A 288,358-nucleotide genomic window follows, 5' to 3' on the forward strand; every position below is an offset into this window, starting at 1 on the left:
GCTGTGGTAGGAGTGGAACTCATGTCTCTGGGTCTAAGCCTCAGGATTACTAGTACAGTAACCACTGTGCACCATGCACAAGGTGCTTTCTTTCAGATGAGGCCCTCGTCCACCCTTGCAAGTGGAAATAAAAGATCCCGCGACACGATTGGAAGAAGAGAAGGGGAGTTATCCTCGCTGTCCTGGCCCAGTAACCATCATCACTAAACAGAGGATCTGCTCATTCTCACATTGTTGTTTGTGGGAGCTTGCTGCGTTTCTGACATTGCAACATGACTACACTCCAAAAGTTGGAAGCTAAGTGTTTGAACATGTCCTGACATCTTGAAAGGCGCTATAGGAATTCAGGGGGAAAAAATGATGCTGACAGACCCTATAGTTCAGGCTGAATTTATTGCCAAAAGAAAATGATGCAGCCACAAGAATAGATTAGCAGATAAATTTAAACAACATGGTATTTAATTTTACACCGTCGGTTCCAAGGCACTAATAGCACAAAAATATTAACCGCTTTCACCAGTAACTTTCTGAACATGAGTTCACAATGTGTGAACCATCGCTTCCGGAGTCCTGATAGTCCTCTGCCTAGTATAGCAACAATAACTTGTGTTTATATAGCGCCTTTAACCTAGTAAAACGTCCCAAGATGCTTCACGGCTGTGTGATCAAACAACATTTGGCATCGAGCCACAGAAGGAGACATTGGGACAGCTGACATAAAGCTTGGTCAAAGAGGTCAGTTTGAAGAGAAAAAGAAAGACTTGCATTTATATCGCACCTTTCACGACCACCGGACATCGCAAAGCGTTTTATAGCCAATGAAGTACTTTTGGAGTGTAGTCACTGTTGTAATGTGGGAAACACGGCAGCCAATTTGTGCACAGCAAGATCCCACAAACAGCAGTGTGATAATGATCAGATAATCTGTTTTTCTTATGGTGATTGAGGGATAAATATTGGCCACAACGCTGGGGATAGCTCCCCTGCTCTTCTTCGAAATAGTGCCCTGGGATCTTTTACATCCACTCCTTTCCTTAAAGGAGAAAAGAGAGTTAGAGAGCCGGAGAGGTTTAGGGAGGGAGTTCCAGAGCCTGGGGTCCAGGCATCAGAAGGCACGGCCACCGATGGTGGAGCGATTATAATCAGGGAGGTGCAAGTTGCCAGAATTGGAGGAGTGCAGAGATCTCGGGGGGGTTGTAGGGCTGGAGGAGGTTACAGAGATAGGGAGGGGTGTAGGGCTGGAGGAGGTTACAGAGATAGGGAGGGGTGTAGTGACTGGAGGGGGTTACAGAGATAGGGGGGGTGTAGAGACTGGAGGGGGTTACAGAGATAGGGAGGGGTGTAGGGGCTGGAGGGGGTTACAGAGATAGGGGGGGTGTAGGGCTGGAGGGGGTTACAGAGATAGGGAGGGGTGTAGGGGTTGGAGGGGGTTACAGAGATAGGGAGGGGTATAGGGCTGGAGGAGGTTACAGAGATAGGGAGCGGTGTAGGGGCTGGAGGAGGTTACAGAGATAGGGAGAGGTGTAGGGGCTGGAGGAGGTTACAGAGATACGGAGGAGTGTAGGGCTGGAGGAGGTTACAGAGATAGGGAGGGGTGTAGGGCTGGAGGGGGTTACAGAGATAGGGAGGGGTATAGGAACTGGAGGAGATTACAGAGATAGGGAGTGGTGAAGGGCTGGAGGAGGTTACAGAGATAGGGAGGGGTGTAGGGGCTGGAGGAGGTTACAGAGATAGGGAGGGGTGTAGGGCTGGAGGAGGTTACAGAGATAGGGAGGGGTGTAGGGCTGGAGGAGGTTACAGGGATAGGGAGGGGTGTAGGGCTGGAGGAGGTTACAGGGATAGGGAGGGGTGCAGGGCTGGAGGAGGTTACAGGGATATGGAGGTGTGTAGGGCTGGAGGAGGTTACAGGGATAGGGAGGGGTGTAGGGCTGGAGGAGGTTACAGGGATAGGGAGGGGTGTAGGGCTGGAGGAGGTTACAGGGATAGGGAGGGGTATAGGAACTGGAGGAGATTACAGAGATAGGGAGTGGTGAAGGGCTGGTGGAGGTTACAGAGATAGGGAGGGGTGTAGGGCTGGAGGAGGTTACAGGGATAGGGAGGGGTGTAGGGCTGGAGGAGGTTACAGGGATAGGGAGGGGCGAGGGAATCTGCCAAAGTGAAGAATGCGGTGCCTTATATACAAGGCTGGCAGAATAGAAAATAAAAAGGTATCCTTCACAATGAATCAAAATTCTCCCCAGAATACCCAGCCTCTGACCTTCAGCAGCCTTTCAAGGACATCAGTGGCCTCATCTAATGTGTTTGCGGAATAACGAGAGTTAGAGTGATCATAGAACATACTTTGTGGGGAATTGGAGAGTACGTGTGTCGGTCATGAACTTCTTGCTCGTGAGACACAAAAACTTTCCTCATAGGTGGAATAAAGATTGCTTTACATTTCAGAACAATTGCATTTATATAGCGCCTTTAACATAGTAGAATGTCCCAAAGCCCTTTCCAGGTGTGTTATCAAACACCGAGCCCATTGGGAGATATTAGGGCAGGTGAGGTAGGTTTTAAGGAGTGTCTTAAAGGCGGAGAGAATGGGAGGAAGGTGCCGAGGTTTAGGGAGGGAATTCCAGAGCTTAGAGCTTACTGAGTTCTGCTTCCACAAAAACAAGTTGAATTTAACCTCGTGAACATCCCAAGATGCTTCACAGGAGTATTATGAGATAAAAATTTGACATCGAGCCACATAAAGATAAATTAGTGCCGGTGACCAAAGGCTGGGACAAAGAGGAAGGTTTTAAGGAGCGTCTAGAAGGAGGAGAGAGAGGTAGAGAGGTTTAGGGAGAGAGTTCCAGAGCTTGGGGCCCAGGCAACAGAAGGCATGACCACCGATGGTGGAGCGATTATAATCAGGGATGGTCAGGGGGGCAGAATTAGAGGAGCGCAGACATCTCGGGGGTTTATAGAATCACAACATCATAGAAATTTACAACACAGAAGGAGGACATTTCGGCCCATCGTATCTGTGCCGACCCAGCCTAATCCCACGTTCCCGCTCTCGGTCCGTAACCCTGTAGGTTACGGCACTTCAGGTGCACATCCAAGTACTGTTTAAATGTGGTGAGGGTTTCTGCCTCTACCACCCTTTCAGGCCGTGAGTTCCACACCCCCACCACCCTCTGTTTGAAGTAATTTCCCCTCAAATCCCCTCTAAACCTTCCCCCAATTACTTTAAATCTATGCCCTCTGGTTGTTGACCCATAAGGGAAACGAGTCCGTCCTATCTACTTAATCAAGGCCCCTCATAACTTTATACACCTCAATCAGCTCTCCCCTCGGTCTTCTCTGTTCCAAAGAAAACAGACCCAGCCTCTCCAAGGGGTATAACACAGTCAGAGGGGGAGTGATGGGGTATAACACAGTCAGAGGGGGAGTGATGGGGTATAACACGGTCAGAGACAGAGTGATGGGGTATAACACGGTCAGAGGGGGAGTGATGGGGTATAACACGGTCAGAGACGGAGTGATGGGATATAATACGGTCAGAGGGGGAGTGATGGGGTATAACACGGTCAGAGGGGGAGTGATGTGGTATAACACGGTCAGAGGCGGAGTGATGGGGTAGAACACGGTCAGAGACGGAGTGATGGGGTATAACACGGTCAGAGGGGCAGTGATGGGGTATAACACGGTCAGAGACGGAGTGATGGGGTATAACATGGTCAGAGGGGGAGTGATGGGGTATAACACGCTCAGAGGGGGAGTGATGGGGTATAACACGGTCAGAGATGGAGTGATGGGGTATAACACGGTCAGAGGGGGAGTGATGGGGTATAACACAGTCAGAGGGGGAGTGATGGGGTATAACACGGTCAGAGACAGAGTGATGGGGTATAACACGGTCAGAGGGGGAGTGATGGGCTATAACACGGTCAGAGGCGGAGTGATGGGGTATAACACGGTCAGAGATGGAGTGATGGGGTATAACACGGTCAGAGATGGAGTCATGGGGCATAACACGGTCAGAGACGGAGTGATGGGGTATAACACGGTCAGAGACGGAGTGATGGGGTATAACACGGTCAGAGATGGAGTCATGGGGCATAACACGGTCAGAGACGGAGTGATGGGGTATAACACGGTCAGAGACGGAGTGATGGGGTATAACACGGTCAGAGACGGAGTGATGGGGTATAACACGGTCAGAGATGGAGTGATGGGGTCTAACACGGTCAGAGGGGGAGTGATGGGGTCTAACACGGTCAGAGATGGAGTGATGGGCTATAACACGGTCAGAGGGGGAGTGATGGGGTCTAACACGGTCAGAGGCAGACTGAAGCTCCCCCGAATCTGCCCGAACAAAGGTATGGTTGGAGGGCGGTCGCTGGGGAGAGATTTTCTCTGATTGTTCTGTGTCACTGACATTCTGAACACCAAGGGAAGATTTCCTCTGAATGCAATTTTTAGTGAAATTGCCGAAGTGTTCGGGTTTTAGATTTTGAGAGATTTGTCTGCACGGCAAGCTTTGTTGGGGTCACCGGCCGGTCCTGATGGAACTTCGGGGCCGTGAAAGTCGGAAATCTACCGACAACTTCATGATGTCAGCAGCTCAGAGCAACCTGGAGTCGGCCATTCAGCCCCTTTGAGCCTGTTTTGATGTTCAATTAGATTATGGCTGGTCTATTTCTGAACTACATTCAGCTGCTCTCCTCCCTCCTTGTGCCTGAGTCTGAATTTTAGAATATTCCCAAAGAAAGAAAGACTTGCATTTGTCTAGAAGTTTTCATGACCTCGGGTCATCTTTACAGCCAATGAAGTACTTTTGGAGTGTAGTCACTGTTGTAATGCGGGAAACGCGGCAACCAATTTGCGCACAGCAAGCTCCCACATATCGCAATGTGATATCGACCAGATAGTCAGTTTCAGTGATATTGATTGAGGGATAAATATTGCTCAGGATAACGGGGAGAACTCCCCCGCTCTTCTTCAAAATAGTGCTGGCCACCTGCGAGAGAAGAGCGCTGTTAATAATTCACCTCAAAGACAGCACCAGCTTGGGAACACTGCCCGGGAGCTTAGTCTAGATTTGTAACCTTATGTCCTTGGAGTGGGATTTGAACCTATGACCTTCTGACTCAGAAGTGAGTGTGCTGCCCACTGAGCCACAATGCCTTTTTCTCTCCCTGGTTTTAATTGCAGCCTCTCTGAATGAGCCTTTCAGTCGCCCCAGTTGGGGGAAAATTCACGCTGCCCACCCGTGAAGAACTGGGTCAAGACAAAGGAGATGGTCAGACTGGGCTGGGGTTTGAATTTAGGCACAGATGTGAAAGGTCAGTAAGATAACCCAGTGTTCCATCTTAGCCCTCTCATTCAGGATTTTAAATTGATCATCCTTGTTTTCAAATCCCTCCATGGCCTCGCCCCTCCCTATCTCTGTAATCTCCTCCAGCCCCACAGCCCTGTGCTCCTCCAATTCTGGCCACTTGAGCATCCCTGATTATAATCGCTCCACCATCGGTGGCCGTGCCTTCTGTTGCCTGGGCCCCAAGCTCTGGAACTCCCTCCCTAAACCTTCCGCCTCTCTACCTCTCTTTCCTCCTTCAAGACGTTCCTTAAAGCCTTCCTCTTTGTCCCAGCTTTTGGTCATCTCGTTATGTGGCTCGGTGTCAAGTTCTGTTTGATCATGCTCCTGTGAAGCACCGTGGGATGGTTTACTAATTTAAAGGTGCTATATAAACACAAGTCGCTGTTGTTTGCACATTCCTGCTCAATTTCTTTCCGAGGATTGACGTTGGAACTGAGTCAGTTTTTGTACAAATGCATCATCACACCAGGGACTGCTTGTTACGCTCGAGTTACGTGAAGTACCCATGTGGCTATCGGAGGTGATTGAAATAATTGCAATACATTTAACACTGACTAAATGACCAATCAGGCTGGCTTTCATTTTTACGTTCCAAATTAATGTATTTAAATGTAAGCAATTTATTGTGTCGATGATTACTAATTTGTGTAATAAGTCAGAAATGCAGACAAAATATTTCTCTGAATAATTTAATCGAAGCTTTCATTAAATTAATTCAATGTTTTGTATGATCCACAGCAGAAATAATGATGATGATTTTTAAAAAAATGTGCTCATTTGATTTGAAACAAAAAAGCGTTGCCAATCCACATTGATAATTAAGTTTTTTTTTAAATTTCAATCTTAAAACTGCTTCAGAATCAAATCATAAGGTCACGGGTGCAAGACTTATTCCAGGACATGAGCTCATAGTCTCGACAGGCACTTCCATGTAGTACTGAGGGACTGGTGTATTTCAAATTATCCCAAGGCTTCGTCTGCTTATTGAGGAGAATGGTCCCAATCCTTGCCTTCCCTGTAGGCTGCGCTGTGTTCCGTGATGCCTTTAATGTGCAGTCCCTTTAAGTCTCGGTGTGGGAGCGGTGTTTACAGCGTAATAGACAGTGAGCGGCATGCGCAGGATCTTTCGTATTACTGCACGGCCATGCAGACGTGCAGCTCAGAGAGAACATCGGCAGATCCCATGGCACTAATTGAAGAATTATCACGATCCACGACAAGGCATTGCACAATGTGGACCATTTCCCATACCTCGTGAGCCCCCTGTCAGCGAGGATCTCAAACCCGGCACCAAGATCATGGTCGACAGGACAGTAGAGTGATAGCCGCCCTCCTGTAAAGCTCAGAGACGTGGACCATATACAGCAGACACGTCAAAATGCTGGAGAAATATCACCAACGCTGCCTCCGCAAGATGCTACAAATCCATTATCAGGATCAGGGCACCAAAGTCAGTGATCTTGCTCAGGCCAACATCCCCAGCATCGAAGCACTGACCACACTTGGCCAGCTCTGTTGGGCGGGCACATTGTCCACATGCCCGAGACAAGACTCCCGAAGCAAGCGCTCTACTCGGAACTCCGACAGGGAAAGCGAGACCCAGGTGGACAGAGAAAACGTTTCAAGGACACGCTCGAAGCCGCCTTGAAAGAATGTAACATCCCTGCCGGCTCTTGGGAATTCCTGGCCCAAGGTCGCTCAAAGATCCCACAAAGGACTCATTAGTCACTTTAGAAACATAGAAACATAGAAACATAGAAAATAGGTGCAGGAGTAGGCCATTCGGCCCTTCTAGCCTGCACCGCCATTCAATGAGTTCATGGCTGAACATGCAACTTCAGTACCCCATTCCTGCTTTCTCACCATACCCCTTGATTCCCCTAGTAGTAAGGACTTCATCTAACTCCTTTTTGAATATAGAAACTCCTTTTTGAATATAGAACTCACATTAGTGCAGAAGCAAGTCATCCTCAACTCCGGGGATTGCCTGAGAAGAAGAATTGAAGAAGTGCGCGGAGTTTAGGTGTCGGTCGTGGCTCAGTGGCAAGGCTCTCTCACCTTTTGAGTTAGGTCATGGGTTCAAGTCTAACTGCAGAGATTGGAGCAAAATATCTCTGCTGACACTCCCCTGAGGGAGTGCTGCACTGTCGGAGGGGCAGTACTGAGAGAGCGCTGCACTGTCGGAGGGGCAGTACTGAGGGAGTGCCGCACTGTCGGAGGGGCAGTGCTGAGGGAGTGCTGCACTGTCGGAGGGGCATTGCTGAGGGAGTGCCGCACTCTCGGAGTGGCAGTACTGAGGGAGTGCTGCACTGTCGGAAGGGCAGTACTGAGGGAGTGTTGTACTGTCGGAGGGGCAGTACTGAGGGAGTGTTGTACTGTCGGAGGGGCAGTACTGAGGGAGTGCAGTACTGTCGGAGGGGCAGTACTGAGGGAGTGTTGCACTGTCGGAGGGGCAGTACTAAGGGAGTGTTGTACTGTCGAAGGGGCAGTACTGAGGGAGTGCAGTACTGTCGGAGGGGCAGTACCGAGGGAGTGCAGTACTGTCGGAGGGGCAGTACTGAGGGAGTGCAGTACTGTCGGAGGGGCAGTACTGAGGGAGTGTTGCACTGTCAGAGGGGCAGTACTGAGGGAGTGCTGCACTTTCGGAGGGGCAGTACTGAGGGAGTGCAGCACTGTCGGAGGGGCAGTGCTGAGGGAGTGTTGCACTGTCAGAGGGGCAGTACTGAGGGAGTGCTGCACTGTCGGAGGGGCAGTGCTGAGGGAGTGCAGCACTGTCGGAGGGGCAGTATTGAGTGAGTACTGCACTATCGGAGGGGCAGTACTGAGGGAGTGCTGCACTGTCGGAGGGGCAGTGCTGAGGGAGTGCCGCACTGTCGCAGAGGCAGTACTGAGGGAGTGCCGCACTGTCGGGGGGCAGTACTGAAGGAGTGCCGCACTGTTGGAGGGGCAGTACTGAGGGAGTGCTGCACTGTCGGAGGGGCAGTACTGAGGGAGCACTGCACTGTTGGAGGGGCAGTGCTGAGGGAGTGCTGCACTGTTGGAGGGGCAGTGCTGAGGGAGTGCCGCACTGTCGGAGGGGCAGTACTGAGGGAGCACTGCACTGATGGAGGGACAGTGCTGAGGGAGTGCTGCACTGTCGGAGGGACAGTGCTGAGGGAGCGCCGTACTGTTGGAGGGGCAGTGATGAGGGAGTGCTGCACTGTCGGAAGGGCAGTACTGAGGGAGTGTTGTACTGTCGGAGGGGCAGTACTGAGGGAGTGTTGTACTGTCGGAGGGGCAGTACTGAGGGAGTGCAGTACTGTCGGAGGGGCAGTACTGAGGGAGTGTTGCACTGTCGGAGGGGCAGTACTAAGGGAGTGTTGTACTGTCGAAGGGGCAGTACTGAGGGAGTGCAGTACTGTCGGAGGGGCAGTACCGAGGGAGTGCAGTACTGTCGGAGGGGCAGTACTGAGGGAGTGCAGTACTGTCGGAGGGGCAGTACTGAGGGAGTGTTGCACTGTCAGAGGGGCAGTACTGAGGGAGTGCTGCACTTTCGGAGGGGCAGTACTGAGGGAGTGCAGCACTGTCGGAGGGGCAGTGCTGAGGGAGTGTTGCACTGTCAGAGGGGCAGTACTGAGGGAGTGCTGCACTGTCGGAGGGGCAGTGCTGAGGGAGTGCAGCACTGTCGGAGGGGCAGTACTGAGGGAGTGTTGCACTGTCAGAGGGGCAGTACTGAGGGAGTGCTGCACTGTCGGAGGGGCAGTACTGAGGGAGTGCTGCACTGTCGGAGGGGCAGTACTGAGGGAGTGCTGCACTGTCGGAGGGGCAGTACTGAGGGAGTGCAGCACTGTCGGAGGTGCAGTACTGAGGGAGTGCTGCACTGTTGGAGGGGCAGTACTGAGGGAGTGCTGCACTGTCGGAGGGGCAGTACTGAGGGAGTGCTGCACTGTCGGAGGGGCAGTACTGAGGGAGTGCAGCACTGTCGGAGGTGCGTCTTGCGGATGAGATTTTGAACCAAGGCCCCATCTGCTCTCTCAGGTGGACTTTTATGATCCCATGACACAATTAGGGGTTATCCCCGGTGCCCTTGAGTCAATAATTATTCCTCAACCAACATCACTAAAAAACAATCATCACATTGCTTTTTGTGGGAGCTTGCTGTGCGCAAATTAGCAGCTGTGTTTCGCACATTACAACAATGAGGACAATTCAAAAGTACTTCATTGGCTGTAAAGTACTTTGAGACGTCCTCAGGTCGTGAAAGGCGCTATATAAATGCAAGTTTCTTTCTGTTTCTTTGATGTGTTGAATTCCTCCTTCAACCAAGACCACCAAAAAAATGCAGGTTAAGCAGTCCTTCATCTCGTGGAACTTTTAGTGGGATCTTGCCATGTGCCAAATGGCTGTGGCTTTTGCCTGTGCACCTCACATGACCTCACTGTGCACGACATGAGCTGCTCCATTGGTTGAAGGCACTGCCCCTTTAAGCCGAGACGCTTGGTCTGCCCTCCAGGCCTCTATAACCAGTGCCTGTGAAGAGACACTCGGTCACTCAACCAGGAAACACCAGAACTGGTTTGATGAGAATGATCAGGAGATCCAAGAACTAATAGATTTCAAACACAGGGCATTTCTGAGCCTCAAGCAACAACCCAACTCGGGAGCAGCAAAGCAACATTACAGGCAGCTCAAGGCTGAGGTCCGACAAAAAACCCGGGACCTAAAGAACAGGTGGTGGTCGGAGAAAGCACAGGAGATACAGCAGCTGGTCAACAGCCATGATGTGCGAGGATTCTTCATCGCAGTCAAGGTCACCTACGGTCCACACTCCCAAGGCCCCACCGCACTGCTGGCCAAGAACGGGGAAACACTCATCAAGGACACCGAGGCAGTCAGGGCCCGCTGGAAGGAGCACTTCGAAGATCTCCTCAATCGAGACTCTGCCTTTGACTCGAGTGTCCTCCATCCCGCAGCATGCGACCCACCACCACCTCAGTAAAACCCCAACACTACACGAGGGAGGAAAGGCCATAAAACAGCTCAAGAATAACAAGGCTACGGGAGCGGATAGAATCCCCGCTGAGGCACGAAAGCATAGCGGAGAGGCGCTATTGGCGCGGATACATGACCTCATGTCTCTCATCTGGAGGGAGGAGAGCATGCCGGGAGATCTCAGAGATGTAGCGATCGTTACCATCTTTAAAAAATGCGCAAGTCCGACTGTGGCAATTACAGAGGAATCTCCCGGCTATCAGCCACTGGGAAAGTTGTCGCTAGAATTCACCTCAACCGTCTTCTCCCTGTGGCCGAGGAGCTCCTCCCGGAGTCACAGTGCGGAGTTCGTCCCCTACGGGGCACAATGGACAAGATCTTTGCAGCGCGACAGCTACAGGAAAAATACAGAGAACAGCGCCAGCCCTTATACATGGCCTTCTTCGATCTTACAAAGGCCTTTGACACTGTCAACCACAAGGGTCTATGGAGCGTCCTCCTCCGTTTCAGATGTCCCCAAAATTTTGTCGCCATCCTCCGCCTGCTCCACGACAACATGCAGGCCGTGATCCTGACCAACGGATCCATGACAGACCCAATCCATATCCGGTCGGGGGTCAAACAGGGCTGTATCATCGCTCCAACACTCTTCTCAATCTCCCTCACTGCCTTGCTCCACCTCACAGTCAACAAGCTCCCCGTTGGAGTGGAACTAAACTACAGAACCAGTGGGAAACTGTTCAACCTTCTCCGTCTCCAGGCCAGGTCCAAGACCACCCCAAGCTCTGTCGTCGAGCTACAGTACACGGACAATACCTGTGTCTGCGCACACTCAGAGGCTGAACTCCAGGACATTGTCAACTTATTTACTGAGGCGTACGAAAGCATGGGCCTTATTCTAAACATCTGTAAGACAAAGCTCCTCCACCAGCCTGTCCTCGCTGGTGGAGGAGCTTTGTCATCAAGTCATCAAGACCCAGTCATCAAGATCCACGGCGCGGCCCTGGACAACGTGGACCATTTCCCTTATCTCAGGAGCCTATTATCAACAAGAGCAGGCATTGACAACAAGATCCAACACTGCCTCCAGTGCGCCAGTGCAACCTTCAGCCACCTGAGGAAAAGAGTGTTTGAAGACCAGGCCCTCAAATCTGGCACCAAGCTCATGGTCTACAGGGCTGTAGTGATACCCGCCCTCCTGTATGGATCAGAGACATGGACCATGTACAGTAGACACCTCAAATCACTGGAGATATACCACCAACGATGTCTCTGCAAGATCCTGCAAATCCCCTGGGAGGACAGACGCACCAACATCAGTGGCCTCGACCAGGCCAACATCCCCATCATCGAAGCCCTGACCACACTCGATCAGCTTCACTGGGCAGGCCACATTGTTCGCATACCAGACACGAAACTTCCAAAGCAAGCGCTCTACTCGGAACACCTTCACGACAAGCGAGCCCCAGGTGAAACATAGAAACATAGAAAATAGGTGCAGGAGCAGGCCATTCGGCTCTTCGAGCCTGCACCGCCATTCAATGAGTTCATGCAACTTCAGTATTCCATTCCTGCTTTCTCGCCATACCCCTTGATCCTCCTAGTAGTAAGGACTACATCTAACTCCTTTTTGAATATATTTAATGAATTGGCCTCAATAACTTTCTGTGGTAGAGAATTCCACAGGTTCAGCACTCTCTGGGTGAAGAAGTTTCTCCTCATCTCGGTCTTAAATGGCTTACCCCTTATCCTTAGACTGTGTCCCCTGGTTCTGGACTTCCCCAACATTGGGAACATTCTTCCTGCATCTAACCTGTCTAAACCCGTCAGAATTTTAAACGTTTCTATGAGATCCCCTCTCATTCTTCTGAACTCCAGTGAATACAAGCCCTGTTGATCCAGTCTTTCTTGATATGTCAGTCCCGCCATCCCGGGAATCAGTCTGGTGAACCTTCGCTGCACTCCCTCAATAGCAAGAACGTCCTTCCTCAAGTTAGGAGACCAAAACTGAACACAATACTCCAGGTGTGGCCTCACCAAGGCCCTGTACAACTGTAGTAACACCTCCCTGCCCCTGTACTCAAATCCCCTCGCTATGAAGGCCAACATGCCATTTGCTTTCTTAACTGCCTGCTGTACCTGAAAGCCAACCTTCAATGACTGATGTACCATGACACCCAGGTCTCGTTGCACCTCCCCTTTTCCTAATCTGTCACCATTCAGATAATAGTCTGTCTCTCTGTTTTTACCACCAAAGTGGATAACCTCACATTTATCCACATTATACTTCATCTGCCATGCATTTGCCCACTCACCTAACCTATCCAAGTCACTCTGCAGCCTCATAGCATCCTCCTCACAGCTCACACTGCCACCCAACTTAGTGTCATCCGCAAATTTGGAGATACAACATTGAATCCCCTCGTCTAAATCATTAATGTACCATGTAAACAGCTGGGGCCCCAGCACAGAACCTTGCAGTACCCCAGTAGTCACTGCCTGCCACTCTGAAAAGTCCCCATTTACTCCTACTCTTTGCTTCCTGTCTGCCAACCAGTTCTCAATCCACGTCAGCACACTACCCCCAATCCCATGTGCTTTAACTTTGCACATTAATCTCTTGTGTGGGACCTTGTCGAAGGCCTTCTGAAAGGTGGACAGAGGAAACGTTACAAGGACACCCTCAAAGCCTCCCTGATAAAGTGCAACATCCCCACCGACACCTGGGAGTCCCTGGCCAAAGACCGCCCTAAGTGGAGGAAGTGCATCCAGGAGGGCGCTGAGCACCTCGAGTCTCGTCGCCGAGAGCATGCAGAAACCAAGCGCAGGCAGCGGAAGGAGCGTGCGGCAAACCAATCCCACCCTCCCTTTCCCTCAACCACTGTCTGTCCCACTTGTGACAGAGACTGTAATTCCCGTATTGGACTGTTCAGTCACCTGAGAACTCACTTTTCGAGTGGAAGCAAGTCTTCCTCGACTCCGAGGGACTGCCTATGATGATGATGATGATTTTAGCTGAGACGGGGCGGGACTGCGAATGTTGAAGTGGTTGAATTTTACAAAGGGAGCTGAATTGTCGGAGCGTCCCTGTTAGCCACGTGATTTATATTTAAAGAGCGTTCAGATGACTGAAGGCCTTCCACTTGCTGCACTGTAAATTGTTTTATGCATCTTGATTTTCAAAGTAAGTTTAAGGTTCAGAAATAATTAATAATTGATGAACATTTAGAATTACATTCATTAATATTGATGTGTGTGGTATTAAAATATTTAATGTCAAGCGGGATTGTCAAGTTCATGCTCAAGGTTTAGTTTAATGAGCCTCCTAGGTTTGAAATAGTGAACATTTAGCTCTTTATGGCTGGCTGCTTGGTAATAATTGATTTGTTGTAGCGTTATTTCCATACCATTAATCGTAAAGAGAAAAATTAAAATTCAGATTCCATTTTCCATTCATTGGCTGAGGTTAGGCTGAGTCTTGTTGTTCAAGCTTGTCCCTCTTCCCGGCAGCCACTGATTTATTGGGGCAATAGGTCATTGGGCAGTGTTCCCGCTAAAGTGCGTGCACACAAGGCCGCAGAGTAATCACGACATTCCTGCGCAGGCCGCTCACCGGCTCCTCCCGTGTACACGCCGCGCACGCGCAGACATTTAAAGGGACCGCGCATTAAAAGAAACGGGCCACACAGAACAATGCACAGCTCACGGGATCATTGCCCATGGGCCTCTGTCCTTTGTACCGGAGCCCAGACACACATTTCTGTCTAGGATACTGCCAGAATATAGATAAACACACTCGCGGGGACCACTATAAATACTGACACACTCCCGGGAACCCCCTGTAAATACCGACACACTCGCGGGGACCCCTGTAAATACTGACACACTCCCGGGGAACGCTTGTAAATAATGACACACTACCGGAGACACCCTGTAAATACTGACACACTCCCGGGAACCCCCTGTAAATACTGACACACTCGCGGGGACCCCTGTAAATACTGACACACTCCCGGGGACCCCCTGTAAATACTGACACACTCCCGGGGACCCCCTGTAAATACTGACACACTCCCAGGGACCCCTGTAAATACTGACACACTCCCGGGGACCCCCTGTAAATACTGACACACTCCCGGGAACCCCCTGTAAATACTGACACACTCCCGGGGCCCCCCTGTAAATACTGACACACTCCCGGGAACCCCCTGTAAATACTGACACATTCCCTGGGAACGCTTGTAAATACTGACACACTCCCGGGAACCCCCTGTAAATACTGACACACTCCCGGGAACCCCCTGTAAATACTGACACACTCGCGGGGACCCCTGTAAATACTGACACACTCCCGGGGACCCCCTGTAAATACTGACACACTCCCGGGAACCCCCTGTAAATACTGACACACTCCCGGGGCCCCCCTGTAAATACTGACACACTCCCGGGGACCCCCTTTAAATACTGGCACACTCCCAGGGACCCCTGTAAATACTGACACACTCCTGGGGACCCCCTTTAAATACTGGCACACTCCCAGGGACCCCTGTAAATACTGACACACTCCCGGGGATACTTGTAAATATAGGAACAGGGAGGTCTTAATGAAGTTGTACAGGGCCTTGGTGAGGCCTCACCTGGAATATTGTGTTCAGGTTTGGTCTCCTAACCTGAGGAAGGACATTCTTGCTATTGAGGGAGTGCAGCGAAGGTTCACCAGACTGATTCCAGGGATGGCGGGACTGACATATGAGGAGAGACTAGATCAACTGGGCCTTTATTCACTGGAGTTTAGAAGGATGAGAGGGGATCTCAGAGAAACATATAAAATTCTGACGGGACGGGACAGGTTAGATGCAGGAAGAATGTTCCCAATGTTGGGGAAGTCCAGAACCAGGGGACACAGTCTAAGGATAAGGGGTAGGCCATTTCAGACTGAGATGAGGAGAAACTTCTTGAACCCAGCAGGCACTGTCCACGGGATAGCGCCCACCACGGACAAAACTGCAGAACATGGCTCTGCCCGGGGCAGAGAGCATTGACCTCAGGGTCCTGGAACTCAGAGTCCGCTGAGGGGGGCCAATTGAGCAGCACCATGCTGGCGCTGTGGAGGAAGCCATGGGGCTCACCGGTTTGTGGAGTACACATGTAATACCTGCTACACGAAAGGCCACCTTCAGCGTATGTGTAAAAGAAATCGGACTCACCACGTGGCTGAGGAGATGGGGGATGATCCACTGTTCAGCGAGGAGCAGGCAGAAGAAGATGAAGTGTTGGGACTGTATACGTGTACCGACGGTTCGCCCCCAGTGACAATGGAAGTAAAAATTGACGGAGTCCCAGTGAGTATGGCACTGGATACGGGATCGGGTCCGTCGTTGATGAGTCAGAGAACTTTCGATAAACTGTGGGTCAACCCAGCTGCACGACCAAAGCTGGTCCCGGTCACGGTAAAGCTGCGTACCTACACCAAGGAACTGATACCTGTTCTTAGCAGAGCAGATGTGCAGGTATCTCACGGGGGCGAGACGCATGGTTCACCTTTGTGGGTCATTGCAGGTGATGGGCTGACACTCCTCAGCCGGAGGTGGATGGGGAAGGTCCGTGGGAGCTGGAAAGACTTCATTCCTCCACAGACCGCTGTCCCCCGGGTCCCCAAAGAGCAGCGCCGACTGAGCTGGATCTGCAGCCTAAATCCACACACAGGCGACAGCAGCCCAGAACTCCTGACCTCAAGCAATCCTGCAGCCCCAGCCTCCACAGACGAGCAGACCCTGGAAGAGCAAGTTTGCAGGCGCGGGCCGATTGCTGGGGTGCGGGCCGGCGGGGCGCTGCGGGCGATGAGCGGGAGGTCCATCGATGGCCGGCGGATCTGGGGGACTTCGCAAAGGAAAAGTCAGGCGGTGGTAGCGGCTGCGATGTTGGCGGCCACGGTGGCCGCAGGAGAGGCGGCAAATGCGGAGACAACGGTGGGAGCGGAGGCTGCGGCGGCGGCTGGCGTGACTCGGGAGAACGTGTATACGTGTTCCGACAGCAAGTACGGAGGGACTCACAGGGACTGTGACTGATCGAGTCCAGGGAGCCACTTCTGCCAAGATGGGTTGCCATGGGCCCTTTTTTTCCCTTCCTTTCTTCCCTTCTGTTCTTTCTTCGCCAGCGAGCTCAAGATGGTGGTGAGCCTCGGGGCAACGGAGCTCTGCAGACAAAGGCCAGCAGAGCACCTAAAATGGCGGCGCCCAAGGGAAGCCTCGTGGGAACAACAAGATGGCATCTTAAAAGGGAAATGAAACCCGGAGTCTTAAAAGGGCCTTACACCGTTGGCGGTCCCCACAAAAAGACTTTTGTAAGGCAAGAGCGAGTCTAAATGAGCTATGTGAATGTAGGATGACGGATTTATGGTAAGAATTAATATTTTAATGCTGAATGGTTGCTGTGTTTAAAATTATGGATATGAATTACGAATTATGATGAGTGAATATTTCAATGCTGAATGGTCACTGTGTTTAAAATTATGGATATGAATTACGGAAAGAGTTAATACCACGACGTTCAAGTAAAAGGGATATGGACCCGTGACTAACATGACCAATGGGCTAATGCAAATTTTGATTTAGGGGATTCATGCAATGGTTCAGCGGCTGCGAAGGCGACTACTTCATGAGAACAGAGGCAATGCACCAGTTGCGACCCTGTCTCAGTGCAGCCCAATACCTCGGGCAATAAGGGGCTGTGTATCACCACCGTACCTCACCCAGAGGAGCTGGGATTAAATAACTGTTCAGTGTACCTGCAACCTTTTGACATAACATCTGTACCACATAATATATGTACCATACAAATATACCGTCTATGTATACCTGCTTTCTGTTGGAGGTTATGCTCGTGTACCTTATCACCCATGTAAGGCCTGCAAATACCACATGTGTGCACCGGGTCCTCCACATGGGGGGGGGGGGGGGGAGGGAAGTGGATGGTCACGGACTCACACTCACAAACCAACCAGGGCGAACAAGGCCGAGGTCACCGGCAATGGCTTTTGGAACTGGGGGGGCAGTGAGATGTTATGTATTGTCCAGGTACATTAAATGTTTCAGTACAATGGTGCGCCACAGAGGGCGCTGTGGTGGGAGACCTGAAAGTACCTGTGAGACAGAGTATAAAAGGCTGCCCACCACACCTGAGAGACACTCTGGAGTTACACAATAAAGGACTAAGGTCACAGCAGTTACTACAACACCAGACCGTGTGGGGTCAGTGATTTGTGTGCTACATGAACCACACTTCTAATCTCTTTATAGAATCCTTTACCATGCACTCCCCTGCTATATATGTACTCATTGTATGCCTCGTTCCTGACCCTCAATTGTTCCCTTATGGCTTTATTCATCCCTGGAGTCTCATTAGTGTTGAGTTTGTTCTTTCCTTTTAGTGGAATATATTGTTCCTGCACTCTGTTGAACATCATTTTTTGCCAAAATTGTTCCCCATTTTATTTTCCCAAGTTCTATTCTCAGCCCTCAAAATCAGCTTTTCTCCCATTTATTATCCTGTTTTTTGTTATACTTATGTCCTTCTCAATTATCATCTTAAAGCGTATTATATTATGCTCACTATTGCCTAGATGTTCCCTGACTTTTACTTCTCTTATCTGCTCTGGTTCATTCCCCATTACCAGATCCAATAGCGAATCCTCCCTTGTTGGGTTTTTTATATATTGGGTTAGAAAGGAGTGTGTACACATTGTGGGAACTCAGTTCCCTTATCCCCTTTACCAACCGCTTCTGCCCAATTACTATCAGGATAGTTGAAATCTCCCGTGGTTATTATTCTGTTTTTTACTCATTTCCTGAATTTGTCTGCATAGTTCTTCCTCCACCTCCCTTCTTCTGTCTTTCTTTCTCATGCATGAACCATTTGCGCAACAAAAGAAAAGATTCTAAGGTGTACTTTTATGTGTAGTTATACCACATATTCCTTGCACTTTTCTTGTACAATGGTTGTGTATTTGCAACACCAATGTTTATTTGCATCTGTTTTAGAAGGGTGCCTTGAAGCAAGAAACATACTTGACCTACATTGCAATATGCCCCATTGATCGGGGCACCCGTCAGGGAACAGATGTCAGGGGCGATTGACAAGTGTTTCCGCAGGTGGCAGCCTCGACTACTGGGAGCAGCAATTGGGAATTCGAGTGGGCACAGCTGAGAGCTATTTAATCAAACCTAACATAAGGACATAAGAATTAGGAGCAGGAGTCGGCCATTCGGCCCCTCGAGCCTGCTCCGCCATTTTATAAGATCATGGCTGATCTTCGACCTCAACTCCACTTTCCCACCCAATCCCCATATCCCTCGATTCTCCATGGGTACAAAATTCTATTGCTCTCTGTCTTGAATATATTCAACGACCCAGCCTCCATAGCTCTCTGGGGCAGAGAATTCCAGAGATTCATCCCGCTCTGAGAGAAGAACATAAGAACATAAGAACATAAGAACATAAGAATTAGGAACAGGAGTAGGCCATCTAGCCCCTCGAGCCGGCTCCGCTATTCAAAAAGATCATGGCTGATCGGGCCGTGGACTCAGCTCGCTCCCCGTAACCCTTAATTCCCTTATTGGTTAAAAATCTATCTATCTGTGACTTGAATACATTCAATGAGCTAGCCTCAACTGCTTCCTTGGGCAGAGAATTCCACAGATTCACAACGTTCTGGGAGAAGAAATTCCTTCTCAACTCGGTTTTAAATTGGCTCCCCCATATTTTGAGGCTGTGCCCCTAGTTCTAGTCTCCCCGACTAGTGGAAACAACCTCTCCGCCTCTATCTTGTCTATCCCTTTCATTATTTTAAATGTTTCTATAAGATCACCCCTCATCCTTCTGAACTCCAACGAGTAAAGACCCAGTCTACTCAATCTATCATCATAAGGTAACCCCCTCATCTCCAGAATCAGCCTAGTGAATCGTCTCTGTAGCTCCTCCAAAGCTAGTATATCCTTCTTTAAGTAAGGTGACCAAAACTGCACGCAGTACTCCAGGTGCAGCCTCACCAATACCCTGTACAGTTGCAGCAGGACCTCCCTGCTTTTGTACTCCATCCCTCTCGCAATGAAGGCCAACATTCCATTCACCTTCCTGATTACCTGCTGCACCTGCAAACTAACTTTTTGGGATTCATGCACAAGGATCCCCAGGTCCCTCTGCACCGCAGCATGTTGTAATTTCTCCCCATTCAAATAATTTTCCCTTTTACTGGTTTTTATTTCCAAGGTGGATGACCTCACATTTTCCGACATTATATTCCAACTGCCAAACCTTAGCCCATTCGCTTAACCTATCTAAATCTCTTTGCAGCCTCTCTGTGTCCTCTACACAATCCGCTTCCCCACTAATCTTTGCGTCATCTGCAAATTTTGTTACACTACACTCCGTCCCCTCCTCCAGGTCATCTATGTATATTGTAAACAGTTGTGGTCCCAGCACCGATCCCTGTGGCACACCACTAACCACTGATTTCCAACTTGAAAAGGACCAATTTATCCCAACTCTCTGCTTTCTGTTAGCCAGCCAATTCTCTATCCATGCTAATACATTTCCGCTGACTCCGCGTACCTTTATCTTCTGCAGTAACCTTTTGTGTGGCACCTTATCGAATGCCTTTTGGAAATCTAAATACACCACATCCATTGGTACACCTCTATCCACCATGCCCGTTATATCCTCAAAGAATTCCAGTAAATTAGTTAAACATGATTTCCCCTTCATGAATCCATGTTGCGTCTGCTTGATTGCACTATTCCTATCTAGATGTCCCGCTATTTCTTCCTTAATGATAGCTTCAAGCATTTTCCCCACTACAGATGTTAAACTAACCGGCCTATAGTTACCTGCCTTTTGTCTGCCTCCTTTTTTAAACAGAGGTGTTACATTAGCTGCTTTCCAATCCACTGGTACCTCCCCAGAGTCCAGAGAATTTTGGTAGATTATAACGAATGCATCTGCTATAACTTCCGCCATTTCTTTTAATACCCTGGGATGCATTTCATCAGGACCAGGGGACTTGTCTACCTTGAGTCCCATTAACCTGTCCAGCACTACCCCCCTAGTGATTGTGATTGTCTCAAGGTCCTCCCTTCCCACATTCCCGTGACCAGCAATTTTTGGCATGGTTTCTGTGTCTTCCACTGTGAAGACCGAAGCAAAATAATTGTTTAAGGTCTCAGCCATTTCCACATTTCCCATTATTGAATCCCCCTTCTCATCTTCTAAAGAACCAACATTTACTTTAGTCACTCTTTTCCTTTTTATATATCGGTAAAAGCTTTTACTATCTGTTTTTATGTTTTGTGCAAGTTATTGTCCTCATCTCAGTCCTCAATGGCCGACCCCTTACCCTGAGACTATGCCCCCCAGTTCTCTCCTCTCCAGCCAGGTGGAAACATCCTATCAGCATCTACCCTGTCAATCCCCCTCACAATCCTGTCTGTTTCAATGAGATTGCCTCATTCTTTTGGCCGCCAGAGAGTATAGGCCGAATCTTGGGCTTCTGGAGGCCGAAGGCTCACCAGGACACATTGCGGACTCATAAAATAACCTGACCCCTGCCCTCCCCCACTCAACACGCCCCCTCCGTGCCCCCGTCACCATCGGTTGGGCATGGTGCACTGTGGGTGGAGAAAAAGTGCCAGCAGCTGGAATATCTGTGACCTGTTTCGAGCCAACAGCAATGGAAGTCAAAGTTCATGCATTGTTAATGATGTCTTGTTCCTGCGAGTGGGACATTTGCAGCGATACTCCCACTGTTTTTTTTCATGAAGGATGTTTGCTGTATCATGAAAGGTTATTGGCGCACAGCATTATTTATGCAAAGAATGTAAATAATTACTTAAAATAATGCGTTCAACGCAAGATGACAATTATCAGTGAGATCACCCACAGATCAGAGGACTTCCCACTGTTAGGTATCCAAACCAGAAGATCACTCAGCCAGGGGGCGATGCTAGTGGCTGCCTTAACCTTCATCTCAGTGAGGGGTCTTGGCTTTGGTGATTTCAGCGTTTTGCCCTATCAGCCACCCGCTGTCAGCATCAAACGCTTGCAGGTCGGGGATCGAACAGCGAGATGCCGAGTAAATCTTTCTTTATCCTGATGCTGTTTAGCAACGAACCCCAACCCTAACCTCAGAGGAGCCCCAGCACCCTCCACCCACCCATCCCATCTCCCCACACATTCCGTCCTCTGGCCTGTGCTGCATCAATGTGCCAAATTAATTAGTGCTGAATAAGGAGAGGTTTGGTGCTTTAAGCTCATGTTCACACAGAACTCCAACAACCTGTATTTATATAGCGCCTTTAACATAGCGAAACATCCTAGGGCGCTTCACAGGAGTATATGAGATAAAAAATTTGACACCGAGCTTCATAAGGAGAAATTAACACAGGTGACTAAAAGCTTGGTCAAAGAGGGAGGTTTTAAGGAGCGTCTTGAAGGAGGAAAGAGAGGTAGAGAGGCGGAGAGGTTTAGGGAGGGAGTTCCAGAGCTTGGGGCCTAGGCAACAGAAGGCACGGCCACCGATGGTGGAGCGATTATAATCAGGGATGCTCAGGAGGGCAGAATTAGAGGAGCGCAGACATCTCGGGGGTTGTGGGGCTGGAGGTGATTACAGAGATAGGGAGGGGCGAGGGCCATGGAGGGATTTTGAAATCAAACCAGGAGCCAATGTAGGTCAGCGAGCATAGGGGTGATGGGTGAGTGGGACTCGGTACGAGTTAGGACACGGGGCAGTGAGCACAGGGGGTGATGGGTGAGCGGGACTGGGTGCGAGTTAGGACACGGGGCAGTGAGCACAGGGGGTGATGGGTGAGCGGGACTGGGTGCGAGTTAGGACACGGGGCAGTGAGCACAGGGGGTGATGGGTGAGTGGGACTTGGTGCAAGTTAGGACACGGGCAGAGAGCACAGGGGTGATGGGTGAGTGGGACTCGGTGCGAGTTAGGACATGGGCAGAGAGCACAGGGGGTGATGGGTGAGTGGGACTGGGTGTGAGTTAGGACATGGGGCAGTGAGCACAGGGGGTGATGGGTGAGTGGGACTTGGTGCGAGTTAGGACACGGGCAGAGAGCACAGGGGGTGATGGGTGAGTGGGACTCGATGCGAGTTAGGACACGGGCAGTGAGCACAGGGGGTGATGGGTGAGTGGGACTGGGTGCGAGTTAGGACACGGGCAGTGAGCACAGGGGGTGATGGGTGAGTGGGACTCGGTGCGAGTTAGGACACAGTCAGCCGAGTTTTGGATCACCTCTAGTTTACGTAGGGTAGAATGTGGGAGGCCAGCCAGGAGTGCGTTGGAATAGTGAAGTATAAAGGCATGGATGAGCTGAGGCAAGCCCAGAGACGGGCGATGTTACCGAGATGGAATTCGGAGGTCTTAGTTATGCTGCGGACATGTGGTCGGAAGCTCATTACAGAACCCGACAGTCAGTCAACATGGGAATATTTCATTACATCGAATTACACAGAATGTACAGCACAGACACAGGCCATTCGGCCCATCTGCTCCGTGCTTGGGGTTTATGCTCCACACCAGCCTCCTCCCACCCTACTTCATATCACACCATCAGCACATCCTTCTATTCCTTACTCCCTCACGTGTTTATCCAGCTTCCCCTTAAACGTATCTACGCTATTCGCTTCAACCACACTTTGCAGTAGCGAGTTCCACATACTTACCATTCCTTCAGTTATGGGTTAGGCTTCAATGGACACTTTCTGTCATGCAATGGCTGCATACTGGTGAGCAAATCTCAATTTGATTGGAACTCCTGAGCCAAGTTGGAACTGAAATCCTGTTCCCAACAGAACACTGCCTTTAGTTGCCCGGGTTAAGATCAAGGCATGGCCTCGTTCTCCAAATGGTGCTCCACTCATGGGACATGGCCCACCTGTGTCCTCTGTCTGTGCAAGTCGATATGGGAAGCTGCTGGACATTAGGCTGAAGGGATTATCTGTTGAAATCTAAAATGCCTGTCGCTTGAAACCTCCTTCTTTTATGTCCACCTGAGAGGATAGTCGAGGGCTTCGGTTTAACGTTGCATTCAAAAGACAGCACCTCCGACAGTGCAGCACTCCCTCAGTACTGCAGTGGAGTGTCAGCCTAAATTTTTGTGCTCAATTTCCTGGAGTGCAACTTGAACCCACAATCTCCTGACTCAGAAGCAAGTGTTCTAACCACTGAGCCACAACTGACACCTAAGAATTCTCAATGAGGCAGTGTTTTGTTTGCAATAACTGTTGGACTGAGTCCTGTTTAACTCCAAGAGGTATGAGCTTGGCTCTGCTTTATTAAGGCCCAAAATGACTAATATACAAAATGGCTGGCCTTTTATACTTGGTCTACACACATGTGCGTGCAGCCCAATGGCCTCCAACAGTGACGTCATCTAGTGGCTAGTGATCCCCAAAGTTCAGACATGACAATATCCCCCTCTGAGATATTAACACAGTCTTTTACAAATTGAGACGGTCCGGTGTTTTAAACTTCCGGGTTGACCATCTCAGTTCAACTCCAGCCTCAGAGTCTGTTGTGACTGGTGGCTGGGTGGCTGACCTGGTGGGAGTGGCAATGGCCATGTCAGGGATTGAAAGTCCATTTTCATTGAACATGTCAGTGATTGAAAGTCCCGATTCACTGATGACCACTGAGTCCTCTGATGACTGGGGGTAGGTTGGTTGGTCGTCGATTGTCTCTTCCACCGACTGTTCTGGTTCGTCTCTGTGCCGTAGCTTTGTCTGATCCATATATTTCCTGCATGTTCGCCCATTCTTGAGCTTGACAATAAATACTCTGTTACCCTCCTTCGCCATGACAGTACCAGCGATCCACTTGGGACCCTGACCATAATTCAGAACATATACAGGATCATTTACAGAAATATCGCCTGACACAGCTGCGTGATCGTGATATCCTTGCTGACTTTGTCTTCTATATTCAACATGATTATTCAAGTCAGAGTGTACAAGAGATAACTTGGTCCTAAGAGCTCTCTTCATCATTAGTTCAGCAGGTGAGACCCCGGTAAACGTGTGTGGTCTTGTCCTGTAACTAAGCAGTATGTATGACAGGCGGGTCTGCAGTGACCCTTGGGTTACTCACTTCATACTCTGCTTTATGATTTGGACAGCATGTTCTACTTGCCCATTGGATGCAGGTTTGAACGGTGCTGACCTTACATGTTTGATACCATTGAGTTTCATCAACTCTTGAATCTCCTGACTATTGAAGCACGATCTGTTATCACTAACAACGATGTCAGGCAGACCATGTGTCGCGAACATGACACTGAGATTCTCAATGGTAGCTGTGGATGTGCTGGATGACATGATTATACTCTCTATCCACTTCAAATATGCATCCACCACAATTAAAAACATCTTCCCCAGGAAGGGACCTGCAAAGTCGATGTGGATCCTGGACCATGGTTTGGACGGCCACGACCACAGACTCAGCAGCGATTCTGCTGCTGCTTTGCTGAGCTGCATGCAAGTGTTGCACTGATGCACACATGATTCCTGCTCAGAGTCAATTCCCGGCCACCATACATGAGACTTGGCAATGGCTTTCATCAGTACAATGCCGGGATGTGTGCGATGTAGATCATGTACAAATTTCTCTCTCACTTTTTTGGGCACAACAACATGATTGCCCCACAGTACACAATCTGACAGAATAGATACTAATATGTCCTTACTATAGAGTACAAATGCACACAAGGCCTATACTAGAGAGAAGGTCACTCTGTGACCAGTAACCTTTATTCCTTAGCACTGAAGTGATGAAGGTGGGTGGAGCTTCCCCTTTTATACCTGAAAGTCCAGGTTAGGAGTGTCTCCCACAAGTTCACCTAGTGGCCAGTGTTCTCACGGTGTACAACTTACGTCAGCTTATACATGTGTTACAAAGACAGTTGAATACATGACATCACCTCCCCCCCAAAGTCTTATTGGGATCACAGGTTAAGTCTCTCTGGTGGTTTTCTCTCTGGTTAAAGAAGAGATTAATGCAATAGTTAGAATGGACATTAGCTTGGATGATGTGGATAGAACTGCAGAACACCAAAGGGAAAAAAACGTTAGTGGGAGTTGTGTACAGACCTCCAAACAGTAGTAATGTTGGGGAGGGCATCAAACAGGAAATTAGGGGTGCATGCAATAAGGGTGCAGCAGTTATAATGGGTGACTTTAATATGCACATAGATTGGGCTAACCAAACTGGAAACAATATGGTGGAGGAGGATTTCCTAGAGTGCATAAGGGATGGTTTTCGAGACCAATATGTCGAGGAACCAACTAGGGGGGAGGCCATCTTAGACTGGGTGTTGTCTAATGAGAGAGGATTAATTAGCAATACCGTTGTGCGAGGCCCCTTGGGGAAGAGTGACCATAATATGGAGGAATTCTGCATTAGGATGGAGAATGAAACAGTTAATTCAGACACCATGGTCCAGAACATAAAGAAGGGTAACTTTGAAGGTATGAGGCGTGAATTAGCTTGGATTGATTGGTGAATGATACTTAAGGGGTTGACTGTGCTTGGGCAATGGCAGACATTTAGAGACCACATGGATGAACTACAACAATTGTACATTCCTGTCTGTCGTAAAAATAAAAACGGGAAGGTGGCTCAACCGTTGCTATCAAGGGAAATCAGGGATAGTACTAAAGCCAAGGAAGTGGCTTACAAATTGGCCAGAAATAGCAGTGAACCCGGAGACTGGGAGAAATTTAGAACTCAGCAGAGGAGGACAAAGGGTTTGATTCGGGTAGGGAAAATGAAGTACGAGAAGAAGCTTGCAGGGAACATTAAGACAGATTGCAAAAGTTTCTATAGATATGTAAAGAGAAAAAGGTTAGTAAAGACAAACGTAGGTCCCCTGCAGTCATAATCAGGGGAAGTCATTACGGGGAACAAAGAAATGGCGGACCAATTGAACAAGTACTTTGGTTCGGTATTCACTAAGGAGGACACGAACAACCTTCCGGATATAAGAGGGGTCAGAGGGTCTAGTAAGGAGGAGGAACTAAGGGAAATCCTTATTAGTCGGGAAATTGTGTTGGGGAAATTAATGGGATTAAAGGCCGATAAATCCCCAGAGCCTGATGGACTGCATCCCAGAGTACTTAAGGAGGTAGCCTTGGAAATAGCGGATGCATTGACAGTCATTTTCCAACATTCCATTGACTCTGGATCAGTTCCTATCGAGTGGAGGGTAGCCAATGTAACCCCACTTTTTAAAAAAGGAGGGAGAGAGAAAACAGGGAATTATAGACCGGTAAGCATGACATCGGTAGTGTGTAAGATGATGGAATCAATTATTAAGGATGTCATAGCAGCGCATTTTGAAAGCGGTGACATGATTGGTCCAAGTCAACTTGGATTTGTGAAAGGAAAATCATGCTTGACAAATGTTCTCGAATTTTTTGAGGATGTTTCCAGTAGAGTGGGCAAGGGAGAATCAGTTGATGTGGTATATTTGGACTTTCAGAAGGCTTTCGACAAGGTCCCACACAAAAGATTAATGTGCAAAGTTAAAGCACATGGAATTGGGGGTAGTGTGCTGACATGGATTGAGAACTGGTTGTCAGACAGGAAGCAAAGAGTAGGAGTAAATGGGTACTTTTCAGACTGGCAGGCGGTGACTCGTATAATGTGGATAAATGTGAGGTTATCCACTTTGGTGGTAAAAACAGAGAGACAGACTATTATCTGAATGGTGACAGATTAGGAAATGGGGAGGTGCAGCGAGACCTGGGTGTCATGGTACATCAGTCACTGAAGGTTGGCATGCAGGTACAGCAGGCGGTTAAGAAAGCAAATGGCATGTTGGCCTTCATAGCGAGGGGATTTGAGTACAGGGGCAGGGAGGTGTTGCTACAGTTGTACAAGGCATTGGTGAGGCCACACCTGGAGTATTGTGTACAGTTTTGGTCTCCTCACCTGAGGAAGGACATTCTTGCTATTGAGGGAGTGCAGCGAAGGTTCACCAGACTGATTCCCGGGATGGCGGGACTGACCTATCAAGAAAGACTGGATCAACTGGGCTTGTATTCACTGGTGTTCAGAAGAATGAGAGGGGACCTCATAGAAACGCTTAAAATTCTGATGGGTTTAGACAGGTTAGATGCAGAAAGAATGTTCCCAATGTTGGGGAAGTCCAGAACCAGGGGTCACAGTCTAAGGATAAGGGGGAAGCCATTTAGGACCGAGATGAGGAGAAAATTCTTCACCCAGAGAGTGGTGAAGCTGTGGAATTCTCTACCACAGAAAGTTGTTGAGGCCAATTCACTAAATATATTCAAAAAAGAGTTAGATGTAGTGCTTACTACTAAGGGGATCAAGGGGTATGGCGAGAAAGCAGGAATGGGGTACTGAAGTTGCATGTTCAGCCATGAACTCCTTGAATGGCGGTGCAGGCTGGAGGGGCCGAATGGCCTAGTCCTGCACCTATTTTCTATGTTTCTATGTTTCTATGTTTCTAGTCACATTGTGACCGGCACCTGCTCTTAAAATTTCTTTCATGGTGAGGTGTAAAAGGGATAACCCCTGTGAGCGAGTGTGGTCGGGATCTATTGGCCAACAGGAGGCGTAATAAGCGGCTTTGTAGGGAACCCCCTTGGATTCTGAGCATCCTCTGTTTGATTATCTGCACTGCTCGTTCTGCCTGGCCGTTTGAGGCAGGCTTGAACGGTGCCGTTCTGACATGGTTGATACCATTTCCTGCCATGAAGTCCTGGAATTCAGTGCTTGTTAAACACGGGCCATTGTCGCTGACCAAGACGTCCGGTAGACCATGGGCGGCGAACATTGCCCGTAGACTTTCTACCGTGGCAGAGGATGTGCTTGAATTTAAAATGTCACAATCAATCCATTTGGAATAGGCGTCTACTACAACCAAAAACATTTTTTTCCTATGAAAGGACCTGCGTAGTCCACATGAATGCGTGACCATGGCTTGGCGGGCCATGGCCAGGGGCTAAGGGGGGCTTCCCTGGGCACATGGCCCAGCTGGGCACACGTGTTGCACCTGTGAACACAAAGTTCCAGATCTGCGTCTATCCCTGGCCACCAAACGTGTGACCTGGCAATTGCCTTCATCATGACAATGCCCGGGTGCCCATTGCGGAGTTCTCTGATGAACACCTCTCTGCACATCTGGGGCATGACTACTCGGTTTCCCCATAGTAGGCAATTGGCCTGAATCGAGAGTTCACCTTGCGCCTATGAAATAGTTTAAATTCCTTAGGGCATGCCCCGTACGTGGCTGCCCAGTCCCCATTCAGGACACATTTCTTGACTAAAGACAGTAGCGGGTCTCTATTAGTCCAGACTTTGATCTGACGGGTTGTCACGGGTGAGCCTTCGCTTTCGAAAGCTTCAACAGCCATGACCATCTCCGCAGCATGCTCGGTTGCTCCCTCGGTGGTGGCTAGTGGGAGCCTGCTGAGTGCATCGGCGCAGTTTTCAGTGCCCGGTCTGTGCCGAATTGTGTAGTCATAGGCGGCCGACATGAGTACCCACCTCTGTATGCGGGCCGACGCATTTGCATTTATGGCCTTGTTGTCGGCTAAAAGGGACGTTAGGGTTTTGTGATCTGTCTCCAGCTCAAATTTCCTGCGAAACAGGTACTGGTGCATTTTTTTTACTGCATATACACATGCAAGCGCTTCCTTTTCTACCATCCCAAAGCCCCTTTCTGTCTGGGACAGATTTCTGGAGGCATAAGCTACTGGCTGTTACTGACCCTTGGCATTAACATGCTGCAACACACACCCGACACCATAGGATTAAGCATCGCACGTTAAAACAAGTTTCTTACATGGGTCATGTAGCGTTAACAGATTGTTGGAGCATAACAAATTGCATGCTCTATCAAAAGCTCTTTCAAGGCTGTCCCCCCAGATCCATTCGCGACCTTTGTGTAGGAGCACGTGTCACGGCTCTAACAGCGTGCTCAATTTGGGGAGAAAGTTACCAAAATAGTTTAGGAGCCCCAGGAGCGAACGCATCTCCATCGTGTTATGGGGTCTGGGTGCTCTCTGGATTGCTTCCGTTTTGGACGCAGGAGGTCTGATCCCGTCTGCTGCTACCATCATCCCCAGGAATTCTACCTCTGGAGCTAGGAAGACGCACTTTGCCTTTTTCAGTCGCAGATCTAACCGGTCCAGTCTGCGTAGCACCTCCTCCAGGTTGTGGAGGTGTTCTTCAGTATCGCAACCCGTGATGAGGATGTCGTCTTGAAAAACCACCGTCCTTGGAATCGACTTGAGGAGACTTTCCGTGTTTTGTTGAAAGATCGCGGCAGCCGAGCGAATCCCAAATGGACATCTGTTGTACTCAAATGATCCTTTTTGTGTCGTGATGGTGGTCAGCTTCTTCGACTCACTCGCCAGCTCCTGGGTCATGTAAGCTGAGGTCAGGTCCAATTTTTTTTAAAGTTTGCCACCGGATAGCGTTGCAAAGAGGTCCTCTGCTCTCGGTAGCGGGTACTGATCTTGGAGTGATACCCGATTGATGGTGGCCTTGTAACCACCACATATCCTGACCGACCCATCCACCTTGAGCACCGGCACAATCGGGCTCGCCCAGTCACTGAATTCAACTGGCGAGATGATGCCTTCCCTCAGCAGGCGGTCCAATTCGCCTTCTATCTTTTCCCGCATCACGTACGGCACCGCTCTGGCCTTGTGATGTACTGGCCTGGCGACCGTGTTTATGTGAATCACTATCTTGATCCCCATGAAAGTACCAATGCCTGGTTGAAATAATGAGTCAAATTTGTCCAGGACCTGTGAGCATGATATTCGCTCCACAGAGGAAATTGCATTGACATCGCCCCATTTCCAGTTCATGACAGCAAGCCAACTCCTCCCCAGTGGTGTGGGACCGTCCCCCGGGACAATCCAGAGTGGCAACCTGTTCTCTGAATCTTTGTGGGTCACGACTACCGTGGCGCTGCCGAGTACCGGAATGATTTCCTTTGTATATGTCCATAGCTGTGCGTCAATCGGCAATAATTTTGGCCTCCTGGCCTTGGACGTCCATAACTTGTCGAACTGTTTGATACTCATCAGGGACTGGCTGGCCCCCGTGTCTAGCTCAATTGATACTGGGATGCCATTGAGGAGCACTTTCACCATTATCGGTAGCGCCCTAGTGTATGAACTGTATATGTGCTCCACATGAACTCGCTGAACTTCAGCTTCCAACGATTTCCCCCAGTGTCTATTTGGCCTCATAGGGCTGACATTGGGCCCATCCTCGTACATCAACCTGGCTGCAGGCTTCCTGCACATGCGCGCCAAGTGATCGCTGATGTTGCAATTTCTGCAGGTATATTGCTGATACCTGCAAGCTCTGGCTGTGTGTTTGCCTCCACACCTCCAACATGAGCCGTTGTTAGAAACAAAAGTTCCATTACCAGTCGATTGTCTCTGACTGTCTCTGTAACTGTCCTTAAGCGCACCATTGACAGGTGTTGATGGCCCCATTACTGGCCGCATTATCGCTTGCAATGTCGTGAATCGCTGTTCAGCTTGCCATTGTCTCTGATGTATTCCCCCTTTAGGTTCGACTACATGCTCGGGCATGTCTGATTGGCCCTGTCTGCCTGGAGAACTGTGTGCTGCGTTAACAATGTTGACTCCCTGTCCATTTGCTGCATTTAAACCAGTGATACGGGATGAAGCATTGGTATTGATACTTTTGTTTTCAGAGAACAGTGAAATGAGCGGCTTGTGATCTGTCTCCAGTTCAAACCGAAGACCAAACAGGTACTGATGCATCTTTTTAACCCCATACACATGGGCTAGCGCTTCTTTCTCTACCATGCTGTAGGCTCTTTCCGCCTTGGACAAACTTTTTGAAGCATCCGTGTCTGGTTGAAGTTTATTCGACTCATTAGCCTGTTGGAGTATGTTACCAACTCCATATGATGAAGCATCACAGGCCAATACTAAACGTTTACATGGGTCATAATGTACCAGCAGCTTGTTAAAGCAAAGCAGATTAGTGGCTTTCTCAAAAGCTCTGTCTTTAGACGCACCCCACACCCAGTTGTCGACTTTTCTTAGCAGCATGTGCAGTGGTTCTAATAAGGTACTCAATTTCGGTAGGAAGTTACCGAAGTAATTGAGTAGACCCAGGAATGAACGCAGCTCCGTCACATTCTGCGGCTTGGGTGCATTCTTGATGGCCTTGGTTTTCGCGTCCATGGGCCTGATGCCGTCAGCAGCAATTCTCCTCCCCAGGAATTCGACCTCTGGTGCCATGAAGACGCACTTCGAGCGTTTCAGTCTGAGTCCTCCTTTGTCCAGACGATGTAGAACCTCTTCAAGGTTGTTCAGATGTTCCTCGGAGTCACGATCTGTGATCAGGAAATCATCTTTGTACACGATGGTTCTGGGAACGGACTTCAGTAGACTCTCCATGTTCCTCTGAAATGTTGCTGCAGCCGAGCGAGTTCCAAAAGGGCACCTGTGATAAATAAACAGTCCTTTATGTCTGTTAATGCACTTAAGTCTCTTCAACGTCTTCTTTGTAAAATGGATTTCTTCATTATTTCTGCATTTAATCTCTCGCAGGGGGTAACAAATGTGAGCTAGTTTGTGATCCCCGTCCCTTTCACAGTTTAATAATCTGCAATCAATGCTGAGATGAGGAGGAATTTCTTCACTCGGAGGGTTGAGAGTCTTTGGAATTCTCTGGCCCAGAGGGCTGTGGAGGCTCAGTCTCTGAGTGTATTCAAGGCTGAGATCGGTAGATTTTTGGACTGTCGGGGAATCAAGGGATATGGGGATCGAGCGGGAAGTGGAGTTGAGGTCGAAGATCAGCTGTGATCTTATTGAATGGCGGAGCAGGCTCGAGGGGCCGAATGGCTGACTCCTGCTCCTGCTTCTAATTAAGAAAATAAAAATAAGGATAAGAATATGCTCATGTGAAGAAAGGTCTCCAGTTTGAGGTCGAGGCATTCACTCATTCTGCAGACCTGTACTCTCGCACACCTCAGCACCTTCAGGTGAGGAGACAAGAAAAGGGAGAACACTTTGTTTGGCAGAAGATGGATTGATAGTGTAATTGCTTCAAAAATTCCAATTTAACCACAACTGCCTGTCATGTATGTAGTTTTGGGATCGCCAGCTACTAGATGGCGTCACTGTTGGAGGCCATTGGGCTACACGCACGTGTGCGCAGCCCAAGTATAAAAGGCCAGCCATTTTTTATCTTAGTCACATTAGACCAGGCCCTCAAGCCTACCACCAAGCTCATGGTCTACAGGGCTGTAGTAATACCCGCCCTCCTGTATGGATCTGAGGCATGGACCATGTACAGAAGGCACCTCAAGTCGCTGGAGAAATATCACCAACGATGTCTCCGCAAGATCCTGTAAATCTCCTGGGAGGACAGACGCACAAACATCAGTGTCCTCGACCAGGCCAACATCCCCAGTATTGAAGCACTGACCACACTCGATCAGCTTCGCTGGGCAGGCCACATAGTTCGCATACCAGATACGAGACTCCCGAAGCAAATGCTTTGTGCGGAACTCCTTCGTGGCAAACGAGCCAAAGGTGGACAGAGGAAACGTTATAAGGACACCCTCAAAGCCTCCCTGGTAAAGTGCGACATCACCACTGACACCTGGGAGACCCTGGCCGCAGACCACCCGAGGTGGAGAAAGTCCATCCGGGAGGGCGCTGAGCTCTTTGAGTCTCGACGCAAGGAGCATGAAGAGGCCAAGTGCAGGCAGTGGAAGGAGCGCGCGGCAAACCAGCCCCACCCACCCCTTCCCTCGACAAATGTCTGTCCCACCTGTAACAGGGTCTGTGGCTCTTGAATCGGACTGTTCAGCCATCAAAGAACTCACTTAGGGAGTGGAAGCAAGTCCCCCTCGATTCCGAGGGACTGCCTATGATGATAATAAAGCAGAGCCAAGGTCATACCTCTTGGAGTTAAATAGTACTCAGTCTAACAGTTATTGCATACACAACATAAGCATAACCTCCCTGCTCTTGTATTCTATGCCTTGACCAATAAAGGCAAGCATTCCGTATGCCTTCTTAACCACCTTATCCACCTGGCCTGCTACTTTCATGGATCTGTGGACTCCAAGGTCTCTTTGTTCATCCACACATCTAAGTGGCCTACCGCTTAATGTGTAGACCCTTTCCTTATTAGCCCTCCCCAAGTGCATCACCTCACACTTTTGCAGAACACTCACAGCACAACTGTCAACATCACTGTGTTGGTGATGCATCACCAAATGGCATCATCAGACCTGCTTCCTTTTAATTGGCCGGGGAACATAGCTGGGTGGGCTTAACAAATCCAATCACGGTAAAATCACTTGCTGAGAGCAGGATGGAACCGGCAGTGAGCCGGGACCTCGCTACAGACCCCAGCCACCTCACTCCTGAGCTGGTAGGTGAGGTCATGGCCGTAGAGAGGCGGAGAGGTTTAGGGAGGGAATGCCAGAGCCTGGGGCCCAGGCGGCTGAAGGCACGGCGCCAATGGTGGAGCGATTGAAATCGGCGCTGCTCAAGAGAGCAGAATTAGAGGAGCGCAGGGATCTCAGAGGGTTGTAGGGCTGGTGGAAATTAGTGAGATAGGGAGGGGGCGAGATCCTGGAGGGATAGCAAAACAAGGATGAGAATTTTAAAATTGAGGCTTTGGTTAACCAAAAATAAGAAGCCTTCTGCGATTGTTTGGTGAGTCTGTGCACCATGCTGCCAGGTAACCGAACTTCAGTCCTTGCTCTGTGCTGATTGGTGGATAGATGATGCAGCACAGAAAGAGGCCATTCAGCCCATTGTGCCTGTGCCTGATCACTCACACTCTTTCCCCATATCCCTGCAGATTTTTCCAATTTAAGTATTTATTTAACTCCCTTTTGAAAGTTACTGTTGAATCTGCTCCCACCGCCCTTCCAGGCAGGGCGTTCCCGATCACAATAAGTCACTGCGTGAACATATTTCTCCTCAGAAACCCCTCTGTGTTTTTTGCCAATTATCTGAAATCTGAGTCGTCAGCTTCCCGACCCTCCTGTCACTGGAACCAGTTTCTTACAGTTCATCTTGGACAGAAAATAACTTGTCCAAGTTGATATCGAAGTCAATGACAATTCAATTACAAATGCAATCACTGATTGAAAGGCAAGTTCAAGCCGCACATTTAATGACAGAATTGTGGAGTTTAATTGACAGTTAAAATGGTGCCCTGCTCCTGGGCTAAGGAAGGGAAAATTCACCCAGGACATCTTCTCCTGATCGTTATTCACTGACCTCTTTGCATAAAGTTGAGGTATATAATTATGACGGGCTTTGATAGAGTGGACAGAAAGAGCTGTTTCCCTTCGTGTATGGCTCAGAGACGTGGACCATGTACAGTGGACACCTCAAATCGCTGGAGTTATATCACCAACGATGTCTCCGCAAGATCCTACAAATCCCCTGGGAAGTAGACGCACCAACGTTAGAGTCCTCGATCAGGCCAACATCTCCAGCATCGAAGCACTGACCACACTCAACCAGTTCCGTTGGGCAGGCCACATCGTCCACATGACCGACATGAGACTCCCAAAGCAAGTGCTCCACTCGGAACTCCTACACGGCAAGTGAGCCCCAGGAGGTCAGAGGACACCCTCAAAGCCTCCCTGATAAAATGCAACATCCCCACCGACACCTGGGAGTCCCTGGCCAAAGACCGCCCTAAGTGGAGGAAGTGCATCCGGGAGGGCGCTGAGCACCTCGAGTCTCATCACCGAGAGCATGCAGAAACCAAGCGCAGGGAGCGGAAGGAGCGTGTGGAAAACCAGTCCCACCCTCCCCTTCCTTCAACCACTGTCTGTCCCACCTGTGACAGGGACTGTAATTCGCATATTGGACTGTTCAGTCACCTGAGAGCTCACTTTGAGTGGAAGCAAGTCTTCCTCGATTCTGAGGGACTGCCCATGATGCTGATGATAATGTTGTTGCTTAGCACAGAGCTCAATAACCAGGGGATGTGGCTTTAAAGTAATTGGCAGAAGGATTAGAGGGGAGTTGAGGAGAAATGTTTTCACTCAGAGGGTGGGGGCGGGGTAGGGTCTGGAACTCACTACCTGAAAGGGTGGTAGACATTACAACAGCGACTACACTCCAAAAGTACTTCGCTCTCTCGGGTGAATGTAAAAGATCCCATGGCACTATTTAAAAGAAGAGCAGGGGAGTTATCCCCTGTGTCCTGGGGCCAATATTTATCCCTCAATCAACATCACTAAAACAGATTATCGGGTCATTATCACATTGCTGTGTGTGGGAGCTTGCTGTGCACTAATTGGCTGCTGCATTTCCCACATTACAACAGTGACTACACTCCAAAAGTACTTCATTGGCTATAAAGTGCTTTGAGACGTCCAGTGGTCATGAAAGGTGCTATATAAATGCAAATCTTTCTTTTTCTTTATTTTTAGAGGCAGAAACCCTCACCACATTTAAACAGTACCTGGATGTGCACCTGAAGTGCCGTAACCTACAGGGCTACGGACCGAGAGCTGGAAAGTGGGATTAGGCTGGGTAGCTCTTTGTCAGTCGGCGTGGACACGATGGGCCGAATGGCCTCCTTCCGTGCTGTAAATTTCTCTGATTCTATGCAAAGTTCACATGTGTGTCTTGTGATTAAAGGATTGAGCTTGGCTCTGTGTGGGAAAAGGCTCAGCTCGCAGTCTTTTTAGCAGTTCAGGCCTTTTAGATTGAAAGTTGTTCCTGCCAGCAGCTGGGGAAGATGTTCTTGTATAGCTACACCATGTACACCTGAACCTTGTACACCTGCACCGTTACATCTGCAACTTGTACACCTGCACCATGTACACCTGAACTGTGTACACCTGCAACGTGTACACCTGAACCGTGTACACCTGAACTGTGTACACTCGCACCATGTACACCTGCACCGTGTACACCTGCACCGTTACACCTGCAACTTGTACACCTGGACCGTGTACACCTGAACTGTGTACACCTGCAATGTGTATACCTGAACCATGTGTACCTGAACTGTGTACACTCGCACCGTGTACACCTGCACCGTGTACACCTGCACCTTGTACACCTGCACCATGTACACCTGCACCTTGTACACCTGCACCGTGTACACCTGCACCGTGTACACCTGCACCTTTTACACCTGCACCGTGTACACCTGCACCGTGTACACCTGCATCAGAAGACACTGCCCACTGTGGTTGTCTTATGTTTATGGGATCAAAGCGTGGGAACTGTGGATTTACAGTTCCTGCCGAGCGAGTATTGTGCAGGAATGGTTAGGAGGCTGCTTGGCTTGGGGAAACATTGAAATCTATTGACATACAGGAAAACCAGTAGGCTCAAGTCCCTATAATACGAGCGACTCAATGCATATAAGGCAGACGTGGTGCCTAGAATATCAGAATGTTGGCGGAGTGAGACTGGACTGCTCACTGGTTACCACAAGGCCATTCCAGATCAAGCACCTCAAAACCTTCCAGATGTTGGCAGGTTGCACCTCTCATATTTTACTGTAAGGATAATCTTTAACTCTTTGCGTCTTGTATTGTAATAAAACACTTTGGGCTGCATTGTCATTATGTTGCCACCTCTGTTTGTGCCCCGGAGGGGACAGGATGGTTTCCGGGGGCCCAAAGCCCCCAGCGCCCCGCCGGGAAATGAGTTTCCGGGTTTTTGTGGGGGCGTGGAGCAGCATTGCCCAGGAGCGGCGAGCCGGCGGGTAACGCTGCCGCTTTCGACTGTGCGGTGAAATGTGTTGCGCGCTGACCCTATAGCGACCCGTAGCTCGCCGTGGTGGGACTGTCTGAAAAACCAGGCCATCGTGGCTGTCCCGGCAGCGGTGAAGGAGCTAAGTTGAATTGTTGTTTGTTTGGTTTTATTTTTGCGCTGTCGCTTATTGTGGGGTGTTTAACATATTGGGAATCTTTCTTGTGTTTTTAATCAGAGGGAAGTTAATAGTCAACCACATTACTGTGGGTCTGGAGTCACATATCGGCCAGAACGGGTAAGGACGGCAGATTTCCTTCCCTGAAGGGCATCAGTGAATCCGATGGGTTTTTACGACAATCCGGTAGTTTCAGGGTCACCATTACTGATACTAGCTTTTTATTCCAGGTTTATTTAATTCACTGAATTTAAATCCCCAGCTGCCGTGGGGGGATTTGAACTCGTGTCTCTGGATCATTAGTCTCAGCCTCGGGATTACTGGTCCAGTAACATAACCAATAGCCAGTTGCTTAATCCTGGCTGAACTACACCTCGAACCAATTTATCCGTCTTTGCACCACACCCCTTGATACCCTCACCCAACAAACATCTGTTGAACAAAAGCAAAGCACTATAGATGTTGCAAATCTGAAATAAAAACAGAGAATCGGGCAGCGTCTGTGGAGAGAGAAACAGAGTTAGTGTTTGAGGTTAGAACTGGAAGGTCGAGCGATCCCAGTCTGGAAAGCTCCAATTGATCCCAGCATCCACAGCCATTTGGGGGAGAGAGTTCTGGGTTTCCAGCACCCTTTGTTTAAAAATGTGCTTCCTGAGTTCCCTCCTTAATTGTCTCGCTCTAACTTTCACATTCTGAAATGGGAGGGAGAACAGCCAGTTGTCATGGTGCACATTGGTACCAACGACATAGGTAAAAAAAGGGATGAGTCCGACGAAACGAATTTAAGGAGCTAGGAGCTAAATTAAAAAGTAGGACCTCAAAAGTAGTAATCTCGGGATTGCTACCAGTGCCACGTGCTAGTCAGAGTAGGAATTGCAGGATAGCGCAGATGAATACGTGGCTTGAGCAGTGGTGCAGCAGGGAGGGATTCAAATTCCTGGGGCATTGGAACCGGTTCTGGGGGAGGTGGGACCAGTACAAACCGGACGGTCTGCACCTGGGCAGGACCGGAACCAATGTCCTAGGGGGAGTGTTTGCTAGTGCTGTTGGGGAGGATTTAAACTAATATGGCAGGGGGATGGGAACCAATGCAAGGAGACAGAGAGAAACAAAAAGGAGGCAAAAGCAAAAGACAGAAAGGAGATGAGGAAAAGTGGAGGGCAGAGAAACCCAAGGCAAAGAACAAAAAGGGCCACTGTACAGCAAAATTCTAAAAGGAAAAAGGGTGTTAAAAAAACAAGCCTGAAGGCTTTGTGTCTTAATGCAAGGAGTATCCGCAATAAGGTGGATGAATTAATTGTGCAAATAGATGTTAACAAATATGATGTGATTGGGATTACGGAGACGTGGCTCCAGGATGATCAGGGCTGGGAACTCAACATTCAGGGGTATTCAACATTCAGGAAGGATAGAATAAAAGGAAAAGGAGGTGGGGTAGTATTGCTGGTTAAAGAGGAGATTAATGCAATAGTTAGGAAAGACATTAGCTTGGATGATGTGGAATCTATATGGGTAGAGCTGCAGAACACCAAAGGGCAAAAAACGTTAGTAGGAGTTGTGTACAGACCTCCAAACAGTAATAGGGATGTTGGGGAGGGCATCAAACAGGAAATTAGGGGTGCATGCAATAAAGGTGTAGCAGTTATAATGGGTGACTTTAATATGCACATAGATTGGGCTAGCCAAACTGGAAGCAATACGGTGGAGGAGGATTTCCTGGAGTGCATAAGGGATGGTTTTCTAGACCAATATGTTGAGGAACCAACTAGGGGGGAGGCCATCTTAGACTGGGTGTTGTGTAATGAGAGAGGATTAATTAGCAATCTCATTGTGCGAGGCCCCTTGGGGAAGAGTGACCACAATATGGTGGAATTCTGCATTAGGATGGAGAATGAAACAGTAAATTCAGAGACCATGGTCCAGAACTTAAAGAAGGGTAACTTTGAAGGTATGAGGCGTGAATTGGCTAGGATAGATTGGCGAATGATACTTAGGGGGTTGACTGTGGATGGGCAATGGCAGACCTTTAGAGACCGCATGGATGAATTACAACAATTGTACATTCCTGTCTGGCGTAAAAATAAAAAAGGGAAGATGGCTCAACCGTGGCTATCAAGGGAAATCAGGGATAGTATTAAAGCCAAGGAAGTGGCATACAAATTGGCCAGAAATAGCAGCGAACCTGGGGACTGGGAGAAATTTAGAACTCAGCAGTGGAGGACAAAGGGTTTGATTAGGGCAGGGAAAATGGAGTACGAGAAGAAGCTTGCAGGGAACATTAAGGCGGATTGCAAAAGTTTCTATAGGTATGTAAAGAGAAAAAGGTTAGTAAAGACAAACGTAGGTCTCCTGCAGTCAGAATCAGGGGAAGTCATAACGGGGAACAAAGAAATGGCAGACCAATTGAACAAGTACTTTGGTTCGGTATTCACTAAGGAGGATACAAACAACCTTCCGGATATAAAAGGGGTCAGAGGGTCAAGTAAGGAGGGGGAACTGAGGGAAATCTTTATTAGTCGGGAAATTGTGTTGGGGAAATTGATGGGATTGAAGGCCGATAAATCCCCAGGGCCTGATGGACTGCATCCCAGAGTACTTAAGGAGGTGGCCTTGGAAATAGCGGATGCATTGACAGTCATTTTCCAACATTCCATTGACTTTGGATCAGTTCCTATGGAGTGGAGGGTAGCCAATGTAACCCCACTTTTTAAAAAAGGAGGGAGAGAGAAAACAGGGAATTATAGACCGGTCAGCTTGACATCGGTAGTGGGTAAAATGATGGAATCAATTATTAAGGATGTCATAGCAGTGCATCTGTAAAATGGTGACATGATAGGTCCAAGTCAGCATGGATTTGTGAAAGGGAAATCATGCTTGACAAATCTTCTGGAATTTTTTGAGGATGTTTCCAGTAAAGTGGACAAAGGAGAACCAGTTGATGTGGTATATTTGGACTTTCAGAAGGCTTTCGACAAGGTCCCACACAAGAGATTAATGTGCAAAGTTAAAGCACATGGGATTGGGGGTAGTGTGCTGACGTGGATTGAGAACTGGTTGTCAGACAGGAAGCAAAGAGTAGGAGTAAACGGGTACTTTTCAGAATGGCAGGCAGTGACTAGTGGGGTGCCGCAAGGTTCTGTGCAGGGGCCCCAGCTGTTTACATTGTACATTAATGATTTAGACGAGGGGATTAAATGCAGTATCTCCAAATTTGCGGATGACACTAAGTTGGGTGGCAGTGTGAGCTGCGAGGAGGATGCTATTAGGCTGCAGAGTGACTTGGATAGGTTAGGTGAGTGGGCAAATGAACGGCAGATGAAGTATAATGTGGATAAATGTGAGGTTATCCACTTTGGTGGTAAAAACAGAGAGACAGACTATTATCTGAATGGTGACAGATTAGGAAAAGAGAAGGTGCAACGAGACCTGGGTGTCATGGTACATCAGTCATTGAAGGTTAGCATGCAGGTACAGCAGGCAGTTAAGAAAGCAAATGGCATATTGGCCTTCATAGCGAGGGGATTTGAGTACAGGGGCAGGGAGGTGTTGCTACAGTTGTACAGGGCCTTGGTGAGGCCACACCTGGAGTATTGTGTACAGTTTTGATCTCCTAACTTGAGGAAGGACATTCTTGCTATTGAGGGAGTGCAGCGAAGATTCACCAGACTGATTCCCGGGATGGCGGGACTGACCTATCAAGAAAGACTGGATCAACTGGGCTTTTATTCACTGGAGTTCAGAAGAATGAGAGGGGACCTCATGGAAACGTTTAAAATTCTGACGGGTTGAGACAGGTTAGATGCAGGAAGAATGTTCCCAATGTTGAGGAAGTCCAGAACCAGGGGTCACAGTCTGAGGATAAGGGGTAAGCCATTTAGGACCGAGATGAGGAAAAACCTCTTCACCTAGAGAGTGGTGAACCTGTAGAATTCTCTACCACAGAAAGTAGTTGAGGCCAATTCACGAAATATATTCAAAAGGGAGTTAGATGAAGTCCTTACTACTCGGGGGATCAAGGGTTATGGCGAGAAAGCAGGAATGGGGTACTGAAGTTTCATGTTCAGCCATGAACTCATTGAATGGCGGTGCAGGCTAGAAGGACTGAATGGCCTGCTCCTGCACCTATTTTCTATGTTTCTATGTTTCTATGTCCTCTTGATTCCCCCAGCAGAGGAAATACTTTCTCTCTACCTACTCTATGGATTTAATATTTTAATATTTTAACCATCTCGATCAGGTCACTCCTCAAATTCCCTTCCTGGCTCGCCTGGTAACTGATATTGGTAATTGGTCTCTCTCCTCACCATCACCACCTCTCTCGTCAAACAATCAACCCTTGAACCCTCCATCCCTGCAAATTACCACCCAGCTCCAACCTCCATTTCCACCCCAAAGTCCTTGAGTGTGCTGCCGCCTCCCAAAACCGTGCCCATCTTTCTCACAACACTGTGTTTGTTTCCCTCCAATCAGGTTTCATCCCCTGCCATAACCTGACACGGTTGACCACTCCATCCTCCTCCAACACCTCTCCACCATTGTCCAGCTGGGTGGGACTGCACTCGCCTGGTTCCATTCTTATCCATCTAATCGTAGTCAGAGAATCACCTGCAACGGCTTCTCTTCCCACCCCCCATCGTTACCTCTGGTGTCCCCCAGGATCTATCCTTGGCCCCTCCTATTCTTCATCTACATGTTGCCCCTTGGCGACATCATCCAAAAACTCAGCGTCAGTTTCCACGTGTACGCTGATGACACCCAGCTCTACCTCACCACCACTTCCCTCGACCCCTCAGGCTGCTTGTTCAACATCTGGATCAGCAGACATTTCCTGCATTTCCATGTTGGAAAAATCAAAGCCATTGTCTTCGGTCCCTGCCACAAACTCCGTTCCGTAACCGCTGACTCCATCCCTCTCCATGGCAATTGTCTGAGGCTGAACCACTGCTTACAACCTTGGTGTCATATTTGACCCCAAGATAATCTTCTGACCACATATCTGCACCACTTCCAGATATATTCACCTCCATAACATTGCCCTGCCCCTGCTGTTGTATCCATGGCTTAGTACCTCTGGTTTGACTATTCCAATGTCCTCTTGGCCGGCCTCCCACGTTTTACCCTCCGTAATTGGAGGTCATTAAAAACTCGGCGACCCGTGTCCGAACTCACACCGAGTCCCGTTCACCCATCACCCCCTGTGCTCACTGACCTACATTGGCTTACGGTTAAGCAACACTGCGATTTTAAAATTCTCATCCTTGTTTTCAAATCCCTCCATGGCCTCGCCCCTCCCTATCTCTGTAATCTCCTCCAGCCCCACAACCTCACAACCCCCCGAGATACCTGCACTCCTCTAATTCTGCCCTCCTGACCATCCCTGATTATAATCGTTCCAGCATCAGTGGCCGTACCTTCTGTTGCCTGGGCCCCAAGCTCTGGGACTCCCTCCCTAAACCTCTCCACCATGCTACCCCTCTATCCTCATTTAAGACCCTCCTTAAAACCTACAATCTACCCAATATCTCTTTATGTGACTCGGTGTTAAATTTATTTGATAAGGCTCCTGTGTTAAAGGTGCTATATAAATACAATTTATGTATTTGTTGCTCAATCTTCTATACTCAAGGGAACACAGTCTATGTAACCTGTCCTCATAATTTAAGTCTATTGCCCCGATATCATTCTGGAGAGCCCGCAATGTGCTCCCTCCAACGGTAATATATACTTCCAGAGATTCGGTGCCCAAAACTGAACGCAGTACTCCAGATGTGGTCTGACCAATGCTGTGTACAGCACTTCCTCCACTTTGTGTTTCATACCCGTTGAGACAAGATAGGCGGGGTCAGGACTAGCGGCAATACTCCCCCTCCGCCAAAGCTCAGCAGCGATTTTAATGGCCGGGCCTCATTGACGTGCCTCTGGTAAGCTGCCCGTCTGAAATTGGTGAAAAGCAGTCGCCGGGCAACGGGCAGGAACGGGATTTCAGGCGTCAAGATGGCCGCCGGCCAGCACTAAAGGGAGGATTCCCAACATTCGGGTCGGGAGTTTCGGGATGGTCTCGTGGGAGGCAAGCAGGTGGAGCGTCCGGATGAGCAGAAGCCCAAACTTGTGGGGCGCGGAGGAGAATTCCTGCTCTTCCAGTGTTAGAACTTGCTTTGTATAAGGTCAATCATCATTGGTTAGGTGAGTGGGCAAATGCATGGCAGATGCAGTATAATGTGGATAAATGTGAGGTTATCCACTTTGGTGGCAAAAACACGAAGGCAGAATATTTTCTGAATGGTGACAGATTAGTAAAAGGGGAGGTGCCACGAGACCTGGGTGTCATGGTTCATCAGTCATTAAAAGTTGGCATGCAGGTACAGCAGGCGGTGAAGAAGGCAAATGCCATGTTGGCCTTCATAGCTAGGGGATTTGAGTACAGGAACAAGGAAGTCTTACTGCAGTTGTACAGGGCCTTGGTGAGGCTTCACCTGGAATATTGTGTACAGTTTGGTCTCCTAATCTGAGGAAGGATGTTCTTGCTATTGAGGGAGTGCAGTGAAGATTCACCAGACTGATTCCCGGGATGGCAGGTCTGACATATGAAAAAAGACTAGATCGACTAGGCTTATATTCACTGGAATTTAGAAGAATGAGAAGGGATCTCATAGAAACATATAAAATTCTGACGGGATTGGACAGGTTAGATGCAGAAAGAATGTTCCAGATGTTGGGGAAGTCCAGAACCAGGGGTCACAGTCTAAGGATAAGGGGTAAGCCATTTAGGACTGAGATGAGGAGAAACTTCTTCACTCAGAGAGTGGTTAACCTGTGGAATTCTCTACCACAGAAAGTTGTTGAGGCCAGTTCGTTAGATATATTCAAGAGGGAGTTAGATGTGGCCCTTATGGCTAAAGAGATCAAGGGGTATGGAGAGAAAGCAGGAATGAGATACTGAAGTTGAATGATCAGCCATGGTCACATTGAATGGTGGTGCAGGCTCGAAGGGCCGAATGACCTACTCCTGTACCTAATTTCTATGTTTCTATGTCTATATCTCTAGGCTGTTAGGATGTGCTAGTATTGGAGATTAGTCGGGACAATAGGGAGTAGCAGAAAGCAGACAGATTGACTACGTCCCATGTGAGGTGCTGGTATCAGGAATTGCCAGAACAATGGAAGCCCCCAAGCAGTATCACATTAACTTCAGGCCTCCCACATTCTACTCGACGTAAACTAGAGGTGGTCCAAAACTCGGCTGCCCGTGTCCTAACTTGCACCAAGTCCCGCTCACCCATCACCCCCTGTGCTCACTGCCCGTGTCCTAACTTGCACCGAGTCCCGCTCACCCATCACCCCCTGTGCTCACTGACCTGTATCCTAACTTGCACCGAGTCCCACTCACCCATCACCCCTGTGCTCACTGCCCCGTGTCCGAACTCACACCGAGTCCCGCTCACCCATCACCCCCTGTGCTCGCTGACCTGTGTCCTAACTTGCACCGAGTCCCGTTCACCCATCACCCCTGTGCTCGCTGACCTACATTCGCTCCCGGTTAAGCAATATCTCAATTTCAAAATTCTCATCCTTGTTTTCAAATCCCTCCATGGCCTCGTCCCTCCCTATCTCTGTAATCTCCTCCAGCCCCACAACCACTCGAGATGTCTGCGCTCCTCTAATTCTGGCCTCTCGAGCGTCCCTGATTATATTCACTCCACCATCGGTGGCCGTGCCTTCTGTACCTGGGCCCCAAGCTCTGGAACTCCCTCCTTAAACCTCTCCGCCTCTCTACCTCACTTTCCTCCTTTAAGACGCTCCTTAAAACCTCCCTCTTTGACCAAGGTTTTGGTCACCTGCCCTAATTTCTACTTATGTAGCTCGGTGTCAAATGTCAAATTAATAACCCTCCTGTGAAGCACCTTGGGACGTTTTACTACGTTCAAGGCGCTCTATAAATACAAGTTTTGTTGTTGCTGTAACTGTCTGGGATTGTCTCGGTCATCCTGTTCCTTCTGTAATGTTAAGGCAGGATATCAGGTTAAACTGATTCACAGTTAAACTATCACGAGGGCCAGTATGTCAGGCCTGGAGGTTTGGTGAAAAGGAACCTCACTTCAATAAACATTCTGGGCATCATGTGATGTGACTCACATTAAAGGGGAGGGTGCTTTTAGGATGGCTGGAAGGTTGTTGATCATGTGACAAAGTACAGGTATTGGCCTTGTTGCAGCGAGAGCTCCCGGGAGGCTCGGAGGTCTAACACCTACAGAGACCGAGCTTGATCACCTTGGGTCTGCAGGGAACCAGGGTGTCCGAGTCTATTGTATAACTGCAATCGTTATTATACTATTGGTGTTTGAGTAATAAACTGGCATTGGGACACTGCGCTCGAGCCTGAATCAGGAGGGATCATTTAATTGAGTTTACGAGGTTTCCAGTCCTACAGAGAATGTAACAGGAACACACAGCTCCTTCTGGTCACTGATTGGCTGTGACCAGCTTTGGGACATCGCGAGGTAGCGCAGGAAGCCCATTCTCAGCCAACAGGTCAGGGATTGAGAGAGGCTTTGCATTTTTCTGCCCAATGCCCATCTAATCGTGTCCACAATCCTATATGGAAACGGCAGGCAGGCATCCAGATGTGGATTAAATATCAAATAGCCCAATTTTTAATTTAAAACCAAGCCCCCATGCAGTTACAGATGTTGGCAGCGCAGCAGTGTGTACAATTCATTGTCTGCGATGTTGCCCTGTGGGATTGGATTCATTATCCACAGTAACTCGCAGAAAAGGGATCGGGCATGTTAGTGAGAATTCATTAACGAGTTTGATGAACTGAAATGTTGTGGCATGTGGTTCAAACCCTCCCCCCGACGCCCACCTCAAAACACTTACCTTTCTTTAATGAGGAACGATAGTGCTAAAAAATGGAATGGGTTTCCATTTCAGCCTTGCTCTTCGTCAAAGAAAGGGAGCAAGGGTTGGATTTCCCGGTGCTGTCCGCTCCTGTTAGTCCCCCAGAGGGACAGCAATGGCGGTGGTGAACTGTTCTGGGTGACCAGCCAGCTCTCCGCACCCTGCTGGGACATTCGGTGCCGATATCGACGGGACACAGAGCAACACCGCCCGGGATAGGCGAGTGGGTGTGTAGCACCCCCTGGGGCAGTGAGCGCTGACTCTACCGTCGAGAGAGAGAGCGGGGCCGGTTCCTGACTGGGGCAGAGGTCACATCATATAGAGACTTCTTCCACGGCACCTCCCAAACCCACCACCTCTACCATCTAGAAGGACAAGGGCAGCAGGCGCATGGGAACACCACCACCTCTACGTTCCCCTCCCAGTCACACACCATCCTGACTTGGGAATATATCGGCCGTTCCTTCATCGTCGCTGGGTCACAATCCTGGAACTCCCTCCCTAACAGCACTGTGGGAGCCCTTCACCACACGGACTGCAGCGGTTCAAGAAGGCGGCTCACCACCACCTTCTCAAGGGGCAATTAGGGATGGGCAATAAATGCCGGCCTTAACCGGGAACCAATGTAGGTCAACGAGCACAGGGGCAATAGGGGACCGGGACTCGTTGCGAGTTAGGACACGGGGCAGTGAGCACAGGGGGTGATGGGTGAGTGGGACTCGGTGCGAGTTAGGACACGGGGCAGTGAGCACAGGGGGTGATGGGTGAGCGGGACTGGGTGCAAGTTAGGACACGGGGCAGCGAGCACAGGGGTGATGGGTGAGTGGGACTCGGTGCGAGTTAGGACACGGGACAGTAGGCACAGGGGGTGATGGATGAACGGGACTTGGTGCAAGTTAGGACACGGGTCAGTGAGCACAGGGGGTGATGGGTGAGCGGGACTGGGTGCGAGTTAGGACACTGGGCAGTGAGCACAGTGGGTGATGGGTGAGTGGGACTCGGTGCGAGTTAGGACACGGGGTAGCGAGCACAGGGGTGATGGGTGAGCGGTACTGGGTGCGAGTTAGGACATGGGCAGCAGAGTTTTGGATCACCTCAAGTTTACGTCGGGTAGAATGTGGGAGGCCAGCTCGGAGTGCATCAGAGTAGTCAAGTCTAGAGGCAACAAACGCAGGGATGAGGGCTTCAGCAGCACGAGCTGAGGTGGGAGCTGAGTCGGCCGATGTTACGGAGGTGGAATTAGACATTATTAGTGATGGTGTGGATGGCCGTTAAATACATCTCTGCGATTCGCCTCAACCACTTCCTGTGGTAGTGAGCTGACTATTCTCCGCTCACTGATTAAAGACCTTTCTTCTCAATTCCCTTGTGTCCAATAAGAGCCCCCACTATCATTTTGCACAAGTTTAGCATCGGTACAATGTTTTTTTCTCAAGCTGATATATTTATCTAAACTTCTTACTTCAGTGTTCCTTGTTGAAGACACGTAGGGTTTGATTAGGGCAGGGAAAATGGAGTACGAGAAGAAACTTGCAGGGAACATTAAGACGGATTGCAAAAGTTTCTATAGATATGTAAAGAGAAAAAGGTTAGTAAAGACAAACGTAGGTCCCCTGCAGTCAGAATCAGGGGAAGTCATAACGGGGAACAAAGAAATGGCGGACCAATTGAACAAGTACTTTGGTTCGGTATTCACTGAGGAGGACACAAACAACCTTCCGGATATAAAAGGGGTCGGAGGGTCTAGTAAGGAGGAGGAACTGAGGGAAATCCTTATTAGTCGGGAAATTGTGTTGGGGAAATTGATGGGATTGAAGGCCGATAAATCCCCAGGGCCTGATGGACTGCATCCCAGAGTACTTAAGGAGGTGGCCTTGGAAATAGTGGATGCATTGACAGTCATTTTCCAACATTCCATTGACTCTGGATCAGTTCCTATGGAGTGGAGGGTAGCCAATGTAACCCCACTTTTTAAAAAAGGAGGGAGAGAGAAAACAGGGAATTACAGACCGGTCAGCCTGACATCGGTAGTGGGTAAAATGATGGAATCAATTATTAAGGATGTCATAGCAGTGCATTTGGAAAGAGGTAATATGATAGGTCCAAGTCAGCATGGATTTATGAAAGGGAAATCATGCTTGACAAATCTTCTGGAATTTTTTGAGGATGTTTCCAGTAGAGTGGACAAGGGAGAACCAGTTGATGTGGTATATTTGGACTTTCAGAAGGCTTTCGACAAGGTCCCACACAAGAGATTAATGTGCAAAGTTAAAGCACATGGGATTGGGGGCAGTGTGCTGACATGGATTGAGAACTGATTGTCAGACAGGAAGCAAAGAGTAGGAGTAAATGGGTACTTTTCAGAATGGCAGGCAGTGACTTGTGGGGTACCGCAAGGTTCTGTGCTGGGGCCCCAGCTGTTTACACTGTACATTAATGATTTAGACGAGGGGATTAAATGTAGTATCTCCAAATTTGCGGATGACACTAAGTTGGGTGGCAGTGTGAGCTGCAAGGAGGATTCTATGAGGCTGCAGAGCGACTTGGATAGGTTAGGTGAGTGGGCAAATGCATGGCAGATGAAGTATAATGTGGATAAATGTGAGGTTATCCACTTTGGTGGTAAAAACAGAGAGACAGACTATTATCTGAATGGTGACAGATTAGGAAAAGGGGAGGTGCAAAGAGACCTGGGTGTCATGGTACATCAGTCATTGAAGGTTGGCGTGCAGGTACAGCAGGCGGTTAAGAAAGCAAATGGCATGTTGGCCTTCATAGCGAGGGGATTTGAGTACAAGGGCAGGGAGGTGTTGCTACAATTGTACAGGGCCTTGGTGAGGCCACACCTGGAGTATTGTGTACAGTTTTGGTCTCCTAACCTGAGGAAGGACATTCTTGCTATTGAGGGAGTGCAGCGAAGGTTCACCAGACTGATTCCCGGGATGGCGGGACTGACCTATCAAGAAAGACTGGATCAACTGGGCTTGTATTCACTGGAGTTCAGAAGAATGAGAGGGAACCTCATAGAAACGTTTAAAATTCTGACGGGGTTAGACAGGTTAGATGCAGGAAGAATGTTCCCAATGTTGGGGAAGTCCAGAACCAGGGGACACAGTCTAAGGATAAGGGAGAAGCCATTTAGGACCGAGATGAGGAGGAATTTCTTCACCCAGAGAGTGGTGAACCTGTGGAATTCTCTACCACAGAAAGTTGTTGAGGCCAATTCACTAAATATATTCAAAAAGGAGTTAGATGAAGTCCTTACTACTAGGGGAATCAAGGGGTATGGTGAGAAAGCAGGAATGGGGTACTGAAGTTGCATGTTCAGCCATGAACTCATTGAATGGCGGTGCAGGCTAGAAGGGCCGAATGGCCTACTCCTGCACCTATTTTCTATGTCTCTTCTATGTAGCATCTACTGGATCTCCAGGCAGGTCTTCAGTCCGACAGTGACATACTGCGATGGCCTTCCTGACATAATTAGGGGCCGTATCCTCCCACTAAATTGGTGATGAAAGTGTCCCTTACCGAGGTGACCCTTACTGACTGTGGTTACATTATTTATTTCAATTTTTCCATTCAACCGTTTTCATAAAAGCTGGGAATCGTTCTGGACACTTAGGTGTAAGTGGTTCACCCTCTCCTAGAGCAGCATTAAAGGATTATTATTGATAAGAAAAAAAGAAATAACTTGCATTTATATAGCACCTTTCAGGATGTCCCAAAGTGCTTTACAGCCAATGAAGTACTTTTTGAAGTGTGGACTCTGTTGTATTGTGGGAAAGGCGGCAGCCGATTTGCACCCAGCAAGCTCCCACAAACAGCAACGAGATAAATGACCAGATAATCTGTTTTGGTGATGTTGTTCTTGTATGATTGGTTGCTATTCTCAAGATTTTATTGAAGCACTGAGTTCTTGGAAGGAGTTGAAGGTGCGGAGAGATGTAGCAAGCAGATTAACGTCCACCATATTGGTGCTGCTTCTTTAAGTATATTCTGCGATCATTACATCTTAGCCTTTACATCCTGGCTGGTCTCTGACGCACCATAAACTTAAGCTCATCCAAAACTTCTCCACATATACCCTACATTTCATGCACCCAAGATCTCTGCGTCCGCTGACCAACATTGGTTCTCAGACCACCAACAGCTTGATTTTCACTTTCTCAGCCTTGTGTTCAAATCCCTCCATGGCCCTGCTCCTCCCTATCTGTGTAAACTCCTGCAGCCCAAAAACCCTCCAAGACCTCTGTATCCTCTGGATTGGGCCTCCTGTGCATCCCGCACTCCCTTTGTCCCACGATTGGTGGCTGTGCCTTCAGCAAAGTTCAAAACTCTGGAACTCCCTCCCTAAACTCTGCCTCTCGACATCTCGCTCCGTCTTCAACAATCTCCTTCAAATCGAGCTCCTTGGCCCAGCTTTTAGTCACCCATCCTAATATCTCCTCCTCTGGCTCGCTATCATTTCCGGTCTGATTATACTCCTGTGAAGTGTCTTGGGATGTTTTATGAAATTATAGCTGCCACGTAAATGCAAAGAAAGAAAAAGAAAGAACTTACATTTTATAGTGAAAGAGAGAAAGAAAGAAAGACTTGCATTCATACAGCACCTTTCCCATCCTCAGGACATCGCTGTAACGTATTTGCTTCACGTGTTCTTTGCTTAAGAATTCACAGCAACACATTGCTATTAAGAACTAGTGGGTTTATTAACAAAGGTTTAACAATCACACGACACATTACCAGTTCATCCACCAGGCTCACAACCACCTGCCCCATCGTGGATCCCCCGAACCCAACTGGCTGGGGTTTTATTGAGTCTTGTGAACATCACATGACTGGCTCAGCCACTCACAGAGCAACAGCTCTACAACTCTTTTAAATTATAACTTTAAGCCAAGTTCCCCCTTTAGTAAGGGCACTACCACCCGCAAATTGACAAATTAACTTTAAGGGAACCTTAACAAATCAAATTAAAATGTTGTTTCCTGCTGTAATGATGCACTCCAGTCTCTCCGGCGCCCACCTCTCACGGAAGGCCGCGAGCGTACCGATGGACACCGCGTGTTCCATCTCCAGGGACACCCTGGTGTGAATGTACCAACAACCTGTGAGCATACACACAGATGCATACATTACAACAATAATGTTTTGAAGTATCGTTGCTGTTGTAATGCTACAAAAGTGGCAGCGATCTCCCATAACACAATCAGATGATGACCAGATAATCTGTTTTTGATAAAGGCAAAATACTGCAGATGCTGGAAATCTGAAATAAAAACAGAGAATGCTGAAACACTCAGGGGCTCGGGCAGAGTCTGTGGAGAGAGGAACAGAGTTACAGGTCGATGTCCCTTCACCCAATCTGTTTTTGATGTTGGTTGAGGGATAAATATCGACTCCAGGACACACGGGATTAGTCCTCACCTTCGAATAGTGCCGTGGGATCTTTTATGTCCACCTGAGAGGACGGACAAGTTGCTCTCATTACATCCGAGATCTGCATTCTTTGTTTAAATACACAATCAAAAAAATCAGGTTGAAAACATTGTACAGCAGCAGAAACAAAGTCTTGTGTGAGTCATCACCTTTAGGAGGCGGGGAACAAGGAAAGACAAGTCGGAGTCATTATTGAATAGAAATAAGGAGCAAAACACTAAATGAAACAGTCGTGCAGAGAAAGGGACAATCACCATACCATTTTGAAATAATAAAGCTGAGAACAGGGCCAAAACAAAACTAAATGGCTTTTAAACTTCCATGGGGGAAATATTGCCTTGGTTTGAGATTGATTTAGCCTGCTCAAAGCAGCACTGGGAATCAGAGAAATCACAGGACAAAGATAGTACTGGACCCACCATGCCTGTGTTGACAATAACTTTTCACCAGAGGCAGCCTAATCTAATCCCATATCCCTACATTTCCCTCATCTCCTTTTATATTTGTTCTCTTCAAGTACTTACCCAAATCTCCTTTACATGATTTTACCGCACAGTAAATAGAGTAAATGGGAGCGAAAGTTGCAAAGGGACAGAGATAGATTCAGTGAGTGGGCAAAACTGTGGCAGATGCAGTTCAATGTGGGGAAATGTGTTGTCATTTGGATCCATGAGAGATCGATCAGAGTATTTTCTGAAGGGTGAAAAGCTTGGAACTGTGGAGGAGCCGAGAGATTTCTGGGTCCGAATACAGAAATCAGTGAAAACTAGTGGACAGGTACCAAAATAATGGGATGTTGGCCTTTAGCTACAAGAGGGCTGGAATGCAAAATGGGTGAAAGTTATGGTAGCTGTAAAGTCCTGTCCCCTCAGTACAGATTCACACGAGGCATGTAGTGAAGTCAAGGTCACTCTGGACCTGCACCTTTATTTCACAGCTCTGGAATGCTGCACTTGCCTGAGACCTGTCCTTATATATCTGTCTCTTGCAAGTGCACCCCTGGTGGTAAGGTATGCTGGTGGTTACAGGTCATATCTTATTACAGTCATGTATAGCATGTTAGGATACAGTTATATATAATAATGTAAGATACATGACAGCAGCATTATATAAAGCTCTGGATAGACCCCATTTAGAGCACGGTGTTCAGTCCTGGTCCCCGCCCTCAGGGAGGGTATGTCAGCCTTGGAGAGGGAGCAGCACAGACTCTCCACAATGGTACCGGGGCTGAAAGGGTTAAATTATGACGACAGGGTGCACAGACTGGGCTGGTATCCCTCGGGTAGTGAAGATTGAGGGTGATCTGATCGAGGTGCTGACGATGATGAAAGGAGTTGATGGGGTAGATCGAGAGAGACTATTCCCTCGGGTGGGAGGAGTCCAGAACAAGGGACAGGACCTTAAAATCAGAGCCCAGCCATTCAGGGTGATGTCAGGGAGCAGTTCCTCACACAAAGGGCAGTGGGAATCGAACTCTCTCACACAAAGGGCAGTGGGAATCGGGAACTCTCTCACACACAGGGCAGTGGGAATCGGGAACTCTCTCACACAAAGGGCAGTGGGAATCTAACTCTCTCACACAAAGGGCAGTGGGAATCTAACTCTCTCACACAAAGGGCAGTGGGAATTGGGAACTCTCTCACACAAAGGGCAGTGGGAATCTAACTCTCTCACACAAAGGGCAGTGGGAATCTAACTCTCTCACACAAAGGGCAGTGGGAATCTAACTCTCTCACACAAAGGGCAGTGGGAATCAGGAACTCTCTCACACACAGGGCAGTGGGAATCGGGAACTCTCTCACACAAAGGGCAGTGGGAATCTAACTCTCTCACACAAAGGGCAGTGGGAATCTAACTCTCTCACACACAGGGCAGTGGGAATCTAACTCTCTCACACAAAGGGCAGTGGGAATCTAACTCTCTCGCACACAGGGCAGTGGGAATCTAACTCTCTCACACAAAGGGCAGTGGGAATCTAACTCTCTCACACAAAGGGCAGTGGGAATCTAACTCTCTCGCACACAGGGCAGTGGGAATCTAACTCTCTCGCACACAGGGCAGTGGGAATCTAACTCTCTCACACAAAGGGCAGTGGGAATCTAACTCTCTCACACACAGGGCAGTGGGAATCAGGAACTCTCTCACACAAAGGGCAGTGGGAATCGGGAACTCTCTCACACAAAGGGCAGTGGGAATCGAACTCTCTCACACAAAGGGCAGTGGGAATCGGGAACTCTCTCACACAAAGGGCAGTGGGAATCGGGAACTCTCTCACACACAGGGCAGTGGGAATCGGGAACTCTCTCACACAAAGGGCAGTGGGAATCGGGAACTCTCTCCCCCAGAACGCTGTTGTGACTGTGGGCGGGAGACTCTATTGAACATATAAAATCAGAGATTGATAAATTTTTGTGAGGCACGGGTATATTAAAGATGTGGAACCAAGGCGGGTAAATTGATTTGAGGTGCAGGTTGGCTGTGATTTAATTGAATGACGGAACAGGCTCGAGGGGCTGAATGGCCTCCTCCTGTTCCTCTCCTCCTGAAGAAAGACACAGAAATAAGTTTGTGAGGAACAAAGATTAAGCCTGTGATCGAAAGTAGTTGGAATGGTCGGCATGTCACAAATCCCCGACATCCTTACAACGACCAATTCCACCGCTGACAGTCACAATGTAATCGCTCGAGGTTCCAGTCACCGTGACAAGCATCTGCTTACGGGAAAAGAACAGGTTATTTCGCAAATTCAGGTGCAGATTGGAACCTGGCCCATCACAAGATTAATTTATGCATCAGCCCAAGAATCAAGTGAAGGAGAAAAATACAAAAAGGATTCGCTACTTTTTTTTTGAAGAATTTTTCTATTTTCAGGCTGCTAAGTAATTTGTCCCGGAGTTTTCAGTAGTAGGTGTCAGTTTGCATTAAAGCTCGCCCCCGCCGTCAGAGGCCAAAGTTTTCTCCTGCCATTAGAAACGAGACGGGTTTGGTGAATTCCCACATCGCTGCCTCAATGCTGCGTCTGATTTCCCTGGGGCAGTCCCCGCTCCCCCTACACCCCCCCGCCCCTCCTCTCTCTCTGTCCATATCCTGCAGACGGTTTAGTTTTATATTCACAATGCAAAGCTGTCAGGTGACAGAAGAAGAATTAATCGGCGGGTTAGAGACAAAGAGTTGGCACTTTTTGCTGCTTATTGAAATAATGTTCACCATCAGCGTAGAGCCAAGTGTGAACTAACATTGATGAGGGGCTGATGGGGGAGGTGGGGAAAGGACTCTGGGGAGTTGTAAGATCAGCTGATTTATCTGAGAAACACTTTCAGTAGCGAGGTGATGGGGAACAGATGTAGTGGTGCACTGGCGAGCACTGAGCTGTGGGGGGGTCAGAGGGACCCGGTGTGACAACACACATTGACCCCCTGCAGACCCGAGTCAGTATAGTGGGGGGGGGGGGGGGGGTAATGTCGGTGGTCTCTCGGTGCTCACCGTCAATCTTTCCAATTCTTTGTCAAATCACAAACGCCAGAGGTCACCTTGCACACATCAAGGATCACTCTGCGCCAATGCTCTTAGCCAAAAGGCCGAGAGCCACTGCACCGTTCCTGGAAGTACTGCAATACCAGGTTCGTGCCATGGAGGTGGATGGGTCAGGCCCCCCACACACCTCCGTGGAGGTGGATGGGTCAATCCACCCCACCCACCTCCTATTCACCGTCATCCCTCACAACACGGACTGCAGCTGTGGGATGGAGCGCAGCGCAGCTATACGCGGAAATCCTGAAGTTACGGTCAGTCATTCGCTGCTGGTGGTGCTGTGGGCCCCCCCAGCCCTTCCCCCCACCCCCAACCCCCCCACGCCGCAATCTATGAAATCACTGACAGTGACGAACACTTGAGCTTTTACAGCTCTTGACCATCCCTGATTATAATCGCTCCACCATCGGTGGCCGTGCCTTCTGTTGCCTGGGCCCCAAGCTCTGGAACTCCCTCCCTAAACCTCTCCGCCTCTCTACCTCTCTCTCCTCCTTCAAAACTGACCTCTTTGGCCAAGCTTTTGGTCAGCTGCCCTAATATCCCTTTATGTGGCTCGGTGTCACATTCTATTTGATAATCACTCTGTGACTCACAGAGGGATGTTTTTGTGTCAATGCACGTTGCCACGGTTGTTGTATTTATCAACAATCGCACCTCCCCATTCGGAAACTCACTCCCGACTGTCCAGCAATCTATTGACAGAAGACTCAGGACCACCAGGTGACGACTCGCCACAGTTAGAAAGAAGAAAGAAAGACTTGCATTTATATAGCACCTTTCACGACCACCGGATGCATCAAAACACTTCACAGCCAATGAAGTACTTTTGGAGTGTAGTCACAGTTGTAATGTGGGAAACGCGGCAGCCAATTTGTGCACAGCAAGCTCCCACATATAGCAATATGATGATGACCAGATAATCTGTTTTAGTGATGTTGATTGAGGGATAAATATTGGCCCAGGACACCAGTGAGAACTCCCCTGCTCTTCTTCAAAATAGTGTCATGGGACCTTTTACATCAACCTGAGGGAGCAGACGGGGCCTCGGTTTAACGTCTCATCCGAAACACGGCACCTCTGACAGTGCAGCGCTCCCTCAGTACTGCCCCTCCGATAGTGCAGCACTCCCTCAGTACTGCCCCTCCGACAGTGCAGCGCTCCCTCAGTACTGCCCTTCCAACAGTGTGGCACTCCCTCAGTACTGACCCTCCGATAGTGCGGCATTCCCTCAATACTGCCCCTCCGACAGTGCAGCACTCCCTCAGTACTGCCCCTCCAACAGTGCAGCGCTCCCTCAGTACTGCCCCTCCAACAGTGCGGCACTCCCTCAGTATTGACCCTCCGATAGTGCGGCATTCCCTCAATACTGCCCCTCCGACAGTGCAGCACTCCCTCAGTACTGCCCCTCCAACAGTGCAGCGCTCCCTCAGTACTGCCCCTCCAACAGTGCGGCACTCCCTCAGTATTGACCCTCCGATAGTGCGGCATTCCCTCAATACTGGCCCTCCGACAGTGCAGCACTCCCTCAGCACTGCACTCGAGTGCCAGTCTAGATTTTTGTGCTGAAGTTTCTGGAGTGGGTCGTGAACCCACAACTTTCTGGCCCTGAGGCGAGAGAGCGACCCACTGAGCCACAGTTGGCAGCTTATGGGAAGTGGATGAATGATCACAGGCTGTGCCATGTGTGAGGATCCACCAATGGAATGGGAGCTCCAAACATCTTGCTCTGCAGATAAACTACTCAGATCCACTGACACAAAAGCCAAATACCGCAGATGCTGGAATCTGAAATACACAGAGAGAGAGAATGCTGCAAACACTCAGCAGGTTGGGCAGCCTCTGTGGAGAGAGAAACAGAGTTAGTCTTTCAGGTTGGTGATGTTTCATGAGAACTAGAAATCGTTCGAGATGTAGCAGGTTTTAAGCAAGTTCCGGGGCAGGAAAGGCGGGGAGGGATGGAGAGAACTACAGGGAAGGTTTGTGATAGGGTGGAAGGCAGGAGAGATTGGAGACAAAAGGGATGCTTCGAGTCAAAAGGAGACGGTAATGGTAAGTAAAGAAACAAAAGATGTGTCTGGAGGGGGTGTGACTGGCAGTGACAGAATTATAACCATAAAAGTAGCAGCAGAGGTTACACTCCGAAATTGTTGAACTAGATGTTGAGTCCAGAAGGCTGTAAAGGGCCTGATCGAAAGATGAGGTGCTGTTCCTCGAGCTTGCGTTGAGCTTCATTGGAACAGTGTAGGAGGCCGAGGATGGAGAGGTCAGAGTGGGAGTGGAGCGGGGAATTAAAGTGACAGGCGACCGGAAGCTCAGGGTCACACGTGGACTGAACGGAGGTGTTCCGTAAAACGGTCTCCTCTAATCCACTGATCGGTGTTCAGACTGGAGCTTACTCCCAAATGTGTCTTTACTCTTTTGTTCAATAATAAGTGTGCAGTATAACTCACAATGCCCTATGTCTGGTGGTGGGACCAGTGGGATATGCCCCGATACGAAAGCTTCGATCATTCCTTGTCCCCGAGCTTAGAACGGCATGTTCTAGAATGGCAATAACTTTCCAATATCGGTGATTCAAAAAGTATGAAGAAATATATTGATCCATACAATTAAAACGTAAAATAGGGGTCTCGCAGTATATCAGTCTGAAAATATTAGCATTTGCTATAATATCTCATTATGATCCACATTACAGGAAAGATGTGATTGCACTGGAGAGGGTACTGAGAAAATTTATGAGGATTTATGAGCTCCAGGAACATAGAAACATGGAAAATAGGTGCAGGAGTAGGCCATTCAGCCCTTCGAGCCTGCACCACCATTCAATAAGATCATGGCTGATCATTCACCTCAGTACCCCATTCCAGCTTTCTCTCCATACCCCCTGATTCCTTTAGGCGTAAGGGCCACATCTAATTCCCTTTTAAATATATCTAATGAACTGGCATCAAAAACTTTCTGTGATAGAGAATTCCACAGGTTCACAATTTTCTGAGTGAAGAAGTTTCTCCTCATCTCATTCCCAAATGGCCTGCCCTTTATCCTTCGACTGTGACCCCTGGTTCTGGACTTCCCCCAACATCGGGAACATTCTTCTTGCATCTAACCTGTCCAGTCCCGTCAGAATCTTATATGTTTCTATGAGATCCACTCTCATTTTTCTAAATTCCAGTGAATATAAGCCTAGTCGATCCAATCTCTCCTCATATGTCAGTCCTGCCATCCCGGGAATCAGTCTGGTGAACCTTCGCTGCACTCCCTCAATAGCAAGAATGCCCTTCCTCAGATTAGGAGACCAAACCCGAACACAATATTCCAGGTGAGGCCTCACCAAGGCCCTGTACAACTGCAGTAAGACCTCCCTGCTCCTATACTCAAATCCCCTAGCTATGAAGGCCATTTACCTTCTTCACTGCCTGCTGTACCTGCATGCCAACTTTCAATGACTGATGTACCATGACACCCAGGTCTCGTTGCACCTCCCCTTTTCCTAATCTGCCGCCACTTAGATAATATTCTGCCTTCTTGTTTTTGCCACCAAAGTAGATAACCTCACATTTAGCCACATTATACTGCATCTGCCATGCATTTTCCCACTCACCTAATCTGTCCAAGTCACCCAGCAGCCTCTTAGCATCCTCCTCACAGCTCACACTGCCACACAGCTTAGTATAATTTGCAAACTTGGAGATATTACATTCAATTCCTTTGTCTAAATAATTAATTTATATTGTAAGTAGCTGGGGTCCCAGCACTGAACCTTGTGGTACCCCACTAGTCACTGTCTGCCATTCTGAAAAGGACCCGTTTATCCCGACTCTCTGCTTCCTGTCTGCCAACCAGTTCTCTATCCATGACAGTACATTACCCCCATACCACGTGCTTTAATTTTGCACACTAATCTCTTAGGTGGGACTTTGTCAAAAGCCTTTTAAAAGTCCAAATACACCACATCCGCTAGTTCTCCCTTGTTCACTCTACTAGTTACATCCTCAAAAAATTCTAGAAGATTTGTCAAGCATGATTTCCCTTTCATAAATCCATGCTGACTTGGACCGATCCTGTCACTGCTTTCCAAATGCTCTGTTATTTCATCTTCAATAATTGATTCCACCATTTCCCCCACTACTGATGTCAGGCTAACTGTTCGATAATTCCCTGTTTTATCTCTCCCTCCTTTTTTAAAAAGTGGTGTTACATTCGCTACCCTTCAGTCCATAGGAACTGACCCAGAGTCGATAGATTGTTAGAAAATGACCATGGTAGCATAGTGGTTATGTTACTGGACCAGTAATCTGGAGAGATGAATTACCGCAGAGAGTTGTTGATGGCAGTTCATTGGATATATTCAAGAGGGAGTTAGATATGGCCCTTACGGCTAAAGGGATCAAGGGGTATGGAGAAAAGCAGGAAAAGGGTACTGAGGTGAATGTTCAGCCATGATCTTATTGAATGGTGGTGCAGGCTTGAAGGGCTGAATGGCCTACTCCTGCACCTATTTTCTATGTTTCTATGTTTTTATGAACCAGTGACGTGAGTTCAAATCCCTCCATGGCAGCTGGGGAAATTAAGTGAATTAAATAAATCTGGAATAAAAAGCTAGTAGCAGTGATGGAGACTACCGTGTAATGTATTAAACGGTCATTGTAACCCATGTATAAACTGAACTGAACAATGTAAGAACATTGACCACTCGGTGGTGAACTTGTGGGAGACACTCCTAACCTGGGCTTTCAGGTATAAAAGGGGAAGCTCCACCCACCTTCATCACTTCAGTGCTGGCAAATAAAGGTAACTGGTCACAGAGTGACCTTCTCTCTAGTATGGGCCTCGTGTGTATTTATACTGTATAGTAAGGACATATTATTGGCGACGAGAAACTGGGATTTAAACCACGCGAGCATGGCCACTAGCAGCACAGATGAGAGGTACTGTGTTGGTGATGATTGGGACGATTTTATTGAGAGACTACAGCAAAGTTTCGTCACTAAGGAATGGTTGGGACAGGATTCGGCCGACAAACGCAGGACTCATCTCCTGACGGTTTGTGGATCCAGGACGTATTCCCTGATGAAGGACCTTCTAGCGCCAGAGAAGCCGGTGGACAAGACTTTTGAAGAGCTCAGTAAGTTGATCGGGGAACACTTTAAACTGGCGAGCAGCATGCACATGGCGAGACACCGGTTTTACACACACCGGCAGCGAGAAGGGCAAAGTGTTCCAGACTTCGTGGCAGACCTCCAGCGACTGGCGAGCCTATGTAAGTTCCCAGATGCATGCAGAGCGGAGATGCTGCGAGACTTTTTTATTGAGGGCATCAGGCACGCTGGGGTTTTCAGGAAACTGATTGAGACCAAAGACTTGACCCTGGAAAGAGCAGCTTTGATGGCCCAGACATTTATCTCAGGGGAGGAAGAGACCAGAATGATGTTTGACAAAAATCTTGGTTCAACTGCAGCAAATGGAATGGGAGTCAACATTGTTAACGCGGCACACAGTTCTCCAGGCAGACAGGGGCAATCGGACATGCCCGAGCATGTAGTCGAACCCAAAGGGGGAATTCAACAGAGACAATGGCTAGCTGAACGGCGATTCATGCCATCGCAAGGGACAATGTGGCCAGTAATGGGGCCATCAACACCTGTCAATGGTGCGCTTAAGGACAGTTACAGAGACAGTCAGAGATGATCGACTGGTAATGGACCTTTTGTTTCCAACAATAGGCCTGCAGAAATTGCAACGTAAGCACTCACTTGGCGCGTATGTGCAGGAAGCCTGCAGCCAGGTTGATGTACGAGGAGGATGGGTCCGATGTAAACCAAATGGACACTGGGGGAAATCGCTGGAAGCTGAAGTTCAGCGAGTTCATGTGGAGCACATATACAGTTCATATAACAGGACGCCACCGATAATGATGAAAGTGCTCCTCAATGGCATCCCAGTATTAATGGAGCTAGACACGGGGGCCAGCCAATCCCTGATGAGTATCAAACAGTTCGACAATTTGTGGACGTCCAAGGCCAGGAGGCCAAAATTATTGCCGATTGACGCACAGCTACGGACATATCCAAAGGAGATCATTGCGGTGCTGGGCAGCGCCACGGTAGTCGTGACCCACAAAGATTCGGAGAACAGGTTGCCACTCTGGATTGTCCCAGGGGACGGTCCCGCACTGCTGGGGAGGAGTTAGCTGGCTGCCATGAACTGGAAATGGGGCGATGTCAATGCAATTTCCTCTGTGGAGCGAATATCATGCTCACAGGTGCTGGACAAATTTGACTCGTTATTTCAACCCGGCATTGGCACCCTCATGGAGACCAAGGTAGTGATTCACATAAACCCAGATGCCAGGCCAGTACACCACAAGGCCAGAGCGGTGACGTACGTGATTCGGGAAAAGATAGAAGGCGACTTGGACCGCCTGCTGAGGGAAGGCATCATCTCGCCAGTCGAATTCAGTGACCGAGTGAGCCTGATTGTGCCGGTGCTCAAGGCGGATGGGTCGGTCAGGATATGTGGCGATTACAAGGCCACCATCAATCGGATGTCACTCCAAGACCAGTACCCGCTACCGAGAGCAGAGGACCTCTTTGCTACGCTATCCGGTGGCAAACCTTTTTCAAAATTGGACCTGACCTCGGCTCACATGACCCAGGAGCTGGCGAGTGAGTCGAAGAAGCTGACCACCATCACGACACACAAGGGGTTGTTTGAGTACAACAGATGTCCGTTCGGGATTCGCTCGGCCGCCGCGATCTTCCAACGAAATATGGAAAGTCTCCTCAAGTCAATTCCAAGGACAGTGGTTTTTCAAGACGACATCCTCATCACGGGTTACGATACTGAAGAACACCTCCACAACCTGGAGGAGGTGCTACGCAGTCTGGACTGGGTAGGTCTGCGACTGAAAAAGGCGAAGTGCGTCTTCCTAGCTCCAGAGGTAGAATTCTTGCGGATGAGGGTAACAGCAGACGGGATCAGCCCTACTGCGTCCAAAACAGAAGCGATCCAGAGAGCACCCAGACCCCGCAACACGACGGAGCTGCGTTCGTTCCTGGGGCTCCTGAACTATTTTGCTAACTTTCTTCCCAAATTAAGCACGCTGTTACATGTTCTCCTACGCAAAGATCGCGAATGGGTCTGGGGGGACAGCCAGGAAAGGGCTTTTGATAGAGCACGAAATTTGTTATGCTCCAACAATCTGTTAACGTTATATGACACATGTAAGAAACTCGTTTTAACATGCAACGCGTCATCCTATGGTGTCGGGTGTGTGTTGCAGCATGTCAATGCCAAGGGTCAGTTACAGCCGATAGCTTATGCCTCCAGAAGTCTGTCCCAGGCAGAACGGGGCTACGGGATGGTAGAAAAGGAAGCACTTGCATGTGTTTATGCTGTAAACAAAATGCACCAGTACCTGTTGGCAGGAAATTTGAGCTGGAGACAGATCACAAACCCCTAACGTCCCTTTTGGCCGACAACAAGGCCATAAATGCAAATGCATCGGCCCGCATACAGAGGTGGGCACTCACGTTAGCCGCCTATGACTATACAATTCGGCACAGACCGGGCACCGAAAACTGCGCCGATGCACTCAGCAGGCTCCCACTAGCCACCACTGAGGGGGCTACCGAGCATGGTGCTGAGATGGTCATGGCTGTTGAAGCTTTCAAAAGCGAAGGCTCACCTATGGCAGCCCGTCAGATTAAAGTCTGGACAAATAGAGACCCGCTACTGTCTTTAGTCAAGAAATGTGTCCTGAATGGGGACTGGGCAGCCACGTACAGGGCATGCCTTGAGGAATTTAAACCCTTTCACAGGCGCAAGGATGAACTTTCGATTCAGGCTGATTGCATACTGTGGGGAAACCGAGTAGTCATGCCCCAGTAGGGCAGAGAGATGTTCATCAGAGAACTCCACAATGAGCACCCGGGCATTGTCATGATGAAGGCAATTGCCAGGTCAAACGTTTGGTGGCCAGGGATAGATGCAGACTTGGAACTTTGTGATCGCAGGTGCAACACGTGTGCCCAGCTGGGCAATGCGCCCAGGGAAGCCCCCCTTAGCCTCTGGTCCTGGCCTGCCAAGCCATGGTCACGCATCCATGTGGACTACGCAGGTCCTTTCATGGAAAAAATGTTTTTGGTTGTAGTGGACGCCTACTCCAAATGGATCGAGTGTGACATTCTCAATTTAAGCACATCCTCTGCCACGGTAGAAAGTCTACGGGCAATGTTCGCCGCCCATGGTCTACCGGACTTCTTGGTCAGTAACAATGGTCCGTGCTTTACAAGCATTGAATTCCAGATATTTCATGGCAGGAATTGGGATCAACCATGTCAGAACGGCACCGTTCAAGCCGGCTTCAAACGGCCAGGCAGAACGAGCAGTGCAGATAATCAAACAGGGGATGCTCAGAATCCAAGGGGGTTCCCTACAAAGCCGCTTATCACGCCTCCTGTTGGCCTATAGATCCCGACCACACTCGCTCACAGGGGTTCCACCAGCAGAGCTGCTGACAATGAAAAGGACGTTCAAAACCCGGTTATCCCTTATACACCCCACCATGAAAGACATTGTTGAGAGCAGGTGCCAGTCACAATGTGACTACCACGACGGGAATGCGAGGGCGTGATGTATTGATGTCAATGACCCAGTCTTTGTCCTCAACTACGCTGCAGGGCCCAAATGGCTCGCAGGCACTGTGATTGCCAAAGAGGGGAATAGGATTCTGGTAGTTAAACTCACCAATAGACAAATCTGACGCAAACACGTGGATTAAACAAAAAGGAGGTTCAGCAATGTACACGATGTAGAGTTTACTCCACCACAGGTGACCGAACACCGGAACCAAAGGGAGGAGAGCCCAGTCACTGTGGGCAGTCCGGACAGGCCTGAGGCACCGCAAACAGCAGACACTCAGGCCAGCGCCCAACAACCGGAGCCCCAACTCAGGCGCTCTATAAGGGAGCGTAAACCACCAGAGAGACTTAACCTGTGATCCCAATAAGACTTTGGGGGGGAGGTGATGTAATGTATTCAACTGTCATTGTAACCCATGTATAAACTGACGTAAGTTGTACACCGTGAGAACACTGACCACTAGGTGGGAGACACTCCTAACCTAACCTTTCAGGTGTAAAATGGGAAGCTCCACCCACCTTCATCACTTGAGTGCTGGAATAAAGGTTACTATTCATAGGGTGACCTTCTCTCAAGTATGGGCCTCGTGTGCATTTATACTGTGTCGTAAGGACATATTATACGGGAAAGTTCTAAAAACCCTTCTGTTTCACTGATGCCCTTTAAGGAGGGAAATCTGCTGCCCTTACCCGTTCTGGCCGATATGTGACTCCAGACCCACACATCCTCTGAAACAGCCCAGCGAGACACTCAGTTACGAAAGCGCTACAAAGTACAGCGGTTCAAGAAGGCGGCTCACCACCACCTTCTCAAGGGCAGTTAGGGAGGGCAATATATATATGAACACACCACCTTCTGACTCAAAGGTGAGGATGCTAGCAACTGAGGCACAGCTGATATCAAATATACATCATTAATTAAATACCTTATTTAACTTGGGGTTTTATGTAGTTTCAGGGATCTCAGACAATAAGTGTTCCATCTGAGCCCGAAGCCCTACGTACTGTACGTGTCACACACAACCCGGGGACATCCTTGACGGAGATGGGAAGCATTGGGTAGAAAGTAAGAAGGAAAGAAAAAAAATATATCGAAAGATATAGAATAAAGCATTCTGCCATCATATGTGTTGGGATTTGTAATCATATTGTTACAATAAGGATTTGGGAATAAAGCCATAGCGTCTGAATTAGGAACACAGGAGGAGGCCATTCAGTCCCTCGAGTCTGTTACACAGGAACAGGAGGAGGCCATTCAGCCACTCGAGCCTGTTACACAGGAACAGGAGGAGGCCATTCAGCCCCTCGAGCCTGTTACACAGGAACAGGAGGAGGCCCATTCAGCCCCTCGAGCCTGTTACACAGGAACAGGAGGAGGCCATTCAGTCCCTCGAGCCTGTTACACAGGAACAGGGGGAGGCCATTCAGTCCCTCGAGTCTGTTACACAGGAATAGGAGGAGGCCATTCGGTCCCTCGAGTCTGTTACACAGAAACAGGAGAAGGCCATTCAGCCCCTCGAGCCTGTTACACAGGAACAGGAGGCCATTCAGTCCCTCGAGCCTGTTACACAGGAACAGGAGGAGGCCATTCAGCCACTCGAGACTGTTACACAGGAACAGGAGGAGGCCATTCAGCCACTCAAGACTGTTACACAGGAACAGGAGGAGGCCATTCAGCCCCTCGAGCCTGTTACACAGGAACAGGAGGAGGCCATTCAGTCCCTCGAGCCTGTTACACAGGAACAGGAGGAGGCCATTCAGCCCCTCAAGCCTGTTACACAAGAACAGGAGGAGGCCCATTCAGTCCCTCGAGCCTGTTACACAGAAAAAGGAGGAGGCCATTCAGCCCCTCGAGCCTGTTACACAGGAACAGGAGGAGGCCCATTCAGTCTCTCAAGCCTGTTACACAGGATCAGGAGGAGGCCATTCAGCCCCTCGAGCCTGTTGCACAGGAACAGGAGGAGGCCCATTCAGTCCCTCGAGCCTGTTATACAGGAACAGGAGGAGGCCCATTCACCTCCTCGAGCCTGTTATACAGGAACAGGAGGAGTCCATTCAGCCCCTTGAGCCTTTTACACAGGAACAGGAGGAGGCCATTCAGCCCCTCGAGCCTGTTACACAGGAACAGGAGGAGGCCATTCAGCCCTCGAGCCTGTTACACAGGAACAGGAGGAGGCCATTCAGCCCCTCGAGCCTGCTCCACCATTCAATGAGACCATGGATGATCTGTACCTCAACTCCATTTACCTGCATTTGATCCATATCCCTTTATACCCTTTACTAACAAAAATCTGAGTTTTTAAATCATTTTGGAGGGAGAGAGTTCCAGATTCCCACTGTCCTTTGTATGGAGACATGTTTCCTGACATCACCCCTGAACAGCCAGGCTCTGATTTTAAGGTTATGCCCCTTGTTCTGGACTCCCCCATTAGAGGGAATCGTTTGTCTCTGTCTCCCCTCTCAGCTTCTTTAGCATCTTAAACACCTCAATTACGGATGGGCAACCAATGCTGGCCAGAATCACTCAAGTCCGCAGAACAATTAAATAAAACAATATCCTTTGAAGAGAACATTTTGAATTTGGTTAATTTTATTCTGCTCAGGGCTGCCTAAAGATAGCGTTGAACTGAGAGTCTGGTGTTTGAAACTGTTACCTTGCAGCACCATCTACTGACTGCCCAGTTGGAATGGAAAAGAAAAATATATCTGTGAGAGAACACAGACGGAATCTGATTGAGGTGTTTGAAATGTTTCATGGATTTGACACAGGGAAACTATTTCCGATGGTAGGGGGATCCAGAACGATGGGCCATGATCGAAAAAATGAGAGCTCGGCCATTTCGGGGTGAACCCAGAAAGCATGTTTTGCCACAGTGGGTAGTGAAATCTGGAACTCTCTTCCCCAAAATGGTTCTGGATGTTTGCAGGTGAATTGGAGCTTTCAAAAATGAGATCTGTAATATATATAGCTCCACTCAGTGGACTACTGTGGTAATGCAGCCATTGCTGTTGCAATAATAAAGAGGGAACTGGTCAGCTGACAGGTTCCTGAAGTTATCAGCCTTCTCAGAGCCTTTGTGTGTTTGTGAGGTCGTGTAGAAGATATCACATTGGCGATGAAGGATAGGATTTCTGGATAACCTAACTGAAATGTTTGTGGTGGGTGATTCAGCTAACCGACAGAGAGACTTTGCGAGCTTCTCTGTTTTGATAAACAGCTAAGAATCCGAGTTAAATTAAAAGAACACTTGGCTGAACTGAAGAGTCCAGATGGCCGCGCCTATGGGAATAATGTGGTGCTTGGGTGAGTTTCATCCCGACCGTGAGACTTTCGGAGTTTATGTGGAGCGGCTAGAAATGCTTTTACAGGGAATGGTATCATCAAACCCCGATGATGAAAACCGTAATCGGGTGGTGTTAGAATGACAACGAGCTATTTTCCTGCCTGAAACAGGGCCCGAGGTGTATGAAACCCTGAAAAATGTGCTTGTTCCCTCAAGCCAAAGGACACATTAATGACAGAGATTCTAAGCAAGTTAGAACAGCACTACAATCCTGAGCCCCTGGAAATTGTTGAAAGTTATTGTTTCAGAATACGAGATCAGTTAACTGATGTAGGTATCAGTGATTACATTGTAGCATTAAAAAAGCTATCCACTTTAATTTCAGAAACTTTCAGACCGAGCATTGCGTGACGCTTTGTTTGTGGGATGAAAAATGATGCGATCAGAAGAAAGTTATTGACAACTCCTAACTTGACTTTTGATTTAGCTTATCAGACAGCTAGGTCAATGGACATGGCCGATCAATATTCCCAAGAATTTCGGACCATTTCCAGTCATCAGTCAACCGAGGTGAATCGCCTGCAAGTTAAAAGTAAAAGGCAGTTGGGCCCAAGGTCTCAGTAACTGGCCACGGTAACAGAGCATTGAGGTCCTGCTATCGGTGCCTGGGACAACACACTGCTCAAAGTTGCCCATCTGTGAAGGCAGAGTGTTTCTTCTGCAGGAAAACTAGGCATCTTGTGAAGGCATGCCGACTAAAGGGTAAACCAACTTTCAAAGGCTATAAATACAAATCCCCAGAGACTACATAACATGGAAGAAAAACAACAGGACGAGGAGGTTTTAGAGTGACACATCATCAGGAGCATGAGGGTAACTAACAGCGATTCGAAAAGTATCACCATCCAAGTAGATGTTGCAGGAACCAAGATACCTAAGAAATCAATACTGGTGCATCGGTGAGTGCAGTACCGGAGTCGCTATACCTCGACAAATTGCGGGTTTTCCAATTGGAGAAATCCAAGAGAGAGTTGCGAGGCTACTCAGGAGAGAACATTCCTGTGGTTGGTCATATCACCATACCGGTGAAATACAATGATCAATTTCAGAGCTTGCCTCTAAGAGTAGTGGCAGGAGACAAGCCTGCCTTACTAGGAAGAAATTGGTGGGATCAGTGAAGCTGGATTGGAGTGAGATTTTTCATGTTGAACCGAGATTTGCATCGAAGGATGATGTCATCAAGAAGTATCCGAAGGTGTTCTGTGAAAAAGGCTTCAAGGCAAGTGTCAGGGTACAGAGGGACGCTAGATCGGTTTACTACAAGCCACGTTCCATACCATACACATCAAGGAGAAAGTTGAGCAAGAACTCAAAAGACTAGAAACTGAGAACATTATATGTAAGATAGATCGATGTAATTGGGCTACACCCATTGTTGTTGTACCTAAGTTTGATGGTAAAGTAAGGTTGTGTGTGATTATAAAGTGACCATAAAGCAGGTTCAAGAGGGTAATGTCCCCAATACATTGCCAAATATAGAAGATTTGTTCACAACACTGACAGGGGGTCAGATCTTCTCAAAACTGGATCTTACGAATGCCTACTTACAGCTTGAACAAGATGAGGAGTCCAAGTCATGTTTGACTATAAATTTTCATCGAGGCTTATATCAATTTAATAGTCTACCATTTGGAATGTCTTCCACCCCTGCCATATTGCAAGGGGTGATGAACCAGATTTTGCAAAGTATTGAAGGAGTATTATGTTATTTGGATGACATAATAATTTCAGCACCAAACAGGAAAATTCATGATAACATATTGAATTAAGTCTTTAAATGGCTAGAGAAGCACAGATTACGAGTGACTGCTCGTAAGTGTGAATTATTTCAAAACTTAGTGGAGTACTTAGGGTACAGAGTAGACAAAGATGGTTTACATCCAACCATGGAAAAATTGGATGCAATTAGAAATGCACCCACTCCCAAGAATGTCATTGAACTTCGTTCATTCTTGGATCTTTTGAACTATTATGGGAAGTTCCTACCAAATTTGGTTACAGTGTTACATCCACTGAATGAACTCTTGAAAAAACAGGTCCATTGGAAGTGGTTAGAAGAATGCGATACAGTATTCAAGGAGTGTAAAAGCAAATTGGTAGAGTGCACCATGTTAGTTCACTGTGACATATCTAAAGAGATTAAGCTAGCATGTGATGCCTCTCCGTATGGATTTGGGGCAGTGATCTCTCATGTATCACGTAGTGGGGAGGAGAGACTAATTGCTTTTGCTTCACGCACTCTCAGTGCCAGTGAGAGTAATTATGCACAAATCGAAAGGGAAGCTTTGGCATTAATTTTTGCGATCACGAAGTTCCACAAATACTTGTGTGGTCGTAAGTTTACCATCGTTACTGACCATAATCCCCTGACTGCAATCCTCCATCCAAAATCTCCAGTTCCAACATTAGCTGCAGTCCGAATGCAGAGATGGGCTTTGATTTTGTCAGCACATACATATGATATTGAATACAGATGATCAGCTGATCACTGTATGTCCAGGTTGCCATCCCCATCACAAGTTACACCCGATAGGGAAGAAGTGTTTTATTTTTCATACATTGATGAACTGCCAGTCACAGCTGAAGAGATTGAGAGATTGAAAAAGAAACCAAACGTGACCCAGTTATGTCAAAGTTGTATGATTACATCGCAAATGGATGGCCAAATCATGTATCAGAGAAAGATATTCATCCATTCTTCGTTCGTAGGAATGAATTATCAGTGGATAAAGATTGTATCATGTGGGGTGCAAGAGTGGTAATACCAAATAAATTCAGGTCCAAATTATTAGGAGATCATCATGACCAGCAACTGGGAATGTGCTTGACCAAGAGTTTTGCATGCAGTTATTTATGGTGGCCAGATTCAGATAAAGATATCGACCGAAACTTTCCACTCAGATTGCTAGCACCCAAAAAATGGGCGATGCTCCTAATAGATCATTACTACACAGTATAAATGCACACGAGGCCCATGCTTGAGAGAAGGTCAGTCTGTGACCTGTCCTTTATTTCCGAGCACTCAAGTGCAGAAAGTGGGTGGAGCTTCCCCTTTTATAGCTGAAGGCCTAGGTTAGGAGTGTCTCCCACAAGTTCACCACCTAGTGGTCAGTGTTCTCACAGTGTACAACTTAGGTCAGTTTATACATGGGTTACAATGCTGGTTGAATACATGACATCACCTCCCCCCCCCCAAAGTCTTATTGGGATCACAGGTTGAGTCTCTCTGGTGGTTTACGCTCCCTTGTAGAGCGCCTGAGTTGGGGCTCCGGTTGTTGGGCGCTGGCCTGAGTGTTTGCGGTGCCTCAGGCCTGTCCGGACTGCCCACAGTGACTGGGCTCTCCTCCCTTTGGTTCCGGTGTTCGGTCACCTGTGGTGGAGTGAACTCTATATTGTGTCCTTCCTCTGCTTCTTCTATGGGGTTGCTGAATCTCCTTTTTGTTTGATCCACATGTTTGCGGCAGATTTGTCCATTGGTAAGTTTAACTACCAGAATCCTATTTCCCTCTTTGGCAACCACAGTGCCTGCGAGCCATTTGGGCCTTGCAGCGTAGTTGAGGACAAAAACAGGGTAATTTACATCAATACATCGCGCCCTCGCATTCCTGTCATGGTAGTCACATTGTGACTGGCGCCTGCTCTCGACAATTTCTTTCATGGTGGGGTGCATAAGGGATAACCGGGTTTTGAGCGTCCTTTTCATTAGCAGCTCTGCAGGTGGAACCCCTGTGAGCGAGTGTGGTCAGGATCTGTAGGCCAACAGGAGGTGTGATAAGCGGCATTGTAGGGAACCCCCTTGGATTCTGAGCATCCCCTGTTTGATTATCTGCACTGCTCGTTCTGCCGAGCTGTTTGAGGCCAGCTTGAACGGTGCCGTTTTAATTCCATTGCCTGCCATGAAGTCCTGGAATTCAGTGCTAGTGAAGCACGGACCATTGTCGCTGACCAAGATGTCCGGTAGACCGTGGCTGGTGAACATTGCCCGTAGACTTTCTACCGTGGCAGAGGATGTGCTTGAATTTAAAATGTCACACTCGATCAATTTGGAGTAGGCGTCTACTACAACCAAAAACATTTTCCTCATGAAAGGACCTGCATAGTCCACATGGATGCGTGACCATGGCTTGGCGGGCCATGAGGGCTAAGGGGGGCTCCGTGGGTGCATTGCCCAGCTGGGCACACGTGTTGTACCTGCGAACACAAAGTTCCAGATCTGCGTATATCCCTGGCCACCAAACGTGTGACCTGGCAATTGCCTTCATCATGACAATGCCCGGGTGCTCATTGTGGAGGTCTCTGATGAACATAAGAACATAAGAACATAAGAATTAGGAACAGGAGTACCCAGTACAGTCTGCGTAGCACCTCCTCCAGGTTGTGGAGATGTTCTTCAGTATCATAACCCGTGATGAGGATGTCGTCCTGAAAAACCACCGTCCCTGGAATCGACTTGAGGAGGCTTTCCATATTTCGTTGGAAGATCGCGGCGGCCGAGCGAATTCCAAATGGACATCTGTTGTACTCAAACAACCCCTTGTGTGTCGTGATGGTGGTCAGCTTCTTCGACTCACTCACCAGCTCCTGGGTCATGTAAGCTGAGGTCAGGTCCAATTTTGAAAAAGGTTTGCCACCGGATAGCATCGCAAAGAGGTCCTCCGCTCTCGGTAGCGGGTACTGGTCTTGGAGTGACACCCGATTGATGGTGGCCTTGTAATCACCACATATCCTGACCAACCCATCCGCCTTGAGCACCGGCACAATCGGGCTCGCCCAGTCACTGAATTCGACTGGCGAGGTGATGCCTTCCCTCAGCAGGCGGTCCAATTCGCCTTCTATCTTTTCCTGCATCACGTACGGCACCGCTCTGGCCTTGTGGTGTACTGGTCTGGCGTCCGGGTTTATGTGAATCACTACCTTGGCCCCCATGAAAGTGCCAATGCCGGGTTGAAATAATGAGTCAAATTTGTCCAGGATCTGTGAGCATAATATTCGCTCCACAGAGGAAATTGCATTGACATCGCCCCATTTCCAGTTCATGACAGCAAGCCAACTCCTCCCCAGTAGTGCGGGACCGCCCCCTGGGACAATCCAGAGTGGCAATCTGTTCTCTGAATCTTTGTGGGTCACGACTACCGTGGCGTTGCCTAGCACTGGAATGATCTGCTTTGTGTAAGTCCGTAGCTATGCGTCAATCGGAGATAATTTTGGCCTCCTGGCCTTGGATGCCCAGAACTTTTCGAACTGTTTGATACCCATCAGGGACTGGCTGGCCCCCGTGTCTAGCTCCATTGATACTGGGATGCCATTGAGGAGCACTTTCATCATTATCGGTGGCGTCCTCGTGTATGAACTGTATATGTGCTCCACATGAACTCGCTGAACTTCAGCTTCCAGCGATTTCCCCCAGCGTTCATTTCTGCAATTTCTGCAGGTATTTTGCTCATCTCTGCAAACTCCGGCTGAGTGTGTGCCTCCACACCTCCAACATGAGCTGCTGTTTGAAACAAAAGGCCCCTTGCCAGTCGATCATCCCTGACTGCCCCTGTGACTGTCCTTGAATGCGTCATTAACAGGTGTTGATGGCACCATTACTGGCAGCATTGTCCCTTGCAATGGCGTGAATCGCTGTTCAGCTTGCCATTGTCTCTGTCGAACTCCCCCTCTGGGTTCGACTACATGTTGGGACATGCCTGACTGCCCTTGTCTGCCTGGAGAACTGTGTGCTGCTTTAACAATGTTGAATCTCTGTCCCAACCATTCCTTAACACAGTACCTCTCGTCTGTTCTGCTAGTGGCCATGCTCGCATGGTTTAAATCCCAGTTTCTTGTCGCTATTGATACGTCCTTACTACACAGTAAAAATGCACACGAGGCCCGTGCTTGAGAGAAGGTCAGTCTGTGACCTGTCCTTTATTTCCTAGCACTCAAGTGATGGAAGTAGGTGGAGCTTCCCCTTTTATATCTGAAGGTCCAGGTTAGGAGTGTCTCCCACAAGTTCACCACCTAGTGGTCAGTGTTCTCACAGTGTACAACTTAGGTCAGTTTATACATGGGTTACAATGCTGGTTGAATACATGACAGTTCCGGCCGAAGTGATTTTTTATTTTTCAGGATCGCTGGAAGATCGCCCATTTTTTTAATCGCTACCTTCAGGTTTTCATTTTGCGGTGATAGCCTTAGTGATGTGAAATGGGCCTTAGCGATGTGGAATGGGCCTTAGCGATGTGGAATGGGCCTTAGCGATGTGAAATGGGCCTTAGCGATGTGAAATGTGCCTTAGCGATGTGGAATGGGCCTTAGCGATGTGAAATGTGCCTTAGCGATGTGAAATATGCCTTAGCGACGTGGAATGGGCCTTAGCGGATGTGGAATGGGCCTTAGCGATGTGAAATGTGCCTTAGCGACGTGGAATGGGCCTTAGCGATGTGAAATGGGCCTTGGCGATGTGAAATGTGCCTTAGCGATGTGGAATGGGCCTTAGCGATGTGAAATGGGCCTTGGTGATGTGAAATGTGCCTTAGCGATGTGGAATGGGCATTAGCGATGTGAAATGGGCCTTAGTGATGTGAAATGTGCCTTAACGATGTGGAATAGGCCTTAGCGACGTGGACTGGGCCTTAGCGATGTGAAATGTGCCTTAGCGATGTGGAATGGGCATTAGCGATGTGAAATGGGCCTTAGTGATGTGGAATGGGCCTTAGTGATGTGAAATGAGCCTTAGCAATGCGAAATGTGCCTTAGCGATGTGGAATGGGCCTTAGTGATGTGAAATGTGCCTTAGCGATGTGGAATGGGCCTTAGCGACGTGGAATGGGCCTTAGCGATGTGGAATGGGCCTTAGCGATGTGGAATGGGCCTTAGCGACGTGGAATGGACCTTAGCGACGTGAAATGTGCCTTAGCGATGTGGAATGGGCCTTAGTGATGTGAAATGTGCCTTAGTGATGTGGAATGGGTCTTAGCGACGTGGAATGGGCCTTAGCGATGTGAAATGTGCCTTAGCGATGTGGAATGGGCATTAGCGATGTGAAATGGGCCTTAGAGATGTGAAATGTGCCTTAGCGATGTGGAATGGGCCTTAGCGATGTGGAATGGGCCTTAGTGATGTGCAATGGGCCTTAGCGATGTGCAATGGGCCTCAGTGATGTGGAATGGGCCTTAGCGATGTGGAATGGGCCTTAGCGATGTGGAATGGGCCTTAGCGATGTGGAATTTGCCTTAGCGATGTGAAATGGGCCTTAGCGATGTGGAATGTGCCTTAGCGATGCGAAATGTGCCTTAGCGATGCGAAATGTGCCTTAGCGATGTGGAATGGGCCTCAGCGATGTGAAATGGGCTTTAGTGATGCGGAATGGGCCTTAGCGATGTGAAATGGGCCTTAGAGATGTGGAATGGGCCTTCGCGATGTGGAATGGGCCTCAGCGATGTGGAATGGGCCTTAACGATGTGGAATTGGCCTTAGCGATGTGGAATGGGCTTTCATGATGTGGAATGGGCCTTAGCGATGTGGAATGGGCCTTAGCGATGTGGAATGGGCTTTCATGATGTGGAATGGGCCTTAGCGATGTGCAATGGGCCTTACTGATGTGGAATGGGCCTTAGTGATTTGGAATGGGCCTTAGCGATGTGGAATGGACCTTAGCGATGTGGAATGGGCCTTAGCGATGTGGAATGGGCCTTAGCGATGTGGAATGGGCATTAGCGACGTGAAATGGGCCTTCGCGATGTGGAATGTGCCTTAGCGATGTGAAACGGGCCTTAGCGATATGGCCTTAGTGATGTGAAATGGACCTTAGCGATGTGGCCTTATGATGTGAAATGGGCCTTAGCGATGTGGAATGGGCCTTAGCGATGTGGAATGGGCCTTAGCGATGTGGAATGGGCCTTAGCGATGTGGAATGTGCCTTAGCGATGTGGAATGTGCCTTAGCGATGTGGAATGTGTCTGAGCGATGTGGAATGGGCCTTAGCGTTGTGGAATGTGCCTTAGTGATGTGGAATGGGCCTTAGCGATGTGGAATGGGCCTTAGTGATGTGGAATGAACCTTAGCGATGTGGAATGGGCCTTAGCGATGTGAAATGGGCCTTAGAGATGTGGAATGGGCATTAGCGATGTGGAATGGGCCTCAGCGATGTGGAATGGGCCTTAGCGATGTGGAATGGGCCTTAGCGATGTGGAATGGGCTTTCATGATGTGGAATGGGCCTTAGCGATGTGGAATGGGCCTTACTGATGTGGAATGGGCCTTAGTGATTTGGAATGGGCCTTAGCGATGTGGAGTGGACCTTAGCGATGTGGAATGGGCCTTAGCGATGTGGAATGGGCCTTAGCGATGTGGTATTGTCATTAGCGACGTGAAATGGGCCTTCGCGATGTGGAATGTGCCTTAGCGATGTGAAATGGGCCTTAGCGATATGGCCTTAGTGGTATGAAATGGACCTTAGCGATGTGGCCTTATGATGTGAAATGGGCCTTAGCGATGTGAAATGGGCCTTAGCGATGTGGAATGGGCCTTAGCGATGTGAAATGGGCATTAGCGATGTGGAATGGGCCTTAGCGATGTGAAATGGGCGTTAGAAATGTGGAATCAGCCTTAGTGATGGGGAATGGGATTTAGCGATGTGGAATGGGCCTTCGTGATGAGGAAAAGGCCTTAGCGATGTGGAATGGGCCATAGTGATATGGCTTTAGTGATGTCAAATGGCCTTAGCGATGTGGAATGGGCCTTAGTGATGTGGAATGGGCCTTAGCGATGTGGCTTTACTGATGTCAAATGGTCTTAGCGATGTGGAATGGGCCTTAGTGATGTGGAATGGGCCTTAGTGATGTGGAATGGGCCTTAGCGCTGTGGAATGGGCCTTAGCAATGTGGAATCGGCCTTAACGATGTGAAACAGCCTTAGTGATGTGAAATGGGCCTTAGTGATGTGAAATGGGCCTTAGAGATGTGGAATGGGCCTTAGCGATGAGAAATAGGCCTTAGCGATGTGAAACGGCATTAGTGATGTGAAATGGGCCTTAGCGATGTGAAATGGGCCTTAGTGATGTGGAATGGGCCTTAGTGATGTGGAATAGCCTTAGCGATGTGACCTTAGCGATGTGAAATGGGCCTGAGCAATGTGGAATGGGCCTTAGCGATGTGGACTGTGCCATGACGATGTGGAATGGGCAAATGCATGGCAGATGAAGTATAATGTGGATAAATGTGAGGTTATCCACTTTGGTGGTAAAAACAGAGAGACAGACTATTATCTGAATGGTGACAGATTCGGAAAAGGGGAGGTGCAAAGAGACCTGGGTGTCATGGTACATCAGTCATTGAAGGTTGGCATGCAGGTGCAGCAGGCGGTTAAGAAAGCAAATGGCATGTTGGCCTTCATAGCAAGGGGATTTGAGTACAGGGGCAGGGAGGTGTTGCTACAGTTGTACAGGGCATTGGTGAGGCCACACCTGGAGTATTGTGTACAGTTTTGGTCTCCTAACCTGAGGAAGGACATTCTTGCTATTGAAGGAGTGCAGCGAAAGTTCACCAGACTGATTCCCGGGATGGCGGGACTGACCTATTTAGAAAGACTGGATCAACTGGGCTTGTATTCACTGGAGTTCAGAAGAATGAGAGGGGACCTCATAGAAACATTTAAAATTCTGACGGGGTTAGACAGGTTAGATGCAGGAAGAATGTTCCCAATGTTGGGGAAGTCCAGAACCAGAGGTCACAGTCTAAGGATAAGGGGTAAGCCATTTAGGACCGAGATGCGGAGGAACTTCTTCACCCAGAGAGTGGTGAACCTGTGGAATTCTCTACCACAGAAAGTTGTTGAGGCCAATTCACTAAATATATTCAAAAAGGAGTTAGATGAGGTCCTTACTACTAGGAGGATCAAGGGGTATGGCGAGAAAGCAGGAATGGGGTACTGAAGTTGAATGTTCAGCCATGAACTCATTGAATGGCGGTGCAGGCTAGAAGGGCCGAATGGCCTACTCCTGCACCTATTTTCTATGTTTCTATGTTTCTATGTTTAGCGATGTGGAATGGGCCTTAGCAATGTGGAATGTGCCTTAGCAATCTGAAATGGGCCTTAGCGATGTGGAATGGGCCTTAGTGATGTGGAATGGCCTTAGCGATGTGGAATGTGCCTTAGCGATGTGGAATGTGCCTTAGCGATGTGGAATGTGTCTGAGCGATGTGGAATGGGCCTTAGCGATGTGGAATGGGCCTTAGTGATGAGGAATGGACCTTAGCGATGTGGAATGGGCCTTAGCGATGTGAAATGGGCCTTAGAGATGTGGAATGGGCCTTAGCGATGTGGAATGGGCCTCAGCGATGTGGAATGGGCCTTAGCGATGTGGAATGGGCCTTCGCGATGTGGAATGGGCTTTCATGATGTGGAATGGGCCTTAGCGATGTGGAATGGGCCTTACTGATGTGGAATGGGCCTTAGTGATTTGGAATGGGCCTTAGCGATGTGGAATGGACCTTAGCGATGTGGAATGGGCCTTCGCGATGTGGAATGGGCATTAGCGACGTGAAATGGGCCTTCGCGATGTGGAATGTGCCTTAGCGATGTGAAACGGGCCTTAGCGATATGGCCTTAGTGATGTGAAATGGACATTAGCGATGTGGCCTTATGATGTGAAATGGGCCTCAGCGATGTGAAATGGGCCTTAGCGATGTGGAATGTGCCTTAGCGATGTGAAATGGGCCTTAGCGATGTGAAATGGGCGTTAGAGATGTGGAATTAGCCTTAGTGATGGGGAATGGGATTTAGCGATGTGGAATGGGCCTTAGTGATGAGGAAAAGGCCTTAGCGATGTGAAATGGGCCATAGTGATATGGCTTTAGTGATGTCAAATGGCCTTAGCGATGTGGAATGGGCCTTAGTGATGTGGAATGGGCCTTAGCGATGTGGCTTTACTGATGTCAAATGGTCTTAGCGATGTGGAATGGGCCTTAGTGATGTGGAATGGGCCTTAGTGATGTGGAATGGGCCTTAGCGCTGTGGAATGGGCCTTAGCAATGTGGAATGGGCCTTAGCGATGTGAAACAGCCTTAGTGATGTGAAATGAGCCTTAGTGATGTGAAATGGGCCTTAGCGATGTGGAATGGGCCTAAGCGATGAGAAATAGGCCTTAGCGATGTGAAACGGCATTAGTGATGTGAAATGGGCCTTTGCGATGTGAAATGGGCCTTAGTGATGTGGAATGGGCCTTAGTGATGTGGAATAGCCTTAGCGATGTGACCTTAGCGATGTGAAATGGGCCTTAGCAATGTGGAATGGGCCTTAGCGATGTGGACTGTGCCATGGCGATGTGGAATGTGCAAATGCATGGCAGATGAAGTATAATGTGGATAAATGTGAGGTTATCCACTTTGGTGGTAAAAACAGAGAGACAGACTATTATCTGAATGGTGACAGATTCGGAAAAGCGGAGGTGCAAAGAGACCTGGGTGTCATGGTACATCAGTCATTGAAGGTTGGCATGCAGGTGCAGCAGGCGGTTAAGAAAGCAAATGGCATGTTGGCCTTCATAGCAAGGGGATTTGAGTACAGGAGCAGGGAGGAGTTGCTACAGTTGTACAGGGCATTGGTGAGGCCACACCTGGAGTATTGTGTACAGTTTTGGTCTCCTAACCTGAGGAAGGACATTCTTGCTATTGAAGGAGTGCAGCGAAGGTTCACCAGACTGATTCCCGGGATGGCGGGACTGACCTATCAAGAAAGACTGGATCAACTGGGCTTGTATTCACTGGAGTTCAGAAGAATGAGAGGGGACCTCATAGAAACATTTAAAATTCTGACGGGTTTGGACAGGTTAGATGCAGGAAGAATGTTCCCAATGTTGGGGAAGTCCAGAACCAGAGGTCACAGTCTAAGGATAAGGGGGAAGCCATTTAGGACCGAGATGCGGAGGAACTTCTTCACCCAGAGAGTGGTGAACCTGTGGAATTCTCTACCACAGAAAGTTGTTGAGGCCAATTCACTAAATATATTCAAAAAGGAGTTAGATGAGGTCCTTACTACTAGGAGGATCAAGGGGTATGGTGAGAAAGCAGGAATGGGGTACTGAAGTTGAATGTTCAGCCATGAACTCATTGAATGGCGGTGCAGGCTAGAAGGGCCGAATGGCCTACTCCTGCACCTATTTTCTATGTTTCTATGTTTCTATGTTTAGCGATGTGGAATGGGCCTTAGCAATCTGAAATGGGCCTTAGCGATGTGGAATGGGCCTTAGTGATTTGAAATGGGCCTTATCGATGTGGAATGGGCATTAGCGATGTGGAATGGCCTTAGCAATTGTGGAATGGTCCTTAGCGATGTGGAATGGGCCTTAGCGATGTGGAATGGGCCTTAGCAATTGTGGAATGGTCCTTAGCGATGTGGAATGGGCCTTAGCGATGTGGAATGGGCCTTAGCAATTGTGGAATGGTCCTTAGCGATGTGGAATGGGCCTTAGCGATGTGGAATGGACCTTAGCGATGTGGAATGGGCCTTAGCGATGTGGAATGTGCCTTACCGATCTGAAATGGGCCTTAGCGATGTGGAATGGGCCTTAGCGATGTGAAATGGGACTTAGTGATTTGAAATGGGCGTTAGCGATGTGGAATGGGCATTAGCGATGTGGAATGGCCTTAGCGATGTGGAATGGTCCTTAGCGATGTGGAATGGGACTTCGGGTTGTGAAAAGGGCCTTGGCGATGTGGAATGGGCATTAGTGATGTGGAATGGCCTTATCGATGTGGCTTTACTGATGTCAAATGGTCTTACTGATGTGGAATGGGCCTTCGCGATGTGAAATGGGCCTGAACGATGTGGGATGGGCCTTATCGATGTGGAATGGGCATTAGTGATGTGGAATGGGCCTTAGTGATGTGGAATGGGCCTTAGCGATGTGAAATGGGCCTTAGTGATGTGGAATGGGCCTTAGCGATGTGAAATGGGCCTTAGTGATGTGGAATGGGCCTTAGCGATGTGGAATGGGCCTTAGCGATGTGACCTTAGTGATGTGAAATGGCCTTCGCGATGTGAAATGGGCCTTAGCGATGTGAAACGGCCTTAGCGATGTGGAATGGGCCATAGTGATGTGAAATGGACCTTAGCGATGTGGAATGGGCCTTAGCGATGTGAAACGGCCTCAGAGATGTGGAATGGGCCTTAGCAATGTGACCTTAGTGATTTGAAATGTGCATTAGTGATGTGAAATGGGCCTTAGCGATGTGGAATGGGCCTTAGTGATATGGAATGGGCCTTAGCGATGTAGCTTTAGTGATGTGAAATGGCCTTAGCGATGTGGAAGGGGCCTTAGCGATGTGAAATGGGACTTAGCGATGTGGAAGGGGCCTTAGCGATGTGGAATGTGCCTTAGTGATTTGGAATGGGCCTTAGTGATGTGGAATGGGCCTTAGTGATGTGGAATGGGCCTTAGTGATGTGGAATGGGCCTTAGCGATGTGAAACGGCCTTAGAGATGTGGAATGGGCGTTAGCGATGTGGAATCGGCTTTAGTGATGGGGAATGGGATTTAGCGATGTGGAATGGGCCATAGTGATGTAGCTTTAGTGATGTGAAATGGCCTTAGCGATGTGAAATGAGCCTTAGCGATGTGGAATGTGCCTTAGTGATTTGGAATGGGCCTTAGTGATGTGGAATGGGCCTTAGCGATGTGAAACGGCCTTAGCGATGTGGAATGGCCTTTGCGATGTGGAATGGACCTTAGCGATGTGGAATGGGCCTCAGCGATGTGAAATGGCCCTCAGCAATGTGGAATGGGCCTTAGTGATGTGGAATGTGCCTTAGCGATGTGAAATGGGCCTAAGCGATGTGGGATGGGCCTTAGCGATGTAAAATGGCCTTAACGATGTGGAATGGGCCTTAGCGATGTGGAATGGGCCTTACTGATGTGGAATGGGCCTTAGTGATGTGGAATGGGCCTTAGTGATGTGAAATGGCCTTAGCAATGTGAAATGGCCTTAGCAATATGACTTTAGCGATTTGAAATGGGCATTAGTGATGTGGAATGGGCCTTAGCGATGTGGAATGGGCCTTAGCGATGTGGAATGGGCATTAGCGATGTGAAATGGGCCTTAGCGATGTGGAATGTGCCTTAGCGATGTGAAACGGGCCTTAGCGATGTGAAATGGGCCTTAGCGATGTGGCCTTATGATGTGAAATGGGCCTTAGCGATGTGAAATGGCCTTAGCGATGTGAAATGGGCCTTAGCGATATGAAATGGGCCTTAGCGATGTGAAATGGGCCTTAGCGATGTGGAATGTGCCTTAGCGATGTGAAATGGGCCTTAGCCATGTGGTATGGGCATTAGCGATGTGGAATGGGCCTTAGCGATGTGAAATGGGCCATAGCGATGTGGAATGGACCTCAGCGATGTGGAATGGGCCTTAGCGATGTCGAATGGGCGTTAGAGATGTGGAATCAGCCTTAGTGATGGGGAATGGGATTTAGCGATGTGGAATGGGCCTTAGTGATGAGGAAAAGGCCTTAGCGATGTGGAATGGGCCATAGTGATATGGCTTTAGTGATGTCAAATGGCCTTAGCGATGTGGAATGGGCCTTAGTGATGTGGAATGGGCCTTAGCGATGTGGCTTTACTGATGTCAAATGGTCTTAGCGATGTGAAATGGGCCTTAGTTATGTGGAATGGGCCTTAGCGATGTGGAATGGGATTTCGGGTTGTGAAAAGGGCCTTGGCAATGTGGAATGGGTCTTAGTGATTTGAAATGGGGCTTAGCGATGTGGAATGGGCATTAGCGATGTGGAATGGCCTTAGCGATGTGGAATGGACCTTAGCGATGTGGAATGGGCCTTAGCGATGTGCATTGTGACTTAGGGTTGTGAAAAGGGCCTTAGCAATGTGGAATGGGCCTTAGCGATGTGAAATGGGCCTTAGTGATGTGGAATGGGTCTTAGTGATGTGGAATGGGCCTTAGCGATGTAGAATGGGCCTTAGCGATGTGACCTTAGTGATGTGAAATGGCCTTCTCGATGTGAAATGGGCCTTAGCGATGTGAAATGGCCTTAGCGATGTGGAATGGGCCTTAGCAATGTGGAATGGGCCTTAGCGATGTGGAATGGGCCTTAGCGATGTGAAACTGCCTCAGAGATGTGGAATGGGCCTTAGCAATGTGACCTTAGTGATTTGAAATGGGCCTTAGCGATGTGGAATGGGCCTTAGCGATGTGGAATGGGCCTTAGCGATGTGGAATGGACCTTAGCAATGTGGAATGGGCCTTAGCGATGTGGAATGGGCCTTAGCGATGTGGAATGGGCATTAGCAACGTGAAATGAGCCTTAGCGATGTGGAATGGGCCTTAGCGATGTGGAATGGGCATTAGCGATGTGGAATGGGCCTTAGCGATGTGGAATGGGATTTAGCGATGTGGAATGGGCCATAGTGATGTGGCTTTAGTGATGGCAAATGGCCTTAGCGATGTGAAATGGGTCTTAGCGATGTAGCTTTAGCAATGTGAAATGACCTTAGCGATGTGAAATGGGCTTTAGCGATGTGGAATGGGCTTTAGCGATGTGGACTGGGCCATGGCGATGTGGAATGGGCCATGGTGATGTGGAATGGGCCTTAGCGATGTGGAATGTGCCTTAGCGATCTGAAATGGGCCATAGTGATGTGGAATGGGACTTAGTGATTTGAAATGGGGCTTAGCGATGTGGAATGGCCTTAGCGATGTGGAATGGACCTTAGCGATGTGGAATGGACCTTAGCGATGTGGAATGGGCCTTAGCGATGTGCATTGTGATTTAGGGTTGTGAAAAGGGCCTTAGCAATGTGGAATGGGCCTTAGCGATGTTAAATGGGCCTCAGTGATTTGAAATGGGGCTTAGCGATGTGGAATGGCCTTAGCGATGTGGAATGGACCTTAGCGATGTGGAATGGACCTTAGCGATGTGGAATGGGCCTTAGCGATGTGCATTGTGACTTAGGGTTGTGAAAAGGGCCTTAGCAATGTGGAATGGGCCTTAGCGATGTGAAATGGGCCTTAGTGATGTGGAATGGTCCTTAGTGATGTGGAATGGGCCTTAGTGATGTAGAATGGGCCTTAGCGATGTGACCTTAGTGATGTGAAATGGCCTTCTCGATGTGAAATGGGCCTTAGCAATGTGAAACGGCCTTAGCGATGTGGAATGGGCCATAGCGATGTGGAATGGGCCTTAGCGATGTGAAACGGCCTCAGAGATGTGGAATGGACCTTAGCAATGTGACCTTAGTCATTTGAAATGGACATTAGTGATATGAAATGGGCCTTAGCGATGTGGAATGGGCCTTAGCGATGTGGAATGGGCCTTAGCGATGTGGAATGGGCCTTAGCAATGTGGAATGGGCTTTAGCGATGTGGAATGGGCCTTAGCGATGTGGAATGGGCATTAGCAACGTGAAATGAGCCTTAGCGATGTGGAATGGGCCTTAGCGATGTCGAATGGGCGTTAGCGATGTGGAATCGGCCTTAGTGATGTGGATTGAGATTTAGCGATGTGGAATGGGCCATAGTGATGTGGCTTTAATGATGGCAAATGGTCTTAGCGATGTGGAATGGGCCTTAGTGATATGGAATGGGCCTTAGCGATGTAGCTTTAGTGATGTGAAATGGCCTTAGCGATGTGGAAGGGGCCTTAGCGATGTGAAATGGGACTTAGCGCTGTGGAAGGGGCCTTAGCGATGTGGAATGTGCCTTAGTGATGTGAAACGGCCTTAGAGATGTGAAATGGGCCTTAGCGATGTGGAATGGGCTTTAGCGATATGAAATGAGCCTTAGCGATGTGAAACAACCTTAGAGATGTGAACTGGGCCTTATTGATGTGGAATGGGCCTCAGCAATGTGGAATGGCCTTAGCGATGTGACCTTAGCGATGTGAGATGGGCCTTAGCGATGTGGAATGTGCCTTAGCGATGTGGAATGGGCCTTAGCGATGTGGAATGGGCCTTAGCGATGTGGAATGTGCCTTAGCAATGTGGAATGGCCTGAGCGATGTGGAATAGCCTTAGCGATGTGACCTTAGCGATGTGGAATGGGCCTTCGCGATGTGGAATGGGCCTTAGCGATGTGGAATGGGCCTTAGCGATGTGGAATAGGCCTTAGCGATGTGGAAGGCTGCTGTCCATAGCAAAGGCCATTCTGCGCATGCGGGTTTTTGAAACATTTTAGCAAGTACGTTTTCCCACGAATTGGGAAGTCAGGGGTTACCTGCGCATGTGCAGAAGACACAGGGAGGGAGAGAGAGCGAGAAAGTTGTTGATTTTTGCTGTGATGTAACTGGATTTATCAGTGAAGTTGGAGATGTCCCATGAACAACCCGGAGAGAGTGGTGAGGATGTGAAAGGGAGGAGGAGGCGAAACCCTTCTCTGATGAGGCCAATGACGCCCTCGTTAATGAGGTGCAGACTCGGTGGGGCCATCTAACCCAGTGTGGCTGTGGGAAACCTCCACCCCGGACATATCGATAAATTTGGGGTGAGATCGCTGATACTGTATCATCAGTGTCGCATTAGCCGAGGGGATCGGACGCAAGAGGTGGAACAGCCTGGTTGCTTCGGCAAGAGTAAGCATTCAATAGATTTTAGAAACATAGGCCCCAAGTTTCCACATGATTTGCTCCTGATTTTTTGGAGCAACTGGTGTTGAACGGAGTATCTTAGAAATCGAAATTCTCGTAATTTAGTTTGCTCCAGTTCTAGTCAGTTGGAACAGTTTCACTTTGGAACAGAATTTTTTTCAAAAGGGGGCGTGTCCGGCCACTTACGCCTGTTTTCAAAGTTTCGTCAGTGAAAACTTACTCCAAACTAACTTAGAATTGAGTAAGTGAAGATTTTTGTACGCTCAAAAAAACCTTGTCTACACTTTAGAAAATCAGGCGTAGGGAATGGGGGGAGGGATGTTTAAAGGGAAGTTTACAAACATTAAACACTTCAGTTTTACAAATAAAGAGCCATCATCAATAATAAATGATAAATACATCAATAAATCAACCAATAAATCAATCAAAAAAATTAAAAAGAAATCATTTTTTTTTTTAAAAAGCAATAAATAAAGCATTTTCTACTTACCGACTGCAGCACCGGGAGCCCTCCAACAGCGTGCTGGGATGCCCCCCCAGTGTGTCTCTGTCAGTGTCTCTATCTCTCTATCTGTCTGTGTGTGTGTCTCTCACTCTCTGTCTTTCAGTGTCTGTATTTCTGACAGCGAGGGGAGGGGGAGGAGCGGGGTAGAGGGAGAGAGGGGGGGAGCAGAGGGAGGGAAGGGGGAGGGATGGGGGAGAAGGGGGAGGGGGAGAAGGAGATAAAAGGGAGAAGGGGAGAAAGGAGATGGGGGGAAGGAGATGGGGGGGAGGGAGATGGGGGGGAGGAGATGGGGGGGAAGGAGATGGGGGGAGGGAGATGGGGGGGAAGGAGATGGGGGGGGAAGGAGATGGGGGGGGAAGGAGATGGGGGGAAGGAGATGGTGGGGAAGGAGATGGGGGGAGGGAGATGGGGGGGAAGGAGATGGGGGGAAGGAGATGGGGGAAGGAGATGGGGGGAGGGAGATGGGGGGGAAGGAGATGGGGGGGGAAGGAGATGGGGGGGGAAGGAGATGGGGGGGAAGGAGATGGTGGGGAAGGAGATGGGGGAGGGAGATGGGGGGAAGGAGATGGGGGGAAGGAGATGGGGGGAAGGAGATGGGGGGGGAAGGAGATTGGGGGGTGTGGGGGGAAGGAGATTGGGGGGGGAAAGAAGGAGAAGGGGAAGGGAGGCTGAACGGGCCGGGCCCGAGACTTCGGGCAGGGCCCGTCCCCAGCACCAGATTTACAGGTAGGTGGCATTGGGTCGGGGAGGTGGTGGGAGGGAGGTCGGTTCAGTTCGGGTCGGGGGGAGGGAGGGAGAGGGAGGTCAGGTCGGATCCAGTCAGGGGACGGGGGCGGGGGGGAGCGGGAGTCAGGTCGGGTCCAGTCGGGAGGGGCGGGGGACCGGGAGTTGGGTCGGGTCGGGTCTGGGGGCGGCGGGGAGAGCGGGAGTCGGGTCGGGTCGGGTCCGGGGAGAGCGGGTGTTGGGTCCAGTCCGGGGTGGGGGGGCGAGCGGGTGTCGGGTCCGGTCCGGAGGCAGGAAGCGGGAGTAGAGTCGGGTCGGGAGGAAGCAGGAGCTGGCCGTGGGAGGAGCCTTATTCACGCAGCCCCAGTGAGGCCATTGGGCCAGGGCTAGGAGCTGCGTGCTTCGGGCCCCTCCCACACAGTTCGGTGCATGGAGCTACTGCACTTGCGTGCTGACTGTAGCGCGCATGTGCAGAGGTCCCCGGCATTGTTTTCAGCGAAGGGACCTGGCTCCGCCCCCTACAGCTCCTGCTGCGCCGAGGGCCAGAGGACCTGCAGGGAGCCGGAGAATACGGGGGGTTTTTTTAGGCGCACTTTGTGGCGCGAAAAACAGGCGTCCAGGTCGGGACTGCGCCGTGCTTGGCGCGGCTCGAAACTTGGGCCCATAGAAACATAGAAAATAGGTGAAGGAGTAAGCCATTCGGCCCTTCTAGCCTGCACCGCCATTCAATGAGTTCATGGCTGAACATGCAACTTCAGTACCCCATTCCTGCTTTCTCGCCATATCCCTTGATCCCCCTAGTAATAAGGACCTCATCTAACTCCTTTTTGAATATATTTAGTGAATTGGCCTCAACAACTTTCTGTGGTAGAGAATTCCACAGGTTCACCACTCTCTGGGTGAAGTTGTTTCTCCTCATCTCGGTCCTAAATGGCTTACCCCTTATCCTTAGACTGTGACCCCTGGTTCTGGACTTCCCCAACATTGGGAACATTCTTCCTGCATCTAACCTGTCTGAACCCATCAGAATTTTAAACCCCTGGGCGCTGCGCCAAACAGACAAGGAGCTGCAGGGCGCTCCAGAATTGCGAGGTTTTTTTCTGGCGCAGTTTTAGGTGCGAAAAATGGGCGCCCAGCTCGGAGGGGAACCCGTTTTTTATCCTGTGGAAACTTGGGCCCATTATGTCACCTCTTTCCAAATGCGCTGCTATGACATCCTTAATAATTGATTCCATCATTTTACCCACTACCGATGTCAGGCTGACCGGTCTATAATTCCCTGTTTTCTCTCTCCCTCCTTTTTTAAAAAGTGGGGTTACATTGGCTACCCTCCAGTCCATAGGAACTGATCCAGAGTCTATGGAATGTTGGAAAATGACTGTCAATGCATCTGCTATTTCCAAGGCCACCTCCTTAAGTACTCTGGGATGCAGACCATCAGGCCCTGGGGATTTATCGGCCTTCAATCCCATCAATTTCCCCAACACAATTTCCGGACTAATAAGGATTTCCCTCAGTTCCTCCTTCTTACTAGACCCTCTGACCCCTTTTATATCCGGAAGGTTGTTTGTGTCCTCCTTAGTGAATACCGAACCAAAGTAATTGTTCAATTGGTCTGCCATTTCTTCGCTCCCCGTTATGACTTCCCCTGATTCTGACTGCAGGGGACCTATGTTTGTCTTTACTAACCTTTTTCTCTTTACATATCTATGGAAACTTTTGCAGTCTGTTTCAATATTCCCTGCAAGCTTCCTCTCGTACTCTATTTTCCCTGCCCTAATCAAACCCTTTGTCCTCCTCTGCTGAGTTCTAAATTTCTCCCAGTCCCCGGGTTCACTGCTATTTCTGGCCAATTTGTATGCTACTTCCTTGGCTTTAATACTATCCTTGATTTCCCTTGATAGCCACGGTTGAACCACCTTCCCTTTTTTATTTTTACGCCAGTCAGAGATGTACAATTGTTGTAGTTCATCCATGCAGTCTCTAAATGTCTGCCATTGCCCATCCACAGTCAGCCCCTTATGTATCATTCGCCAATCTATCCTAGCCAATTCATGCCTCATACCTTCAAAGTTACCCTTCTTTAAGTTCTGGACCATGGTCTCTGAATTAGCTGTTTCATTCTCCATCCTAATGTAGAATTCCACCATATTATGGTCACTCTTCCCCAAGGGGCCTCGCACAACGAGATTGTTAATTAATCCTCTCTCATTCGCGCCATACCCCTTGGTCCCCCTGGTAGTAAGGACTTCATCTAACTCCTTTTTGATTATATTTAGTGAATTGGCCTTAACAACTTTCTGTGGTGGAGAATTCCACAGGTTCACCACTCTCTGGGTGAAGTAGTTTCTCCTCATCTCGGTCCTAAATGGCTTACCCCTTATCCTTAGACTGTGACCCCTGGTTCTGGACTTCCCCAACATTGGGAACATTCTTCCTGCATCTAACCTGTCTGAACCCATCAGAATTTTAAACGTTTCTATGAGGTCCCCTCTCATTCTTCTGAACTCCAGTGAATACAAGCCCAGTTGATCCAATCTTTCTTGATATGTCAGTCCCGCCATCCCAGAAATCAGTCTGGTGAACCTTCGCTGCACTCTCTCAATAGCAAGAATGTCCTTCCTCAAGTTAGGAGACCAAAACTGTACAAAATACTCCAGGTGTGGCCTCACCAAGGCCCTGTACAACTGTAGTAGCACCTCCCTGCCCCTGTACTCAAATCCCCTCGCTATGAAGGCCAACATGCCATTTGCTTTCTTAACCACCTGCTGTGCCTGCATGCCAAATTTCAATGACTGATTTTAAATTGTAATGATCCATTGAATATATAAATCTGCTGGATTGAAATTAAGCTGGATGTTCTTGTGTAGATTCATTGCCAAGATTTGGACTGGGTTCGGAACCTGCGCCCTTTAAATCTAATTTGGGCACTGTCTCCTTTTGGGTTAGGTTGGTGGATGAGGCACGACGGAGCTCTGAGGGGTCTGGTCACCTTTACCCAGACTGTGTCAGTCTCTCCGGCTGCTGTCACTCACACAGTGACCCAGCCTGGACTGGGGGAGAGCTGCCCTGGCTTACTCTCTGCCCTGGGACGCATTGGGACATTAGCTCTAGCCACACGGAGGTGTCCGAGCACAGCCCATGGACACGAATCCCCCTCCCATTAAGTTCTTGTCATTGCCGAGCTCACCAGCAGTCCTGATTTACCCCCCCCGGGGAACCTCCATCGATTCAAATAAACCCTCTCCCTCTTCTCAGGCGCCGAATGGCACAGCCAATGGATGGGCCTTTCCTGGAGATTGGATGCGAGATGTTTGGTGTCAAGCATTAGTTCCTAAACACAATGTTATTAAATATTTTCTCTGAACGTAGATGTTATAAGCATGCATCCATTGTGGATACAAACTTTAAAGCATATAAAGTTAGAACTGTTGTGTTTCTGTAATAGTACCTGGTCAATTAGCTTATGCCATGCTCTTGTCACGTTTACAGAATCGATCCGAGCAGAGGCGCACTGGAGGAGGCCCTGCTTGGAGGAACGTCCTGCAGCATGAGTGGGCAGCCACAGTCACTCTGCCACCTGTGGGGGCACAGGTCCCGTTGTTGCGCCACGTGAGTAATGTGTAAACAATGGTAAACCAGTGGTCATTCAAAGTAAAGTAATGGCATTTCATTACAATATATGAATGATGTCATGTTATGCATGCAGCTTCTGTACTACTCTGAGGTTAACAACATCAGAACATAAGAAATAGGAGCAGGAGTCGGCCATTCGGCCCCTCAAGCCTGCTCCGCCATTCAATAAGATCATGGCTGATCTGATCATGGTCTCAGCTCCACTTTCCTGCCCGCTCCCCATAACCCTTTATTCCCTTATTGCTCACGGTGCTGGGACCACAACTGTTTACAATATACATAGATGACCTGGAAGATGGGACAGAGTGTAGTGTAACAAAAATTGCAGGTGACACAAAGATTAGTGGGAAAGCGGGTTGTGTCGAGGACACAGAGAGGCTGCAAAGAGATTGAGATAGGTTAAGCGAATGAGCTAAGGTTTGGCAGATGGACTACAATGTCGGAAAATGTGAGGTCATCCACCTTGGAAAAAAAAACAGTAAAAGGGAATATTATTTGAATGGGGAGAAATTACAACATGCTGAGGTGCAGAGGGACCCTGGGGGTCCTTGTGCATGAATCCCAAAAGTTAGTTTTCAGGTGCAGCAGGTAATCAGGAAGACGAATTGAATGTTGCCTTCATTGCGAGAGGGATGGAGTACAAAAGCAGGGAGGTCCTGCTGCAACTGTACAGGGTATTGGTGAGGTCGCACCTGGAGTACTGCGTGCAGTTTTGGTCACCTTACTTAAGGAAGGATATACTAGCTTTGGAGGGGGTACAGAGACGATTCACGAGGCTGATTCCAGAGATGAGGGGGTTACCTTATGATGATAGATTGAGTAGACTGGGTCTTTACTCCTTGGAGTTCAGAAGGATGAGGGGTGATCTTATAGAAACATTTAAAATAATGAAAGGGATAGACAGGATAGAGGCAGAGAGGTTGTTTCCACTGGTCGGGGAGACTAGAACTAGGGGGCACAGCCTCAAAATACGGGGGAGCCAATTTAAAACCGAGTTGAGAAGGAATTTATTCTACCAGAGGGTTGTGAATCTGTGGAATTCTCTGCCCAAGGAAGCAGTTGAGGCTAGCTCATTGAATATATTCAAGTCACAGATAGATAGATTTTTAACCAATAAGGGAATTAAGGGTTACGGGGAGCAGGCGGGTAAGTGGAGCTGAGTCCACGGCCAGATCAGCCATGATCTTGTTGAATGGCGGAGCAGGCTCGAGGGGCTAGATGGCCTACTCCTGTTCCAAATTCTTATGTTCTTATGTTATAAACATCTGTCTATCTCCACCTCAAATATATTTACTGATCCAACCTGCACAGCTCTCTGGGGCAGTGAATGCATAGATGTACAACCATATGATATAATCATAAATGTAGCGTCTCTCGTTCACATTTATTGCAGCAGTGTTGCTCCTCGTACATGTGCCAGTGCAGTGCAAGCATTCTCATGTCTACCCCTCTGTTCCAATAAGCTCAGTTATGTTGTGCAGGTCGATGGACTCCCGAGACACAAAGGGAGGCTGCTCATGTCCCATTGCAGGTTGTCATCACCACAGGTGGAGAGGAGGAGGAGGACAATGACCCCATTTCATATGTTGTACCTAGGGCCACGTCGTCATCGATGGATGAAGTAGCGGGGCCAAGCGGCTTGTAGCAGGCCACTCCAAGGTGTACAGTGCCCACGCCAACCCCACGAAGGTTGAGTCAGCGAGATAGGCACGCTCTGCGACGGGCACGTTCTGCGACAGGCACGCTCTGCGATAGGCACGCTCTGCGACGGGCACGCTCTGCGACAGGCACGCTCTGCGACGGGCACGCTCTGCGACAGGCACGCACTGCGACGGGCACGCTCTGCGACAGGCACGCACTGCGACGGGCACGCTCTGCGACAGGCACGCTCTGCGACAGGCACGCACTGCGACGGGCACGCTCTGCGATAGGCACGCTCTGCGACAGGCACGCTCTGTGACGGGCACGCACTGCGACGGGCACGCTCTGCGACAGGCACGCTCTGCGACAGGCACGCTCTGCGACGGGCACGCTCTGCGACGGGCACGCACTGCGACGGGCACGACGGGCACGCGACAGGCACGCTCTGCGACAGGCACGCTCTGCGACAGGCGCGACGGGCACGCGACGGGCACGCTCTGCGACAGGCACACTCTGCGACTGGCACGCTCTGCGACTGGCACGCTCTGCGACGGGCACGCTCTGCGACTGGCACGTTCTGCGACGGGCACGCTCTGCGACGGGCACGCTCTGCGACAGGCACGCACTGCGATAGGCACGCTCTGCGATGGGCACGCTCTGCGACAGGCACGCTCTGCGACAGGCGCGACGGGCACGCGACGGGCACGCTCTGCGACAGGCACACTCTGCGACTGGCACGCTCTGCGACGGGCACGCTCTGCGACTGGCACGTTCTGCGACGGGCACGCTCTGCGACGGGCACGCTCTGCGACAGGCACGCACTGCGATAGGCACGCTCTGCGATGGGCACGCTCTGCGACTGGCACGCTCTGCGACAGGCACGCTCTGCGACGGGCACGCTCTGCGATGGGCACGCTCTGCGAAGGGCACGCTCTGCAACGGGCACGCTCAGCGAGATAGGCACGCTCTGCGACAGGCACGCTCTGCGACGGGCACGCTCTGCGATGGGCACGCTCAGCGAGATAGGCACGCTCTGCGACAGGCACGCTCTGCGACGGGCACGCTCTGTGACGGGCACGCGCTGCGACAGGCACGCTCTGCGACGGGCACGCGCTGCGACGGGCACGCTATGCGACAGGCACGCTCTGCGACGGGCACGCGCTGCGACGGGCACGCTCTGCGACGGGCACGCTCTGCGACAGGCACGCTCAGCGAGATAGGCACGCTCTGCGACGGGCACGCTCTGCGACGGGCACGCTCTGCGACAGGCATGCTCAGCGAGATAGGCACGCTCTGCGACGGGCACGCTCTGCGACGGGCACGCGCTGCGACAGGCACGCTCTGTGACGGGCACGCGCTGCGACGGGCACGCTCTGCGACACGCACGCTCTGCGACGGGCATGCGCTGCGACAGGCACGGGCACGCTCTGCGACAGGCACGCGCTGCGATAGGCACGCTCTGCGATGGGCACGCGCTGCGATGGGCACGCGCTGTGATGGGCACGCTCTGCGATGGGCACGCGCTGCGATGGGCACGCTCTGCGATGGGCACGCTCTGCGACAGGCACGCACTGCGACAGGCACGGGCACGCTCTGCGACAGGCACGCGCTGCGATAGGCACGCTCTGCGATGGGCACGCTCTGCGATGGGCACGCTCTGCGATGGGCACGCGCTGCGATGGGCACGCTCTGCGATGGGCACGCTCTGCGATAGGCACGCGCTGCGATGGGCACGCGCTGTGATGGGCACGCTCTGCGATGGGCACGCGCTGCGATGGGCACGCTCTGCGATGGGCACGCTCTGCGACAGGCACGCACTGCGATGGGCACGCTCTGCGACAGGCACGCTCTGCGATGGGCATGCGCTGCGATGGGCACGCTCTGCGATGGGCACGCTCTGCGATGGGCACGCACTGCGATGGGCACGCTCTGCGATGGGCACGCTCTGCGACAGGCACGCACTGCGATGGGCACGCTCTGCGACAGGCACGCTCTGCGATGGGCACGCGCTGCGATGGGCACGCTCTGCGATGGGCACGCTCTGCGACAGGCACGCACTGCGCTCTGCGATGGGCACGCACTGCGATGGGCACGCTCTGCGATGGGCACGCTCTGCGACAGGCACGCTCTGCGATGGGCACGCACTGCGATGGGCACGCTCTGCGATGGGCACGCTCTGCGACGGGCACGCACTGCGACAGGCACGCACTGCGATGGGCAGATCCTATCGAGGACATGTTCGCATTGTCCAGGGAGAGCATCGATATCGGTCGAGAACTCCTCCAGATGATCGGTGGGTTTACCGGAAACATTGCCACAATGTCCGCTCGCATAAGGAGAGCATGGAGCGGACATTGTGGCAATGGGCCAAATAACCGACGCTGTCCATGCCTCGCGGCAGGCGATAGTGTCGGGAGACGGCACTGCACCCCAAGGTGCCGCCCCACCAACCAGCGAGACAGGTGCGAGTCAGGAGGAAGAACTTCCTTCTGCCTCGGTGATGTTTCTTCTCCTCCAGCCCCTGAGGGGATGCTGCCAACGTTACTCCCCACAGCAGCAGGCCTTGAGGTCCCCTGCTACAAGATGTCCTGGTCCCATTACTCAGGGATTAAAACGGGGGGATACGACCAGAGCGGGTAAAGAATCAGGAGGGAAGCATGGTCACAGGTAGGGAGGGGGGAGTGGCTCGTTACTTGTTGTTAATCATATTATTGTTGTGTTAAAAATATTCTTGGTCGCAAGTTGGTGGGGGTGTGTTATATATGTTTGCTCTAAAAAGTTTCAAATATCTCTGTTACTATCAAATCATTTTATTTAACATTACAATTGTCCTGAAGTGTCTTCTAATAATGTACGGTAAAACCTAAATACAAGGGTTGGAAACAATGGTCATGGCCTGCCCAGGCCAGGCAAGGATGAAACTTAACACAACTGTAACTATGACCAATGTAAGTTCACGCAAAGCATTCATTTATGACCTGCTGACACAAGAGTTTTGCAGCCGCGTAACTCCCACGGGGCTTTTCCCGTGTTGCGGGGAGGAGGTTGGTGAGGGGACATGGGTTCATCGCCAGACTGATTGTCCTCCCCGAGGTCCTCATCATCATCCTCCTCCTCGTCCTCCTCTTCCACCTCTCCTCGCTCCTGAGGTGGACCGGAGGTCCCATCGGGCAATTGTTGTCCTCTCCTGATAGCGAGGTTATGCAACATGCAGCACACCTCAATATACTCAGCGACCTGCTCAGGGTGGTGTTGTAGGTTGCCTCCTGAGTGGTCCAGACATCTGAAGCACTGCTTCAGAACTCCAATTGTCTTTTCCACTATATTGCGTGTAGCGATATGGATTTCATTGTAGCGCTTCTAGGCTTCCGTCTGAGTCTTTCACAGAGGGGCCATGAGCCAGCTGGCAAGGCCATATCCTTTATCAGCGATGACCTCCTTTTGCAAGAGCAGCCTCCCAAGGCATGTGTTTACGGACAAGTCCAGGTCTGGTCACTTTTCCCTGTAAATGCTTTGGGCAGTAAAATATCCCAAGGCGCTTTCATAGCCGTGTATTCAGACATAAATCGATACCAAGTCAAAGAAGGTGATGTTAGGACACGTGACCAAAAGGGAGAAAGATCTTGCATTTATATAGCGCCTTTCATGACGTCCGGACGTCTCAAAGAACATAACATTCAATGAAATACCGTTGGGATTTGCGGGCGACAAACTGATCCCCCTCGGTGACTTCAACGCCAGGGTCAGTAACGGCACAGACCTCTGGGGGGGGGCGTGATCGGCAGAGAGAGGGTAGGGAAAGCCAACTCCAGCGGTACCCTACTCCTGACAAAATGTCTAGAACATGAACTTATCATCACCAACAACCTGTTCTGCCAGAGGGACAAATACAAGGCATCATGGCAACACCCTCGTTCCAAACACTGGCACCTGCTCGACGATATCATCATCCGAGCCAGGGATCGCAAGGATGTGCACATCACCCGCGCCATGACAGGAGCTGATGACTGCTGGACAGACCACCGTCTAATCCGATCCATCATCGACATTAACATAGCCCCAAAGCAGAGGGGACAGCAGAAGCAGTGCCGCAAAAAAGTCAATGCCGGGGCACTTAAGGACCCAGCTAAGAGAGCCCTATACAGCCAGCGCCTCACAGCTAACCTGGCGTGCCTTAATGACCCTGAGATGCTCAATGCCCACAGCGCTTGGTCTGCGCTCCAGGCCTCTATAACCAGTGCCTGCGAAGAGACGCTCGGTCACTCAACCAGGAAACACCAGGACTGGTTTGATGAGAATGATCAGGAGATCCAAGAACTAATAGATCGCAAGCACAGGGCATTTCTGAACCTAAAGCAACAACCCAACTCGGGAGCAGCAAAGCAGCATTATAGATGACTCAAGGCTGAGGTCCAACAAAAAACCCGGGACCTAAAGAACATGTGGTGGATGGAGAAAGCACAGGAGATACAACAGCTGGCCCACAGCCACAATATGCGAGGATTCTTCATTGAAGTCAAGGTCACCTACGGTCCAAACTCCCAAGGCCCCACCCCACTGCTGGCCAAGAACTGGGAAACACACATCAAGGACACCGAGGCTGTCAGGGCCCGCTGGAAGGAGCACTTCGAAGATCTCCTCAATCGAGACTCTACCTTTGACTCGAGTGTTCTCGACTCCATCCCGCAGCATGCGACCCGCCAACACCTCAGTAAAACCCCAACACTACACGAGGTAGGCAAAGCCATAAAACAGCTCAAGAATAACAAGGCTACGGGTGCGGACAGAATCCCCGCTGAGGCGCTAAAGTAGTGCAGAGAGGCGCTGTTGGCGCAGATACATGACCTCATCTCTCTCATCTGGAGGGAGCAGAGCATGCTGGGAGATCTAGGAGATGCAGTGATCATGACCATCTTTAAAAAAGGGACAAGTCCGACTGCGGCAACTACAGAGGAATCTCCCTGCTATCAGCCACTGGGAAAGTTGTCGTGAGAGTCCTCCTCAACCGTCTTCTCCCTGGGAAACACACATCAAGGACACCGAGGCTGTCAGGGCCCGCTGGAAGGAGCACTTCGAAGATCTCCTCAATCGAGACTCTACCTTTGACTCGAGTGTTCTCGACTCCATCCCGCAGCATGCGACCCGCCAACACCTCAGTAAAACCCCAACACTACACGAGGTAGGCAAAGCCATAAAACAGCTCAAGAATAACAAGGCTACGGGTGCGGACAGAATCCTCCCGGAATCACAGTGCGGATTTCGTCCCCTACGGAGCACAACAGACATGATCTTGGCAGCGTGACAGCTACAGGAAAAATGCAGGGAGCAGCGCCAGCCCTTATACAGGGTCTTCTTCAACCTTACAAAGGCCTTTGACACTGTCAACCGCGAGGGTCTATGGAGCGTTCTCCTCCGTCCGATGCCCCCAAAGGTTTGTCACCATTCTCCACCTGCTCCAAGACAACATGCAGGCCGTGATCCTGACCAACGGATCCATCACAGACCCAATCCATGTCCGGACCAGGGTCAAACAGGGCTGTGTCATTGCCCCAACCCTCTTCTCAATCTACCTCGCCGCCATGCTCCACCTCACAGTCAACAAGCTCCCCGCTGGAGTGGAACTAAACTACAGAACCAGTGGGAACCTGTTCAACCTTCGCCGCCTCCAGACCAGATCCAGGACCGTCCCATCCTCTGTCGTCGAGCTACAGTACACGGACAATATCTGATCTGCGCACACTCAGAGGCTGAACTCCAGGACATAGTCGACGTATTTACTGAGGTGTATGAAAGCATGGGCCTTATACTTAACATCCGTAAGACAAAGGTCCTCCACCAGCCTGTCACCACCGCACAGCACTGCCCTCCAGTCATCAAGATCCACGGCCCGGCCCTGGACAACGTGGACCATTTCCCATACCTCGGGAGCCTCTTATCAACAAGAGCAGACATTGATGAGGAGATTCAACATCGCCTCCAGTGCGCCAGTGCAGCCTTTGGCCGCCTGAGGAAAAGAGTGTTTGAAGATCAGGCCCTCAAATCTGGCACCAAGCTCATGGTCTACAGGGCTGTAGTGATACCCGCCCTCCTGTATGGCTCAGAGACATGGACCATGTACAGTAGACACCTCAAGTCGCTGGAGAAATACCACCAACGATGTTTCTGCAAGATCCTACAAATCCCCTGGGAGGACAGTCGCACCAACGTTAGCGTCCTCGACCAGGCCAACATCCCCAATATTCAAGCACTGACCACACTTGACCAGCTCCGCTGGGCAGGCCACATCGTCCACATGCCCGACACGAGACTCCCAAAGCAAGCGCTCTACTCGGAACTTCTTCACGACAAACAAGCCCCAGGTGGGCAGAGGAAACGTTACAAGAACACCCTCAAAGCCTCCTAGATAAAATGCAACATCCCCACTGACACCTGGGAGTCCCTGACCAAAGACCACCATAAATGGAGGAAGTGCATCCGGGAGGGTGCTGAGCACCTCGAGTCTCGTCGCCGAGAGCATGCAGAAACCAAGCACAGGCAGCGGAAGGAGCGTACGGCAAACCAGTCCCACCCACCCCTTCCCTCAACCACTGTCTGTCCCACCTGTGACAGGGACTGTGGCTCTCGTGTTGGACTGTTCAGCCACCTAAGGACTCATGTTTAGAGCGGAAGGAAGTCTTCCTCGATTCCGAGGGACGGCAACAGCAGTCGGAAGATCGAGGCCCATAAAGAGGGCGCAGAGTTCGGTAGGAGGACCGGTATTCGGGAGATCAAGGCCGAAGGTAAAACAAAGAAGTAAAAAGAAATAAAAATGTGACATCACAGCCAAGCGGGTACGTGATTGGCTGGTGGATTGGTGATTATTTTATCTTTCTTTCTTTATCTTTTTTCTTTTCTTATCAGCAGGTAACCTTTGTCATTGTTGCCAAATTAAGATAATTTAAGGGTTAATTCATGGCACGAGAGCCCAGACCCATGTCATGCTCCTCCTGTGCTATGTGGAAAGTCAGGGATGCACCCAGTGTCCCTGAGTACTATGTGTACATGAAGTGTATCCTGCTGCAGCTCCTGACAGACCGCATTGTGGCACAGGAGCTGCGCATGGATTCACACTGGAGCATCAGCGATGCTGAGGATGTCGTGAACAGCACGTTGAGTGAGTTGGTCACACCGCAGGTAAAGGTTACAAAGGCAGATAGGGAATGGGTGACCACCAGACAGAGCAGGAGCAGGAAGTTTGTGCAGGGGTCCCCTGCGGTTAACTCCCTCCAAAATAGATAGACCGTTTTGGGTACTGTTGAGGGGAGATGGCCCATCAGGGGGGAACAGTGGCAGACAAGTTCATGGCACCAGGGGTAGCCCTGCTGCACAGGAGGGCAGGAGAAAGTGTGGGAGAGCGATAGTGATAGGGGAATAGATCGGCGTTTCTGCGGTCTCAACCGAGTCTCCAGGATAGTATGTTGCCTCCCTGGTGCAAGGGTGAAGGATGTCTCGGAGCGGCTGCAGGGCATTCTGGAGGGGAAGGGTGAGCTGCCATTTGTCATAGTGCATATAGGTACCAACGATATAGGTAAAAAACGGGATGAGGTCCTACAAGCTAGGAGTTAAATTAGTCGTCAAAAGTAGTAATCTCAAGATTGATACCAGTGCCACGTGCTAGTCAGAGTAGGAATCGCAGGACAGCACAGATGAATATGTGGCTTGAGGAGTGGTGCAGGAGGGAGGGATTCAAATTCCTGGAACCGGTTCTGGGGGAGGTGGGACCAGTACAAACCGGACGGTCTGCACCTGGGCAGAACTGGAACCAATGTCCTAGGGGGAGTGTTTGCTCGTGCTGTTGGGGAGGGTTTAAACTAATATAGCAGGGGGATGGGAACCTATGCAGGGAGACAGAGGGAAGTAAAATGGGGGCAGAAGTTAAAGGTAGGAAGGAGAAAAGTAAAAGTGGAGGGCAGAGAAATCAAGGGCAAAAATCAAAAAGGGCCACATTATAACATAATTCTAAAAGGACAACGAGTGTTAAAAAAACAAGCCTGAAGGCTCTGTGTCTCAATGTGAGGAGCATTCATCATAAAGTGGATGAATTAACTGCACAGATAGCTGTGAACGGATATGATGTAATTGGGATTACGGAGACATGGCTCCAGGGTGACCAAGTCTGGGAACTCAACATCCAGGGGCATTCAATATTCAGGAAGGATAGACAGAAAGGAAAAGGAGGTGGGGTGGCGTTGCTGGTTAAGGAGGAGATTAACGCAATAGTAAGGAAGGACTTCAGCTTGGATGATGTGGAATCTGTATGGGTGGAGCTGCGGAACACAAAAGGGCAGAAAACGCTAGTGGGAGTTGTGTACAGACCACCAAACAGTAGTAGTGAGGTTGGGGATAGCACAAACAGGAAATTAGGGATGCGTGCAATAAAGGTACAGCAGATATCATGGGCAACTTTAATCTACATAGAGGTTGGGCTAATCAAACTGGTAAGAATACGGTGGAGGAGGATTTCCTGGAGTGTATTAGGGATGGTTTTCTAGACCAATATGTCGAGGAACGAACGAGAAAGCAGGCCATCCAAGACTGGGTGATGTGTAATGAGAAAGGACTGATTAGCAATCTTGTTGTGTGAGGCCCCTTGGGGAAGAGTGAGCATAATATGGTAGAATTCTTTATTAAGATGGAGAGTGACACAGTTAATTCAGAGACTAGGGTCCTGAACTTAAGGAAAGGTAACTTTGATGATATGGGACATGAATTGGCTAGAATAGACTGTCAAATGATACTTAAAGGGTTGACTGTGGTTGGGCAATGGCAAACATTTAAAGATCACATGGATGAACTTCAACAATTGTACATCCATGTCTGGTGTAAAAATAAAACGGGGAAGGTGGCTCAACCGTGGCTAACAAGGGAAATTAAGGATAGTGTTAGATCCAAGGAAGAGGCATATAAATTGGCCAGAAAAAGCAGCAAACCTGAGGACTGGGAGAAATTTAGAATTCAGCAGAGGAGGACAAAGGGTTTAATTAGGAGGGGGAAAATAGAGTATGAGAGGAAGCTTGCAGGGAACATAAAAACTGACTGCAAAAGCTTCCATAATATGTGAAGAGAAAAAGATTAGTGAAGACAAATGTAGGTCCCTTGCAGTCAGAATCAGGTGAATTTATAATGCAGAATGAAGAAACGGCAGACCAATTGAACAAATACTTTAGTTCTGTCTTCACTAAGGAAGACACAATTAACCTTCCGAAAATATTAGGGGTCTAGCGAGGAGGAACTGAAGGAAATCCTTATTAGTCAGGAAATTGTGTTCGGGAAATTGATGGGATTGAAGGCCAATAAATCCCCGGGGCCTGATAGTCTGCATCCCACTTAAGGAAGTGGCCCTAGAAATAGTGGATGCATTGGTGATCATTTTTCAACAGTCTATCGACTCTGGATCAGTTCCTATGGACTGGAGGGTAGCTAATGTAACCCCACTTTTTAAAAAAGGAGGGAGAGAGAAAACAGGGTATTATAGATCGGTTAGCCTGACATCAGTCGTGGGGAAAATGTTGGGATCAACTATTTAAGATGAAATAGCAGCACATTTGGAAAGCAGTGACAGGATCAATCCAAGTCAGCATGGATTTATGAAAGAGAAATCATGCTTGACAAATCTTCTGGAATTCTTTGAGGATGTAACTTGTAGGGCCCAAGTTTCCACATGATTTGCGCCTGATTTTTAGGAGCAACTGTTGGAGAACGGATTATCTTAGAAATCGCAATTCTCCACATTTGTTTTTCTGCAGTTCTAGTCAGGTAGAACAGTTCTAGTTTGGAACAGAAATTTTTCTTCAAAAGGGGGCGTGTCCGGCCACTGATGCCTGATTTCAAAGTTTCCACAGTGAAAATGTACTCCAAACTAAAGTAGAATGGAGCAAGTGAAGATTTTTGTAGAACTGAAAAAACCTGTTCTACACATTAAAAAATCAGGCACTATTTTGAAGAAGAGCGGGGGAGCTCTCCCCGGTGTCCTGGGGCCAATATTTATCCCTCAATTAACATCACTAAAACAGATTATCTGGTCATTATCACATTGCTGTGTGTGGGAGCTTGCTGTGCACAAATTGGCTGCTGTGTTTCCCACATTACAACAGTGACGACACTCCAAAGGTACCTCATTGGCTGTAAAGCGTTTTGGGACATCTGGTGGTTGTGAAAGGCGCTATAGAAATGTAAGTCTTTCTTTCTTTTCATTGTTCCCTGTAATATTTTGGGGGCTGTGCAAACCATGCTGGGTTTTCCGATTTAAAAGCTGTCTCACCTGCCGAGCGAACCTTCAGACCACAGCCCAGCCCATGTTACTCTCTGCTGACTTCAATCGAGCGAAGTGTAATGACTGATGTAATGTAGAAAATAACATTCTTGCCAGTTAACAAAACGTGCAGGTTCCAAAAGACATTGCGCCCTAATGCGGGTTAATCTGCACAGTTCCATTTCAGTGACGCCCATCAGCGGAAAACACTTGCTTTGGGTCTTTTTATTTAATTGCAGTGCACAGCTGCTGCGATGAGTTTACTTTGAACATTCTCCCTTTTTGTGAACCTGATTGCACGTTAGCAAATCAAGAAGTCAAACTTGCATGGCCTTCCACTTCTCAATACCTAAATTCTATTGCTATTAAGAACGAGTTGGTTTATGAGCAAAGGTTTAACAAGCACACGACACGTTACCAGTTCATCCACCAGGCTCACAACCACCTGCCCCATCGTGGATCCCCCAAACCCAACTGGCTGGGGTTTTATTGAGTCTTGTGAACATCACGTGACTGGCTCAGCCACTCACAGTGCAACAGTTCCACAAACCAATGAGCATACTCACAAGTGCATACATTACAGTGTGCAACATGTTCAATACTCCCCTTTTTGATTTGCAGGGAACAATTTAAATGTTTGGCCTTCTGACATTTCATTTCCAGCAACACAGACTAAAGATATGTGTGTGTATTTATTAAGATGTCGAGTACTAGATGGAAATTCGGCCTCGCCTGTGTTGCGGCAGTAACCCAGGTGGGGCGGTACTGTTAGCGCCTTGAAAAGGTTTCCATCTCCTGCCCAGAAATTCGCCAGAATCGGCCGAGGAGCTGACAGGGGGGGCGATAAATCAGCCGTTGCACACCCGAGCTGGGGGGGGTTGTGGAGTGGGGGCCAAAATGAAAGTTTGGAGGGCCCATTGCCCATGCACGGAACTCCGACTCAGATCCCGGGTAAAGCCGAGTTTAAAGGCACAGCACAGTAAGGCACCCACTCTCTACAAATGACTCCACGAGGTAAGGTTGTAGTACTTGAACTGTAGTGACCTCAGTCCTTTATTGCAGCTCCTAGAGTGAGGATACCAAGGAGTGAGCTCACTTTTATACTGGGTTGCCTGCAGTGTGCAGATGACCCTTAGGTCTCCAGCAGCAGCACCCTCTGGTGTACAGGTATAATGTATACAGGATGAAGGTACATTCAGTGGTCTCGTGTTACCTGCGCTGTCTCCAGGCCAGGTCCAAGACGACCCCAAACTCTGTTGTTGAGCACAGTACGTGGACAACGCCTGTGTCTGCGCACACACAGAGGCTGAACTCCAGGACATAGTCGACGTATTTACTGAGGCGTACGAAAGCATGGGCCTTACGCTAAGCATCCGTAAGACAAAGGTCCTCCACCAGCCTGTCCTCACCGCACAGCACTGCTCCCCAGTCATCAAGACCCTGGACAACGTGGACCATTTCCCTTATCTCGGGAGCCTCCTATCAACAAGAGCAGACATTGACTACGAGATCCATCACTGCCTCCAGTGCATCAGTGCAGCCTTCAGCTGCCTGAGGAAAAGAGTTTTTGAAGATCAGGCCCTCAAATCTGCCACCAAGCTCATGGTCTACAGGACTGTAGTGATGCCCGCCCTCCTGTATGGCTCAGAAACATGGACCATGTAAAGTAGACACCTCAGGTTGCTGGAGAAATACCATCAACGATGTCTCTGCAAGATCCTACAAATCCCCTGGGAGGACAGACGCACCAATATCAGCGTCCTCAACCAGGCTAACATCCCCAGCATCGAAGCACTGACCGCACTCGATCAGCTCCGCTGGGCAGGTCACCTTGTTCGCATGCCAGACACAAGACTCCCAAATCAAGTGCTCTACTCAGAACTCCTACACGGCAAGCGAGCCAAAGCTGGGCAGAGGAAACGTTACAAGGACACCCCCAAAGCCTCCCTGATAAAGTGCAACATCCCCACCGACACCTGGGAGTCCCTGGCCAAAGACCGCCTTAAGTGGAGGAAGTTCATCTGGGAACACCTCGAGTCTCAACGCTGAGAGCATGCAGAAACCAAGCGCAGGCAGCGGAAGGAGCGTGCGGCAAACCAGTCCCACCCTCCCCTTTCCTTCAACCACTGTCTGTCCCACCTGTGACAGAGACTGTGGCTCTCGTATTGGTCTGTTAAGTCACAAAGAACTCACTTCAGGAGTAGAGGCAAGTCTTCCTCGATTCCGAGGGACTGCCGAGGGTGATGTTACATTACATATATTAACATGCATACATAACAGCACCCATTAAAGTTTTCAAAATCACTTGTTTCCCCCGCACTGTTATGTCTGTCCGCCGCTGAATACAGCGAGACTCACGCACCGTGCTGTGTGTAAACCTTGCACTGACTGTGACTGAGACTCACTCTGTGCTGTGTGTAAACCTTGCACTGACTGTGACTGAGACTCACACCGTGCTGTGTGTAAACCTTGCACTGACTGTGACTGAGACTCACACCGTGCTGTGTGTAAACCTTGCACTGACTGTGACTCAGACTCACACCGTGCTGTGTGTAAACCTTGCACTGACTGACTGAGACTCACACACCGTGCTGTGTGTAAACCTTGCACTGACTGTGACTGAGACTCACACACCGTGCTGTGTGTAAACCTTGCACTGACTGTGACTGAGACTCATACCGTGCTGTGTGTAAACCTTGCACTGACTGTGACTGAGACTCACACCGTGCTGTGTGTAAACCTTGCACTGACTGTGACTGAGACTCACACCGTGCTGTGTGTAAACCTTGCACTGACTGACTGAGACTCACACACCGTGCTGTGTGTAAACCTTGCACTGACTGTGACTGAGACTCACACACCGTGCTGTGTGTAAACCTTGCACTGACTGTGACTGAGACTCATACCGTGCTGTGTGTAAACCTTGCACTGACTGTGACTGAGACTCACACCGTGCTGTGTGTAAACCTTGCACTGACTGTGACTGAGACTCACACCGTGCTGTGTGTAAACCTTGCACTGACTGTGACTGAGACTCACACCGTGCTGTGTGTAAACCTTGCACTGACTGTGACTGAGACTCACACCGTGCTGTGTGTAAACCTTGCACTGACTGTGACTGAGACTCACACCGTGCTGTGTGTAAACCTTGCACTGACTGTGACTGAGACTCACACACCGTGCTGTGTGTAAAACCTTGCACTGACTGTGACTGAGACTCACACCGTGCTGTGTGTAAATCTTGCACTGACTGTGACTGAGACTCACACCGTGCTGTGTGTAAACCTTGCACTGACTGTTACTGAGACTCACACCGTGCTGTGTGTAAACCTTGCACTGACTGTGACTGAGACTCACACCGTGCTGTGTATAAACCTTGCACTGACTGTGACTGAGACTTACACCGTGCTGTGTGTAAACCTTGCACTGACTGTGACTGAGACTCACACCGTGCTGTGTGTAAACCTTGCACTGACTGTTACTGAGACTCACACCGTGCTGTGTGTAAACCTTGCACTGACTGTGACTGAGACTCACACCGTGCTGTGTGTAAACCTTGCACTGACTGTGACTGAGACTCACACCATGCTGTGTGTAAACGTTACACTGACTGTGACTGAGACTCACACCATGCTGTGTGTAAACCTTGCACTGACTGTTACTGAGACTCACACCGTGCTGTGTGTAAACCTTGCACTGACTGTGACTGAGACTTACACCGTGCTGTGTGTAAACGTTACACTGACTGTGACTGAGACTCACACCGTGCTGTGTGAAAACCTTGCACTGACTGTTACTGAGACTCACACCGTGCTGTGTGTAAACCTTGCACTGACTGTGACTGAGAGTTACACCGTGCTGTGTGTAAACCTTGCACTGACTGTGACTGAGACTCACACACCGTGCTGTGTGTAAACCTTGCACTGACTGTGACTGAGACTCACACCGTGCTGTGAGTAAACCTTGCACTGACTGTGACTGAGACTCACACCGTGCTGTGTGTAAACCTTGCACTGACTATGACTGAGACTCACACCGTGCTGTGTGTAAACCTTGCACAGACTGTGACTGAGACTCACACCGTGCTGTGTGTAAACCTTGTACTGACTGTGACTGAGACTCACACCGTGCTATGTGTATACCTTGCACTGACTGTGACTGAGACTCACACCGTGCTGTGTGTAAACCTTGCGCTGACTGTGACTGAGACTCACACCGTGCTGTGTGTAAACCTTGCACTGACTGTGACTGAGACTCACACCGTGCTGTGTGTAAACCTTGTACTGACTGTGACTGAGACTCACACCGTGCTGTGTGTAAACCTTGCACTGACTGTGACTGAGACTCACACCGTGCTGTGTGTAAACCTTGCACTGACTGTGACTGAGACTCACACCGTGCTGTGTGTAAACCTTACGCTGACTGTGACTGAGACTCACACCGTGCTGTGTGTATACCTTGCACTGACTGTGACTGAGACTCACACACCGTGCTGTGTGTAAAACCTTGCACTGACTGTGACTGAGACTCACACCGTGCTGTGTGTAAACCTTGCACTGACTGTGACTGAGACTCACACCGTGCTGTGTGTAAACCTTGCACTGACTGTTACTGAGACTCACACCGTGCTGTGTGTAAACCTTGCACTGACTGTGACTGAGACTCACACCGTGCTGTGTATAAACCTTGCACTGACTGTGACTGAGACTTACACCGTGCTGTGTGTAAACGTTACACTGACTGTGACTGAGACTCACACCATGCTGTGTGTAAACCTTGCACTGACTGTTACTGAGACTCACACCGTGCTGTGTGTAAACCTTGCACTGACTGTGACTGAGACTTACACCGTGCTGTGTGTAAACGTTACACTGACTGTGACTGAGACTCACACCGTGCTGTGTGTAAACCTTGCACTGACTGTTACTGAGACTCACACCGTGCTGTGTGTAAACCTTGCACTGACTGTGACTGAGAGTTACACCGTGCTGTGTGTAAACCTTGCACTGACTGTGACTGAGACTCACACACCGTGCTGTGTGTAAACCTTGCACTGACTGTGACTGAGACTCACACACTGTGCTGTGTGTAAACCTTGTACTGACTGTGACTGAGACTCACACCGTGCTGTGTGTAAACCTTGCACTGACTATGACTGAGACTCACACCGTGCTGTGTGTAAACCTTGCACTGACTGTGACTGAGACTCACACCGTGCTGTGTGTAAACCTTGTACTGACTGTGACTGAGACTCACACCGTGCTGTGTGTAAACCTTGCACTGACTGTGACTGAGACTCACACCGTGCTGTGTGTAAACCTTGCACTGACTGTGACTGAGACTCACACCGTGCTGTGTGTAAACCTTGCACTGACTGTGACTGAGACTCACACCGTGCTGTGTGTAAACCTTGCACTGACTATGACTGAGACACACACCATGCTGTGTGTAAACCTTGCACTGACTGTGACTGAGACTCACACCGTGCTGTATGTAAACCTTGCACTGACTGTGACTGAGACTCACACCGTGCTGTGTGTAAACCTTGCACTGACTGTGACTGAGACTCACACTGTGCTGTGTGTAAACCTTGCACTGACTATGACTGAGACTCACACCGTGCTGTGTGTAAACCTTGCACTGGCTGTGACTGAGACTCACACCGTGCTGTGTGTAAACCTTGCACTGACTGTGACTGAGACTCACACCGTGCTGTGTGTAAACCTTGCACTGACTGGTGACTGAGACTCACACTGTGCTGTGTGTAAACCTTGCACTGACTATGACTGAGACTCACACCGTGCTGTGTGTAAACCTTGCACTGACTGTGACTGAGACTCACACCGTGCTGTGTGTAAACCTTGCACTGACTGTGACTGAGACTCACACCGTGCCGTGTGTAAACCTTGCACTGACTGTTACTGAGACTCACACCGTGCTGTGTGTAAACCTTGCACTGACTGTGACTGAGACTCACACCGTGCTGTGTGTAAACCTTGCACTGACTGTGACTGAGACTCACACCGTGCTGTGTGTAAACCTTGTACTGACTGTGACTGAGACTCACACACCTTGCTGTGTGTAAACCTTGCACTGACTATGATCTCCGAGGGAAGCACTTCCTCATCCCTTTAATAGCCGCCAGTTAACAACTCTACAGCCTGGACCCACCATTTCTCCAGACGTTGTTATTGCCGAGCGCTCAATGAGGTGGCCGCACCGAATTTACCGACCGGGGTTAGGCGTGGGCGTTGCACTGGGAATACGTCGGGATCGGAGCGGTCGTCAGCGGCCGGGCGCTACAGGTTTGTGCCCCCGCGGAGCCGCTAATGAATGTTCCGTCGGGGCGTTAAACACTGCTCGCCCGGTCGGTAAACTCTTACGCTCCTGTGGTGTATGCAGCACACAAATCACTGACTCCACGCGGTCTGGTGTTAATCTAACTGCTGTGACCTTGGTCCTTTATTGAACAGCCTCAGAGTGACTCTCAGGTGTGGTGGTCAGCCTTTTATACTGCCTGGTGCAGGTACTTCCAGGTCTCCCAGCACAGCGCCCTCTGTGGTGTCCCATTGTGCTTATTATACATTTAAGGTACCGGGACGATACACACATCAGTACATAACAGCTCCCATTAACACCCCCACCGGCCGCTAACTGAGGTGGAAATCCAGCCCTTACAGCACATGGTGTGGGCGTTAGTGGGGGTCAAATCTGACTTTGGACCTGATCCCAGTTTCCTGCCGGACAGGTTAGGGTTAGAATGACCCCCTTGGATGTTACATCCAAAAGAGAAAAAAATATATAGCGCGTTTCATGACCTTAATACCTCCCAGAGCACTTTGCAGCCAATTAAGTATTTGTTTAAACGTCTAGTCGCTGTTGTAATTTGTGAAACACGGCAAACAATTTGCACACAGCAAGCTCCCACACACACTAATGTGACAATGACTAGATCATCTGTTCTTTTTGTTATGTTGATTGAGGGATAAATATCAGCCCAGGACACTGGGGATAACTCCCCTGCTCTTCTTTGAAATAGTGTCATGGGATCTTTTACAACCACCTGAGAGAGCAGACGGGGCCTCGGTTTAACATCTCATCCGAAAGACGGCCCTACCGACCGTGCAGCACTCCCTCAGTACTGCCCCTCCGACAGTGCGGCACTCCCTCAGTACTGCATCTCCGACAGTGCAGCACTCCCTCAGTACTGCCCCTCCGACAGTGCGGCACTCCCTCAGTACTGCATCTCCGACAGTGCAGCACTCCCTCAGTACTGCCCCTCCCACAGTGCAGCATTCCCTCAGTACTGCCCCTCCGACAGTGCAGCACTCCCTCAGCGCTGCCCCTCCGACAGTGCAGCACTCCCTCAGCGCTGCCCCTCTGACAGTGCAGCACTCCCTCATTACTGCCTCTCCGACAGTGCGGCACTCCCTCAGAACTGCCCCTCCGACAGTGCAGCACTCCCTCAGTACTGCCCCTCCGACAGTGCGGCACTCCCTCAGTACTGCCCATCCCACAGTGCAGCACTCCCTCAGTACTGCCCCTCCGACAGTGCAGCACTCCCTCAGCACTGCCCCTCCGACAGTGCAGCACTCCCTCAGCACTGCCCCTCCGACAGTGCAGCACTCTCTCAGTACTGCCCATCCCACAGTGCAGCACTCCCTCAGTACTGCATCTCCGACAGTGCGGCACTCACTCAGTACTGCCCCTCCGACAGTGCAGCACTCCCTCAGTACTGCATCTCCGACAGTGCGGCGCTCCCTCAGTACTGCCTCTCCGACAGTGCGGTGCTCCCTCAGTACTGCCCCTCCGACAGTGCAGTGCTCCCTCAGTACTGCCCCTCCGACAGTGCGGCGCTCCCTCAGTACTGCCCCTCCGACAGTGCAGCACTCCCTCAGTACTGCCCCTCCGACAATGCGGCGCTCCCTCAGCACTGCATTGAACCATCAGCCTCCATTTTTTATGCTCAAATATCTTGGAGGGGGTCCTGAACCCACAACCTGCTGACTCAGAGGTGAGAGTGCTGCCCACGGCTGACACTGGGGCAAGAAAGGGTTAATTGATATCACACATTAGGAACACAAAGTGGTGGAGCAACTCGAATAAAAACGCAGCCCCACCATTATTAATTCCAGCGACATTTAAAAAAGAGATTTACAAACCCAGACAGTCTCCTCTTGATGCTAATGTTATTTTTATCTGGGTGGAGTCAACGGCTGAGGCTCCCATGAGGTTGTGGCTACGAATGAAGCCTGCACACTCCAGCTCTGCATACCGAGCGTCTCAGCATGTCATGCTGTTTGTGCAGTTGGCGTGGTGTCTTTCAGTAACGTATGCCGGATCCTCCAGTCAGTCGCAGGCCAGCAATGCGTACACAGGTTTAGCAGCTCGAATGTCCCTGGAGATTGGCGTACAGGCTCGGTGTCAACATTGGTTTACTGTTTGTTCATTGTTTAAGGAACTCAGGAGGTGTATCAGCACAATGATTTGACTCGGTAAAAATATATAAATACATTTCTAGTGGCACACTGGAGTTTTTAGAAAACTAGGTCTTCAATCCCTTCTGTGCTCATTAATATGGGAGGCTGTGATATGACCTAAGAAGCCACTTCAGTTAACAGCACTGGCACCAGTACCTCCAGGTCTTTCTGTATCTGCACCGTGACACAGATCTGTCAATCATCTCACACTGTTTGGACACAGCCACATCTCCGAGCAATTGTTTGCGATCAGCACTCATACAAACACACATACCACACACACACACACAAATACATACACACACTCACACACACACAAATACACACACACACACTCACACAAATACACACACGCAGCCACACACACACACACAAATACACGCACTCACACACACACACACACACAGGCTCACACACACAAATACACACACTCACACACACACAAATACACACACTCACACACATAAATACACACACACACAAATACACACACTCACACATACACACATTCACACACACTCACAAACACACAACTACACACATTCACACTTTCACACACAGACAAACACATATACACACACACACACACACACAAATACACACACTCACACACACACTCACACACATACACAATCACAAACATACAACTACACACATTCACACATTCACACACAGACAAACACACACGCACACACACATATACTCACATACACTCACACACACGCAAACATATACACACACACACAAACACATACATACTCACACACACACACACTCACACACTCACACACACACGCAAACACATATACACACACACACAAACACATACACACTCACACACACACACACACTCACACACAAACGCAAACACATATACACACACACACAAACACATACACACTCACACACACTCACACTCACACAAACACACAAACACACATACACGCACATACACATTGTAAAGAGACTGCTATATTTTGCCAACAGTTCGATAATTTTCCTTTTTTTAAATTGTTTAAATATTTTGCAAAGAAACTGCTCTTTATGCAAAATACAAAGCAGCTAGAGAAGGTCAAACAGCGGCCATTTAATACCCGGCAAAGCACCATTTTATCTTTCAGTTTGGCAGGTCACTAAGATTTGACACTTCCTTTGTTTTTGAAGCACTGAAATCAGGGCCAAGTGTGGAAGGTTAATGTCAATCGCAGGGGAAAATGTTCCTACAATATTCCTTGAGGAAGGCTGGGCTTGGGAGAAATGCGGGATGGCTGGGGACGGCAGGCACAGGGAGAACTAACGGTGTCCCACAGGACTCTCCTCCTCCTGCAATGTCCTACAGTCACAAGCCCGGTTTGGGAGGGCAACGAGCTGACTAGCCGTCTCTCGACACGGGCAGTCAGATCCTGATAAACCGACAGCCAGCTTCCCAGGACTTGTACTTCCTTAATGCCTCTGTCAGGATTGTGCTTGGATCAGGCATTCTACCAACTGCAGATAAAAATAACCGCTTTAGAAATCCCTGCACCACAGCCCCATTTAATCAGCCAGTCAGCAACTCCAGAAACTAACTTCACACAACAGCATTAGAAAGAAAAATGGCTGAAAGTTTTGAAATGTGCTATTATTCCCAGAATGGTGTATGATAATAAGGGAAGAATTCACTTATAAAGCTCCCTTCATGACTTCAGGACGTTGCAAAGCGTTTACAGCCAATGAAAAACTTTTGAAGTGGAGCCTCTGCTGTAATGTAGGAGAACACGACAACCAATTTGCGCACAGTAAGCTCCCACAAACAGCACTGCGACACATAGGTTTTCGTGAAGTTGGTTGAGGGATAAGTGTTAGAGAGGACAACAGGAAAAAGGGCCTTAGGATCTTTTCCATCAACCCAGAGAGAGGACAGCTCCGTTTAGCACCTGATCCAGAGGATGACGGGGCTAAAAATGTCCCCTATTTTAGGGCCCGTAACTGCCTCGAAGAATGTATCTGGAATGCTATTCAATGGGAAACTATTTGGTCTGTTGGAATGCCATTATTTGGAAAGTCCTGTAAGTGCAAAGCTATGTATGCTTTGGGCTAAATTTCCCATGCGTACAGTTTACCGTTTGATGTTAAATTCCTGTCTCTGAACCATCACCATCATTGATTCACATCCCAGCATCGAGCTTCGGGACTGGAAAGGCAGATGGGGAATTCAGAGAGGGCCGGGGAATTTTACAACTGTTTAAAGGGATGGATATTCCTTGCCAGGCCTTCTGACCCATATTTATCCCTCAACCTACATCACTCAAACAGATCTGCTCATTATCCCATGGCTGTTACAAAAGCAAAATACTGCGGAGGCTGGAATAAAAACAGAAACAGCTGACAATCTCAGCGGGTCACAGCCCCCAAACGTTAACCCTGTTTTTCTCTCTCCACAGATGCTGCCTGACCTGCTGAGATTTTCAGCATTCTCTGTTTTAATATCACGTTGTTTGTGGGAGCTTGCTGTGCGATAATTGGCTGCCACGTTTCCCACTTTACAACAGCTCCAAAACTACTTCATTGGCTGTAAAGCGCTTTGGGACTTCCTGAGGTCATGAAAGGTGCTATATAAATGCAAGTTACTTCTTTCTTCTCTCTCTGCCCTCGCCGCCTGAATTGCCGATCTGTGCTCCTGATGCACAGAGCCTCACACTGGAAACAAACCTGGGCGAGCAGGCAGGGTTAGACATGTAAAGTCCTTACACAATACCACAAATCCACACGAGGCACATTCTATGGACAAGGTCACTCTGTGACCTGAACCTTTATTCACAGGACCAAGAAGTGATGACCCTGCGTGGGACCTCTCTTTATATACCTGGATGACCAGGTAAGGAGTGTCTCCCACAAGTTTACCCCCTGTGGTCAAAGTGTGCATTTCTTACGTATATACAGTATTGCAGTGTTGTTACATGAAGGTTACATACATGACATCATCTCCTCCCCAACATCTTATTGGGATCACAGGTTAATTCTCTCGGGTGGTCTGCGCTCTCTCGTGGAGCGCCGCAGTTGGGGCTCTGGTTGTTGAGCCGTGGCCTGTGTTTCTGTCCCCTGTGGTGATTCCGGCCTGTCCGGACTGGCCGCAGGGACTGTGCATGTTGCTGAATGTTCTTGTTGCTCATTCACTGGCGGTGGTGTGAATACCATCTCATGATCTTCCTCAGGTTCCTCAGTGTCCATGCTGAACCTTTTTTTTACTTGGTCCAGATGCTTGCAGCATATCTGCCCATTGTTAAGTTTAACCACGATGATCCTATTCTCCCCTTTGTCTATTACAGTACCTTCGAGCCATTTGGCCCCAAAGCGTGATTGAGGACATAAGAAGAGAAGAACATAAGAACATAAGAATTAGGAACAGGAGTAGGCCATCTAGCCCCTCGAGCCTGCTCCGCCATTCAACAAGATCATGGCTGATCTGGTCGTGAACTCAGCTCCACTTACCCGCCCGCTCCCCGTAACCCTTAATTCTCTTATTGATTAAAAATCTATCTATCTGTGACTTGAATACATTCAATGAGCTAGCCTCAGCTGCTTCCCTGGACAGAGAATTCCACAGATTCACAACCCTCTGGGAGAAGAAATTCCTTCTCAACTCGGTTTTAAATTGGCTCCCCTGTATTTTGAGGCTGTGCCCCATAGTTCTAGTCTCCCCGACCAGTGGAAACAACCTCTCTGCCTCTATCTTGTCTATCCCTTTCATTATTTTAAATGTTTCGATAAGATCACCCCTCATCCTTCTGAACTCCAACGAGTAAAGACTCAGTCTACTCAATCTATCATCATAAGGTAACCCCCTCATCTTGGAATCAGCCGAGTGAATCGTCTCTGTACCCCCTCCAAGGCTAGTATATCCTTCCTTAAGAAAGGTGACCAAAACTGCACACAGTACTCCAGGTGCGGCCTCACCAATACCCTATACAGTTGCAGCAGGACCTCCCTGCTTTTGTACTCCATCCCTCTCGCAATGAAGGCCAACATTCCATTCACCTTCCTGATTACCTGCTGCACCTGCAAACTAACTTTTTGGGATTCATGCACAAGGACCCCCAGGTCCCTCTGCACCACAGCATGTTGTAATTTCTCCCCATTCAAATAATATTCCCTTTTACTGTTTTTTTCCCAAGGTGGATGACCTTACATTTTTCGACATTGTATTCCATCTGCCAAACCTTAGCCCATTCGCTTAACCTATCTAAATCTCTTTGCAGCCTCTCTGTGTCCTCTACACAACCCGCTTTCCCACTAATCTTTGTGTCATCGGCAAACTTTGTTACACTACACTCTGTCCCCTCTTCCAGGTCATCTATGTATATTGTAAACAGTTGTGGTCCCAGCACGATCCCTGTGGCACACCACTAACCACCGATTTCCAACCCGAAAAGGACCCATTTATCCCGACTCTCTGCTTTCTGTTAGCCAGCCAATTCTCTATCCATGCTAATACATTTCTTCTGACTCCGCGTACTTTTATCTTCTGCAGTAACCTTTTGTGTGGCACCTTATCGAATGCCTTTTGGAAATCTAAATACACCACATCCAAGGGTACACCTCTATCCTCAAAGAATTCCAGTAAATTTGTTAAACATGATTTCCCCTTCATGAATCCATGTTGCGTCTGCTTGATTGCACTATTCCTATCTAGATGTCCCGCTATTTCTTCCTTAATGATAGTTTCTACCTTGAGTCCCATTAGCCTGTCCAGCACTACCTCCCTAGTGATAGTGATTGTCTCAAGGTCCTCCCTTCCCACATTCCTGTGACCAGCAATTTTTGCCATGGTTTTTGTGTCTTCCACTGTGAAGACCGAAGCAAAATAATTGTTTAAGGTCTCAGCCATTTCCACATTTCTCATTATTAAATCTCCCTTCTCATTTTTTAAGGGACCAACATTTACTTTAGTCACTCTCTTCCATTTTATATATCGGTAAAAGCTTTTACTATCTGTTTTTATGTTTTGCGCAAGTTTACTTTCGTAATCTATCTTTCCTTTTTTTATTGCTTTCTTAGTCATTCTTTGCTGTCGTTTAAAATTTTCCCAATCATCTAGTTTCCCACTAACCTTGGCCACCTTATACGCATTGGTTTTTAATTTGATACTCTCCTTTATTTCCTTGGTTATCCATGGCTGGTTATCCCTTCTCTTACTGCCCTTCTTTTTCACTGGAATATATTTTTGTTGAGCACTGTGAAAGAGCTCCTTAAAAGTCCTCCACTCTTCCTCAATTGGACCACCATTTAGTCTGTGTTTCCAGTCTACTTTAGCTAACTCTGCCCTCATCCCACTGTAGTCCCCTTTGTTTAAGCATAGTATGCTCGTTTGAGACACTACTTCCTCATCCTCAATCTATATTACAAATTCAACCATACTGTGATCACTCATTCCGAGAGGATCTTTTACGAGGAGATCGTTTATTATTCCTGTCTCATTACACAGGACCAGATCTAAGATAGCTTGCTCCCTTGTAGGTTCTGTAACATACTGTTCTAAGAAACAATCCCGTATGCATTCTATGAATTCCTCCTCCAAGCTACCCCGTGCGATTTGATTTGACCAATTGATATGTAGGTTAAAATCCCCCATGATTACTGCCGTTCCTTTTTCACATGCCTCTATTATTCCCTTGATTATTGTCCGCCCCACCATGAAGTTATTATTTGGGGGCCTATAAACTACGCCCACCAGTGACTTTTTCCCCTTACTGTCTCTAATCTCCACCCACAATGATTCAACATTTTGTTCATTAAACCCAATATCATCTCTCACAACTGCCCTGATATCATCCTTTATTAACAGAGCTCCCCACCTCCTGTCCCTTCTTGTCTATCTTTCCGAATTGTCAGATACCCCTGTATGTTTAATTCCCAGTCTTGGCCACCCTGCAACCATGTTTCTGTAATGGTCACCAAATCATACCCATTTGTAATGATTAGTGCCGTCAACTCATTTACTTTATTTCGAATGCTGCGTGCGTTTAGGTAGAGTGTTTTAATACTAGTTTTTAAACCATGATTTTTAGTTTTGACCCCTCCTGCAGCCCCTTTATGTTCATACATATTGTCCCTTCCTATCACCTTGTGGTTTACACTTACCCCAGTGCTACTCTGCTCTGTTGCCTCCTGCCTTTTGCATTCTTTCTTGGGGTCCTGTTCATCTGAGCTCTCACACACTCTAACTAGCTCAGAGCCCTCTCCTGGGTTCCGAACACTCCTCGCATTGAGGCACTGAGCTTTCAGGCTTGCCTTTTTATTACACTTTGACCCTTTAGAATTTTGCTGCACATTGGCCCTTTTTGTTTTTTGCCTTGGGTTTCTCTGCCCTCCACTTTTACTCATCTCCTTTCTGTCTTTTGCTTTTGTCTCCTTTTTGTTTCCCTCTGTCTCCCAGCATTGGTTCCCATCCCCCTGCCATATTAGTTTAACTCCTCCCCAACAGCACTAGCAAACACTCCCCCTAGGACATTGGTTCCGGTCCTGCCCAGGTGCAGACCATCTGGTTTGTACTGGTCCCACCTCCCCCAGAACCGGTTCCAATGCGCCAGGAATTTGAATCCCTCCCTGCTGCACCACTGCTCAAGCCACGTATTCATCTGAGCTATCCTGCGATTCCTACACTGACTAGCACGTGGCACTGGTAGCAATCCCGAGATTACTACTTTTGAGGTTCTATTTTTTAATTTAGCTCCTAGCTCCTTAAATTCGTCTCGTAGGACCTCATCCCTTTTTTTATCTATGTCGTTGGTACCAATGTGCACCACGACAACTGGCTGTTCTCCCTCCCTTTTCAGAATGTCCTGCACCCGCTCCGAGACATCCTTGACCCTTGCACCAGGGAGGCAACATACCATCCTGGAGTCTCGGTTGTGGCCGCCGAAACGCCTATCTATTCCCCTTACAATTGAATCCCCTATCACTATCGCTCTACCACTCTTTTTCCTGCCCTCCTGTGCAGCAGAGCCAGCCACGGTGCCATGAACTTGGCTGCTGCTGCCCTCCCCTGATGAGTCATCCCTCTCTACAGTACCCAAAGCGGTGTATCTGTTTTTCAGGGGGATGACCGCAGGGGACCCCTACACTACCTTCCTTGCACTGCTCTTCCTGCTGGTCTTCCATTCCCTAGCTGGCTGTGGACCCTTTACCTGCGGTAAGACCAACTCGCTACACGTGCTACTCACGTCATTCTCAGCATCGTGGATGCTCCAGAGTGAATCCACCCTCAGCTCCAATTCCACAACGCGGACCGTCAGGAGCTGGAGGCGGATACACTTCCCGCACACGTAGTCGTCAGGGACACCGGAAGTGTCCCTGAGTTCCCACATGGTACAGGAGGAGCATATCACATGTCCGAGCTCTCCTGCCATGACTTAACCCTTAGATCCACTTAATTTGGTGACAACAATGTTAACAGGTTACTTACTGATATAAAAAAGAAAAAGAAAAGCTACTCACCAATCACCAGCCAATCACTTACCCCTTTTGCTGTGATGTCACCTTTTGATTTCTTTCTACTTCTTTTTTGCTTTTTCTCCCGGCTGGAGCTGTACAAGTTGGGCCTTTATAGGCCTCTCCACGTACCCCGGACTCTCGCTGCTCGGACTGCCACTCCTCCTCAGACGTTGGGACAAATACGGGGTCACCAATTTCTGTACATCTCCCCCTTGAGTTACGGTCATGGCACTCATTTTGGGACTGGCGCTTGCCTTCAACAATGTCGGACAAGACAGGATGAATGAGGGACAGCCAAGTTTTGAGTGTACGTTTCATAAGGAGCTCATAAGGCGAGATCCCCGTGAGCGAGTGCGGTTGGGACCTTTAGGCCAGCAGGAGGCGTGATAGGCAGCATTGAAGGGTGGGACCTTGAATCCTGAGCATGCCTTGTTTTATGATTTGGACCGCATGTTCCGCCTGGCCATTGGAGGCCGGATTGAACGGTGCTGTCCTGACATGGTTGATGCCATTACCCGACATGAACTCCCGGAATTCGTAGCTCGTGAAACATGGGCCATTATCGCTAACAAGGATGTCCAGCAAGCCATGGGTCACAAAGACCGCACGTAGACACTCCACAGTGGTGGATGTCGTGCACGAATTCAAAATGATGCACTCGATCCATTTCGAGTACACATCAACTACGATGAGAATGGGCCCACGTAGTCTACGTGAATGCGTGACCATGGCTTGGTGGGCCAGGGCTGAGCGGGGCCTCCCTGGGGGCATTTCCCAGCTGAGCTCACGTCGAGAACCTGCGAACACAGTATTCCAGGTCTGAATCAATTCCAGGCCCCCAAATGTGTGACCGGGCAATGGCCTTCATTGGCATGATGCCTGGGTGCTCGCTGTGTAGTTCTCTGATGAATGCTTCCCTTCCCCTCTGGGGCATAACTACCTGGCTGCCCCATAGCAGTCAGCCGGCTTGGATCAAGAGCTCATCCATCCGTCTGTGGAACGGTCTGACCTCCTCAGGGCATGCTTCGTGTGCAGGCGCCTAATCCCCAGTCAGGACACATTTCTTAATCAAAGATAGAAGGGGATCTCTGTTGGTCCAGATTTTGATCTGGCGGGCTGTGATGGGGGAGCCTGCGCTGTCAAAGGCATCGACAGCCATGACCATCTCGGTGCTTTGCTCCGCTGCCCCCTCAGTGGTGGCCAGTGGAAGCCTGCTGAGCACGTCAGCGCAATTTTCGGTGCCTGGCCGGTGCCGTATGGTGTAGTCATAAGCAGCCAGCGTGAGAGCCCATCGCTGTATGCGAGCTGACACATTGGCATTGACAGCCTTGCTGTCTGATAACAGGGATGTTAACGGCTTGTGGTCCGTTTCTAATTCAAACCACCTGCCAAAAAGGTACTGGTGCATCTTTTTCACCCCATAGACACATGCAAGCGTTTCCTTCTTGACCATCCCATATCCACGTTCTGCTTGAGAGAGCGACCTGGAGGCATAAGCCACAGGTTGTAGTTGACCCTCAGCATTGCCCTGCTGCAACACGCACCCAACCCCATAGGGCGATGCATCACATGTCAGAACCAATTTCTTACAAGGGTTGTACAGGGTCAACAACCTATTTGAACAGAGTAAGTTACGCACCTGATTGAATGCCCATGCTTGACAGTCCCCCCAAAACCAATCACAACCCTTACGCAGGAGCATGTGTAGCGGCTCCGACAATGTGCTTAAGTTCGGCAGAAAGTTCCCGAAATAGTTCAAGAGTCCCAGAAATGAACGCAACTCCGATGTGTTGCAGGGCCTGGACGCTTGTCAAATCGCCTCTGTTTTGGATTCGGTAGGCCGAATCCCATCTGTAGAAACTCTCCTGCCCAGAAACCCGACCTCGGGAGCCAAAAACACACACTTGGGTTTCTTGAGTCGCAGGCCTACCCGGTCCAGTCGGCTTAGCACCTCTTCCAGGTTGTGGAGGTGTTCCTCGTTGTCCCAACCCGTGATGAGGATATCATCCTTGTCATGTATCTTACATTATTATATATAACTGTATCCTAACATGCTATACATGACTGTAATAAGATATGACCTGTAACCACCAGCATACCTTACCACCAGGGGTGCACTTGCAACAGACAGGTATATAAGGACAGGTCTCAGGCAAGTGCAGCATTCCAGAGCTGTGAAATAAAGGTGCAGGTCCAGAGTGACCTTGACTTCACTACATGCCTCGTGTGAATCTGTACTGAGGGGACAGGACTTTACAGTGGCGACGAGTTACGGGATTACAGAATCCATAGAATGGCGAACAACGGATCAGATTAAAAGTACAATTCGGGAGACAATTGAGAGGACTTTATAGAAATGCTCCAGCAAAGCTTTGTAACCAAAGATTGGTTAGGCGACGATAAGGCAGACAAGAGAAGAGTCCATCTCTTGACCAGCTGTGGCTCGAAAACATACGCTTTAATGAAGGATCTGTTGGCACCCGAGAAACCAGCAAGCAAGTCGTTTGAAGAATTGAGCACACTGGTAATAGACCACCTGATGCCAGCGAGCAGCCTACACATGGCCAGACACAGGTTCTACAACTACAGACGCTGTGTGGGCCAGAGCATAGCCGACTTCGTGGTGGAACTTCGGAGGTTCGGTAGTTTATGTGAGTTTTCCGATGAACTTAGGAGAGAAATGCTGAGAGACTTTTTCATTGAAGGAATAGACCACACAGGCATATTCCGAAAGCAGATAGAGACCAAGAACCTGACCTTAGAGGCAGCAGCACTGGTTGCACAGACAATCTTGGTAGGGGAAGAAGAAACGAGGTCGATTTACAATGCAGGTACGACAACTAACGAAATATCGGACAAGAAGTTCACAGCACTAAACAAGCTGCTACCCCCACACACAGACAAAACCGGGAGAACAGGCTCTCGACAGCAGGCAGAAGCCATCAAGGGCCACAGAAACGGCCGTTCACAAATCATTAACCCACAATGCGAGCAATCAACTACAAACTGAGAGAAGCTCAAGAGAGATCAGCCAGACGCAGCTCATTCTTTGGGAACACTTTGAACAATGGAACAGGTCTGTGCTGGAGGTGTGGGGGTGGGCACTCGTCGAGGGGATGTCGATTTCAGCAGGCTGTTTGCAGAAATTGTGAATATACAGGGCATTTGGCCCGCATGTGCAAAAAAACGGCAGCTCGGCTGGTATACGAATCGGATGGGTCGGAAAGCGGACCAGAAGATGGTGGGGACAGTACCCGGGACACCGATGTACAGCGGGTCAACATGATCAATGGCCGCTGCTCCTACAACAGGACGCCTCCTATAATGATGAGGGTCCTACTCAATGGGATATCTGTCAACATGGAGCTGGATACGGGAGCGAGTCAATCTCTCATGGGCGCTCAACAATTTGAACAACTGTGGCCGCATAAAAGAGACAGACCAAAACTCACAAGGGTCGACACCAAACTAAGGACCTATACCAAAGAAATCGTACCAGTCCTTGGCAGCGCCATGCTCTCTGTCACACACAAAGGGACAGTGAACCGACTTCCCCTGTGGATTGTCCCCGGAGACCCCCCAGCACTGCTGGGGAGAAGCTGGCTGGCAAAACTAAACTGGAAATGGGATGATGTCCATGCCATGTCATTAGAGGAACGGACCTCCTGCTCAACAGTTATAAAGTGATTTGAACATCTCTTTCAGCCAGGTGTGGGCACTTTCAAAGGGGCCAAAGTCATAATCTACATCACACAGGATGCTAGACCGGTCCATCACAAGGCCTATGTGATGAGGGAAAAGATTGAACACGAACTAGACAGGCTTCTGCGGGAAGGCATTATATCACCTGTGGAATTTAGCGACTGGGCAAGTCCCATCGTCCCAGTCATGAAGCCTGATGGATCCGTACGAATCTGTGGGGACTACAAATCTACCATAAACAGAGTCTCCCTACAGGACCAGTACCCGCTGCCCAGAGCGGAGGACTTATTGGCCACATTGGCTGGAGGTAAACTTTTCTCAAATTAGACCTCACATCTGCGTATATGACGCAAGAATTGACCGAGGAATCCAAGCTACTCACCACCATCAACACACATCGCGGCCTTTTCATGTACAATCGATGCCCATTCGGCATCAGGTCGGCAGCTGCCATATTCCAGCGCAACATGGAGAGTCTGCTCAAGTCCATCCCGGGGACGGTTGTATTTCAAGACGACATACTTATCACGGGCAGGGACACCGACTCCCATCTCCGTAATTTGGAGGAAGTACTAAAGCGGTTGGATCGGGTAGGCCTACGAGTCAAGAAATCCAAATGCCTGTTTCTCGCACCCGAGGTTGAATTTTTGGGCAGAAGGATTGTCGCTGATGGAATCCGCCCAACAGAGTCCAAAACAGAAGCAATTCGCCTGGCACCCAGGCCCCAGAATGTCTCAGAACTGCGCGCCTTTCTCGGGCTGCTCAATTACTTTGGGAACTTTATGCAGAACTTAAGCACGCTGCTGGAGCCTCTCCACGTGCTACTCAGGAAGGGGTGCGATTGGTTTTGGGGGGACGTCCAGGAACGCGCCTTCAATAAGGCACGCAACCTTCTGTGTTCCAACAGTGTTTTGACTTTCTTTGACGCAGATAAAAAGCTAGTTCTTACATGCGATGCGTCAGTGTCTGGGGTCAGGTGCATTTTGCAACATGTCAATAGTGCGGGCAAATTACAACCCATAGCTTATGCCTCCAGGTTACTTTCGCGGGCAGAGTGCGGGTACGGAATGGTAGAGAAGGATGCGCTCGCGTGCGTTTACGGTGTCAAAAAGATGCACCAATACCTTTTCGGGAACAAGTTCGCATTAGAAACCGACCACAAGCCCCTCACGTCCCTCCCATCCGAGAGCAAGGCAATAAGCGCCAATGCCTCGACGCGAATTCAACGGTGGGCACTCATGCTGGCGTCCTACGACTATACCATAAGACACAGACCAGGCACAGACAACTGTGCCGACGCGCTCAGCAGGCTACCCCTGGCGACCACGGAAGGGTCTGACGAACAGGACTGTGAGATAGTCATGGCAATCAATGCCTTTGAGTCCACAGGTTCGCCCATGACGGCTCGCCAAATCAGAGCCTGGACGGCCAGTGACCCCACGTTATCCTTAGTAAAAAGGCGTGTCCTAACCGGTGACTGGGCAGAGGCTCGCGATGCCTGCCCCGAGGAATTAAAACCCTTTCACAGGCGCATGCATGAGCTATCACTACAAGCAGACTGCCTGATGTGGGGCAGCCGAGTAGTCATGCCTCTGCGAGGCAGAGAGGCATTTGTCCGGGAGCTCCACCGCGAGCACCCGGGGATTGTTCTCATGAAGGCCATAGCCAGATCCCACATCTGGTGGCCTGGTATTGACGCGGACTTGGAGCTCTGCATCCGAAGGTGCACCATTTGTGCCCAACTCAGCAATGCCCCCAGGGAGGCTCCACTGAGCCCCTGGCCCTGGCCTACCAAACCGTGGTCGCGGGAGCACGTAGACTATGCGGGCCATTCATGGGCAAAATGTTCCTCGTAGTTGTAGATGCATTTTCAAAGTGGATCGAATGCACCATTTTAAACTCGAGCACAACCTCCACCACTGTGGAGAGCCTCGCAACCATGTTTGCAACGAACGGAATCCCTGACATATTGGTCAGTGACAATGGTCCGTGCTTCACCAGGGCAGAATTCCAAGACTTTATAATTGACCAAGGCATAAATCCCGCCAAGACGGCATCGTTCAAGCCGGCCTCCGATGGCCAGTCAGAGAGAGCAGTGCAAATCATTCAACAAGGCATGCTTAAAATCCAAGGTCCCACGCTGCAGGGTTGCCTGTCGTGACTGCTGCTGGCATACAGATCTCGTCCGCACTGACTGACTGGGATCCCCCCGCGCAACTGTTGATGAAAAGGACTTGAAAAATAAGGCTCTCATTAATCCTCCCAGACATGCACGAAATCGTTGAGGCAAAGCGCCGTAAGCTGACTGAGTACCATGACAGAAATTCGAGGGGGAGATGGAATGAGATAGAGGACAAAGTATTTGTACTAAACTATGGCAGGGGTCCCAAATGGCTTGCAGGGACAGTAACGGGCAAGGAAGGAAACAAACTACTGGTAGTATAAATGGACAATGGCAAAACCTGCCGGAGGCACGTAGACCAAGTCAAAAGCAGATTTACCAACAACACTGCGGAACCAGAGGCAGACTACAATGTGGAACTCGCACCACACCTGGTGGACAGACAGAGGGAACAACCTGAGGAAAGGGCAATCCCAACAGACAGCCCAGGCGAGTCAACAACAATCACACCAATCGAAACAGACAGCCCAAGCGAGATACCAGCAACCACACCCAAAGAAAAACAGACACCAAGGCAAATAACTGAACCACAACTCAGACGCTCCACGCGAGAGTGTAGACCACCTGAGAGACTGAACCTATAAAGACAATAAGACCTTGGGGGAGGGTGATGTCATGTACCTTACATTATTATAGATAACTGTATCCTAACATGCTATACATGACTGTAATAAGATATGATCTGTAACCACCAGCACACCTTACCACCAGGGGTGCACTTGCAAGAGACAGGTATATAAGGACAGGTCTCAGGCAAGTGCAGCATTCCAGAGCTGTGAAATAAAGGTGCAGGTCCAGAGTGACCTTGAATTCACTACATGCCTCGTGTGAATCTGTACTGAGGGGACAGGATTTTACAGTCCTGGAATACGATTGTTCCAGGGATGGATTTAAGCAGGCTTTCCATAGTTCTTTGAAAGATCGTGGCCACTGAATGAATGCCGAACGGACACCTGTTGTAAACAAACAGCCCCTTGTGCGTGGTGATTGTGGTCAGTAGTTTGGATTCGTCGGCCAGTTCTTGGGTCATGTAGGCTGAAGTGAGGTCCAACTTGGTGAACAGCTTGCTGACTGCCAGCGTGGCAAAAAGATCCTCCGCTCTCGGGAGCGGGTATTGGTCTTGTAGGGACACCCGGTTGATAGTGGCCTTGTAGTCGCCACAGATCCTGACCGAGCCATCCGCTTTTAGGACGGGAACGATGGGGCTCGCCCAGTCGCTGAAATCAACAGGCGAGATGATGACATCTCTCAGCAAACGGTTCAATTCGCTTTAAATTTTCTCTCGCATCACAAACATAAGAACATAAGAACATAAGAATTAGGAACAGGAGTAGGCCATCTAGCCCCTTGAGCCTGCTCCGCCATTCAACAAGATCCTGGCTGATCTGGTCGTGGACTCAGCTCCACTTACCCGCCCGCTCCCCATAACCCTTAATTCCCTTATTGGTTAAAAATCTATCTATCTTTGACTTGAAAACATTCAATGAGCTAGCCTCAACTGCTTCCTTGGGCAGAGAATTCCACAGATTCACAACCCTCTGGGAGAAGAAATTCCTTCTCAACTCAGTTTTAAATTGGCTCCTCCGTATTTTGAGGCTGTGCCCCCTAGTTCTAGTCTCCCCCACCAATGGAAACAACCTCTCTGCCTCTATCTTGTCTATCCCTTTCATGATTTTAAATGTTTCTGTAAGATCACTCCTCATTCTTCCGAACTCCAAGGAGTAAAGACCCAGCCTACTCAATCTAACATCATAAGGTAACCCCCTCATTTCTCGAATCAGCCTAGTGAATCGTCTCTGTACCCCTTCCAAAGCTAGTGTATCCTTCCTTAAGGAAGGTGACCAAAACTGCACGCAGTACTCCAGGTGCGGCCTCACCAATACCCAGTTGCAGAAGGACCTCCCTGCTTTTGTACTCCATCCCTCTCGCAATGAAGGCCAACATTCCATTCACCTTCCTGATTACCTGCTGCACCTGCAAACTAACCTTTTGGGATTCATGCACAAGGACCCCCAGGTCCCTCTGCACCGCAGCATGTTGTAATTTCTCCCCATTCAAATAATATTCCCTTTTACTGTTTTTTTCCCCAAGGTGGATGACCTCACACTTTCCGACATTGTATTCCATCTGCCAAACCTTAGCCCATTCGCTTAACCTATCCAAATCTCCTTGCAGCCTCTCTGAGTCCTCTACACAACCCGCTTTCCCACTAATCTTAGTGTCATCTGCAAATTTTGTTGCACTACACTCTGTCCCCTCTTCTAGGTCATCTATGTATATTGTAAACAGTTGTGGTCCCAGCACTGATCCCTGTGGCACACCACTAACCACTGATTTCCAACCCGAAAAGGACCCATTTATCCCGACTCTCTGCTTTCTGTTAGCCAGCCAATTCTCGATCCATGCTAATACATTTCCTCTGACTCCGCGTACCTTTATCTTCTGCAGTAACCTTTTGTGTGGCACCTTATCGAATGCCTTTTGGAAATCTAAATACACCACATCCATTGGTACACCTCTATCCACCATGCTCGTTATATCCTCAAAGAATTCCAGTAAGTTAGTTAAACATGATTTCCCCTTCATGAATCCATGCTGCGTCTGCTTGATTGCACTATTCCTATCTAGATGTCCCGCTATTTCTTCCTTAATGATAGTTTCAAGCATTTTCCCCACTACAGATGTTAAACTAACCGGCCTATAGTTACCTGCCTTTTGCCTGCCCCCCTTTTTTAAACAGAGGCATTACATTAGCTGCTCTCCAATCTGCTGGTACCTCCCCAGAGTCCAGAGAATTTTGGTAGATTATAACAAATGCATCTGCTATAACTTCCGCCATCTCTTTTAATACCCTGGGATGCATTTCATCAGGACCAGGGGACTTGTCTACCTTCAGTCCCATTAGTCTGTCCAGCACTACCTCCCCAGTGATAGTGATCATCTCAAGATCCTCCCTTCCCACATTCCTATGACCAGCAATTTTTGGCATGGTTTTTGTGTCTTCCACTGTGAAGACGGAAGCAAAATAATTGTTTGAGTTCTCAGCCATTTCCACATTTCCCATTATTAAATCCCCCTTTTCATCTTCTAAGGGACCAACATTTACTTTAGTCACTCTTTTCCGTTTTATATATCTGTAAAAGCTTTTACTATCTGTTTTTATATTTTGCGCAAGTTTACCTTCGTAATCTATCTTCCCTTTCTTTATTGCTTTTTTAGTCATTCTTTGCTGTTGCTTAAAATTTTCTCAATCCTCTAGTTTCCCACTAACCTTGGCCACCTTATACGCATTGGTCTTTGATTTGATACTTTCCTTTATTTCCTTGGTTATCCACGGCTGGTTATCTCTTCTCTTGCCGCCCTTCTTTTTCACTGGAATATATTTTTGTTGCGCATTATGAAAGAGCTCCTTTAAAGTCCTCCACTGTTCCTCAATTGTGCCACCGTTTAGTCCTTGTTTCCAGTCTACTTTAGCCAACTCTGCCCTCATCCCACTGTAGTCCCCTTTGTTTAAGCATCGTATGCTCGTTTCTGACACAACTTCCTCATCCTCAATCTGTATTACAAATTCAACCATATTGTGATCACTCATTCCGAGAAGATCTTTTACGAGGAGATCGTTTATTTTTCCTGTCTCGTTACACATGACCAGATCCAAAATGGCTTTCTCCCTTGTAGGCTCTGATACATACTGTTCTAAGAAACAATCCCGTATGCATTCTATGAATTCCTCCTCCAGGCTACCCCTTGCGATTTGATTTGACCAATCGATATGTAGGTTAAAATCCCCTATAACTACTGCCGTTCCTTTTTCACATGCCTCCATTATTTCCTTGATTATTGCCCGCCCCACCATGAAGTTATTATTTGGGGGCCTATAAACTACGCCGACCAGTGACTTTTTCCCCTTACTATCTCTAATCTCCACGCACAATGATTCAACATTTTGTTCATTGGAGCCAATATCGTCTCTCACAACTGCCCTGATATCATCCTTTATTAACAGAGCTACCCCACCTCCTTTCCCTTCTTGCCTATCTTTCCGAATCGTCAGATACCCCTGTCTGTTTAATTCCCAGTCTTGGCCACCTTGCAACCATATTTCTGTAATGGCCACCAAATCATCCCCATTTGTAATGATTTGTGCCGTCAACTCATTTACTTTATTTCAAATGCTGCGTGCATTTAGGTAGAGTGTTTTCATCCTAGTTTTTAAACCATGATTTTTAGTTTTTACCCCTCCTGCAGCCCTTTTATATTCAATGGCCCTTTTTGTTTCTTGCCTTTGGTTTCTCTGCCCTCCACTTTGACTCATCTCTTTTCTGCCTTTTGTTTTTGTCTCCTTTTTGTTTCCCTCTGTCTCCCTGTATTGGTTCCCATCCCCCTGCCATATTAGTTTAACTCCTCACCAACAGCACTAGCAAACACTCCCCCTAGGACATTGGTTCCATTCCTGCCCAAGTGCAGACCGTCCGGTTTGTACTGGTCCCACCTCCTCCAGAACCGGTTCCAATGCCCCACGAATTTGAATCCCTCCCTGCTGCACCACTGCTCAAGCCACGTATTCATCTGAGCTATCCTGCGATTCCTACTCTGACTAGCACGTGGCACTGGTCGCAATCCCGAGATTACTACTTTTGAGGTCCTACTTTTTAATTTAACTCCTAGCTCCTTAAATTCGTCTCGGAGGACCTTATCCCTTTTTTACCTATGTCGTTGGTACCAATGTGCACCATGACAACTGGCTGTTCTCCCTCCCTTTTCAGAATGTCCTGCATTTGCTTGGAGACATCCTTGACCCTTGCACCAGGGAGGCAACATACCATCCTGGAGTCTCGATTGCGGCCGCAGAAACGCCTATCTATTCCCCTTATGATTGAATCCCCTATCACTATCACTCTCCCACTCTTTTTTATGCCCTCCTGTACAACAGAGCCAGCCACGGCGCCATGAACTTGGCTGCTGTTGCTCTCCCCTGATGAGTCATCTCCCTCAACAGCACTCAAAGCAGTGTATCTGTTTTGCAGGGGGATGACCAGATGGGACCCTTGCACTACCTTCTTTGTACTACTCTTCCTGCTGGTCTTCCATTCCCTAGCTGGCTGTGGATCCTTCTCATGCGGTAAGACCAACTCACTACACGTGCCACTTATGTCATTCTCAGCATCGTGGATGCTCCAGAGTGAATCCACCCTCAGCTCCAATTCCGCAACGCAGTCCATCAGGAGCTGGAGGCAGATACACTTCTTACACACGTAGTCGTCAGGGACACCGGAAGCGTCCCTGAGTTCCCACATGGTACAGGAGGAGCATTTCACGTGACCGAGCTCTCCTGCCATGCCTTAATCCTTAGATACCCTTAAATTGGTAATAACAATGTTACAGTTTACTTACTGATTTAAAAATAAAAAGAAAAGCTACTCACCAATCACCAGCCAATCACTTACCCCAATGGCTGTGACGTCACCTTTTGATTCCTTTCTGCTTCTTTTTTGCTTTCTCTCCCGCTGTAGCTGCACAAGGCACGCCTTTATAGGCCGCTCCGACGCTGCTCCCTCTGGGTCTTTATAGGCCGCTCCGACGCTGCTCCCTCTGGGCCTTTATAGGCCGCTCCGACACTGCTCCCGCTGGGCCTTTTATAGGCTGCTCCGACACTGACTCTTGAGCTCCCTCTGGGCCTTTATAGGCCGCTCCGACACTGCTCGCACCTCTCACCAACTGCCGCTGGCTCTCGAGCTCCCGCTGGGCCTTTATAGGCTGCTCCGACACTGCTCCCGCTGGGCCTTTATAGGCCGCTCCGACACTGCTCCCTCTGGGCCTTTATAGGCCGCTCCGACACTGCTCTCGCTGGGCCTTTATAGGCCGCTCCGACACTGCTCCCTCTGGGCCTTTATAGGCCGCTCCGACGCTGCTCCCTCTGGGCCTTTATAGGCCGCTCCGACACTGCTCCCGCTGGGCCTTTTATAGGCTGCTCCGACACTGACTCTCGAGCTCCCTCTGGGCCTTTTATAGGCTGCTCCGACACTGACTCTTGAGCTCCCGCTGGGCCTTTTATAGGCCGCTCCGACACTGCTCCCGCTGGGCCTTTATAGGCCGCTCCGACGCTGCTCCCACTGGGCCTTTATAGGCTGCTCCGACACTGCTCCCGCTGGGCCTTTATAGGCCGCTCCGACACTGACTCTCGAGCTCCCGCTGGGCCTTTTATAGGCTGCTCCGACACTGCTCCCGCTGGGCCTTTTAATTTCTGCTCCGACACTGACTCTCGAGCTCCCGCTGGGCCTTTATAGGCCGCTCCGACACTGCTCCCGCTGGGCCTTTATAGGCTGCTCCGACACTGCTCCCGCTGGGCCTTTTATAGGCTGCTCCGACACTGACTCTCGAGCTCTCGCTGGGCCTTTATAGGCCGCTCCGACACTGCTTCCACCTCTCACCAACTGCCGCGAAACAGCTCTGGCTTTGTGGTGCACTGGTCTGGCATCTGGGGCGATGCGTATCACTACTTTGGTACCTTTGAACGTCCCGACGCCAGGTTGGAATAGCGACTCAAATTGCTGTAGGACCTGTAAGCATGAACTTCACTCCACAGTTGACATTGCGTGCGCATCCCCCCATTTCCAGTTCATCTCAGCTAACCAGCTCCTCCCCAACAGTGCGGGACCATTGCCCGGGACAATCCAGAGTGGCAGCCGGTTCACTGATCCATTGTGTGTGACAGCCAACATTGCACTGCTTAGCACTGGAATGATTTCTTTGGTGTACATCCGTAATTGAGTCTCAATGTCTTCTAGTTTGGGTCTGCTGGCTTTGAGTGACCATAGCTTTTCGAATTGTTGAACGCTCATGAGTGACTGGCTGGCCCCCTGAGTCACGTTTATGATATTGGCTCCCTGATCCATCGCCACATTAGAGTCAGAGTTGCGCGTGTATATTATCTTGGTTTCCTCCTCGCCCGCCATTAAAGTCTGAGCCATCAACGTCGCCGCTTCCAAGGTCAAGTCCTTGGTCTCAATTAACTTTCTGAAAATCCCAGCATGTCCGATGCCCTCAATAAAGAAATCCCTGAGCATCTCCCCCCTGTAGGCGTCTGTGAACTTACAGAGGCTGGCCAAGCGCCGGAGGTCTGCAACGAAGTCCGGTATGCTCTGTCCTTCCCGACATCAGGGGGGGTATAGAATCTGTGTCGGGCCATGTGTACGCTGCTCGCTGGTTTGAGGTGCTCACTGATCAGTTTGCTGAGCTCTTCAAAGGTTTTGTCCGCCGGCTTCTCGGGTGTTAGCAGGTCTTTCATCAGCGCGTAAATCTTAGCTCCACAGCTGGTCAGTAGATGCGCCCTTCGCTTGTTGGCCGCTGCGTCTCCCAGCCAGACCTTCGTGACAAAACTCTGCTGGAGCCTCTCAATGAAATCGTCCCAGTCCTCACCAACACAGTACCGTTCCTCTGTGCTGCCGGTGGCCATTCTCGTGGGTCGTTGATTCCCGTTTCTCGTCGCCAATGTAAAGTCCTTACACAATATCAAAAATCCACACGAGGCACATTCTCTGGACAAGGTCACTCTGTGACCTGAACCTTTATTCACAGGACCAAGAAGTGATGACCCTGCGTGGGACCTCCCTTTATATACCTGGATGACCAGGTGAGGAGTGTCTCCCACAAGTTCACCCCCTGTGGTCAAGGTGAGCATTACTCAGGTTTATACCGTATGCAGTGTTGTTACATGAAGGTTACATACATGACAAGACATGTGTCCAGGGCCGCACTCACTGGCCAATAAATACTACTCATATTCACTCGCTCCTGGTTAGAAGGTGTTTAAACACGGCATTGACCTTACCTTGTGAATCTATGTTAGGGGGGGAAAGATTTTCTTTTAAGCTCAACTCGTGCTTGAAACTTATTCATGTTCTGCCCTTTCATTCTGTGTTCAAAGATAAACAGAAAGATTAACATCTATACAGCGGCTTATCACGTCTCTCAGAGATATCTCCAAGCGCTCTGTGTGAGAGGCAATGTGTCATCGTTGCGCCTGTGTGACAGGCAAAAAGGACCGATATCTGGGGCACCATCCCGGAGTATCGGCACTACCATATTGTTTAAAGTGACTTTGCAGGCATCCCGGGCACCACCTACAACAGGTCCGAGGCCCCTTACATCCATGAATCAATGTTCTGTGAGCTGTGCCTCAGTGACTCAGCAACCCCAACTGCAAGTCCCTCGGCTGTGGGGTGAAGTCCCACTCCAGAGACTTGAGCACACATATCTAGGCTGCCTCGCCGCCCACCCCCACCCCCAGTGCAGTACAGAGGGAGTACCGCACTGCCAGAGGAGCAGTACTGAGGGAGTACCGCACTGTCGGAGGGACAGTACTGAGGGAGTGCTGCATTGTCGGAGGGGCAGTACTGAGGGAATGCTGCACTGTCGGAGGGACAGTACTGAGGGAATGCTGCACTGTCGGAGGGACAGTACTGAGGGAGTGCCACACTGTCAGAGGGGCAGTACTGAGGGAGCGCTGCATTGTCGGAGGTGCAGTACTGAGGGAGTGCTGCACTGTCAGAGGGGCAGTACTGAGGGAGCACCAAACTGTCGGAGGGGCAGTACTGAGGGAGCACCAAACTGTCGGAGGGGCAGTACTGAGGGAGTGCTGCACTGTCGGAGGGGCAGTACTGAGGGAGTGCTGCACTGTCAGAGGGGCAGTACTGAGGGAGTGCCACACTGTTGGAGAGGCAGTACTGAGGGAGTGCCACACTGTCGGAGGGGCAGTACTGAGGGAGCACCAAACTGTCGGAGGGGCAGTACTGAGGGAGTGCTGCACTGTCGGAGAGGCAGTACTGAGGGAGTGCCACACTGTCGGAGAGGCAGTACTGAGGGAGTGCCACACTGTCGGAGGGGCAGTGCTGAGAGAGTGCCACACTGTCGGAGAGGCAGTACTGAGGGAGTGCTGCACTGTCAGAGGGGCTGTGCTGAGGGAGTGCTGCACTGTCGGAGGGGCAGTACTGAGGGAGTGCTGCACTGTCAGAGAGGCTGTGTTGAGGAGTGCTGCAGTGTGGGAGATGCTGGGGGAGAAATTGGGTACATTAGCGACTCCCACGAGTGGCATTAATGGGACTCACATGACTTTGCGAGCGAGCACGGCTCCGGCAGAGACTCCCGCCAGATTGGGCACTTGATTTAGCATTCCACTTCCTTCCTGAAGCCCGAAAGCCGATGTTTTTGAAAGCTGGGTAGCTTTAGTGCCCGATGTTAAGTTTTCTGGCTTTCAAAAGTTACCGCCCCCAAATGGAGCAATGATGAATTTCTCCCCCGTTGTCCTTCGGATGAGACGTTAAACCTAAGGTCAACATAAAGATCCCACGGCGCTATTTCAAAGAAGAGCAGGGGAGTTCTCCCCGGTGTCCTGGGGCCAATATTTATCCCTCAACCAACATCACTGAAACAGATTATTTGGTCATTATCACATTGCTGTGTGTGGGAGCTTGCTGTGCGCAAATTGGCTGCCGTGTTTTCCACATCATAATAGTGACTACACTCCAAAAGTACTTCATTGGTTGTCCTTATCATCATAGGCAGTCCCTCGGAATCGAGGAAGACTTGTTTCTACTCATAGAATGAGTCCTCAGGTGACTGAACAGTGCAATATGAGAACCACTGTCCCTGTCACAGGTGGGACAGACAGTGGTTGAGGGAAGGGGAGGGTGGGACAGGTTTGCCGCACGCTCCTTCCGCTGCCTGCGCTTGGTTTCTGCATGCTCTCGGAGATGAGACCCGAGGTGCTCAGCGCCCTCCCGGATGATCTTCCTCCACTTCGGGCGATCTTTGGCCAGGGACTCCCAGGTGTCAGTGGGGATGTTACACTTTATCAGGGAGGCTTTTAGGGTGTCCTTGTAACATTTCCTCTGCCCACCTTTGGCTCGTTTGCCATGTAGGAGTTCCGAGTAGAGCGCTTACTTTGGGAGTCTCGTGTCTGGCATGTGGGCGATGTGGCCTGCCCAATGGAGCTGGTCGAGTGTGGTCAGTGCTTCGATGCTAAGGATGTTGGCCTGGTCGAGGACACTGACGTTGGTGCGCCTGTCTTCCCAGGGGATTTGTAGGATCTTGCGGAGACATCGTTGGGATGTCCTGAGGCCGTGAAAGGTCGATATAAAATGGAAGTGTTTCTTTCTTAAATTACACGGAACGTACGGCACGGGTACAGCCCATTGGGCCCAGCGCTCCGTGTTGGGGTTTATGTCCCACCGCTCCGTGTTGGGGTTTATGTCCCACCGCTCCATGTTGGGGTTTATGTCCCACCGCTCCGTGCCGGGGTTTATGTCCCACCGCTCTGTGCTGGGGTTTATGTCCCATGCTCCGTGCCGGGGTTTATGTCCCACCGCTCCGTGCCGGGGTTTATGTCCCACCGCTCCGTGCCGGGGTTTATGTCCCACCGCTCCGTGCCGGGGTTTATGCTCCACACCAGCCCCCTCCCACCCTCTCCATCTCACCCCACCACCATAACCCTCTATTCCTTTCTCCCCCATGTGTTTATCCAGCCTCCCCTTAAATGCATCGATACTATTCACCTCAACCCCTCCCTGTGGCAGTGAGTTCCACATTCTCACCGCTCTCTGGGTAAAGAAGTTTCTCCTGAATTCCCCATTGGATTTATTAGCGACTGTTTTATATTTATGACCCCTAGTTTTGGTCTCCCTCACAAGTAGGAACTTCTTCTGATGTCTACATTGTCAAAACCTTCCATGATCTGAAAGACGTTTATCAGGTTGCCCCTCGATAAGGGACTTACGCCGGTTTTCGGCTCCCTTGCAGAAATTGGTTCAGTTGGAGCAGAGAAGAGGCCGGGCCTACTCAGCTTAGGCTTCATCAGCAGCCGGTCAGGCTGAAGCAACGATGGCCAACAAAAGTTAATCTTTTAACAGAAAACCATTTCAAGATATGTAGGTCTGTAGCACGAGTGTCCGATAGACTCCACAGTTCTCGCGAGAATACACACACCCTGCTCCATTCCCACTCCACCAACGCACCCCACCCACCCCGCTCGAGACACATGGCCTGGCTTTCATTCTCCTCCTTGTTTACAAATCCCTCCAGGCCCCTCGCCCCTCCCTATCTCTGTAATCTCCTCCAGCCCCACAACCCCCGAGATGTCTGCACTCCTCTAATTCTGCCCTCCTGAGCATCCCTGATTATAATCGCTCCACCATCGGTGGCCGTGCCTTCTGTTGCCTGGGCCCCAGGCTCTGGAACTCCCTCCCTAAACCTCTCCGCCTCTCTACCTCTCTCTCCTCCTTCAAGACTCTCCTTAACACCGACCTCTTTGATCCAGCTTTTAGTCACCTGTTCCTAATTCCTACTTAGGCGGCTCGGTGTCAAATATTTTATATTATAATCCTCCTGTGAAGCGCCCTGGGCCGTTTCACGATGTGAAATGTACCCCAGCACAAGGGCATGATGCTCCTCATCCCCCCGGTCAGGCTCTCTCCCCCACCCCCAGGCTCTCCTCCGCCGCCCTCCAAGTCTCTCTCTCACTAACCTCTCCCCCCCAGTCTCTCTCTCCCCCTCCACCCCAAAGGATCTCTCTCTCTCTCTCCCCCCTCATGCCCCACCGGGATTGGTCGGAGGCTCGAGACTCAGCGGCTTGGGAATTAATGTGTTCGGGCCCAACTTCCGGTTATGGTTCCAGGCATCGGGAGGACACATGCGCAGAAAATCGTTAGTACAAGTAGTGAGGAGCGGGCAGGGAAGTGGAGCTGGGTCCATGATCGTATCAGCCATGAGCTGGTAGTGTGAGCTGTGAGGGGGACGCTAATAGGCTGCAGGGTGACTTGGACAGGTTAGGTGAGTGGGTAAATGCATGGCAGATGCAGTATAATGTGGATAAATATGAAGTTATCCACTTTGAGGGCAAAAACACGAAGGCAGAATATTATCTGAATGGCGGCAGATTAGGAAAAGGGGAGGTGCAACGAGACCTGGGTATCATGATACATCAGTCATTGAAAGTTGGCATGCAGGTACAGCAGGCGGTGAAGAAGGCAAATGGTATGTTGGCCTTCATAGCTAGGGGATTTAAGTATAGGAGCAGGGAGGTCTTACTGCAGTTGTACAGGGCCTTGGTGAGGCCTCACCTGGAATATTGTGTACAGTTTTGGTCTCCTAATCTGAGGAAGGATGTTCTTGCTATTGAGGGAGTGCAGCGAAGGTTCACCAGACTGATTCCCGGGATGACAGGAATGAGATATGAGGAGAGACTGGATAGACTGTGCCTTTATACAGTGGAGTTTAGAAGGATGAGAGGGGATCTCATAGAAACATATACAATTCTGATGGGATGGGACAGGTTAGATGCGGGAAGAATGTTCCCGATGTTGGGGAAGTCCAGAACCAGGGGACATAGTCTAAGGATAAGGGGTAAGCCATTTAGGACTGAGATGAGGAGAAACTTCTTCACTCAGAGAGTTGTTAACCTGTGGAATTCCCTGCCGCAGAGAGTTGTTGATGCCAGTTCATTGGATATATTCAAGAGGGAGTTAGATATTGCCCTCACGGCTAAAGGGATCAAGGGGTATGGAGAGAAAGCAGGAAAGGGGTACTGAGGGAATGATCAGCCATGATCTTATTGAATGGCGGTGCAGGCTCGAAGGGGCAAATGGCCTACTCCTGCACCTATTTTCGACGTTCTTACTCCACTATATAAATGCAAGTTGTTATTGTGATTGTGTATGGGGTAACAGCTGCCTGCGAAGGTGGAAATTTTGCCGGCATGGTGCCCAAATAATGTTAATGAGGCACGATGTCCAACTTCAAAAGGAAATTGGATACAGACTTGAAGGAGAAAAGTCTGGGGAAAGAGCAGGGACTAACCAGATCGCTCTTCCAAAGAGCGGGCGCAGGCACGATGGGCCGAATGGCCTCCTGCTAACCTGTGTGACTCAGGAATACCACTGGGACAGTCGGGGCAGTGATGAACAAAGGCAGCGAACAGTTTCTGAAAATTGAAAACCTTTGAGCTGATTAAGAGAGAGGTAAACTTGCCAGCGTATTTTTTGCTAGAGTTGAAAGCAAGGTCCGAGCAGAAAGTGAGAGGAGACTGAGTAAGGAGACTGAGAGGGATTAGTGAGGAGCGGGGAGCGAGCAGCCCTGTGTGAAGCTCTGCTGCGAGCTGCGATATGGTGCGGAAGGTGTGTAGTGTCTCTGCACCTTGTTACAAACTCACACGAGGCATGGATATATCAAACATGGTCACTCTGTGACCTTCACTTTATTCCCAGGACTAAAGAGTGCTGATCCTGGGTGGGACCGCCCCTTTTCTACCCAGGTGAGGAGCTCACTCCCTGTGGTCAGGGTGTGCATTACAAGGGTACAGGTACAGTGTGCATGAGTTACAGTTACATACTTATAGTCATTGCAAGATGGTGAAATACATGACATCACCTCCCCCCTTAGGTTTTTTAGTTTCCGAGGTTAAGTCTATCGGGTGGTCTGCGCTCTCTCGTGGAGCACTGCAGTTGTGGCTCTGGTGGCTGAGCCTCAGCACGCGTCTCTGTCACTTGAGGTGATTCCGGCCTGTCCAGGCTGGCCGCAGGGACTGTGCATGCTGAGGGCTGTCTTTGTTGCTCGTACGCTGGCAGTGGTGTGGGTGCTATCTCATCATGCTCTTCTTCCAGTTCCTCCGTGTCTGCACTGAACCTTGTCTTTACTTGGTCCAAGTGTTTGCGGCATATCTGCCCATTGTTTAGTCTGACCACCATGACTCTATTTCCTTCTTTGCCAATTACGATGCCCTCAAGCCACCTGGGTCCCAAAGCATGGTTAATAACAAATACCGGGTCATCTATTTCTATACACCTTCCCCTTGAGCCTCGATCATGGAGCTCGGTTTGGGACTGGCGCTTGCCCTCAACAATGTCTGCCAGGGCTGGGTGAATGAGGGACAGCCGCGTCTTGAGCGTGCATTTCATGAGGAGTTCCGCTGGCGGGACTCCCGTGAGCGAGTGTGGGTGGGACCTATAGGCCAGCAGGAGGCGCGATAGGTGGTACTGAAGGGAGGGTCCTTGGATGCGTAGCATGTCCTGTTTTATGACTTGGACCGTCCGTTCCGCCTGGCCATTGGAAGTCGGCTTGAACGCCGCTGTCCGGACGTGCTTGATACCATTGCCCGACATAAACTCCTGGAATTCATGGCTGGTAAAACACGGGCCATTATCTCTGACCAGGATGTCTGGCAAGCCATGGGTCGTGAAAACCATATGCAGACTCTCCATGTGAAGGATGTCGTGCACGAGTTCAATATGATGCACTCGATCCACTTCGAGTACGCATCGACAATGATCAGGAACATTTTCACCATGAACGGGCCCATATAGTCTTCGTGAATACATGACCATGGCCTGGTGGGCCAGGGCCACGGGCTGAGTGGGGCCTCCCTGGGGGCATTGCACAGCTGGGCACATGTCGTGCACCTGCGAACCCAGTGTTCCAGGTCTGAGTCAATCCCCGGCCACCATACATGTGACTGGGCAATGGCCTTCATTAACACAATGCCAGGGTGCTCGCTGTGGAGTTCCCTGATGAATGCTTCCCTTCCTTTCTGGGGCATGACTACCCGGCTGCCCCATTGCAGGCAGTCGGCTTGGATGGAGAGCTTGTCCATTCGTCTGTGAAACAGTCTGACCTCCTCGGGGCAAGCCCTGTGTGTGGGCGCCCAATCCCCCCCAGTCAGGACACATTTTTTTATCATGGATAGGAGGGGGTCCCTGTTGGTCCAGAGTTTGATCTGGCGGGCTGTGATGGGGGAGCCCGCAGTGTCAAAAGCCTCAACGGCCATGACCATCTCGGCGCTCTGCTCCGCTGCCCCCTCGGTGGTGGCCAGTGGGAGCCTGCTGAGCGCGTCAGTGCAATTTTCGGTGCCTGGCCGGTGCCGTATGGTGTAGTCATACGCAGCCAGCGTGAGAGCCCATCGCTGTATGCGAGCTGACGCGTTAGCGTTGACAGCCTTGGTGTCGGACAACAGGGATGTTAACGGCTTGTGGTCCGTCTCTAGCTCGAACCTTCTACCAAAAAGGCACTGGTGCATCTTTTTCACACCGTACACACACGCGAGTGCCTCCTTCTCGATCATGCCGTATCCACGCTCTGCCTGGGAGAGCGACCTGGAGGCGTAAGCCACTGGTTGGAGTCGGCCGTCATCGTTACCCTGCTGCAAAACACACCCAACCCCGTAGGATGATGCATCGCATGTTAAGACCAGTTTTTTACAGGCGTCATACAAAGTCAACAGTTTGTTGGAACACAGCAGGTTCCTCGCCTTATTGAAAGCCCATTCTTGACAATCTCCCCCAAAACCATTCACAACCTTTATGGAGGAGCATGTGTAACAGCTCCAACAATGTGCTTAAGTTCGGCAGGAAGTTCCGAAAATAGTTCAAAAGTCCCAGAAATGATCGCAACTCCGACGTGTTGCCAGGCCTGGGCGCCCTGCGAATCGCCTCAGTTTTTAATTCAGTGGACCGGCCACCCTCCTGCCCAGGAACTCGACCTCTGGGGCCAAAAACACACACTTGGCCTTTTTCAGCCGCATGCCTACCCGTTCCAATTGGCGTAGCACCTCCTCCAGGTTTGAGGAGGTGTTCCTCGGTGTCTCGACCTGTTATAAGGATGTCGTCTTGGAACACAATCGTTCCAGGGATGGACTTGAGCAAGCTTTCCATGTTTCGCTGAAAGATAGCCGCTGCCGAACTAATGCCAAACGGACACCTGTTGTAGACAAATAATCCTTTGTGTGTCGTGATGGTGGTCAGAAACTTGGATTCTTCAGCCAGTTCCTGAGTCATGTAGGCCGAAGTGAGGTCCAGCTTCGTGAACAGCTTACCACCTGCCAGCGTGACAAAAAGGTCCTCCGCTCTCGGGAGCGGGTATTGGTCTTGCAGCAACACTCGGTTGATGGTGGCTTTGTAGTCGCCACAAATCCTGACCGAGCCATCTGCTTTGAGAATGGGAACGATGGGACTTGCCCAGTCGCTGAATTCAACGGCCGAAATTATGCCCTCTCTGAGCAGCCTGTCCAGTTCACTTTCAATATTTTCACGCATCACGTACGGCACCGCTCTGGCTTTGTGGTGTACTGGTCTGGTGTCCGGAGTGATGTGTATCACTACTTTAGTGCCCTTGGACGTTCCGACACCGGGTAGAAAGAGTGATTCGAATTTTTGCAAAACCTGCGAGCGTGAACTTCGCTCCACGGATGAAATGGCGTGCACATCCCCCCATTTCCAATTCATCTCAGCTAGCCAACTCCTCCCCAAGAGCACGGGGCCATTACCTGGAACAATCCACAGTGGCAGCTGGTTCTGTGATCCATTATGCGTTACCACCAAGTTTGCACTGCCCAGCACTGGGATGATCTCTTTGGTGTACGTCCGTAGCTGCGTCTCAATGCGTTCCAATTTGGGCCTGCTAGCTCTGTGCGGCCAAAGTCTCTCAAATTGTTGGGCGCTCATGAGTGACTGGCTAGCTCCGGTATCCAGCTCCATGTGCACCGGGATGCCATTCAGTAAGACTTTCATCACCATGGGTGGCGTTTTAATGTATGAGCTGTGGATGTCAGCCACATGAACCCGCTGAACTTCAGCATCCATGGTTGTTCCCCAGGCCTCATCCTGCATTTCAGACCCCTCGTATGGTTCCTCTGTCTCGCAGACTAGCCTCGCTACTGCCTTTTTGCACATCCTGGCCAAGTGTCTCTTGACATTACAAATCCTGCAGGTGTAAAGTTGGAACCTGCAGATTTTGGCAGTGTGTCTGCTCCCACATCTCCAACGTGAGCTGAGATTGCTGTTAACAAAAGGACTATTCCCAGGCATTCCTCTCTGATGGCCCTTTTGGCTGTTTCTAAGCACTCTGATGGGGGATGTTAATTGTCCCATCACGTGATGCATTGTTCCCCGTGATGGCGTGAATTGCCGATCCCTTTTCCATTGTCCCTGTTGCCAGGAGCTTGTTGCTACCTGGGTGGTGTTGAATTGCCTTTGCCTGCTTGGATGGTGTTGAATTGCCCTTGCCTGCCTGTGGGGTTCTGTGTCATTTTTATAACATTGATTCCCTGGTTCAACGCAACTTTAAAACCAGGGCTGTGTGCGTAGATTAGCTTGGTCTCCTCTTCCCCTTCCATAAAGGTCTGAGCTATCAACACCGCCCCTTCTAAAGTCAAATCCTTAGTCTTTATAAGCTTCCTGAAAATGCCGGCATAATTAATGCCCTCAATGAAAAAGTCACTTAACATCTCCCCCCTGCAGGCATCGGAGAACTTACAGAGACTGGCCAAGTGCCGCAGTTCCGCCACGAAGTCCGGGATGTATTGTCCCTCCCGACGCCGATGTGTGTAGAACCGGTGCCGGGCCATGTGTACGCTACTCGCCTGCTTGAGATGCTCACTGATCAGCTGGCTGAGCTCTTCAAAGGACTTGTCCGCTGGCTTTTGGGGTGCGAGCAGGTCTTTCATTGGCGCATACGTCTGTGGACCACAGCTGGTCAGTAGATGCGCCCTCCGCTAGTCAGCCGCTGTCTCTTCCAGCCAGTCCTTTGTGACAAAGCTCTGCTGGAGTCTTTCCACAAAATCGTCCCAGTCCTCACCCACACAGTAACGTTCCTCTGTGTTACTGGTGGCCATCCTCGTGGTTCGGTGATTCCCGTTTCTCGTCGCCAAATGTAGTGTTTCTGCACCTTGTTACAAACTCACACGAGGCATGTATATATCAGACCCGGTCACTCTGTGACCTTCACTTTATTCCCAGGACTAAAGAGTGCTGATCTTGGATGGGACCTCCCCTTTTATACCTGGAAGCCCAGGTGAGAAGCTCACTCCCTGTGGTCAGGGTGTGCATTACAAGGGTACAGGTACAGTGTGCATGAGTTACAGTTACAGACTTATCGTCATTGCAAGATGGTGAAATACATGACAAGGTGAACCTTTGGAAAGAACACGTTTGATCGATGGGTTGACGGCTGAGATTTTGAGTCGAACCATCACCGTAATGTCAGACGGTGATAAATCTATGAGCACGGGTCCTGAATAGCTGCCCAATCCCTGGAGCAGGCATAATGGACAAACAACATATCAAGTCAGCTATCAATCACTGTGACATGCCCTGCGCACTTTCCAGCAAGGCATCGAGCCTGAAATATATAACCCCAAAACTGACAGCTCTGCCCCCTGCTGTCAGTGCGCTGCTATTGTTTGGATATTGTGCCGATATCTGCGGCTGCTCTGTGTGTCTGAGTTCACTCAATAAACCAAAGCAAGCTCGTCATGGGTCACCGTGGACAAAGGGCAGGAACATCTCGAACGTTTATTTTGTTCCTGGTCTGTGTGAGGAGGGATAGGAGCATGCTCGACTGCAACTTGCATAGAAAGCCTTTACATTACTGCTTCTGGGTGAGAAGATTTACAGAAAGAATTAAAAAAAACTATAACCTATTTCAAGATATCCCAAAGCGCTTTATAGCCAATGAGCACCTTTGAAGAGTAGTCACTGTTGTAAAGTAAGAACTGTGGCAGCCAATCTGTGCACAGCAAGCTCCCTCCGCAGGTCGGGCTATTAAAGAGCTGGAGCGATGTATCGCTTCAACCTCCAGCGCAAGCTGCTCCAAGTGTGCCACAGTTTTGAGATGGGAGACTGGGAGACGTCATCAAAACCCTGGTCGCGGTATTGGAGCATGGGCAGGAACATCGGCAGGGCCTAGGTACAGAGGGATGGGAAGGTCGGGTTGGAGGAGCAGTGAATGAGGGTACAGGGCCCAGGGGCAGCACGGACCAGCCCACACTGCGATATGTGTGCACTGGGTCCGTGCAGCAGAGCAGGTCTCCAGTCGTCCTGGTTAACCCTTGCCACTGGACCAAGACCTCGCTCTGTCAAGCCCGTGTGGTGGCTGGTGTGCAACGGTCACCCCACGTTAAAACAATCCACCCACAGGCATCTTCCACCCTCTCAATTGGAGTTCAGGACTGGAAAATCGGGACCTTCATTGAACATCGGTGAACTCGTGAAGCAAGTCGTCCTCATTCCAGGGATCGCCGATGATGACATACAGCAACAAGGTAAATGACAAGATCACCTGTTTTAGTGATAAATATTATGCCAGGACACTGGGAAAAACTCCCCTGCTTTTGTTCAAAATATCGCCATAGGATCTTTTAAGATCACCGGGGAGGGCAGACAGGGCCTCGGTTTAATGTCTCATCCGAAAGACGGCACCTCCGACAGTGCAGCGCTCCCTCAGTACTACCCCTCCGGCAGTGCAGCGCTCCCTCAGTACTACCCCTCCGACAGTGCAGCGCTCCCTCAGTACCACCCCTCCGACAGTGCAGCGCTCCCTCAGTACTACCCCTCCGACAGTGCGGCACTCACTCAGTAATGCCCCTCCGACAGTGCGGCACTCCCTCAGTACTACCCCTCCGACAATGCAGCACTCCCTCAGTACTACCCCTCCGACAATGCAGCACTCCCTCATACTGCCTCTGTGACACTGCGGCGTTCCCTCAGTACTGCACTGGAGTGTCAGCCTAAACTTTTGTGCTCAAGAGGGACTTGAACCCACAACAACGTTGGGGAAGTCCAGAACCAGGGGTCACATAGAAACATAGAAACATAGAAAATAGGTGCAGGAGCAGGCCATTCAGCCCTTCTAGCCTGCACCACCATTCAATGAGTTCATGGCTGAACATGAAACTTCAGTACCCCATTCCTGCTTTCTCGCCATACCCCTTGATCCCCCGAGTAGTAAGGACTTCATCTAACTCCCTTTTGAATATATTTAGTGAATTGGCCTCAACTACTTTCTGTGGTAGAGAATTCCACAGGTTCAGCATTCTCTGGGTGAAGAAGTTTCTCCTCATCTCGGTCCTAAATGGCTTACCCCTTATCCTTAGACTGTGACCCCTGGTTCTGGACTTCCCCAACATTGGGAACATTCTTCCTGCATCTAACCTGTCTAAACCCGTCAGAATTTTAAACGTTTCTATGAGGTCCCCTCTCATTCTTCTGAACTCCAGTGAATACAAGCCCAGTTGATCCAGTCTTTCTTGATAGGTCAGTCCCGCCATCCCGGGAATCAGTCTGGTGAATCTTCGCTGCACTCCCTCAATAGCAAGAATGTCCTTCCTCAAGTTAGGAGACCAAAACTGTACACAATACTCCAGGTGTGGCCTCACCAATGCCCTGTACAACTGTAGCAACACCTCCCTGCCCCTGTACTCAAATCCCCTCGCTATGAAGGCCAACATGCCATTTGCTTTCTTAACCGCCTGCTGTACCTGCATGCCAACCTTCAATGACTGATGTACCATGACACCCAGGTCTCGTTGCACCTCCCCTTTTCCTAATCTGTCACCATTCAGATAATAGTCTGTCTCTCTGTTTTTACCACCAATGTGGATAACCTCACATTTATCCACATTATACTTCATCTGCCATTCATTTGCCCACTCACCTAACCTATCCAAGTCACTCTGCAGCCTCATAGCATCCTCCTCGCAGCTCACACTGCCACCCAACTTAGTGTCATCCGCAAATTTAACCCCCTCGTCTAAATCATTAATGTACAATGTAAACAGCTGGGGCCCCAGCACAGAACCTTGCGATACCCCACTAGCCACTGCCTGCCATTCTGAAAAGTACCCATTTACTCCTACTCTTTGCTTCCTGTCTGACAACCAGTTCTCAATCCACGTCAGCACACTACCCCCAATCCCATGTGCTTTAACTTTGCACATTAATCTCTTGTGTGGGACCTTGTCGAAAGCCTTCTGAAAGTCCAAATATACCACATCAACTGGTTCTCCTTTGTCCACTTTAATGGAAACATCCTCAAAAAATTCCAGAAGATTTGTCAAGCATGATTTCCCTTTCACAAATCCATGCTGACTTGGACCTATCATATCACCTCTTTCCAAATGCGCTGCTATGACATCCTTAATAATTGATTCCATCATTTTACCCACTACTGAGTCACAGTCTAAGGATAAGGGGTAGGCCATTTAGGACTGAGATGAGGAGAAACATCTTCACTCAGAGAATTGTTAACCTGTGGAATTCCCTGCCGCAGAGAGTTGTTGATGCCAGTTCATTGGATGTATTTAAGAGTGAGTTAGATGTGGCCCTTACGGCTAAAGGGATCGAGGGGTATGGAGAGAAAGCAGGAAAGGGGTGGATGAGAAGCGTCTGAGTCGTCCGGTTACTCCCCACCTGTTGTGTATGCTCATGTGACTGTTGAGCTGGGAGTGGCTTATCCAGTCACGTGATGTTCACAAGGCTCAATAAAACCCCAGCCAGTTGGGTTCGGGGGATCCACGATGGGGCAGGTGGTTGTGAGTCTGGTGGATGAACTGGTAATGTGTCGTGTGATTGTTAAACCTTTGCTAATAAACCAATGTGTTACTTTGAATTCTTAAGCAAAGAACCCAGGATGTAAATCCCAGTACTGAGGGAGTGCTGCACTGTCGGAGGGGCAGTACTGAGGGAGTGCCGCACTGTCGGAGGGGCAGTACTGAGGGAGTGCCGCACTGTCGGAGGGGCAGTACTGAGGGAGTGCCGCAATGTCGGAGGTGCTGTCTTTCGGATGAGACGTTAAACCGAGGCCCCGTCTGCTTTCTCAGGTGGACGTAAAAGATCTCACGGTCACTATTGGTAGAAGAGCAGGGCAGTTCTCCCTGGTGTCCTGGGGCCAATATTTATCCTTCAACCAACATACTAAAACAGATTATCTGGTCATTATCACATTGCTGTGTGTGGGAGCTTGCTGTGCGCAAATTGGCTGCCGCTTTTCCCACATTACAACAGTGACTACACTCCAAATGTACTTCATTGGCTGTAAAGCACTTTGGGACGCCCTGAGGTTGAGCAGGTTGGAGTTTAGAAGACTGAGATGTGATCTTATTGAAATGTATAAGATTCTGAGGAGGCATGACAGGGTAGATGCAGAGAGGATGTTTCCCCTCGTGGGGGAATCTATTTTAAACGGGGGAATCCATTTCAAATGACAATGAGGAGGAATTTCTTCTCTCAGAGGGTTGTAAATCTGTGGAATTCTCTGCCCCAGAGAGCTGTGGAGGCTGGGTCATTGTAAATATTTAAGGTGGAGATAGACAGATTTCTGAACGATAAGGGAGTGAAGGGTTATGGGGAGCGGGGGGGGGGGGAAGTGTTGAGGCCAGGATCTGATTGGCCATGATTGTATTGAATGGTGGAGCAGGTTCGAGGGGCAGGTGCTCCTGCTCCTATTTCTGATGTTCTTATGAGGTTGTAAAATGCACTGTATAAATACAAATTCTTTCTTTAATGTAGGAACTGCGTTAGCCAGTTTACGTACATCCACCTTGGGAGGATGAAGGGTTGCATGACCCTCTGGTGGTGATGGCTACGCTAAGCTCACTTTTCGCAATTATTAGTTAATTGATAAGGTGAAGGTCTGTGCTCGTCATTTTAAACCAATTCATTCACCTGTCAACATCCATTCATTGCTTTGGAGAAAGAAGCAACTGTTTACAATGAGGAGACACGGATCGAGTGGTTAATGGAACATCTTTAAAATTTAAGGTTCTGAACCTGAATGAATCCTCTTACTGGGGCTGGCCATTAACAAACTGAAAACTCATTATCTGCATAATCACTTGCTAAATCTAATTTGCTCTAACACTCCTGATTAGAATGCCTTGCCGTGTTGACATCTTTAGTTCCCCATTATAGTCCTACCAACAATTGCCATCTTCCTGACATGATCATTTGCTGACAGATAGACCTTTAATGATCTCTGCAAAATACTTAATGGCTGCAGCAGGTCGGTAGAAAATTTTCAATCTTATTTTTAGTGCTTACATAATGCGATGGAAATGAATAAGTGCTGGGCATTAGGAGCCGGAGAAGTGCTTTGTATATTAATGCTGCATTGACATTGCATCTTGTGTCCTGAGTTATTTATCCAGCACTGCTGTCATTCCCACAGAGCGTGAGCAAGAGCCATTCGATCTGAAGAAGCTCTTCCCTCGAGTATTCTCACTCTTCCAAGCTGGCATACAACTCCCCATGCCCCCCTCCCTACCCGGTTCTCCCCCCCGCCCTCGCCCCCCGCCACATACACACACACACACGAAGAGGTCGATTACTCTGACTGGTAAATTATTCCAGACATCGATCGCCCTTTGAGTGAAGATCTTTCACCAACACCTGGCCTGTTTGTTTTTAACTGGCTCATGTTTGGGACATCGGTTTCTGTTATTGTCTGACCTTGAACAGATGGACTAAGAAATGGACAGGCAGGAAGAGACTAGATGCTCCATCAAACCTGGCCAACACCACGGTGACCAGAGCATCACGACTGGATACTGTTTCCCTCTCCCCCCGAGATATCTGCACTCCTCTAATTCTGCCCTCCTGACCATCCCTGATTATAATCGCTCCACCATCGGTGGCCGTGCCTTCTGTTGCCTGGGCCCCAAGCTCTGGAACTCCCTCCCTAAACCTTTCCCCCTCTCTACCTCTTTCTCCTCCCTCCGGTTAGCCTGACTTCAGTAGTGGGGAAAATGTTGGAATCAATCATTAAGGATGAAATAGCAGCGCATTTGGAAAACAGTGACAGGATCGGTCCAAGTCAGCATGGATTTATGAAGGGGAAATCATGCTTGACGAATCTTCTGGAATTTTTTGAGGATGTAACAAGCAGAGTGGACAAGGGAGAACCAGTGGATGTGGTGTATTTGGACTTTCAAAAAGCTTTTGACAAGGTCCCGTACAAGAGATTGGTGTGCAAAATTAAAGCACATGCTATTGGGGGTAATGTACTGACGTGGATAGAGAACTGGTTGGCAGACAGGAAGCAGAGAGTCAGGATAAACGGTCCTTTTCAGAATGGCAGGCAGTGACTAGTGGGGTGCCGCAGGGCTCAGTGCTGGGACCCCAGCTCTTTACAATATACATTAACGATTTGGATGAAGGAATAGAGTGTAATATCTCCAAATTTGCAGATGACACTAAGCTGGGTGGCGGTGTGAGCTGTGAGGAGGACACTATGAGGCTGCAGGGTGACTTGGACAGGTTAGGTGAGTGGGCAAACGCATGGCAGATGCAGTATAATGTGGATAAATGTGAGGTTATCCATTTTGGGGGCAAAAACACGAAGGCAGAATATTATCTGATTAGGAAGATTAGGAAAAGGGGAGGTGCAACGAGACCTGGGTGTCATGGTTCATCAGTCATTGAAAGTTGGAATGCAGGTACAGCAGGCGGTGAAGAAGGCAAATGGTATGTTGCCCTTCATAGCAAGGGGATTTGAGTATAGGAGCAGGGAGGTCTTACTGCAGTTGTATAGGGCATTGGTGAGGCCTCACCTGGAGTATTGTGTACAGTTTTGGTCTCCTAGTCTGAGGAAGGACGTTCTTGCTATTGAGGGAGTGCAGCGAAGGTTCACCAGACTGATTCCCGGGATGGCGGGACTGACATATGACAAGAGACTGGTTCAACTGGGCCTTTATACTCTGAAGTTTAGAAGGATGAGAGGGGATCTCATAGAACCATATAAGATTCTGACAGGACGGGACAGGTTTGATGCGGGAAGAATGTTCCCGATGTTGGGGAAGTCCAGAACCAGGGGACACAATCTTAGGATAAGGGGCAGGCCATTTAGGACTGAGATAGGGAGAAACTTCTTCACTTAGAGAGTTGTTAACCTGTGGAATTCCCTACCGCAGAGAGTTGTTGATGCCAGTTCATTGGATGCATTCAAGAGGGAGTTAGATATGGCCCTTATGGCTAAAGGGATCAAGGTGTATGGAGAGAGAGCAGGAAAGGGGTACTGAGGTGAATGGTCAGCCATGAACTCATTGAATGGTGGTGCAGGCTCGAAGGGCCAAATGGCCTACTCCTGCACCTATTTTCTATGTTTCATTGTTTAAAAACGCTCCTTGAAACCTACCTCTTTGACCAAGCTTTTGGTCACCTGCGCTAATTTCTACTTATATGTCTCGGTGTAAATTTTGTATCGCATAACCCTCCTGTGAAGCACCTTGGGACGTTTCACTACCTTAAAGGCGCTATATAAATGCAAGTTGTTGTTGTTGATGAGTAAGGGAAACATTTGGATATGAATTGATATTCAGGATTTGCCTGGTCAAAGCCAATTTAGCACCATTCAGTGTGGTTCCGCTCAGATCTCCAGCCTGGGGTGGCATGAGGCTTCTTAATGACTCAAGTGCCACCATTGTTAAAATAGACCAGTTAATGGATTGAACGCAGACTAAACGTTACCTCGGAGACACAACACCATGAGCTGGACTCAAGCACCTGGACTGGTGAACACAAGCCCAAGCACCAGGCCGGGTATTCCGTCCCTGACATTCATCAGTGTGAGAGTTTGTGGTGGATGCACAGTGACATTGTTCATTCAGTGTCCGCCGTGGCTCAGTGGGCAGCACACTCGTCTCTGACTCAGAAAGTTGTGGGTTCCAGATCCACTCCAGGGACTTGAGCACAAAAAATCTAGGCTGACACTCCCAGTAGAGTACAATAGAGTACTGAGGGAGTGCCGCACTGTCGGAGGGGCAGTACTGAGGGAGTGCCGCACTGTCGGAGGGGCAGTACTGAGGTAGCGCCGCACTGTCGGAGGGGCAGTGCTGAGGGAGTGCCGCACTGTCGGAGGGGCAGTACTGAGGTAGCGCTGCACTGTCGGAGAGGCAGTACTGAGGGAGTGCCGCACTGTCGGAGGGGCGGTACTGAGGGAGTGCCGCACTATCGGAGGGGCAGTACTGAGGGAGCGCTGCACTGTTGGAGGGGCGGTACTGAGGGAGTGCCGCAATGTCGGAGGGGCAGTACTGAGGGAGTGCCGCACTGTCGGAGGGGCAGTACTGAGGGAGCGCCGCACTGTCGGATGAGACATTAAACCGACATCCCACCTGCCCTCTCAAGTGGACAGAAAAGATTTATTGCACTATTTTGAAGAAGAGCAGGGGAGTTATACCTGGTGTTCGGGGCCAATATTTATCCCTCAATCAACATAGCAAAAAACCCAGATTATCTGGTCATTATCACATTGCTGTGTGTGGGAGCTTGCTGTACACAAATGGCTGCCGCGTTTCCCACATTACAACAGTGACTGCACTCCAAAAATACTTCATTGGCTGTAAAGTGCACTGAAACATCGGGTGGTTGTGAAAGGCGCTATATAAATCCAAGTCTGTTTATTAATTGGTTGCCTGAGCAGATGAACGAGTGTGAGTGGTCACTGCGGGGCACGGCAGTATTTACAAATGACGGCCAGGGAACGACCAACTGGGCCATCAAGCCTCTCCCACGTGTATGATCGCCAGAGTTTCCTGACTCGATACTTGCCCCCCCGCCCGCCCCGCAGCCATAACATCTCCTGGGAAAGGCCAAAATAAAACCGGAAAATAAACCTGATTCCAAAAGGGGAAGAGAATCTGAAATATTCCTGACGAACCCCCCCCACCTCCCTCATGCAAAGATAATATCATCCGTGTTATTAACCAGTCTACAGGATAAGTTCAAGTTACAAAGTTGAAATTAATCTTAAATGAACAACAAGAGGTTGCATTTATATAGCACCTTTAATGTAGTGAAACACTTTGCCAAAGAAGCAGGTCCGAGGGCAAGTGAACAAAAGCTTGGTCAAAGAGCGTCTGAGAGAGATGGACACACTGAGTAGTTTCGGCATAAATTCCAAAGTTGAGATGACTGAAGGCTCGGCTGCCACTGGTGGGGGCGAAGGAAATGGAGGCTTCTCGGGGGGTTGTGGGGCTGGAGGAGGAGACAGAGATAGGGAGGGGCGAGGGCCATGGAGGGATTTGAACAGGAAGACGACAATTTCCAATGTATTTCAGCGAGCACAGGACGTGATGGATGAACAGGACACTTGGTGTGAGTTAGTGTCGGGGCTGCAGGATTTTGGTTTCGGAGGTTGCAAGATGGAAAACCAGCCAGGAGAGCGTTGGAATATTCGAGTTTGAGGGGTAACACTGAACAAACTTTGTTTCTGTCTTTCAAGTTGGGAAAGAGGCAGAGTTGGTGGAATGTCGCGGGGGGCAGAAGGGCAGGGTTTGTCCTCCCAGGTCCTGTTCCATTGACCCACCGACACTCACAGGGTCAGGGAGAGAATCCATCGTTTTGCCCTTGAATAACATGTGTCTGTGCCACTCGTGGTGTCCTGGGCAGCTGCCATAGGCCGGTTCCATAGGAGAAGCATGGATCACACACCCCCGGGAAAAAATAGTGGAGGTGCCCCCTCTTTGAAACAGGGCCACAGTTACATTTAAGGAAAATAATGTCCACTTTCAATCTGCAGGGTATGCCCAGGGGCCAACATTCACTATTTGGCAGCCTGGTACACCTGGTTTTATTTTTTTTAAAGAAAAACTTGCATTTGTATAGCACCTATGAGAACCTCAGGACGTCCCAAAGCGCTTTACAGTCAATGAAGTACTTTTGGAGTGTAGTCACTGTTGTAATGTGGAAAACGCAGCTGCCAATTTGCGCACAGCAAGCTCCCACACACAGCAACGTGATAATGACCAGATAACCTGTTTTAGTGATGTTGGTTTGGGGTTAAATAATGGCCCCGGGACACCGAGGATATCTTCGAATAGCACCATGAGATTTTTACGTCCATCCGAGAAAGCAGACCGGGCCTCGGTTTAACGTTTCATCTGAAAGACGGCATCTCTGACAGTGCGGCACTCACTCAGTTCTGCCCCTCCGACAGTACTGCACTCCCTCAGTACTGCCCCTCTGACAGTGCGGTGCTCTTTCAGTACTGCCCCTCCGACAGTGCAGCACTCCCTCAGTACTGCCCCTCCGACAGTGCGGCACCCCCTCAGTACTGCCCCTCCGACAGTGCAGCACTCCCTCAGTACTGCCTCTCTGTCAGTGCAGCACTCCCTCAGTACTCCCCCTCCGACTGTGCAGCACTCCCTCAGTACTGCCCCTCTGACAGTGCGGCACTTCCTCAGTACTGCCCCTCCAACAGTGCAGCACCCCCTCAGTACTCCCCCTCCAACAGTGCAGCACTCGCTCAGTACTGCCCCTCCGACAGTGCGGCACTCCCTCAGTACTGCCCCTCCGACAGTGCGGCACTCCCTCAGTACTGCCCCTCCAACAGTGCAGCACTCCCTCAGTACTGCCCCTCCAACAGTGCAGCACTCCCTCAGTACTGCCCCTACGACAGTGCAGCACTCCGACAGTGCAGCACTCCCTCAGTACTGCCCATCCAACAGTGCAGCACCCCCTCAGTACTGCCCCTCCGACAGTGCAGTACTCCCTCAGTACTGCCCCTCCGACAGTGCAGCACTCCCTCAGTACTGCCCCTCCGACAGTGCGGCATTCCCTCAGTACTGCCCCTCCGACAGTGCAGCACTCCCTCAGTACTGCACTGGGACTGTCAGCCTCGATTTTTGTGCTCAAGTCCCTGGAGCGGGACTTGAACCCACGACCTTCTGACCCAGAGGCGGGAGTGCTGCCCACTGAGCTGAAGGTGACACCTATCTTAAGTGCAGACATTGATTATTGGGAGACTATTGGACCGTGGGGGTATCACATTTGCACTGATCACCCATTATCCACACAAGTGAGCTTTCCAGTAAGGGGGTGCGGTCACTGGATAATCCTCAGGAGCAGGAACTCCGGTTGATTTTCCCATTCCTAGCTTCAATTTGTCAGGCATTAGTTGTCACAACCCTAGTGTGTTACTGCCCTGAGACTCGCTAACACAATGGAGCTTAATGCTGCACTAACCAACTGAGCCACAAGGGGAGCTGTATCCAGACAGACCGAAGCAGGAAGTCTCTTTGTGCGATATTAAATACACGTAAAGTTACACATCTCTCTCTTAAGTTAAGACTGCTTTATTCTCCAATATTGCATTTGATTGAACAGGCCATTGTTTCTCAGACTTTTGCTACTTAAAGTTGTCAATGAGTGTTATTGAAACGAGAACTAAACTGTTCTAAAGAAAATATCTCTGCACGTTTCAAATTGTTTATACCTCTCCTCATAAAATATTAGCTTTTAGACTGCTTTTTAATGTGAATCTGCTCCAAAGAGATATCACAGTTTTATGAATATGAAGCAAAAAAATCTTCGGAAGGTTTACTATAATTGCTGCTTAACGATCGGCAACACTCCCTCCCATTCACTCCCATTATACAGAATCCCAATGGATCGAAGCCCTTCCCATTCACTCCCATTATACAGAATCCCAATGGATCGAAGCCCTTCCCATTCACTCCCATTATACAGAATCCCAATGGATCGAAGCCCTTCCCATTCACTCCCATTATACAGAATCCCAATGGATCGAAGCCCTTCCCATTCACTCCCATTATACAGAATCCCAATGGATCGAAGCCCCTCCCATTCACTCCCATTATACAGAATCCCAATGGATCGAAGCCCCTCCCATTCACTCCCATTATACAGAATCCCAATGGATCGAAGCCCCTCCCATTCACTCCCATTATACAGAATCCCAATGGATCGAAGCCCCTCCCATTCACTCCCATTATACAGAATCCCAATGGATCGAAGCCCTTCCCATTCACTCCCATTATACAGAATCCCAATGGATCGAAGCCCTTCCCATTCACTCCCATTATACAGAATCTCAGTGGACCATAAGAACATAAGAAATAGGAGCAAGAGTCAGCCATTCGGCCCCTCGAGCCTGCTCTGCCATTCAATAAAATCATGGCTGATCCGATCATGGACTCAGCTCCACTTCCCTGTCCGCTCCCAATAACCCTTCACTCCCTTATCGCTCAAAAATCTGTCTATCTCCACCTTAAATATATTCAATGTCCCAGCCTCCACAGCTCTCTGGGGCAGAGAATTCCACAGATTTACAACCCTCTGAGAGAAGAAATTCTTCCTCATTTCCATTTCCAAACCCCTTCCCAGTCACAAAATCTGGAGCGAAGGAAAAAATATAACTGTGTATCTGCAAAGAGAAAATATCTTTGGTAGGAGTGGAATGTTCTTGCATCGGAGGAATGATTATAGAGTGACCTTCCGCCCCGCCTATTGTCTCAATATAACACCGACAGCCTCTGATCTCAACTGGGCCATTCGAAGGAGGCAGCCAGTTCAGCAAAGGTTTATTGTGGCTGAAGGAAAATGATTGAACAAGTGGTCACTGCGACATAAGGGGATCTTTCAAGCCCTGGAGACTGAATCACAGAATCGTAGAGGTTTCTGACACAGAAGGAAGACGTACAGCCCATCATGTCTGTGCCAGTGAAAAAAGATAAAAAAGCTAATCCCACTTTCCAGCTCTGGGTCCGTAGCTCTGTGTTACGGCACTTCAAGCGTACATCCGATTAATTTTTAAATGCAACAAGGGTTTCTGCCTCTACCGCCCTTTCAGGCAGTGAGTTCCAGACCCCCACCACCCTCTGGGTGAAATAATTTATCCTCAAATCCCCTCTAAACCTCCCCCCAATTACTTTAAATCTATGTCCCCTGGTTATTGACCCCTCTGCTAAGGGAAATAGAGGAATGCAAAATGGATTATCGGGAACGGGAGCATAGTGGTAATGTCACTGGGCCAATAATCCCGAGGCCTGGGCTAGTGATCTGGAGACCTCAGTTCAAATCCCACCACGACAGCTGGGGAATTTAAATTCAATTTATCAAAAAAACCTGGAATTAAAAAGCTAGTATCAGTAATGGTGACCATGAAACTACCGGATTGGTGTAAAAACCCATCGGGTTCACTGATGCCCCTTTAGGGAAGGAAATCTGCCGCCCTTACCTGGTCTGGCCGATATGTGACTCCAGACCCACAGCGATGTGGTTGACTCTGAAATGGCCCAGCGAGACACTGCGTTACACCAAACCACGAGGAAAAACTGCAGGTGATCAGGAAGGTGGCTCACCACCACCTTCTCGAGAGCAATTAGGGATGGGGCAATAAATGCCGGCCTTTCCTGCGATGCCCACATCCCGAGAATGAATAAAACCAACATCTGGTGTTCCATGGATGAACTATTATTACTAATTTGATAAACAGCTCGGCAGCTTTGACAAGCGATGTATCGGGTGAACCTTGCAGAGGCTTTAGAAAAACAACATTTTACACCTCTGCCAGCTCTGTGAAAGAGCGAGCCACTTAGTCCCTTTTCCTGGGTCCTTCCCCAGCTATGGTACACATCTGCAGGCACATCCTGTCTCCCACACTGTCCTTCCTGTGTCGTATGTCAGCCACACTCCCTCAGCACTGCACTGCAGTGTCAGCATGGATTATGTGCTCAAGTGTGGAGTGGGATATTAACCGACAACTTGCTGATGCACAGGTGACAGGTCCACCCACTGAGCCACCGCAATGATAAGAAAGGACATGAACTCATTTAAGAAATTTAAATGCTTCACCCAAACCTAACTTGTCACCTTGTGAAGTCAACCTGGATTACTCTCAGATATTACCTGCTGGTCGATTACAGAGTGACATGTGCCTGGGAGAAATGCTTTCGTTGGCCCATTTGCAACTGGGAAATGATGAGTGAGAAATGCACGCTTGACCACTCCCTCCACCACCGGCGCCCCCTGGCTGCAGTGTGAACCATCTACAGCATGCACTGCAGCAACTCGCCAAGGCTTCATCAACAATAATGTGTATTTATATAGCGCCATTAAAGTAGTGAAACGTCCCAGGACGCTGCACAGGAATGTTATGAGACAAAAAATATTGACACTGAGCCACATAACGAGAAATTAGCGCAGGTGACCAAAAGCTTGTTTAAAGAGGTCGGTTTTAAGGAGCTTCTTGAAGGAGGAGAGAGAGGTAGAGACCCGGAGAGGTTTAGGGAGGGAGTTCCAGAGCTTGGGGCCCAGGCAACAGAAGGCACAGCCACCGATGGTGGAGCGATTATAATCAGGGATGGTCAGGAGGGCAGAATTAGAGGAGTGCAGATATCTCGAGGGTTGTGAGGCTGGAGGAGATTACAGAGATAGGGAGGGGCGGGGCCATAGAGGGATTTGAAAATAATGATGAGAATTTTGAAATTAAGACAATGCTTAACCGGGAGCCGATGTAGGTCAGCGAGCACAGGGGGTGATGGGTGAGCGGGACTTGGTGCGAGTTAGACACAGACAGCCAAGTTTTGGATCACCTCTAGTTTCCGTAGGGTAGTGTCATGTATGTATGCTTGGGTTTACTAGCCACCAGGTGGTGCCACTTTCGGAGGTCATTGGGCTGAGCGCACGTATGTGCAGCCCAGGTATAAAAGGCCAGCCATCTTGTGATGTAATCTCTTTGGGCCCTAATAAAGTAGAGCCAGGTTTGTACCTGTTCGGAGGTTACAGTATTGAGTTATTGCATACACAACATTTGGCGACAAGGTAACAAGAACCTTCACATGCAAAAATGAGCACAATTGGAATTCTGGAGTGATTCGTGGAGGGAGATGATTGGGCAGACTTTGTCGCCCGCTTGAACCAATACTTCGTGGCCAATAAATGGAGGAAGAGTCAGACGCAGTTCAGTGCCAGGCGGTCCTCCTCACGGTTTGCAGTCCGAAAATCTATGGACTCATAAAGAATCTCTCTCTCCCTTAAGTCCAACGGACAAGGACTATGAAACGTTGTGTGCTCTCAAACCAGATGAAGGCATCATCATCTCAAGATATCAATTCTATACACACGTTCGTTCTGAGGGCCAGGATGTATCGTAATTCGTTGCCGACTTAAGACGTCTAGCTGGACCATGTAAGTTCAAAACTGCATTGGCAGACATGCTGCGGGACTTCTTTGTAATCGGCATCAACCACGAGGTGATCCTGCGTAAACCACTGGTGGCGGAGAGGCTGGATTTGAGCAAGGTCATCACGATTGCCCAGGCATGAATGATGACGGACAAAAGCTTAAAGCAGATATCATTGAAAGATCGGAACTCGGCAAGTACAGTAAACAAGATAGTATCGTTGTTTGGCAGAGCTGCATTTGGCAGGGCCTACCCGATTGCGTACGTGAAACCTGTGGCTGCTCAAAGGCGCCAATAGGAATGAATCCGATATCACCGTGTTGGTGTTGTGGGGAAAATCATCGGCATCATCAGTGTCAGTTTAAACAATATATTTGTAAAGGCTGTTCGAGAGTGGGGCATCTCCAGCGCATGTGTCCACAACTGAGCAAGCGTGCTGCCACACACAACATGGAGGATGATGACCAGTCTAGCGCGGGTCCGGATATGCAATCCGAGATACCAGAGGAGGAAGTGTATGGACTGTATTCATTCCTAACAAAGAGCCAACCAATAATGAATAATGTAAAACTTAATGGTGTGCCGGTATCGATGGAATTGGTCACGGGTGCGAGTCAATCAATAATGAGCCAGAGGACATTCGACAGGCTGTGGGATACTAAGGCTGTGAGGCCTCAGCTGAGCCCAGTCAATGCCAAGTTGCGTACGTACACTAAAGAACTCATAACGGTGATTGGCAGTGCAGTAATCAAGGTGTCATATGATGGTGTGGTTCACGATTTACCATTATGGATTGTTCCAGGCAATGGTCCAATGCTGTTTGGCAGGAACTGGTTAGAAAAAATCAAATGGAACTGGAACGAGATCAAAGCGTTGTCGTCGGAGAATGATACACCATGTGCTCAAGTGCTGAGCAAGTTCCCCTCAATGTTTGAACCAGGTATCGGCAATTTCATAGGAGCCAAGGTGCAGATCCACATGGACTCAGATGCAAGATCCGTCCATTATAAAGCTCGGGCAGTTCCATACATGATGACGGAGAAGGTCGAAATTGAACTGGACAGACTCCAGCGTGAAGGGATCATATCACCGGTTGAATTTCCCGTGTTGAAAAATGATGGCACTGTCAGGATTTGTGGAGACTGCAAGGTTACGATCAACTGAGTTTCGAAACAGGATCAATACCCGTTACCGAAGGCTGATGACCAGTTAGCAACGCTAGCTGGCTGGAAGTCGTTCACTAAACTGGACTTGACGTCAGCCTACGTGACACAGGGGCTGGTAGAGACGTCGAAGAAACTTACGTGCATCAACACTCATAAAGGACTGTTTATTAACAACAGGTGCCCTTTTGGAATTCGCTCGAGTGCAGCCATATTTCAGAGGAACTTGGAGAGTCTACTGAAGTCCGTCTCCAGAACCGTCGAGTTCCAAGATGACATACTGGTCACAGGTCGCGACTGCCGAACATCTGAACAACCTGGAAGAGGTTCTACATCGTCTGGACAAAGTAGGACTCAGACTGAAACGTTCGAAGTGCGTCTTCATGGCACCGGAAGTCGAATTCCTGGGGAGGAAAATTGCTGTTGACGGCTTCAGGCCTACGGACTCGAAAACCAAGGCCATCAAGAATGCACCCAAGCCTCAGAATGTGACGGAGCTGCGTTCATTCTGTGGTCTATTCAACTATATCGATAATTTCTTACCTAAATTGAGCACTTTATTTGAGCCACTGCACATGCTGCTAAATAAAGGCGACAACTGGGTGTGGGGTGCGTCTCAAGATAGAGCTTTGGAGAAAACTACTAATCGGCTTTGCTCTAACAAGCTGCTGGTACATTATGATCCATGTAAGCGTCTAGTATTGGCCTGTGATGCTTCATCATATGGAGCGGTTGTGTGCTCCAACAAGCTAATGAGTCGAGCAAATTACAACCTGTTGCATATGCTTCAAAAAATTTGTCAAAGGCGGAAAGAGCCGGCAGCATGGTAGAGAAAGAAGCACTAGCCTGTGTGTATGGCGTTAAAAAGATGCATTAGTACCTGTTTGGTCTTCGGTTTAAACTGGAAACAGATCATAAGCCGCTCATTTCATTGTTTTCAGAAAACAAAGATATCAATACCAATGCTTCATCCCGCATCCAGAGGTGGGCGCTGACATTATCTGCCTATGATTATGTCATTCGCCATAGACCTGGCACCGAGAATTGTGCCGATGCTTTGAGCCGTCTGCCGTTGCCCACACCAGAGGTGGAAACACCACAACCGGCGGTCCTATTGTTAGTGATGGATGCTTTTGAAAGTGAAGGAATTCCTGTCACGACTCAACAAGTTAAGACCTGGACCAGCCAGGACCCCATATTATCAGTTGTGAAACGTTGTATCCTTAGTGGTAATTGGTCTGCCATACCCAAGCAAATGTGTGAGGAGACCAGAGAAATATAGAAACATAGAAAATAGGTGCAGGAATAGGCCATTCGGCCTGTCGAGCCTGCAACACCATTCAATATGATCATGGCTGATCATTCACCTCAGTACCCCATTTCTGCTTTCTCTCCATACCCCTTGATCCCCTTAGCCATAAGGGCCATATCTAACTCCCTCTCGAATATATCCAACGAACTGGCCTCAACAACTTTCTGTGGTAGAGAATTCCACAGGTTCATAATTCTCTAAGTGAAGAAGTTTCTCCTCATCTCGGTCCTAAATGGCTTACCCCTTATCCTTAGACTGTGACCCCTGGTTCTGGACTTCCTCAACATTGGGAACATTCTTCCTGCATCTAACCTGTCTAATCCCATCAGAATTATTTATGTTTCTATGAAATCCCCTCTCATTCTTCTAAATTCCAGTGAATATAAGCCTAGTCAATCCAGTCTTTCTTCATATGTCAGTCCCGGCAACCTGGGCATCAGTCTGGTGAACCTTCGCTGCACTCCCTCAATAGCAAGAATGTCCTTCCTCAGATTAGGAGACCAAAACTGTACACAATATTCAAGGTGTGGTCTCACCAAGGCCCTGCACAACTGCAGTAAGACCTCCCTGCTCCTATACTCAAATCCTCTCGCAATGAAGGCCAACATGCCAGTTGCCTTCTTCACCTCCTGCTGTACCTGCATGACAATTTTCAATGACTGATGTACCATGGCACCCAGGTCTCGTTGCACCTCCCCTTTTCCTAATCTGTCAACATTCAAATAATATTCTGCCTTCTTGTTTTTGCCACCAAAGTGGATAACCTTACATTTATCTACATTATACTGCATCTGCCATGCATTTGCCAACTCACCTAACCTGTCCAAGTCACCCTGCAGCCTCTTAGCGTCCTACTCACAGCTCACACTGTCACCCAGTTTCGTGTCATCTGCAAACTTGGAGATATTACATTCAATTCCTTCATCTAAATCATTGATGTATATTGTAAATAGCTGGGGTCCCAGCACTGAACCTTGCAGTATCCCACTATTCACTGCCTGCCATTCTGAAAAGAACCCGTTTATCCCGACTCTTTGCTTCCTGTCTGCCAACCAGTTCTCTATCCACGTCAATACATTACCCCCAATACCATATGCTTTAATTTTGCACACTAATCTCTTGTGTGGGACCTTGTCAAAAGACTTTTGAAAATCCAAATACACCACATCCACTGGTTCTCCCTTGTCCTCTCTACTAGTTACATCCTCAAAAAAATTCTCAAAGATTTGTCATGCATGATTTCCCATTTATAAATCCATGCTGACTTGGACCAATCCTGTCACTGCTTTCCAAATGCGCTGCTATTACATCTTCAATAATTGATTTCAACATTTTCCCCACCACTGATGTCAGGCTAACCGGTCTATAATTCCCTGTTTTCTCTCACCCTCTTTTTTTTAAAAGTGGTGTTACACTAGCAACCCTCCAATCCATAGGAACTGATCCAGAGACTATAGAATGTTGGAAAATGACCACAAATGCATCCACTATTTCTAGGGCCACTTCCTTAAGTACTCGGGATGCAAGCTATTAGGCCCTGAGGATTTATTGGCCTTCAATCCCATCAATTTCCTTAACACAGGTTCCTGACTAATAAGATTTCCTTGAGTTCCTCCTTCTCGCTAGACCCTCGGTCCCCTAGTATTTCCAGAAGGTTATTTGTGTCTTCCTTAGTGAAGACAGAACCAAAGTATTTGTTCATTTAGTCTGCCATTTCTTTGCTCCCCATTATAAATTCACCTGGCTTTGACTGCAAGGGACCTACATTAGTCTTCGCTAATCTTTTTCTCTTCACATATCGATAGAAGCTTTTGCAGTCAGTTAGTATGTTCCCTGCAAGCTTCCTCTCATACTCTATTTTCCCCCTCCTAATTAAACCCTTTGTCCTCCTCTGCTGATTTATAAATTTCTCCCAGTCCTCAGGTTTGCTGCTTTTTCTGGCCAATTTATATTCCTCTTCCTTGGATTTAACACTATCCCAAATTTCCCTTGTTAGCCATGGTTGAGCCACCTTCCCGGTTTTATTTTTACTCCAGACAGGGATGTACAGTTGTTGAAGTTCATCCATGTGATCTTTAAATGTCTGCCATTGCCCAACCACAGTCAACCCTTTAAGTATCATTCGCCAATCTTCCCTAGCCAATTCACGTCTCATACCATCGAAGTTACCTTTCCTTAAGATCAGGACCTTAGTCTCTGAATTAACTGTATCACTGTCCATCTTAATGAAGAATTCTACCATATTATGGTCACTCTTACCCAAGGGGCCTCGCACAACAAGGTTGCTAATTAATCCTCTCTCATTACACAACACCCAGTCTCGGATGGTCAGCTCTCTCGTTGGTTCCTTGACATATTGGGCTACAAAACCATTCCTTATACACTCCAGGAAATCCTCCTCCACCGTATTGCACCAAACCTTACATCCATCGCAAAGATGAACTATCCATTCAATCAGATTGTATACTGTCAGGTAATCGTGTTGTTGTGCTTAGAAAAGGCAGAAAAAAATTTGTGTACATATTCCGGTATTGTCATGATGAAAGCCATCACCAGGTCTCATGTATGGTGGCCTGGAATTGACTCTGATCTGGAATCATGTGTGCATCAGTGCAACACTTGCATGCAGCTCAGCAAAGCACCAGCGGAATCGCTGTTGAGTCTGTGCTCATGGCCGTCCAAACCATGATCCAGGTTCCACATCGACTTTTCAGGTTCCTTCCTGGGAAAGATGTTGTTAGTTGTGGTGGATGCTTATTCCAAGTGGATAGAGTGTACAATCATGTCATCAAGCACATCCACAGCTACCATTGAGAGCCTTTGTGTCAGGTTTGCCACTCATGGTCTGCCTGACATCGTTGTAAGTGACAACGGACCTTGCTTCACTAGTATGGAGTTTCAAGAGTTCATGAAACTCAATGGGATCAAACATGTGAGGTCAGCACCATTCAAACCCGCATCCAATGGTCAAGCAGAGATGTGTCCAAACCATCATGATGAGAATGAAACGTGTAACTCAAGGTTCACTGCAAACTCGCTTGTCATGCATATTGCTTAGTTACAGGATAAGACCCCAAGCGCTTACCGGGTCTCCCCTGCTGAACTATTGATGAAGAGAGGTCTCAAGACCAGGCTCTCTCTTGTCCACCCTGACTTGAATGATCATGTTAAATACAGACGTCAGAGTCAGCAGTGATATCATGATCGCGCTGCTGTGTCACGCGACATTTCTGTTAACCATCCTGTGTTTGTACTGAATTATGGTCAAGGTCCCAAGTGGGTCGCCGGTACTGTTACGGCCAAGAAGGGTAACAGAGTGTTTATCATTAAGCTTAAGAATGGGCAAACATGCAGGAAACATGTTGATCAGATAAAGCTGCAGTACACGGATGAACCGGAACAGACTGAGGAAGACACAATCAGTGACCAACCAACCTACCCTCAGTCATCAGAGGACTCCGCTGTCATCAATGAATCTGGACGTTCAATCCCTGACATGGTCATTGCCACTTCCATCAGATCAGCCCCAGCCCCCAGTCATAACAGACTCAGAACACTCGCCCGAGGCTGGAGTCGAACTGAGACGATCAACTCGGGAGTGGAAAGCCCTGGACTGTCTCAATTTGTACAAAGACTGTTACTAATATCTTAAAGAGGGATATTGTTATGTATGTATGCTTGGATTTACTAGCCACCAGGTGGTGCTATTGTCGGAGGTCATTGGGCTGAGCGCGTGTGTGTGTGGCCCAGGTATAAAAGGCCAGCCATCGTGTAATGTGATCACTTTGTGCCCTAATAAAGTAGAGCCAGGTTTGTACCTGTTCGGAGTTTACTGTATTCAGTCTATCGAGTTATTGATTGAAAGAAAGAATGAAAGGTGGCAGGTATATTTTAGGGTTCATGTTGTTTCTGGTGTGTGTGGGGAGAGATGGCAGCAGGAATGCAACTTGAATAAACAAGCATTTAACTTTAATTAACTGTTTCTGGGTGAGGGAGTTTTGAAATAGAAAGACTTACATTTATGACGCCTTTCATGACGTTAAAGCCAATGAACTTTTGAAGTGTAGTCACTGTTTTAATGTGGGAAACACGGCAGCCAATTTCTGCACAGCAAGCTCCCATACACAGCAATGGAATAAATGACCAGATGGTGAACGTGTGTGTGGTGGTGCTGGTTGAGGGATAGATTTTGGTCAAGATAACGGGAGAATGTCTCTGCTCTTCTTCGAAATAGTGACAAAGGGATCTTTTATCTCCACCTGAGAGAGCAGATGGGGCCTCAGTCTAACGTCTCATCCAAGGGCAGTGCAGCAATCCCTCCGCTCTGCGCTGGAGTGTGAGCCTGGAGTATGTGCTCAAGTCTGTGGAGTGGGACCTGTGCCTACACGTTTTGACTCAGAGATGGGAGTGCTACACTCTGAGCAAAGGCTACAAATGTGTGTTTACATAGTACAGGTACTGGGCTCAGACGGTATGTGAATGTTAGGTAGTCGGCAGAAACAAGTTATACTGCTGGTTTCGTGTTGCTCTGCAAAGGAGCTGTGAGCCCCATTGAGTGGCAGCCTAAGTTTGAAAGAAAGACTTGCATTTCTATAGCACCTTTTCCAACCACCGGATGATCAAAGCACTTTACAGCCAATGAAGTACTTTTGGAGTGCAGTCACTGCTGTAATGTGGGAAACGCAGCAGCAAATTTGCGCACAGCAAGCTCCCACAAACAGCAATGTGATAATGACCAGATAATCTGTTTTTGTTATGGCGATGAGGGATAAATATTGTCCAGGACGCTGGGGATAACTCCCCTGCTCTTCTTACAAATAGTGCCACTGGATTTTTTACAACCAGCTGAGAGAACAGATGGGGCCTCGGTTTAACGTCTCATCTGAAAGACAGCACCTCCGACAGTGCGGCACTCCCTCAGTACTGCCTCTCCGACAGTGCAGCACTCCCTCAGTACTGCCTCTCCGACAGTGCAGCACTCCCTCAGCACTGCCCCTCCGACAGTGCGAAGCTCCCTCAGTACTGCCCCTCCGACAGTGCAGCACTCCCTCAGTACTGCCCCTCCGACAGTGCGAAGCTCCCTCAGTACTGCCCCTCTGACAGTGCGGCACTCCCTCAGTACTGCCTCTCCGACAGTGCAGCACTCCCTCAGTACTGCCTCTCCGACAGTGCAGCACTCCCTCAGTACTGCCCCTCCGACAGTGCGGCACTCCCTCAGTACTGCCCCTCCGACAGTGCGGCACTCCCTCAGTACTGCCCCTCCGACAGTGCGGCACTCCCTCAGTACTGCCCCTCCGACAGTGCGGCACTCCCTCAGTACTGCCCCTCCGACAGTGCGGCGCTCCCTCAGTACTGCCCCTCCGACAGTGCGGCACTCCCTCAGTACTGCCTCTCCGACAGTGCGGCACTCCCTAAGCACTGCCGTCCGACAGTGCGGTGCTCCCTCAGTACTGTCCCTCTGACAGTGCAGCACTCCCTCAGTACTGCCCCTCCTAGAGTTTTGTGCTGAAGTCCCTGGAGTGGGACTTGAACCCATGACCTTCTGACTGAGAGGCGAGAGAGAGCTGTTCACTGAGCCACGGCTGACACTTTGAACGCGAGAAGACAATTGGCTGGAATATCTGCTCGACACTAATGTTAGAATCGTTCAAAGGAAAGTTTCAAAAATTCCCAGAGACGTTTCACCACGAACAATTCCGCAACACAGCTTCCTTGAGACTAATGCGAGTGACACGTGCATGAAAATCAGAGGGGGAAAGAAATATCAAAGACATGTCAAGTAGCAGCATGTTGGCTTGTTTTGATTCTGAGCATTTAACCTGATTCTCACAGGAGCTGACTTTGAAATCAAACATTGCAAAACAAGGGAATCAAACACTGAGATCAAATTGCAAAAATATATACGTGAACATTTTCAGGGAATTCAAATGTATTTTGACAGGCCAGAGTAAACTCTATGATTTGAAAGTCGAAAGTGTTTCATTTGACAAGTTCTCATGAATATCAGAGGGTAAACACAACGATGGCCCAGATTTGGTTAAGTGGTTGCTTTGCTGGGTCTGTGCAAACTGACCAGCCAGAAAATGAGACTGAAGCCAGTGAAAGATTGTGTCACACGTACTGTAACTTACCCAATGGCACCACAGGTTACGGCAGTGAGTATTCATCCCGTTAGTTCAGGATGTCCCAGATACAATGCCTCGTCTCTGCCGATTATCACCTTGGGACTAACTTTAATCTAACCTGCCTGGGGGATCGGGCCAGCTGCCCGTTTTGCAACCCGCCCAATTTTACTCTCGATTCTGTCGCGCCTTTCACGGCGCACAACGTCGCAAAGTGCTTTTCAGCCAATGGAGCAGTTGTTGTTGTAGTGCAGGAAACACATGTGTGCAGCAAGATCCCGCAGACAGCATTGGGGCGTAAATTGTGTCCTCGCCGGGCGTGTACGATGTACGTACCCACCTGAACAGGCCTCACAAATGCCGGTCTTGGCAGGCCGCGCCATGTGCCTAGAACCAGCTTTTACAACCTGTCAAAATGCCTGTTGAAGGATCGCACACATCGCCGCAGGAAGGATATTAGTGCGACCGAGAGTTGGTCTCTTTGCCAAACTCTTGCTCAGCGAATGTCCTTCAAACTCTTACGGCATACTTTTACCAGCATAAGAGTTTTAAAACATAGAAAAATTCAATGTTATCACTATGTTTTATATTAAAAACCCTGTCCACTAAGGTAAATTTATTTTATATTAAAACATATTTTAAAAAATGTATTTTTTTCTAAACATATAATTAAATTCAATTTCAATGAGTTTTAAATATGTGAGGTGTTTTTTGAATTTATTGTGCTGTGTTACTGTGTTTTCGAGGCTATTTGGGAGCTCCGTGCAAATGGACCGCACCGTTATTATCAATGAGAATACTCCATGTTGATTGGTGGTCCCGGCCCACGTGTTCCCAGGTTGCGCTTACGTTCCTGGGATGTGTGAGTCTGTACACTGTGCTGCACACCTTGGCCTCAATCCGTATATACGTTCCTCCGGGACCACCGGGTACTTTCGAAAAATAACTTTTTGGTCGGGAGTGTCCGTCTGCAGGAAACCTCCGAACCCAATTTTTGGGCCAATAAGATAAATGACCAGGCTGGGGAGCTTTTCTCTAGAAAAACAAAGACTGAGAGGTGACCTCTTCAAGTTGTGAAGGGGTTTGATTGGGTAAGTGTAGGGAAGGGGTTCCCAGTGGTTAGGGAAGGGGTTCCCAGTGGTTAGGGAATGGGGTTTCCAGTGGTTAGGGAAGGGGTTTCCAGTGGTTAGGGAAGGGGTTTCCAGTGGTTAGGGAAGGGGTTCCCAGTGGTTAGGGAAGGGGTTCCCAGTGGTTAGGGAAGGGGTTCCCAGTGGTTAGGGAAGGGGTTTCCAGTGGTTAGGGAAGGGGTTTCCAGTGGTTAGGGAAGGGGTTTCCAGTGGTTAGGGAAGGGGTTCCCAGTGGTTAGGGAAGGGGTTCCCAGTGGTTAGGGAAGGGGTTTCCAGTGGTTAGGGAAGGGGTTTCCAGTGGTTAGGGAATGGGGTTTCCAGTGGTTAGGGAAGGGGTTTCCAGTGGTTAGGGAAGGGGTTTCCAGTGGTTAGGGAAGGGGTTTCCAGTGGTTAGGGAAATCCATCAATATACGATCGTCACTAATAAATCCAATCATCAATTGAGGAGAAACTTCTTTACTCAGAGAGTGGTGTGAATGGGGTACTTGCTACCACAGGGAGTATTTGAGGTGTGAGAATGTACAGATCTTTAATTCTTAATTTGGGTATATATTAAAAATACTCTGCCAATCAAAAGGTTTTTCAAAATGGAATAAAGTCATCAGGCATTTGTTGAGCAGGTGTGTAAACTTATAAACTTGTAAACTGCTTTGTAAGTTCAAAGGCTGTGTTCCCGATGGCCTAGACTGAAAAATGGTCGTAGACAACAAGAGGTAAACAAACCACCTTTTATTTCAAGACAATCTCTAGATGTCACAGCTGCAACAAAGAAGTGAAGGTTGTAAAAATACAAGAACAGGACGTATGGTAATACATGAAGTTTGACCGAATGGCTTATTGCTCACGTCAACAAACTCTTTATGAGCAATTGGACAATGTGAGCTTTGGTAATGGCAGCGAAAGCAGGATGTGTTATGTGTGAAAATTTCACAACTCACACAATTTGAATCGGATATTAACACGATCCTGGATCATTAATTTTCGAAGAAAGGTAATAAAAACCTGTATAAAAGATGTTGGTCGAAAATATCGTAACTGCAGTTGGAAGGAGGGACTTGGCTAGTCAGCTCGACCTTGAGAGGGCCTGCTGCAGTTCGGGCAGGAGGTGACCTGGCCAGTCATTTCAGGAATCAGCGCGGGACTGAGCATCTGCGGGTGGTTGTATATACGATTTCTAGTAACACTGCTCGAATAGTGGTTGGGGTTTTCAATCTGTCTCCGTCAATTAAAGGTTAAAGGCAGAACTCATGTGTTGTGTAATTTCTCATAAGTATCAAGTCTGAACTTTATAACTTATTGGATGGGGTGGGGGCTAATTTCCACACGTCTGCAGAGGTGAATAGTATCGCTGCATTTAATGGATAGTAAGCACATGAGGAAGAAAGGAATAGCAGAATGGGAACACCACCATCTCCACGTTTCCCTCCCAGTCACACACCATCCTGACTTGGAAATATATCGGCCGTTCCTTCATCGTCGCTGGGTCACAATCCTGGAACTCCCTCCCTAACAGCACTGTGGGAGCACCTTCACCACACGGACTGCAGCGGTTCAAGAAGGCGGCTCACCACCACCTTCTCAAGGGGCAATTAGGGATGGGCAATAAATGCCGGCCTTGCCAGCGACGCCCACATCTCATGAACAATTTTTTTTTAAATCTGTGGCTCGGATTAAGTCGGGTGGGAGGAGGTGGTGTGGAGTATAAATACGGGCATTGACCAGTTGGGCGACACAGCCTGATTGTGTGCTGTTAATTCTATGTAACAACGACATCTATATTCCCAATTATTCCTTTAGAACGTCCCCAAAGGTTTGTCATTTTTTGTAACGTAATTAGGCTTTCATAAGGATGCCACAAAATTAAATTTAATTACAAAAGCACTTTAGTACAACATTCCTGGTGCTTTCAACTTCTTTCATTAGTTGCCTAATTATCTCAAGTAATTGCTCATGTGCAGTAAAGTGCTTCTGCCTTCGGCCGTTATAGGATTTAAATCACGGCTTTCAAATCTGATACACGGAGCAAGAAAGAAAGATCTTGCATTTATGTAGTGCCTTTCACGATCTCAAAACATCTCAAAGTGCTTTACAGCCAATGAAATGCTTTTTGAAGTGTGGTCACTGGTCAATGTGACAGGCACATTGTGCACAGCAAGCTCCCACACACAGCCACCAATGGGAGTGTAGTGGTGATGTTTCTGGACTATTTATCCAGGCCTGGACAAGTGATCCGAGGGAGACGAGTGCAATAAAAACATAGAAACATAGAAACATAGAAAACAGGTGCCGGAGTAGGCCATTCGGCCCTTCGAGTCTGCACCGCCATTCAATAAGATCATGGCTGATCATTCTTTCAGTACCCCTTTCCTGCTTTCTCTCCATACCCCTTGATCCCTTTAGCCATAAGGGCCATATCTAACTCCCTCTTGAATATATCCAATGAACTGGCATCAACAACTCTCTGCGGTTGGGAATTCCACAGGTTAACAACTCTCAGAGTGAAGAAATTTCTCCTCAGCTCAGTCCTAAATGGCCTACCCCTGATCCTCAGACTATGTCCCCTGGTTCTGGACTTCCCGCATCTAACCTGTCCAGTCCCATCAGAATCTTGTATGTTTCTATGAGATCCCCTCTCATCCTTCTAATCTCCAGTGAATAAAGGCCCAGTTGATCCAGTCTCTCCTCATATGACTGTCATGTATTCTACTGTCATAGTAACCCATGTATAAACTGACCTAAGTTGCACACCGTGAGAACACTGACCACTAGGTGGTGAACTTGTGGGAGACACTCCTAATCTGGACTTTCAGGTATAAAAGGGGAAGCTCCACCCACCTTCATCACTTCAGTGCTGGCTAATAAAAGGACTGGTCACAGAGTGACCTTCTCTCTAGTATGGGCCTTGTGTACATTTATACTGTATAGTAAGGACATATTATTGGTGACGAGAAACTGGGATTTAAACCACGCGAGCATGGCCACTAGCAGCACAGACGAGAGGTACTGTGTTGGTGATGATTGGGACGACTTTATTGAGAGACTACAGCAAAGTTTCGTCACTAAGGAACGGTTGGGACAGGATTCGGCCGACAAACGCAGGGCTCATCTCCTGACGGTTTGTGGATCCAGGACGTACTCCCTGATGAAGGACCTTCTAGCGCCAGAGAAGCCGGTGGACAAGACTTTTGAAGAGCTCAGTAAGTTGATCGGGGAACACTTTAAACCGGCGAGCAGCATGCACATGGCGAGACACCGGTTTTACATGCACCGGCGGCGAGAAGGGCAAAGCGTTCCAGACTTCGTGGCAGACCTCCGGCGACTGGTGAGCCTATGTAAGTTCCCAGATGCATGCAGAGCGGAGATGCTGCGAGACTTTTTTATTGAGGGCATCGGGCACGCTGGGGTTTTCAGGAAACTGATTGAGACCAAATACTTGACCCTGAAAACGGCGGCTTTGATGGACCAGACATTTATCTCAGGGGAGGAAGAGACCAGAATGATGTTTGACAAAAATCTTGGTTTAAATGCAGCAAATGGACAGGGAGTCAACATTGTTAACGCGGCACACAGTTCTCCAGGCAGACAGGGGCAATCGGACATGCCCGAGCATGTAGTCAAACCCAAAGGGGGAATTCAACAGAGACAATGGCTAGCTGAACGGCGATTCATGCCATCGCAAGGGACAATGTGGCCAGTAATGGGGCCATCAACACCTGTCAATGGTGCGCTTAAGGACAGTTACAGAGACAGTCAGAGACGATCGACTAGTAATGGACATTCTGTTTCCAACAACGGCTCATGTTGGAGGTGTGGAGGCAAACACCCAGCCAGAGCTTGCAGGTATCAGCAATATACCTGCAGAAACTGCAACGTCAGCGGTCACTTGGCGCGTATGTGCAGGAAGCCTGCAGCCAGGTTGATGTACGAGGAGGACGGGCCCGATGTAAGCCCTACGAGGGCAAATGGACACTGTGGGAAATTGCTGGAAGCTGAAGTTCAGCAAGTTCATGTGGAGCACACATACAGTTCATACACCAGGACGCCACTGATAATGATGAAAGTGCTCCTCAATGGCATCCCAGTATTAATGGAGCTAGAAACGGGGGCCAGCCAGTCCCTGATGAGTATCAAACAGTTCGACAAGTTATGGGAGTCCATGGCCAGGAGGCCAAAATTATCGCCGATTGACACACAGCTACAGACTTACACAAAGCAGATCATTCCAGTGTTAGGCAGCGCCACGGTAGTCATGACCCACAAAAATTCGGAGAACAGGTAGCCACTCTGGATTGTCCCGGGGGACGGTCCCGCACTACTGGGGAGGAGTTGGCTGGCTCTCATGAACTGGAAATGGGACGATGTCAATGCAATTTCCTCTGTGGAGCGAATATCATGCTCACAGGTCCTGGACAAATTTGACTCATTATTTCAACCTGGCATCGGCACTTTCATGGGGACCAAGGTAGTGATTCACATAAACCCGGACGCCAGGCCAGTACACCACAAGGCCAGAGCGGTGCTGTACGTGATGCGGGAAAAGATAGAAGGCGAATTGGACCGCCTGCTGAGGGAAGGCATCATCTTGCCAGTCGAATTCAGTAACTGGGCGAGCCCGATTGTGCCGGTGCTCAAGGCGGATGGGTCGGTCAGGATATGTGGTGATTACAAGTCCACCATCAATCGGGTGTCACTCCAAGACCAGTACCCGCTACCGAGAGCGGAGGACCTCTTTGCGATGCTATCCGGTGGCAAACTTTTTTCAAAATTGGACCTGACCTCAGCTTACATGACCCAGCAGCTGGCGAGTGAGTCGAAGAAGCTGACCACCATCACGACACACAAGGAGTTGTTTGAGTACAACAGATGTCCGTTTGGGATTCGCTCAGCTGCCGCGATCTTTCAACGATACATGGCAAGTCTCCTCAAGTCGATTCCAGGGACGGTGGTTTTTCAAGATGACATCCTCATCACGGGTCGCAATACTGAGGAACACCTCCACAACCTGGAGGAGGTGCTACGCAGACTGGACCGGGTAAGTCTGCGACTGAAAAAGGCGAAGTGCATCTTCCTAGCTCCAGAGGTAGAATTCCTGGGGATGAGGGTAGCAGCAGACGGGATCAGACCTCCTGCGTCCAAAATGGAAGCGATCCAGAGAGGACACAGACCCCGTAACACGATGGAGCTGCGTTCATTCCTGGGGCTCCTGAACTATTTTGCTAACTTTCTTCCCAAATTGAGCACGCTGCTAGAGCCACTACACGTGCTCCTACGCAAAGGTCGCGAATGGTTCTGGGGGGACAGCCAGGAAAGGGCTTTTAATAGAGCACGCAATTTGTTATGCTCCAACAATCTGTTAACGCTACATAACCCAGGTAAGAAACTTGTGTTAACATGCGATGCGTCGTCCTATGGTGTCGGGTGTGTGTTGCAGCATATCAATGCCAAGGGTCAGTTACAGCCGGTAGCTTATGCCTCCAGAAGTCTGTCCCAGGCAGAAAGGGGCTACGGGATGGTAGAAAAGGAGGCACTCGCATGTGTATATGCTGTAAAGAAAATGCACCAGTACCTGTTTGGCAGGAAATTTGAGCTGGAGACAAATCACAAACCCCTAATGTCCCTTTTGGCTGACAACAAGGCCATCAATGCAAACGCATCGGCCTGCATACAGACGTGGGCACTCACGTTAGCCGCCTATGACTGTACAATTCGGCACAGACCGGGCACCGAAAACTGCGCCGATGCACTCAGCAGGCTCCCACTTGTCACTGAGGGGGCGACCAAGCATGCTGCTGAGATGGTCATGGCTGTTGAAGCTTTCGAAAGTGAAGGCTCACCTGTGACAGCCCGTCAGATCAAAGTCTGGACAAATAGAGACCCGCTACTGTCTTTAGTCAAGAAATGTATCCTGAATGGGGACTGGGCAGCCACATACGGGACATGCCCTGAGGAACTTAAACCATTTCACAGGCGCAAGGATGAACTCTCGATTCAGGCCGATTGCCTACTGAGGAGAAACCGAGTAGTCATGCCCCAGATGGGCAGAGAGGCATTCATCAGAGAACTCCACAATGAGCATCCGGGCATTAACATGATGAAGACAATTGCCAGGTCACACGTTTGGTGGCCAGGGATAGATGCAGACCTGGAACTTTGTGTTCGCAGGTGCAACACGTGTGCCCAGCTGGGCAATGTGCCCAGGGAAGCCCCCCTTAGCCCCTGGTCCTGGCCCGCCAAGCCTTGGTCACACATCCATGTGGACTACGCAGGTCCTTTCATGGGGAAAATGTTTTTGGTTGCAGTAGATGTCTACTCCAAATGGATCGAATGTGATATTCTCAATTCAAGCACATCCTCTGCCACGGTAGAAAGTCTACGGCCAATGTTCGTCACCCATGGTCTACCGGACATCTTGGTCAGCGACAATGGCCCGTGCTTTACAAGCATTGAATTCCAGGACTTCATGGCAGGAAATGGTATCAACCATGTCAGAACGGCACAGTTCAAGCCGGCCTCAAACAGCCTGGTGGAACGAGCAGTGCAGATAATCAAACAGAGGATGCTCAGAATCCAAGGGAGTTCCCTACAAAGCCAATTATCACGCCTCCTGTTGGCCAATAGATCCCGACCCCACTCGCTCACAGGGGTACTAATGAAAAGGACGCTCAAAACCCGGTTATCCCTTATACACCCCACCATGAAAGAAATTGTTGAGAGCAGGCGCCGGTCACAATGTGATTACTATGACGGGAATGCGAGGGCGCGATGTATTGATGTCAATGACCCAGTCTTTGTCCTCAACTACGCGGCAGGGCCCAAATGGCTCAGAGGCACTGTGATTGAAAAAGAGGGGAATAGGATTCTGTTAGTTAAACTCACCAATGGACAAATCTGCTGCAAACCTGTGGATCAAACAAAAAGGAGGTTCAGCAACCCCATAGAAGAAGCAGAGGAAGAACACGATGTAGAGTTCACTCCTCCACAGGTGACCGAACACAGGAACCAAAGGGAGGAGAGCCCAGTCACTGTGGGCAGTCCGGACAGGCCTGAGGCACCACAAACAGCAGACACTCAGGCCAGTGCCCAACAACCGGAGCCCCAACTCAGGCGCTCTACAAGGGAGCGTAAACCATCAGAGAGACTTAACCTGTGATCCCAATAAAACTTTGGGGGGGAGGTGATGTCATGTATTCTACTATCATTGTAATCCATGTATAAACTGACCTGAGTTGTACACCGTGAGAACACTGACCACTAGGTGGTGAACTTGTGGGAGACACTCCTAACCTGGACTTTCAGGTATAAAAGGGGAAGCTCCACCCATCTTTGGCACTTCAGTGCTGGCTAATCTAGTTACTGGTCACAGAGTGACCTTCTCTCAAGTATGGGCCTCGTGTGCATTTGTACTGTATAGTAAGGACATATTAATGAAAGTCCAGCCATCCCGGGAATCAGTCTGGTGAACCTTCGCTGCACTCCCTCAATAGCAAGAACGTCCTTCCTCAGATTAGGAGACCAAAACTGAACACAATATTCCAGGTGAGGCCTCACCAAGGCCCTGTACAACTGCAGTAAGATCTCCCTGCTCCTATACTCAATTCCCCTAGCTATGAAGGCCAACATACCATTTGCCTTATTCACCGCCTGCTGTACCTGCATGCCAACTTTCAATGACTGATGTACCATGACACCCAGGTCTCGTTGCACCTCCCCTTTTCCTAATCTGCCACTATTCAGATAATATTCTGCCTTCGTGTTTTTGCCCTCAACATTTATCCACATTATACTGCATCTGCCATGAGTTTGCCCACTCACCTAACCTGTCCAAGTCACCCTGCAGCCTCTTAGCATCCTCCTCACAGCTCACACCGCCACCCAGTTTAGTGTCATCTGCAAACTTGGAGATATTACACTCAGTTCCTTCATCTAAATCATTAATGTATATTGTAAATAGTTGGGGTCCCAGCACTGAGCCCTGCGGCACCCCACTAGTCACTGCAACACTCCACTATCCAACCACGGCAGCTGGGGAATTTAATTACATTATTTAAATAAATCTGAATCAGTAATGCTGACCATAAACCTATCAGATTGTTGGAATAGGCACACCTGCTGCCCTTACCCGGACTGGGCCTCTACATCACTCCACACCCACAGCAACGTGGTTGACCCTTAACTGCCCTCTCATATGGTCCAGCGAGACTCTCATTTGTTCTGAGGCAATTAGGGACAGGCAGTAAATGCAGGCAGTGATGCCCACATCCCACACACACATTGAAAAAAAAGGTAATCTGCTTTTAGTAATGTCGACTGAGGGATAAATATTGACCCAGGACGAAGGGGTGCGGTCAATCCCAGGGGTAAACTGGTTAATCCACTAGGAGAGACTGGTTAATCCACTGGGGGAGGCTGGTTAATCCACTGGTTTATGCTGGTTATTCACTGGGGGGGGGGGGCGGTTAATCCACTGGTTTATGCTGGTTAATCCACTGGGGGGGGCGGTTAATCCACTGGTTTATGCTGGTTTATCCACTGGGGGGGGGCAGTTAATCCACTGGTTTATGCTGGTTAATCCACTGTGGGGGGCGGTTAATCCACTGGGTTATGCTGGTTAATCCACTGGGGGGACGGTTAATCCACTGGGTTATGCTGGTTTATCCACTGGGGGGGGTGGTTAATCCACTGGGTTATGCTGGTTAATCCACTGGGGAGGCTGGTTAATCCACTGGGGAGGCTGGTTAATCCACTGGGGGGGCTGGTTAATCCACTGGGGGGACGGTTAATCCACTGGGTTATGCTGGTTAATCCACTGGGGGGGCTGGTTAATCCACTGAGGAAGCTGGTTAATCCACTGGGTTATGCTGGTTAATCCACTGGGGGGGCTGGTTAATCCACTGGTTTATGTTGGTTAATTCATTGGGGGGGCAGTTAATCCACTGGTTTATGCTGGTTAATCCACTGTGGGGGGCAGTTAATCCACTGGTTTATGCTGGTTAATCCACTGTGGGGGGCGGTTAATCCACTGGGTTATGCTGGTTAATCCACTGGGGAGGCTGGTTAATCCACTGCGGGGGCTGGTTAATCCACTGAGGAAGCTGGTTAATCCACTGGGTTACACTGGTTAACCCACTGGACCTTTACAATGATGAGAGGTTGGAAGGAGCCAAGTTGGAAAATTGATCATAAACCAGAATTACAATTTTATGTCACAATGGAACAGAGGAACAAGAGTCGGCCATTCTGTCCCTCAAGCCTGTTCTGCCATTCAATGAGATCATGGCTGATCTGTAACCTAACTCCAGACACCCACCTTTGGTCCATATCCCTTAATACCTCTGGTTAACAAAAACCTATCAATCTCAGATTTAAACTTAACAATTGACCCAGCATCAACTGCTGTTTGTGGGAGAGAGTTCCAAACCTCTCCCACCCTGTGTGTGTAGAAGTGTTTCCTAATTTCACTCCTGAAACGTCTGGCTCTAATTTTCAGACTCTGTCCCTAGTCCCAGAGTCCCCAACCAGCGGGAATATTGTCTCTGTATCTACCCTCTCCTTAATATCCTGAAAACTTCGATCAGGTCACCACTTAACCGTTTAAATTCCAGGGAATACAATCCTACTTTGTGTAATCCTCCTCGTAATTTAACCCTTGGAGTCCGGCTGTCATTCTGGTTAACCCACGCTGCACCCTCCAAGGCCAATATACCCTCCCTAAGCTGTGGTGTCCAGAACTGCTCACAGTGCTCCAGGTGGGGTCTAACCAGGGCTTTGTATAATCCGTATTGGTTGATGGTCCTTCTCAAGAGCAATGGTGCTAATCCAATGTCCTCACTGTGTTCCCAGAATCTCTTTTCTTTTAAAAAAGAAAGACTTAAAAGACTTGCCTTTATATAGCGCCTTTCATGTCCACCGGCTATCTCAAAGCGCTTTACAGTCAATGACATCAGTAGTGGGAAAATTGTTGGAATCAATTATTAAAGATGAAATAGCAGTGCAATTGGAAAGCAGTGACAGCATTGATTTGTGAAAGGGAAATCCTGCTTGACAAATCTTCTCGAATTTTTTGAGGATGTAACTAGTAGAGTGTACAAGGGAGAACCAGTGGATGTGGTGTATTTGGACTTTCAAAAGGCTTTTGACAAGGTCCCACACAAGAGATTGGTGTGCAAAATCAAAGCACATGTTATTGGGGGTAATGTACTGACGTGGATAGAGAACTGGTTGACAGACAGGAAGCAGAGAGTCGGGATAAAAGGGTCCATTTCAGAATGGCAGGCAGTGACTAGTGGAGTGCTGCAGGGTTCAGTGCTGGGACCCCAGCTATTTATAATATACATCAATGATTTAGATGAAGGAATTGAGTGTAATATCTCCAAGTTTGCAGATGACACTAAGCTGGGTGGCGGTGTGAGCTGTGTGGAGGACGCTAAGAGGCTGCAGGGTGACTTGGACAGGTTAGGTGAGTGTGCAAATGCATGGCAGATAAATGTGGATAAATGTGAGGTTATCCATTTTCATGCCAAAACAGGAAGACAGAATATTATCCGAATGATGACAGATTAGGAAAAGGGGAGGTGCAACGAGATCTGGGTGTCATGGTACATCAGTCATTGAAGGGTGACAAGCAGGTACAGCAAGCGGTGAAGAAGGCAAATGGCATGTTGGCCTTCATAGCTAGGGGATTTGAATATAGGAGCAGGGAGGTCTTACTGCAGTTGTACAGGGCTTTAGTGAGGCCACACCTCGAATATTGTGTTCAGTTTTGGTCTCCTAATCTGAGGAAGGACATTCTTGCTATTGAGGGAGTGCAGCGAAGGTTCACCAGACTGATTCCCGGGATGGCAGGACTGACTTATGAGGAAAGACTTGATCAACTGGGCTTGTATCCACTGGAGTTTAGAAGAATGAGAGGGGATCTCATAGAAACATCTAAAATTCTGACGGGACTGGACAGGTTCGATGCAGGAAGAATGTTCCCAATGTTGAGGAGTTCCAGAACCAGGGGTCACAGTCTAAGGATAAGGGGTAAGACATTTAGGACCGAGATGAGGAGAAACTTCTTCACTCAGAGAGTTGTTAACCTGTGGAATTCCCTGCCGCAGAGAGTTGTTGATGCCAGTTCTTTAGATATATTCAAGAGGGAGTTAGATGTGGCCCTTACGGCTAAAGGGATCAACGGGTATGGAGAGAAAGCGGGAAAGGGGTACTGAGGGAAAGATCAACCATGATCTTATCGAATGGCGGTGCAGGCTCGAAGGGCCGAATGGCCTACTCCTGCACCTATTTTCTATGTTTCTATGGGCCCAAGTTTCCACATGATTTGCGCCTGATTTTTAGGAGCAACTGGTGGAGAACGGACTATCTTAGAAATCGCAATTCTCCACATTTTTTTTTCTGCAGTTCTAGTCAGGTAGAACAGTTCTAGTTTGGAACAGAATTTTTTCTTCAAAAGGGGGCGTGTCCGGCCACTGACGCCTGATTTCAAAGTTTCCAGTGAAAACGTACTCCAAACTAAAGTAGAATGGAGCAAGTGAAGATTTTTGTAGAACTTAAAAAACCTGTTCTACACATTAAAAAATCAGGCGCAGGTTACAAATTAGGCGCCCAGAACGAGATGGGGGGGAAGGGAACTCATTAAATTCGACAATAAATCCTTATTTATACTTCCACAAATATTATACAAATAAATCCAACCTTAATAAACATTTATAAACAAAGAAAAGATTAAATAAACCATCTTCCTACCTGTGTGACAGTGCTTCAGTCAGCTCAGTGGTGTGGCATCGTTCCCGCGAACGGGAGGGAGGGAGGAGGCAGCCGTTCCCGATGGTGGGGGGGGGCGGGGGGGGGGGGGAGAGGCCCCCTGCCGTCGGTCGGGCCCGTCGGGAAACGGCTGCCTCAACTTCTGAGGCTTCCTGCACCTTCTCACTGCTGCAGGAAGCCTCGGGGCTGATGTGCTGATGGCAATGTGGTTTTATTAAAAAATTTTCAAAAACTGAACAGCTACAAAGAACGACAAAAATGGCGGAGTGCCAATGTTTCCTTCACACTGAGCATGTGCGAACGCTGCAACGCGCACGCGCAGCGTTGCCGGCACGAAAACAACTAATTTAAATGGTACCCGCCCCCTCCCACTTACAAAATCGGCGCAAGTGTAGGCTCCGCCCCCCTGGGCACCGCGCCAAGCTGCCATGGAGCTGCAGGGCGCTCCAGAACCGCGCGATTTTTTTCAGGCCCCGTTTTTGGCACGAAAAACGGGCACCCAGCTCGGAGGGGCGCCCGTTTTGTAGCATGTGGAAACTTGGGGCCTATGTATCTATGTGCATTTGGAGTGTAGTCACTGTTGTATTGAGAGAAACACGGTGGCCAATTTGTGCACAGCAAGCTCCCACACACAGCAGGGTGATAATGACCCGATAATCTGGGGCCGAAATTTACCTTCCCCTGAAACGGCTCACATCTTCCTCTCCACAAGAGTTTTTCCCGTGGGATGAGGTAAATTCAGTTCATTGTTGGGTTATTTTTCAGCGGTCCGGAGGTCGGTCATAATGGGGGCAGTATGGGGCGGTAAGTTCTGTCGAGGGGCCGAGTCTTTGCCGCTGTCAGTCAGCGGTGGAGCAGCGATGACATCACAACGCGTGTGCATCACCATGGTTCCCCTTCACTTAAAGGGGAGAGCCCTCGGCATTTAGAAACTTTGGTTCACTGGGCCCCCAGGCTAGTGGTCCGGCACACAAGAGGGAGGTCCAGGCTGCCTGTTGGTGGCCCGGCCGCACCCAGGGGCAGAATTGTCGGCCTGAATTGGCAGTCGGCTGGCAAAAACAAACATGGCAGTGTCGACAGTGCGCCCTCCCCTTGAACAGTCGCCGCACTGCCGTGACTCACAGAGTGAAAGCAAGGTGCACCGACAGAGAAAGCTGTCGACGGCACTGCGCGGCGGCTAAAAGACTTTTGGGGCTAAATTTGGCGGGAGTTGCGATGGAGTTGCGGGAGATTGGCAGAGTGCCCGTTGATGATGATCGGCAGCAGCGCGGCAGAAGTGCGGACCGGCGGAAAAATCTCCGAGCTGAATTTCTCTGGCGACCTGAAGTCACCGGCCGATCGACTCCGCTGACTGGCCACCACTCTGGCGGTAACGGGCCTTTTTGGGGAGGTTGAAGTTCGCCCCTTCTGTTTTTTTGTTATGTTGATTGAGGGATAAATATTGGCCCCAGGACACCGGGGAGAACTCCCCTGCTCTTCTTCGAAATAGTGCCATGGGATCTTTTACCCCCACCTGAGAGGGCAAACAGGGCCTCGGTTTAACGTCTCATCCAAACACGGCACCTCCGACAGTGCAGCACTCCCTCAGTACTGCCCCTCCGACAGTGCGGCACTCCCTCAGTACTGCCCCTCCGACAGTGCGGCACTCCCTCAGTACTGTACCTCCAACAGTGCGGCACTCCCTCAGTACTGCCCCTCCGACAGTGCAGCACTCCCTCAGTACTGTCCCTCCGACAGTGCGGCACTCCCTCAGTACTGCCCCTCCGACAGTGCAGCACTCCCTCAGTACTGCCCCTCCGACAGTGCAGCACTCCCTCAGTACTGCCCCTCCAACAGTGAGGCACTCCCTCAGTACTGTACTTGAGTGTCAGTCTAGATTTTTGTGATCAAGTCCCTGGAGTGGGACTTGAACCCACAACCTTCTGACTCCAATTTGTCTTTCACAAATTCATCAGCAATAGTCCTTTCTGTTGCTGAGCACGTAAATCTACAGAAATGGCCATAAGTAACTGTGAACACAACAAGCGACGTTACCTTCAGTATCATTTGTTTTAATTACCGTCACATGTCAGAGTATTGAGCTCCCCCAGTCCTTCTCCATTTCAATATGTTTTGTTTGCAATCCCAATAATCACATTTTCCTGCCTGACTCTACATTTTAAAACTAATTCTGGGGGTGTGGGCGTCGCTGGCAAGGTGGACATTTATTGCCCGTCCTTAGTGACCCTTCAGAAGGTGGTGACGGCCTCCTCCATGAGTGGCTGCAGTCCGTGTGGTGAGGTTGCTCCCACAGTGCGGTTGTAGGATTTTCACCCAGCCACGATGAAGGAATGGGCGATATTTGTTCACGTGGGGATGGTGTGTGTGTGACCCTGAGGGGAACGTGGAGGCCTAGGTGTGCCCATACACCTGCTGGCCGCGTCCTTCTCAGGTGCTGGAGATTATGGGTTTGGGAGGTGCTGTTGGAGAAACATCGCCCGTCTCTGCCCCTGCCTCAGCTCATCCGCTGCTGAAACTCTCATCCGCGCCTTTGTTACCTCTACACTTGATGACTCCAATGCACTCCTGACTAGCCTCCTGCATTCTACCTGTTGTGTATGCAATAACTCGATAGACTGAATACGGTAAACTCCGAACAGGTACAAACCTGGCTCTACTTTATTAGGGCCCAAAGTGATCACATTACACGATGGCTGGCCTTTTATACCTGGGCCACACACACACGCGCTCAGCCCAATGACCTCCGACAGTAGCGCCACCTGGTGGCTAGTAACCCCAAGCATACATACATAACAATATCCCCCTTTAAGATATTAGTAACAGTCTTTGTACAAATTGAGACGGTCCGGGGCTTTCCACTCCCGAGTTAATCGTCTCAGTTCGACTCCAGCCTTGGGCGAGTGTTCTGAGTCTGTTATGACTGGGGGCTGGGTAGCCGATCTGATGGGAGTGGCAATGACCATGTCAGGGATTGAAAGTCCAGATTCATTGCTGACAGCGGAGTCCTCTGATGACTGAGGGTAGGTTGGTTGGTCACTGATTGTGGCTTCCTCAGACTGTTCCGGTTCATCCGTGTACTGCAGCTTTATCTGATCAACATGTTTCCTGCATGTTTGCCCATTCTTGAGCTTGACGATAAACACTCTGTTACCCTTCTTGGCCGTAACAGTACCGGCGACCCACTTGGGACCTTGACCATAATTCAGTACAAACACAGGATGGTTAACAGAAATGTCGTGTGACACAGCAGCGCGATCATGATACACTTGCTGATTCTGACGTCTGTATTCGACATGATTATTCAAGTCAGGGTGGACAAGAGAGAGCTTGGTCTTGAGACCGCTCTTCATCAATAATTCAGAAGGGGAGACCCCGCTAAGCGTATGGGTCTTGTCCTGTAACGAAGCAAGATGCGTGCAAGCAAGTTTGCAGTGAACCTTGAGTTACACTTTTCATACTCTGCCTGATGGTTTGGACAGCACACTCTGCTTGACCATTGGCTGTGGGTTTGAATGATGCTGACCTCACATGTTTGATACCATTGAGTTTGATGAACACTTGAAACTCCAGACTGGTGAAGCAAGATCCATTGTCGCTTACAACGATGTCGGGCAGACCATGCGCAGCAAACATGACACGAAGGCTCTCAATGGTAGCTGTGGGTGTGCTGGATGACATGATCATACACTCTATCCACTTGGAATAAGCATCCACCACAACTAAGAACATCTTTCCCAGGAAGGGACCTGCAAAGTCGATGTGGATCCTGGACCATGGTTTGGACAGCCATGAGCACAGACTCAGCGGCGAGTCCGCTGGTATTTTACTAAGCTGCATGCAAGTGTTGCACTGATGCACACTTGATTCCTGCTCAGAGTCAATTCCAGGCCACCTTATATGAGACCTGGCAATGGCTTTCATCATGACAATACCGGGATGTGTGCTATGTAGATCATGCACAAATTTCTCTCTGCCTTTCTTGGGCATAACAATACGATTACCCCACAGTACACAATCTGATTGAATGGATAGTTTGTCTTTGCGACGGATATAAGGTTTGGTCTCCTCACACATTTGCTTGGGTATGCAGACCAATCACCACTAAGGGTACAACGTTTCACAACCAATAATATCGTGTCCTGGCTGATCCAGGTCTTAACTTGTTTGGCCGTGACAGGGATTCCTTCATTCTCAAAAGCATCCATCACTAACAATAGGTCAGCCGGTTGTGGCGTTTCCACCTCCGGTGTGAGCAACGGCTCAAAGCAACGGCACAATTCTCGGTGCCAGGTCTATGGCGAATGACATAATCATAAGTGGATAATGTCAGCGCCCACCTCTGAAACATAGAAACATAGAAACATAGAAAATAGGTGCAGGAGTAGGCCATTCAGCCCTTCTAGCCTGCACCGCCATTCAATGAGTTCATGGCTGAATATGCAACTTCAGTACCCCCTTCCTGCTTTCTCACCATACCCCTTGATCCCCCGAGTAGTAAGGACTTCATCTAACTCCCTTTTGAATATATTTAGTGAATTGGCCTCAAGTACTTTCTGTGGTAGAGAATTCCACAGGTTCACCACTCTCTGGGTGAATAAGTTTCTCCTCATCTCGGTCCTAAATGGCTTACCCCTTATCCTTAGACTGTGACCCCTGGTTCTGGACGTCCCCAACATTGGGAACATTCTTCCTGCATCTAACCTGTCTAAACCCGTCAGAATTTTAAACGTTTCTATGAGGTCCCCTCTCATTCTTCTGAACTCCAGTGAATACAAGCCCAGTTGATCCAGTCTTTCTTGATAGGTCAGTCCCACCATCCCGATAATCAGTCTGGTGAACCTTCGCTGCACTCCCTCAATAGCAAGAATGTCCTTCCTCAAGTTAGGAGACCAAAACTGTACACAATACTCCAGGTGTGGCCTCACCAAGGCCCTGTACAACTGTAGCAACACCTCCCTGCCCCTGTACTCAAATCCCCTCGCTATGAAGGCCAACATGCCATTTGCTTTCTTAACCGCCTGCTGTACCTGCTTGCCAACCTTCAATGACGGATGTACCATGACACCCAGGTCTCGTTGCACCTTCCCTTTTCCTAATCTGTCACCATTCAGATAATAGTCTGTCTCTCTGTTTTTACCACCAAAGTGGATAACCTCACATTTATCCACATTATACTTCATCTGCCATGCATTTGCCCACTCACCTAACCTATCCAAGTCAGTCTGCAGCCTCATAGCATCCTCATCACAGCTCACACTGCCACCCAACTTAGTGTCATCCGCAAATTTGGAGATACTACATTTAATCCCCTCGTCTATATCATTAATGTACAATGTAAACAGCTGGGGCCCCAGCACAGAACCTTGCGGTACCCCACTAGTCACTGCCTGCCATTCTGAAAAGTACCCATTTACTCCTACTCATTGCTTCCTGTCTGACAACCAGTTCTCAATCCATGTCAGCACACTACCCCCAATCCCATGTGCTTTAACTTTGCACATTAATCTCTTGTGTGGGACCTTGTCGAAAGCCTTCTGAAAGTCCAAATATACCACATGAACTGGTTCTCCCTTGTCCACTCTACTGGAAACATCCTCAAAAAATTCCAGAAGATTTGTGAAGCATGATTTCCCTTTCACAAATCCATGCTGACTTGGACCTATCATGTCACCTCTTTCCAAATGCGCTGCTATGATATCCTTAATAATTGATTCCATCATTTTACCCACTACTGAGGTCAGGCTGACCGGTCTATAATTCCCTGTTTTCTCTCTCCCTCCTTTTTTAAAAATGCGGGATGAAGCATTGATATTGATACCTTTGGTTTCCGAAAACAATGAAATGAGCGGCTTGTGATCTGTTTCCAGTTCAAACCGAAGACCAGACAGGTACTGATGCATCTTTTTAATGCCATACATACAGGCTAGTGCTTCGTTCTCTACCATGCTGTCGGCTCTTTCCGCCTTTGACAAATTTTTCGAAGCATATGCAACAGGTTGTAATGCCCGACTCCTTAACTTGTTGGAGCACGCAACCAACTGCATATGATGAAGCATCACAGGCCAATAGGAGACGCTTATAATGTACCAGCAGCTTGTTAGAGCAAAGCAGATTAGTAGCTTTCTCAAAAGCTCTGTCTTGAGATGCACCCCAAACCCAGTTGTCACCTTTTCTTAGCTGCATGTGCAGTGGTTCTAATGAAATGCTCAATCTAGGTTAGAAATTACCGAAGTAGTTGAGTAGACCAAGGAACGAACGCAGCTCTGTGACATTCTGAGGCTTGGGTGTATTTTTGATGGCCTTGGTTTTCGAGTCCATAGGCCTGATACCGTCAGCAGCAATTTTCCTCCCCAGGAATTCGGCTTCCGGTGCCATGAAGACACACTTCGTGCGTTTCAGTCTGAGTCCTACTTTGTCCAGACGATGTAGAACCTCTTCCAGGTTGTTCAGATGTTCCTCTGAGTCATGACCTGTGACCAGTATGTCATCTTGGAACACGATGGTACTGGGGACGGACTTCAGTAGACTCTCCATGTTCCTCTGAAATATGACTGCAGCAGAGCGAATTCCAAAAGAATACCTGTTGTAGATAAACAGTCCTTTATGAGTGTTGATGCACGTAAGTCTCTTTGACGTGTCGACCAGCTCCTGTGTCATGTGGGCTGACGTCAGATCCAGTATTGTGACGACTTCCCCCCGGCTAGCGTTGCAAACAGGTCATCAGCCTTCGGTAATGGGTATTGATCCTGTTTCGGTAACGGTAACGGGTGATCCTGTTTCGAAACTCGGTTGGTCGTAATCTTGTCATCTCCTTACAGTGCCATCGCTTTTCAACACAGGAACAAGGAGCTGAGCCATTTGTTAAATTCGACCGGTGATATGATCCCTTCACGCTGGAGTCTGTCCAGTTCGATTTCGACTTTTTCCCTCATCATATATGGAACTTCCCAAGCTTCATGAAGGACAGGTGGATCTGCATTTGGCTCCCGTGAAAATGCCAATGCCTGATTCAAACATCGAAGGAAACTTGCTCAGTACTTGAGCACATGGAGTATCCGACGACGACGACAATGCTTTGATCTGTTCCAGTTCCATTTGATTTTTTCTAACCAGTTCCTGCCGAATAGCGTTGGACCATTGCCTGGAACAATCCATAATGGTAAATCGCGAACCGCACCATCATACGACACCTTGATTACTGCACTGCCAATCATCATTATGGGTTCTTTAATGTACATACGCAACTTGGCATTGACTGGACTCAGCTTAGGCCTCAAAGCCTTAGTATCCCACAGCCTGTCGAATGTCCTCTGGCTCATTATTAATTGACTCGCACCCGTGTCCAATTCCATCGATACCAGCACACCATTAAGTTTTACATTAATCTTTATCGGTTGGCTCTTTGTTAGGAACGAACACAGTCCATACATTTCCTCCTCTGGTATCTCGGATTGCATATCCGGACCCGCGCTAGACTGGTCATTATCCTCTATGTGGTGTGTCGCAGCACGCTTGCTCAGTTGTGCACACATGCGCTGGAGATGCCCCACTCTCGAACAGCCTTTACAAATATACTGTTTAAACTGACACTGATGATGCCGATGATTTTCCCCACAACACCAACACGGTGATATCGGATTCCTTCCCGTTGGCGGACTTTGAGCAACCACAGGTTTCGCGTACGCAGTCGGGTAGGCCCTGCCAAATGCAGCTCTGCCAAACAACGATACTATCTTGTTTACTGTACTTGCCGAGTTCCGATTTTTCGATGATATCTGCTTTAAGTTTTTGTCCGTCATCATGCATGATTGGGCAATCGTGATGGCCTTGCTCAAATCCAGCCTCTCCGCCGCCAGTAGTTTACGCAGGATCACCTCGTGGTTGATGCCGATTACAAAGAAGTCCCACAGCATGTCTGTCAATGCAGTTTCGAACTTACACGGTCCAGCTAGACGTCTTAGGTCGGCAACGAATTCCAATACATCCTGACCCTCAGGACAAACGTGTGTATAGAATTGATATCTTGAGATGATGATGCCTTCATCTGGTTTGAGATGGTCACGTACCAGAGCACACAATGTTTCATGGTCCTTGTCCATTGGACTTAAGGGAGAGAGGAGATTGTTTATGAGTCCATAGATTTTTGGACTGAAAACCATGAGGAGGACCGCCTGACACCGAACTGCGTCTGCCTCTTTCTCCATTTTGTTGGTCACAAAGTACTAGTTCAAGTGGGCTACAAAGTCTGCCCAATCTTCTCCCTCCACGAATCACTCCAGAATTCCAATTGCGCTCATTTTTGCATGTGAAGGTTCTTGGTTCCCTAGTCGCCAAATGTTGTGTCTGCAATAACTCAATAGACTGAATACTGTAAACTCCGAACAGGTACAAACCTGGCTCTACTTTATTAGGGCCCAAAGTGATTACATCACAAACATAAGAACATAAGAACATAAGAACATAAGAATTAGGAACAGGAGTAGGCCATCTAGCCCCTCGAGCCTGCTCCGCCAGTCAATAAGATCATGGCTGATCTGGCCGTGGACTCAGTTCCACTTACCCGCCCGCTCCCCGTAACCCTTAATTCCCTTATTGGTTAAAAATCTATCTATCTGTGATTTGAATACATTCAATGAGCTAGCCTCAACTGCTTCCTTGGGCAGAGAATTCCACAGATTCACAACCCTCTGGGAGAAGAAATTCCTTCTCAACTCGGTTTTAAATTGGCCCCCCCGTATTTTGAGGCTGTGCCCCCTAGTTCTAGTCTCCCCGACCAGTGGAAACAACCTCTCTGCCTCTATCTTGTCTATCCCTTTCATTATTTTAAATGTTTCTATAAGATCACCCCTCATCCTTCTGAACTCCAACGAGTAAAGACCCAGTCTACTCAATCTATCATCATAAGGTAACCCCCTCATCTCCGGAATCAGCCTGGTGAAGGTGGCTGTGTTTTTATACCTCGGCCGCGCACATGTGTGCACAACTCAATGACCTCTGACAGTGGCGCCATCTGGTGGCTAGTAAAGCAAAGCACACAATTATTTCTTTCTTTCTTTCTATTTGCCCAACCTTACTTCCCGTCTCGACACCTTCAATAACCTCCTCAAAACCTATCTCATATTCTGTGCCTTTGATTACCTCACCTGACTCTTTTCTTTTATTCATTCTGGGGATGTGGGCATTTATTGCCCATCCCTAATTGCCCCTTGAGAAGGTGGTGGTGAGCTGCCTTCTTGAACCGCTGCAGTCCGTGTGGTGAAGGTGCTCCCACAGTGCTGTTAGGGAGGGAGTTCCAGGATTGTGACCCAGCGACGATGAAGGAACGGCCAATATATTTCCAAGTCAGGATGGTGTGTGACTGGGAGGGGAACGTGGAGGTGGTGGTGTTCCCATGCGCCTGCTGCCCTTGTCCTTTTAGGTGATAGAGGTCACGGGTTTGGGTATTCAATAACTTTTTGTAAAGTGTCGTGGTTTGTTTTGCTATTGTAAAAATGGTGTATAAGTGGAAGGGGTTGCATATAGGCACACACACAGGTAGACACTGATAAATCACAATGCACAGACATACAAATACTTTGAGGAAAATACTGCAGGGCTATGGGGAAAGAGCAGGGGACTGAAACTAATTGGACCATTCCTTCAAAGAGTCGTCACAGTTATGATGGGCTGAATGGCCTCCTTCTGTGCAGTGTCATTCTATGACCCTATCGCGTCCTGTTGCCTCTGTTATGATCAGGAACACGCTGCTTGAAAGGCCGCTGGAAGACGATTCAACAATAACGATCAAAGGGGAATTAGATAAATACTGGAAAGGGAAAAAATTGCAAAGCAAATGGGGAAGAGCAGGGGAAGTGGGACTAAGTGGATAGCTCTACCAAGAAGCCGGTGCAGCACGATGGGCCGAATGGCTTCCTCCTGTGATTCTATGCTATACTGACATACACACATACAGATACTGACACAGCACGTACATGAGCACACATCGTGCACACCTATTTCAGCCATGTGTCCAGTTATTGAGATGCTGATCGCCTCTATTCAGCCTATTCTCGACATCTTCAGAAACTTCGCAGCAGGCACGCAGAAGCTGTCTTCTTTTCCAACCAGGAGACAGGGTAACGAAACATGTTTAATTACCGCCGTGAAATTATAATCCTGTCAAAAACGCCTTAAAAAACACATTTGGAAAGGCTGAAAATTGCAGAGACCTTCGAAGTGTAGAAGCAATGAGTTCCGTTAGAGCAGTGAAGACTTCATCTTTTCACTTCATGTCACTTTTATGGCCATTTAGAGCAATAAAACCCTTAACTCTGTAAAACATTAAACACTTTAATAATTACCAGATTTTAATTTCTTGAAATGACTGCAGTCTCTTCAACATAATGAACAAATGTACTCTGTGTGACAAACACCTCAACTACAGGAGCCTTTCTCCCTGGAACCCTTCGCTTCTGGACATCATCCTTGGCCAAAACTTGGTCAATTAAAAGAAACACACAAACCTTTTAATTGTTATTTGCAGCATTACCCACAATTCTCCGAGATCTCTACTCCCCTCCAATTCCAGCCTCTTGAGCGGCCCCGATTGAAATCGCTCCTCCATTGTCAGCTGCCAAGGCCCTAAACTCTGGAATTCCCTTCCTAAACCTCTCCGCCTCTACCTCCCTCTCCTCTTTGGCCATCTTTTGGTCAGCTGCCCTACTATCTCCTGATGTGGCTCGGGGTCAATGCTCCTGTGAAGCATCTTGCGACATTTTACTATGTTAAAGGCGCTATATAATGCAAGTTGTTGTTGCGGGGTGGCTGTTTCAGGACGGTTTTGCAGGGCGGAAACACAGGGTAATGGATTCATAAACGTACCTTAAGGGGTCCGGAGTGGCTTTGTTGCTCCTCCTGACCCCACAAGGAAAGTAACAAAATTACCTGGTTGGGCTTCTTTGGTGCTGGCTCCCTATTCCCACTTTTTTTCCCTGTTTTCCCAGTCGGACCACAGTTAATGTTGCAGCCGGGACACAATGACGTCATCGGACCTCGTGCTGCATGCTTACAGAAGGACCCATGGGCCTCAGGTAGGTGTCCTTTCCAATGCTCAGAAGTTCAAGCTAAAATTGAAGACAGCAAGATTGGTGTGGGTTGTCAGCGGGTAAGTCACCCGGCCGATTTTAATCACCCGTCTGCCCAGTTCCCCCCTGGCAGCTAGGGTTAAAATCACGCCTAACAAGGGACAGAATGTATAAACATAAAGATGATTCAGAAAGTAGGGTCAAAGCAGGAAAAAATGGTATAAAAACAAATTTAAAAGCTCTTTATCTGAATGCACACAGCATTCGTAACAAAATCGATGAGTTGACGACACAAATAGATACAAACGGGTCTGATCTGACAGCCATTCCAGAGACGTGGTTGCAAGGTGACCAGAACTGGGAACTAAGTATTCAGGGATATTTTACAATTCAGAAGGACAGATAGAAAGGAAAAGGAGGTGGGGTAGCTCTGTTAATAAAGGATGAGATCAGTGCGTTAGTGAGAAACAATATTGGCTCAGAGGATCAAGATGTTGAATCAGTTTGGGTGGAGATAAGGAATAATAAGCGGAAAAAGTCGCTGGTGGGCGTAGTCTATAGGCCCCCTAACAGTAGCTACACTGTTGGATGGAGAATAAATCAAGAAATAATGGAGGTTTGCAATAAAGAAACGGCAATAATCATGGGCAATTTAATCTTCATATTGATTGGAAGAAGCAAATTGGCCAGGCTAGCCTTGAGGAAGAGTTCATAGAGTGAATCTGGGATAGTTTCTTTGAACAGTACATTGTGGAACCAACCAGGGAGCGGGCTATCTTCGATCTGGTGCTGTGTAATGAGACAGGATTAATAAATGATCTCCTAGTAAAGGATCCTCCAGGAATAAGTGACCATAACATGGTTGAATTTCAAATTCAGTTGGAGGGTGAGAAAGTTGTTTCTCAAACCAGTGTCCGAAGCATAAATAAAGGAGATTACAAAGGTATTAGGGCAGAGTTGGGTAAAGTGGACTAGAAAATAGATTAAATTATGGGACGGTTGATGAACAGTGGCAGACATTTAAGTAGATATTTCATAACTCGCAACAAAAATATATCGCAATAAGAAGGAAAGACTGTAAGAGAAGGGATAACCATCTGTGGCTAAATAAGGAAATAAGGGATGGTATCGAATTGAAAACAAGGGCATACAATGTGACCAAGACTAGTGGGAGGCCAGAGGATTGGGAAACTTTTAAGAGACAGCAAAAAACGACTAAAGAAATAATAACGAGGGGGAAGATAGATTATGAAAGTAACCTAGCACGAAATATAAAAACAGATAGTAAGAGTTTCTACAGGTACATAAAAAGGAAAAGAGTGGCTAAAGTAAATGTTGGTCCCCTGGAGGATGAGACTGGGGAATTAATAATGGGGCAAGGGAAATGACAGAGACTTTGAACAAATATTTTGTATCGGTTTTCACAGGAGAAAACACTAAAAAAATCCCAATAGTGGATAATCAAGGGGCTATAGGGAGGGAGGAAATTAACACAATCACTATCACTAAAGAAGTAGTACTCGGTAAAATAAAGGTGGTCAAGTCCCCTGGACCTGATGCCTGTATCCTAGGGTCTTAAAAAAGGGATAATGGATTGTAATTTACCAAAATTCCCTGGATTCTGGGGAGCTCCCAGTGGATTGGAAAACTGAAAATATAACGCCCCTATTTAAAGAAGGAGGCAGACAAAAAGCAGGAAACTATAGACCTGTTAGTCTAACATCTGTGGTTGGGAAAATGCTGGAGTCCATTATTAAGGAAGCAGTAGCGGGACATTTGGTAAAACATAATTCAATCAAGCAGAGTCAGTATGGTTTTATGAAAGGGAAATCATGTTTGACAAATTTGCTGGAGTTCTTTGAGAATGTAACGAGCAGGGTGGATAAAGGGGAACCAGTGGATGTGGTGTATTTGGATTTCCAGAAGGCATTTGATAAGGTGCCACGTAAGGGGTTACTGCACAAGATAAAAGTTCATGGGGTTGAGAGTAATATATTAGCATGGATAGAGGATTGGCTAACTAACAGAAAACAGAGAGTCGGGATAAATGGGTCATTTTCCAGTTGGCAAACAGTGACAAGTGGGGTGCCGCAGGGATCGGTGCTGGAGCCTCAATTATTTACAATCTATATTAATGACTTGGATGAAGGGACTGAGTGTAATGTAGCCCAGTTTGCTGATGATACAAAGATGGATGGGAAAGCCAATTGTGAGGAGGACACAAAAAAATCTGCAAAGAGACATAGACAGGCTAAATGAGTGGGCAAACATTTGGCAGATGGCGTATAATGTGGAAAAATGTGAGGTTATCCACCTTGGCAGAAAAAATAGAAAAGCAAATTATATTTTAAATGGAGAAAAATTGCAAAGTGCTGCAGTACAGAGGGACCTGGGGGTACTTGTGCATGAAACACAAAAAGTTAGTATGCAGGTACAGCAAGTAATCAGGAAGGCCAATGGAATGTTGGTCTTTATTGCAAGGGGGATAGAGTATAAAAGCAGAGAAGTCCTGCTACAACTGTACAGGGTATTAGTGAGGCCACACTTAGAGTACTGCGTACAGTTTTGGTCTCCGTATTTAAGGAAGGATATACTTATATTGGAGGCCATTATGAGAAGGTTCACTTGGTTGCTTCTGGAGATGAGGGTTTGACTTATGAAGAAAGGTTGAGTAGGTTGGGCCCTTACTCATTGGAGTTCAGAAGAATGAGAGGTGATCTTATCGAAGCACATAAGATAACGAGGGGGCTCGACAAGCTGGATGAAGAGAGGATATTTCCACCCATAGTGGAAACTAAAACTAGGGATCATATTCTCAGAATAAGGGGCCGCCCATTTGAAACTGAGATGAGGAGAAATTTCTTCTCTCAGAGGGTTGTAAATCTGTGGAATTCTCTGCCCCAGAGAGCTGTGGAGGCTGGGTCATTGAATATATTTAAGGCCGAGATAGACAGATTTTTGAGCGATAAGGGAGTGAAGGGTTGTGGGGAGCGGGCAGGGAAGTGGAGCTGAGTCCATGATCAGATCAGCCATGATCTTATTGAATGGCGGAGCAGGCTCGAGGGGCCGAATGGCCAACTCCTGCTCCTATTTCTTATGTATGCATCTTACTCTTGAATTCTTGCATGTACGAATATGTCACTAAGCGTACAGGGGACAGCGATGAATCACTTTGCAGGACAATGAATTCGAGAAAGATTTCCATTTGTAAACACCAGTCAAGACCTCAGGGTGTCCCAATGTGATGACAGCCAATGAAATATTTTTGAAATATTCTCACTGTTGTAATGTAGGAAATGCTGCAGCCAATTTGCACACAGCCATCTCTCTGAAACAGTAATGTGATAATGAACAGATAATCTGTTTTAGTGATGTTTCCAGAACACCAGAGAGAACTCCCTGCTGTTCTTCAAATAGCACCATGAGATCTTTTACATCTATCTGAGCCGGCAAACAGGGACTTGGCTCAACATTTCATCTGAAAGATGGCACCTCCGGCAGTGCAGCACTCCCTCGGTATTGCACTGAGAATGTCAGCCTAGATTTTTGTGCTACAGGTCCCGAGTGAGACTTGAGCCCACAACTTTCTGTCAGTAGTGGGGAAAATGTTGGAATCAATCATTAGGGGGATGGGAACCAATGCAGGGAGACAGAGGGAAACAAAAAGGAGGCAAAAGCAAAAGACAGAAAGGAGATGAGGAAAAGTGGAGGGCAGAGAAACCCAAGGCAAAGAACAAAAAGGGCCACTGTACAGCAAAATTCTAAAAGGACAAAGGGTGTTAAAAAAACAAGCCTGAAGGCTTTGTGTCTTAATGCAAGGAGTATCCGCAATGAATTAACTGTGCAAATAGATGTTAACAAATATGATGTGATTGGGATTACGGAGACGTTGCTCCAGGATGATCAGGGCTGGGAACTCAACATCCAGGGGTATTCAACATTCAGGAAAGATAGAATAAAAGGAAAACGAGGTGGGGTAGCATTGCTGGTTAAGGAGCAAATTAAGGCAATAGTTCGGAAGGACATTAGCTTGGATGATGTGGAATCTATATGGGTAGAGCTGCAGAATACCAAAGGGCAAAAAACGTTAGTGGGAGTTGTGTACAGACCTCCAAACAGTAGTAGTGATGTTGGGGAGGGCATCAAACATGAAATTAGGGGTGCGTGCAATAAAGGTGCAGCAGTTATAATGGGTGACTTTAATATGCACATAGATTGGGTTAACCAAACTGGAAGCAATACGGTGGAGGAAGATTTCCTGGAGTGCATAAGGGATGGTTTTTTAGACCAATATGTCGAGGAACCAACTAGCGGGGAGGCCATCTTAGACTGGGTGTTGTGTAATGAGAGAGGATTAATTAGCAATCTCGTTGTGCGAGGCCCCTTGGGGAAGAGTGACCATAATATGGTGGAATTCTGCATTAGGATGGAGAATGAAACAGTTAATTCAGAGACCATGGTCCAGAACTTAAAGAAGGGTAACTTTGAAGGTATGAGGCGTGAATTAGCTAGGATAGATTGGCGAATGATACTGAAGGGGTTGACTGTGGATGGGCAATGGCAGACATTTAGAGACCGCATGGATGAACTACAACAATTGTACATTCCTGTCTGGCGTAAAAATAAAAAAGGGAAGGTGGCTCAACCGTGGCTATCAAGGGAAATCAGGGATAGCATTAAAGCCAAGGAAGTGGCATACAAATTGGCTAGAAATAGCAGCGAACCCGGGGACTGGGAGAAATTTAGAACTCAGCAGAGGAGGACAAAGGGTTTGATTAGGGCAGGGAAAATGGAGTACGAGAAGAAGCTTGCAGGGAACATTAAGACGGATTGCAAAAGTTTCTATAGATATGTAAAGAGAAAAAGGTTAGTAAAGACAAACGTAGGTCCCCTGCAGTCAGAATCAGGGGAAGTCATAACGGGGAACAAAGAAATGGCGGACCAATTGAACAAGTACTTTGGTTCGGTATTCACTGAGGAGGACACAAACAACCTTCCGGATATAAAAGGGGTCGGAGGGTCTAGTAAGGAGGAGGAACTGAGGGAAATCCTTATTAGTCGGGAAATTGTGTTGGGGAAATTGATGGGATTGAAGGCCGATAAATCCCCAGGGCCTGATGGACTGCATCCCAGAGTACTTAAGGAGGTGGCCTTGGAAATAGTGGATGCATTGACAGTCATTTTCCAACATTCATAGAAACATAGAAACATAGAAAATAGGTGCAGGAGTAGGCCATTCGGCCCTTCTAGCCTGCACTGCCATTCAATGAGTTCATGGCTGAACATTCAACTTCATACCCCATTCCTGCTTTCTCGCCATACCCCTTGATCCCCCTAGTAGTAAGGACCTCATCTAACTCCTTTTTGAATATATTTAGTGAATTGGCCTCAACAACTTTCTGTGGTAGAGAATTCCACAGGTTCACTACTCTCTGGGTGAAGAAGTTCCTCCGCATCTCGGTCCTAAATGGCTCTGGATCAGTTCCTATGGAGTGGAGGGTAGCCAATGTAACCCCACTTTTGAAAAAAGGAGGGAGAGAGAAAACAGGGAATTTTAGACCGGTCAGCCTGACATCGGTAGTGGGTAAAATGATGGAATCAATTATTAAGGATGTCATAGCAGCGCATTTGGAAAGAGGTAATATGATAGGTCCAATTCAGCATGGATTTGTGAAAGGGAAATCATGCTTGACAAATCTTCTGGAATTTTTTGAGGATGTTTCCAGTAGAGTAGACAAGGGAGAACCAGTTGATGTGGTATATTTGGACTTTCAGAAGGCTTTCGACAAGGTCCCACACAAGAGATTAATGTGCAAAGTTAAAGCACATGGGATTGGGGGTAGTGTGTTGACATGGATTGAGAACTGGTTGTCGGACAGGAAGCAATGAGTAGGAGTAAATGGGGACTTTTCAGAATGGCAGGCAGTGACTAGTGGGGTACCGCAAGGTTCTGTGCTGGGGCCCCAGCTGTTTACACTGTACATTAATGATTTAGACGAGGGGATTAAATGTAGTATCTCCAAATTTGCGGATGACACTAAGTTGGGTGGCAGTGTGAGCTGCGAGGAGGATGCTATGAGGCTGCAGAGTGACTTGGATAGGTTAGGTGAGTGGGCAAATGCATGGCAGATGAAGTATAATGTGGATAAATGTGAGGTTATCCACTTTGGTGGTAAAAACAGAGAGACAGACTATTATCTGAATGGTGACAGATTAGGAAAAGGGGAGGTGCAAAGAGACCTGGGTGTCATGGTACATCAGTCATTGAAGGTTGGCATGCAGGTACAGCAGGCGGTTAAGAAAGCAAATGGCATGTTGGCCTTCATAGCGAGGGGATTTGAGTACAGGGGCAGGGAGGTGTTGCTACAATTGTACAGTGCCTTGGTGAGGCCACACCTGGAGTATTGTGTACAGTTTTGGTCTCCTCACCTGAGGAAGGACATTCTTGCTATTGAGGGAGTGCAGCGAAGGTTCACCAGACTGATTCCCGGGATGGCGGGACTGACCTATCAAGAAAGACTGGATCAACTGGGCTTGTATTCACTGGAGTTCAGAAGAATGAGAGGGGACCTCACAGAAACGTTTAAAATTCTGACGGGTTTAGACAGGTTAGATGCAGGAAGAATGTTCCCAATGTTGGGGAAGTCCAGAACCAGGGGACACAGTCTAAGGATAAGGGGGAAGCCAGTTAGGACCGAGATGAGGAGGAATTTCTTCACCCAGAGAGTGGTGAACCTGTGGAATTCTCTACCACAGAAAGTTGTTGAGGCCAATTCACTAAATATATTCAAAAAGGAGTTAGATGAAGTCCTTACTACTAGGGGGATCAAGGGATATGGTGAGAAAGCAGGAATGGGGTACTGATGTTGAATGTTCAGCCATGAACTCATTGAATGGCGGTGCAGGCTCGAAGGGCCGAATGGCCTGCTCCTACACCTATTTTCTATGTTTCTATGTTTCTATTTTTCTAAAGGCGAGAGTGCTATCACTGAAGTGGGAAAGCTCGTTAACTAAGGCAAGGGAGAGTGAAGGATTTGGTTAATTGCCTCCGCACTCAATAAATACAATATCAATAGCTAAAGTAGGAGGCAACAATAAACTCACAAAGATTGAAAGCGGAATGCTTGTCGTTAATATATCAATGATATAACAATGTGCAGGCAGAGATACAGATGGCAGTCACACGATACCTCCTGCAGAATCTTCATGTTGACCGTTATCGGCATTTATGAAGATTTCAAGGAACGATATTGTTCATTGTCTTGCTGAGGAATCTTCTCCTCCTATTGGTCAGAATCCACATTAACCGTTTGCTGATATCTACACATACGCTACATCCAGATCACAAATCCCACTGCTTGCTCCCGTGAAGGCACTACCCTGGGAAATAGCTCATGTTTTCCAGCTTTTTTTAAAATAAAAAGGTCAGAATTATGGTGGTGGGAATGACAGGGCTGGCCTGAAATCAGGAGGAAGCTATGTTGCAATCTATTGTGTAAATAACGATCCATTGAGGAACATTTAACGAGAGTAAAGGCAATGATTGTGGGTTTATGAGTTGGTCGGGGTGAGCTGAAACGATCGGATTTCTTGGACAATGGCTCTTGATGGAAACGAGATGGAGGAGTTTTGTACATAGTGGACTTTGGGAGCTTATTTGTCGAAATGGTTGTACACTAACAAAACTGTGGCTAAAATAAAGCTCTTGGACATAAGTAAAATTGGCAAATTGGATGATAAATGGCCTGACTAGTCGAAAGCAGGAGGCAGTGATCAATGGGAGTACTTGTAATTGGACCACTGCCTACAATGGCCCACCCCAGGGAGCAGAAGATGGGCCTCTCCTGTTAACTGTAAACCATCATACTTCATAAATCTCTTGCTGTTGCACATGAAAGGTAAAATGTTGAAGCAGTCTGAGATCCACAGGGACGTGGCAACTGGCCAGATGAAGTGTAAATGAAGATTAATATTCAGAAACATAAGGTAATACAAAAGGCACTAAGCGAATCATACTTCCCGGATCAGCCATTCGGTCCATCGTGCCTGTGTCAGCTCGTTGATAGAGCGATCCACTTAGTCACAGCCCTGAAAATTCTTCCTTCTCTGATTAAAAATGGCAAATCTGATTTCAAAATTAAAGACAGCTTGTCAGTGATGAAAATACACTCTTTGTAATAGTTAATCATTAAATCTGTCATCTTAATAAGGGCTATATAAATAGATCCATTGACGATAAGTAAACTGCTACACTGTGGGCAGCAAACTCGCCTCTGAGTCCGAAAGCTGTGGGTTCAAATCCCACTCCAGGGATTCGATCATAGGAAAAAAATATAATCCTAAACTAAGGGAGTGCTGCACTGTCGGAGGGGCAGTACTGAGGGAGTGCCGCACTGTCGGAGGGGCAGTACTGAGGGAGTGCTACACTGTCGGAGGGGCAGTACTGAGGGAGTGCTGCACTGTCGGAGGGGCCGTTTTGAGGGAGTGCCGCACTGTCGGAGGGGCCGTACTGAGGGAGCGCAGCACTGTCGGAGGGGTAGTACTGAGGGAGTGCTGCATTGTCATAGGGGCAGTACTGAGGGAAGGCCCCACTGTTGGAGGGGCAGTACTGAGGGAGTGGTGCACTGTTGGAAGGGCAGTACTGAGGGAGTGCTACACTGTCGGAGCGGCAGTACTGAGGGAGTGCTACACTGTCGGAGTGGCAGTACTGAGGGAGTGCTGCACTGTTGGAAGGGCAGTACTGAGGGAGTGCCACACTGTCGGAGGGGCAGTACTGAGGGAGTGCTGCACTGTCGGAGGGGCCGTACTGAGGGAGCGCAGCACAGTCGGAGGGGTAGTACTGAGGGAGTGCTGCACTGTCGGAGGGGCAGTACTAAGGGAGTGCTGCACTGTCGGAGGGGCCGTACTGAGGGAGTGCCGCACTGTCGGAGGGGCAGTACTGAGGGAGTGCTGCACTGTCGGAGGGGCCGTACTGAGGGAGTGCTGCACTGTCGGAGGGGCAGTACTGAGGGAGTGCCGCACTGTCGGAGGGGCAGTACTGAGGGAGTGCTGCACTGTCGGAGGGGCCGTACTGAGGGAGCGATTCACTGTCGGAGGGGTAGTACTGAGGGAGTGCTGCACTGTCAAAGGGCAGTACTGAGGGAAGGCCCCACTGTCAGAGGGGCAGTACTGAGGGAGTGCTGCACTGTCGGAGGGGCAGTACTGAGGGAGTGCTGCACTGTCGGAGGGGTAGTACTGAGGGAGTGCTGCACTGTCATAGGGGCAGTACTGAGGGAAGCCCCACTGTCGGAGGGGCAGTACTGAGGGAGTGCTACACTGTCCGAGGGGCAGTACTGAGGGAGTGCTGCACTGTTGGAAGGGCAGTACTGAGGGAGTGCTACACTGTCGGAGGGGCAGTACTGAGGGAGTGCTACACTGTCGGAGGGGCAGTACTGAGGGAGTGCTGCACTGTTGGAAGGGCAGTACTGAGGGAGTGCTACACTGTCGGAGGGGCAATACTGAGGGAGTGCCGCACTGTTGGAGGTGCCATGCTGAGGGAGTGCTGCACTGTCGGAGGGGCAGTACTGAGGGAGTACTGCACGTCGGAGGGGCAGTACTGAGGAAATGCTGCACTGTCGGAGGGGCAGTACTGAGGGAGTGCTGTACTGTCGGAGGGGCAGTACTGAGGAAATGCTGCACTGTCGGAGGGGCAGTACTGAGGGAGTGCTGTACTGTCGGAGGGGCAGTACTGAGGAAATGCTGCACTGTCGGAGGGGCAGTACTGAGGGAGTGCCGCACTGTCGGAGGTGCTTTCTTTTGGATAAGATGTCTGCTCTCTTCTGTGGATGTAAAAAATCCCAATGCACTATTTTGAAGAGCAGGGAAGTTATCCCAGGTGTCCTGGGGCCAATATGTATTCTTCAATCAAAATAACACAAAAACAGATTATCTGGTCATTATCACATCGCTGTGTGTGGGAGCTTGCTGTGTGCAAATTGGCTGCTGCGTTTCCCACATTGCAACAGTGACTACACTCCGAAAGTACTTCATTGGCTGTAAAGTGCTTTGAGACGTCCGGTGGTCATGTAAGGCGCTATAGAAATCAAAGACTTTCTTTCTTTCTATCAGTAAACTGATACTCTTTAGAAAAATTAGAGAGAAACCCCATTGCAATTCGGCACTTTACAGCTTTCCAGACTCAACAATGAATCCATTATTTCAGATCATAAACACTGCTCCCATTATTTCAGACAGCAGGTGATAGCAATGGTTCTGCTGTAAACATTTACACCCTCTCTAGACACATCTTTTGTTTCTTCACGTGTCCCATTACCATCTCCTTTTGCCTCACACCATCATCCTTTTGTCATTTAATCCCTTGTGCCTCCCACCCTATCATAGACCTTCCCTTTTGTTCTCCCCTCCCCCTTTCCCTGCCCCTGCACTTACTTAAAACCCGTCACATCTCTCACTTTTCCAGCTCTGACGAAGGGTCAGCGACCTGAACCGTTATCTCTGTTTCTCTCTCCACAGACGCTGCCTGACTTGCTGAGATTCCCAGCACTCTCTGTTTTTATTTCAGATTTCCGACATCAGCAGTTTCGGCTTTGTATCCTGAGCTTATGGTTTCCAAGTGCATGCAGCCAGCCCGAAGATCGGGAAATCACAGAACACGCCATTCCTGACACCTGTGAGCACCATGCATCATTCCTTGTCACAAGCAGCTACTGGAGAAAATTACCCCATGGGGTCTATGAAAATAAAGGAAAGTGCTAGAAATATATCGGCTTTGGTGAGGCCACACCTGGAGTTCTGTGCACAGTTCTGGTCTCCTTAACTAAAGAAGGATATACTTGGCTAGCATTTAAAGAACTAATACATAATTTACAACACATATACATTCTTTTAAGGAAAAAAAAATGCACAGGAAAGGTTGTTCAACCATGGCTGACAATAGAAATTTTTTTATGTATTAGATCAAAGGAAGAGGCTTATTGGCCCTGAAATCCTCACCTCCCCAGGTCCGGACGGAGTCTGTATGCTGTGTGTACTGAGTGTGTACTGAGTGTGTACGCTGTGTGTCCGGGGTGTGTATGGGCTGTGTACAGAGTGTGTACGCTGTATGTACAGAGTTTGTACTGAGTGTGTACGCTGTGTATACGGGGTGTGTACGGGGTGTGTACGGAGTTTGTACGCTGTGTATACGGGGTGTGTGCGGGGTGTGTACGGAGTGTGTACACTGTGTGTACGGAGTGTGTACTGAGTGTGTACTGAGTGTGTACGCTGTGTGTACGTTGTGTGTATGGAGTGGCTATGGAGTGTATATGCTGTGTGTACGGATTGTGTACGCTGTGTGTACGGAGTGTGTACGGAGTGTGTACGGAGTGTGTACGCTGTGTGTATGGACTGTGTACGGAGTGTGTATGCTGTGTGTACGCAGTGTGTATGGACTGTGTACGGAGTGTGTACACTGTGTGTATGCTGTGTGTGTGGACTGTGTACGGAGTGTGTATGCTGTGTGTACGCTGTGTGTATGGAGTGTGTACGGAGTGTGTATGCTGTGTGTACGCTGTGTGTATGGAGTGTGTACGGAGTGTGTATGCTGTGTGTACGCTGTGTTTAAAGAGTGTGTACGCTGTGTGTACAGAGTGTGTATGCTGTGCATACGGAGTGTGTACACTGTGTGTTCGGACTGTATACGCTGTGTGTACGGAGTGTGTACGCTGTGTGTACGGAGTGTGTACACTGTGTGTATGGACTGTGTACGCTGTGTGTACGGAGTGTGTATGCTGTGTGTATGGAGTGTGTACACTGTGTATGTACTGTGTATGGGGTGTGTACGGAATGTGTACGGACCTGGGAAGCATCGCAAAAGCTGTTTTTTGGCGCGCAATGCGGATGCGCTGAAAACCGGCTTTTCCAATCAGTCAAGTTTCTGGCTTTGACAGATTGCATGCCTCTCGGGGAGAAGGAGTGTCCCACAGCAGAGATTGTGTTATTTGTCCATCGCTTGCCCAAAGAATGTCCTTAAAGCATAGCCTACTTTTACCAGCATAAGAGTTTAAAAACAAATCAAAAACATATTAAAATAAAATTTAAAAATACATATTTATGTTAAAAACCCTGCCCACTCAGGTAATTTTATTTTAAACCATAATTAAAACTTTTTTTAAAAATCGGCAAATATATATTTTTTTCAAAAATATTTCGATCGACTTTAATTTCTATAATGTAATTATGTGAGGTGTTTTTTTAATGTTTCATGTAGAGTTTGGGTGTTTGTGGGGTGGATTCTCTTTCATAGTAATAGGAGTTTCCGACTTACAAAACTCCTGTTTCTATGAATGAGAAAATACTTACCCGTGATTGGGTGTCCAGGCCCACGTGACTCCTGCGGACGTTCCAACATGAACGCGCTGCGTTGCACAAGAGGGGGAGGCCTCGAGCCCGGGATCGCGGGTGAGTGTTCGGCCAAAGGGTAAGTGTGCATCTTCTCTCCGATTTTTAGTCGAACGCCCGCGGGAAGAAGAAACCGGGATTTGGGCCAAAATGTTGCCAAAAAGAGTAGTAAGCCTGGGGATTGGGAGAATTTTAGAATTCAGCAAAAGAGAACCAAGAAATTGATTAGGGGAGGAAAAATAGAACATGAGAATAAATTAGCGAGGCACATAAAATCAGACGGTAAACGCTTATATAGGTATGTAAAAAGGAAAGATTAGCAAAAGTAAATGTGGGTCCCTTACAGGCTGAGACAGGAGACTTTATAAGGGGGAATAAGGAAATGGCAGAGAAATTAAACAAGTACTTTGTGTTTGCGTTCACAGAAGAAGACGCAAAAAACCTTCTGGAAATAGTGGAGTATCAGGGGTCTAGCGAGAATTAGGAACTGAAAGAAATTACTAATAAGTTAACGGGACTGAATGCTGATAAATCCCCTGTACCCGATGGCCTACATTCTAGGGTTTTGAAAGAGGTGGCGATACAGATAGTGGATGCATTGGTTGTCATCTTCCAAAATTCCATCGATTGTAGAACGGTTCCCACGGATTGGAAGGTAGCCAATGTAACCCCACTACTGGGGAAAGGAGGGAGAGAGAAAACGGGGAACTACAGGCCAGTTAGTCGGACATCAGTAGTAGGAAAAATGCGAGAATGCACAATGCTACGATGTGCGCATGTGCATGAAGAGGTCTCAGATGCACCGAAACTCGGAACTTGTGTTCTGTCAGATGGCGTCCTCCCCGAGAGAGGGGCCTTCGCGGGCGGAGGTTTGGGCTATTTACCCACCCAGCGAATATCCTTCAAACTTTTACACCTGGTAACAGCAGCTGTGAGGCCTGCTCTTACCAGCAGAAGAGTTTTAAAAGATAAAAAAAATAAATGTTATTTCTTATTTTTATACAAAAAATCCTGCCCATGAAGGTAAGTTTATGATTAACACGATTAAACATGCTTTAAAAAATCAAAAAATAATTTTTTTAGTAAAACATTGAATTTAATTTAATTTCTATTATTTTTTGTTTCTGAGTGTGTGATTTTTAGGAGTATTCTCACTGACAGTACTGGGAGTATTCTCACTGACAGGACTGGGAGTATTCTCACTGACAGTACTGGGAGTATTCTCACTGACGGTACTGGGAGTATTCTCACTGACAGGACTGGGAGTATTCTCACTGACAGTACTGGGAGTATTCTCACTGACAGTACTGGGAGTATTCTCACTGACGGTACTGGGAGTATTCTCACTGACAGTACTGGGAGTATTCTCACTGACAGTACCGGGAGTATTCTCACTGACAGTACTGGGAGTATTCTCACTGACAGTACTGGGAGTATTCTCACTGACGGTACTGGGAGTATTCTCACTGACGGTACTGGGAGTATTCTCACTGACAGTACTGGGAGTATTCTCACTGAGGGTACTGGGAGTATTCTCACTGACGGTACTGGGAGTATTCTCACTGACAGTACTGGGAGTATTCTCACTGACAGTACGGGGAGTATTCTCACTGACAGTACTGGGAGTATTCTCACTGACAGTACTGGGAGTATTCTCACTGACAGTACCGGGAGTATTCTCACTGACAGGACTGGGAGTATTCTCACTGACGGTACTGGGAGTATTCTCACTGACAGTACTGGGAGTATTCTCACTGAGGGTACTGGGAGTATTCTCACTGACGGTACTGGGAGTATTCTCACTGTTGTAGAGAGTCGAAAGATATATATAGACTTAGGCATTAGGCACCTGCTGGATATTTAGAACTCACATAAGCTTAAATGGACACACACATAAAATGGCTGCCCAGGCATTATGGGAAATCAGGTAGTCAAACTGTGAACTGTTGAACGTTCACTGACCGAGCAATAACCCTGTGAGGCCCACTGTAGGAATGCCTGGGAAGACAGAGATAAGAAGGAAACCATCTCCTGTGAACAAGGCCATGAAACCAATTATTTCAGGAAGAAAGATAAGAGGGAAACCATTTGCTGTAAACAAGGCTCTGACAAAAGACGAACACATGGTTCCTGAGACATAAGGGGAATTCTATTGGGTTAAAATAACCTATATGTAATCTATAATCATTGTGATTGGCTTGTGTCCAGCCGTGATGGGCTGTGTAGCTGTAGTAAAATGTTTTGTAACTGTTGTGAAACATATAAAGGTGCATGTAATCCTTTGTTCTGTGAAGAGAAACCTGGATACGGTCCTGAGTTTTTCCTTCCCGCTGAGCGTAATAAAAGCTGCTTCAGCATTGGAACCGACCCTGAGTGTTGAGTGATTCTTCTAAGAAAACACTAACGCTAACAATGGCGTAGTCGGCAGGATTTCCCGGAGTCGCTGGACGCCCTTGGAAAAAACCCGGGTGAGTATAAAAAAACTATTTTTAAGTATAAAGGGTGCGGAAGGTGGAAGCTGGTTGATCGACATGAGGAGACGGTCTAATATCTCAAACGCCTAGCCTGAGCCTGAATTAAGAGGACTTTTGTCCCACGTGACGGCCAGGAACCAAGTAGGCGTAGGGAACACACTTAGACCGTGGGATCGTGATACCGAGAGACATCTTCCGGACCCAGTAGTGTAATTTGAAATACCCCGGGGTAGAACCAAGCGGTGTACAGCGGCTAACGGAATCCAAACCTGTGAACAGGGTCGGACCAACGGACCGAGCGGTGGTAGGTAGTCGTTAAGGATACGTAGAGCACTGCGGGAATTGCTTAAACGCGTTTTTAAGAATTGTATAAGTTTGTGCAACAGCAGAACTTGTGACCTGACAGTAGCCAAGAGACAGTTTACTACAAGTTGCGCTAGAAAGAAAGCGGACCTCTGAGAGTAGATTCCTAACGGTAGTAGTCCTACCCAGGAATGGCCATGAAAACAAGTAAACTCGAGTGGGGACCAGAAGGGTCGCTTACTCGCCACCTGGCGGAAAAACAAAAGAAGCTTATTGAAAATATGATTAAAGCAGGGTGGAATCCTCAGGAATTAGTTATGTGAGGAATTATTTAGATAAAACTACGAATTCCCTGAAAGGTCATGGATCCAAAAATAGAGCCGGCCAAAACAAGAAGAGAGACTGTTGTAAATCGTTGAGTGAGAAGTGTCTGTGTGATTTTTGACTGCAGAATGAATTTTTTTATGTTTTCATGTTCCGAAAGTCTGGTTGGAAGAGGAATGCAAGTGTCTGTTTATTTTAGAAACAGAGTGAAAGTCTTTTTTTTTAAACCCTTTGTAATGTTGTCCTGTATGTGGGAAGTTTTAAGACATTTAAGTTAGAAACGCAGGTGTGGATTTATTCGGATGATAAGTTACGGAGCTAGGAAAATAAACAAATAAAGAATAGGTTTGTTGAGCAAAATATTTATTTGACATGCTCACTTACTTGCCGAAAGAAAACATGCAATGATTGATTGGGTTGAAAGACATAAATTTGGTCTCGGAATGAGATAAAGAATGCTTAAAAAAAAGAGAGCTTCTAAAAAAAAAGTTTTAAATAAAGATTGAAATTACAAAGTTTGAATTGGGATTTTGAGATATTCAGAGAAGGCACAGGAAATACTGAGGTGGATTTAAAAAAAAAAAGATTAAATTAAATCTAATCAGGTCAAACTCCTGGGCAAGTGGCGAGCTATCTGCGAAGGTGTAAAAGGAACTTTTGGAAAATGTTAAAAAACAGCAAGCTTTAGTAACGACTTTGAAACTGGAGCATTTTGAGATAACGAAAAAGCACTCAAACTCTCAAAGATGGACTTCATTCCAGTTATGGAGAAAAAGAAAAAGATAAAGACGCCACTTTGAAAGTAAACAAATGATTTTAAATTAACAACTTTATGGAGTTACGAACCCTCCGTGTAAAATACAAAACCTAATTTGAAGAAAGAAAAAAAAGATGTAACAGACTAAATGGAAAAAGACATAACTTACTAAATACTAGTTGATGTTTACTGTGAAAAAGATATTGGTTTAATTAGAAGAAAAAAAAAATTGGAATAAGTAAAAAACACTCTACATGGATTCGAATTTTCAATTATGAAAAAGTTTCAATGCAGTTTGAAAAGATTTCCAAAATGTCCCGAACAGTCTAAACAAGCAGGAGGGTTTTGAAGATAACGAGGAGAAAGAGAGAAATAAAAAAAAACAGAATTGAATTTCAGTAAACAAAATTGCTATTGTATGTGTGGTCTTGTTTTAAAACAATTAAAAAAAAAAAATTCTTTGGCAAGTACTTGAATTAGAAGTTAAGAAAACATTGGAGTTTACTCTAATGATTTATGCTGTTTAACGGATTCCTAATTTCGAAGCCAGTTTTGAAGGCACAAAGACTTTTTTTTCCAGATGATTACGTGAAGTCACGTAATGACATCAGGTCTTCTTACAAACCTGGAAAGGAGTTAACCCTTTCCATTGACAGCCGTTTTATACTGAACATTATTAATTTGGATTTCTTAATAGGAAAAAAAAAGACTCACCTAACAGAGGAAACAAAAATAAAAACAGAACTAGCTTATGTAATAATACTTGCCTGATACAATAAAGAAATAGATATTCAATAAAACAAATTGAAGAGTTAAAAGCTAAGATAAACAGGCTGGAAGAGATAACGGGACTAGACGGATAGTGCAGTGCGCAGCCATAGCACCATCACCTCTGGCAATAGAGCCAATGTACCCCACGGTGGGTAGGTGTAGTCCACAAACCCAACCTAACGGTAAAGCAGACAGCGATGTTTGGAGGAATAGCTTTGGCCTTGGTCATAGGAGTTTGGGTAATATTTAAGTGGGTAAAGACACGGGCGCACGCCCTACAGATTCAGCTCGAAATGGTTCGATTATAACCTTGTGCTTCTGATTTTGCAGGGTGACAGGGACTCTCGTAGAGCAAAAAACTTAACCCCTGGTGACAACCAGGCCGTCTGTTTAAAATTACAGATAATACTTGCCGGAATGGGAATACAAACGGCGCTACTCGTAATCTGGATAGCCCTGCGACATGCACGTACCCTGGGCAACACCGACGGACAGCAGAGCACGCTGGAAATAAACAACTATATGAACTATGGAGTCTTGTTTAATTTAACGGACGGAATGTGCATCCCAGCAGCCAAGGACTGGAGCAAGGACAGGACTTATTTTAATGCATGGTTACAAGTGAATCCTAATAAGAATCCTAATAAGAATAAGAGTATGTGTACAGTGCTCCACGGGTATAAGGAGCAGATGCATTAAACGGAGGGATGTCAAAGGGCCTGATGAATGTACTTTCGGCATAATTTGCGCGCCTCCGGGACAATCCCAGCAATCAGTCATCCGCAAGAAGGGAATGGGGCTGTGTGGGTATTACGAGGAGGCGGGGGCGGCTGCAATATCATTGTATGTATGTTTCTCACCCCCTCCGACACCGCGCCCCATAAGAATCACTACATTGCCCGAGGAACTGCCTTGTCCCATAACTACTAAGGGACCAGAAAATGGGATTGCAATGTACAACGAAGGGGAATTATTGTATGATAATGTTAAACATGAAATTGTGCCTGTTCTGATCAATATTTCAGGCATCCAGATGCCGGAATACTGTACAGAACAGTCAAGGAAGATGTACAATGTATTAAGTAAAGTCGTAATGCAGCAGGCTGCCGATGCCATGGGTGCCAGTAAGTTCCGGGGACAGGGGTTAGCACCCAGGGTGAAGAGGGAAATAGTAAATGATGTTGCTACCGTTTTCAATACAGGAACCTCCGTAGTGAACTCGATAGACATACAAGGGCTAAATGAGAGGGTAGAACAGCTTAAAGGGGTGATGAAGGGGTTATTGGAGAGGGTGGAGCAAAACCAGGAAGACCAGGCCAACCTAGGAAAGGAGGGTGCCGAAATCCAGTTGGATGGCATCTCAGTCCTGGAAGCTCACGCTAAAACCATCAATCACCTCATTGATAGAGAACAAGAAGATACAATAAAGCAAAGACAGGGGCAACTCTGTCATGCTTATGGTCTGTGGATGGTGGGACAGATCCGCCACAACCTCGACCAGATCCAACGCGGGGAAGTACCCGATTGGATAGACAGTTCACATTTAGCTCAGTTGGCGAACCAAAGGGGGACACTGGATAATTGTACTCTGAAGGGACTGACCCGAGTATACCCCGCAATTCCAGATTGCCAGATGGGTAGGACTACCGGGATAGGGATAGTCCTGTTGATCCCTATAGCAACGCCGGACTCAGGGCCGTTCCCCTTATACCAACTAGAGAATATCGGAGTAATACGGGAAAATGTCTCCATACGCTACTACCTGACCACCACCTCTGCCATTCGTCGAAACAACATACTTACTGGGATTTCCCTAGCAGATTGCAAGCAAAGGGGGGGAAATCACAGTATGCCCTCACCCGGTGGGCCGAGGTGAACTAGACGAGTGCGGGTTTAACCGAACCAACGGGTGTGTACTAGAAATAGTGCCCGCACACATGCACTTCGCGAGGGCAGGCTACGGAGGGAGGGGAAGATACTGCGTCTCTACTACTGAGAGTTCATACCAGTACAATGACCTGCAGTGCCCTATACCGCAGCCAAACTTTTGCTTTACACCACTACGACCTGTCGCGATCGGGCAAGCGCATATCACCCAGGTTAGGCGCCGGAAGTCCGAAGTTATTGAAGTAACTGATCAGCTCCATGATCATTTGCAGGATTATGACGAGCCAGAGCAGGTCCCTATCCCACATCTCACGGAGGTATTACGGGAGTTAAGGCTCAGAGTGGGGCAATCCGTAAAACTCTATCACCAGCTACAAACTAAAATCAAAGAACTGGAAGAAGATACCGAGGTAGACTTACAAAGTCAGAGTTGGTGGAGAAAGGTCTGGGACTGGGGAATAAATGTGAACATCCACCCATGGATCCGAATTATTTCACACACACTGGTCGGAATACAATTAATCTTAGCAATAACATGGGGCGTGATGGCCTGCCAGGTATGCAGGCGCCACAAACGGCAGAAACGGACCAATCACCGTTCCCTGGATATTAAACAAGTCTGTTTGATAAGGGGACGGGAGGAGCTAGCCTTTGTTAATTTGATTTGAGCAACCGGAACTCCTGAAACCGCGTGACTGGCCAGCACGTTGAGGCAAGGAATACCGGGCCGTGCACAAATATCAGATAAAGGCAGTATTTCGGTTAAAAGGGGACTAGGACTAGTCCCTTTACCGAAAGGGGGAATTGTTGTAGAGAGTCGAAAGATATATATAGACTTAGGCATTAGGCACCTGCTGGATATTTAGAACTCACATAAGCTTAAATGGACACACACATAAAATGGCTGCCCAGGCATTATGGGAAATCAGGTAGTCAAACTGTGAACTGTTGAACGTTCACTGACCGAGCAATAACCCTGTGAGGCCCACTGTAGGAATGCCTGGGAAGACAGAGATAAGAAGGAAACCATCTCCTGTGAACAAGGCCATGAAACCAATTATTTCAGGAAGAAAGATAAGAGGGAAACCATTTGCTGTAAACAAGGCTATATACCAATTATTTCTCCCAGATGAAAGAACTAGGGAGAGAACCTATAAAGCCATCAATCAGCCCAAGCTGACAAAAGACGAACACATGGTTCCTGAGACATAAGGGGAAATCTATTGGGTTAAAATAACCTATATGTAATCTATAATCATTGTGATTGGCTTGTGTCCAGCCGTGATGGGCTGTGTAGCTGTAGTAAAATGTTTTGTAACTGTTGTGAAACATATAAAGGTGCATGTAATCCTTTGTTCTGTGAAGAGAAACCTGGATACGGTCCTGAGTTTTTCCTTCCCGCTGAGCGTAATAAAAGCTGCTTCAGCATTGGAACTGACCCTGAGTGTTGAGTGATTCTTCTAAGAAAACACTAACGCTAACACTCACTGACAGTACTGGGAGTATTCTCACTGACAGTACGGGGAGTATTCTCACTGACAGTACTGGGAGTATTCTCACTGACAGTACTGGGAGTATTCTCATTGCAGTACTGGGAGTATTCTCACTGACAGTACTGGGAGTATTCTCACTGACAGTACTGGGAGTATTCTCACTGACAGTACGGGGAGTATTCTCACTGACAGTACTGGGAGTATTCTCACTGACAGTACTGGGAGTATTCTCACTGACAGTACAGGGAGTATTCTCACTGACAGTACTGGGAGCTTGGTGCTCCCACTGCTATCAATGAGAATCCTGCATTGTGGTCTCGAGATGTGCGTACACCCCCGGGATATGTGGGCCTCTGCGCATCTCGGCCTTGGAGCGTAAGTGTTCGCTCCTCTGAGACCACCAGGTTCTTTCGTAAACATTATTTCGGTCGGATCTATCCACCCACGGGATGCCTCCAACTGCAATTTTTGGCCCATAGTTTCCTGTCAAATTCCTGTCGAATCAAGTGGTGAGAATGTGGATCTCGCACCACAGGGAGGCGTTGAGGTGAATAGTATTGATGCATTTAAGGGATAGCGAGATAAACACATGAGGGAGAAAGGAAGAGAAGGATGCGTTGATGGAGTGAGATGGAGAGGGGTGTGAGGAGACCAGTGAGGAGCTTAAACCCCGGCACGGAGCGCTGGGCCCAATGGGCTGTTTCCGTGCGGTAATTCCATGTACAAATTCAGTCTCTGTTATTCATCTCAATTCACCTCCGTACCTGAATATCTAAGCCCAGCTACACCCTTTTTTAAGAGGATCATACTTATTTGCCGCTTGAATCTATTGCCTCAATTATCTTTCATAGAATCATAGAAATTCACAGCACGGACGGAGGCCATTCGGCCCATCGTGTCCACGCCAGCCGACCGAGAGCTGTAGAGTTCTCAACTCTCGAACATATTCACACGAGGCACATACTGTAGACAAGGTCACTCATGACCTGCACCTTTATTCCCAGGACCAAGGAGTGCTGAGCCTGCGTGGAACCTCCCTTTAAGTACCTGGCTGACCAGGTAAGGAGTGTCTCCCACAAGTTCACCCACTATGGTCAAGGTGTGTATTTCACAGTTGTATGCAGTGTCCAGTGTTGTTACATATTGATTACAGTTATGTGAAGGTTACAAACATGACCAGAGCTATCAAACCTAAGCCCACTTTCCAGCTCTCGGTCCGTAGCTCTGCAAGTTACGGCACTTCAGGTGCACATCCAGGTACTGTTTAAATGTGGTGAGGGTTTCTGCCTCTACCACCCTTTCAGGCCGTGAGTTCCAGACCCCTACCACCCTCTGGGTGAAGAAATTTCCCCTCAAATCCCCTCGAAACCTCCCCCCAATTACTTTAATCAGTGCCCCGAGGTTGAGACCCCTCTGTGAAGGGAATGTCTTGGCAGCTTATTCTGCATGTCTTAACGCTGTTGAGTGAAATTGTTCTGCCTCAACTCTCTGCTATTCCTCATTTATGAAATGCTGCTGTCGAATTTTTGAACCCTTTGTTATTGGGAACAACTTTATCAGCCAGTGTCAGCCGTGGCTCAGTGAGCAGCACACCTGTCTCTGAGTCAGAAAGCTGTCGGTTCAAGACCCCGTCCAGGGACTTAAGCACAATAAATTTACGCTAACATTCGGGTGCAGTGCTGATGGAGTGCCGCACTGTCGGAGGGGCAGTACTGAGGGAGTGCCGCACTGTCGGAGGGGCAGTACTGAGGGAGTGCCGCACTGTCGGAGGGGCAGTACTGAGAGAGTGCCGCACTGTCGGAGAGGCAGTACTGAGAGAGTGCCGCACTGTCGGAGAGGCAGTACTGAGGGAGTGCCGCACTGTCGGAGGGTCAGTACTGAGGGGGTGCAGTACTGAGGGAGCACTGCACTGTCGGAGGGGCAGTACTGAGGGAGTGCCGCACTGTCGGAGGGGCAGTACTGAGGGAGTGCCGCACTGTCGGAGGGGCAGTACTGAGGGAGTGCCGCACTGTCGGAGGGTCAGTACTGAGGGAGTGTCGGAAGGGCACTACTGAGGGAGCACCGCACTGTCGGAGGGGCAGTACTGAGGGAGTGTCGGAAGGGCACTACTGAGGGAGTGCCGCACTATCGGAGGGGCAGTACTGAGGGAGCGCCGCACTGTCGGAGGGGCAGTACTGAGGGAGCGCTGCACTGTCGGAGGGGCAGTACTGAGGAAGTGTCGGAAGGGCACGACTGAGGGAGCGCCGCACTGTCAGAGGGGCCGTACTGAGGGAGCACTGCACTGTCACGGGGGCAGTACTGAGGGAGTGCTGCACTGTCAGAGGGACAGTACTGAGGGAGAACCATACTGTCGGAGGTGCCGTCTTTTGGGTGTAATATTAAACCGAGGCCCCGCCTGCTCTCTCAGGTGGATGTTAAAGATCCCATGGCACTATTTTGAAGAAGAGCAGGGGAGTTATCCCCGGTGTCCTGGGGCCAATATTTATCCCTCAATTAACATCACTGAAACAGATTGGCCCTGAAATTCCTGTGGGAGGCTCCCTTCAGACACACGCCTCCGACCTGAAATCTCTCCACCAATGTACCTGGTGTTCCCGGAGGCGGCCTGGATCCCGGTTGGAGGCCTTCTCTCCACGCGTTTCGCAGCCCGCCCACGTCTTTCCGATACGGGCGGAGGAGCTGGAGTCACATGGGCCTGGACAACCAATCACGGTGCAGTATTCTCATTGATAATAATGGGAACTCCGATTTTACGAGTTCCAATTACTATCAATGAGAATAAGCCCCTAAAACACCCAAACACATAATACATTTTTAAAAAACACACATATTTAAAAGTAATTGAAATTAAAGTTAATTAAATGTTTTAGAAAATATATATATTTATTGGATTTTTTTTAATGTTTTTTAATAGGGTTTGAAATAAACTTACTTTAGTGGACAGCGTTTTTGCGATAGAAATGTGCATTTAAATTTTATTTTGATATGTTTTAAAACTCTTACGCAGGTGAAAGTAAACTATGCACCTGCTTTTACCGGGCGTAAATGTTTGAAGGACATTCGCTGGGCATGAGTTGGGCAAATAGCCCGACCTCTCCCATGCGATGTCCTTCTCCAGGGGATGCGGAGGATCTGTCAAGAGATCCGGCACATGCGCACCGCGCCCTGAGAACCGACTTTTGCGACCTCGCCGGGATTTCCAGGCCATTATCATGTTGCTGTTTGTGGGAGCTTGCTGTGCGCAAATTGGCTGCTATGTTTCCCACAATACAACAGTGGCTACACGTCAAAAGTACTTCATTGGCTGTAAAGCGCCTTGAGACGTCCGGTGGTCGTGAAAGGCGCTATAGAAATGTAAGTCTTCCTTTTTTCTTTATCAAACCCTATTATAATTTGGAAAAGTTCGGGGGTAATTTAGATTTGGTGCCATAGTGTAAAACGGGCGAAAGTGAATTGGCAGCTCGTGTTACACAGAAACATAGAAACATAGAAAATAGGTGCAGGAGTATACTGCATCTGCCATGCGTTTGTCCACTCACCTAACCTGTCCAAATCACCCTGCAGCCTCTTAGCATCCTCCTCACAGCTCGCACTGCCACCCAGCTAAGTGTCATCTGCAAACTTGGAGATATTACTTTCAATTCCTTCGTCCAAGTTATTAATGTATGTTGTAAATAGCTGGGATCCCAGCACTGAACCCTGCGGTACCCCACTAGTCACTGCCTGCCATTCTGAAAAGGACCGTTTATCCCGACTCTCTGCTTCCTGTCTGCCAACCAGTTCTCTATCCACGTCAGTACATTACCCCCAATATCATGTGCATTAATTTTGCACACTAATCTCTTGTGCAGGACTTTGTCAAAAGCCTTTTGAAAGTCCGAATACACCACATCCCCTGGTTCTCCCTTGTCCACTCTCATACTGGCTGTGTACCACTGGAAAATAGGATTGATACGCGAGTGATTCAACATCTTGTTTGGAAGAACTGTTCTTAAGCATGTGACGCATCTGAGATCCCATTGGGTGAGCGCTGGCTGGTCATGTTCAGTGCGAAAATTGCAGCAACATCATCGTGTCTGCACTCAACAGGACGGGAGGGGTGGAAGAGGATTTCCACACGATCCATGTGTGACTGCCTGCCGTGTCAGCTTAGCTCATTGGTGGCACTCTTCACTCTGAGTCACAAGGTTCTGGGCTCACACTTAGAATCATCCAACGGTTACAGCACTGCAGGCCATTCGGCCCGTCGAGCCTGTGCCCACTCTCAGCCAGTCCCACTCCTCCACCCTTTCCCTGGAGCCCTGCAATTCTTTTCCTTCAGGAACTTATCCAACTCCCGTTTGAAAGCCGCAATTGAGTCTGCCTCCATCACCCTCTCAGGCAGCGCATTCCAGATCCTAACCACTCGTTGCGTAAAAACGTTTTTCCTCATGTCGCCTTTGGTTCTTCTGCCAATCACCTTAAATCTGTGTCCTCTGGTTCCCGACCCTTCCACCAATGGGAACAGTTTCTCTCAATCTACTCTGTCCAGACCCCTCATGATTTTGAACTCAATCAAATCTCCTCTCAACTTTCTCTGCTCCAAGGAGAACAACCCCAGCTTCTCCAGTCTATCCACGTAACTACAGTCCCTCATCCCTGGAACCATTCTGGTCAATTCCCCCTGCTCCCTCTCTAAGGCCTTCACATCCTTCCTACAGTGTTGAGCCCAGAATTGGACACAATACTCCAGTTGGGGCTGAAGCAGTGTTTTGGACACAGGCTGATCCTCTGTAAGTGCGGAGTTCTCAGGGATGCTTCCTTCAGATGCTAAACCGAGGCTCGTTCCATCTGCTCAGATGAATGTAAAGATTCCCATTCGAAGAGAAGCAGGAGGTTCACGTGATGTGCTCACTCAACTGTCACCAAAAACAACACAAACAACTTGTGCCTTTCGTACCGACAGGACATCCCAAAATGCTCGACAACTCATGCAGTACTTTTGAAGTCATAGTTGTAATGTAGGAAACATGGCCGTCAATTTACAGACAGCACGTTCCGACAAACAGCAATGGCATATGGCCAGGTTATCATTTGTTTCAGTGATGTTGGTTCAGGGTCAGATATTGGCCTACCTGCTCTTCTTTCAAACAGTGTCCTGGTGTATTTTATATCCAGGGCAGCTAGGGGACTCAGTTTAACAACTCATCCCTCAGTACTGCCCCTCCGACAGTGCGGCACTCCCTCAGTACTGCCCCTCTGACAGTGCGGCACTCCCTCTGCACTTCCCCTCCATGTAGGGTGTGGTGTGTGGGGTCAGTTTCACCTCTGACCTTCTGAGCGGTTCGAATCGCTCCCACTTCCTTGGGTTCGAGACTCGGGATTTATTTGGGGGATGTCATAAAGTGCGGAGGACAACAGGTTTGGTGCATAGAACTTTGACTTTATTACAGACAAGAAAATACAATGTCAAACTTATAATCACTCTAATAAAGAACAATACATTACACATTCAAAGGGGTTAGAGTGAATAATACACCTCCCACCTCCCAATACCTAACACTGACTAGGTTAGACTCCAGGGCAGGCAGGGACTATACTTACCAATCCTTTCTGGTCAGTTGGCGGTAGTTCGCGATTTCGGGGCTCGTTGAATTCTATAGGTTCAGCTTGCCGTACCCCGAACGTCGGAGAAGACTTCTTTCTGCGTAATCTTCAGTTGGGTTGAGTCCGCTGATGCGGGAAGGCACGTTTTGGATTTATGGGTTCAGTACCCGTTTTCTTTCATTAGAAATAGGTTCAAAGTCTCTTTAGGTAATGTTTTACCCGTTGGTAGTCAGGCCTAGGTTGTAGAATGGAAACTTTCGATTCTTCGGTTTCTTCCTTGTGGAGTTTTGTTTCAAAGTTGGTCGATCGCGGTGGTTTTGGTGATACCACGTTGGCTGTGGTCGGTTGCTGCCGCGATGGTGATGTTCTTCCTTCCTTTTCTGATTTCAAGACGTCGAGGCTGGAGAAGTTAGTTACAACTGCTGCGGAGGTCTCTCTCCATTCTTGATGCTAAGCATCCCCAGCAGTGTCTCCTGAGGCAGTAGCAAACCCTTTGTTAAAGCAGGGCCCAGTTATACTGTTGGAGCTGTTCTAATCTTCGCGCCAAATCAGCCCAGATTCTTTGTTTAATTTTGGCAGGCTTGGTATTTCTTTGTCATATTTTGGCGGGCTCATTAAAATGTTAACCTGTCTCGGGTGTGTCAATCTTCTAAAGTTGCTTCTTGATGGAAATATTAGCTTGGTATTTGCAATGTCTGTCTGTGCTTGGGGGTTTTTCCATGCGGGCTGGATGGGCCTTTGTTATCATGTATGCGCTGGAATGGTTTTCCAGGTCAGAATGATGGTTAGCTATCTCTGGGTTATTTGTTGCTATGTTAATGTCTCCTGGGAAGAAGGATTTTCGAGTATCCACAATTCTCCAGATAATTTGCTTTAGTTTCAATACCCCAGACAACTTCAATACTCTAACTGGATTCTTTGTAGGATAGTTCCTTTAGTTTTTAGTCCTGCCCACACAGACTCAATTTGCATTGCAAAATCCCAAATTCGATTAATGTTCGTCGTTTCTTCCATGTGCACTTTAGGATCTCAAACTTTTTGGTGGATAGTTCCAAATTAAATTTCCTTCCAATGAGTCCAAACACTGACGGGTGGGGGGGGGGCGTTCCCATGAATTTTGCAACCCTTCATCCGACAGTGCAGCACTCCCTCAGTACTGCCCCTCCGACAGTGCAGCACTCCCTTAGTACTGCCCCTCCGACAGTGCAGCACTCCCTCAGTACTGCCCCTCCGACAGTGCAGCACTCCCTCAATACTGCCCCTCCGACAGTGCAGCACTCCCTCAGTACTGCCCCTCCGACAGTGCCGCACTCCCTCAGTACTGCCCCTCTGACAGTGCAGCAGTCCCTCAGTACTGCCCCTCTGACAGTGCAGCACTCCCTCAGTACTGCCCCTCCGACAGTGCAGCACTCCCTCAGTACTGCTTCTCCAAAAGTGCAGCACTCCCTCAGTACTGCCCCTCTGACAGTGCAGCACTCCCTCAGTACTGCCCCTCTGACAGTGCAGCAGTCCCTCAGTACTGCCCCTCTGACAGTGCAGCACTCCCTCAGTACTGCCCCTCCGACAGTGCAGCACTCCCTCAGTACTGCTTCTCCAAAAGTGCAGCACTCCCTCTGTACTGCCCCTCCAACAGTGCAGCACTCCCTCAGTACTGCCCCTCCAACAGTGCAGCACTCCCTCAGTACTGCTTTTCCGACAGTGCAGCACTCCCTTAGTACTGCCCCTCTGACAGTGCAGCACTCCCTCAGTACTGCCCCTCCGACAGTGCAGCGCTCCCTCAGTACTACTTCTCCGACAGTGCAGCACTCCCTCAGTACTGCCCCTCTGACAGTGTAGCACTCCCTCAGTACTGCCCCTTTGACAGTGCAGCACTCCCTCAGTACTGCCCCTCTGACAATGCAGCACTCCCTCAGTACTGCCCCTCCGACAGTGCAGCGCTCCCTCAGTACTACTTCTCCGACAGTGCAGCACTCCCTCAGTACTGCCCCTCCGACAGTGCAGCACTCCCTCAGTACTGCCTCTCCGACAGTGCGGCACTGATTGCAGTGATTGATCTGCACGCTAAAAAATGACATGTAACATTTAAATAAATGTTTGTGTTGTTTATTGTCAGGTTTTTCTCACAGTATACTGTGATTGTCCAGTCACACATTACATCAAGTCATCAACCGTAACAATTTCATTCCCATCACTCAGTCCACTGCTTCAATTCGCTCTCAGTCTCGGAATAGGAGGAATGTAATTTTTCAGACTGAGATTTTAGGGTGAATCTCTGCAACTTCTCTCACTTGTCCATCGTTAACCGCAGAAACACATTGTGAGCATCGCGTGCACTGTTTTTCAGGGATTCTGTAGCTCTTCTGTTGAACTTACATAAGATTGTAAATCCACCCCTTTACACTTACATTTAAAATCTGCTTCATTTTAAGTAATACTTATAAACACACATCTTTTATTTAACATAAGAACATAAGAACATAAGAATTAGGAACAGGAGTAGGCCATCTAGCCCCTCGAGCCTGCTCCGCCATTCAACAAGATCATGGCTGATCTGGCCGTGGACTCAGCTCCACTTACCCGCCCTCTCTCCGTAACCCTTGATTCCCTTATTGGTTAAAAATCTATCTATCTGTGATTTGAATACCAAATCAGCCTCAACTGCTTCCTTGGGCAGAGAATTCCACAGATTCACAACCCTCTGGGAGAAGAAATTCCTTGTCAACTCGGTTTTTAATTGGCTCTCCCGTATTTTGAGGCTGTGCCCTCTAGTTCTAGTCTCCCCGACCAGTGGAAATAACCTCTCTGCCTCTATCTTGTCTATCCCTTTCATGATTTTAAATGTTTCTATAAGATCATCCCTCATCCTTCTGAACTCCAACGAGTAAAGACCCAGTCTACTCAATCTATCATCATAAGGTAACCCCCTCATCTCCGGAATCAGCCTCGTGAATTGTTTCTGTACCCCCTCCAAAGCTAGTATATCCTTCCTTAAGTAAGGTGACCAAAACTGCATGCAGTACTCCAGGTGTGGCCTCACCAATACCCTGTACAGTTGCAGCAGGACCTCCCTGCTTTTGTACTCCATCCCTCTCGCAATGAAGGCCAACATTCCATTCACCTTCCTGATTACCTGCTGCACCTGCAAACTAACCTTTTGGGATTCATGCACAAAGACCCCCAGGTCCCTCTGCACCGTAGCATGTTGTAATTTCTCCCCATTCAAATAATATTCCCTTTTACTGTTTTTTTTCCCAAGGTGGATTGCCAAACCTTAGCCCATTTGCTTAACCTATCTAAATCTCTTTGCAGCCTCTCTGTGTCCTCGACACAACCCAAGTACCAGTTACTGATACAAAAGTTTACAGATTTATGACTAAAGCACCAATAACTTACCAATTAACATACTTTTTAATTTATGTTCTTCATCATATTTATAGATGGAGTCATATAACTTAATGTTAATTTTATTTAAATATTTCTTTGTCACTCATATATAACTTTTATTATTTTATTGTACTGTAAAGATTCAACTCCAATATGTTCGATTAATCTTAAAATTTAATGTTGGCAGGTTCCCTTTAAGGATCCTGGCTTAAAATGCATCATGAATGATGTCACCAGCCCCACTGCATCTCATTGGGCCAGGTAACGCGCTGGGCGGGCTTAACGGGCCGCATTGAGGTCAGTTCATGTTGTACAGTGGGACGGAGCCAGCAGCAGGGGTCCCGACCCACCATGGACACGCCCAGGTAACGAATATTTGGTCTTGGCCCCCATTTTAACTCCAGGCGGATTCCCCGCTCAGGCCTGAGTTAAAATTACAGTTGTGTCTCAGTGATGTCATCAGGCCGTTCCATGCCTATGTAAAGAAGGACCCTGTTGTCTCCGGGCGCCTGTCCTTGCTGCCCGCTCAGGAGAGCGGGTTAAAATTGCAGATGTTGCGACCATGGCGGCTTTCGGACAGGTCAGAGCCCGGGCCGATTTTAATGCCCCACCCAGTAGGTTTGTGCTGAGCGAGTAGGGTTAAAATTGCCCAGTATTCACAATTATATTTAATGCCTGTTCGGCTCAGCACTGAAGTCAAGGGCAGCCATCCCACTTCATCGTTCGACTTTAAATTGCCAGTCAAGGACCAGCATGTGGGCGGTAATCATTCTCAGAGCTCCATCTAGATTCACAAGGTAAATGTAAAATGGGCTGTATATAAAACAAATCTTTAACTTTGAGAACCGGCGGGTTAAAGTTCACAAATATGATATTTTGTAAGTCTGTGCTTGCTTGGAGTGAGGATCCATCAGTATTAGATTGAAATGTGCAGGTGGCACTGAAGGGGAAGTTAGGCCGAAGCCTGTCGGAGGTAAGAATGGGCCTGTGCACGGGATTGGGAGCGGACAGGCCAGAAGACCATCCTCATTTGGCCCTCTAGCCTCATCGTCACCACTCAAGCACCTGGAGTAAGTTCCACTGGAATAGGCTGTCCCCTTTCCCAATGGGGCTTTATCCGCTGCCTCACCTCCTACTTATATCGGATGTGTCTCTGGTCCGTCTCTTCTCCCTCAAGTTCCACACCAAGTCGATCTGCTTCCAGTATCGAATGTCTCTTTTACTCCCCCTTCCTGTTTGTAGCTGCTGTTGGTCACCTCTGTCCCATTTCCAGCAGGATCAACTTGATTTGTCCTTCTTAGCCTGTGTAGTTCAGTTTGACGTCACCGGAGATATCTGGGTACAGTACAGACCTATTCATTCAAAATCATTTATTGTTCCCAACATTTTTTTCTAAATTAACCGTCAGTTCAAATTGAACAATTTAAATAATCAACAACTTGTGTTTATATCAAAAAACATCACATGGTGCGTCACAGAGGCTCCAGCAACAGATATTTCCAGTTAAAACGAGAGTTAAAAGACAGACTTGCATTTATATAGCGTCTTTCATGACCACCGGATGTCCCAAAGCACTTTACAGCAGGCACTGCTGCAGGAATCTGGATACCACTTCCGTCAGTAAATTTATCACCTTAAGAAAAACACCACTGAATCCTATCTGTTTGAAAAAAAATGCAACAACACTTTTGGATGTTGAGTCACGTAATTTTCCCTTTTCTACCGATTTCTGACAAGGCATTTTTATTCTTTCACGGGATGTGAGTGTCGCCGACTTGGCCGACATCTATTGCCCGTCCCTATTTGCCCTCGGGACGGCCACCGATGGTGGAGCGATTATAATCAGGGATGGGCAGGAGGTCAGAATTCGAGGAGCGCAGATATCTTGGGGAGGGTTGTGGGGCTGGAGGAGATTACAGAGATAGGGAGGGGCGAGGGCCAGGGAGGGATTTGAAAATATGGATGAGAATTTTGAATTCGAGGCGTTGCTTAACCAGGAGCCAATGTAGGTCAGTGAGCACAGGGGGTGATGGGTGAGCGGGACACGGTCTGAGTTAGGACACGGAATCTAATCATTTTGTTTTGGGCTCATCTAGTAACGACTGCTCTCAGTGTCTCGGGTGTCCATTGAAGACTCAAATGCTGTTTCAAACTGTGATGCATTGTAAAGATTTTGGAGAAGACTTTGCTGAGAAGCTAAAGGTGTGTGAACAAAGATTGCCGGGACTGATGTGTAAATCGGGCGGCAAATTGTGGAGTGAGGAGAGACCCGGCGAATTGCCACAGGTTGCTGGACAATTTGCCACCGCCCTGCCATTAGCTTTGTGAAAACGGCAGCTCGCCCTCAACCCAATGTTCCCACTCAGGTCTGGAGGACCCCCACGGGCCGCTCACCAGATTCACATGGAATAGTCCGCGCACATGTGAAAAGTCGACTCTGCTAATCGGACACATGCCTGTGGGTCAGAAGGCCCATATCAGGAGTTTGGGACCGTAACCCGAGCTGAAACTGGCGCCGCACTCAAGGAGGACTCAATGTCAGAGACGATAAACCAAGGTCCAACCTTCCGGTGAATGTTAAACATTCCATGGCATTATTCAAAGACCACAGAACCTTGACAAACAACCTTCCCCCAACCAATCCCGCCAAAAACATCTCTCTGCTGTCTGGGAGATCTTGCTCAGTTCAAAATGGCTGCACGGTGGCCAACATCGCAATAGTCACTGCGCTGCAACAATAATAATACGTTGGCTACCAGACAGGAAACATGGAATTAGCGTAAACAAACAGGACATGCTGGAAATATTCACTGGGTCAGGCAGCATCTGTGGAGAGAGAAACAGAGTTAACGTTTCGGGTCAATGACCCTTCATCAGACCTTCATGTCAACGACCCGCTGAAATTTCCAGCATTTTCAGCTTTTATTTCAGATTCCAGCAGCCGCTGGAATTCGTGTAAATGGGTTTTATTTTGGACTAGTAATGTTGAAAATTGGAACACCGATTTGCTGAGTCTGATCCACACTACCGGCTAAGGCCTGTTCCATCCCCCGTTACCCCAATGTTCTCTGAGCTTGATGTCCCATCCTCCACCCTTCAAAAACTTTTGCTCGTCCAAAACTCTGCTGCTGTTCCAGTGATCGCTGGGATACTTTAGGGAGCACTTGGCTGAGAGGGTTGGAAACGAGGCAAGAATCGATGCGCTGCCCTGTGTCCTAACTCACACCGAGTCCCACTCACATATCACCCCTTGTGCCCCGTGTCCTAACTCGCACCGAGTCCCACTCACACATCACCCCCTGTGCCCCGTGTCCTAACTCGCACCGAGTCCCACTCACACATCACCCCCTGTGCCCCGTGTCCTAACTCGCACCAAGTCCCACTCACTCATCACCCTCTGTGCTCACTGCCCCGTGTCTAAACTCGCACCGAGTCCCACTCACCCATCATCCCCTGTGCTCACTGCCCCGTGTTCTAACTCGCACCGAGTCCCGCTCACCCATTGCCCCCTGTGCTCACTGCCCCGTGTCCTAACTCGCACCGAGTCCCACTCACCCATCGCCCCCTGTGCTCACTGCCCCGTGTTCTAACTCGCACCGAGTCCTGCTCACCCATCACCCCCTGTGCTCACTGACCTACGTTGTCCCCTGGGTTAGCAACAACTCGATTTCAAAATCCTCATCTTTATTTTCAAATCCCTCCATTGCCTCGCCCCTCCCTATCTCTGTAACCCCCTCCAGCTCCACAACCCCCGAGATGTCTGCGCTCCTCTAATTCTGCCCTTTTGAGCATCCCCGATTATAATCGCTCCACCATCGGTGGCCGTGCCTTCTGTGCCTGGGCCCCAAGCTCTGGCACTCCCTCCATAAACCTCTCCGCCTCTCTACCTCTCTTTCCTCCTTCAAGACGCTCCTTAAAACCGACCTCTTTGACCAAGGGTCAACTGCGCTATGCGGTGTCAATTTTTTAATCTCATAACACTCCTGTGAAGCGCCTTGGGCCATTTCACTACATTAAAGGCGCTATATAAATACAGGTTGTTGTTGTTGCTGACCTTAAATTGCAGTTTTCAGAAGGTCTTAAACGATCATCAGCAGAAGCGGGAGAGGGCAGTGCTCCTGGTGGGTACTCCCTATGTTGGGAATTTCCTGTGTCCTCGGTCCTCAATAGGTCAGTGGTCAGAGCAGGTAAGCCTGGTCAGATCAGGCTTACTGTCTAACTGGGACTGAAGCACCATCACCCAAAAACATGGTCCCTGATGTCAGCGAGCTGGAGAGAAACTGTAATGTATTTGCTGAATGGGTTCTTTGCTTAAGAATCCCTCGCAACATACTGCTATTAAGAACTAGTTGGTTTGTTGGTTTATTAACAAAGGTTTAACAATCACACGGCACATTATCGGTTCATCCACCAGGCTCACAACCACCTGCCCCATCGTGGATCCCCCGAACCCAACTGACTGGGGTTTTATTGAGTCTTGTGAACATCACGTGACTGGCTGAGCCCCTCCCAACTCAACAGCTCTACAAACCTGTGGGCATACTCACCGGTGTCTACATTACAGAAACTATTTCCGCTGGTTAATGAGTCTAGGACAAGGGGACAGAGCCTAAACAATTAGTGCCAGACATTTCAGTTGCGAAGTCAGGAAACGCGTCTACACACAAAATGTGGTCGAGGTTTTGAACTCTTCCGCAAACGGCAATTGATGCTCAGTCAATTGTTAATTTTAAATCTGAGATTGATAGATTTCTGATAACCAAAGGAATTAAGCGCTAGAGGGCGAATGTGGCTCGATGACGTTAGATCAGCCATGATCTCATTGAATGGCAGAACAGCCTCGAGAGGCTCAATGGCCTCCTCCTGATCCTATGTTCCGATGTTCCAAGAGGGGGAACGAGGGGAAAGGATTTCTCCTGTTGCAAATTTCCACATCCCTGCCCTTGGTAACACTCCCAGATCAGGTAGAACATGGGTTATAATCTGAGCAAAGCCTCTCTACTCTGCACAAATAATTCGCTTTAGTCCCAGCCTGAGAACACCTCCTTGTGCATTAATGGGAAAATTCTTCTATTTCACATACAAGCCATTATATAGCCTATCTAAATTAGATTACCAATTTGTAGCTTTCTCCCAATCTGCCATCGTTTAACTCTCAAACACACTCAGCACAATGCCGTGTCACCTACAATGGGATCATCCATCTGTAAAATAGGCAACGATAGAATCAGAGAATCAGAGACATTTACAGCACAGAAGGAGGCCATTCGGCCCATCGTGTCCGCGCCGGCCGACCAAGAGCTACCCAGCCTAATCCCACTTTCCAGCTCTTGGTCCGTAGCCCTGTAGGTTACAGCACTTCAGGTGCACATCCAGGTACTGTTTAAATGTGGTGAGGGTTTCTGCCTCTACCACCCTTTCAGGCAGTGAGTTCCAGACCCCCACCACCCTCTGGGTGAAAACATTTCTCCTCAAATCCCCTCTAAACCTCCCCCCAATCACTTTAAATCTCTGACCCCTGGTTGTTGACCCTCTGCCAAGGGAAACAGGTCCATCCTATCCCCTCTATCCAGGCCGCTCAATCAGGTCTCCTTCGCCTCCTCTGTTCCAAAGAAGCAAAGTCCTGTCAGTGAGGGAAGTAAAAATAAATCAAAGTGTGCCGTCCCAGGGAACCCGGGAAGTGATTAGTTGCTCAGTATTTCTCTTGTTTTCTTGGGCATTGGTTTAAATTAAGAGCCGGGATTAAAAACTAAACATTAGAAACTTCAAAATGTAATGAAGTAAATAAAATGTATTTGAGATGGTGGCAGGTGACGTGTTACTGCTGCAGCCTGTGGGAGTTGGTGAACACACTGAGTATAGTTAGGGGGACAGATACAGTTCTCTGCAGCCGAGAGCATGAGTCCCGAAGGCTGTGTTACCTGCCCGGTGCCAGGATTACGGACATCTCCTCAGGGCTGGAGAGGAACTTGGAGTGGGAGGGGGAAGATCCAGTTGTCGTGGGCCTCGTGGGTACATGTGGATTAATGACATGGGTAGGACAAAGAAAGAGGTTCTGCTGAGAGAGTATGAGCAGCTTGGGGCCAAATTAAAAAACAGAACCACAAAGGTAATAATCTCTGGATTACTGACCGAGCCATGGACGGACTTCACTTGAAGGCTGGGACCAGTGTCCTGGTGAACCGAATAATGAGGGCTGTAGATAGGGCTTTAAACTAAACAGTGGGGGATAGGGGGGAGCGATCCGGTGAGCGGAAATTTAAAATGTCAAAGGGAAAGGAGAAGGTAAAAGTTCAGGGTAGCGCTCGGGGTAATGATAACCAGAGTGTGACAGGAAGGGACAGACAGTATACACAGAGGACAAAATTAAAAGCTCTATATCTGAACGCATGTAGCATTCGTAACAAGATAGATGAGTTGACGGCACAGAAGAAATAAATGGGTATGATTTGATCGCCATGACAGACACGTGGTTGCAAGGTGACCAAGGCAGGGAACTGAATATTCAGCAGTACCTGCCATTTCGTAAGGATAGACAGAAAGGGAGAGGAGGTGGGGTAGCTCTGTTAATAAAGGATGAAATAAGTGCAGTATGGGGAATGATATTGGTTCAGAAGATCAAGATGTAGAATCAGTTTGGGTGGAGATAAGAAAAAATAAGGGACTGCAGTCACTGGTGAGCGTAGTCTATAGGCCCCCAAACAATAGCCACACTGTCTGACAGAGTATAAATCATGGGGGCTTGTAAGAAAGGTACGGCAATAGTCATGGGTGATTTTAATCTTCATATTGATTGGATAAATCAAATTGTCAAAGTTAGTCTGGAGAAAGAAACATAGAAACATAGAAAATAGGTGCAGGAGTAGGCCATTCAGACCTTCGAGCCTGCACCGCCATTCAATAAGATCATGGCTGATCATTCCCTCAGTACCCCTTTCCTGCTTTCTCGCCATACCCCTTGATCCCTTTAGCAGTAAGGGCCATATCGAACTCCCTCTTGAATATATCTAACAAACTGGCCTCAACAACTCTGTGTGGAAGAGAATTCCACAGGTTAACAACTCTCTGAGTGAAGAAGTTTCTCCTCATCTCAGTCCTAAATGGCTTACCCCTTATTCTTAGACTGTGACCCCTGGTTCTGGACTTCCCCAACATCGGGAACATTCTTCCTGCATCTTACCTGTCCCGTCCCGTCAGAATTTTATATGTTTCTATGAGATCCCCTCTCATTCTTCTAAACTCCAGTGAATACAGGCCCAGTCGATCCAGTCTCTCCTCATATGTCAGTCCTGCCATCCCGGCAATCAGTCTGATGAACCTTCACTGCACTCCCTCAATAGCAAAAACATCCTTCCTCAGATTAAGAAACCAAAACTGAACACAATATTCCAGGTGGGGCCTCACCAAGGACCTGTACAACTGCAGTAAGACCTCCCTGCTCCTATACTCAAATCCCCTAGCTATGAAGGCTAACATGCCATTTGCCTTCTTCACCGCCTGCTGTACCTGCTTGTCACCCTTCAATGACTGATGTACCATGACACCCAGGTCTCGTTGCACCTCCCCTTTTCCGAATCTGCTGCCATTCAGAAAATATTCTGCCTTCCTGTTTTTGCCCCCAAAATGGATAACCTCACATTTATCCACATTATACTGCATCTGCCACTCACCTAAACTGTCCAAGTCACCCTGCAGCCTTTTACATTCTCCTCACAGTTCACGCAAGTCACCCTTTAGACCCAGCTTAGTGTCATCTGCAAACTTGGAGATATTACTCTCAATTCATTCATCTAAATCATTGATGTATATTGTAAATAGCTGGGGTCCCAGCACTGAGCCCTGCGGCACTCTACTAGTCACTGCCTGACATTCTAAAAAGGACCCGTTTATCCCGACTCTCTGCTTCCTGTCTGTCAACCAGTTCTCTATCCACGTCAATACATTACCCCCAATATCATGTGCTTTAATTTTGCACACCAATCTCTTGTGGTGGGACCGTGTCAAAAGCCTTTTGAAAGTCCAAATACACCAAATCCACTGGTTATCCCTTGTCCACTCTACGAGTTACTTCCTCAAAAAATGCTAGAAAATTTGTCAAGCATGATTTCCCTTTCATAAATCCATGCTGACTTGGACCGATCCTGTCACTGCTTTCCAAATGCGCTGCTACTTCATCTTTAATAATTGATTCCAACATTTTCTCCAATGCTGATGTCAGGCTGACCGGTCTATAATTTCCTGTTTTCTCTCTCCCTCCTTTTTTAAAAAGTGGTGTTACATTAGCTACCCTCCAGTCCATAGGAACTGATCCAGACTTGATAGACTGTTAGAAAATGATCACCAATGCATCCACTATTTCTATGGCCACTTCCTTAAGTACTCTGGGATGCAGACTATCAGGCCTCAGAGATTTATCGGCCTTCAATCCCATCAATTTCCCTAACACAATTTCCTGACTAATAAGGATTTCCTTTAGTTCCTCCTTTTCGCTTGATCCTCAATCCTATAATATTTCCGGAACGTTATTTGTGCCTTCGTGAAGACAGAACTCGAGTTTTTGTTCAACTGGTCTGCCATTTCTTTGTTCCCCATTTTAAATTCACCTGATTCTGCTGCAAGGGACCTATGTTTGTCTTCACTAATCTTTTTCTCTTCACATATCTATAGAAGCTTTTGCAGTCAGTTTTTATGTTCCCAGCAAGCTTCCTCTCATACTCTATTTTCCCCCTCCTAATTAAACCCTTTGTCCTCCTCTGCTGAATTCTAAATTTCTCCCAGTCCTCAGGTTTGCTGCTTTTTCTGGCCAATTTATATGCCTCTTCCTTGGATTTAACACTATCCTTAATTTCCCTTGTTAGCCACGGTTGAGCCACCTTCCCCGTTTTATTTTTACTCCAGACAGGGATGTACAATTGTTGAAGTTCATCCATGTGATCTTTAAATGTTTGCCATTGCCTATCCACCGTCAACCCATTAAGTATCATTCGCCAGTCTATTCTAGCCAATTTACATCTCATACCATCGAAGTTACCTTTCCTTAAGTTCAGGACCCTAGTCTCTGAATTAACTATGTCACTCTACATCTTAATAAAGAATTCTACAATATTATGGTCATTCTTCCCCATGGGGCCTCACACAACAAGATTGGCAATGAATCTCTCTCATTACACAACACCCAAGTTTAGGATGGCCAGCTCTCTAGTTGATTCTTCGACATATTGGTCGAGAAAACCATCCCTAATAAACTACAGGAAATCCTCCTCCACTGTACAGCTATCAGTTTGGTGAGCCCAATCTATATCTAGATTAAAGTCACCAATGATAACTGCTGTACCTTTATTGCACGCATCCCTAATTTCTTGTTTGATGCTGTCCCCAACCTCACTACTACTGTTTGGAGGTCTGTACACAACTCCCACTAGCATTTTCTGCCCTTTGGTATTCCGCAGCTCTATCCATACAGATTCCACATCATCCAAGCTAATGTCCTTCCTTACTATTGCGTTAATTGCCTCTTTAACCAGCAACACTACCCCACCTCCTTTTCCTTTCTGACTATCCTTCCTGAATGTTGAATACCCCTGGATGTTGAGTTCCCAGCCTTGGTCACCCTGGAGCCATGTCTTCGTAATCCCAATTATATCATATTCGTTAATAGCTGCCTGCGCAGTTAATTCATCCACCTTATTACGAATACTCCTTGCATTGAGGCACAGAGCCTTCAGGCTTGTCTTTTTAACACACATTGCCCCTTTAGAATTTTGCTGTAATGTGGCCCTTTTTGATTTTTGTCTTGAGTTTCTCTGCCCTCCACTTTAATTTTCTTCTTTCTATCTTTTGCTTCTGCCCCCATTCTACTTCCCTCTGTCTCCCTGCATAGGTTGCCATCCCCCTGCCATATTAGTTTAACCCCTCCCCAACAGCAAGAGCAAACACTCCCCCTAGGACATTGGTTCCGGTCCTGCCCAGGTGCAGACCGTCCGGTTTGTACTGGTCCCACCTCCCCAGAACCGGTTCCAATCTCCCAGGAATTTGAATCCCTCCCTCCTGCACCAGTCCTGATCCATGTATTCATCTGAGCTATCCTGCGATTCCTACTCTGACCAGCACGTGGCACTAGTAGCAATCCTGAGATTACTCATTTGAGGTCCTACTTTTTAATTTCATAGCGTGTATGCGGGAGGGTTTCTTGGAACAATATGTTGTGAACCAACCAGGGAGCAGACTATTTTACATCTGGTAATGTGAAACGAGTCTGGATTCATTAATGATATCGTAGTAAAGGATCATCTTGGGGAGAGTGATCATAGCATGGTAGAATTTAAAATTCAGTTTGAATGTGAGAAAACTAGTTATCAAACTAGTGTCCTGAACTTAAATAAAGGTAATTACAAAGGTATAAAGGCAGAGTGGCTAAAGTGGACTGGGAAAATAGGTTAAAGGGTAAAACTGTAGAAAAGCAGTGACAAACATTTAAGGAGATATTTGTAACTGTTATCTTTGTGGACTTGTATTTACTCTGTACAGCCACCAGAGGGCTCATCCCCTGGAGTCCCAAGGGATCCCATAATCCCTTGGGAGCACAGGTATTTAAGGAGACCTCACAGGTTGGAGAGGCACTCTGGAGACCTGCAATAAAAGACTAAGGTCACACTTTACTTTGAGCTCACAGTGTTCAGTCTGACTCTTTCTCCATACACTACAACTGGCGACGAGATACAGATAGCGAACCCAAAGATGCAGAGAACAGTGGACATCCTGGAGAAATTCTCGGAGGGAGATGATTGGGAAACTTTTGTGGAGGGACTCGACCAATACTTCGTGGCCAATGAGCTAGATGGGGAAGAGAGCGCTGCCAAACGTAGGGAGCTCTTCCTCACCGTCTGTGGGGCATCAGCGTATGGCCTCATGAAGAATCTGCTCACTCCAGCGAAACCCACGGAGTAATCGTACGATGATTTGTGCACACTGGTCCGAGAGCATGTGAACCCGAAGGAAAGCGTTCTGATGGCGAGGGATCGGTTCTACACCTACAAAAGGTCTGAAGGCCAGGAAGTGGTGAGTTATCTCACCGAGCTAAGACGTTTTGCAGGGCATTGTGAATTTGAAGGACATTTGGAGCACATGCTCAGAGACCTTTTCATACTTGGCATTGGCCACGAAACCATATTTCGCAAACTTTTGACTGCAGAGACCCCAACCTTGAGTAATGCCATAGCGATAGCCCAGGCATTCATTGCCACCAGTGACAATACGAAGCAAATCTCTCAGCACACAAGTGCTGCTACAAGTACTGTGAACAAAGTGACGTTGTTTTCAAATCGTAACGTACAGGGCAGGTCACACATACCTGCAGCTACACGTCCGCAGATGTCTCAGAGTCCACCATCAAGGGTGATGAATGCAAGGCCATTAACACCTTGTTGGCGCTGCGGGGGTGATCATCGTTTCCATTCATGCCGATTCAAAGGGTACATTTGCAAGAGCTGCGGAACAATGGGACACCTCCAACGAGTGTGCAGGCGAGCTGAAAAGCCTGTTCAACCTGCAAACCACCACGTTGCAGAGGAGGACAGATCCACAGAGGATCACGACGAACCAGAGCCTCAGAGAGAGGAGGCAGAGATACATGGGGTGCACACATTCACCACGAATTGTCCCCGATAATGCTGAATGTTGAACTAAATGGTCTCCCGGTGTCAATGGAGCTGGACACGGGCGCGAGCCAGTCCATCATGGGCAAAAAGACTTTCGAAAGGTTGTGGTGCAACAAGGCCTCAAGGCCAGTCTTAACTCCAGTTCGCACGAAACTAAGAACTTACACCAAAGAACTGATTCCTGTAATCGGCAGTGCTACTGTAAAGGACTCCTCCGATGGAGCAGTGCACAAGCTACCACTCTGGGTGGTACCGGGCGATGGTCCCACACTGCTCGGCAGGAGCTGGCTGGGAAAGATACGCTGGAACTGGGACGATGACCGAGCGCTATCGCCCACTGACGACACTTCGTGTGCCCAGGTCTTAAACAAGTTCCCTTCGTTGTTCGAACCAGGAATCGGGAAATTCCAAGGAGCAAAAGTGCAGATCCACCTAATTCCGGCGACGTGACCCATCCATCACAAGGTGAGAGCAGTACTGTACATGACGAGAGAAAGGGTAGAGATCGAGCTAGACCGGCTACAAAGAGAGGGCATCATTTCACCGATCGAGTTCAATGACTGGGCCAGTCCTATCATCCCAGTCCTCAAGGGAGACGGCACCTTCAGAATCTGTGGCGATTACAAAGTAACAATCAATCGTTTCTCCCTGCAGGACCAATACCCACTACCAAAAGCCGACGGCCTCTTTGCAATGCTGGCGGGAGGAAAGACGTTCACAAAGTTGGATCTGACTTCAGCCTACATGACGCAGGAACTGGAGGAATCATCGAAGGCCCTCACCTGCATCAACACGCACAAAGGTCTTTTTGTTTATAACAAATGCCCGTTTGGAATCCGATCAGCGGCGGCGATATTTAAGAGAAAATGGAAAGTTTACTGAAGTCAGTCCCACACACGGTGGTCTTCCAGGACGACATCTTGGACACAGGTCGGAACACAGTTGAGCATCTGCAGAACCTGGAGGAGGTTCTCAGTCGACTCAACTGCATGGGGCTCAGGTTAAAACGCTCGAAGTGCGTTTTCCTGGCGCTGGAAGTGGAGTTTCTGGGAAGGAGGATTGCGGCAGACGGCATCAGGCCTACCAACACGAAGATGGAGGCAATCGAGAATGCACCAAGGCCACAGAACGTGATGGAGTTGCGGTCGATTCTGGGACTCCTGAACTACTTTGGTAACTTCTTACCGGGTCTTAGCACACTGTGAGAAACACTACAAGTCTTACTACGAAAAGGGACCGAATGGGTTTGGGGCTAACTGGTCTATAATTTCATACTTGCTGTTTGGCTCCTTTTTTAAATAAGAGCGTTAAATTTGAAGTTTTCCAGTCCGCTGGGACCTCCCCAGAATCCAGGGAATTTTGGTAGATTACAACCAATGCATCCACTATCTCTGCAGCCACCTTTTTTAAGACTGTAGAATGCAGGCCATCAGGTCCCGGGGACTTGTCCACCTTTAATCCCATTAGTTTGCCGAGTACTTTATCTCCAGTGATAGTGATTGTTTTAAGTTCCCCACCCCCAGAAATAGCCCCTTGATTATCAATTATTGGGATGTTTTTAGTGTCTTCTACAATGAAGACCGATACAAAATATTTGTTCAAAGTCTCCGCCAATTCCCTGTTTCCCGTTAATAATTCCCCAGTCTCATCCTCTGAGCGCCCAGGGTTTACTTTAGCTACTCTCTTCCTTTTAATACACCTGTAGAAGCTCTTGCTGTCTCGTTTTATATTTCTTGCTAGTTTACTCTCGTAATCCATCTTCCATCTTCTCTGCCATTATCAATTTTTTAGTTATCCTTTGCTGGTTTCTAAACATTTCCCAATCCTCTGGCCTTCCACTGTTCTTTGCAACATTCTATGCCTTTGTTTTCAATTTGATACCATCCTTTACTTCCTTAGTTAGCCACAGATGGTTCATCCTTCTCTTAGAGTCTTTCTTTCTCGCTGGAATATACCTGTGCTGAGAGTTATTGTCGAGTATGGAGAAAGAGTCAGACTGAACACTGTGAGCTCAAAGTGTTGTGTGACCTTAGTCTTTTATTGCAGGTCTCCACAGTGCCTCTCCAACCTGTGAAGGCTCCTTAAATACCAGTGCTCCCAAGGGATTATGGGATCCCTTGGGACTCCAGGGGATGAGTCCTCTGGTGGCTGTACAGAGTAAATACAAGTCCATATATATATCAACACTCCCCCCCCCAAAGTCAATGGTGTAACTATTTACAATGTGAGTTGATCTGGGGCCCTTCTTGCCCTGGTTGATCGTCTCGGTGTGAAAGCTGGTGTTGTTGAATCATTTGTTGGGCCCTCGCTGGGCTGCTGTGGATGATGGGTTCTGCTTCGTAGTCAACCGTGGTGCCGGTTGCCATTAGTGTATGTTGGAGGATCTAAAAAGGTAAGGTCCAAGGTGGGTTGCTCAGGATAGTTTGTGAATCTGAGATTGATTTGGTCCAAGTGTTTCCGGTGAATAAGTCCATTTTAAAGTTTGACCCAAAACACCCTGCTCCCCTCTTTGGCCACGACAGTGCCGGGAAGCCACTTGGGACCTTGCCCATAATTTAAAGAAATACAGGATCATTGATTTCAATCTCACGTGACACATTTGCACTATCATGGTATGCACTTTGATGAAGTCGCCTGCTCTCTACCTGTTCATGTAGATCAGGGTGAACTAATGAGAGCCTTGTGTTAAGTGCTCTTTTCATAAGCAGTTCAGCAGGTGGGATCCCAGTGAGTGAGTGGGGTCTCATGCGGTAGCTAAGCAGGACTCGGGATAGGCGAGTCTGCAGTGAGCCTTCAGTTACCCTCTTCAAGCCTTGCTTGATGGTTTGCACTGTTCTCGCTGCCTGACCATTGGACGCTGGTTTAAAAGGGGCAGATGTGACGTGTCTGATCCCGTTACGGGTCATGAATTCTTTGAACTCAGCACTGTTAAAACATGGCCCGTTGTCACTCACCAGGACATCGGGTAAGCCGTGAGTGACAAAGATGGCCCGCAGGCTTTCAGTAGTGGCAGCGGACGTGCTAGCCAACATTATCTCACATTCAATCCACTTGGAGTACGTGTCTACAACCACAAGGAACATTTTACCCAAGAACGTGCCTACATAGTCGACGTGTACCCTAAACCACGGTTTGGAGGGCCAAGACCATAAACTTAGCGGTGCCTTCCTGGGTACATTGCTTAACTGCGAGCATGTATTACATCTGTGAACGCAGGACTCTAAGTCCGCATCGATACCGGGCCACCACACGTAGGATCTGGCTATCGCTTTCATCATTACGATGCCTGGGTGGGTACTGTGGAGGTCATTGATGAAGGTGTCTCTGCCCTTCTTGGGGACCACTACTCGATTGCCCCACAGAAGGCAGTCTGCCTCTATAGACATTTCATCCTTGCGCCGCTGGAACAGCTTTATCTCTTCCTGCATTTCCACTGGGACACTGGACCAGCTCCCGTGAAGCACACAGCTTTTGATTCGAGATAATAAGGGGTCCTGGCTTGTCCAGATTTTGATCTGCCGGGCAGTGACGGGTGATTGCTCACTCTTAAATGCTTCCATAACTACGGCTAGATCTGCGGGCTGCGCCATTTCCATCCCCGTGGTGGGCAATGGCAGCCTACTGAGAGCATCGGCGCAGTTTTCAGTGCCTGGTCTTTGGCAGATGGCGTAGTTGTATGCGGGCAACGTGAGCACCCATCTCTGGTTGCGGGCCGATGCATTGGTATTTTTCCCTTTACTCTCGGAGAACAGGGATATAAGTGGCTTATGGTCAGTTTCCAATTCGAATTTTAGCCCAAACTAGGTGTTGATGAATTTTCTTTACCCCATAGACACACACTAACGCTTTTTTTCAATCATGCTGTAGGCTCTCTCAGCCTTAGACAGACTCCTGGATGCATCAGCAACCAGTTGCAGTTTCCTGAAATCATTAGCTTGTTGCAATACACACCCGATGCCATGTGACGACGCATCACATGCTAGTACAAGCTCGGTTTATCCCTTATATGATGAGGGAGAAGATAAAGATTGTGCTTGACAAACTTCAACGTAAAGGGGTCATATCACCTGTCGAGTTCAATGAGTGGGCCAGTCCTATTGTCCCTGAGTTGAAGAGTGATTGTTTCAGGATTTGCGGAGACTACAAGGTTACGATTAACCGATTCTCGAAACAGGTTCAGTACCCGTTACCGAATGCTGATGACTTATTCGCCATGCTCGCTGGCGGAAAGTCGTTCACTGAACTAGATCTGATGTCGGTCTGCCTGAGACAGGAGGTCGGCGATAATTTGAAGAAACTGACCTGCATCAACACCAATAAAGGACTGTTCGTCTGCAACAGGTGCCCTTTCGGAATTCGTTTGGCTGCAGCCATATTCCAGAGGAATATGGAAAGTTTACTGAAGACTGTTCCTCGAACTGTTGTGTTTCAAGATGACATTCTGGTCACAGGTCGCGACACTGCTGAACATCTGAACAATCTTGAAGAAGTCCTACAGCTTCTGGACAAAGTGGGACTCAGGCTGAAATGCTCAAAGTGTGTCTTCATGGCACCTGAAGTCGAATTCCTCGGTAGGAAGATTTCTGCTGATGGAATCAGGCCTACTGAGTCCAAAACCAAGACCATCAAAAATGCACCCAGGCCTCAGAATGTGACAGTTGAGTGGTCTACTCAACTACTTTGGTAATTTCTTACCCAGATTGTGCACTTTATTGGAACCACTGCATTTGTTACTCAGAAAAGGTAACAACTGGGTCTGAGGTATGTCTCAAGATGGAGCCTTTGAGAAAGCGGAATCTGCTATGTTCAAACAAGTTGCTTGTTCATTATGATCCGTGTAAGCATCTTGTATTGGCCTGTGATGCTTCATCATATGGTGTTGGCTGTGTACTCCAACAATCCAGTGAGTCGGGTAAGCTACAACCTGTTGCGTATGCTTCGAGAGGTTTATCAAAAGCGGAAAGAGCTTACAGCATGATAGAAAAAGAAGCTTTGGCCTGTGTGTAGGTGTAACAAAGATGCACCAGTACCTGTTTGGTCTCCGTTTTGAACTCAAAACAAATCACAAGCCATTCATTTTATTGTTTTCTGAAAACAAAGGTATTAATACTAATGCATCGCCCCGTATTCAGAGGTGGGCGTTGACATTGTCTGGCGAAAATGACATTATTCGTCATAGACCCGGTACTGAGAATTGTGCCAATGCACTGAGTCGTTTGCCTTTGCCTGCACCTGAGGTGGAGACGCCTCAACCCGCAGATCTAATGTTGGTAATGGATGCTTTTGAGAGTGAAGGAACTCCTGTCACTGCTCAATCAGTTAGGATCTGGACCAGCCATGACCCTATTTTGTCAGTTGTGAAACGTTGTGTCCTCAGTGGTGATTGGTCTGTAATACTATGGAGATGTGTGAAGAGACCAAACCTTACAACGGTCGAAAGGATGAGCTGTCCATTCAGTCAGATTGTTTACTGTCATCATCATCATCATCATAGGTGATCCCTCGGAATCGAGGAAGACTTGCTTCCACTCCTGAAGTGAGTTCTTTGGTGGCTGAACAGTCCAATACGAGAACCACAGTCTCTGTCACAGGTGGGACAGACAGTGGTTGAGGGAAGGGGTGGGTGGGACTGGTTTGTCGCGCGCTCCTTCTGCTCCCTGAGCTTGGTCTCTACATGCTCTCGGCGATGAGACTCGAGGTGCTCAGCGCCCTCCCGGATGCACTTTCTCCACTTAGGGTGGTCTTCGGCCAGGGTCTCCCAGGTGTCAGTGGTGATGTCGCACTTTATCAGGGAGGCTTTGAGGGTGTCCTTGTAACGTTTCCGCTGCCCACCTTTGGCTCGTTTGCCGTGAAGGAGCTCCGCATAGAGCGCTTGCTTTGGGAGTCTCATGTCTGGCATGCGAACAATGTGGCCTGCCCAGCGGAGCTGATCGAGTGTGGTCAGTGCTTCGATACTGGGGATGTTGGCCTGGTCGAGGACACTGATGTTGGTGCACCTGTCCTCCCAGGGGATTTGTAGGATCTTGAGGAGATATCGTTGGTGATATATTTCCAGCGACTTGAGGTGTCTACTGTACATCGTCCATGTCTCTGAGCCATATAGAAGTGCGGGTATTACTGCAGCCCTGTAGACCATGAGCTTGGTGGTAGATTTGAGGGCCTGGTCTTCGAACACTCTTTTCCTCAGGCAGCCGAAGGGGTAATTGTGTCATCATACCGAAGAAAGGTAGAGAAAGATTTGTACATGAGCTACATAGCACTCATCCCAGAATTGTTATGATGAGAGCCATTGCTAGGTCTCATGTATGGTGGCCTGGAATTGACTCTGATCTGGAATCATGCGTGCATCAGTGCAACACTTTCATGCAGCTAAGTAAAGTACCAGCGGAATCTCCGTTGAGTCTTTGGTCGTGGCCATTTAATCCGCATCGACTTTGCAGGTCCCTTCCTGGGAAAGATGTTTTTTGTTGTGGTGGATGCATATTCAAAGTGGATAGAGTGTATTATTATGTCATCCAGCACATCCACAGCTACTATTGGGAGCCAACGTGTCATGTTTCCTACTCATGGTCTGCCTGACAATTTTGTGAGCGACAATGGATCTTATTTCAAGTCTTGAGTTTCAGGAGTTCATGCCTTCCACAACAGCCAAACAAGCACACACCATAGCCACATACGCTTTCAGTCCCTCTCTGCTCCCTCCCTCTCTGTCTCCTCTTCTGTGCATGAAATTATGACCCCTCACCTCCTGAAACACGGGAAACGAGCATTGCCATGCCGTTGCTATGGTCGGCGACACTTTATGGCAGAAGGTCAAAAAATTTTATCACTAACGCCCATTTCAAATCGCTCACAGTAACGCCCATTTAAAAAAATGGAAAGTTAGGGTTTGGGAAATGGAAGATAATCCGGCAATCTCAAAACCCATATTTACCGCCCACGCTGGAAAAAATGCTCATTTTTGACCGCTTTACACAAAACTGGAAAGTCTAGAGCCAAGTTGCCTAGTTCTAGTCTCCCCCATCAGTGGAAATATCTTCTCTGCATCCACCTTGTCGAGCCCCCTCATAATCTTACACGTTTCAATAAGATCACCTCTCATTCTTCTGAATTCCAATGAGTAGAGGCCCAATCAACTCAACCTTTCCTCATAAGTCAACCCCTCATCTCCAGAATCAAACTAGTGAACCTTCTCTGAACAGCCTCCAATGCAAGTACATCCCTCCTTAAATATGGAGACCAAAACTGTACGTAGTACTCCAGATGTGGCCTCACCAATACCCTGTACAGTTGTAGCAGGACTTCTCTGCTTTTATACTCTATCCCCCTTGCAATAAATGCCAACATTCCATTGGCCTTCCTGATCACTTGCAGTACCTGCATACTAACTTTTTGTGTTTCATGCACAAGTACCCCCAGGACTCTCTGTACTGCAGCACTTTGTAATTTTTCTCCATTTAAATTATAATTTGCTTTTCTATTTTTTCTACCAAAGCGGATAACCTCACGTTTTCCCACATTGTACTCCATCTGCCAATTTTTGCTCACTCACTGAGCCTGTCTATATCCCTATTTGTTGTGTCCTCCTCACAATTTGCTTTCCCACCCATCTTTGTATCATCAGCAAACTTGGCTACATTACACTCGGTCCCTTCATCCAAGTCATTAATATAGATTGTAAATAGTTGAGGCCCCAGCATCGATCCCTGCGGCACCCCACTAGTTACTGTTTGCCAACCGGAAAATTACCCATTTATCCCGACTCTCTGTTTTCTGTTAGTTAGCCAATCCTCTATCCATGCTAATATATTACCCCCAACCCTGTGAGCTTTTATCTTGTGCAGTAACCTTTTATGTGGCACCTTATCGAATGCCTTCTGGAAATCCAAATACACCACATCCACTGGTTCCCCCTATCCACCCTGCTCGTTACATCCTCAAAGAACTCCAGCAAATTTGTCAAACATGATTTCCCTTTCATAAAACCTTGCTGACTCTGCTTGATTGAATGATGCTTTTCCAAATGTCCCACTACTGCTTCCTTAATAATGGACTCCAGCATTTTCCCAACCACAGATGTTAGGCTAACTGGTCTATAGTTTCCTGCTTTTTGTCTGCCTCCATTTTTAAATAGGGGCGTTACATTTGCAGTTTTCCAATCTGCTGGGACCGCCCCAGAATCCAGGGAATTTTGGTAGATTACAACCAATACATCCACTATCCCTGCCACTACTTCTCTGAAGACCCTCGCATGCTGGCCATCAGGTCCAGGGGACTTGTCCACCTTTAGTCCCATTGTTTTACCGAATACTACTTCTTTAGTGACAGTGATTGTATTAAGTTCCTCCCTCCCTATAGCCCCTTGATTATCCACTATTGGGATGTTTTTAGTGTCTTTTACTGTGAAGACCAATACAAAATATTTGTTCAACGTCTCTGTCATCTCCCTATTCCCCATTATTAATTGCCCAGTCTCGTCCTCCAGGGGACCAACATTTACTTTAGCCACTCTTTTCCTTTTTATGTACCTGTAGAAACTCTTACTATCTGTTTTTATATTTCGTGCTCGGTTACTCTCCACACTTGGGTTGCCTGGGTACTTATCCTGTCTCGTCCTAGTTTACTCCCTCTCTGGATTGGTCCTTCCTGCTGTGTGTAGTGTTTAATGACTTAGCAGCTAATTATCGCAATTCAACTATTCTCAGGGTTTATATTTAATACAAACTCGGAGACTCTTTGTTCAGATTATAATAAATGTTTTTAAAACAAGTATATTGAGTAAAAACAACAGAGAATTTTCAAGTAAATAACGTTCTGTTACAAAAAGTAATACTTAACAAATGGTAGTGACAGCCTTTTCCTGATAGCGTCCTCTCGAGAGACCATGGTGCCGATCCCTTATCTCCTGTTGTCTGGATTCGCGCTGCCTTCCCAGTAGAAGAGCTGTTACTTTATACCATTTTTGTGCCAACGTGGCAAGCTGACAAAATATCTCATATTTTCAATTGAACAAATACTTTGGTTCTGTCTTCATGAAGGAAGACACAAATAACCTTCCGGAAATACTAGAGGGTCTAGTGAGAAGGAGGAACTGAAGGATATCCTTATTAGGCGGGAAATTGTGTTAGGAAAATTGATGGGATTGAAGGCCGATAAATCCCAGGGGCCTGATAGTCTGCATCCCAGAGTACTTAAGGAAGTAGCCCTAGAAATAGTGGATGCATTGGTGATCATTTTCCAACAGTCGATCGACTCTGGATCAGTTCCTATGGACTGGAGGGTAGCTAAAAGGAGGGAGAGAGATAACAGATAATTATAGACCGGTTATCCTGACATTGGTGGTGGGGAAAATGTTGGAATCAATTATTAAAGATGAAATAGCAGCGCATTTGGAAAGCCGTGACAGGATCGGTCCAAGTCAGCATGGATTTATGAAAGGGAAATCATGCTTGACAAATCTTCTAGAATTTTTTGAGGCTTTAACTAGTAGAGTGGACAAGGGAGAACCAGTGGATGTGGTGTATTTGGACTTTCAAAAGGCTTTTGACAAGGTCCCACACAAGAGATTGGTGTGCAAAATTAAAGCACATGGTATTGGGGCTAATGTACTGATGTGGATAGAGAACTGGTTGGCAGACAGGAAGCAAAGAGTCGGGATAAACGGGTCCTTTTCAGAATGGCAGGCAGTGACTAGTGGAGTACCGCAGGGTTCAGTGCTGGGACCCCAGCTCTTTACAATATACATTAATGATTTAGATGAAGAAATTGAAAGTAATATCTCCAAGTTTGCAGATGACACTAAGATGGGTGGTAATGTGAGCTGTGAAGAGGATGCTAAGAGGCTGCGGGTTGACTTGGACAGGTTAGGTGAGTGGCATGGCAGAAACATAGAAAATAGGTGCAGGAGTAGGCCATTTGGCCCTTCAAGCCTGCACCGCCATTCAATAAGATCATGGCTGATCATTCCCTCAGTACCCCTTTCCTGCTTTCTCTCCATACCCCTTGATCCCTTTAGCCGTAAGGGCCACATCTAACTTCCTCTTGAATATATCGAATGAACTGGCCTCAACAACTCTCTGCGTCAGGGAATTCTCTCTCTGAGTGAAGAAGTTTCTCCTCATTTCAGTCCTAAATGCATGGCAGATGCAGTATACTGTGGATAAATGTGAGGTTATCCACTTTGGTGGCAAAAACAGGAAGACAGAATATTATCTGAATGGTGACAGATTAGGAAAAGGAGAGGTGCAACAAGACCTGGATGTCATGGTAGATCAGTCATTGAAAGTTGGCATGCAGGTACAGCAGGCGGTGAAGAAGGCAAATGGTATGTTGCCCTTCATAGCTAGGGGATTTGAGTATCGGAGCAGGGAGGTCTTACTGCAGTTGTACAGGGCCTGAGTGAGGCCTTATCTGGAATATTGTGTTCAGTTTTGGTCCCCTAATCTGAGGAAGGACATTCTTGCTATTGAGGGAGTGCAGCGAAGGTTCTCCAGACTGATTCCCGGGATGGCAGGACTGACATATGAGGAGAGACTGGATCAACTGGGCCTTTATTCACTGGAGTTTAGAAGGAAGAGAGGGGAATCTCATGGGAACATATAAAATTCTGACGGGACTGGACAGGTTAGCTGCAGGAAGAATGTTGCCGATGTTGGGGAAGTCCAGAACCAGAGGACACAGTCTAAGGATATAGGGTTAAGCCATTTAGGACTGAAATGAGGAGAAACATCTTCACTCAGAGAGTTGTTAACCTGTGGAATTCCCTGACTCAGAGAGTTGTTGAGGCCAGTTCATTCGATATATTCAAGAGGGAGTTAGATGTGGCCCTTACGGCTAAAGGGATCAAGGGGTATGGAGAGAGAGCAGGAAAGGGGTACTGAGGGAATGATCAGCCATGATCTTATTGAATGGCAGTGCAGGCTCGAAGGGCCGAATGGCCTACTCCTGCACCTATTTTCTATGTTTCTATGTTTCTTTGTCCGAGCTTTGAAACCTTGGAAAGGTTGCATTCCACCTCGCAGGCAGTCCCGTTAATCTCCGTACCTCCCATCAGACTAAACATTCTCCAGATACACTGCCTTTCTATGTCGGGCTCACCAGAACCTGATGAACCTTGTTATTCTGTACTAAAGTTCAACACATTGCTTTGGTTACTTAGGATGGTTCATTTACCATCAAGCTTTGCTTCTCAGTCTTTCTCCATTTTAAAATCCATGTTATGTTATACGGCTCTATTCTATCATTTATAAGCGAGTTTTACATACAATCAATGCATATAAAGGAAGTTGCACTCATAAAGGTTATTCTTTAATTAAAGACGTGTAAAATAAGTTTCTTAATTCTAACTTCTAACATCTGTCAATATGCGAAATATTACCTGTGTGTGTTGACCTGTTACATAAAATTAAAACCTACGTTAACTGGTCATGCCTTTCAGCAGTAACTAGGCTCAAACTGGCTCAGTATACGTCAATGGGTGATCAGTCCATCCGAATATTGCTCCCACGTGTTCCCTCTCACGTGTTTCCTCTCACGTGTTTCCTCTCACGTGTTCCCTCTCACGTGTTCCCTCCACGCGTTCCCTCCCACGCGTTCCGCCCCACGTGTTCCCCTCCCACATGTTCCCCTCCCACATGTTCCCCTCCCACGCGTTCACCTCCCACGTGTTCCCCTCCCACGCGTTCCGCCCCACGTGTTCCCCTCCCATGCGTTCCCCTCCCACGTGTTCCCCTCCCATGCGTTCCCCTCCCACGTGTTCCCCTCCCATGCGTTCCCCTCCCACGTGTTCCCCTCCCATGCGTTCCCCTCCCACGTGTTCCCCTCCCACGTGTTCCCCTCCCACGCGTTCCGCCCCACGTGTTCCCCTCCCACATGTTCCCCTCCCACGCATTCCGCCCCACGTGTTCCCCTCCCATGCGTTCCCCTCCCACGTGTTCCCCTCCCACGCGTTCCGCCCCACATGTTCCCCTCCCACGCGTTCCCCTCCCACGTGTTCCCCTCCCACATGTTCAATGGCCGTTTTCCAACACCTCCTTCCAGTGTTGCTGTTCCAAGCTCGAGAAATAATTCCTTTGTCTCGTCTATTTTATAATACCTCAAACAATTGATCCCGGTTAGCAACCAAATGTCCAGTTGTGTTTGGTTAGGGATCACGTGACCATTTCTGCTGATTGGCCAACTCAAATGTCCTTCAACGTGCCTCTTCCTGTTTGATGCCTCTTCCTGTTTGAATTGAAATGCTTGTATCTGGTTCCCTCCCCCGAGGAATTCTTTCGGACAGATGACAGATGAGTTTTCCCACAAACCTTCAGGAGCCTTCACATTCTACGCCAAGATTAGTTCAAGAAATCATCTTCCTACCTGTAAAATTTCCCTGGTCCAATCATAACTCCGTCAGTAAAACAATACTTGTTCTGCTTGAAAATCCAATCTGCTGTTTACATTCCGTTGTAAAGATTAGCACTGAACTGTTGCTCTTTCACATCACCTGAGGAGAATATCCTTCACTGATGATACCTTTCTCGAAGTATCAGCCCGGTTTAGTGGCAACCTTGGAGTCAGGAGGCGGTTGGGTTATGTATTTAACCCCTTGTAACCTGCATTTCACCTGACCACCAGAGGACCTACCTGTTGGTGTTCCAAGGGATCCCAGCATCCCCTGGGAGTACAGTATATAAGCAGGCCACCCACGAGGTACCTGCACTCTGGAACTACAATGAAGGAACTCGGGTCACACTTGCTCATTACACACAATACTCAGTCTGACCATTTATTCAGCGTATAACAGGTGGGTTCAAGTCTGCTCCAATTACCTGAGCACATAATCCAGGCTGACACTCCAGTGCAGTCCTGAGGGAGTACCGCACTGTCGGAGGTGTCGTATATGTAGGGACCTTTAGTAATGACTCCACGAGGCAGGGTATGGTACTTAAACTGTGCAGACCTGCAGACCTTTATTAGCAGCTCCTGAGTGCTGATAACTAGCTGTGTGTTCCCTTTTATACTGGGTTACCTGCCATGTGTAGGCAACCCCTGGGTCTCCAGCAGCAGCACCCTCTGGTGTGCTGGTAAGGTGTGTACAGTATGAGGGTACATTCAATGTGGCATAACAGTGTTACAGACATCACACAGTGAACATGCATGCATACACAACAATACTCCCCCTGAGAATTTTTCATATCCTTGTTGTCCTGCCCAGGGGAGGTGATCAGTGGTGGGCTATGGGAGGTTGTGGTGAGGGTTGTGTGGTTGCCAGGTGTGACCCCTGACCCCTGTGCTTGAGGCTGGCCTCGTATGTTTCCCCTCCCTCACACACAGACCAAGTGGGTGTTACTGTTGTCGGATCCCTCGGGGAGGTAGCCATGGCAGCAGTGGGTGGTGTGTATACACTGTGATGTGGGTAGTTGTGGGGTGGTGGGCAGGGCCACAAGACTGAGTGGGCTCCTTGTCCACCAATGGGGATGAGGGTCAGGTCATCCCAGGGTTTACCAGGGAAGCTGGAGGGTATTGGCCTCATGCTCCTGGCGTTGGCCCTGGTGACCAGGGGTTGTAGGGCTGGTCTGGTGCAGGTTGCCATTGGTTGTGGCTAGGCTGCCCATTGACCACTGTCCCTGTAGTGGGTCTGCTCCCACTGGCTGTGTGTGTGTCCTGCAAGGGTCATCACATTCGTTCCAAAGGTCCAGGCTACATGGTCAGGTAGCCTGCTGGACCTGGGGTTCTCCCACAGGGGGATTCCATTGGCATTAGCATGGTCCCTGTAGGACCCAATGTCCTTTGGCAGTGTCCTACCGGTATACATGACACCTTGGCTCTGATCACACATAGTTGAGCCTGCATTATACATTCTCGCATTTGCATCACTTTTGGGTGTCCAGGTTTCAACAGACATGGTTACATTAGGCATTTCACAATCTCTTTCATTATTGTTAAGCATAATAAACTTGTTCTTAACCTTACTGACACCTGCATTCATCTCATCAGTCAGATTAGTTAAACCAGCATCACAATTCATGGTTACATTGCATACATTTTTGTACTTGCACTCTTTAATTGCATCTTTAGCTTTAAAGTCCATGTTCTCAAATAGTTGGAACTTCCCTTTAAATTTTTTTGGTTACCGGTCTCCTTTAAGGGAGCCTTCAAATCCGATTGGCAGCTCGATGTCACGTGATGCTCCTCCATGTTGACTCGTGGCATGGAGGAGGCCATGTTGATTACAGGTCTGCTGCTTGTGGTGCTGCCGCCATTCTGTGGTGCTCTTTTCTTCCACAGCACCACTTCGCCTGATGTGGACCCGGTTCATTTAATTACTGCCCAGCAGCGTGGGACCGTCGCCGGCTACAATCCACAGGGAGAGTTTGTTCATCACACCGCCCTGAGAGACCTGGACCTCCACACTGCCAACGATTTGGATTTTACCTTTGGTACAGGTGAGCAGCTTTGCCTGGACAGGAGACAGTTTTGGTCGGTGGGAAGGATTCATTCAAACTTTTTCAAAGGTCATTTGGCGCATCACAGACTGGCTCACCCCTGTGTCAATCTCCATGGAGACTGGGACCCCATCGATGTCCACTTCCATCATCCACGGAGAACTTCCGGTGGAGCAGGTAAAGATTCCATACTCCTCTCCCAGGGTTTGAGCAGCTTCATCTTCAGCTGTGTCGGAGCCCCGGTGATCAGCCACTCATCAGAGACACAGTGAGTACAGCCTTTTCTGCACATTCTCTGAAGGTGCCCTTTTTCTTTCCAGCCTTTGCATGCATAGTCTTTGTAGCAGCACCGGTGGGCCCTGTGGTTTCCTCCACAGCGCCAGCACGGAGCCATCCAGTTTGCCCCATGTGGCGGACTCAGGGTGGCGGGACTCGGGGCAGCATTTCTGCCTTTAGAAGTGTCCATGCGGTGCACTGCACTCGCCGGTTTGGAGTCCTGGGTCAGTATTCACCTGGAGTCCCTGGCAGAAACCATGTAGGCCTGGCTCACTTGAATTGCTTTATGCAGGGTGACCAAGAGCAATTTGTGTAGGAGGCCTTCGTGGCCGATTCCGATGACAAATATGTCCTTTAGTGCTTCATTAAGGTGGTCGCCAAATTCACACGGTGCAGCTAGTCTTCTTAAGTGTGCAGCACACTTGGAAGTTTCTTGTCCCTCAGGTCGCCGGTAAGTGTAGAACCGGTGCCTGGCTGTGAGGATGCTTTCTTTCGGTTTTAGTTGTTCCTGTATGATTGTTACAAGTTGCTCATAGCTCTTGGTGGTTGTCTTCTCTGGGGCTAGTAAGTCCCTGACGAGACCGTAGATGGTTAAGCAGGATGGCCCTGCGTTTGTTCGGTAGTGTGGCCGGTTTGTCCCCGTCCAGGTCGTTGGCTATAAAGAAGTGTTCCAATCTTTCCACAAAAGCGTCCCAATCTTCCCCCTCTGTAAATTGCTGAAAGTTGCTGAGGTTAAACATGTTGAGCGTGTAGTTCGTGACCTCATATTCCTGTCACCAGTTGTAGCGTGTGTATACACCTTTAGTAATGACTCCACGAGGCAGGGTATGATACTAAACTGTACAGACCTGCAATCCTTTATTGGCAGCTCCTGAGTGACAACAACAAGCTGTGTGTTCCCTTTTATACTGGGTTACCTGCCGTGTGCAGGCAACCCCTGGGTCTCCAGCAACAGCACCCTCTGGTGTACCAGTAGGTGTGTACAGTATAAGGGTACATTCAATGTGGCATAACGGTGTTACAGACATCACACAGTGAACAGGCATGTCTACACAACAGGAGGTGCCGCCTTTCGGATGAGATGTTAAACCGAGGCCCCGTCTGCCTGTTTGTGTCAATGTAAAAGATCCCATGGCACTATTCAAAGAAGAGCAGGGGGGTTTCACTGGTGTCCCGGCCAATATTTATCCTGCAACCTGTGACACTGAAAATAAGCAAACTGGTCATTTATCTCACTGCTGTTTGTCGAACCTTGCTGTGTGCAATTGGGCTGCTGCATTGTCTAAATATCCTGCAATTCAAAAGTAACTTATAGGCTGTGAACCAATGTTCATCCATGATCGAACTGAATGGCAGAACAGGCTCGAGGGGCTGAATGGCCTTTCCCTGCTCCTATCTTCCTATGTTGCTACAACAACAACCTGTATTTATATAGCACCTTTAACGTAGTGAAACGTCCCGAGCCGCTTCACAGGAGTATATGAGATAAAAATTTGACACCGAGCCACATAAGGAGAAATTAGCGCAGGTGACCAAAAGCTTGGTCAAAGAGGTCGGTTTTAAGCTGCGTCTTGAAGGAGGAGAGAGAGGTAGAGAGGTGGAGAGGTTTAGGGAGGGAGTTCCAGAGCTTGGGGCCCAGGCAACAGAAGGCACGGCCACCGATGGTGGAGTGATTATAATCAGGGATGTTCAATTGGGCAGAATTAGAGGAGGGCAGAGATCTCAGGGAGTTGTGGGGCTGGGGGAGATTACAGAGATAGGGAGGGGCGAGGGCCATGGAGGGATTTGTCAACAACGATGAGAATTTTGAAATCGAGGCGTTGCGTAACCGGGAGCCAATATAAGTCAGTGAGCACAGGGGATGATGGGTGAGCGGGACTTGGTGCGTGTTTTGGATCACCTCTAGTTTACGTAGGGTAGAATGTGGGAGGCCAGCCAGGGGTGCGTTGCAATAGTCAAGTCTAGAGATAACAAAGACATGGATGAGGGCTTCAGCAGCAGATGAGCTACTGTAATGGCGGAGGCTGGTGACATTACGGAGGTGGAAATAGACGGTTTTAGTTACGGGGCGGATATGTGGTCGAAAGCTCATTTCAGGGTCAAATATGAACTCGCCAAGCATGGCCTTCCCCTGTGACCTCTACCACCGTGACCTCTGCCACTGTAAAGGTTAGGGGCGGCAGTGTCATAGGAACACCACTACCTCGAGCTTCCTGTCCAACATCTCCCCTCCCCCCCCGTCCCCCGCCTGAGCTGCACATCGATCGGGGGAGGGCCCGCCCACGCACGACCACACAGCAAAATTAAAGGGACCACGCACCAAACATTAAAGTTAGAGGGAACATTGATCCCCATCCCGACTTGGATATATACTGGTGTTCCTTCATCATCGCTGGGTCACTATCTCAGAATGCCCCAGCTAGCACCATTGTGGGAGCACCATCGCCATACGGACTGCAGCAGTTCAAGGAGACGGTCCCTCGACCACCATCTCAGGGCAACGAGCAATAAATTCACATTCGCCCCACATCCCGAGAGCAACTCAAGGACAAAGGTGCTCCATAAATCCAAATGTTCCTTTAACCTCCTTCCCGATCACATGTGTTGTGAGCACACCAGGTTAATCCACTTTCAGGCAGCGGATCATTAGACGTGATTGATGGGATTCCGTCTGATTGCAGAATCAGGTAATCATGTTTTTCACGGGGCTTATCCAATGAAAGGTATTCAGTCACTGTCAGAAAACTGTTTGCAAATAGTGAACAGCTGCCATTGCTGGAGAACTTCGCTTCCCTCACTGCACAGCTGTATCTGGAGACCGTTCACCAGAAGTGGTGATGAAGCTGCCCATTAGTGGTGTGACATGTGCGAGAATGACTATCAGTCTGGGTACAAGTCAATTGTCCAGCCTTTACCCAGCAAGGCTGTTGAATTGGCGAGGGGAAATTCTGATGCTCTTACCGGTGAAATGGGTGGGTGCTACTCAGGAACGGAAATAAATGGAGGGGCAGTACTGAGGGAGTGCCGCACTGTCGGAGGGGCAGTACAAAGGGAGCGCCGCACTGTCGGAGAGGTAGTACTGAGGGAGTGCCGCACTGTCGGAGGGGCAGAACTGAGGGAGATCTGCACTGTCGGAGGGGCAGTACTGAGGGGGCGCCACAGTGCCAGAGAGGCAGTACTGAGGGAGTGCTGCACTGTCGGAGGAGCGCTACTGAGGGAGTGCTGCACTATCGGAGGGGCAGTACTGAGGGAGAGCTATACTGTCGGTGGGGCAGTACTGAGGGAGTGCCCCACTTTCGGAGGGGCAGTACTGAGGGAGTGCCGCACTGTCGGAGCGGCAGTACTGAGGGAGTGCCGCACTGTCGAAGGGTCAGTATTGAGGGAGTGCTACACTGTCGGAGGAGCAATAATGATGGAGCGCTGTGCTGTCAGAGGGGCAGTACTAAGGGAGAGCTGCAATGTCAGAGGAACAGTTCTGAAGGACCACTGCAGTATCAGAGGGTCAATACAGAAGCAGTGCTGCACTATCGGAGGGGCAGTACTGAGGGAGTGCCGCAATGTCGGTGGGGCATTACTGAGGGAGTGCCACACTGTCGGAGGGGCAGTACTGAGGGAGTGCCGCACTGTCAAAGGGGCAGTACTGAGGGAGTGCCGCACTGTCGGAGGGGCAGTACTGAGGGAGTGCCGCACTCTCAAAGGGGCAGTACTGAGGGAGTGCCACACTGTCGGAGAGGTAGTACTGAGGGAGTGCCGCACTGTCGGAGGGGCAGAACTGAGGGAGATCTGCACTGTCAGAGGGGCAGTACTGAGGGGGCGCCGCGGTGCCAGAGAGGCAGTACTGAGGGAGTGCTGCACTGTCGGAGGAGCGCTACTGAGGGAGTGCCCCACTTTCGGAGGCGCAGTACTGAGGGAGTGCCGCACTGTCGAAGGGTCAGTATTGAGGGAGTGCTACACTGTCGGAGGAGCAATAATGATGGAGCGCTGTGCTGTCAGAGGGGCAATACTAAGGGAGAGCTGCAATGTCGGAGGAACAGTTCTGAGGGACCACTGCAGTATCAGAGGGGCAATACAGAAGCAGTGCTGCACTATCGGAGGGGCAGTACTGAGGGAGTGCCGCAATGTCGGTGGGGCATTACTGAGGGAGTGCCGCACTCTCAAAGGGGCAGTACTGAGGGAGTGCCGCAATGTCGGTGGGGCAGTACTGAGGGAGTGCCACACTGTCAAAGGGGCAGTACTGAGGGAGTGCCGCACTGTCGGAGGGGCAGTACTGAGGGAGTGCCGCACTGTCGGAGGGGCAGTACTGAGGGAGTGCCGCACTGTCGGAGGGCAGTACTCCCACAGTCCTGTTAGGGAGTGAGTTCCTGGATTTTGACCCAGCGATGATGAAGGTATGATAATACATTTCTAAGTCAGGACGATGTGTGACTTGGAGGGGAACCTGGGGTGATGATGTTCCCATGTGCCTGCTCCCCTCATCCTCAGCTGAGGAACATTCCAACTTATTCTGGTCCACTACGTGACTTGTTAATTTGTCAGTATTTCTCTACACTCATAAATCTTTCCTTCATCTTGTGGCAGTAGATTTATTAAACATTTAGCATTACTTGCCGTAGCAAACCCTCAGTACCTTGTTCTGTGTCTTTGAAGTTCGGTTTCTCACTGTTCCCGCAAGCATTCTCAGCCGGTTAGTATCCCATAATTCCCTGTTGGCCAGCTTTAAGCTGAAACGCCTTTTTGACAAAACATTCTGGCAATTTTCGGGACTTTGTTGCTGCTAAACTTGCTTCCATTGTGCAACATTCCATCCATTGTGTTAACCCCTCCACAGTCCCAGTATTGTTGAATGTACAGAAGAATGATCTTGTTTTACCTGTGGTCATCCTGCAATTACTAATTCCTCAAAACTCCCAAAGATCACACCCTATCTGGTCTCATGTCCTGATTAACCACATCTTCTGGTCCATATGCTGATCCAGTAATAATCAGCCTACAAATACAGCACTGAATATCCTCATCACTGGCTTTCAAATGCCTTTGATTGACTTTGACAACACATCAGAGTTATATCTCAGTTAGCCGAGTGTAGATAGCAGCTTACTGTTTATTAGCTTTGCAGACACAAAGGGTGACCACTGCAAGACATTACCATGCAGCAGTTAGCAGCTGATGGCCATTTCCACAGTAACAGTATGACCACACACAAAGTGATTGGACCATTCACACACAACTCCATCTGGAGCTGTACAGTCCTGTCTCCGCACCAGGCAGTGGGATGACCCATGCCTTGCCTCCAATCACTCTACTCTGTGGCCCCACACCTCCTCATTCTGTCTGCGATGCATCAACTGAAATATTTGTTCGACTCTCGGGATCACCGATCTTCAGAATTGGCTCTGACAGGAATTCTCACTCTATCCCGCTGGAATCCTCGAATCACAGAATGGTTACAGCACGGGAGGCCATTCGGCCCGTCGAACCCGTGCCGACTCTCTGCAAGAGCACCTCAGCCAGTCCCACTCCCCCGCCCTTTCCCCGGAGCCCTGCTAATATCTTTTCCTTCAGGGACTTTTGAAAGCCACGATTGAGTCTGCCTCCACCACCCTCTCAGGCAGCGCATTCCAGATCCTAACCACTCGCTGAGTAAAAACATTTTTTCTCGCATCGCCTTTGGTTCTTCTGCCAATAGCCTTAAATCTGTGTCCTCTGGTTCTCGACCCTTCCACCAATGGGAACAGTTTCTCTCGATCTACTCTGTCCAGACCCCTCTTGGTTTTGAACACCTCGATCAAATCTCCTCTCAACCTTCTCTGCTCCAAGGAGAACAACCCCAGCTTCTCCCGTCTATCCCAGTCACTGAAGTCCTGCATCATTCATGAACCTTGATCCAATACTTGCTCGATGCTTTGCCAACTGTGATTTCCCTGCAAGGTTTCAGTCACCGAAAGAGTGGGGAAGGTTGCAAGTTATCTATTTTACTATTCCTTTACTTTAATCCCGTAGGTCTTTATCAATGACTTACTGGAATTCTTCACTTTCGCACTACCCCTCCTTATTGTATTAGGAGGGGAGATTACACAAAGTAATGTTGCATTCGCTGGAATTTAGAAGATTGAGGGGGGATTTGATGGAAGTTTTCAGGATATGGAGGGGAACTGATAGAGAGACTATTTCCGCTGGTTGGGGTCTCAGATATAAGAACGTGAGACAATAAGAATTAGGAGCAGGAGTCGGCCATTCGGCCCCTCGAGCCTGCTCCACCATTCAGTGAGATCATGGTTGATCTTCGACCTCAACTCCACTTTCCTGCCCGATCCCTCGATTCCCTTACATTCCAAAAAATCTATCGATCTCAGCCTTGAATCTATTCAGAGACTGAGCCTCCACAGCCCTCTGGGGCAGAGAATTCCAAAGATTCACCACCCTCTGTGATACGTCTGCTTCTCACTTTAATAAATTACACGTGGCCCATTGCTGGAGCTGATCATCTTCTGACCTTTAGGTTTAATGTAAACTCCAAAGGTCGGCACTGCAGGGGGAGCCTGCTTTATATCGGGAGCAGCACAAGGTGCAGTAATGTGAGCCTCCTGGGCTTTCCCCACCTGTTGGCTGTTACATGTAATTACATGGTACAGAGCATGGCTGCAAATACATCACACTCGGGGTGAACAAATTCCTCTCATCTGTCCTAAATGGCCGACCCCTTATCCTGAGACTGTGCCCCTGGTTGTAGACCCTCCATCCCGGGGGAAACACCCTCTCATCATCCACCCTGTCAATCTGCTACAGAATCTTGCATCAAGGAGATCAGCTCTCATTCTCCGAAACTCCAGAGAGTATAGACACATTCTATACAATCTCTCAACATAAGACATGCCTCTTGTCCCAGGAATCTCGGGGGCCTAGTCTAAAAATTAGAGCCAGTCCTTTCAGGAGTGAAATTAGGAAACACTTCGACACACACAGGGTGGGAGAGGTTTGGAACTCTCTCCCACAAATAGCGATTGATGCTGGGCCAATTGTTAATTTTAAATCAGTGATTGATACCTTTTTGTTAACCAGATGTATCTTTTTATTTTGGGGTAATGTAGATAGCTACATGAATGGAAATTTTTATGGTATGGTATGGACCAAAGGACAAAGGGTATGTAGTTCTGTCACAGATCAGTCCTGATCCCATTGATTGGCGGAGCAGGCTTGAGGGGCTAAATGGCCGCCTCCTGTTCCAATGTTCCTATTAATCAGCATCTCTGACACCAGGGTGAAATTATACATCGACGTCAAAGGAATCAAAAGTTTGGCACCGTGTAAAATCGGTGCCAATCTGCTACCGCCCATTTTCCATATAGTGGTAACAATGTAAACAGTGTCCTAACTCGCACCAAGTCCCACTCACCCATCACCCCCTTTGCCCACTACCCCATGTCCTAACTTGCACCAAGTCCCACTCACCCATCACCCCCTGTGCTCGCTGACCCCGTGTCCTAACTCACACCGAGTCCTGCTCACCCATCACCCCCTGTGCTCACTGACCCGTGTCCTAACTCGCACCCAGTCCCGCTCACCCACACCCCCTGTGCTCACTGACCCGTGTCCTAACTCGCACCGAGTCCCGCTCACCCATCACCCCTTGTGCTCACTGACCCGTGTCCTAACTCGCACCGAGTCCCACTCACCCATCACCCCCTGTGCTCACTGACCCGTGTCCTAACTCACACCGAGTCCTGCTCACCCATCACCCCCTGTGCTCACTGACTCGTGTCCTAACTCGCACCCAGTCCCACTCACCCATCACCCCTTGTGCTCACTGACCCGTGTCCAAACTCGCACCGAGTCCCACTCACCCATCACCCCCTGTGCTCACTGACCCGTGTCCTAACTCGCACCCAGTCCCACTCACCTATCACCCGCTGTGCTCACTACCCCATGTACTAACTCGCACCGAGTCCTGCTCACCCATCACCCCCTGTGCTCACTGACCCGTGTCCTAACTCGCACCGAGTCCCGCTCACCCATCACCCCCTGTGCTCACTGCCCCATGTCCTAACTCACACCGAGTCCCGCTCACCCATCACCCCCTGTGCTCACTGCCCCGTGTCCTAAATCGCACCGAGTCCCACTCACCCATCACCCCCTGTGCTCACTGACCCGTGTCCTAACTCGCACCGAGTCCCATTCACCCATCACCCGCTTTGCTCACTGCCCCGTGTCGTAACTCGTACCAAGTCCCACTCACCCATCACCCCCAGTGCTCACTGATGGATTGGCTCCCGTTAAGCACCGCCTCGATTTTAAAATTCTCATCCTTGGTATCAAATCCCTCCATGGCCCTCGCCCCTCCCGATCTCTGTAATACCATCCAGCCCCACAACTGATGTTCCCTATCAGCTGCTCGGCTTTGCCTGGCTGCACCAGCGAGCAGTCGCACAGCACTGCAGGGATCCCACGCACCCGGCTTCTCCAAAGAGACCTGCACATGCTCAATATTGTGAAAAGTCGCGCGGTTCCCCTCAAAGTGACGTCCGACACCAAAACAAAGTTCGACGGGACAGTTCTGGCAAACTCACCATCTCAGCACCCCTCCAATCATGGCTTCTTGTGTGTCACATCGCTTCGTGATTGGCCTTCTGATCCCTGGGCCCCAAGCTCTGGAACTCTCTCCCTAAACCTCTCCGCCTCTCTAACTCTCGCTCTTCCTTTAAGATGATCCTTGAAACCTGCCTCTTTGGTCACCCACCATAATTCCTGATTATCTGGCTCGGTCAATTTATTTTTGCCTCCTGTGAAGCGGTTTGGGACATTTTACTGTGTTAAAGGCGCTATTTAAATGCAAGTGGTGGTTGTTTATCACTAAATAATGAACAAATGTTGCAATCGATGATGAAACTTAACCTCATTCTGCGTGTTCCTCACAGCTCTTCCAGATCCTCACTGTTTCCAAACTTTCTTATCCCAAGTCCAAACTATCCTTAGACCCGGAGAACAATCGTTGTCAGCGCTGACCAGTGGGGCACGACACTTCGAACCCTTCTCCCCTCCCAAGTAACACCCGTTTACGCTAATTCCGTGTTTCCTGTCCAGCAGCCAACGTATTATTATTGTTGCAGCGCAGTGACTATTGCGATGTTGGCCACCGTGCAGCCATTTTGAACTGAGCAAGGTCTCCCAGACAGCAGAGAGATGTTTTTGGCGGGACTGGTTGGGGGAAGGTTGTTTGTCAAGGTTCTGTGTCCTTTGAATAATGCCATGGAATGTTTAACATTCACCGGAAGGTTGGACCTTGGTTTATCGTCTCTGACATTGAGTCCTCCTTGAGTGCGGCGCCAGTTTTAGCTCGGGTTACGGTCCCAAGCTCCTGATACGGGCCTTCTGACCCACAGGCATGTGTCCGATTAGCATAACCAACCTGATACACACTCTCGTCACAAATACAGCGAGGTCATTTATCACCAGCCCTCGCACACGCTCTCTTCTGTTAATGCAGCAACTGACCATTTTTGTGGGAATGGTTCAGGCACATTGTTACGGTCAAGCAGCGTGTTTAAATCGGCATGTCACCTGATCGCGGGCAAACTGAGACGAACTTTTTTTGAATAATACTACTGCTTTTCATGCTCATTATATACTCTTTATTTTATTGCCTGATCTGAATGAAGAACCACAGAAAGATACAGCACCGAAGGGTGCCATTCGGCCCATCGAGTCTGTGCTGGCTGTTTGACCGAGTTCTCCAATTTATCCCACTCCCACCCCCTCTCCCCATAGCCCGGTATTTAATTTTTCCTCTTCGAGTATTTATCTAATTCTCTTTTGAATGTAACTATTGTCAACTCCATCCTTTAGATGAGACGTTAAACCAAGGCCCCGTCTGCTCTCAGGTGGATGTTAATGATCCCACTGCACTATATTGAAGAAGAGCAGGGGAGTTATTCCCAGTGTCCTGGGACCAATATTTATCCCTCAATCAACATCACTAAAACAGATTATCTGGTCATTATCACATTGTTGTGTGTGGGAGCTTGCTGTGTGCAAATTGGCTGCCGTGTTTCCCACATTACAACAAAAAGTACTTCATTGGCTGTAAAGCACTTTGCGAAGTCTGGTGGACACGATAGGTGCTATAGAAATGTAAGTCTTTCCTTCCTTCCTTCCTTCTCTATAATCTGCTCCCACCGCCCTTTCAAGCAGCACATTCCAGATCATAACAACTCGCTGTGTAAAAAATGTTCCTCATGTCACCTACAGTTCTTTTTGTCCATCTCTATCTATCTGACCTGGCCAATCTTTAATCCTTAATCAACATCACTAAACAATAGATGGCCTGGTCATATCGCTGTTTGAGGTCCAGTGCATGAGTGAGGAGCCTCCCAGTTTCGAAAGAAAGAAAGACTTGCATTTATATAGCGCCTTTTGTTATATCCTTGATAAAGTAACATGACTGAGTACTGTAGATGTGAGTAAGTGTGACCTTAGTCTCTTTATTCTAACTCCAGAATGCTCGCACAGCATGGGAGGCCGGCTTATATACAGTGCTCCCAAGGGATGCTGGGATCCCTTGGGACTCCAACAGATACGCCCTCTGGTGGCAGTAGAATGCTGGTTACATAGGGTTGCATACATAACATCACTCCCCCCAAAGTCAACAGTACACTTATTTACAGGGTGAGACGATCTGGGGCTTTCCGTTCCCTAGTCGATCGTCTTGATACAAATGCAGGTGTGGGTGAGTTGGTTGGGCCTTCGCTGGGCTGCTATGCAGCTGGCCTTGCTGGGCTGCTGGGGATGATGAGTTCAGCTTCGTGGTCAACCGTGATGTCGGTAGCCACTTGTGTGTGTGTATCGGTGGGTCGAAGTTGGTGGTGTCCTTTTCAGGTTGCTTGTGGCTGTCTGTGGATCGCAGTTTGGTTTGATCCAAATGCTTTCTGCAAGTTAGTCCATTTGTGAATTTGACCTGAAACACCCTACTCCCTTCTTTGGCTGTGACAATGCCAGCAAGCCATTTGCGACCATGTCCATAGCTGAGTACAAATACAGGGTCATTGACTTCAATATCACGTGACAAATTTGCGCAATCATGGTACATGCTTTGTTGATGCCGCCTGCCCTCGACGTGATCATGGAGATCAGGGTGGACTAGAGAGAACCCTGTTTTGAGTGCCCTTTTCATGAGCGGCTCGGCTGGGGGAACCCCGGTGAGCGAGTGGGGTCTGGTGCGGTAGCTGAGCAGGACTTGGGACAAGCTGGTCTGCAGGGAGCCTTCCGACACGCGTTTCAAGCTTTGCTTGATGGTTTGGACTACCCGTTCTGCCTGGCTGTTGGATGCGGGCTTGAACGGGGCAGATGTGACGTGTTTGATCCCGTTGCGGGTGATGAATTCCTTGAATTCAGTGCTGGTGAAGCTCGGCCCATTGTCGCTGACTAGGACATCAGGCAGGCCGTACGTGGCAAACACAGCTCATAGGCTTTCGATGGTAGCAGTGGTCGTGCTTACAGACATCATTACACACTCAATCCACTTTAACTAAGCATCCACAACAACCAAAAATATTTTGCCGAGAAACGGGCTAACGAAGTCAACGTGGATCCTAGACCATGGTTTGGAGGGCCATGACCACAAACTTAATGATGCCTCCCTGGGTGCATTGCTCAGCTGAGAGCAAGTGTTGCATTGGGGCACGCAAGACTCCAAACCTGAGTCGATGCCGGGCCACCACACATGGGATCTGGCTATAGCTTTCATCATTAGTGAGCCTAGGTGGGTACTGTGTAGGTCGCGTATAAACGTTTCCCAGCCTTTCTTAGTCAAAACCACGCAATTACCCCACAAAAGATCATCCGCCTGTATGAACATTTTGTCTTTACGCAGCTGGAACGGCTTGATCTCTTCATGCATCTCCGCTGGGACGCTGGACCAGCTCCCATGGAGGACACAGTTTTTTACAAGGGAGAGTAAAGGATCCTGGCTGCTCCAGGTCCTGATCTGGCGGCCGTAATAGATGACTTGTCGTTTTCAAATGCATCCATCACCATGAGCAAGTCTGCAGGCTGTGCCTTTTCCATACCGGTGGTGGGCAATGGTAGCCAGTTCTCTGTGCCTGGCTTGTGGCGAATTACATAGTTATATGCAGACAGCGTGAGCAGAGGCATTGGTGTTGATACTTTGCTCTCTGAGAAGAGCGAAATGAACAGCTTATGGTCAGTTTTTAACTTGAACTTAAGCCCAAACAGATACTGATACATGCCAGAGCTTCTTTTTCAATCATGCTGTCGGTTTCGGCCTTGGACAAACTCCTGGACACATAAGCGACCGGTTGCAATGTTCCCGATTTGTTTGCTTGTTGTAACACACACCCGACCCCGTACGAAGACACATCGCAAGCTAGCACTAAACGTTTACAAGGATCATACAGGGCAAGCAGTTTGTTGGAACATAACAGATTCGGACTTTCTCAAACGCTGTCTCTTGTGAATTCCCCCATACCCAGTCATCTCCCTTGCGTAGCAACACATGTAGAGGTTCTAGCAAGGTGCTTAACCCGGGTAGGAAATTAACAAAATAATTGAGGAGTCCCAGAAACGACCGCAGCTCCATCACGTTCCGTGGTCTCGGCGTGTTCTTGATGGCCTCCGTCTTGGCGTCGGTGGGTCTGATGCCGTTTGCTGCGATTCTTCTCCCTAAAAACTCGACCTCTGGTGCCAGGAAAACACACTTGGAGCGTTTCAACCTGAGTCCCACATGATCTAGCCGACTTCGAACCTCTTCCAGGTTCTTTAAGTGTTCGATGGTGTCCCGACCTGTGACCAGTCTGTCGTCCTGGAAAACCACAGTGAGCGGAACCGACTTTAGCAGACTCTCCATGTTCCTTTGAAAAATAGCCGTGGCCGATTGAACCCCCAACGGGCATCTATTGTAGATGAACAGACCTTTGTGCGTGTTGATGCAGGTGAGGCCTTTCGAAGATTCCGCCAGCTCCTGCATCATGTCGGCCGAGGTCAGGTCCAGCTTGGTGAATGTCTTTCCTCCAGCCAGTGTCGCAAATAGGTCGTCTGCCTTGGGTAGCGGGTACTGGTCCTGCAGCGAAAAATGGTTAATCGTTACTTTATAGTCCCCACAAATTCTGACTCTGCCATCGCCCTTCAGAACCGGAACAATCGGACTGGCCCACTCGTTGAACTCCACCGGTGCGATGATTCCCTCTCATTGCAGCCTGTCCAGCTCGATCTCCACTTTCTCTCGCATCATAAATGGCACCGCCCGTGCCTCGTGGTGGATGGGTCGTGTACCGGGAACCAAATGGATCTGTACCTATGCCCCCGATAAACTTCCAATGCCTGGCTCGAACAATGAAGGAAATCTGCTCAGAACGTGGGCACATGAGGCGTCATCGATGGACGAGAGCGCTCGGATGTTGTCCCAGTTCCAGTGGATTTTTCCCAGCCAGCTTCTGCCGAACAGTGTGGGGCCATCCCCTGGTACAATCCATAGTGGGAGTTTGTGCACTGCTCCATCATAGGAGACTTTTACTGCTGCGCTGCCAATTACAGGGATCAGCTCTTTAGTGTAAGTTCTCAGCTTGGTGTGAATGGGGCTAAGCTTGGGCCTGTGTGCCTTGTTGAACCACAGCCTATCGAAGGCCTTTTTGCTCATGATAGACTGACTCGCACCCGTGTCCAGTTCCATGGATACTGGAATTCCGTTCAGTTCAACTTTTAACATGATCGGTGGACATTTTGTGGTGAAGGTGTGTACCCCGTACACTTCTGCCTCCTCGGTTTGAGTCTAGTTCAGTTTGATCCACCATGGATCGATCTTCCTCTGCAACGTGGTGGTCTGCAGGGTTTGCAGCTCGTCTGCACAGTCGCTGGAGGTGTCCCATTGTTCCACAGCCTTTGCACACATAGTGTTGGAAGCGGTATTGATGGGCTCGATGATCACCTCCGCAGCACCAACAAGGTGTTAATTGCCTCGCATTAACGTTTGATGGTGGTCTCTGGGTCATCTGAGGTCGTACAGCTGCAGGCGTGTACGTTCTGCCATTTGCATTCCTGCCTGAAAACAACGTTACTTTGTGTACAGTACTTGCTGAAACATCTTTATGCTGCGAAATTTGTTTGGTGTTATCGCTGGTGAACATAAATACCTGGGCTATCGTTATGGCTTTGCTCAGGTTCGGTGTTTCAACAGTCACTAGTTTGCGGAGGATAACCTCATGGCCAATGCCAAGCACAAAAAAGCATTTGCTCCAGAAATCCATCGAATTCGCAATGTCCTACAAGGCGCCTTAGTTCCGCGATGTAGCCCGTGACTTCCTGGCCTTCAGACCGTTAACATGTGTAGAACCGATACCTCGCCATCAGAACGCTCTCCTTCGGATTTAGGTGCTCCCGGACCAGCGTACACAGTTCTTCATACGATTTGGTTGTTGGTTTCACCGGAGCTAGAAGATTCTTCATGAAGCCATAGGTTGTTGCCCCACAGACGGTGAGGAGGATCGCCATGCATTTGGCAGCGTTCTCATCCCCTTCCAGCGGAGCAGGCTCGAGGGGCTAGATGGCCTACTCCTGTTCCTAATTCTTATGTTCGTTGGCCACCAAGTATTGATCGAGTCTCTCCACGAAGGTCTCCCAATCGTCCCCTTCTGAGAATTTCTTCAAGATACCAACAGTTCTCTGCATTTTCACGTGATTGTTTGTTATCTCGTCGCCAGTTGTTATGTCCATGATAAAGTAATGTGATTGAGTACTGTAGACGTGAGTAAATGTGACCTTAGTCTCTTTATTCTAACTCCAGAGTGTTGGTAAAGCATGGGAGGCCTGCTTATATACAGTGCTCCCAAGGGATGCTGGGATTCCTTGGGACTCCAACAGATATGCCCCCTGGTGGTGGTAGAATGCTGGTTATATAGGCTTGCATACATAATACATTTCACAACCACCGGATGTCCCAAAGTGTTTTAAAGCCAATGAAGTACCTTTGGAGCGTAGTCACTGCTGTAATGTGGGAAACGTGGCAACCAATTTGCGCACAGCAAGCTCCCACAAACATCATCATCATAGGCAGTCCCTCGAAGCGAGGATGACTTGCTTCCACGCCAAAAAAAGGATGAGTTCACAGGTGTTCCAATGAAGGACCTAATATTCCAGATCCTGAACTACATTATGAAGGGTGGAAGATGCCTGTGTGTGGATTTTTTTAATGTGGGGTGACCGTTGCACACCAGCCACCACACGGGCTTGACAGAGCGAGGTTTGGGTCCAGTGGCAAGGGTTAACCAGAACTGGAGACCTGCTCTGCTGCACGGACCGAGTGCACACACATATCGCAGCTGGGCCGTGCTGCCCCTGGGCCCTCGCCTCTTCTGGGCCCCAGACTCACGCCTCTCCTGGGCCCCGGTCATGTCCCTCCACAAACTCTCGCCGCTCCTTCACCCCTCCTGCTGTACCTGCCCGCACTGCAATCAGCGACCTGGCTTCTCAGCCCTCGCCCTCCTGCAGCAACACGCGCTGCTCCCAGCAGTGGTATACCACTATACGCTGCTCCCTGCAGTGGTATACCGCCACACGCTGCTCCCAGCAGTGGTATACCGCCACACGCTGCTCCCTCCAGTGGTATACCGCCACACGCTGCTTCCTCCAGTGGTATACCGCCACACGCTGCTCCCTCCAGTGGTATACCGCCACACGCTGCTCCCTCCAGTGGTATACCGCCACACGCTGCTCCCTCCAGTGGTATACCGCCACACGCTGCTCCCTCAATGGCCCCAGTCTGCTGATAAACAGCAATGTGATAATGACCAGATAATCTGTTTTAGTGATGTTGATTGAGGGATAAATCTTGGCCCAGGACACCGGGGATAATTCCTCTGCTCGCCGAAATCATGCAATGGGATCTTTTACATCCACCTGAGAGAAAGAGACAGGGCATTGTGAGCTTTACAAAGATATTTGGCTCTGAGCTCAGGAAGATCCAAGGGTCTGGAGTGTAAAGTCCTGTCCCTGCAGTGCAGACTCACACGAGGCACATGCTGAAGTCAAGGTCACTCAGGACCTGCACCTTTATTACACAGCTCTCGAATGTCACACTTGCCTGAGACCTGTCCTTATATACCTTTGTGGGACAGGTATCCAGTGTCTCCTGCAAGTGTACCCCTGGTGGTAAGGTAAGCTTGTGGTTACAGGTCATCTCTAGTTACAGTCATGTATAGCATGGTAAGATACAGTTATATACAGTAGTGTGCGATACATGACATCACCCTCCCCCAAGGTCTTATTGTCTTTATAGGTTCAGTCACTCAGGTGGTCTACACTCTCGCGTGGAGCGTCTGAGTTGTGGTTCAGTTGTTTGCCTGGATGCCTGTTTTTCTTTCGGTGTGATTGCTGGTATCTCGCTTGGGCTGTCTGTTTCATTCAGTATAATTGTTGATGTCTTGCCTGGGCTGTCTGTTGGGATTGCCCTTTCCTCAGGTTGTTCCCTCTGTCTGTCCACCAGGTGTGGTGTGAGTTCCACATTGTAGTCTGCCTCTGGTTCAGCAGTGTTGTTGGTAAATCTACTTTTGACTTGGTCTACATGCCTCCGGCAGATTTGGCCATTGTCCATTTGCACCACCAGTAGCCTGTTTCCTTCCTTGCCTGTTACTGTCCCTGCAAGCCATTTGGGACCCCTGCCATAGTTTAGCACAAACACTTTGTCTCCTATCTCATTCCCCCTCCCCCTCGAATTTCGGTCATGGTACTCGGTTAGCTTAGGGCGCTTTGCCTCAACGATTTCATGCATGTCTGGAAGGATTAATGAGAGCCTTGCCTTTAAGGTCCGTTTCATTAATAGTTGCGCGGGGGGATCCCAGTCAGTGAGTGTGGACGAGATCTGTATGCCAGCAGCAGTGGCGACAGGCGACCCTGCAGCGTGGGACCTTGGATTTTGAGCATGCCTTTTTAATGATCTGCACTGCTCGCTCCGCCTGGCCGTTGGAGGATGGCTTGAACGGTGCCGTCTTGACATGATTTATGTCGTGGTCAGCCATAAAATCTTGGAATTCTGCGCTGGTGAAGCACGGACCACTGTCACTGACCAATATGTCAGGAATGCCGTGCATTGCAAACATGGTTCCAAGGCTCTCCACAGTGGTGGAGGTGGTGCTCGAGGTTAAAATGGTGCATTCGATCCACTTTGAAAATGCATCTACAACTACGAGGAACATTTTGCCCATGAATGGGCCCGCATAGTCTACATGCACCCACGACCACGGTTTGGTGGGCCAGGGCCAGGGGCTCAGGGGGACCTCCCTGGGGGCATTACTGAGTTGGGCACAAATGGTGCACCATTTGATGCAGAGCTCCAAGTCCGCGTCAATGCCAGGCCACCAGACATGGGATCTGGCTATGGCCTTCATGAGAACGATCCCCGGGTGCTCGCGGTGGAGCTCCCAGACAAATACCTCTCTGCCTCGTAGAGGCATAACTACTCGGCTGCCCCACATCAGGCAGTCTGCCTGTAGTGATAGCTCATGCATGCGCCTATGGAAAGGTTTGATCTCCTCGGGGCAAGCATCGCGAGCCTCTGCCCAGTCACCGGTTAGGACACATCTTTTTACTAGGGATAACATGGGGTCGCTGGCCGTCCAGGCTCTGATTTGGTGAGCTGTCATGGGCGAACCTGTGGACTCAAAGCCATTGACTGCCATGACTATCTCAAAGTCCTGTTTGTCGGACCCTTCCGTGGTCGTCAGGGGTAGCCTGCTAAGCGCTTTGGCACAGTTGTCTGTGCCTGGTCTGTGTCTTATGGTGCAATCGTAGGACGCCAGCATGAGTGCCCACCACTGAATGTGCGCCGAGGCATTGGCGTTTATTGCCTTGCTCTTGGATAGTAGGGACGTGAGGGGCTTGTGGTTGGTTTCTAACGTGAACTTGGCCCCGAAAAGGTATTGGGGCATCTTTTTGACACCGTACACGCACGCGAGCGCCTCCTTCTCCATCATTCCGTACCCGTGCTCCGCCCGCGAAAGTGACCTGGAGGCATAAGCTATGGGTTGTAATTTGCCCGCACTATTGATATGTTGTAAAACGCACCCGACCCCATATGCTGACACATCACATGTAAGAACTAGCTTTTTACCTGGATCAAAGAAAGCCAAAACTCTGTTGGAACACAGAAGGTTGCATGCCTTATTGAAGGCACTTTCCTGGGCGTTCCCCCAAAACCAATTGCACCCCTTCCTGAGTAGTACATGGAGAGGCTCCAGCAGCGTGCTCAATTTCTGCATAAAGTTCCCAAAGTAATTGAGTAGCCCGAGAAAGGCGCGCAGTTCTGAGACATTCCGGGGCCTGGGTGCCAGGCGAATTGCTTCTGTTTTGGACTCTGTTGGGCGGATTCCATCAGCGGCAATCCTTCTGCCCAAAAATTCAACCTCGGGTGCGAGAAACAGACACTTGGATTTCTTAACTCTTAGGCCTACCCGATCCAACCGCTTTAGTACTTCCTCCAAATTGCGGAGTTGGGAGTCGGTATCCCTGCCCGTGATAAGTATGTCGTCTTGAAACACAACCGTCCCCGGGATGGACTTGAGCAGACTCTCCATGTTGTGCTGGAATATGGCAGCTACCGACCTGATGCCGAATGGGCATCGATTGTACATGAAAAGGCCTCGATGTGTGTTGATGGTGGTGAGTAGCTTGGATTCCTCGGTCAATTCTTGCATCATATACGCAGATGTGAGATCTAGTTTTGAGAAAAGCTTTCCTCCAGCCAATATGGCAAATAAGTCCTCTGCTCTGGGCAGCGGGTACTGGTCCTGTAGGGAGACTCTGTTTATGGTAGATTTGTAGTCCCCACAGATTCGTACGGATCCATCAGGCTTCATGACTGGGGCGATGGAACTTGTCCAGTCGCTAAATTTCACGGGTGAGATCATGCCTTCCCGCAGAAGCCGGTCCAGTTCATGTTCAATCTTTTCCCTCATCACATAGGGTACAGCTCTAGCCTTGTGATGGCATCCTGTGTGATGTAGATTTTGACTTTAGCTCCTTTGAAGGTGCCCACACCTGGCTGAAAGAGATATTCAAATCGACTTAGAACTGTTGAGCAGGAGGTCCGTTCCTCTGACGACATGGCGTGAACATCATCCCATTTCCAGTTTAGTTTTGCCAGCCAGCTTCTCCCCAGCAGTGCTGGGAGATCTCCGGGGACAATCCACAGGGGAAGTCGGTTCACTGTCCCTTTGTGTGTGACTGAGAGCATGGCGCTGCCAAGGACTGGGACGATTTCTTTGGTATAGGTCCTTAGTTTGGTGTCGACCCTTGTGAGTTTTGGGCTGTCTCTTTTGTGCGGCCACAGCTGTTCAAACTGTTGAGCGCCCATGAGAGATTGACTCGCTCCCATATCCAGCTCCATGTTGGCAGATATCCCGTTGAGTAGGACCCTCATCATTATTGGAGGCATCTTGTTGTAAGAGCAGTGGCCATTGATCCTGTTGACCCGCTGTACCTCGGTGTCCTGGGAACTGTCCCCACCGTCTTCTGGTCCGCTTTCCGACCCATCTGATTCGTATACCAGCCGAGCTGCCGTTTTTCTGCACATGCGGGCCAGATGCCCTGTATAGTCACAGTTTCTGCAAACAGCATGCTGAAATCGACACCCCCTTGATGAGTGTCTTCCCCCACACCTCCAGCACAGACCGCTTCCATTGTTTCCAAAGAATGAGCTGCGTCTGGCTGATCCCTCTTGAGCTTCTCTCAGTTTGTAGTTGATTGCTCACATTGTGGGTTGATGAGGTGTGAACGGCCGTTCATGTGGCCCTTGATGGCTTCTGGCGCCACTGCCTGCTATTGAGGGCCTGCTCTCCTGCCTTTGTCTGTGTGTGGGGGTAGCGGCTTGTTTCACGCTGTGAACCCTTTGTTCCGATGTTTTGTTAGTTGTCGTACCCACAGTGTAGATCAACCTCGTCTCTTCTTCTCCTGCCAAGAATGTCTGTGCAACCAGTGTTGCTGCCTCTAAGGTCAAGTTCTTGGTTTCTATGAGCTTTCGGAATATGCCTGCGTGGCCTATTCCTTCAATAAAAAAGTCTCTCAGTACTTCTCTCCTTAGTTCATCGGAGAACTCACATGAACTAGCGAACCTCCGAAGTTCCGCCACGAAGTCGGGTATGCTCTGGCCCACACAGCGTCTGTATTTGTAGAACCTGTGTCTGGCCATGTGTAGGCTGCTCGCTGGCTTCAGGTGGTCTCTTACCAGTGTGCTCAATTCTTCAAACGACTTGCTTGCTGGTTTCTCGGGTGCCAACAGATCCTTCATTAAGGCGTATGTTTTTGAGCCACAGCTGGTCAAGAGATGGGCTCTTCTCTTGTCTGCCTTATCGTCACCTAACCAGCCTTTGGTTATGAAGCTTTGCTGGAGCCTTTCTATAAAGTCCTCCCAATTGTCTCCAGCATTGTATTTTTCATCTGAGACGTTGGTCGCCATTCTGTGGATTCTGTAATCCCGTAACTCGTCGCCACTGTAAAGTCCTGTCCCTGCAGTACAGATTCACACGAGGCACATACTGAAGTCAAGGTCACTCAGGACCTGCACCTTTATTACACAGCTCTCGAATGCCACACTTGCCTGAGACCTGTCCTTATATACCTTTGTGGGACAGGTATCCAGTGTCTCCTGCAAGTGCACCCCTGGTGGTAAGGTAAGCTTGTGGTTACAGGTCATCTCTCGTCACAGTCATGTATAGCATGGTAAGATACAGTTACATACAGTAGTGTGAGATACATGACATGGAGACTAAAACTTGAGGCACAGGAAAAGGCGACAGGCAACTACCGTTTTGAATCGATGAAGGACATTGATACTGGAGAGTGGAATGTTTTAAAGCTTTTCTGATTGACTATGAAAAGGAGCATCCATGGATATATATGTGGCCTGGAATCTTGGGCAAGCACTGTTTGATTACGATGGGAGAAATGTGCATCTGGACAATGCTCTCGGATCCACTCAAACAATAGGGCCAGATTAACCTCATGGCCTAAATCAGAAAAAGATTTATCAGAGAGCCGATGACCAGACACACCCATCGACAGTAAGAGGAAACCACATTAAACGTGTATTTCAGGAAGTGATGAGGAGTCATCTTCAACCTGGCAGATTCTGCGTATCTCCGGTGGTTGAATTACCGATGGTTGATGTGTGAATGTCGGCCAATCAGACGCCCAGCAACTGAAACTACGGTTAGGAGAGGGCTCTGTGACAACAAAACTCCAGGCCAGGTCCAAGACCACTCAAACCTCTGTTGTCGAGCTACAGTATGCGGGCGATGCCTGCGTCTGCGCACACGCAGAGGCTGAACTCCAGGACATAGTCGACGTATTTACCGAGGCGTACGAAAGCATGGGCCTTACGCTAAACATTAGTAACACAAAGGTCCTCCACCAGCCTGTCCTCGCTGTACAGCACTGCCCCCCAGTCATCAAGATCCATGGCACAGCCCTGGACAACGTGGACCACTTCTCCTATCTCATGAGCCTCCTATCAACAAGAGCAGTGTTAGATCTCTTAATTTTCAATGAAATGCGAACTCCGGTTGTAGTTTTAATGTAACTTTATTCTGGCAGCAGCAACAAGCTTCTGGCTTTAAGCCAGGCCTTTGTCCTTCTGAGACCACATGGCCAAAATGGCTGTCCTTATACCTGACTCAGTTTACAGAAAAGAACGCGCCTTCTTTGACCTTATTGGCTCAATTGATATACTGTTTACCTTTAATTGGCTCGCTACCAAAGGTCCTAAAATGTCAAGTTGATTGATGACTGAATGCAATGTGGTCTGTGTTTTCTCAAAACTGCAGCCAGACTGCAGAGCTTGAATTCTCTATCAATCCCCCCTTTGATTCTTTCACAAACTGAATCATAAAACATCAGGTATCACTGGTTAAACATTCTACAAAATAATTTCATACATGTTAATAGAGTTTCATTCTAAAATTTGTTGATGTGTTTTGCCACATGTCCGGACTAGTAGCTTCCACACAAATTTACACCAACCCGAATTCCATCGTGGCCACAATGGAAGTCTGGTTTTAATCGGTTAATTAACCTTATTCCAATTTAATCCAAATTAATATCTTAATTCAACCAGTAAACAACCTTCCCTTAAGCATAAAAAAACAATATAAAAGTAAAATAATTACAGTGAATGGAATTAAACCTTCCACCAATGAAGTTCCTATTGAACCTAGCCATTCAGTGGCTCCACTCCACAAAGTGAATGATGGGGGTTGTTTAAGTTTTTCTACCTCCTTTTGGATATACTCCGCTAAGTGGGTAATTTCTTCGGAGCTATCTAGGATATATGTTCAACACTCAGTTCTGAGTAGGGCGCAAGTGCCTCCCTTTTCAGCCAGGATGTAATCAAGGGCCAGTCTATTCTGTAGGGCTACTGTGTGGATTGCTACCATTTCTGCATTGATTTTAACTAGGGCCTCTGAGGTATCATTGGCTACCCGTTCCACAATGGATGCCATGTTAATGGATTCCCTTGCCAGTCTGGCAGTCCCATACCTTGGGATCAGAATGGCAAAGAACCTCTGTTTCTGTGATAGCTCTCTTAGGACGGTGTAGATGTTCCACCAGTGACTTTATATGATACGTATATGGCACAATGTAGGCTAAATAGCAGGATCCCGTCCAATTCTGGGGCAGCCAAGGGTAGGCCTTGTGGCCACACACCCAATAGGTGCCATTATAGGCAATGAATGTTAGCTGTTTCTTTGTCAGTAACACTCCGGGGCCTGTCCAGGCTTTTCCATCTGTTTTATTCAGAATCCCTGTTGCGTTAAAAACTCCCACATCGGCCCAGTTTGGACGGTTCCGTGGCTTGATTATATCATAATTCCGGGAGCAGTTACTATACCCCATTTTTTGGCCTCCTTTGATGTTTCTAATCAGACAGACTGATTCCCCCGGTCTTCCTATTCCCGTTGTATTAGTGATAACAAAAAATGGGGGCCGTTTGGAATTATTGTAGCACGGTTGGTATCCCCCTTCAAAGGTAGTCAGATTGTAACCTGCTGACTTCCATTTACGTGCCCAGTTTTCCGTATCCTGAAACGCATTGCCTGTTTTTTTTTTGATTAATTATCCACTCAGCCATTTCCGAGATATTCAAGGGAACTGGCCTCAAGGGAATTCCTCCCTTTGAGTGAATAGGAATATGCGCACATACCCAACAACTAGAAAAGTTACCTTGTTTGGCATAAATGTATGACATATATAAAAAGGTATTTACATGTAATTCCCTTGCTACCCTACTATTTCCCTTTGGTGCAGAGGGTCGGCTAGTAAGAAGTAGGCCTATGCCTAGAATACCTACAATCAATAATACAGTAAATTTATACATTTTCGCAAAAAGTAATTGTCCTTATTAGATTTCAGCTTCAGTTACGGGTGCTCGTTTAACGTGTGAGGCGTGGATCCAGGCTTTCTTTCCTTGGACTTCAACAGCTGCCTGGGTGGTCAATAACACTTGATAAGGTCCCTCCCACTTGGCACCCAAAGGTTCTTTATACAACTTTTTCACATACACCCAGACTCCCGGGATGATGTTGTGTCCTCCTTCGGGTGAATTACCCCAAGCTGCCGATACCTGTCGGGAAACAGAACTAATAGCATTGGTTAGGTTCTGACAGTATGATAACAAAGTGTCACTCATTAAGTGAACATCAGCTTTCCGTAAATCGATAGTTCCTGGCAGCGACATGGGTCTTCCTGTTATAATTTCAAATGGGCTTAGACCTTTAGTTCTATTCGGGGTTGCCCTAATGCTGCATAGCACTATTGGTAGTGCCTGGGGCCATGGTGATCCTTCTTGGTGATATTTGGCAAGCTGTTGTTTCAGAGTTCGATTCATTCGCTCCACTTGTCCTGATGATTGTGGATGATAAGGACAGTGTAAATCCCACGTAATGTTCAGTAACCTACAGACTTCTTGGCAGACAGCACCTGTGAAGTGTGTTCCCTGATCTGAGTCAATGCTACTCGGGACTCCCCATCGGGGAATGTAATCCTTACACAAGACCTTTGCAGTGTGATTGGCTGTGGCTCTTTTAGTTGGGACAGCTTCTACCCATCTAGAGAATCTGTCGACCATGACAAGAATGTTAGTGTATCCTTGGCATGATGGAAGAGATATATAATCAACCTGCAGATGCTGGAATGGTCCGACAGGGGCAGGGGGCCTCAGTTGGGGCATTACTGTGATGGGTCCAGAATTATTTTTCTGGCAGACCACACAGCGGTCTGTTACCAGCTGAGCATGTTTTTTAAATCCCCGACCCCACCAGCTTTTCTGGAACCGTACCATCATCTGTTGTGAGGCCAAGTGTCCCCACGAGTGGATCTGTTGGGCTAAAAAAGGCATAAGCACTTGTGGCGCGACTGGCTTGTCGGTAACTCTTTGTCTCCAGACACCATCTTCGCATAGCTTAATTCCTGCCTCAATCCATGTCCATTTTTCCTCTCGGGAGCACTCGCCTTGCATTGTTTGAAGGTCTCGTGTCAGAGTCCTGAGTGCTTTCAATCTGCACATCTGTGTTGGTTCTTCTGGAGGAACGCCCTGTGAGGCGGCATCTTTAGCTGCCTGGTCGGCTAGGGCATTTCCCTGTGCTTCTGTGGTATTTTCCTTGGTATGGGCCTTACACTTCAGGATGGATACTTCCTGAGGTAATTGTATGGCCTCTAGTAAGTCTCGGACTTCTTTTCCATTTCGGATAGGTGTACCAGCAGCAGTGAGGAATCCTCTTTTCCGCCATAACAGACCAAAGTCGTGAGCGACTGCAAAAGCATAACGCGAATCTGTGTAGACATTAGCTGTCTCTCCTTCTGCTATTCGACATGCTTCTGACAGGGCCCATAACTCGGCCTGTTGTGCTGACGTTCCTGAGGGTAAACATCCTTTTGCCACTACCTCATATAAGGTTGTAACTGCCCATCCTGCTTTTCTGGTACCGTTGTCAACAAAGGAGGAACCATCTGTAAACAGGATGAGGTCTGGGTTGTGCAGAGGCTCCTCTGCTGCTAAGGCTGCTTCTTCTGTTTCTTTTAAACTCCCCACGCAGTCATGCTCTTCACATTCTCCCCCCTCTTGCTCCCTCGATTCTGACATCGGGAGCATAGTTGCGGGATTAACCGGGCTGGCCAGGACGATATGGAGATTAGGAGCTTCCAAAACTGCTGTCCAACGGGTCCATCGAGCTGCTGTCCTTGGACAGTGAAAGCAAACCACTGTCGAACCTCCGGTGCCAGAGGCACCGACCAAAATCTGTTGGCCATATGTATAACCGAGAAATATTTATGTTCCGGTTTGAGGGCATTAAAAATGGTGGAGGGATCTGCGACCAAAGGAGCTTTTTGATCAATACACTGGTTAGCTTTCCTATAATCGACAGTCAAACGCCAAGTCTCATTAGATTTCTGTACCAGCCACACGGGACTATTGGAGGAGCTATGTGTTTTAATAAGCACCCCTTGTTTCTCCAATTGCTCAATAACCGGTAAGATTCCCGCGATGGCAGTTAGACTGATGGGATACTGTTTAGTGCAAGGAGGCTTGGTCCCGGTAAATGACGCAGGCTCCATCTGGAGTAGGCCACAATCGTTCTTATCTTTAGCCCATATTGGGTGTTCCTTCAATTCTTCTTTCTTCAAAGTTCTAATTGACCATGTCACCCGACCATCCTCAAAATGCAATGATGAATCTATTTGGATTAGAACGTCCATTCCCAAAAGGGGTTGATCTACTGGGCCTATCCAGACCGGCGTGGTTAGTTCATGTGGACCCAGCCCTATAAGTACCGGTGTTGTCCTTTTAATTTCCATTTTATGGCCCCCAACTCCATGGGCTGTACGTGCCCTACCATCCAACGGCAAAAAGTCTCCATATTGTAGGGGTAAGCGTGTTAATTCCGCCCCTGTGTCTAAAAGACAGCCCGCATCCTTATCGCCCACCCTCACAGTTATATATTGCCCATCTCCCCTTTGTTGTATTAGTGCGAGGAGGGGGGCCAGGGTGGGCTCTAATCGTTTTTTGCTATCACAAGTAACTCCTTCTGTTGTTGTATTGTCAGTCGCTTAAATGCTTCTATGAGGTCGTTATCTTGTGACAAGCCTGGTTTGTTGGCTGAATTGTATCCCTGGCTGCGCCCTCTTCCCCAGCCACGACCTTGCTGTTTTGCCCTGCACGTCTTGGCCCAGTGACCTTCTTTCCCACAATAATGACATTTTCCGGGTAATTTTCCTAATGACTGTTTTTCGGAATCCTGGGATTTCCATCCCATAGCTTGTACAGCTCGGATTTTAGCTCCCATATCCCGATCTAATTGGTTACATCGATCCACCAATGCTGCAAAGGTAGTTCCTCTACCTTCCCAGTCCGGTAACACTACCTTAAGCATTTTGGACAGTTCTGGCTTTAGACCTGCCACGAAAGCTGCTTTCAGGGGTCCAAACACTTGTTCATCCATTTCCTCATCCGTATTATTCATACCCGAATGTTCTAGCCACGTGCATCTAAACCGCTCGTCATACTCCAGGACCTCCTCTGTTCCTTTCTGTTGGCAGGCTGCAATTTTTCCCCAGTCTGTCTTAGCTGGACTGAAGGCTTGCAGCCAGTGTTTAAACGCCTCCCATCCTGCGTCTAATTCTTGCTCATTCTGCCCCAAAGCTTCATCTACCTTGTCGTGCAATTTTCTTCCTTGTGTTTGTGGCACCATTATGGTCAAAGTTTGCACTCCGTCCCAGGGATGAAGTTGATATATATTTCTTAAGCGGCCCAATTGGTCCCACGTTTTCACTCCCCCTTTCTTTGGATTGGGCAATTCCTTGGACCATTTATCAATTTTCTCTGGGTCTGCCGGATCATGAACTAAGTATTCTGCAGACACCCTTTTCCTCGTTTTTTTGGTTCCGCCCTTATCCGCAGTCTCTTCTGATTTGACTACAACTCGTCTTTTTTTAAACGGGGCAAAGCGCACCCCTAATTCGTCATCCTCTGACCCTGTATTGTCGGAGGATTCAGAATCCGTATCTATTCCTCGGTCGTGTCTTCGGGTTTGCGCTTTTAATTTATCCAAACATGGGTACCCTGGGAATTGATCAATACATTTTCCTTTTCCTATTACTGTCTCTTGACCTGATGATTTTTTCCATTCTTTAATTTCACCTTTAAGATCTTTAACTTCCGTTTCCGACTTTTCAAGTTCAAGTTTTTTCTGTTGCAGCTGTGCACAAACCGCTTGCAATTGGTCCTTTGTACTGGTCAGGTCCCTATCATATTGGGAACACGTTAAAATTTCATTCTGCTGTCGGATCTGTCCCATAACGGCTAGGGACCATCTGATTCGCTCTTTATTTTTCATACGGGTCGTTTCTCCCCAGAACCTTTTAATCTCGTCCAAGGACCATTGTCCTTTGGAGGTTCCGTACTTTTGTTCAATCTTAATACAGGTTTTAGATAAGTTGAATTGTTGCTCTATGTATTCTTTCAACTGTTGGAGGATTTCACCTATCGAAACCTCAGGTGGTGCCCGCTCGCCTTTAACAGTTGTTGGCAATTCTTTGCTTTTATCTCCTGCTGCCATAATACTGATTTCTTTACTGGGGTCTCGAGGCGTAGGCTTTCCAGCCGATCAGTGGGTCGGTGATTAATTAACTAACACACCGCCGAAGTTTAGACGTCTATGGGACCTCGAGCCGACTACCAACCGGAGGGTTCGCAAACCAGAGGCTTTCGGAATCACGTAGAAGGAGAGGCGAATTTAGACTTTTGACCGAGGACTTTTATAAAGAGGAGTCCTTACCTCAGTATGTAGGTCCGATGTCCAAAATTCAGCTTCTTCCCTCAGCGATCCTGTTCGTGACGCCAAAATTGTTAGATCTCTTAATTTTCAATGAAATGCGAACTCCGGTTATAGTTTTAATGTAATTTTATTCTGGCAGCAGCAACAAGCTTCTGGCTTTAAGCCAGGCCTTTGTCCTTCTGAGACCACATGGCCAAAATGGCTGTACTTATACCTGACTCAGTTTACAGAAAAGAACGCGCCTTCTTTGACCTTATTGGCTCAATTGATATACTGTTAACCGTTAATTGGCTCGCTACCAAAGGTCCTAAAATGTCAAGTTGATTGATGACTAAATGCAATGTGGTCTGTGTTTTCTCAAAACTGCAGCCAGACTGCAGAGCTTGAATTCTCTATCAAGCAGGCATTGATGATGAGATTCAACACCGCCTCCAGTGCGCCAGTGCAGCCTTCAGCCTGAGGAAAAGAATGTTTGAAGATCAGTCCCTCAAAACTGTTACCAAGCCCATGGTCTACAGGGGTGTAGTGATACCCGCCCTCCTGTATGGCTCAGAGATGTGGACCATGTACAGTGGACACCTCAAGTCGCTGGAGAAATACCACCAACGATGTCTCCGCAAGATCCTGAAAATCCCCTGGGAGGACAGACGCACCAACGTTAGCGTCCTCGACCAGGCCAACATCCCCAGCATTGAAGCACTGACCACACTCGATCAGCTCCGCTGGGCAGGCCACATAGTTCACATACCAGACACGAGACTCCCAAAGCAAGCGCTCTACTCGGAACTCCGACACGGCAAATGAGCCAAAGGTGGGCAGATGAAATGTTGCAAGGGCACCCCCAAAGCCTCCCTGATAAAGTGCAACATCCCCACCGACACCTGGGAGTCCCTGGCCAAAGACCGCCCTAAGTGGAGGAAGTGCATCCGGGAGGGTGCTGAGCACCTCGAGTCCCATCGCCGAGAGCATGCAGAAACCAAGCGCAGGCAGCGGAAGGAGCGTGCGGCAAACCTGTCCCACCCTCCCCTTCCCTCAACCACTGTCTGTCCCACCTGTGACAGGGACTGTGGCTCCTGTATTGGACGTTCAGTCACCTGAGAACTCACTTTTAGAGTGGAAGCAAGTCTTCCTCGACTCCGAGGGACTGCCTATGAAGACGGAAGGACATGGACAGGGAAACACACAGGGAGACAGTCCCTCGCTCTCGAGGACTGCGGCAGTCAGGAGAAGATGGACGGGAATCTCATTCCCGGCTCCAGGGCCCACAATCTGCATCGGTGACGACCAGCTGGATTGGGCGATTGTATGTTGCAACCAAATCTCGCAAGGGCTTTGTCCGTCTTTTGTTGGTTTTAATAAACTCATAGTTTTGGTTTGAGCCGAATCCTTTGTGTTGTGTATATTTTGTTCCTGTAAATCCCAGAGTCAAAGAACTGCAATAAGGACAAGGAAAGCAAAAACCTTACAGGCTTGGTTTAACATCTCATCTGAAAGTCGGCACCTCTGACAATGCGGCGCTCCCTCAGTACTGCCCCTTCGACAGTGCGGCGCTGCCTCAGTACTGCCCCTCCGACAGTGCGGCACTCCCTCAGTACTGCCCCTCCGACAGTGCGGCACTCCCTCATTACTGCCCCTCCGACAGTGCGGCACTCCCTCATTACTGCCCCTCCGACAGTGCGGCACTCCCTCAGTACTGCCCCTCCGACAGTGCGGCACTCCCTCAGTACTGCCCCTCCGACAGTGCGGCACTCCCTCAGTACTGTCTCTCCGACAGTGCGGCACTCCCTCATTACTGACCCTCCGACAGTGCGGCACTCCCTCAGTACTGCCCCTCCGACAGTGCGGCACTCCCTCAGTACTGCCCCTCCGACAGTGTGGCACTCCCTCAACACTGTCCCTCCGACAGTGCGGCACTCCCCCGTACTGTCCCTCCGACAGTGTTGTACTCCCTCAGTACTACCCCTCAGACAGTGCGGCGTTCCCTCAGTACTGCCCCTCCGACAGTGCGGCGCTCCCTCAGTACTGACCCTCCGACAGTGCGGCGCTCCCTCAGTACTGACCCTCCGACAGTGCGGCACTCCCTCAGTGCGGCACTCCCTCAGTACTGCCCCTCCGACAGTGCGGCGCTCCCTCAGTACTGACCCTCCGACAGTGCGGCACTCCCTCAGTGCGGCACTCCCTCAGTACTGCCCCTCCGACAGTGCGGCGCTCCCTCAGTACTGCCCCTTCGACAGTGCGGCGCTGCCTCAGTACTGCCCCTCCGACAGTGCGGCACTCCCTCAACACTGTCCCTCCGACAGTGCGGCACTCCCCCGTACTGTCCCTCCGACACTGTGGCACTCCCTCAGTACTACCCCTCAGACAGCGTGGCACTCCCTCAGTACTGCCCCTCCGACAGTGTGGCACTCCCTCAGTACTGCCCCTCTGACAGTGTGGCACTCACTCAGTACTGCCCCTCCGACAGTGTGGCACTCTCTCAGTACTGCCCCTCCGACAGTGCGGCACTCCCTCATTACTGACCCTCCGACAGTGCGGCACTCCCTCAGTACTGTCCCTCCGACAGTGTGGCACTCCCTCAGCACTGCCCCTCCGACAGTGCGGCACTCTCTCAGCACTGCCCCTCCGACAGTGCGGCACTCCCTCATTATTGACCCTCCGACAGTGCGGCACTCCCTCAGTACTTCCCCTCCGACAGTGCGGCACTCCCTCAGTACTGCCCCTCCAACAGTGCGGCACTCCCTCAGTACTGCCCCTCCGACAGTGCGGCACTCCCTCAATACTGCCCCTCCGACAGTGCGGCGCTCCCTCAGTACTGCCCCTCCGACAGTGCGGCACTCCCTCAGTCCGGCACTCCCTCAGTACTGCCCCTCCGACAGTGCGGCGCTCCCTCAGTACTGCCCCTCCGACAGTGAGGCACTCTCTCAGCACTGCCCCTCCGACAGTGCGGCACTCCCTCAGCACTGCCCCTCCGACAGTGCGGCACTCCCTCAGTACTGCCCCTCCGACAGTGTGGCACTCTCTCAGCACTGCCCCTCCGACAGTGCGGCACTCCCTCAGTACTGCCCCTCCGACAGTGCGGCACTCCCTCAGTACTGCCCCTCCGACAGTGCGGCACTCCCTCAGTACTGCCCCTCCGACAGTGCGGCACTCCCTCAGTACTGCCCCTCCGATAGTGCGGCGCTCCCTCAGTACTGCCCCTCCGACAGTGCGGCATTCCCTCATTACTGACCCTCCGACAGTGCGGCACTCCCTCAGTGCGGCACTCCCTCAGTACTGCCCCTCCGACAGTGCGGCGCTCGCCTCAGTACTGCCCCTCCGACAGTGCGGCACTCCCTCATTACTGCCCCTCCGACAGTGCGGCGCTGCCTCAGTACTGCCCCTCCGACAGTGCGGCACTCCCTCAGTACTGCCTGGAATTTTTGGGCTAGAGTTTCTGGAGTGGGACTTGAGCCCATAACCTTCTGACCCTGGGGCGAGCTGACACTGCGGACTCTTGGACAAGTGCTGCAGAACGCCTGTGAAGGGTTAAGGGTCCAAAGGATTGGGAACTAATGGTGCTTCCTCCTCACACAGACACTTTGATTTATGTTCCTGATGAGGTTTTATATTGTTTAATCTCAAGACTTGAAACTCATTTTGTTTCTGCACGGGATATTTGAAGCCAGATTGCTTTGTGCAGACGAAGGTGAAGCTGTGACCTTTGATCATGTCTGCGCGCCTCTCTGAGAGCTTGTCACCAGATGGCGAGGGGGAAGTACGGCTGAAGGGAATTCACCGATTTCTCCTTATCCATTGACCGGGTTCGAGTCTTTAAATACAATCAAATGGAAAAGTCCTTCGTGTGTTAAAAAGTTGTCGGGGATTTTCTTCCAGGATTATTGGTCTTCAACTAATTGCCCATAAATATATTTGAGAATAACGTCTCATGGCATTTGTGTTAATATCTCGGTACGTGTGACAGACATCGACTTTGATCCATTGTGTGGTGAGTTTAAGGGCCCAAAATTGGCACTTCCCTTAAGGCCTGTTACCGCCGGAGATCACCGACCTCTCTGCGGAGTGCAATGGCCGCTGATTTTTCGTGGAGTGGCCGCCATTCTGACCTTCTCCGCCGCTGCCGATCGTCCGAAGTGCGCTGTCCGTGCGCGCAGGGCCGATGTTGCCCCCGATGGCGAAATTCTGTGGAAAAAATGTTGCTACCGCTGCTCGTTGCCACCGGCAGGTTTGCCTGGCGCCACACTGCACTTGGGGTGCTTCTAAACTGGCCGTGTGACCGCCGTCAAGGGGAGGGCCCACTGCCGCGGCCGCCATCTTTTTTTTTGCTGGCCGACTGCCAGGTCGACCGACAATTCTGCCCCTGGGTTCGGCCAGGCCGCCAGCGGGCAGCCCCGCACCCCCTCGTTGGGGCCGTGTCGCTGGCCCTGGGGGCCCAGTGGGCCCAACTGAATTAATCGCAGCGGCCTACCCTTCAGTGAAGGCCGAGACCTGGTGACAGGCCCGCGTGATGATGTCATCAGCTCTACGCTGCTGAGTGACAGAGGCGGAAACCCCGCCCCCCCCAGTGTCTCACCCCTCCCACTGCCCCCTCTAGTGAGCTCCCCCCTGCCCCCCCCACTCCCCCAACACCCCCCACCCCCTCCCCCCTCCCCCCTGCCCCTAGTATACCCCCCCCCACACTGCCCCCCGACATTATGACTGATATCTGGGCCGCTGGGATGGAGAAGCCAATGACTGGAGTTTTGCTCAAAGCTCCCGCATCGACTGCGGGTAAAACCAGCTGAAGGCGGGTCAGCGCCTTGTTCCCGGCGGGGGAAAATTCCGGCCCCTGAGTCCGTTTCTCAGCTTTAATGCTGCTCAGGTTAACGCAGCATTTTTGTTCCAAACTTTCTGGCCTCGATTTTCTTGGTTTTACCGTTCAAAGTGCTTCCCTGAACGTATCTGTCACATTGCTCCTGGATCCCGATCCCCCCCGTCCTGTCTCCCTCCCCCCTCAGTCTGCTGAAAACACGTCATCACCAAGTCTCCACCACGTAACGCATGTCTTTCCCAACACCTTAACGTTGGCTGCACTGAGGGGGGAATTGCACAGCGTACCGTTCGGGTCCGGCGAGAGCCATGAGGCGGGATTCCCCCCGCCAGGCACCGACCGATATCCGGCTTACCACCGCCGAGAGCGAGTGGAGCAAAGTAAGGTTCTCCACCTGCCGTGTGGGGCGCGAGCGGGACGGTGCGACACGTAGCACTGCCGGGTCACAGGGCCCCTGCCTTTAATTAAAGGGGAGGGCCAAGCTGCCGACTCTGGGGGTTCCCCCCTGACCACCGGCGAGCAGGGTTCCATGGTACCAGCCCGGCACTGCAAGATCGCGGCAGGCCAGATATGGGCAAGGGGGCTCTCTGTCTCGGTCTGTCAGGCAAGCCAATAACTAACTGCTAGAATTGGTCTCCGTAGCTCTGGGTAGGAAAAAAAGATGGAAAGAAAGACTCGCATTTATATAGCGCCTTTCATGACCACCGGATGGCTAAAAGCGCTTTACAGCCAATGAAACACTTTTTGAAAGTGTAGTCACTGTGGTAATGTAGGAAACACGGCAGCATGTTTAAGAACATCAGAACATAAGAAATAGGAGCAGGAGTCGGCCATTCGGCCCCTCGAGCCTGCTCCGCCATTTAATACGATCATGGCTGATCCAATTATGGACTCAGCTCCACTTCCCTGCCCGCCCCCTTATCCCCTTATTCCCTTATTGGTTAAGAAACTGACTATCTCTGTCTAAAATTTATTCAATGTACCAGCTTCCACAGCTCTCTGAGACAGTGAATTCCACAGATTTACAACCCTCTGAGAGAAGAAATTCCTCCTCATCTCAGTTTTAAATGGGCGGCCCCTTATTCTAAGATCATGCCCTCTAGTTCTAGTCTCCCCCATCAGTGGAAACATCCTCTCTGCATCCACCTTGTCAAGCCCCCTCATAATCTGATACGTTTCGATAAGATCACCTCTCATTCTTCTGAAATACAATGAGTAGAGGCCCAACCTCCTCAACCTTTCCTCAGTCACCCCCTGATCCCCGGAATCAACCAAGTGAACTTTCTCTGAACAGCCTCCAAAGCAAGTATATCCTTTCGTAAATATGGAAACCAAAACTGTACGCAGTACTCCAGGTGTGGCCTCACCAATACCCTGTATAACTGTAGCAAGACTTCCCTGCTTTTATACTCCATCCCCTTTGCAATAAAGGCCAAGATTCCATTGGCCTTCCTGATCACTTGCTGTACCTGCATACTAACCTTTTGTGTTTCATGCACAAGTACCCCCAGGTCCCGCAGTACTGCGGCACTTTGCAATCTTTCTCCATTTAAATAATAACTTGCTCTTCAATTTTTTTCTGCCAAAATACATAACCTCACACTTTCCAACATTATACTTCATCTGCCAAATTTTTGCCCACTCACTTTGCCTGTGTATGTCCAGCAAGCTCCCACAAACGGCAATGTGATAGTGACCAGTTAATCTGTTTTTTAGTGATGTTGATTGAGGGATAACTGTTGGCCAGGACACCGGAGAGATGGCATGGGATCTTTTACATCCACCTGAGAAAGCAGACGGGGCCTCGGTTTTATTTCTCAACCAAAATAAAATGAGGCATCAATTAGCTCAATCGTGGCACTCTGAAGTTCATGTCCTCAAGCCTCAACCAGAACTTAAGCACATCAATCCAGGCTGACACTCTCAGTGCAGTACTGAGGGAGTGCCGCACTGTCGGAGGGGCAGTACTGAGGGAGTGCCGCACTGTCGGAGGGGCAGTACTGAGGGAGTACCGCACTGTCGGAGGGGCAGTACTGAGGGAGTGCCGCACTGTCGGAGGGGCAGTACTGAGGGAGTGCCGCACTGTCGGAGGGGCAGTACTGAGGGAGTGCCGCACTGTCGGAGGGGCAGTACTGAGGGAGTGCCGCACTGTCGGAGGGGCAGTACTGAGGGAGTGCTGCACTGTCGGAGGGGCAGTATTGAGGGAGTGCCGCACTGTCGGAGGGGCAGTACTGAGGGAGTGCCGCACTGTCGGAGGGGCAGTACTGAGGGAGTGCTGCACTGTCGGAGGGGCAGTACTGAGGGAGTGCCGCACTGTCGGAGGGGAATTATTGAGGGAGTGCCGCACTGTAGGAGGGGCAGTACTGAGGGAGGGCTGCGCTGTCGGAGGGGCAGTACTGAGGGAGGACTGCGCTGTTGGAGGGACAGTACTGAGGGAGTGCCGCACTGTCGGAGGGGCAGTACTGAGGGAGGGGCAGTACTGAGGGAGGACTGCGCTGTCGGAGGGGCAGTACTGAGGGAGTGCTGCATTGTCGGAGGTGCCGTCTTTTGGATGAGACATTAAACCGAGGCCCCGTCTGCTCTCTCAGGTGAACATAAATGATTCCTTGTCACTTTTTGAAGCAGAGCTCGGTATTTCTCTTGGCCAATATATGTCCCTCAATCAACCTCAAAGATTGGTAATTGATCTCATCATTATCTGTTTGTGGGATTTTGCTGCGCGCAAATTGGTTGCTTTAATTTGCCTGCAGCGACTACACTTCAAATAAAATGTATTTAATTCACACTGAGACACTTTGGGATGTCCTGAGGTATTAAAGGCGCTATACAAATGCAAGTCTTTTGTACTATCTAACAACACTTGCTGGAAGCATATGCGTGCCAGGATATTGAGCGAGGACAGATGGGGCTGGGTTTAATAATGTTCCTGGTTCGAATGCTCCAATAATATCAAGACATGAACAACAGGAACTTCTATTTATATAGCGCCTTTAACGTGGGGAATGTCCCAAGGTGCTTCACAGCAGCGTTATCAGAAAAATGTGACTCCAAGCCACATAAGGAGAAATTAGGACAGGTGACCAAAAGCTTGGACAAAGAAGTTGGCTTTAAGGAGCGACACAGGAGGGTAGAGAGGTGGAGAGGTTTAGGGAGGGAGTTCCAGAGCTTGGGGCCCAGGCAGCTGAAGGCACGGCCAACGATGGTGGAGCGATTATAATCAGGGGTGGGCAAAAGGCCAGAATTGGAGGAGTGCGGGTGTGCAGGGCTTGAGGAAACTACAGAGGTAGGGAGGATTCGGCCATGGAGGGATTTTAATACAAGGATGAAAGTTGTACAACTGAGGCTTTGGTGGGCAATGTAGGTCAGCGAGCACAGGGGGTGATGGGTGAGTGGGACTGGGTGTGAGTTAGGACACGGGGCAGTGAGCACAGGGGGTGATGGGTGAGTGGGACTCGGTGTGAGTTAGGACACGGGTCAGTGAGCACAGGGGGTGATGGGTGAGTGGGACTGGGTGTGAGTTAGGACACAGGGTCAGTGAGCACAGGGGGTGATGGGTGAGTGGGACTGGGTGTGAGTTAGGACACGGGGCAGTGAGCACAGGGGGTGATGGGTGAGTGGGACTGGGTGTGAGTTAGGACACAGGACACAGGGGGTGATGGGTGAGTGGGACTGGGTGCGAGTTAGGACACGGGGCACAGGGGGTGATGTGAGCGGGATGGTGAGAGTTTTGGATATGGACAGAGAGTTTTGATGTCGTTGAGTGATATCGGCAGGCGCTGGGTTTGATCCCTGGTCTGTACTGCGTTAGGGAGCAAGGGAAGAGAGAAGCAGGAATGGAGAAGAGGAAGTAGAGAAAGGTTTAGAGGAAAAGTAAATGTGAGCACATTGCGACTGGAGGGTTTTACAAGATAAAACATTTCTACTGTCGCAACTGCAAATCGCTGCAGAAACCGCCCTCTGGTGGTTGATTTTAATAAACTCGACGTCCCATTTATAAACCCATTCGAGCTTTCAGAACCCTGCTTACAATTTCTTATTTAAAGGGCGGGATTTTAGAGTTTTCTGTTTTCTGGAGAAAACAGAGACGGGGCGGGAACAGTCTGCGTTTGGTGAGGAAGTTTGGGGCGTCTGGGCCCTGTGTCAGGGGGCGCAGTGCGAAGGGAGGCGGTGGGCACTGATCGTGGCGCAAGGCGGGAAACTCGGGAACTAAAGGGCCGGGCGATGCGCTCCGAGAGAGGGCGGGGGAGGGGGGAGGGGTGGTGTGTGGGGGGAGGGGGGGAGGTGTGGGGAGGGGAGGTGGGGTGGGGGAAGGGGGGAGGGGTGGTGTGGGGGAGGGGACCTTAACACAGACAGAAACACCCCGGACACTTTGCTGCCCCACGACACAAATCGCTGAAACATTAACAAAACAAACCCTCGCTGACCTTCGGACACTTTACCTCCATCACCGCCGGCGACGGCGGACTGCACTGATTTCCCAGGGGGCATTGCGGGCGCACTCCCGGGCGGACGGGTCGGGTTTGAGCCCAAACTCCTGCCGGTGCCGCACCGAGAGGCGGTGTACACCCGGCGCAGCTCCTCCCCGCGGTGCTGCTCAGTGCCACCGCCAAACGGGACCCGAGGATCGCGGCAGGGCACAGGAGGCCGGAACACCGCCTTTCACACCGCTCCGGGGCACAACCCGGGGCGCAGGAGGCCGGAACACCGCCTTTCACACCGCTCCGGGGCACAACCCGGGGCACAAGAGGCCGGAACACCGCCTTTCACACCGCTCCGGGGCACAACCCGGGGCACAAGAGGCCGGAACACCGCCTTTCACACCGCTCCGGGGCACAGGAGGCCAGAACACCGCCTTTCACACCGCTCCGGGGCTCAGGAGGCCGGAACACCGCCTTTCACACCGCTTCGGGGCACAGGAGGCCGGAACACCGCCTTTCACACCGCTCCGGGGCACAACCCGGGGCGCAGGAGGCTGGAACACCACCTTTCACACCGCTCCGGGGCACAACCCGGGGCGCAGGAGACCGGAACACCGCCTTTCACACCGCTCCGGGGCACAGGAGGCTGGAACACCGCCTTTCACACCGCTCCGGGGCACAGGAGACCGGAACACCGCCTTTCACACCGCTCCGGGGCACAGGAGGCTGGAACACCGCCTTTCACACCACTCCGGGGCGCAGAGGGCCCGGAAATCCAGCCCGAAACATTTTATAAAAGAAAATTGATGAGTCTGTTGTGGTGCAGATTGAACATCGCCTCGCTGATGACACTTTCTCCCCTGAAGCTCGCCGGTCTCTCACTGCTCCAGAGGCAGCGAGCTTTACGCTGCGGAATGAGCAGTAACGGAGCCTTGTGTCGGCACACACGGAGAAAGGCAAGGCAGGAAGGTCCATTCAGTCAAGCTGCTATTGTCATCCTCCATTTGACCAATGATGCCCACAAGTACGTCTGGTTCTGATTCCGGCATGTCTGTGAAGGTGTCGACTCTGGGAGGACTGGTTACAATATTTCCCTTTCACCCCTGGGACCAAATCCAATCCATCTTTCTCGTGTTTCCACCTTCTCCCACCATGCTCCGGATTGCCCGCCGGACTAAGGTTCAAGGTTCAAGGGCTGTCGGCTCACCTTTGGTTCCTTGCCGGTTACTCCTGTCCAAAGCTCGACAGAGGGGTGGATCGGATATTCGACTGTAGGGGGCTGCATCGCAGAGAATGCCAATGCACTTTGTAGTGGGGAAGGCCAGAGTGAGATCAGGCGCAGGAGCCCTGGCTGATTCCTACCCTCTCTAACCAGGGTACCGAGGCCAGAACCCACAGAGATCAGGTAACTCACCGCAGTGTGGGGACCCAATCCGGGAGTGTCCATGTCTGTCTGGCTCAGCTGTAGTTTGAATGAGCTGGCCCTTATGTGAGTACATTTCCTTCAGAACACAACAGCACTGAAGCAAGACTTACATTTCTAGCGCAGCCTTCATGACCTAAGAACATCCCAGAGCACTTTATAGCCAATGAGGTAGTTTTAAAGTGTCGTCACTGTTGTAATGTGGGAAACGCAGCAGCCAATTTGTGCACAGCAAGCTCCCACGCACAGCAATGTGATAATGACTAGATATTCATAATTGTTTTAGTGATGTTGATTGAGGGATAAATATTGGCCCCAGAACACCGGGGAGAACTCCCCTGCTCTTCTTCAAAATAGTGCCATGGGATCTTTTACATCCACCTGAGAGAGCAGACAGGAGCAGAGTTTAACAGCACCTCCGACAGAGCAACACTCCATCAGCACTGCACGAAAGTGTCAGCCTGGATTTTTTGCTCAAGTCTCTGGAATGGGACTTGAACCCACGACCTCCTGACCCAGAGGTGAGAATGCTGCCCACTGAGCCAATGACTGACAGTGCAATATGTTCCTGCTGCACACACTCAGATGTCGATCAGGGCCCAGCTGCACTGTCCCACAATTTATTTTAACCTGGTGGAATCCCTGACTGAGATGGCCAAAAGTCGGTCAGGCAAACTTAATCCACGCAATCCCTCGAGACCTCACTCTGCTGCAACATCTGTCTGTGTGAAATTGGAATGGTGGTCCCGAAGGATGAAAGGTCAGTATCCTATCATGTTGTACCATGACAACCCATTTCCCCTGTCTCTATTTAAAATAAGTAATCCTGGTAGAACTGACACGCAGGACAAAGAGCTCAGCTCGTTGTTAGATTCATGTTCCAATTTGTAGGCTGCTCTTCATCCCTCTATCAACTATTACTTATTTGGAGAATTTTATTCTCAGCAAGGTGAGTGAATCTCGATCTAGTGGAGCGAAGACTTTCCGTTTCAGTTGCCGAGGGGCCGTCAGTTTCTCGGTAGTTGCCGATCCGGAAAGGCACGGGATCGGGTGGAATGTGAGAGGTTGAGAGGAGATTTGATCGAGGCGCTCAAATCATGAGGGGTCTGGACAGAGTGGATCGAGAGAAACTGTTCCCATTGGTGGAAGGGTCGGGGACCAGAGGACACAGATTTAAGGCGATTGGCAGAAGGACCAAAGGCGACATGAGGGAAAATGTTTTTAAGCAGCGAGTGGTTAGGATCTGGAATGCGCTGCCTGAGAGGGTGGTGGAGACAGACTCAATCCTGGCTTTCAAACGGGAATTGGTTAAGTACCTGAAGGTAAATAATTAGCAGGGCTCCGGGGAAAGGGCGGGGGAGGGGGACTGGCTGAGGGGCTCTTGCAGAGAGCCGGCACGGGCTCGATGGGCCGAATGGCCGCATGCTGTAACCGTTCTATGATTGACTTCAATAGGGAGTAAAATCTGATGGTGTGTAATTAGCGTTCCACTCGATCCCGGCAGTTTCCCGATGGGCGACGTAGCTTCAAATTGCTCCCCACTGCCCCCCCAGCCCCCTCCCCCACTGCCCCCCCACACCCCCAGCCCCCTCCCCCACCCTCCCCACTGCCCCCCCACACCCCCAGCCCCCTCCCCCACCCTCCCCACTGCCCCCCCACACCCCCAGCACCCTCCCCACCCCCCCACAACCCCAGCCCCCTCCCCCACCCTCCCCACTGCCCCCCCAGCCCCCTCCCCCACCCTCCCCACTGCCCCCCAGCCCCCTCCCCCACCCTCCCCACTGATCCCCCCAGCCCCCTCCCCCACCCTCCCCACTGCCCCCCCCAGCCCCCTCCCCCACCCTCCCCACTGCCCCCCCAGCCCCCTCCCCCACCCTCCCCACTGCCCCCCCACCCCCCCAGCCCCCTCCCCCACCCTCCCCACGGCCCCCCAGCCCCCTCCCCCACCCTCCCCACTGCCCCCCCAGCCCCCTCCCCCACCCTCCCCACTGCCCCCCCACACCCCCAGCCCCCTCCCCCACCCTCCCCACTGCCCCCCCAGCCCCCTCCCCCACCCTCCCCACTGCCCCCCAGCCCCCTCCCCCATCCTCCCCACTGCCCCCCCAACCCCCTCCCCCACCCTCCCCACTGCCCCCCCACACCCCCAGCACCCTCTCCCACCCACCCCACTGCCCCCCACACCCCCAGGCCCCTCCCCCACCCTCCCCACTGCCTCCCCCACACCCCCAGCCCCCTCCCCCACCCTCCCCACTGCCCCCCCACACCCCCAGCCCCCTCTCCCACCCCCCCGGCCAGACACAGCACCAGTAGATTAGAACTCACTCTGCTCTGTCCCAACAACATAAAACATAAGAAATAGGAGCAGGAGTCGGCCATACGGCCCCTCGAGCCTGCTCCGCCATTTAATACAATCATGGCTGATCCGATCATGGACTCAGGTCCACTTCCCCTCTCGCTCCCCACAACCCCTTATCCCCTTATCAGTTAAGAATCTGTCTATCTCTCTCGTAAATTTATTCAATGTCCCAGCCTCCACAGCTCTCTGAGGCAGCGAATTCCACAGATTTACAACCCTCTGAGAGAAGAAATTTCTCCTCATCTCAGTTTTAAATGGGCGGCCGCTTATTCTAAGACCATGCCCTCTAGTTCTAGTCTCCCCCATCAGTGGAAACATCCTCTCTGCATCCACCTTGTCAAGCCCCCTCATAATCCTATACGTTTCGATAAGATCACCTCTCATTCTTCTGAATTCCAATAAGTAGAGGCCCAACCTACTCAACCTTTCCTCATAAGTCAACCCCCTCAACTCCAGAATCAACCGAGTGAACCTTCTCTGAACAGCCTCCAAAGCAAGTATATCCTTTCGTAAATATGGAAACCAAAACTGCACGCAGTACTCCAGATGTGGCCTCACCAGTACCCTGTATAACTGTAGCAAGACTTCCCTGCTTTTATACTCCATCCCCTTTACAATAAAGACCAAGATACTATTGGCCTTCCTGATCACTTGCAGTACTATCCTTTTGTGCTTCATGCACCAGGTCCCCAGGTCCCCAGGTCCCCAGGTCCCCAGGTCCCCAGGTCCCCAGGTCCCCAGGTCCCCAGTCCCCAGGTCCCCAGGTCCCAGGTCCCCAGTCCCCAGGTCCCCAGGTCCCCAGGTCCCCAGGTCCCCAGGTCCCCAGGTCCCCAGGTCCCCAGTCCCCAGGTCCCCAGGTCCCCAGTCCCCAGGTCCCCAGGTCCCCAGTCCCCAGGTCCCCAGGTCCCCAGGTCCCCAGGTCCCCAGTCCCCAGGTCCCCAGGTCCCCAGTCCCCAGTCCCCAGGTCCCCAGGTCCCCAGTCCCCAGGTCCCCAGGTCCCCAGGTCCCCAGTCCCCAGTCCCCAGTCCCCAGGTCCCCAGGTCCCCAGTCCCCAGGTCCCCAGGTCCCCAGGTCCCCAGGTCCCCAGTCCCCAGGTCCCCAGGTCCCCAGGTCCCCAGGTCCCCAGGTCCCCAGTCCCCAGTCCCCAGTCCCCAGGTCCCCAGGTCCCCAGGTCCCCAGTCCCCAGGTCCCCAGTCCCCAGGTCCCCAGTCCCCAGTCCCCAGTCCCCAGTCCCCAGGTCCCCAGGTCCCCAGGTCCCCAGGTCCCCAGGTCCCCAGGTCCCCAGTCCCCAGTCCCCAGTCCCCAGGTCCCCAGGTCCCCAGGTCCCCAGTCCCCAGGTCCCCAGGTCCCCAGGTCCCCAGGTCCCCAGGTCCCCAGGTCCCCAGTCCCCAGTCCCCAGGTCCCCAGTCCCCAGGTCCCCAGGTCCCCAGGTCCCCAGTCCCCAGTCCCCAGGTCCCCAGATCCCCAGTCCCCAGTCCCCAGTCCCCAGGTCCCCAGGTCCCCAGTCCCCAGGTCCCCAGGTCCCCAGTTCCCAGGTCCCCAGGTTCCCAGGTCCCCAGTCCCCAGTCCCCAGTCCCCAGGTCCCCAGGTCCCCAGTCCCCAGGTCCCCAGTCCCCAGGTCCCCAGTCCCCAGGTCCCCAGTCCCCAGTCCCCAGTCCCCAGGTCCCCAGGTCCCCAGGTCCCCAGTCCCCAGTCCCCAGGTCCCCAGTCCCCAGTCCCCAGGTCCCCAGTCCCCAGTCGCCAGCCTCAGTGGGCTGTCACGTCTTCCACCACTCCACTCGCACCACAAGATACGCCAAAGATCCCACCTTTGCTCAGACGGACATTGTAGGATGTAAGGTTACAGACATAGAAAAATAGAACCATAGAAATTTACAGCGCAGAAGGAGGCCATTTCGACCCATCGTGTCCGCGCCGGCCGACAAAGAACCGCACGGCCCTCGGTCAGCAGCCCTGAAGGTCCCATATAAACCTAGGAACAATGAACAATGACGGAAAGGTAAAGAGCACCCAGCCCAACCAGTCCGCCTCACACAACTGTGACACCCCTTATACTGAAACATTCTACACTCCACCCCAACCGGAGTCATGTGATCTCCTGGGAGAGGCAAAAACCAGATAAAAACCCAGGCCAATTGGGGAAAAAAAAAATCTGGGAAAATTCTTCTCCGACCCATCCAGACTAGTCTTGGCGATCACAGCCTGGCCGTATTCTATTCCCTGCAGTACTTACCATTATATCTGCTCCGTCCAACAAAAGGTCATCCAGTCTAATCCCAATTACCAGCTCTAGGTCCGTAACCCTGCAGGTTACTGCACTTTAAGTGCCCATCCAACCATCTCTTAAAAGTAGTGAGGGTTTCTGCATCCACCACTCTTCCAGGCAGCGAGTTCCTTCCCCACAACCCTCTGCGTAAAGAGACATCTTCTAAAGTTTTGCTTGAGTTTTGTTTTGGGATAGCAGGTTAACCTTTCCCTCGGTGGTTAATTGGATTGGGTAGAGACATAGGGACAGGAAGAGGCCATTCCGCCCCTCGAGTCTGTCCCGCCATTCAGTTAGATCATGGCTGACCTATACCTATGCTACATGTATAGAATCAAAGAATGTTTGCAACACAGCAGGAGGCCATTCGGCCGGTCGAGTCCGTGCTGGCTCTCTCAGCATTGTTCCATATATCGTGATAACCTTACCCAAGAAATCTATCTCAAATTCTTCCAGTCTTCAGGGCTCAGTGACTCTGGTAAACATTCTTCTCAAATTCTTCTGATTCTACTATAAGGGGTGGTCTCGGGGTCGGGTTCACCTCTGACCTTCTGAGCAGTTCGAATCACTCCCAGTCCCTTGGGTTCTAGACTCTGGAGTTATTTGGGGGGGGGATAAAGTGTGGAGGTCACTGGTTTGATGCAAAAGAGCTTTGATTTTATTACAGACAAGAAAATACAATGTTAAACTTATAATCACTCTAATAAAGAACAATACATTACACATTCAAAGGGGTTAGAGTGAATAATACACCTCCCACCTCCCAATACCTAACACTGACTAGGTTAGACTCCAGGGCAGGCAGGGACTATACTTACCAATCCTTTCTGGTCAGTTGGCGGTAGTTCGCGATTTCGGGGTTCGTTGAATTCTGTAGGTTCTGCTTGCCGTACCCCAAACGTCGGAGAAGACTTCTTA

The sequence above is a fragment of the Pristiophorus japonicus genome, chromosome 13, assembly GCF_044704955.1.
Source record: "Pristiophorus japonicus isolate sPriJap1 chromosome 13, sPriJap1.hap1, whole genome shotgun sequence".
Classification (NCBI taxonomy): Eukaryota; Metazoa; Chordata; class Chondrichthyes; family Pristiophoridae; genus Pristiophorus; species Pristiophorus japonicus.